Consider the following 227500-nt stretch of genomic DNA (forward strand, 5'->3'; position numbering starts at 1 on the left):
AACCATGGGAAGCCTACATCTAGTTTTTTTTTTTATAAATATGAGAAGTACAGGTTATAATGGAAATAGAGCTTCTGTGTATTCACACTTTACTAGTGTACTATGACCGCTGCTAGTCCTGTTTTCTATGGCTGGGTGTGATTTACTAAGGAAAATGCAGTTTATGTTGTGCTAGTCAACCTGTGTTTATTTCCGGTTACTAAAGATTCTGGTAATGGGGGTCCAAAGGGAGAAAACTGAACCTAACTGGCTGGGTGATGGGAGTGCCAGTTTGCTGACCCACATGAGAAATGACTGCTTTAGTTCATTTCTTTATCCTTTTATATTTTAAAGATGTCAGGAAATAGTACAGTCTGCTATACTTTAGGCTGCGTTTCTTAAAGTGGTAATAAACCCAAAAGCAAATATTTATTTTATTGCAGTTTACCAGTTTTTAGATATGAAATTGTTTTCTTTTTTAGGCTGGCTTTTCTTTAATTTCACCTGGTGATCTGGTCAGTAAGTATGTTGTTTTTCAAAAGATCAAGCTCTCCTGCAAATGTAGCAGTCATTATTTACATTGGGGTGGATTCAGTAAGCAATTGCGTCTGCGTATCCATAGTTACGCAGCGCAATTGCTTAGTTGCGCCGTCGTAACGACTTTTCTGTATTCAGAAAGCTCGTTATGCAGACTGCAGCCTAAGATATGACTGGCATAAGGCTCTTATGCTGTCGTATCGTAGGCTGCATTCTTACAATGGCCGCTAGGTGGCGTTCCCGTAGTGGTCAGCGTAGAGTATGCAAATTGCATACTCACGCCGATTCACAACCGTACGCGCGACCTGCGTACGCATTTTACGTCGTTTGCGTTCGTCGGGTTCCGCGTAAGGCTGCTCCTGCTATTAGCAGGGGCAGCCAATGCTAAGTATACCCGTCGTTCCCGCGGCGCGATGTTTGAAAATTATGTCATTTGCGTAACTGAATCGTGAATGGTGCTGGACGCCATTTACGTTCACGTTAAAGCAAATGACGTCCTTGCAACGTCATTTGCCGCAATGCACGTCGGGAAAGTTTCCCGACGGAGCATGCGCACTACGTTCGGCGCGGGAACGCGCCTAATTTAAATGATCCACGCCCCCTACGGGATCATTTAAATTACGCTCGCTTACGCCGGCCATTTTTACGGAGAGCCCACGCAAATTACGGAGCTACTGCTTCGTGAATGAAGCTTGGCGCAGGTAATTTACGGAGGCGTAGCGTAAAAACGGTACGCTGCGCCATCGTAAGAGGGCGCAAAACTACCTGAATCTAGGCCATTATTTACAATGAGCAGCTTTAATTCATACATACATAGATAGTCTGGTTACAAAAAAAAAAAGACTCAAATCCATTCAGTTCAACCAATAGAAGGAAACAAAAAATACAATGCTATATATACAATCCTATACAAACAGTTGATCCAATTAATGCAAAAAACCTCAATAAATTTGCTTAAGCGGGGGAATATATTCCTTCCTGATCCCCCCAAGAAGCAATTGGATATTCCCTGGGTCAACTTTTCAGTTATGTAACATCTTTATCCCAAAAGATTTTTTTTTTTTGCTGCAACTGCTTCTGTAACTATAGTGTGAGCTGGCGTTTGGCGTGAGTTTGTTAGTGTATTTAAATTGGCTAGTACATCTAACTCTCCCCTCCCCCCATCCAGACTGACAATGCTGCTTTCCTAAGGGTCCTCTGTGCCCCTTCATCCAGAGTGAGGCAGTTGAATACAAGAGGTGTGTTAGTGACCTGTTCACCAGGTAAAAACAGAGGGACAAAAACCCTAAAAATGAAAACTAATGTACCCGCCACATCTAAGGTTCGGTGAACTGCAATACGTAACTTTTTTCGCTTTGGGTTTAATACCGCTTAAAGCTATTACCTAGGTTTTTTTTAAGGTTTTTAATAAATAGTCATAGAGATATACAAAGGGGTTTATTTGCTGAAGGAATACAGAGTGGGGGATATTTACTAAAACTGGAAAATGGTAAATCTGGCGCAGCTCTGCACAGAAACCAATCAGCTTGCAGGGTTTTTTTTTTTTTGTCAAAGCTGAAAACTGAACAAGCTGAAGTTGGAAGCTGATTGGTTTCTATGCAGAGCTGAACCAGAATTTGCAATCCCCAGTTTTAGTAAATCTCCCCTACGGTTCACTTAGAGAATCTTCCTTGGACTTAGTTAATAAAGTGAAGTTGTGTTCACTTCAATCAACCAATCATGTGCTAGAAATATCCTGTTTGGGGGGGGGGGGTGGTTTCTCGCACATGATTGTTTATTCAAAGCCAACACAGGATCATTTTGTTTGCTAGCATTCACTCTACAAAGTGAAGAAACTTTGCTATATGAACAGCTGCTACTACTTTAGTATAAAAACCCCAAAGTGACGGAGGAGTTTGTGCCTTTGTGAGATGATTGATGGGTAGGGTGTCCTCTGATTGGCCACATAAGGACTGCGGCCAACCACTACAGAGTTCTGGAGAGTCCTCACTTCTTCTAAATAGATAATTACATCCAGTGATAGAATTACCAAATCTCTGGGGGAATTCAGTTTGGTCACAAGTAGCTTTCTCAGTGGGATTCTCAGTGGGATTGATTTAGCTGAAGAATAGAAAGTGTTTACCTGGCAAGGTGATTGTTCACTTTGGAACATTCACTCTTCTGGGAGTAAATAAGGTGAGCATGTGGTTACTTTCAATGCCCAATCATTTCTCAGCAAAAATCTTTTTTTCTTTTTTTTTTTTATATATCTCACACATGATTGGGTATTTAAAGAGGGAGTTCACCCTAAAAATAATTTTTACCCTTAGATGGATGCTCATTTTGTCTAGGGGAATCGGCTAGTTGTTTTAAAATCCGAGCATTACTTACCGTTGTAGAGGGCGATCTTCTCCGTCGCTTCCGGGTATGGGTCTTCGGGAGCGGGCGTTCCTTCTTGATTGACAATCTTCCGAGAGGCTTCCGACGGTCGCATCCATGGCGTCACGAGTAGCCGAAAGAAGCCGAACGTCGGTGCGGCTCTATACTGCGCCTGCGCACCGACGTTCGGCTTCTTTCGGAAAATCGTGACGCGATAGATGCGACCGTTGAAAGCCTCTTGGAAGACTGTCAATCAAAATAGGAACGCCCAGTCCCGCAGCCCATGCCCGGAAGCGGCGGAGAAGATCGCTCTCTAAAACGGTAAGTACGGCTTTGATTAAAAAAAAACTAGCCGATTCCCCTAGACAAAATGAGCAGGAATCTAAGGCTAAAAAATGTTATGTACGGGTGAACCTCCGCTTTAAAGTGAACGCAAATTAACCCTAACTATCATTCACGTGCAAAATGAACATTAACCTCCCTGGCGGTATGATTATTTCAGAAAAAAGGTGCTGAATGCGGTATCATTATTTGCAAGGAAATTTGGCGTTTTTTACTGTAGGCCTGTAATTCTTAGGAATAACTCACTTAAATCTGAGTCTAGTAGGCATCCCGGGTATGAATTTTTTTTTAAAACAAAATTATAAATTATAATATAATTATTATTATTAATTATAATATAATATAATAAATAATTATAAATAATTATAACAAATAATAATATAATTATAATAAAAATTATTCAATAATGTAATCAACTCAAAATCACTGAAATTTGCTTAGTTGCAGAATTGTCGCTGTCATTACTTTTATTTTTTTATGACAAATTTCCCCACAAATCGCTATCGCACAATTCTGCAAGTGATTCTAATTTATTATCGCTAGATAAGTACATGTAGGACACTGGGCAGACCACTAGGGACAAGGGGGTGTATTTTTTACATACAGTACCGCTCCCGTGCGTCGTAATGTCGCAGGGAACGGAGATCGGCTGCACACAGAGGCACTGTGTGAATCGAGCGAGGTCCCGCTCGCTCACACAGCGTGGTGGCATCGCTGGATCCAGGGACAAGGTAAGTAAACCAAGCCTGTGGATTCAGTGAGGCGAGCCCGAGTCTGACTCTGGGTTACCGATCGTAGCCAAAAAATCTCACCCCGAGTCTGACTCGGGAATACCGCCAGGGGGGTTAAAGGGGTTGTAGAGGGTTGTTTTTTATTTTCTAAATAGGTTCCTTTAAGCTAGTGCATGTTGGTTGACTTACCTTATCCTTCGATTTCCCTTCTAAATGTTTTTTTTTCTTTGTCTGAATTTCTCACTATCTGTTTCTCCTCAGTAAACTTGTCACCATCATCTGAGCGGTGGTTAGTCAGCCAGAACACCTTACTGAGGAGGAACAGGAAGTGAGAAATTCAGACAAAGAAAACAAAGAAAACAAAAATTTAGAAGGGATATCGAAGGAAAAGGTTAGTGAACCAACAATGCACTAGCTTAAAGAGAAATTAAATCCCTATATTGAAAAAATAAATAAAACAAAACCCTGCAAGACACAGGCATAATGAGCTAGTATACATAGCTTACTAGCTCTTAACCTCCCTGGCGGTATGATTCTGTCAGAAAAAACATGCTAAAAGCGGTACCATTATTTGCAAGGAAATTTGGCGTTTTATATTGTAGGTCTGTAATTTTTAGAAATAACTCACTTAAATCTGACCAAACAAGCTTCTAATAGGCATCCCGGGTATGACATTTTTTTAAAAACAAAATTATAAATTATAATATAATAAATAATTATAAATAATTATAACAAATAATAATATAATTATAATAAAAATTATTCAATAATGTAATCAAATCAAAATCACTGAAATTTGCTCAGTTGCAGAATTGTTGCAGTCATTATTTTTTTTTTTTTATGACGAATTTCCCCACAAATCGCTATCGCACAATTCTGCAAGTGATTATAATTTATTATCGCTGTTTTTTAGCTGATCTAAAACTATTTTTGACATAAAGGGACACTTTTGGTTGCTATGGACAATCTACAGTTTGCAGGGAGAAAGAAACGTTTTTATTATATAAAATGACATGCATGACACAGGACAGACCACTAGGGACAGGGGGGGTGTGTTTTTTTTACATACAGTACTGTAATCTATAAGATTACAGTATACTGTATGTAAGGTGTTTGTTTACTTTTTTGAATTTGGCGCCGTTCTCCGTCCCCGTGCGTCGTAACGTCGCAGGGAACGGAGATCGGCGTCACACGGAGGCACTGTGTGAATCGAGCGAGGTCCCGCTCGCTCACACAGCGCGGTGGCATCGCTGGATCCAGGGACAAGGTAAGTAACTTGTGCCTGTGGATCTAGCGAGGCAAGCCCGTGGCTGACACGGGGTTACTGCTCGCAGCAGGAAAATCTAACCCCGTGTCAGACACGGGAAGACCGCCAGGCAGGTTAATGAATTACTTACCTGAGACCCGCAGCGGTCCCCAGACACGTCCTCCGTCGCCGCCATGATACCTGGAGTGACTTCCGGCTATGCGCGCGGGAGCCGCCACTAACGACATGATGCCGTTAGTAGCGGCGCGCTGTCTTTCTTGGAAATATCTCCTTAACCATGTAGGTTAAGGAGATATTTCTTGGACCTACAGGTAAGCCTTAATCTAGGCTTACCTGTAGGTCAAAATGGTCTGTAAGGCCTCGTACAGACGATAGGTTAACCAGAGGACAACGGTCTGATGGACCGTTTTCATCAGTCAAAACCGATCGTGTGTGGGCCCCATAGACTATTTAACCATCGGTTAAAAAAAAGCCAACTTGCTTTAAATTTAACCGATGGATTCCTAACCGATGGGAAAAAAAACGATCGTTAGTAGGCACAACCATCGGTTAAAAATCCATGCATGCTCAGAATCAAGTCGACACATGCTTGGAAGCGTTTTTTTCAGCACGTCGTTGTGTTTTACGTCACCGCGTTCTGACACGATCGTTTTTTTAACAGATGGTGTGTAGGCGCGACGGACCATCAGTCAGCTTCATCGATTAACCAATGAAAACGGTCCATCGGTCCGTTCTCATTGGATGGACTGATCGTGTGTACGAGGCTTAAGTGTTTACAACCACTTTAAAGGAACCTATTTAGAAAATAAAAAATTAACCTTTACAACCCCTTTCAGTTTGCTAGGTGAGAAGAACCTACGCCTGTAATGCATCCAAAAAATGAAGCCATGGGGGTAATTTTACCAATATCTAACTCAAGTGATGCTACCACTGGAAAAAAATAAATAATCCTAAACTATTTTCACTTTTGTAAATGTCTCAGGCCTCGTACACACGACCGAGTTTCTCGGCAAAAAACAGCAAGAAACTTGCTGGAATTTTTTTTTGCTGAGGAAACCGGTCGTGTGTACATTTTTCGACGAGGAAACTGTAGAGGATCCAATCCAGCCAAAAAGAGATCATGTCTTCTTTTTCCTCTACGGGAATGGAGAAACTTGCCTTGTCGAGTTCCTCGACAGCCTAACAAGGAACTCAACGAGGAAAACGATGTGTTTCGCCCGTCGAGTTCCTCGGTCGTGTGTACGAGGCTTCATAGGGAATAATATGTAATATAATATCTGATACCCTTTCTTGAGAAATAGATGCAATACTGTAAAGGTTATATGTTGGAAATGCCTTTAATGATATTTAACGATGCAAACACAAAATATGTCAGTTGCTATTTTAAGTTGGAGAAAGGCAGCAATACCTTTGTAAATGCAGCTAATTGGGACAAATGTGATGAGTTGCAGGAAAACACAAAAAAAAAGAAGAAAGGCCCTTTAAAATTTGCCCCACGGTGTACTTGATGAATAAGGCAGATTTGTTAAAGAGAATAATTTTTCCCTGGCCCCTGAGCCAAAGCTTACTTCAGCACCCAATCAACTGGAGGTAAATTTCCTGTTTCCCAAATGATTCCCAAATGATTGGAGGGCTGTGATGGAATGACTTAAGCCTCGTACACACGACCGAGGAACTCAACGGGCAAAACACATCGTTTTCCTCGTCGAGTTCCTTGTCAGGCTGTCGAGGAACTCGACAAGGCAAGTTTCTCCATTCCCATCAAGGAAATAGAGAACATGCTCTCTTTTTGGCTCGTCGAGTTTCTCGACAGTTTCCTCGACGAAAATGTACACAGAACCGGTTTCCTCGGCAAAAAAATATCTCCCAGCAAGTTTCTTGCTGGTTTTTGACGAGAAACTCGGTCGTGTCTACGAGGCTTTACTTACAGTCAATGGAGTGCCCTCCAAGGAGGATGATTGGCTAGTTCCCTATGCCTTTAGTACATCATCCCTGCAATAGAACTGTTTTAGGCCAAATTTGGACCTGTCAGCCTACACTTGGTAACATATATATATATATATATATATATATATATATATATATATAACATTTTATTTTGATTTTTTTTTTACATAACACATATTTCAAATGATAAATCTAACTAATTTAAAATATTTTACGCATTCCTAAGCAATTAAGATATCAAAATGCCTAACTAAATAAAAAGTGTTGCGTTACTAAGTATTTTCTTCATTCACATCATTTGTTATGAGAAATGATTGCCAACCTATATTTATAAAATGTACGCCTTTTAGGCCTCATGTGCACTGCTGCTGGTAAACGGACGTTTCGTAGCAGTTGGGTGTTTTTTTTCAGCTGCTCCTGAACTCTCCTCTATGTTATCTTATCAGTACTTGTACACAGGGTCGTTTATAGTCGTTTCTAAGCAGTTGAGTTTAGAAGCTTTTTTTGGAATGCCAAAAAATGCATTTAGGAGGTATTTAAAACGCCAAATGCCTGTAACAGCTTGTAGATGCTGCTAAACGCAGTAACTCGCCTTTAGCAGCGTTTTGCTTTTTTTTAAAAACACTCCTAAACGCAAATGCGGAAAAACGCCGCTGAACAGATGTTTTTAAATGTTGGGTTCTAGCTGTCAAGTTAAATGATTCAGGAGAGGTTAAACCACATCCCGTGTACATGGAGCCTAACCTTCAAAATAAAATGTCAAAACATAATGATGTAACGTATATAATTGCTATTTAATTTAATGTTATTAAAAAATTCCATTTCATTCCAGTCTGCAGTCACTATGATTTTCTAAAACGGACAAAATATTAATGTCAGTTCCTTGCCATATGTCAAACTGGGGACATTCTGTATGCTATCTTAGTACAGAACTGTTTTTTGTAGACGTCTTTTTAGGGCTAAAATTCGAATTACATCCCTTGCAAAAGTAGTTTAGCTTTGCTGAGATGTGTTCTAAAATCTTTTCATGGCTATAGGGGTGCAGATGGTGTTTCTTTTTCCCATTACAACACTCATATGGATCAGGTGGCTGTAATGAAGGCAGATCAGTTTGGGTAAGGCTACAATTCTGAAGAACAGGGAATGGCAGGAAGCTGCAATATAGTTTATTTTGGAGTTCCTTTTTTCTTAACCTTGGTCATAGGTGTGCGCAGCCTTTGGCATTAGGGTGTGCATCCAAAGCTCAAACACACTCTACCGATCACTCATGATCTTCATTCAGAAAGGGAAGGGGCAGGTAAATGGCATATTTACTGGCCCCTTCCCCAGGGCTGGACTGGGACAAAAATTTGGCCCTGGACTTCATCCAGACTGGCCCACTTTGATAGGTCTTTCCGAGCCCCCCCCAGCCACCCGAGCCCCCTCTCCCCCTTCACTAGCCACTAGCCGTTCTACTTTATTAGAGTAAAACGGCTGGTACTGGTACTCTTATAGGCAGTACCAGTGGGGAAGCTAGACATTATTTCACCTGGGCAAAGAATCAGTTCGGTGCCCCCCCCCATGGGGCAAGATTAGGCAGAAGTGAGAAACTCCCAAGCCATAGCTGTTGAGTCAGCTGTCTGTCCCCTCCCCCGTGCTCCTTCTGGTCCCCCCCATGCTCTTCTGTCATCCCCCTGCTCCTCTGGTCCTCCCCCTGCTTCTCTATTCTTCTCTTCTCTGTTCCCCCGCAGGGGAGGGAGAGGAGGTGAGCGCTGCAGGGAGGGAGAGACAGAGGAGCGGAGGGGGGCGGCGGCCCGCTGTCACTGAAGCCGGCCCACTAAGCCATTGGCCCACCGGGAAACTCCCTGTAGTCCCAATGGGCAGTCCATCCCTGCCCTTCCCCCACTCATCCTAAAACATCCACAGCAACAACTGGTGGGAGAGGAGGGAAGCCGGCAGTGCTGTGGGGGGAAAAGGGGGAGCCAGATCAGTAGGGGGAATCTGTTCTCCACAGGGTGATTAGGGTGTGCCTGGGCACACCTGGCACACCCTGTGTGCACGCCTATGACCTTGGTAGTTAGCACAGCTGACTTGCAGCATTAGGGTCTTTGGTGCAAATTCCAGGCAGGACACATTGGCCCAGATTCACATACATTGGCGCATATTTATGCCGGCGTAGCGTATCGAATATACGCTACGCCGACACAGCGCACAGAGGCAAGCACAGTATTCACAAAGCACTCGCCCCCAGTCGCTGTTAAAGATACACTGGGTTTCCTCAGCATAAGCCAGCGTAGGTGGAAGTGGGCGTGAGCCATGCTAATGAGGCGTGACCCCATGTAAATGAAGAACTGAGTGTCATAAAGTTACGAATAACGTACAGCGCATGCGCCGTCCCATGGACACATCCCAGTGCACATGCTCAGAATCATGTCGAAACAACTGCCTAAGATACGTCGAATCACTGCCTACGACATTAACGTAACCTACGCCTAGCCCTATTCACGTACTACGTAAACAACGTAAAATATGACGACTGTGTTCCCTGGTCCATACCTTTGCATGACTTGCAACTCCTATATGGGGAATAACTTTACGCCGGACGTACGACTTACGCAAAGAGTGTATATTATGCGCTGGGCGCAAGTACGTTCGTGAATCGGCGTATCTCCCTCATTTGCATAGGTGAATAGGAAATCATTGGGAGTACCACTTGCGGCCAGCGTAAATATGCGCCAATGATACGCCGGCGTAGGAAAGTTACGTCGGTCGGATGAAGCCTATTTTCAGGCGTATCTAGTTTTGTGGGCACGGCGCACAGATACAATGGCGCATACTTACACTTACGCCACGTATCTCGAGATACGTCGGCGTAAGTGTTTTGTGAATCCGGGCCTATCTGTATGGAGATTGCCTGTTCTCCCTGTGCATGCTTCCGTGGGCTTCCTTCTGGTACTCCGGTCCCCCTCCGTCACTCCAAAGACAAACTGGTAGGTGAATTGGCTCCTGTCTAAACTGGCACCACTATGTATACATGTGAGGCAGGGACCTTAGACAGTAAGCTCCTTGAGGGTAGGGACTGTGAATTGACAGTATGTAAAGTGCTGTGTAAAATGTCAGCACTCTATAAATACCTGCAATAAATAAATAAATAAAACCTGGAGTTTTCTTGTAAAGCGGGATTATCACTATGAGGCAAATGCGCAGTGTTGTAGAGGTGAAGGGGAAATTGGAGAACTGGTTTTATTTTCTAATTTCATAATATCATTGTTAAATAAATGGGTGAATTTTTTTTTTTTTCCAGAGTAGCCACATATAAGTTACATGGCATTGTCCAGCTTGAATATATTATTTCATGGTAACGGTAATCCAGATGCTGAAAAACGTGACAACATTTCTATCCAAATAGTGACTTGCTTTTGGTGACACGTTCTCTTTATTTGTATTTTATTGCCTACTTGGCAGTGGTGAATTAAGTGTCCAGCTGTAGTCTAAGCCAGAAACCAAAAATATGTATTTATATCAGAGGCACTTAATTTTTTTTTCTCTCGCTTTGACTACTTAAATCATCTTCTGAAAAGTGTATATTTTTATATAATATATTGCACCTTTTCCTACAGAGAAACTTTCAACAGACCTCAAAAGGGTAAATACCATCCAAAAAAAATGTAATTACTGTATGTTTGCTTTTCATGTATGACACTGCTTGTGGTTTACTTTAGTACTTTTTCTTTACTGTCTTAGCCAAAGAAAACATCAGAATATGATAAATAGTTTTTGGCTCCCAAATACTGTATTTATTTCAATATGCCTTTGTAATTGAATCCATCACTATATTCTTCTTATTTTTATTAGTGTGTACTGTCATTAAAATAACCCTTTCAAAACCACAGGGCATTGAAGCTTAGATAGCCAGGCCAAATTACTATAACTCTGTGATGAATTTTTCCGTTTGACAGCGGGGTCTGAGGACTAGGAACGCACACAGGTGTGCATACCTCGTTTTCAGCCCTAATATTAATATATCAACAGTTTCTTGGCACAAGGCATTGTAGGGGTTAAAAAGGCATATTGCATTCATAAAGTGATTAAAGAAAATTAGAATAAAGAACAATCCCAAAGAACAAGTTAGGTGAATCAGTGAACTGTTACCACTTAAGACCCGGACCAAAATGCAGCTAAAGGACCCGTCCAGGTTTCGCGATTCGGCACTGCGTCGCTTTAACAGACAATTGCGCGATCGTGCGACGTGGCTCCCAAACAAAATTGGCGTCCTTTTTTTCCAACAAATAGAGCTTTCTTTTGGTGGTATTTGATCACCTCTGCGGTTTTTATTTTTTGCGCTATAAAAAAAAATAGAGCGACAATTTTGAAAAAAATTCAATATTTTTTACTTTTTGCTATAATAAATATCCCCCAAAAATATATAAAAAATACATTTTTTTTCCTCAGTTTAGGCCAATACGTATCCTTCTAACTATTTTTGGTAAAAAAAATCGCAATAAGCGTTTATCGGTTGGTTTGCGCAAAATTTATAGCGTTTACAAAATAGGGGATAGTTTTATTGCATTTTTATTAATTTTTATTTTTTACTACTAATGGCGGCGATCAGCGATTTTTTTCATGACTGCAACATTATGGCGGACACTTCAGACAATTTTGACACATTTTTGGGACCATTGTCATTTTCACAGCAAAAAATGCATTTAAAATGCATTGTTTGCTGTGAAAATGACAATTGCAGTTTGGGAGTTAACCACAGGGGGCGCTGATGGGGTTATGTGTGACCTCATGTGTGTTTACAACTGTAGGGGGGTGTGGCTGTAGGTGTGACGTCATCGATTGTGTATCCCTATAAAAGGGATCACACGATCGATGACGCAGCCACAGTGAAGAACGGGGTAGCTGTGTTTACACACAGCTCTCCCCGTTCTTCAGCTCCGGGGACCGATCGCGGGACCCCAGTGGCGATCGGGTCCGCGGGTCCCGGTCACGGAGCTTCGGGCTTAAAGAGCCACGTACATGTACGTGGATGTGCCCAGCCGTGCCATTCTGCCGACGTATATCGGCGTGAAGGGGTTCTTAAGTGGTTAAAGTAGAAGTTTATGCTAAATTCTATAATTCCTGCATCTATAGACATTACAGATCTAACACTAACCTCTCTATCCCTGTAAAGAAAAAAACGAGTATACATATCTTTTCGGAAGCCGATCTAATCCGCTCCGACCGGATCCCACGCTGAGCTGTCAGCTGCGGCTTCCCTGTAGAGGCGGGTGCAGAGGAGACGGAGGACAACGGAACCCCCATAGTAAGTATGGGTGAAGTCACTTCCCTGTCATTTCACAGCCGTTGTCCTCCGTGTCCTCTGCAGAGCTTCCGGCACTGGAGATCGGGTTGGAGCGGCTCAGATCGGCTTCCAAAAAGGTATGTATACTCATCTTTTCTTTACAGGGATAGAGAGGTTAGTGTTAGATCCCTGGTGTCTAAAGACTCTCCGACAACAAATGTTCGATGTGGGCTTGTTGTCGGAAAATCCGACCGTGTGTATGCTACATCGGACATTTGCTGTCGGAATTTCCGACAACAAACGTTTGAGAGCTGGTTCTCATATTTTCCGACAACAAAAATTCTGATCGTCTGTAGCCAATTCAGATGCACAAAAATCCTACGCATGCTCGGAATCAATTCGATGCATGCTCTAAATCATTGAACTTAATTTTTCTCAGCTCGTCGTAGCTTTCTACGTGACCGCGTTCTTGACGCACGGAATTTACGACAACATTTGTGTGACCGTATGTATGCAAGACAAGTTTGAGTGAACAATCCGTGGAAAAAAAATCCACGGTTTTGATGTCGGAATGTCCGATTGTGTGTACGCGGCATAACACTTTAATTTAGTTGGATCTGAATTCTGTGTAATCTGTTGCAGTCAGATTTTACAGAGCTTCATATGTGGGCTGGTGGATCTTCTACTTGAAGGTTGAACTGTGTACCTTTAGTCACATATCTACTTCTAAGACAGGTTTAAATCTAGTGACTTTATATATACAGGATACTGTATAGTTAGAAGCCAACAGTGGGTGTGTCCTAGAAATGCTTTCCATACAAACATGTAAGCCAAAGAGGTTCCCAGATCAGCAGATTACATGGAACCTTACAGTATGCCTAAAAACCCCAATTTAAACCCTGCATTGGATTTTGACTTTAACCTCCCTGGCGGTATGATTCTGTCTGGAATTACGTACCAAAAGCGGTACAATTATTTTGCAAGGAAATTTGGCGTTTTATACTGTAGGCCTGTAATTTTTAGAAATAACTCACTTAAATCTGACCAAGCAAGAGTCTTGTAGGCATCCCGGGTATGACATTTTTTTTTAAAACAAAATTATAAATTATAATATAATAAATAATTATAAATAATTATAACAAATAATAATATAATTATAATAAAAATTATTCAATAATGTAATCAACTCAAAATCACTGAAATTTGCTCAGTTGCAGAATTGTCGCTGTCATTACTTTTTTTTTTTTTATGATGAATTTCCCCACAAATCGCTATCGCACAATTCTGCAAGTGATTATACTTTATTATCGCTGTTTTCTAGCTGATCTAAAACCATTTTTGACATAAAGGGACAATTTTGGACAATCTACAGTTTTTAGGCAGAAAGAACCTTTTTTATTATATAAATGTACATGTAGGGCACTGGGCAGACCACTAGGGACAAGGGGGGGAGTGTATTTTTTACATACAGTACTGTAATCTATAAGATTACAGTATACTGTATGTAAAGTGTTTGTTTACTTTTTTGAATTTGGCGCCGTTCTCCGCTCCCGTGCGTCGTAACGTCGCAGGGAACGGAGATCGGCGGCACACGGGGAGACTGTGAATCGAGCGAGGAGGTCCCGCTCGCTCACACAGCGGGGTGGCATAGCTGGATCCAGGGACAAGGTAAGTAACTTGCCTGTGGATCCAACGAGAAGGTAAGCCGCGCCGCTGCACACTCTGCACGTCCAGCCCGAGCGTGACTCGGGGTTACCGATCCTAACATTGAAAACCAACCCCGAGTCACGCTCGGGTTTACCGCCAGGGGGGTTAATGTGTTACTAAACCCACAACAGTAAAATCAGCCTGTATAGTCAGTAAAGCATGTTTGTTATACTCACTGTGGAGCCTAAGAGGTTAATCCTCTGCATTGTTTAAAAAGACTGTTCAATTCTGTCTTCTCTGATCATCTCCTTCTTCCACTGTCTCCAAAAAAATAACCCGATATTTAAAGAGCCAGGGGACAGGCTGCACATGCTCACTTTTGTGTGTATTGCTAGAGAGTTTTTTTTTTCTTGGGAGAATGCATGTGATCAGCACAGGGCCAATCAGCACTGTCCAGACAGGGGGTCAGGGGTCCTGCATTATTATTGGACAATCGTGGGAGATTGAAAACTCCTCCTACAAGCTTTTACTAGACACTGATAGAAATCATAAGACTGCTATATACTGCTGATGAAAAAAGGTATTTAGCAGTTTATATTTCCTAAAATGATTGCATTTCCAGTTGTGTGTACTGTGGGAGACCAGAGATAGTGAATGCAGGCTCCTGTGTTTAGTAACACTTTAAAGAAAATTGTAATAGCTAATAATTTCCAATTCATTTAACCTCCCTGGCGGTCTTCCCGAGACTGACACGGGGTTAGATTTTCTTGCTACTATCGGTAACCCCGTGTCAGTCACGGGCTTGCCTCGCTAGATCCACAGGCACTTTTTACTTACCTTGTCCCTGGATCCAGCGATGCCACCGCGCTGTGTGAGCGAGCGGGACCTCGCTCGATTCACATAGTGCCTCCGTGTGACGCCGATCTCCGTTCCCTGCGACGTTACGACGCACGGGGACGGAGAACGGCGCCAAATTCAAAAACGTAAACAAACACTATACACACAGTATACTGTAATCTTATAGATTACAGTACTGTATGTAAAAAAAACACACCCCCCCTGTCCCTAGTGGTCTGCCCAGTGTCCTGCATGTCATTTTATATAATAAAAACCTTTTTTTCTCCCTGCAAACTGTAGATTGTCCATAGCAACCAAAAGTGTCCCTTTATGTCAAAAATAGTTTTAGATCAGCTAAAAAACAGCGATAATAAATTATAATCACTTGCAGAATTGTGCGATAGCGATTTGTGGGGAAATTCGTCATAAAAAAATAAAAGTAATGACAGCGACAATTCTGCAACTGAGCAAATTTCAGTGATTTTGATTTGATTACATTATTGAATAATTTTTATTATAATTATATTATTATTTGTTATAATTATTTATAATTATTTATTATATTATAATTTATAATTTTGTTTTTAAAAAAATGTAATACACGGGATGCCTATTAGAATCTTGTTTGGTCAGATTTAAGTGAGTTATTTCTAAAAATTACAGACCTACAATATAAAACGCCAAATTTCCTTTCAAATAATGGTACCGCTTTTAGCATGTTTTTTCTGAAAGAATCATACCGCCAGGGAGGTTAATAGATGTGAATGTGAAAATGAGAACCTAGGGGTTGATTAACTAAAACCAGAGAGAGTAAAATCTGGCACAGCTGTGCATGGTAGCCAATCGGCTTCTAGCTTCAGCTTGTTAAATTAAGTTTTGACAAAAAACCTGGAAGCTGATTGGTTTCTATGCACAGTTGCACCAGATTTAGCATTTTCCAGTTTTAGTAAATCAGCCCATGTGTGTGTTTAATTGAAGGGGTAATTTCCTACTGCCCGTGGCAGGTGAATATTTGAAATGAATCTGAAGATTCTTTACCTTTTTATGTCATGTCCCCAAGCACCTGTGTGCTCTTTTATGAAAAACCTGAAAAAAAAAGCATACATTTGAAAGAATGTGGAGAGAAATATTGGAAGATCTGGACCCCTTACTTCTTCTATATAGCGTCACAACAGCAACCTCCACATCCCTAATTGCTGCCTCATATTTAGTAAGCTCTGTTGGGTTCTCAGTAGGGTGACCACGTGTCCCGGATTGCCCGGGACAGTCCCACATTTTGCAGGTCTGTCCCGGGCCCCTTAATTTCAGGACAATACAGTGTCCCGGAATGAAGCTGACACAGCCACCCCCCATGGGCCAATGATGCCCCCAAAAAAGGCCGCCACATCACTGCTTTACGCATTGACAGTACTTGCCCTGGCCGGGAATGCCTGGAGGAGCACAATCCCCCCCCCCCGCTTGTGATTGGAGAAATCATAAATCCCACCTCTTGTGTCCAATCACTGTGCTGTTATTCGTTACAGCAATAGCTGATTTTTGGGAAGGGGGGGGGGGGGGTGGCCCTGAATGGTAGTTTGGAAGGGTGGCCCTGAATGGTAGTTTGGAAATGTGGTCACCCTAGTTCCCAGGCAGGGAGGGCAATTCTATATCCCCCAGACCCATTTATTTCTTCTCCCTTCCCCACCCCAACCTTTCTTGTCCATCTTGCATACCCTGCCGTCAGGGCCATCTTTAATATGGTTTGGGCCCTGGGCAAACATTTTTTTGGGCCCCCCTCCAGCTTATTTTGGGCCTGGCTGGTTCACATGCATGTGTTTTGGCGGCCCTCATTTGTGCAGGCACAGCAGCCCATTGATTTGAATGGGCTGCCATGCCTTTGTATATATAAAAAATAAAAGAAATAAATAAATATATAAAAAAAGTTTTTTATATATAAAAAAAAGGGGGGTTGTCATCCGCGGCCCTGGGGACCTCCAGACCTCTAAAAAAAAATTGGCCCTTTAAAAAATATATATATATATATTAAAAAATTGGCCCTTTAATAAAAATATATTAAAAAATATATATATTTTTTATTTAAAAATAAATAAAAAAAAGGGGGGGTTGCCATCTGGGACCCTGGGGACCTCCGGACCCCTAAAAAAAAAAGGGGGGGGGTTGCTTTGGGCCCCCGACAGTGACAGGGCCCTGGGCAGCTGCCCCTGTTTGTCCTATGGCAAAGACGGCCCTGCCTGCCGTAGCCTATCTATGGCTTAAACTCTTTCTTGAAAATACAAAAAGAAAAAATTCTGGGATTGGCAATGCTATTAGACTTCAACCCACTATGTATACTGTTTGTGCTGTCTTTTTTAAGCTTGGTTAGTTTGTATTAATGTCATGAAGCAGTGGTGCCATGAGTGTGTCATTATGAAGTCTTTATACCCCATGTTTTGTTTTTATTTGAAATCTCGCATGAGTATGTGACCATCATTGTCATGTTACATTATTAATTTCTTTAAAAAAAAAAAGAAGAAAAAAAAAAAAGTTTACAGTTTACTTGTTTATTTGTTGGTGCAGTTTTGGACCCCCAAATATGTGTTTTCAAGTGGGACATTACACAATTTGTATAGTTTCCAAAAACTGGTTGAGACAACAGAAATGTATAGCAGACCCATCTAGGGTACAAACCCATAGGCTTTGGGAAAAACATCCCTAGGATACAGAGAATAGATTCTTGACCAGCTCTGCTAAGAAATATTACTGTACAGTTGAAGGGTAGCAGCAAAGACTTCTGGTAGTGAACAATGGGTGCTTATAGGCAGGAAAGTAACATATTTCCGGAGTAGGGGGTGCATGGGCATACTTGTAGGGTTGCACAAGGGAGAGAGCACTGCAGTAGAATTCATTTTGATGGTAGCTCAGCAGGGGCCATATAGTGGTGGTGGCTCTGTATCAATCTGGTAAAATCTGTAAAATAAAATTTTACATATATTTAGCATCAACATTTTTGGCAGCTCTTTACATATTTAACAATAGTCTCACAATCTTACTAAAAACAGACACAATGGGCCAGATCCACATACATTTAGATCGGCGCAGCGTATCAGAGATACACTACGCCGCCGTACCTGGCGTATATTCGAATCCTCAGCGAGTTTGCGCCGTAAGTTACGGTGGCGTAGTGTATTTCTGGCGGCGGATTTGAAATTGGGCGGGTTGGGGCGGGTTTCATTTAAATGAAGCGCGTCCCCGTGCCGAATGAAATGCGCATGCGTCGTCCAGAAATTTCCTGCCATGCTTTGAACTTAGACGTGAGTTACGTCCATCCCTATTCACGGACGACTTACGCAAAAAAAAAAAAAAATGTTTACATTTCGACGCGGGAACGACGGCCATACTTAACATGGCAATTCTATCTATACGCCGCAAAATACCAGCTTTAACTATACGCCGGAAAAAGCCGACTACAGACGACGTTAAAAAATGCGACGGCCGCGCGTACATTCGTGGATCGTCGTAAATCGCTAATTTGCATATCCGACGTGGAAAACGCCACCCAGCGGACGCCGAAGTATTGCATCTTAGATCCGAAGGCGTACGAAGACGTACACCTGTCGGATCTAACCCAGAAGCCGTCGTATCTTGTTTTGAGGATTCAAAACAACGATACGACGCAGGAAATTTGAAAGTACGCCAGCGTATCAGTAGATAAGCCGGCGTACTTGCTCTGTGGATCTGGCCCAGTAGCATTAATTTAGGAAGAATGCCATCTAACCTACTATTAAGCCTTTTAAATGTGCATGGCATCAGTGTAGGGCAGGGGTCTCAAACTGGTGGCCCTCCAGCTGTTGTGAAACTACAAGTCCCATCATGCCTGTGGGAGTCATGCTTGTAACTGTCAGCCTTGCAATGCCTCAGGTTTTGCAACAGCTGGAGGGCCGACAGTTTCAGACTCCAGGTGTAAGGGATGTGGATGTCAGAAGTTTGATGTTAAGGCTTTTTGGGTTATTTACGTTCATGGCATTATGTTGAAGCCATCATCTGTCCAATGGGGTTGTATGGGTCAACCCTGTTAGGGAGGGTTTTCTATGCACGATTACAAGTCCAAAAACAAGTGGGCTTGAAGAGCTATGTGCGGGTGCCATTATCAGTCCAAGAATGGGCATGGAAGGGGGTAACAAACTAAATGGCAGAGTAAAATATATTCTGAGAAATGAGGCAATACACATAGTAGGGCTGACTTACAAAAACAGAAACAAGTAATTTGACTGGTCGCAAGCTGAGGTAGACTATTTCCTTTGTACACACGATCGGAATTTCCGATGGAAAAAGTCAGATGGACCTTTTCCATCGGAATTTCTAATCGTGTGTAGCCCCATCTGAGTTTTTTCATAGAAAATTCCGATAAATTCTATCGGACTTTAGATATAGAACATGTTATCTATTTTTCTGATGGAATTCCGTCATAATTCCGATGTGATTTGGCATTAGGGTACAACTTGTAGCTTTAAAGCAATGGGAAGTGACAGGTTGTCTGCCTCTGTGACAGAAATGTAAAAGCCCACTGAAGTCCAACAATACCAAAACCCAAGGGATAAGCTATGTAAGGGAACAAGTATAAATATTCCTTAAGTAAGTCTACACAATAATTTATCACTGAATATTCAGATTCTGTGAAGCCTAGTTGCCACTGGTCCCTTTTATGGCTGGTTATGTAGTTTAATTTCTGTAAGTGATTATAGTATTTAGAGTATCACTCGCAAAAATTTGGATGTGCATGCTGAGGGCTTGATTTACCCATAGTGACCAGCAATTGAGGTCACAGCCTAATGCCGTGTACACAGGATTGGAAATTCCGACAACAAAACCGTAGATTTTTTTCCGACTGAATTTTAGCTCAAACTTGTCTTGCATATACATGGTCACACAAAATCTTGTTGGAAATTACGAACGTCAAGAACACAACGACGAGCCGAGAAAAATAAAGTTCAATGATTCCGAGAATGCGTCAAATTGATTCTGAGCATGCGTAGGATTTTTGTGCTTCGGAGTCGCATACAGACGATTGGAATTTCCGACAAGAACTTTTGTTGTCTGAAAATTTGAGAACCAGCTCTCAAATTTTTGTGGTCGGAAATTCCGACAGTAAATGTCCGATGGAACCTACACATGGTCGGAATTTCCAACCAAACATTGAACATTTGTTGACGGAATTTCCGATCGTGTGTACGTGATCGTTCTGCTATATACTCCAACAATATCTCTGCATATCCATTAGGACAGTTTGGTTTTACAGTTTGCATGTAATATAACTGATAACAGAAGGTATGGGATCTATGTGAAATGGCATCAAAATTCACACCTGCCTAGAGCACCAGAGTCCACAATGGCAGTGATCATCCAGTATTATGCAAAGATCTATCCATAAATGATAACATTTTTCAATTTGCACATGTCAAGTAAAGTCTGAAAGGATGGTAAAAATATTCAGTCATTGATGAAAATTGATTGACTAAATACAAATCTTTTAGTCTAGACTTCTTATCAAAGGCTTGACTGATGGTACATATAGACCAGTGATGGCGAACCATGGCACCCCAGATGTTTTGGAACTACATTTCCCATGATGTTCATGCACTCTGCACTGTAGTTGAGCATCATGGGAAATGTAGTTCCAAAACATCTGGGGTGCCAAGGTTCGCCATCACTGATATAGACGTAAGATAATGGTGACCCTTTGAGGCCCTTTTTTGTGGACAGTCAGTTATTGTCATAGGGAATCAACTAATAAACTGGTAAGAAAAACCTGGCCTAGTCATTTCTGTTTCCCATTAAAAAGCCAGCTCCAGAAGTGTCTTCTCTTCTTCAAATTTCTTCTTCCTCCCAACTACACTGGCATCAACCTGTGTACGCCTTCGGATCTAAGATGCAATTCTTCGGCGTCCGCTGGGTGGCGTTCCCTTTGTTTTCCGCGTCGAGTATGCAAATTAGCTATTTCCGACGATCCATGAACGTACGAGTGGCCGGCGCATTCCTTTACGTCGTCTCTAGTCGGCTTTTTTCGGCGTATAGTTAAAGCTGCTATTTCGTGGCGTACTCAATGTTAAGTATGGCCGCTGTTCCCGCGTATAATTAAAATTTTTTTTTTTTTGCATAAGTCGTTCGTGAATCAGGATGGACGTAATTTACGCCCAGGTCAAAACCAATGACGTCCTTGCGACGTCATTTCGCGCAATGCACGGCGGGAAATTTAGGGACGGCGCATGCGCAGTTCGTTCGGCGCGGGGACGCGCTTCATTTAAATGAAACACGCCCCCTACCCGCCCAATTTGAATTCCGCACCGTTACGCCGCTTGAGATACACTACGCCGTCGTAACTTACGGCGCAAAATCTTTATGGATTCGAACCAAAGCCAGGTAAGGTAGGGCGGCGTAGTGTATCTCAGATACGATGCGCCGGGGCAGATCTTTGTGGATCTGCCCCACACTGCCCATACATTTAAGTCAGGCTTTTTCTAACCTGTCTGATCATTCTTATAACCCACTTAGGGTACCATTGACATGGTGTATGGTACGTTATCATGAGAAGATTATCTTATGTCTGCTTGGTTATATCTCCAAATTTATCTCTGTTCTTGGTCAGATTGGAAGAGTTTCATGCTAACGGCAGCACCTCACCTGTTGAATGCTGTTGTGTTGGAAGCTCTATCGGACAGAAGTGAAGATCATGTCTGGCCCTGAGATAGACCAACATCTAGAAGGGCTTGTCCTTTCTACATCCTCTTTCTTCCCTTTCCTATTCACTTAAATATGTACAGTTGGGGAGTTGAGCATACGTGATTATAGAATACCAAGCTAATAGACACAACTCTGAGTATTAGGATCATGCCTCAAGTGGCCAGTAACTTGGAATGGGGTCTGAAAGTTAAATAAATATAGTTATATTTAAATCCCAACTGCAACTAAACTTCCCTCCTTTGTGACAAAGGCTTACAATCTTGGCTTTTATTGCTGTTCCATATTCTCAGTGTGGAAATCTTCCCTCACTTCCTGTCCCAGTAACCCCTGTTTTTTACATTTAAAATCTCCCCAGTGGAGTCACAGAAATAACTGACTTTCTAACTATTCCCCATGCTATTAAAATCTAAAAAAAATGAAAAATAAAGTCTTTTTTTTTTTAAAGTATTGGCATGACAGCTCTTGTTTTGTGTCTAAACATTTAACTCAATAAATGCCAGGCAAGCCCCCACCATAAGTGTCAGACACATGAGTTGTGTTCTTTAATGGGTTAAAAGTTCACAAGCTGTGAAATTCCAGTAAGCTCCCATCACAAAAAAAAAAAAAAGGTTATTCTGTTCCACACAGGAGAGCAAACAAAATGGAAGAGGTTTTCAGAAGGGAGCGGGGTTAAATGTTCCAGATAGATACAGAAGAAGAAGCGCAGAATGTAAATAATGGGAAATAATTGGGGGGTGGGGGGGAAGCTGGAATGTGAGCAAACCAGTGGCCTCAAAGCTAAAGTAAACTGCAATGCAAAACAATGCAAACAAGCCCCTCAAACAATGCTGACAGTTATCGAACTGTGGTCTCAGAGGTTACAGATGCTGAGGATTTCTCCCCTTCAGCTGCAATATAATTGAAGAACTGTTGACTCTTGGCGGTAGTAGAAATCCTTGTACGAGTGGAAAGGAAAAATTTGCTATGTCCCAGCGCCTCCTGCTGATCGCCTGCAATCTATTGACATAAGCTATAAGCTGCATTTTTCTGCACATGAGCATTACAAAGTCAAGTAAATAAATTGGACTGTATATAACTTCTATTTGTATTCTTATTTATTTTTATATTTTGACTGACAGGGAAGGCACTCGGGATTCCCAAAAGTAGGCTGCAACAGTGCCGCCATACCTTATAATACCTTTATCTCATTTAGCCATATAATAATACAATGAAGCCTCGTACACACGACCGAGGAACTCGACGGGCGAAACACATCGTTTTGCTCGTCGAGTTCCTTGTTAGGCTGTCGAGGATCTCGGCGAGCCAAATTTCTCCATTCCTGTCGAGGAAAAAGAAGACATGCTCTCTTTTTGGCTCGACGGATCCTCGACAGTTTCCTCGTCGAAAAGTGTACACACGACCGGTTTCCTCGGTAAAAAAACCCCAAAACAGCAAGTTTCTGTACGAGGCCTGACACGTGAGGATGGCTTTAGTTGGCATGAAAAAAAATCAATTTGGATCAGTTTTCCTAATTCAGAAATATGATTAAAAATCAAATGCATAACACGTGTTTAAAAAAAAAAAAATAGAAGAAAAAACTGCACATTTGTTCCAAAGCATATTGTAGATAGAATACAAAATCAAATTGTTCATCAGTGCGCAATCATTTATTAAATTAAATATACATTTTGATGTACAGGTAAATGTAGAAATCCAGCAAAAGCCCATACTCTCTAATTCTATAAATTATATATACCAAAAACAATCTTCTCAACTGTGGGGGGAAATTTAGTTACTTAGCGGAGGTAAGAATGGATGTAAAAAAAGTTACTGTATTTATCGGCGTATACCGCGCACTTTTTTCCCCTTAAAATAAGGGGAAAATCGTGGGTGCGCGATATACGCCGATACCCACTTCCCGCTCTCAGTTTAAATGCCTGCGCCGACATATACCGAGTGCAGTACACTCGGCTACATTCGGCCAGGGTCGGCTTCGCTCGTGCTCACGCATAAACGTCACAGAGCGTGAGCGCGAGCGAAGCCGAGCCTGGCCGAATGTAGCCGAGTGTACTGCACTCGGTATATGTCGGCGGAGGCGTTCAAACTGAGCGCGGGAAGCGGCGATTCGACGGGGAGACAGCGCAGGAGAAGCTGGGAGGACACCACCGAAGCCGCAGACGGACACCGGACCCGACGAGGCCGCCGATGGACGCCGCGCAAGACACCAAAACTGTAAGTACTAAAATGTTTCTTTTACAGGAATTGCGGGTCCACATTAGGGGTGCGTGCTATACGCCGGAGCACGCAATACCCCGATAAATACGGTAAGTTGTATCACACTTAGGATAATGGAAACGGCTCCTATAAGGCACAGGTGTCAAACACAAGTCCCGCGGGCCGAATCCGGCCCTCCAGGCCATTTCATTTGGCCCTCGCACCTCTCATGCAGCTGCAGGAGAGATCCAGCCCTCCTCTGGTCCTTCTCCAGACCCTTACTTTCTGCTTTCAAGCAATGCATCTAGCTTCTTCCCAGCAGCAGCATAAGGAAAGGGGGTGCACTGTGATGTAAGGGAGAGTGGGGGACTCAACTTCTGATGGTGGGGTGGCTCTTGACATCTAATGTAAGGGGAGGGGATGGGCTGGACATCTAATCTTACAGATAAAACTGCCCCTTTTGAGGGCAATCATAATGCTGATGCGGCCCACAATGAAATTGAGTTTGACACCCCTGCTATAAGGACACCAAGAGCATTCAATAGAAAATCCACGTACATGCAATGGATACAAGGGTCTAGTAACACCACCTGCCACTTGCCCAATACCAGGCAGAAAATTCAGACTTGGAAAATTTAAACCCAACACATTTATGTTCTTGTTTTTTTTTTTCAATGGTTTTTCCACTTCCCAATTCTGGCCATTTATAGTGAGATGCACATAACATTCTGAGCCCCAAAAGTCAAAGCATTGTATTCTGCATCTTTTAATCTAAGTCTGGCAGGCTGGGTTCATCTCTGCCTCCTTCTGCCCTCATTATTTCTGTACAGATCAGCAATGCCACACATCTCCAATTTCACCACCAATAAAGGATGGTGAAAAAGAAAAGCAACTCAGTGTCTGACCCTCTAAGCTCCAGTCAGAATTTGCATAATAAAGTGCTCTGACTTTCGAGGCACCCGAGGCAATATGTAAATTACCGGTAAATGAAACCTGCTATAGACGTTTCTACAGGTACAGTGCATTCGAAAAGCATTCAGACCAGGGCTCGAGTCCTGCGGGAACGCATGGGAACGACGTTCCTATACTTCTTCCACAGCAGGAACGTGGTTCCCATTGTTATCAATGCGCGCCCGTCCCCCCCTCCCTTGGTCCGCCTATTCCTCCTCCTCCAGTGGCCGCCGTAACAAAGTCCCGACTCTAGTGATGGGGTGCAGTTTACCCTAGCACCTGCAGAGGTGGGGGAGCCAAAGTGCCAAAATGCTCCCTTCTATCCTCCCTCTCCTCGTTTGTTTCACACACGAGTCGGGCTGTCTGCTTGTCTTCCTGGACTCATGTGAACCTGAGTTGTAAGGTACGTGAGCTATCTGCACAACCCCCTCTCCCCCTGAATTCCCTTTTCTTTGCCTCTACTTCTCTCTCATTTCTTACCCCCCTGCAAACTGAGGGGGGGGGGGGTGATTGTGCAGACTGGGGAGTAATTGTGCAGACTGGGGGAGGGGGGGGTAATTTTTCAGACTGGGGGGTAATTGTGCAGACTGGGGAAGGGGGTGTAATTGTGCAGACTGGGGAAGGGGGGGTAATTGTGTAGACTGGGGGGTAATTGTGCAGACTGGGGGAAGGGGGGTAATTGTGCAGACTGGGGGAAGGGGGGTAATTGTGCAGACTGGGGGAAAGGGGGGTAATTGTGCAGACTGGGGGGGAATTGTGCAGACTGGGGGGGTTGTGCAGACTGGGGAAAGGGGGGTAATTGTGCAGACTGGGGGAAGAGGGGTAATTGTACAGACTGGGGGAAGGGGGGTAATTGTGCAGACTGGGGGAAGGGGGGTAATTGTGCAGACTGGGGGGTAATTGTGCAGACTAGGGGGAGGGGGATTTTGCAGACTGGGCGGGTAATTGTGCAGACTAGGGGGAGGGGGTTGAGCAGACTGGGAGGTAATTGTGCAGACTGGGGGGAGGGGGTAATTGTGCAGACTGGGGGGGAGGTGGGCTTGTGCAGACTAGGGGTACGGGGGTAAGAGGGGTATTGAACAGACTAGGGGGAGTTGTGCAGAATGGGAAGGGGTAGAGAACTGAGAGCAGCGCAGAGGAAACTCCCAGAGTCTTGGAGAGAGGCAGGGCACACCAGGCAGTCGTGACGCGCGCGTGACTGGCTCTGGTTGTGGGGCTAGACGCTGGTTTGCAACAACGACCCCTGGACCAGGAGCATCAGCCCCCCCAGGAGGCCATGCAAGGACCTGCTGAGATGACATCGCTAAGGTGAGAGACCCTGACACAGCTGACCCCCCACATCAGGATGCATTGATGGGCACTGGTGAGGCTGAGCTTATGGGCACTTGTGAGGCTGCATTGATGGGCACTGATCGGGCAGTCTCTGACCATTTCTTGATGGGCACTGATCAGGCTGAATTTGATGGGCACTGGTAAGGCTGCATTACTGGGTACTGATCAGGCTTAATTGATGGGCACTGATCACGCTTGGGTGAGTTCCCACACTTTTTTTCCCAGGACTTGACCCCTGATTCAGACCCTCTTTATTTTTTTCAATTGTGTTATGTTGCTGATACTACAGTTGTTTAAATTCACTAGTTTTCTCATTAATCTATATTAAGTACCCCATAATGACAGTGAAAACAGAATTTTAGAAATGTTGGTGTCAGTGGGAGGACTAGTGCCCCATAGTTGGTGTCAATGGAAGGAATTGCACCATTTTGATGGTGTCAGTTGGAGGAATAGTGCCCCACTGTTCATGTCAGCAACGAAAATGATTCCCCATTGTTGTTGTCAGTGGAATAGTGCCCCAAGGGCCGGATGAAGGCTACCACACGGCCACATCCCACCCCAGGGCCACAGTTTGGAGACCCCTGCTCTTGATCATTGCTGAGATGTTTCTACGCCTTGATTGGAGTCAACTTGTAGTAAATGAAATTGATTGGGCATGATTTGGAAAGGCACACACCTCTCTATAAAAGGCCTCACAGCTGTTAATGCATATTTAGCGCAAAAGCCATTAGGTCAAAGGAACTTTGCTTGCCCATATCTGGCCCCTGGGACACTAGTCCACCAATTGACCCCACTAATGGAGCACCATTCCACCTATTGACACCATCAAGGGGCCCTATTCATCTCATTGATGTCAACATTGGGGCACTATTCTTCCCATTAAAACCAATAAAGGGGCACAGATGCCAGGACATTTTTTACTCCCCCTGGCCACAGTCCTGCCCCCCATAAGGCCTGAAGGACAGTAAATTGGCCCTTTGCTTTAAGTTTGGAGACCCCTGTTTTAGAGCAAGTGTTCCTCACTTGGGGTGCTCCAGGGGGTGCAAGTTAGAATTTCCAAGGGCGAGACAAAGAGTGGCTTGTGTCCCTTAGTGACAACTTATAGGTCATCACTCAGCCAGCGTGCCTTGAGCGGTAGTAGTAGGTGGTTGTGTCGTGTAGATAGTAGTTTTGTTGTTTAGTCAAAAGGAGTTAACAGAATTAACATCTAGTAAATTACTGTTTTCAGTTCCACCCATAAATGGATAAACATATTTTGTTTCACTCATTAAATGTGATGTATTTTTTGCTGCTGAAGACCTGAAGAACTCAGAAAAATAGATCATGAATTCTTATCCATAGGAACACAGGGCCAGATTCACGTAGAAGTGCGGTGGCGTAACGTATCGTAGATACGTTACACCGCCGCAAGTTTTCATCGCAAGTGCCTGATTCACAAAGCACTTGCAATGAAAACTTACGCTGGCGGCCTCCGGCGTAAGCCCACGTAATTCAAAGGGGCGTGTGCCATTTAAATTAGGCGCGCATGCTCAGTTTCGAAATTCCCGCCGTGCTTTGCGCGAAGTGACGTCATTTTTTCGAACGGCGACGTGCGTAGCGTACTTCCGTATTCCTGGACGTCTTACGCAAGAATGAAAAATGTTCAAATTTCGACGCGGGAACGACGGCCATACTTTATACAGCACATACGTGTGCTGTGTAAAGTTAGGGCACCAAAAACGACGACTAACTTTGCAAACGGAAAACTAGACTAGCGGCGACGTAGCAAATGCGAAAAACCATTGTGGATCGCCGTAACTCCTAATTTGCATACCCGAAGCGGCATTTCAACGAGAAATGCCCCAGCGGCGGCGGCCGCGGTATTGCATCCTAAGATCCGACAGTGTAAAACAATTACACCTGTCGGATCTTAGGGATATCTATGCGTAACTGATTCTATGAATCAGTCGCATAGATAGAAACAGAGATACGACGGCGTATCAGGAGAAACGCTGTCGTATCTCATTTGTGAATCTGGCCCATATATCTTTAAGTTCAATTTGTTCACCTGCAGTTTTTTATGTTGTTGTTCAAAAATGAGACGTCAGACTTCTTCATCCTCAAATTAGATACTACTTTTGGAAGGGGGGCGAGCAATAATCAAACATTTCCTGGGAGTGTGGGGCATAGAAAAGGTTGGCGACCGCTGTTTTAGATTGAGGAAGCTCCAGCCCAGGCTTTAAATAAAGACTACAATGAATACATTGCCAACATTCCAGACCACAGCCTGATGGACATCAAGATGTGCGGTGTGAGTCCTCCATAGCAACAGAGCAAACAGATGCTTCAACCCTGGAAGAGAAACTGAAAAACATGAGCATTCAAACTATTTAAGACTAAATACATTGGAGTAAATACACTTAGCTCAGCTAATTGTATACAGCTAAATTGCTTGTTGTGCTTCGGTTTACTGGAGCAAACAATGGCAATTATATCAGGGGTGCCCTGTAGTGTTGCTCACGAATATTCGCATTGCGAATATTCGACTCGAATATAGCATATTCGAGAAATCGCGCTATATTTCGAATTTCGCGGTGAATATTCGCAATTCCGAATATTCGCATTTTTTCAATTTGATTTTTAAAACAGATCACATCCTATCGACGTCTAAAAGCATTGCTGGTATGATTAGAGACCCTAGGCCGAGTAGCTAAGCTGAGGCGATCCTTTTATGTTGCCAGATTGAAAAAAAAAAATTGCGATTTTTCGCTATTGCGAATGCGAAAATGATTGCGAATTTTCGATAACTGTGGTAGGAGAACTCTGATTGTCTCTGATGCAAAAGGGGGGGGGCTTTGTGTATGTGTATGTTATGAATATTTGTATGTTTGATATTATTATTTTTTGTAAGAAGGAAAAAATTGCGCATACCTTAAAAAAGGGGAGAATACAGCAGCAACTCAAAAATGTTATACAACATAAATTAATACAAGACAGAAAATGGAGTCGCTCTACAAGAATAAAAAATATGTCTAGTGACAAGACATGTGGGCAAATTATAAAATAAGCAAGCGCAAATAACTTGTGAAATACACAGTGAAACAAATATATAAAGAAATATAGTCCCAATAATAGAAAAATAATCTTTCATAAAAATGTCTTTGATATGTGAAGTGAAAAAAAGTCCAAAGCATGCAGCATGAACGTGTTCAATCTTCAAGGTGTTTGATTGACAAATGGCTGTGACAGATGGATAGAGTAAAGAATCACCACCAATGCAAAACACTTTTTATTTTGTATTGTAAAATATCACGAATATTCTGAGCCAATCAGAGTGCTCCTTCCGCATTTGCCGAATATTCGCAATTATTTTGTATTGTAAAATATCAAGAATATTCTGAGCCAATCAGAGTGCTCCTTCTGCATTTGCCGAATATTCGCAATTATTTTGTATTGTAAAATATCAAGAATATTCTGAGCCAATCAGAGTGCTCCTTCCGCATTTGCCGAATATTCGCAATTATTTTGTATTGTAAAATATCACGAATATTCTGAGCCAATCAGAGTGCTCCTACAGCATTTGTCGAAATTGCGCAATAAATATCGCATTCGCATGTTGCGATATTTCGATAAAATATCACGAATATTCTGAGCCAATCAGAGCGCTCCTCCAGCATTTCTCGAAATTGCGCAATAAATATCGCATTCGCATGTTGCGATATTTCGATAAAATATCACGAATATTCTGAGCCAATCAGAGTGCTCCTACCGCAGTTATCAAAAAAAATCGCAATTATTTTCGCATTCGCAATAGCGAAAAATCGCAATCATTTAATTTCGATAAAATATCACGAATATTCGAATTTAGCGAATATATCTCGAATATTCTAATATATATTCGAGATATATCGCGAAATCGAATATGGCATATTCTGCTCAACACTAGTGCCCTGTTATTGTTCTATAGAAAGCAAAAGGACACGTTATAAATCATTCAAAGATTTTTCTTTATTCAAGTATTTCCCTGAATCTCTTGTACATATCTATGTGTATTTACACCCTGGAGCTCGAGGAACAAATGGACATAAACTGTCTCAGTTTTCCACTAAGAGAATATGATTTCTAAGACCATCAAACTTAAAGCCTAACTAAACCCATCTCTCCTTTACAGCCAAGAAAGCTTTAATTTTCGCCTTTGATTGATGTGAAGTTGCCAAGACGCTGCACATTTGATCAGTTATGACAGTTCTTGTTTTGGCTATTGGGCAGGAAGTGAAAGGAAATCTCGTCCAATGAGACACAGATGGCAAACTTACAAATAAAAAAAAATATTAAATATAGTCCAGTGACGTAGTTCATCCAGTGTTCCAATAGCGAAGATAGTGAAAGAAAGTCTATTAATGGTTCCCTGAGAGTCAAAACGCTGTCACCAACACCTCTGTGCTCCTAGAATTCTCACCTCATAGGCATGAAATATAAGCCTTGGATACCAATCCAATAGGAATCAATAAGCTCCCCTTCTGGGATCACTGTTGCAGCTCTTCAAAAAAGGATTCTGACCCACATGTAAAGTAGACAAGCCTCCAATAGTGCATTACAATATAAAACCATTTATTCATTAAAAAAGTGCCTGCTTACATGAGTACACTAAATATGTGCTAAGAAAGACAAACCATTGGTGTTTTCGTAGCTCCCCTGAGGAAGTCACATGACGTGGCATAACACGTAGGGTGTGTCTGGAACACATCGCGGACCGGAAGTAACGCGAGAGGTGGCGAAAACGCAGATGTTTTGTCTTTCTAATATTTAGTGTACTCATGTAAGCAGGTACTTTTTTTTTACTCTATTTTATGTTAAGGTTATAAGGAATGAGGACAGTCCTTCTGACACTCAAATGGTCACGGAATGAGAACCTCACACCGTCATAAATTGATAGTATGGAGTTGATGGGAAAAGTCGCTTGTGATTTACTAGCATATTGACTAATTGCTGTACTGTACATTACCACTCACTGTATTTTACTTGTGGGAGGCCTGCTTCCTCCTCTATTAAAAACGACTTTTTCCAGTACTGGACCCTGTTCGTTCCTGAAAAATGTATAAAATTATTTAAAAATATATATATATATATATATATATATATATATATATATATATATATATATATATATATATATATATATATACCATGGCACTGTAAATAAAAAATTATAAAATCTTCAGAAGTCAATAATTTTTATGACTCGGTAGAAATGTTCCTGCTAATTACAGCACTTCCTGTTGCAGGCTGACAACGCTAAGCTACTAACACACACACACACACTTAGCAGTGTTGTCTACTTCCTGTGTGAATTCCTTCAATTTGCAGTTGGGCTGCCTATCAAGTCTATCAGGACAACGGCCAAATGAAAGAGTGCATATAACAGGCTGACAACACTCTGATAATTGTGAGGAAGCAGCTTAGTGTTGTCAGCCTGCAACAGGAAGTGCTATAATTGGCAGGAAAGCTGGAAATAGGAAAGTGAGTTACTGCCACTGATTAATTTAACCATTTGACCATCAGAAGATTCATGCCCCTTTCTAACCAGGCCATTTTTTGCAATACGGCGCTGTGTAACTTTAACTGACAATTGCGCGTTCATGCAACACTGTACCCAAATAAAATGTATGTCCCTTCTTTCCCCACAAATAGAGCTTTCTTTTCATGGTATTTGATCACATCTGCAGTTTTTATTTTTTGCGCTATATAAAAAAAAAAAACTATATTTTTTTACTTTCTGCTATAAAACATATCCAATAAAAAAAAATTGAAAAAAATCAAATTTTTTCATCAATTTAGGCCAATACAGTATGTATTCTGCTAAATTTTTTTGGTAAAAAAATAAATAAATCCCAATAAGCGTGTATTGATTGGTTTGCGGAAAAGATACGGCGTCTACAAATTATGGGATGTATTTATGGAATTCTATTTTTTTTTTTTTTTACTAGTAATGGCAGAGATCAGTCACTTGTAGCGGGACTGCAATATTGCGGTGGACGAATCGGACACTGACACTTCACACTTTTTAGGGAACCAGTGACACTAATACAGTGATCAGTGCTAAAAATATGCACTGTCACTGTGCTAAGGACACTGGCTGTAAATGGGTTAACATCAGGGGTGATTAAAGGGTGTGCCTAGCCAGTGTTTTTGTACAGTGTTTTAGTGTACTGTGGGAGGTGCTTTTACTAGAGGAAGACATGGATCCTTGTCCCCGCTTTGCAAGAACACAGGATTCATGCCTTCCCTACTAACAGAACGGCAATCTGCCTTGTCTACATAGACAGACCACTGTTCTCCTTTTGTACCCAATGACTGGTGGGTGCTGGCAAACATTGAATCCACGGTCCCCGCAGATCAGCTCCTGCTGTGTATAAGCCGGAAGTGTCAGATGACAAAATAGGTACGTGTTCCAGTGCAGCAGTGCCACCTTGCCACTGTAAGTTATAAGGTCGGCAAGTGGATAAAGTGGTAGTAAACTCTCATATTTTTTTTTTTTTACCTACAGGTAAGCTTATAATAAAGCTTATCTGTAGGTAAAATGAATATCTCCTAAATGTACACAGTTTAGGAGATATTCTAGTGAGCAGCAGCCGGAAAAACTGCTCTGAAGGAACGGCCTGAGCTGTTCCTTCAGAGCGGTGTTCCGTGTGGCTCGGCCAGTCAAGCGGAAGCCAGAAAGAAGATCGGGTGAAGATGGAAGCCTCTACAGCAGTGACAGTGTGCTGCTGGAGGGCTTCTATTTAAAGTAAGTCCTTCATAATATACTAGTATGCAATGCATTCTAGCACATTAGCCTTTGTCTTGCAGGGGCAATCTTTTTTTTTCTTTTTTTAAGCCTTTTAACTCCCAACCAGTGTTGTCAGCCCTCCCTGCTGGACTACAGAGCTCCTCCTGTCCCTGTCCTTTTCCGTTTCTCCACGTTTATTTTTCCCAGCAAAATTATACTAGTCATCCAACAAAGTAGAGCCTGCAACTCTATGGCATCCATAGGCTTGATTTTTTATTAACTACATGGTGAGATCCAGTTAAAACACAGGCTTACTGTCACATTCACACAAAACGCAGGTGGTCAGGCACTATAGCTAGCTTCTATGTTCTTCACCTATTGCAGCCTCCTTTCCCATTAGGTAAGCAGGCCGACCGGTACTTAGCTATAGTGCCTGGCCACCACATCGGGGCAGGCGCAAAATGAGCACAGCAAACAGGTTGGCAGACAGGCATTGTAGTTTGATGACAGTCCAGGTACAAGGCAGGCAAGGTTCAGAATTGTCAGGGTCATTCCATAACCAAAAGGCCGGCAGAGTTCTGAGCAAATTCGATATTCAATCCGAAGTTGTCAACAAGGGAATCCAAACTAGCAGACTGGGCAGACAAACAGCAGGCTTGAAGCATGTGTTAAACACAATATCACAAGCATGAGACTGCAGGCTTGGCTGGCTTAAATCAGGTTTGGTCTCCACCCAGAGACTGGCTACATCAATCACCTTGCAGGTGAACAAACAGACAGGGAGAATTCATAACAGCCAAAACCAGGATGCTGGAATGAAAAGTTCTGTGTAAGAAAGGGGCTTTTTGGGAGATGTAGTTCTGGGTGTGTGCTTATGTCAGTTGAAAATAACTTAGCAGCGGCTATCACTGCTGGTGTTTTCTAAGCCTAGGGATAATGCCACAGGTAAAGGTAATAAAAGGTTTTCCTTGCTATAAGAACAGTTAAAAGAAACAAGAAATAACACTGAGACAACCATTGAAGGGAGAGATGGAAGCTTTGCGAGCGGGGGTGGGGGCTGGGGTTTGTAGATTTGAGTAATGTCTTGAAGTACACAAGCTTTACACATTTTTAAAATATATTCTTACAAATACAAAATGTTGTACCTGCTCACTACTACACAGTGGACACCTCTCATTATTTTACTTCTTCCTAGCCAAAAAGGACCACCTTAGCCGTGCAATGGCCTGCCCTCACCTGAGCTCTAATAAAATATGCCAGTGGTTGGATTAAAAGAGAAGTTGGTCTTTTAAAGAACAAATACTTACCTAGGTGTGTGCGGCATCGGTCAGATGTTGCATCTTTTCACCGTCGGCTCTAAGACTGAGAATCAAAGGCCTCTGATCGCTCAGTTCTCAGCGCTCCTGGAGCTGGTGACTGTCAGTCACCGGCTCTCTGTTTTGTCCCTCCTGATCACTGATGAGCTAGGGCGGCTGTGGAAAGGGTGGACTTTGGCTTTCAGTGGCTCTCTGAGGGGCTGAGCCGGGTGCCAGTCCAGACATGTGGGCGGATACCGACTTTATTGTTACGATCTTGCCCCAGCCTGGATTGGCTCTGTGCTGTCAGCCGACAGCGGGCTGAAAAAGGGTCACAGGAGTCCAGAACGAACTGCACTCCTGTGGTCCACAGGAGAAGTACAGCCAAACAAGCTTTGGGAATTCTTTTCCCATTAGTATGATGATATTGGCCCGGATTCAGAAACAATTTACGTTGGCGTATCTATTGATACGCCGCGTAAATTCTAGCATGCGCCGGCGTATCTTCTTTCTGTATTCAGAAAGCAAGATACGCCAAAATTTGGCTAAGATATGACTGACGTAAGTCTCTTACGCCGGCGTATCTTACTTGCATACTTACGCTGGTCGCTAGGTGGCGCTTCCGGAGATTTACGCGTAGAATATGCCAATAAGGTAGATACGCCGATTCAGAAACGTACGTCCGCCCGGCGCATTTTTTTACATCGTTTACGTAAGGCTTTTTCCGGCGTAAAGTTACCCCTGCTATATGAGGCATATCCAATGTTAAGTATGGACGTCGGGCCGGCGTCGAATTTAGCGTCGTTTACGTCATTTGCGTAAGTCGTTCGCGAATAGGGCTTTGCGTAAGTTGCGTTCACGTCGAAACCAATGAGGCTTTGCGGCGTAATTTGGAGCATGCGCACTGGGATACGTCCATGGACGGCGCATGCGCCGTTCGTTAAAAACGTCATTTACGTGGGGTCACACTGAATTAACACGCCCACATCTTCCTATTTTGAATTAGGTGGGCTTACGCCGGCCCTCATACGCTACGCTGCCATAACTTAGGGCGCAGGTTCTTTCTGAATACAGAACCTGCCTCACTAGGTTACGGCGGCGTAACGTATCTGAGATACGCTACGCCCGCACAAAGTAACGCCGGGCTTTCTGAATTCGGGCCATTATATTTAGTGCCACTTTTTAAGCAGTTATAACAAAGATGGTTTCTGATTGTTGTTATTGGTCATAGTTTACACAATGTCTGGTAACATTTTCACAAAAAGATGGCGGTTTGCCATAGACATTAGTCCTCCATTCTCACAAAAAAAGGTTCATGGCCAGGTCTTCACCTGGAGAGATCAGATAAGGCTCAAATGGCTTTTAGGTCCTCTGAACATCTGTTTATTGGCTGTCATGAAGCACATTTTATTGAGTACATTGATTTACTAGGAAGCTGCGCAATGCATAATAAAGGTAATGCATAATAAAGGTAAAAACGAAAGGAATTCAAGTGATGTACATGGCAGCTGTCTTTATGTGAAAATTCAGGTAATTACGGCTTTTCTACAACTGTGTGTGTGATCAGTATCACTAAGATGACCTCACCTTAGCCAAGCAGAATTCTATACCAAATATAACACTTTTATGTTTTATGGTGAACTATATGGACAAGCATTGGTTACTAATTTATATGTGCGTATGCATGTTCCTATTTCTAATAACAAACATTAGAAGACGTTTCTCAGTATTATCTTAGGGACTACACAGGGGGAATATACTGTAACAATTTTCTTACGGTATACAGTATACTTTAGACATAGGGGAGTTTACAAAAAAGCCTGACCACTTTAGGGCCTCTTGCACACTGCAGCTTGAAAAAGCTCAGTACAGCTTCTTTTTTTTTTACTGAGCTAAAATACAGCCCATTAATTGTAATATGCCTATGTACACAGGCGTGTAAACCAGCACTGTGCATTCTTCAGTAAAAATAAAATAGAAAAATCTGCTTTTTTGGTCAGTAATTTAGGCATCGTATTATGCAGAAAGAGAACGCGAGAATAAGTTTGCGTGCGTTTATGCGCAAGTGAATATACGCGAACATGCATGTAAATACACGCAAATACATACCAAAAAAAATAAAAATGACTGAAAAAGTAGATGTTCAAACAGGAGTATCATGTGCCTTATTGTAAAAGTAGGCAATACTCCTATTTACATTCCTTGTGAAAACCTATGAAACACAGTATGGTACTCTTCATTTTGCATGCTACCTAATGCCTAGGCCCGTCTTTCTCAACCTTTTTGCCCCAGAGAAACCCTTGCAATAACTTTTGAGGTATTAATGATTAATGATGGGCACTTGGCCAGAAAACAAATACAACTGTGGAAACTGTAGTGCCTTCTTTCCCTAAGTGTCAGTGGAAACGGCCCCCTCACATTGGTGGTTAGCGAAGAAAAACCCTTTTAGATTATTGATTCGTTAAGAAGTGACCCCTTACATTAAATGTCTAAGAGCAATTGCTCTCTTAACATTGGCGGTCATAATAGGTGGGAATTAGTGGTGGCCCATGCATAAGGGGTGCCGCCCTCTTAATCCATGTGCCCGGCCCCTAAACTACGTGCAGGGCACCGGACTCATGGATTCATTTCAATGGGGTTGTTTTTGGTTTTTAAGCACATGATTAGAGCTTTAATTAATTTTAAAAAATGGTGGGAACAGGGCACAGAGCACTGCACCCTGAGCCCACCCAGTTGTGTGACAATAGTGAATTAATGTTTGCTATTGTCTTCCTGATTCTCTTCCCGGCCAATCAGGAAGCGGGTCCTGATACCCAATTGGCCAGGGAGTCTTAGGACCCACTTCCTGTTCAGTCAGGAGAAGAAGGTCCCAGGGGAAAAGCCATAATAGGAATAATGTGTGCAGCAGGGACGGCTCACCCGCAGCCACATCCAGCACTCCCCGGCTCAGACAGTGGAGGGAGGAAGAGGGGAGATCAGAATGTCATCCCGGCCAGGATTAAGGTAAGTGGGCCTCTAATCGCTGACTTCCTGTTCGGCCGTATCCTGCCAGGGGGGTGGCATTGGTTTGCCACCCCCCCAAAATATTAAGCACCAGCCACCTGCTCAATGCTCAAGGAAACCCTAGCAACCTCTGGAGGGACCCTGGTTGAGAAAGCCTCACCTAGGTTCTGCACTTGCCACCCAACATATGCACCACAACACACATATGTGAACCCTCTGTGTAAGGGGGTTAAAAATACTTTTCACGGATCACAAAACAAATGGGAGTGGGGGAGCTTTAATATTGCTGCCACTGACCACTAATTAAATGGGGGCTTTCATATTACTTCAACTGACCACCAATTCTAGATTTTTTTTTTGTTCTTACTGATACCAATGTTGGACTTTAATATTGCTGAACTCTGACACCAATGTTGGCAGTCACTGTTACCAATGTTACTGTTAATGCCACTGACACCAATGTTAGGCATTACTATCACTGACACTGACACCAATGTGGAGTGTTACTATTACCACCACTGACACCAATGTTGGAGGTTACTATTACTGCCACTGACACCTATGTTGGGGGTTACTGTTATCGACATTGAAACCAATGTTAGACATTACTATCACTGCCACCGACACCAATGTTGGGTGTTACTATTACTGCCACACACACCAATGTTGGGGGTTACTGTTACTGCCACTGACTCCAATATTTGGAGTTAATATAACTACCACTAACATCACTATAGGTGGTTACTGTTACTGCCACTATCACCTGAGAGGAGACTTATTTTACTCCAATTCTTCCACATATGCTCAGCCTCCAAGTTTGAAAAAAACTGAAATACTGAATGGTGTGGGCCAGGGACAGTAAGGCTGGGGAAGAAAAGCTGGATAATTGTAGACGTCTTCCAGACAGAAAATTAGGTGGGCTCTATCTGACTTACTGCAGCTTCTAATGCACACTGCACAAAGCTTACAGTATGCAATGAAATCAGAGTAAGCTTTTCAGTACAGCCAAGGAACCTGTACAACTGTAAAAAATTGACGATAAGACTGGTAAGGCTTGGGTTTAGCTTTTAAGTACATTAAAGTTCCATAATGGTGTATATATAACCCAAACAATTTATTTTCAGTTTTGGATAGAACAGGGTTAAAAGTTAAACCCATATAAAGGTTTTTTTTTTATGTCTGTGTACCAATGGGGAAATATCCCTTAGTTTCTCAGTGGGAAGTGAGAGCAAATCCTTCCAAAGTACAGTAAGGTAAGTCTTCTCTTAGAGAGCTGTCACTGGAACAAGTTTCCCCAATGGAAGATTTTGTAGCACAGACAGAGAGCACGGGACGTCACAAGCTTCCTGAGTTTCTGGCAGGATCAACAGGTATATCTGTGCACTTATTTAACAAAATGCTTAATAGACCAAAATGAAGTAAATAGGAGAGGTGGGGTGTTAGGGTTTTTCATACCCTCTAATCTCTAGATGGAACACTGTGAATTAGCCCTGGTTCACATTGGTACGATTTGAGAACTCAAATCGCATCTCAAATCGGTGGCATTTGCCGGCAATTGTCGGCAATGGCACCATCCTAATCGGTTGCGACGCCGCATTTGCGGCGCTGCACCGATTTCAAAAAGTAGTTTCTGTACTACTTTTTGCAATTTCGGGACGGATGTCTCTGAAATCGCGTCCAAAATCGGGACTGAAAAGCGGGAGTAAAATCGTGCGAGATCAGCTGAACTGGCACGGCTTCACTCCCGCAGCCCAGTGTGAACCTGTCACGTTTTTCCTATATGATGTGTGCCGAGCCGCCATCAGGAATTATGGGGCCCCTTACACAGCTTCAGGCATGGGCCCCCTGGAGAAGAGAACCGGGGGGGGGGGGGGTGCTGGCGCCTGAAATTGAGAAGCGGGGAGGCTGCCACGAATTGAGAAGCGGGGGGGGGGGCCTTTACAGAAAAATAAGAAATAAAGAAAAATATATATAAAAAAGGGGGGTAGCCATCCGGGGCCCTGGGGACCTCTGGCTGGGCCCTTTAATAAAAAGAAAAAAATATATATATAAAAAATATATATTTAAATGTATTTATTTTTAAAAAGGGGGGTTGCCATCTGGGGCCCTGGGGACCTCTGAGCCCTTTAATAAAATACATATATATATATATACAGTTGCTGAGCCTGCCCGAAGATACACGAGTGTACTGCGCTCGGTATATGCCGGCGCAGTATTCAAACTCGTGGCGGGAAACGAGCGGGGAGGACGCGAGGACGCCGCAGAAGGACGCCGGACCCGTCGAAGAGGACACCCGACCCGCCGAAGAGGACACCCGCCCCGCCGAAGAGGACACCCGACCCGCCGAAGACGGACGCCGGACCCGCCGAAGAGGACACCCGAAGCCGCTGAAGGACGCCAGACCCGACGAGGCCGCCGATGGACGCCGCGCAAGACACCAAAACTGTAAGTACAAAAAAACAAAAAAACTTTTTTTCCACAGGATTGGGGGCCAATTTAGGGGTGAGCGGTATACGCGGGAGCGCGTTATACCGCGATAAATACGGTGTATATATATATATATATATATATATATATATATATATACACACACAATTTTTTTTTAAATAAATTACAAAAAAAGGGGGTTGCCATCCGGGACCTCTGGGCCCTTTAATAAAATAATAAGAATATTAATAATAATAATAATAATAATAATAATAATAATAATATAATATATATATATATATATATATATATATATATATATATATATATATATATATATATATATATATATATATATAAAATAAAATAAATAAAAAAATATATAAAAAATATATTTTTTTTTTTTATAAAAAAGGAGGGGCCTGGGGATCTCCCTTTAATAATATATTAAAAATATATTTTAAAAAATATATATATTTTTTATAAAAAATAAATGAAAAAAAGGGTGGTTGCCATCTGGGGCCCTGTGGGCCTCAAGGCCCTGGGAACCTCCGGACTACTAAAAAAAAAAAAGGTGTACTGCCTGTACCCCCCTGATGGCGGCCCTGGATGTGTGTTAATATGGCCTTCATTTTCATTTCCTTTTTCGAATCCTGTAATTATCACTGTGTAATGATTCTGGGTCTACAACCAGGTTGAAAGATACCGCAAACCTCTAATATCTCAAAGGGTACTCCAATATCGAGGTTTCTAACCTGCTAACATAGAACTTGTTCTGTTTTAGGAATTGAAATGTTTTTTTGACTAATGGCCAAATGGCTGGATTTTCTGTGACACGTACAACGTTCTAATTTAGCATCTTTTTAGAATTGCAAAGAACAAATTTTACAAACTGTGACAACAAAACATTAATGGTTCTTGTTGTCTGAAGACTTAAGAAATATACTCAGGTAGTTCAGATTTCCTAATGGATTGCATGTTCAGTGCCCAGTTTCTACAAGGACGGTTAGTCTTTTTAAAATGGAAATCTCAGACCAGTTTGAAACCCCAGGTCTAGTTAGAACTGTTCTGTATATTTGCAGCCAGCTGGAAACACCAAACTTTATCCTTTCATAAAATTTCCTTCACCTATTTGATATAAGAATACAGTGGTCCTTTTCAGTATCTAAAGCACTTTAAATTATAAAAACAATATTTTGCATAACTTAGTAAATAGATGATGACTTTACTCACTGTTAGCCTATGCTACTGTATGTAGAAGCACAGACCGACCCTCATACCCTACCTAAATGTATTCCAGAAGAAGTTGTACAATCAAGGGGCATTCCTTTTTAAATTAAAGTTTAACTAAAGACATTTTTTTCTTTTATTTTTGGATAGAGTGCAGAGAGATTAGAACACCTGTCAGTGTTTATTGCTGTCTGTGCCCCCATTAGGGAGATTCACCCTCTCTATGTGCCCTATTTACTATTATCATTGAAAGTAAATGAAAATCCAAAATTTTGGGTTGTCCCCAGAAAAGTAATAGAGGGAAAAATCTTAGAATGGGGACACTAGTTCTGTTGACCCAATTCCCCTAATTTGCAGGGATTTCCTCTCACTTCCTGTTTGGCTAGGACAGGAAGTGAAGGTAGATCTTCCCAATGGAACAAAGATGGTAAAAATAAACTGACAGACGTTATAACCCTCCCTTACTCTATTTAAAATGAAAATAAAGTTTTGCCTATAGTTCCACGTGTAAGATGGATGGATGCTAAGCCACTTTCTGTGAATTTTGTTTTGTGTGTGTGTGTGCTTTATTAATCACCTGCTGGTGCCACTATCCTGTTCTGGGCTGTGTGCTGCAGCTCCAGTGTCCACCAGCAGGTGTCTCCCGGGAGTCAGCAGGCTGGGGTAATCAGGCAAATTAGTGTTCAGCTGCCTGGGGGCTACTTAAGGCTTCTCCTCCCTTCCCCCGGCGCGCCATGATTTTGGTCCCTGCCTTGCTGCTTATCCTGATCCAGTCTGCACCCCTCTGCCTTGCTCCTGCCTCCCTCTGTTTTGTCCCCAGCCGTGATCCCCCCTTCCTTGCACCCTTATACCCTTGTCCCTAGCTTGGTCTGTGTGTGTGTATATGTATATATATGTATATATATATATTTTTTTGTTCAGGTTCAACAGCTCTTGTTAGCAGGGTTTTTGGTTCTGTTTGGGGTAGTTCATGTTTACTGTGTGCTGTGTTCATGGTTTGCTATTTTTCACTGTAAATAAATATCACTTTTATATATTTACTTTGTTTGGTCTCAGTTCCCTTGTGTAGCTATGTGTCTGGTCTCCTTAGCCACTGATCATGACAATAAGGTTCCTCCAGAGATAGCTAGGGGTTCCTTGATTAGTAGTGAATTGATTTCTTACCTGATGGTGGCTACGTAGTTTCTGTCCCAACATCACCTAACAAGAGACACTACACTGACCAGCAATTAATGGGGCACCTCTCCTACTGGCCACCAATGTAAGGAGTCACTTCTCCTACTGACCACTAAGGTAAGGACATCTCTACTACTAACCACTAACGTAAGGGGGAACCACTCCTACTGACCACTAAGGTAAGAACATTTCTCCTACTGACCACTAACGTAAGGGGGAAACTCTCCTACTGACCACCAATGTAAGGGGCACCTCTCCTACTGAACATCAATGTAAGGGGGAACATCTCCTACCAAACACCAATGCAAGGGGCACCTCTTCTACTAACCACTAATGTGAGAGGGCAGATCTTTTACTGACCACTCATGTAAAGGGGTACATCTCCTTCTGACCACCAATGTAAGGATGCACCTCCCCTACTGACCAGCAATGTAAGGGGGTACCTCTCCTCCTGATCACTAATGTAAGGAGACATCTTTCCTACTGACCACCAATGTAAGGGGCACCTCTCCTACTGGCCATTAATGTATAGGGGCACCTCTCCTACTGACCATTAATGTGATGGGACACCTCTCCTACTGTCCACCAATATAAGGGGCAGTGCTCCTACTGATCCTTTATATTGGTGATCAGTAGGGGAGGTGCCCCTTACATTACTGGTCAGCTCGAGAGGTGCCCCTTACCTTGGTGGTCAGAAGGAGAGTAATCTACCTATGCTATGTAGTTCAGGGGTCATCAGAAAGTGTTCAGAGTTTAGGGGTCAGTAATAAATGAGGCAGAGTTCAGAGGTCAGTAGTAGGTAAGGAACAGATCAGATGTCAGTAGTAAGTGAGGCAGAGTTCAGGGGTCAGTAGTAAGGCAGAGTTCAGGGGTCAGCAGAAAGTGAAGTAGATCACAGGGGTCAGCTTAAAGTGAGGCAGAGTTTATGGGTCAGTAGTAAGTGAGGCAGAGTTCATGGGTCAGCAGAAAGTGAAGTAGAGTTCAGGGGTCATCAGAAAGTGAAGTAGAGTTCAGGGGTCAGTAATAAGTGAGGCAGAGTTCAGGAGGTCAGTAGTAAGTGAGGCAAAGTTCAGGGGTCAGTAGGGAGGCAAAGTTCAGGGGTCAGCAGGAAGTGAAGTAGAATTCAGGGGTCAGCAGAAAGTGAGGCAGAGTTCAGGGGTCAGTAGTAAGTGAGGCAGAGTTCAGAGGTCAGTAGGAAGTGAGGTAGAGTTCAGAGGTCAGTAGGAAGTGAGGTAGAGTTCAGGGATTAGTAGTGAGGCAGAGTTCAGGGTTCAGTAGTAAGTGAGGCAGAGTTTAGGGGTCAGCAGAAAGCGAAGTAAAGTTCAGGGGTCAGTAGAAAGTGAGGCAGAGTTCAGGGGGTCAGTAAAAAGTTAGGCAAAGTTCAGGGGTCAGTAGGGGTCAGTAGAAAGTAAAGTACCATACGCCACACACTGCGTCAAATTGGTCTGCATCCTAAAGATGATGCACAAGAAAGCCTGAAAACAGTTTGATGAAGGCAAGCATCCTAAGTACATGAATTACTGGAACCATGTCCTGTGGTCTGATGAGACCAAGATAAACGTATTTGGTTAAAATGGTGTCAAGCGTGTGTGACGGCAATCAGGTGAGGAGTACAAAGACCAGCTGAGAACAAAAACACTTTGCTACAATGTAAAGTAGTAAGTGTGTCTTGCCGATAGTCAAGTATGGTGGTGGGAGGGTCATAGTCTGAGGCTGCATTAATGCTGCCAGTGTTGTGAAGCGAAATGACCCCCGTCGAATAATGCCCGCCCTGTGCTATGCAGGCGCATCTCTTGCGCAGTAGGGAGCACTACGGAGCCGCAGAAAGTCCCCGAAAATGAACAGTTGTGCTCCCGCACGCTCCCGATGATTATACAACTCTGCATAGGGCGGGTGTATTATTGATTGAACTCTGCAAGGGGCGGGTTCCTACAAAAGAGGCCGTATTGTATCATGTTGGGCAGGGCTGATACGATGGGGGTGATATTGAAATTGCTTGTGTTATGTAGTTAAATAGGCTCTGCAAACCCACCCATCAACATTAAAAACCAGCCTTTATCAGCTTTGCCCATCATTCTAAAATACGGCCTCTTCTGTAGGCATCCGCCCCTCACACGCTACAATCAATAATACATCTGCACCTTTCAGAAATCCACCCCATCGTATCAGTATTATATATAATATATGGGGACATTTTTTTTATTATTGCGGTTGGGTGGTCTCCTCTGAGAATGTCTGTGTACTGAGCAGTAATAATTTATCACTGCTTAATATACGGACACCGCAAGATTACAGTAACAGGGGGCGTTCTCGGGAGGGGGCTGGGCGTTCTCCACTGTTCAAAGTGTTTGTAGATCACTTCAGGCCCCTTTCACACAATCTGGCAACATTTTACAGGGCAAACTGGCGGCAATTGATGGGCACAATGGCGACAATTGATGGGCACAGTGGCGACAATTGATGGACACAGTGGCCACAATCAGGGATGGACTGGCCATTGGGACTACAGGGAGTTTCCCGGTGGGCCGATGGCTCAGTGGGCCGGCTTCAGTGACAGCGGACCGCCGCACCCCTCCGCTCCTTTGTCTCTCCCTTCCCACAGCGCTCACCTCCTCTCCCTGCCCACAGCGCTCACCTAGGGGGAACAAAGCAGCAGGGGGAGGACCAGAGGAGTAGGGGGGGGGGACAGAGGATCATGGGGGAAGGGACAGACAGCTGACTCAACAGCTATGGCCTGGGAGTTTCTCACTTCTGCCTAATCTTGTCCCATAAGGGGGGGCACCAAACTGATTCTTTGCCCCGGGTGAAATAATGTCTAGCTTCCCCACTGGTACTGCCTATAAGAGTACCAGTACCAGCCGTTCTACTCTAATAATAGTAGTAGAACAGCTAGTGGCTAGTGAAGGGGGAGAGGGGGCTTGGGTGGCCGGGGGGAGCGGGAGTTGTCCGGCCGCCATGGGAGAGACCTATCAAAGTGGGCCAGTCTGGGTGAAGTCCAGGGCCAAATTTTTGTCCCAGTCCAGCCCTGACCACAATTGATGGGCACAGTGACAAAAATTGATGGGCACAGTGGCTGCGTTTGATGGCATGGTACAGTGGTGACAATTGATGGGCACAGTGGCTGCGTTTGATGGCATGGCACAGTGGCGACAATTGATGGGCACAGTGGCGACAATTGATGGCACAGTGGCTGCGTTTGATGGCACGGCACAGTGGTGACAATAGATGGGCACAGTGGCGATAAATGATGGCACAGTGGCTGTGTTTGATGGCACAGCACAGTGGCTGCGTTTGATGACATGGCACAGTGGCGACAATTGATGGCACAGTGGCGACAATTAATGGCACAGTGGCTGCGTTTGATGGCATGACACAGTAGTGACAATTGATGGGCACAGTGGCGACAATTGATGGCACGGTGGCTGCGTTTGATGGCATGGCACAGTGGCGACAATTGATGGCACAGTGGCGACAATTGATGGCATGGCACAGTGGCGGCAATTGATGGCACAGTGGCTGCGTTTGATGGCATGGCACAGTGGTGACAATAGATGGGCACAGTGGCGATAAATGATGACACAGTGGCTGTGTTTGATGACATGGCACAGTGGCGACAATTGATGGCACAGTGACGACAATTAATGGCACAGTGGCTGCGTTTGATGGCATGGCACAGTAGTGACAATTGATGGGCACAGTGGCGACAATTGATGGCACAGTGGCTGCGTTTGATGGCATGGCACAGTGGCGACAATTGATGGTACAGTGGCAACAATTGATGGCATGGCACAGTGGCGGCAACTGATGGCACAGTGGCTGCGTTTGATGGCATGGCACAGTGGCGACAATTGATGGCACAGTGGCGACAATTGATGGCACAGTGGCTGCGTTTGATGGCATGGCACAGTGGCGACTATTGATGGCACAGTGGCGACAATTGATGGCATGGCACAGTGGCGACAATTGATGGCACAGTGGCGACAATTAATGGCACAGTGGCTGCGTTTGATGGCATGACACAGTAGTGACAATTGATGGGCACAGTGGCGACAATTGATGGCACGGTGGCTGCGTTTGATGGCATGGCACAGTGGCGACAATTGATGGCACAGTGGCGACAATTGATGGCATGGCACAGTGGCGGCAATTGATGGCACAGTGGCTGCGTTTGATGGCATGGCACAGTGGTGACAATAGATGGGCACAGTGGCGATAAATGATGACACAGTGGCTGTGTTTGATGACATGGCACAGTGGCGACAATTGATGGCACAGTGACGACAATTAATGGCACAGTGGCTGCGTTTGATGGCATGGCACAGTAGTGACAATTGATGGGCACAGTGGCGACAATTGATGGCACAGTGGCTGCGTTTGATGGCATGGCACAGTGGCGACAATTGATGGTACAGTGGCAACAATTGATGGCATGGCACAGTGGCGGCAACTGATGGCACAGTGGCTGCGTTTGATGGCATGGCACAGTGGCGACAATTGATGGCACAGTGGCGACAATTGATGGCACAGTGGCTGCGTTTGATGGCATGGCACAGTGGCGACTATTGATGGCACAGTGGCGACAATTGATGGCATGGCACAGTGGCGAAAATTGATGGCACAGTGGCGACAATTGATGGGCACAGTGGCTGGTGGCTGCATTTGATGGCACAGTGGCGACAATTGATGGGCACGGTGCCTGCGTTTGATGGGCACAGTGACTGCAATTGATGGGCGCAGTGACTGCAATTGATGGGCAATTGTTTTATTTTTTTTGCTTGTTTGCGCCCCCCTTAACATTTTTGAGCACCAACCGCCACTCTTCCCTGCACTACTTTAGTCCCACTTTAATATGAATGGACTGGAGGCCCATAGACCTCAAGTTTACAGGCATTCCCTGAAATTGCGGCAAATCGTGCGACTTTCCAGTCTCTGCAGTGTGTAATGGGCCTCACTGTCTTCACAAAGGGAGAGGTGATTTCCACCGATTTATAAACAGGCACACAGCAGAGAGAGATCTCCTCAGAGAACCGAGCATTGGATATTTCCCGCTGATTTATAAACGGACACCTTTGTGTTTTCGATGCACCTAAAACAGTGTCAATGTTTTGTGATTTAGGGTCACTTTGCTGTGTTGAATTTGTTATATTTTACATTGATACGAATATGTGTGGAAATGTGCATTGATATTACACTGGGTGTGGATGGTGACTAATGTGATTTATAGTCGGGGGTTCCCTGACTCCGGGTATGAGATGATTCCCGGTAAATGTACGATTATACATTACAAGGATCGCAGATAGTCACCTCCCATCCGCCCACCTGCCCCGCCCACCCCTGGTTACCTCCGCTGTACACGGACGGTCGGGGGGCGGATTCCCCCAGAAGGGGCGGGGTGGGACAAAGTTGGTTGCCAGGTGATGAAGTTTGGGACAGGGTCTCGGATGTTGCTAGGAAACCGCAAACTCTCCCCGGGAAGACGAGGGGCACCGGAACCGACAGAGCAGACAGGTGATCGGTTCGGCACACACCGCCTATAGAGATTAGAGAACACACTGGTAGGAAGAGAGGGAGAGTCCATCTCCTATACAACATCACCAGATAGAAGAATCCCTATTACTACCCATACCAGGGGGGAGACATGGGGTGTGATAGAAATTGGGGGGTAGGGGTGCACGTGGGGAGGGGGACTGGGAGTACAGGTGCATTATTGGGGGGGGGGGGGGCATGCATGGTGCAGGGATGAGGTAAGAGGGGGATTAGGAGGTTAGGTGAAGGTAGTAAAGGTGTAGTATTGTGTGTGTGTGGGGGGGGGGGGGCATGCAGGGTGCAGGGATGAGGTAAGAGAGGGATTAGGAGGTTAGGTGGGGGTGGTGAAGGTGAATTATTGGGGTGGGGGGGGGGGTGCATGCATGGTGAAAGGATGAGGTAAGAGAGGGGGATTAGGAGGTTAGGTGGAGGTAGTAAATGTGTAGTATTGTGTGTGTGTGTGTGTGGGGGGGGGGGGCGGCATGCAGGGATGAGGTAAGCGAGGGATTAGGAGGTTAGGTGGGGGTAGTGAAGGTACATTATTGGGGGGGGGGGGCATGCATGGTGCAGGGATGAGGTAAGAGCGGGATTAGGAGGTTAGGTGGGGGTAGTGAAGGTACATTATATGGGGGGGGGGGGGGCATGCATGGTGCAGCGATGAGGTGAGAGAGGGATTAGGAGGTTAGGTGGGGGTAGTGAAGGTACATTATTGGCAGGGGGGGCATGCATGGTGCAGGGATGAGGTAAGAGAGGGATTAGGAGGTTAGGTGGAGGTAGTAAATGTGTAGTATTGTGGGGGGGGGGGCATGCATGGTGCAGGAATGAGGTAAGAGAGGGATTAGGAGGTTAGGTGGGGGTAGTGAAGGTACATTATATGGGGGGGGGGGCATGCATGGTGCAGGGATGAGGTGAGAGAGGGATTAGGAGGTTAGGTGGGGGTAGTGAAGGTACATTATATGGGGGGGGGCATGCATGGTGCAGGGATGAGGTGAGAGAGGGATTAGGAGGTTAGGTGGGGGTAGTGAAGGTACATTATTGGCAGGGGGGGCATGCATGGTGCAGGGATGAGGTAAGAGAGGGATTAGGAGGTTAGGTGGAGGTAGTAAATGTGTAGTATTGTGGGGGGGGGGGCATGCATGGTGCAGGAATGAGGTAAGAGAGGGATTAGGAGGTTAGGTGGGGGTAGTGAAGGTACATTATATGGGGGGGGGGGCATGCATGGTGCAGGGATGAGGTAAGAGAGGGATTAGGAGGTTAGGTGGGGGTAGTGAAGGTACATTATATGGGGGGGGGCATGCATGGTGCAGGGATAAGGTAAGAGCGGGATTAGGAGGTTAGGTGGAGGTAGTAAAGGTGTAGTTTTGTATGGGAGCATGCATGGTGCAGGGATGAGGTAAGAGTGCGATTAGGAGGTTAGGTGGAGGTAGTAAATGTGTAGTATTGGGGGGGGGGGGGGTGGCATGCATGGTGCAGGGATGAGGTAAGAGAGGGATTAGGAGGTTAGGTGGGGGTAGTGAAGGTACATTATTGGCAGGGGGGGCATGCATGGTGCAGGGATGAGGTAAGAGCGGGATTAGGAGGTTAGGTGGAGGTAGTAAATGTGTAGTATTGTGGGGGGGGGGGGCATGCATGGTGCAGGGATGAGGTAAGAGCGGGATTAGGAGGTTAGGTGGAGGTAGTAAAGGGGTGTTGTATTGTATGGGGGCATGCATGGTGCAGGGATGAGGTAAGAGCAGGATGTGAAGGTAGTGAAGCTGCAGTATTGTGGGGGGGGGGGGGGGGTGGGGTTAGGTGGGGGGTAGTGGAGGTGCGGTATTGGGGGGAGGGGGGGATAGAAAAGCGAGAACAAGTCAACAGTTGACAAAACACACAAAAATCTGTACGAAAAATGTGCTGCAAATGCATGTCGCCTCTTCAGTGCCCCGAATCCAGAGCGCGGACATACGTTTTGCAGAACAATGAACGCACATTGAAAATAATGCACGACGCTCCACGCTCAGAAAGGCGCGTTCTTCTTTGATGCACACAGGGCTGTGAATTGGCTGCCCCATGCACAATACACAGAAACGTGGGAAAAAGCACAAAAACACGAGTGGGAAAATCCCCTACACAAAGTGTGAATAGGGCCTTAAAGAGTTTTAGGAACTGGCATTAGATCTACTCAATATTTTTACATAAAACGACTTTCTTCAGGCAAACAGGAAAAAAAAACTGCCCAAAATTCGGGTACAAAAATTAAACTTTCCGCTCAATGTCTGTAATGGCGGCTTCACCCCGAGAACACACAGGTTTGAACGCACACATTCCCATGCAGTGTATTTTGATAGCCAATTTATTTGAATAGGCTGCAAAACACTGGACTGACGAAAAAGTATCGCTAAAACACACCGAAACACAACGTACTGTGCCACTTGGTGCCTGCAAGCTCACTGTGCTTTCTGCATTTGGGGTGCCATTTACAATATATTGGCATCCCCATGCAGATGGCAATGGCCAATGATTCATAGCCGGGACCTACTGATCGACTGATCGACTGTGTGCAATCACAGCTCAGAGCTCTGTGTTGACAATCAAAGCAGGGCTCTGTACAGAGGGAACAATCTGTTTTGTATCCCTGCATTGCAGGGATAAGAAACAAAGAGATCTTTAGTAAAAAAAAAAGTCGTACGAGAATTTTCGTACATTATTTTTATCCTTGGCTCTGACTTGCTGTGAAACATTGAGGAAAACCGGCTGATCGTTCGCCGGATTTTCTCATAGTGTGTTACTCTGGCCTGTGTAAGATGCACTGCACAGCAGGGCTCCCGCCACTCCGTCTTCCATCAGAATGAATATAGTCGGCATCCAATTTCCAATCACATGTATTACTTTATTTTAACCACTTGCTTGCTGGGCACATATACCCCCCTCCTGCCCAGGTGAAATTTCAGCTTCCGGCACTGCGTCGCTTTAACTAACAATTGCGCGGTCGTGCGACGTGGCTCCCAAACAAAATTGACGTCCTTTTTTCCCCACAAGTAGAGCTTTCTTTTGGTGGTATTTGATCACCTCTGCGGTTTTTATTTTTTGCGCTATAAACAAAAAAGAATGTAAATTTTGAAAAAAAATACAATATTTTTTACTTGTTGCTATAATAAATATCCCAATTTTTTTTTTTTTAAACTTTTTTTTCAGTCTAGGCCGATACGTATTCTTCTACATATTTTTGGTAAAAAAAAAAAAAATCGCAATAAGCAACTGGTTTGCGCAAAAGTTATAGCGCTTACAAAATAGGGGACAGAATTATTATTTTTTTTTTACTAGTAATGGCGGCGATCTGCGATTTTTATTGGGACTGCGACATTATGGCGGACACATCGGACACTTTTGACACTTTTTTGCCACCATTCACATTTATACTGCGATCAGTGCTATAAATATGCACTATTTACTGTATAAATGTGACTGGCATTGAAGGGGTTAACACTAGGGGGTGAGGAAGGGGTTAAATGTGTACCCTGCATAGTGTTCTAACTGTGGGGGAAGGGGGGTGACTGGGGGAGGTGACCGATCTGTGTCCCTATGTACAAGAGACACAGATCGGTCTCCTCTCTCCCTGACAGCACGGTGTCTCTGCGCGCGCGGGGAACGAGGAAAGGGGCGGACGTCAATTGACGTACGGTTGGATTTTCAGGTCCGCGCTGTAGCCGTCATTCGGCTATAGCGCGGGCCTCAGGTGGTTAATCCAAGATAATATACAGAAAAATCTCCCACAGGTTTACGCGTTTTCTTCCCTCTGCGGGCCTTTATCATAGCATCGGGAGGCGATAGTAACATCCAATTGAAAAACACTACCACTGAACCACATCTGCCATACCAGGTGCAGAATGAATCAATCAGCACCCACATGCACACTTGAAAAGAACAGTAAGGGAGATACAAGCATAAAGTTATTATATCACTCATAACAATTTTCTGCTAAGATACATTGTATACAATCAAAACAAATAGAACAAAACTGGATAGTACTAACAAAACAAATAAAATACTTGATACATGTATTGCATGATGCATTCCAGGGGATGCTGTCAGATGAATTGATGTATTGTCCGCAGTTTATAAATATAGAGGTCTGGTGTGGGGGATGAGAGGGAGTCTGCATATCAGGTAACCTAGCACTGCCCGCTCAACACTTTAGGACAGGGGTGTCAAACTCAATTTCATCGTGAGCCGCATCAGTATTATGACTGTCCTCAAAGGGGTCGGTTGTATCTGTAAGATTAGATGTCCAGCGCATCCTCTCCCTTTACATTAGATGTCAAGAGCCCCCCCACCATCAGAAGTTGAGTCCCACACTCTCCCTTACATGACAGTGCACCCCCCTTACCTTATGCTGCTGCTGGGAAGAAGCTGGATGCATTGCTTGAAAGCAGAAAGTAAGGGTCTGGAGGAGGACCAGAGGAGGTACGAGGGCCACATGAAATGGCCTGGAGGGCCGGATTCGGCCCGCGGGCCTTGTGTTTGACACCTGTGCTTTAGGACATTACTACTGATACCAATGTAATTTAATGTATAACCTTCATTAATATGCTAATTATTTCCCTTCTACACCAAATTGAGGTTTATTATTGTTCTACGGACACCAATGTATTGTATACTGTATGTACAGACTTCCATTATATTACCACTGACACCAATGTAAAATATGTGTACAGACATGCTTTATATTCCTACTGACAAAAATGTTGGCCAGCCAGGGGATGAAGTGAGCTTTATCTGACCTGCTGCAGCTTATAATGCACCCTGTGAGAAGCTCAGAGTGTGCAGTAAAATCAGAGTAAACAATTTCATTACAGAAGAGGAGTCTGTACAACTGTACAAGGTAAGGCTGGAGTTCACCTTTAAGAAGTATTTAAAGTATAACTAAAGGCAAAAAAAAATGTTTTTAGTCTTAGATACAGTGGAGAGGGATTAGAATGTTTGTCAGGTTTTATTGCTGTCTATGTCCCCGTTAAGGAGATCCACCTCCTCTGTTTGTCTTGTTTACCATTTTCTTTGAAAATGAAAGTATAAAAATCCCACATTTTGGGTTGTCCCCAGAAAAGTAATAGAGGGGAAATTTTCCAATGGGGACACTAGTTCTGGTGACCTGGGGGTCCCCAAAGGATTCTCTTAAAGCAGAGTTCCATCCAAAATTGGAACTTCCGCTTAAACAACTCCTCGCCCCCTTAGGCCTCGTACACACGACCGAACATGTCTGCTGAAACTGGTCCGCGGACCAGTTTCCGCGGACATGTTCGGTCGTGTGTACGGCCGACTGGACCGGATTCCCAGCCTAGCGGACAGGTTTCCAGCGGACAAATGTTTCATAGCATGCTATGAAACATGTCCGCTGGAAGCCTGTCCGTCGGACATGTTCGGTCGTCTGTACGACTCACCGGACATGTCCGCTCGGCCGAAAGCCCTCGCATGCGTCGAAGTGATTCAACGCATGCGTGGAAGCATTGACCTTCCAGGGTCGCGCACGTCGCCGCGTCATCGACGCAGCCATGTCGCGACCACGTCACCGCTGTCCGCGGGGATTTTGGTCTGATGGTGTGTACACACATCAGACCAAAATCCGGCAGCGGACATGTCCGATGAAAACGGTCCGACCGTTTTCATCAGATTGTCCGTCCGTGTGGCATGTATTTTTTTTGGGGACAGGAAATGGAGGGAAATCTCCCCAATTGGACACAGACAGCAGAAATAAACTAACAGAGGGTTATGACCTCCCCTTACTCAATACAAAAAAAAATAAAAAATGTTTTGCCTATACAGTAGTTCTACTTTAAGCAAGCATGACTGTCAGGCATCCAAGTATAGTTTGTACAGCCCCTTCTGATTTTTTTTTTATATCATTTATAAACGTGTAATCTGAAGAAAGTGACATCACATACTGACAAATGCCACACAATAAACATCTTTACTGATGATTCAAGAGAGACTGAAGCTCAGTTTCTTCCGATGACAGCCAGGTAACTAGGATTTTCTTAAAGGAAAGGTCAGGCGTGTCCGTCTTCATATTTTACATTTTCGGGTCAGGCTTTCTATATGCATGTATGATTCTTTTTTTCTGATCATCCATATAGTTAACGTACAGGCCAGCAGCAAGTTTCTCTGTACTTGTAGGCTGATTTGAAGATATTTTGTAGTAAATATGTGTGAATTTACAGATATGCTGTGCATCTTAGGTAAATCAGTCTTTACAAACGCCCATCCAAGTGAGCAATAAGGCCGTTAAAATTATTCACAAATAGTGAAATAAGATTGACCTACTAAATTGAGAAATCTGTGACTGGAATTAATGGAGAATGAATAGGATTATCCCAACAGGGCAGGTTTCTATGAGATGATCAGCAGTAACCGCGAGGAAAATTAGATTTAACAGTGCATTAAATTGCGTATTTAGGAAGCATCTACCAGTAGATTATTTCCAAATACCGAGTCATGCTTCTGAAAATGAAAAGCAAGGCTGGTAGAAGAAAGCTAATGCTTTTGTTAATTTATTATACAGGAAGAGATAGAAGAGATGTCAGACGGAAGAGGGCATTTGCATTTGAGACTCAATTATGCAGAGGAGTTGAGAATCAAGAAAGAGCTGGAAAGATTGCTTAAGCCTCCTCAGAGGACTGTCAAGCAGGACACGGTGGATTTCAGGAGTAGCTCGCCCCTGTCTCTAACGCCCGATCCTACTTTATCCCAATTTAAACAGCTTTATTCAACCTCACGCCCAAGATCTAAGGTCACAGGCAGACCGGCTCAACCCACTTGCCAATCTCCATCAGCCTCTGATCTGCCTCAAGACTCTATGATTGACAGTACTGAGAAAAAACATCAGAAAGTTGGTGGATCGGTAAAAAGTCCAGTGCCTTGCTCAAGAGATGCCACACAAGAGTTACAAGAAGAAAAATATCTGCAAAGTGATCAGTCATCCTTTATCCATAAACAATATGAGAAGACCAACCATAGAGTAGAGAGACCTGCAATTGCATCAATGGTTGGAACCACCAAGCCTATATCAATTTTTCAACGGCCAAGACCACCTGCAAAGCTCAGGTCTACCATGACTCAGAATTTCTCCAAGCCACGCACGTCTGTGAAGCCCACAGCGGTCCAGAAGAAGGTGACACGAAAACTGAAGGTGATACAAGCTCCATCCAGCGAGATAAGGAAGGCTGTCGATGAGAGGTCCAGCAAAAGCAGTGATGGCAGCAATTCTTCTTCAAGCTCTGACTCTGAGTACAGCGACGACTCGGAGAAAAGAGCAAGAAGTACAAAGAAGAAAAAGAAAAAAGTTTCAAAGAAAATGAAAACATTGGCCACACCAGAACGAGAAAATGTTGAAGGTGGCAATTTGACTCCTAGTGTGCTGTTGCCAGAGCAACTCTATGAAGCAACTTATACATCGGCTGTATGTAAAAACCATGAACTTGATGAAACCACTGATAAAACTGCAGAGGGCATACATACCGCATACCTAATGCCACCGATGAAGACCACGGCTAGGTCGGTGGATGAAATAATTGCATCACTGTATTCTCCACAGACACATACAGAATCAGATATGATGATTAAACAGTTGATGGAGAGTGTTTTGGGCCTTAACTATAGCCTCACATTTGGGGTAAGTTCATCCATATCCAAAAACATGGGACTGTATTTGGTAAGAATATACAAACCACAATGTGTCGTGGCCCATCAAAGCAAACAAAAAAACAACTTTAACCTAATTGGCTTAGCCCCCTTTCACACTTGTACGACTTCAAAGTCGCGCGATTTTACCGCGATTTTGCGGCCGCGATTGTACCACGATTTTGCCACGATTCACGGCCGCAATTTCAATGAATGCCTGTGTAAGTGGCATCAAAATCGGACCAAAGTAGTGCAAGGACTACTCTGAAGTAGGCACAACTTAAAGTCGTGCCAGTATGAATGGTAGTCATTGAAAATAATGGAGAATGACTTGTCATACGATTTTGCAGTCCAAAATCGTGAGACAAGTCGTATAAGTGTGAAAGGGGACTTAGTCATTGAGGTTGATTTACTAAAACTGGAGAGTGCAAAATCTGGTGCAGCTTCCATACAGCTTCCAGATTTTTTGTTAAAGCTTAATTGAACAAGTTGAAGTTAGAAGCTGATTGGCTACCATGCACAGCTGCATCAGACTTTTCACTCTCCAGTTTTAGTAAATCAACCCTGATTATGTGGTCTCCCTAAGACCCCTTTCGGTAAAACGCTGCTATTTTACCATTGGATTTGCGGCGCATTTCGGTCGCTAGTGGGGCGCTTTTAACCCCCGCTAGCGGCCGAGAAAGGGTTAATACCACCGGCAATGCGCCGCTACAGCGGTACGGCAGTGCTGCCTATTGATTTCAATGGGCAGAAGCCCATTAGCAGCGGTGAGTTCACTGCTGCTAATGCGCTCCAAAGAAGCTGCTGGCAGGACTTTTTCTGACGCCCTGCCAGCGCGTCGTCAGAAAAATGCGCTATTGTATTCTGACAGCGGGTTTCCCCCAGCTGTCAGATAGTTACACAGATCAACGCATGCAGCCAGTCATGTGCTGATCGAATATTATGCTGCGTACACACGATCATTTTTCGACATGAAAAAAAAAAACAACGTTTTTCGGCATGTAGAAAAAAACACGTTTTTGCAACATCATCATTAAAACGACGTTGCCCACACACCATCGTTTAAAAAAAATGCTCTAGCAAAGCGCGGTGACGTACAACACGTACGACGGCACTATAAAGGGCAAGTTCCATGCGGATGACGCCACCCTTGGGGCTGCTTTAGCTGATTCCATGTTAGTAAAAGACGATTTGCACTTTTCTGTCTGTTACAGCGTGATGAATGTGCTTACTCCATTACGAATGGTAGTTTTACCAGAACGAGCGCTCCCGTCTCATGACTTGCTTCTGAGCATGCGCAGGTTTTTAACATCGTTTTAGCCCACACACGATCATTTTTTACAACCCGAAAAACGTCATAGTTTAAAACAACGTAAAAAAATGCAACATGTTCGGGAAAAAAAATTGTCGTTTTTCAGAAGCCGAAAAATTATGTGAAGCCCACACACAATCATTTTAAATGACATTTTTTTTCATGCCGAAAAATGATACGTTTTCCAGAAGGATCATTCGACAAAAGCCGGTTGTTTTGGTGCAAATTCGAATGTATCAGCAGGAGATTCAATATGTGTATACCCAGCTTAAGTCAGACTGAGCAGTGCACCTAAACCAGGCTTTAATGCATTGTTCAGTTCTGTTATGTAAATTAAGTCAGAACTCTACATACTTTTTCCTAGTAAATTATTTAAATGATTCTACAGGAAATTATGTTTATTTTTTTAAATAACAATCATGTTATACTTACCTGCTCTATGTAATGATTTTGCACAGAGCAGCTGCGATCCTCTTCTTTTTGGGTCCCCCACCAACAGTCCTGGCTCCTCCCTGCCGAGCACCCTGCCGAGTGCCCCAATAGCAGGCCTCTTGCTATGGGGGCACTCGAGCTGTTTATTCATACATAAAGTGTGGCTTACCCCCCCTCCCCGCTCTCTCCTCATTGGCTTACTAGCTGTGATTGACAGCAGCAGAGGCTCCCCCCCCCCCCCCAAAAAATGGATCCTGCTCCTTTAAAGCATTTTATACAGCACAGTGCTCGTCCTGTGTCATTTTGCAACCTGTAACACCTAAAAAACCTGACTGATCCTGCCAGTTTCTACCCTCCCCTATGTAAACTGACCACTGCTGAGTCCTGACACCATGGTTAGTTTATGTTTCTCTGTCATCCGCAGCTGGCTCTCTGTCTACTATCTGCTCCTGTGTCCTCCTCCCCCTCCCATCCCTGCCTGCCAGCTTGTGAGAGTGCCACCCCCCTCCTGCTGCTTGAATAACTCTAACATGTGTACACCATCTGCACTGCCTCCTATTGTAGTATCCCCTCTGTGTGTGATCTGTATAAATAAATGCTGCAAATACCTAATTTCAGAGCTGAGATTCCCTCCTGACTGACGTCAGCAGGGGAATCTTGGTCCCTCCCACTGCATCTGTCAGAGGAGGAAAGGAGAGAGCTGGCCGGTCATGTGATCGTGATCTCCGCTCTAAAATTAGGCATTTACAGCATTTATTTTTATTAAACGCACACAGAGGGGGATACTACCATAGGAGGCAGTGATGATGGTGTATACATGTTCGAGTGGCTTAACAACGATTTTAAGGTAAGAAACCTTGAGCCTTTAAAACAACTTTTAAGATGTATTGGTATATATGTATTGGTATATTCATCACTGCTGAAATCGGTTACTTGATTGATGACCGCTATGGGTCAATATATGGATTTTAATTTTATACATTATAATAATGAGAGAATTCTATATCGTCGTTGAGCTTGAAGTCAAGTGTCATAGTAATGTGCAGAGGATGCAACAGAATTTATACCTGCTGGATCTCATGGCTGCCACTCCACAACTGGAGTGTCCAAGTTACTTAGCAAACCAAATTCTGTTGTATTTTTTCAGAAACCAGAAGAAGAAAGGAATGTGACATATGAGCCAGAGATATCACAACCAGTGCTGGAAGATCAGGAACGGTCATCTGTAGAAAGTCCATCTTCACAGCAGGTAGCAGTACTTTACAAAAGGAGAAATACAACCACAATGTGATGTAGTATAAGTGAAAATGTGATCCAAACATGTAACTACGCTTCTATATTAACTTTACTACATACAGTAAATATCATAGCATAGCATACTAGCTCATTATGAATTACTTACCTGAGATCGAAGCCCCCACAGTGGCCCTCGTTCGCCTCCTCCGATGCCACCATGATACCCGGAGTGACTTCCAGGTCAGAGCAGTGATGACATCACTCCCGAGGCATGCGCGTGGGAGCCGCCACTAATGGCATGATGCCATTAGTAGCGGCATGCTCAGTAAGCCTGCGCCCAATGTCTACGGCGCATGCGCCCAATGTCTATGGCACATGTGCCGTAGACATTGGTGCCGCTATTTTTTGCAAATATCTCCTAAACCTTTTAGGTTTGGGAGATGTTTCTTGCACCTACAGGTAAGCCTTAATCTAGGCTTAACTGTAGGTTAAAGTGGTTTTAAAGGGTTTAGACAGTGAAATTGGTGCATTAACTCAAGAACAAAGAGGCTTTATTCACATCTGTGTGTTTCCTTGCATTTCAGAAATGCGCTGCACCAAAAATTGCAGTAAAAACGCACCAAGCTTCGCTCTAAAAAAAAGTTCTGAAGCTTCTTTGGGCACACAAATACCACCATCGGTCAAAGTATCACAGCACTGAAATCTGAAAAATGGCATGGTATAAATGAAAGGGTATTACTGGCTGGTGTTCTAGAGGTTACAAAAAACTTTTCAGACTTACAAAAAAATAGGTAAAAATGTCCCTGCAGCTCAGCACTCCAGCAGCCCTTGTTTCCTCCATTCCAGAAGCCTCTATAAAAGTCTTCAGGATTTGACACTTCTGGGAGTATCAGATGTCTTTGTCCCCTGCACTACAAGACTCAGCAGTTGTTGTTTGTGGTGCCTTCAAGTTCCTGTCTTTATTTTGAAATGTATTTTTGTGTTCATAGAGAGAACCCTGGATCCCAAGCCAAACTGTACACTGCATTTGTTCTTAGGACCATGCTTTGTCCTCCCCTGACACGAGGGCTTGCCCCACTCTATTCAAAGGCACGTTTTGGTCAAAGTTTATAAAAAAGAACAAAAAAACAAGAAAGCTTTGAAATACAGTAAAACCTTGGTTTGAGAGCGTTTTGCAAGACAAGCCATATTTTTTTTATAAATTTTGACTTGATACACAAACGATGTCTTGATATAAGAGTAGTGTCATGTCACAACTGAGTATAAAATAGAAGAGAGGGGTCTCTAAGTGTAGCAAAATGATTACATTTTATGAAGGTACAACATTTAGCAACTCACATGGTAGTGAATTAAAACAGGCACATCTAAGTATGCAGGCATCCGGGGTAAAGCGATCCACATAGTCCGTCCTTCTCACCGCATTGATGTCATCTCTTCCACAAAAGGTTCAAGCATCTCTTATAGATAGCTCTACTGCAGGGTAGTCTTCTCGGTCATGATTGTCTTTTTTTCAGTAATCTTCTGATTCTTCTGAATCTTCTGCTTGTGATCGTGGAAATTCCTTCTTGCTACCTCTCACCAGCAGAAAGCCTGATGTAAAAATGCCTTTGTGGGACGTAATAGGTCCTGAACTGTTGTGTTCAATGTTGATAATATTGTTTAGGATTTAAAAACAACCATTAATTTTATTAATACAGATAATCAAACAGACATAATAAAAGATGCTCACTGCACTTTCAAATAAAAGGCGTGCATTGTTAGGTTTACATACACTTTCATTATCAGGACCCTCTTTCATTTTGAACATTAATTTTTGTATTCATGGCAGCGCATAAAATGACACACTGGAGTTTATTTACTAAAGCTGGAGAGTGCAAAATCAGACTCACTTCTGCAGAGGTTTTATTGCCAAAGCTTAACCACTTAAGACCCGGACCTTTAGGCAGCTAAAGGACCCGGCCAGGTTTTGCGATTCGGCACTGCGTCGCTTTAACAGACAATTGCGCGGTCGTGCAATGTGGCTCCCAAACAAAATTGGCGTCATTTTTTTCCCACAAATAGAGCTTTCTTTTGGTGGTATTTGATCACCTCTGCGGTTTTTATTTTTTGCGCTATAAACAAAAATAGAGCGACCATTTTGAAATATTTTTTTTACATTTTGCTATAATATATATCCCCCAAAAATATATAAAAAAACATTGTTTTTTGCTCAGTTTAGGCCGATACGTATTCTTCTACCTATTTTTGGTAAAAAAAATCGCAATAAGCGTTTATCGGTTGGTTTGCGCGAAATCTATAGCGTTTACAATATAGGGGATAGTTTTATTGCATTTTTATTATTATTTTTTTTTTTTTTACTACTAATGGCGGCGATCAGCGTTTTTTTTCGTGACTGCGACATTATGGCGGACACTTTGGACAATTTTGACACATTTTTGGGACCATTGTAATTTTCACAGCAAAAAATGCATTTAAAATGCATTGTTTATTGTGAAAATGAAAGTTGTAGTTTGGGAGTTAACCACAGGGGAGCTGAAGGGGTTATTTGTGACCTACTATATGTTTTTCTATCTGTAGGGGGGTGTGGCTGTAGGTGTGACGTCATCGATTGTGTATCCCTATAAAAGGGATCACACGATCGATGATGCCGCCACAGTGAAGAACGGGGAAGCTGTGTTTACACACAGCTCTCCCTGTTCTTCAGTTCCGGGAACCGATCGCGGGACTCCAGCGGCGATCGGGTCCCGGTCACGGAGCTTCGGACCGGCGCGCGCGCGACCCATGGCTGGGCACCAGCACAGGACGTACCTGTACATGCATGTGCATGTGCATTTTTTATTATAGTTTCATATAAGAAATACAACAAGAATATCTCAGCTCTTCATCTTACAATACACAACCAAATTTAGGGAATAGCATGGTGGTTTGTCAGTAACGTTAGAGAGTCTCTTCTGTGTCGCCGATACCACCCAATCAGACGGGCTAAGATCCGGTAACAGAACAATAAACCACTCCTCGGCCCACTGTGTCTGGTGCTTCATGTTGATGCTATATTCCAGCCCTTATCGGGTCCTCTACCCGCTGGGAGAAGACAGCCCCCACTCCATCCAGAGGGGGAGCCCGACTCACCTACCCATGCTGGGATCGACCCCATGCTTTCCTATTGCACAATAGTCGGCAATGAATAAACAATTGAGTAAACCTAAACTATAAAATCTAGATCAATACCCCAGAGCAGTGTTTCTCAACTCCAGTCCACAGGGCGCACCAACAGGTCATGTTTTCAGGATTTCCCTCAGATGAAACTGCTGTGGTAATTACTAAGGCAGTGAAACTGATAAAATCACCTGTGCAAAATAATGGAAAGCCTGAAAACAAGACCTGTTGGTGCGCCTTGAGGACTGGAGTTGAGAAACACTGCCCCAGAGTATAGAGGTATGTAGAATGAGAGGTAGAAAAGAAAGGAAAAAGGAGGAGAAAGAGTGAAGAAGGAAAAGTGGGGGGAGGGGGGGAGAAGGGGGAGGGTAAGAGTCACGGCCCCATGCCCAGAGAGCCCACTCGCGAAAAGAGACTTAGAGAGCCAGAGTCCGGATAGACCCTTATTTATAATGTTTTTTGCTATACCTTTAAGGCCCTGTACACACGATCGGACAAAACCGATGAAAACGGACTGAAGTTCAGTTTCATCGGTCCAAACCGACCGTGTGTGGGCCCCATCGGTCAGTTATCCTTCGGTCCAAAAATGTTGAACTTGCTTTAAAATTCAACCGATAGACGCCTAACCGATAGGTCAAAACTGTTGGTTAGTACGCAAAAGCATTGGTTCAAAACCCGCGCATGCTCAGAATCAAGTCGACGCATGCTTGGAAGCATTGAACTTAATTTTTCTCTGCACGTCGTTGTGTTTTACATCACCGTGTTGGACTTGATCGGATTTTTAACTGATGGTGTGTAGGCACCATCAGTCTGCTTCATCGGTTAACCGATGAAAACGGTCCTTCGGACCATTCTCATCGGATGGACCGACCGTGTGTACGCGGCCTAGAAGGGACCAGCCTGAAGTGATCTAGTACAATGTTTCTCAACTCCAGTCCTCAAGTATCCCCAACAGGTCATGTTTTCAGGATTTCCCTCAGATGAAACAGCTGCAGTAATTTCTAAGGCAGTGAAAGTGATCAAATCACCTGTGCAAAATAATGGAAAGTCTGAAAACATGACCTGTTGGGAGTACTTGAGCACTGGAGTTGAGAAACATTTATCTAGCAAGGCATTTTCTGCTTAAAGCGGTGGTTCCCCCTTAAAAACAACATTTTTTTATTCCACTGCCCCCCCACATTCCATCACGATTAATGCTCTTAATATTTTTTTCCTGCTGTACATACCTTAGTACAGCATCTTCACCCGTGCATCCGGGTTGCGAGTCCCGCGGGAGTGGGCGTTCCTCACAGGCTGTTGATTGACGTTTTCCCCAAAAACGAGCTCTCCCCCCGTCGCGTAAGCCGCGTCACGGTTGGCGAAAGGAGCCGAACGGCGAGTCGGCGCTATACTGCGCATGCGCATCGCCGTTCGGCTCCTTTCGCCAATCGTGACGCGGCTTACGCGACGGGGGGAGAGCTCGTTTTTGGGCAAAACGTCAATCAACAGCCTGTGAGGAACGCCCACTCCCGCGGGACTCGCAACCCGGATGGACGGGTGAAGATGCTGTACTAAGGTATGTACAGCAGGAAAAAAATATTAAGAGCATTAATCGTGATGGAATGTGGGGGGGCAGTGGAATAAAAAAATGTTGTTTTTAAGGGGGAACCACCGCTTTAAAGTTCCACTTTAATTGAACAAGATGAGGTTAGAAGCTGATTGGTTTCTATGCAGAAGTGAGCCTGATTTTGCACTGTCCAGCTTTAGTAAATAAACCCCAATGCATATGTATTTGGATCTGAATGATGCGAAGCTGGAAGACATTGATTAATGGGCATGTCATTGTCAAGTACTTGTCCAGTTTTGACAGATGATGGAACAGCCCAACACAAAGGCACATTACTTCCCAGAATCTAATGTGTGTATTTTACATCTAGCCTTCACTGTGACTTTTGTATTTCACAGAGGTGAATTTGTATGTTTAGTGAGCAGTGACCTACATTACTAATTAAATGTTATTTTAAAAGCACCTATGTGTGTCTTGTGTAGCTGACAGTTCTTGCTCAACATAAAGTGCAATGAAGCATGTGTAAAGTATTTTCTCCTATTAGTTTAGTGATACCTTATTGTTAGTCCTGGTCTATTTTCCCAGTTATGGGCTCTGGTGTCAGAAATTTACAGGGCCTGAGTAACATCATTAGCCAGATTCAGGTAGTGTTACGCCGTTCGTAACTCTGAATCTAAGCCGTCGTAAATTTAAGTGTATTCTCAAATTGAGATACACTTAAATCTAGCTAAGATACGACCGCCTGCGCCGTTGTATCTTAGCTGTCTATTTAGGCCGGCCGCTAGGGGCGTGAACGCTGATTTACGCCTAGAATTCGTAAATCAGCAAGATACGCCTATTCACGAATGTACGCTTGCCCGTCGCAGTAAAGATACGCCGTTTACGTAAGGCGTTTTCAGGCGTAAAGTTATTCCACCAAAAAGCTGGCCTAGCCAATGTTAAGTATGGACGTCGGTCCCGCGTCGAATTTTGAAAATTTTACGTCATTTGCGTAAGTCGTCCGTGAATGGGGCTGGACGTAATTTACGTTCACGTCGAAACCAATAAGTCCTTGCGGCGTAATTTGGAGCATGCGCACTAGGATACGTCCACGGACGGCACATGCGCCGTTCGTTTAAAACGTCATTTACGTGGGGTCATGGTTTATTTACATAAAACACGCCCACCTCTTCACAATTTAAATTAGGCGCGCTTACGCCGGCCCATTTACGCTACGCCGCCGTAACTTAGGACGCAAGTGCTTTGTGAATACAGCACTTGCCTCTCTGACTTACAGCGGCATAGCGTATATGCGATACGCTACGCCTGCACAAAGTTAAGCCAGTCTTTCTGAATCTGGCTACATGACATTACAGCATTTAGCACAATTGCGTGATCTTTGGATAACTCAGATTGACCCTTTTAGAATGTTGTCCATTATTTACCATTGTCATACCCATGTAGGAGAAACCTTTGGCCTGTTACTGCTTTTCTTAGATCAGAAATGATGTCAAACTAATGTTTTTTGAGGGTCCCATTCAGGGTTGCCAACCGTCAGTAAATTTCAGTTCGTTTTACAGCGGTCAGTAAATGTCTGTTAGAGAAATTTTATGCCATTCAAAATCAATCTTTTTTTTCAGCTTTGTGTTGACTCTGCAAGTATAAGAAAGAAGCCCTTGACAGCTTGATGCATTACCTTATCCAGGCAGAGTTTGGAGCCAGTTGGGATTATTTTTAAGTAGAAGCGTTCTGGAGCCGGCAACGGAAGGAGCAGGTGGATGCATTTTCTGATCCTGCTCCTCTAGTTCTGGCTGTGATCTCAACTGTGCTTCACCTGCCAACTCTCTGCATAGATAGGTAGTTGGAACCTGGTGCTTGTCTGACAGCAACAGCTCCTGACCCCTTTTCCCACAGCCTCAAATGCCCCGCAGCTACACTGCACTCTTCTCCTGAGTAACTTTGCTTGCTCTTCTGCAGCTGCAGTTCTCTATCAGGTACTGTCATGGAGGGTGATAGTAGGGCACTTTACTGTGGTAGGGGACGATTTGGAGGGAAAGGGGGCAACCCTGTACTCTGCACTTTGTACACAGCACACATCTGCACCCTGCACTTTGTATGCAGCGCACCCTTGAAGCCTCACTCTGTATGCAGCGCACCCCTGAACCCTGCACTCTTTACTTAACCACTTAAGGACCCCTTCACGCCGATATACATCAGCAGAATGGCACGGCTGGACACATCAACGTACCTGTACGTTGCCCTTTAAGCCCAGCCGTGGGGTCTCGCAGGCGCGTGCACGTGACCCGGTCCGAAGCTCCGTGACCGTGGCCGCGGGACTCGCGGACCCGATCGCCGCTGGTGTCCCACGATCGGTCCCCGGAGCTGAAGAACGGGGAGAGCTGTGTGTAAACACATCTTCCCTGTTCTTCACTGTGGCGCCATCATTGATCGTGTGTTCCCTTATATAGGGAATCACAATCGATGACGTCACACCTACAGCCACACACCCAGGGCTCAAGTCCTACGGGAACACGAGGGAACGGAGTTCCTGCACTTTTTTCACAGCAGGAACGCAGTTTCCTTTGCAGGACTAGAGCAGCCGAGCCGACCGAGCCAATCCTTCACTAAGCGGCGATGCCCAGCTCGAGTCACTGTCAGGGGCAGGCGAACCTTCGTAATCCTTTATGTTACTGGCTGCTTACTGTATATGGATTCATCGGGTAGTGTCAGACATTGCGGCATCGAGGAAGTGACGGAATACCAACACACTACCCGATGAATCCATATATAGGAAGCGGCCAGTAACATAAAGGATTACTAAGGTACAGTGGATCTAAAAAACAAACAAACATGCGGTTTAGTAATTATGCATATGAGCGTATAATTTTTTTTTTTGGTGGGGGAGTGGATCTTGGGTGGGAGTTCCCACAATTTTTTCCCCAGGACTTGACCCCTGCACACACCCCTACAGTTAGAAACACAGATGAGGTCATACATAACCCCATCAGCGCCCCCTTGTGGTTAACTTTCAAACTGCAATGGTCCCAAAAATGTGTCAAAATTGTCCGAAGTGTCCGCCATAATGTCGCAGTCATGAAAAAAAAGATGATCGCCGCCATTAGTAGTAAAAAAAATAAATAAATAATAAAAATGCAATAAAACTATCCCCTTTTTTGTAAACGCTATAAATTTTGCGCAAACCAACCGATAAAGGCTTATTGCGATTTTTTTTACCAAAAATAGGTAGAAGAATACGTATCGGCCTAAACTGAGGAAATTTTTTTTTTTATATATTTTGGGGGATATTTATTATAGCAAAAAGTAAAAAATATTGAATTTTTTTCAAAATTGTCGCTCTATTTTTGTTTATATCGCAAAAAATAAAAACCGCAGAGGTGATCAAATACCACCAAAAGAAAGCTCTATTTGTGGGAAAAAAAACGATAGCAATTTTGTTTTGGAGCCACGTCGCACGACCGCGCAATTGTCAGTTAAAGCGACACAGTGCCGAATCGCAAAAACTGTCCAGGTCCTTTAGCTGCCTAAAGGTCCGGGTCTTAGGTGGTTAATGTACACTCCAGGTGAGGTGATACTGCTGCCTTCTGAATGTGTTTTTTTCCCATCTGAATGGGAATTTTGCATTAAAATACTGTGTCACAAATACAAGCCATACGTTTGGCTGCGCAGCCCCAATTTGACCCACGGACCTTGTATTTGACACGTGATTTAGAGGTAGGTGGTCAGGGAGCAGTTCTGTTTAATCATCAGGCCACTCCCACTATTAGACGCAATCTGGTCATGCCCATTGCTCATTTTGGCATTCATAACAGAACTTGTTTTTCAACTGTATCTCAGCGGGATGGCTGATAATTTTTCATGCTGTGCTGAATTTTTACATGTAAACTAGGCTAATTACCTGTTATGGGTATTATCATTATTTACAGATTGTGTTCATACTCTTTAAATATCGATTGATTTAGTTTCTAATAGGAGTTCTGTCATTTGTTCTTAAACGTACTGTGGGCCGGATTCAGATAGGTTAGCGGATCTTTAGATCCGCGTAACCTATCGGATTTACGATCCGCCGGCGCAAGTTTTTGAGGCAAGTGCTTAATTCAGAAAGCACTTACCTCAAAACCTGCGGCGGCGTATCGTAAATCCCCCGGTGGAATTCAAATTCCGCGGCTTGGGGGCGTGGTCCCCTCGCCGATCGAACAGCGCATGCGCCGTCCACGAATTTTCCCAGCGTGCATTGCTCCAAATGACGTCGCTAGGACGTCATTGGTTTCGACGTGAGCGTAACTTGCGTCCAGCTCTTTTCTGAATCGACTTACGCAAACAACGTAAAAATTTAAAACTCGACGCGGGAACAACGGACATACTTAACATAGGATACCCCTCACATAGCAGGGGTAACTATACGCCGGAAAAAGCCAAACGCAAGCGACGTAAAAAAAAAGCGACGGGCGGGCGTTCGTTTCTGAATCGGCGGAAATCTTCATTTGCATATTCGTTGCATGTAAAAAATGGAACGCCACCTAGCGGCCGGCCTGGAATTGCAGCCTAAGATCCGACGGTGTAAGTCACTTACACCTGTCGGATCTTAGGGAGATCTATGCGGAACCTGATTCTATGAATCAGCCGCATAGATCCGACCGACGGAACTCAGAGATACGACGGCGTATCAGGAGATACGCCGTCGTATCTCTATCTGAATACGGGCCTGTATATCTAAAGCCACCTTTTTTCATTACTGATGCATCCGTGTGAAAGAGCCCTAAAGGAGGGTTTTAACCCCAGTTTGTTTGCCATCTGTGCCTCACTGGGAAACTTTCCCTTTACTTCCTGTCCCACAGTCAAAACAGGAAGTGAACAGAAATACCTTCAAAGTGAGGGAATCCCAGGGTGTCACCAGGGCCACCAGAACTAGTGCTCTTTGGAAGATTACTGTTCAATGTCAACCCCAAATTTTACATTTTATTTAGAGAGGGAGAATCTCTCTAATGGGGACACAGACAGCAACAAAAGTTCTAAATCCTCTCCACTCTATCCAAAACGGAAAAAAAAAGTCTTTAGTGACACTTCTTGAAATTAAATTTCTTTGAGATGGCATGGCCTAGGTGATTCAGATTCCCCTTACACTAAAGCAGCAGTTGGAGTTAGTTTAGGGAATTTATACTGTTGCTTTAACAGAAAGCATGTATCGGGTTGAGCATCACATTGAGATAAAGTTACAATTAATGCCCCCTACTAAGACCAACCTGGTCTCTCACATAAAGCCCTGGGTATGTTTAAAATCACCATAAAGCCCCTACTGCCTGAAAATGATATAATGATTAGTTTGATCTTTTGAAGCAGAGACCTCTGGATCCAGGCACAGATGTTGCATTGACTGATAGCAAGCTGTCTATAGAATTATCTTTCACGGACAAGGATGAGGAAGATACCATTCAGCAAATATCTATCTCGACCCAAGAGAACCCTACCACACCATTGCAGGAAGAGGAAATGACAGATGAAGAAGCTAAACAAGTACTAAGATGTGCTGCGCAGGTATGAGACTTCGTGACCTCAAGTTGTACATATACATGAAGATTGCTCAAAAGCCAGATTCATGTCCTCTGGAAAGCATAGAGCAGGGGTCTCCAAACTGTGTCCTGAAGGCCGGATGCGGCCCTTTGTTGGCTTTTATATGGCCCTTGGGGCACTGTTTCTTTCAATGATACCACTGGCACCAACAATAGGGCACTATTTCTTCCACAGTTACCAATGGTAGGGTACTATTCCTCCCACGTATACCAATATACCAAGCATTGTTTCTCCTACTACTGAACACCAACCCTGAGGCAATGCTTATGGGATTGCAATCAGCCCACAACCCCAATAAATAATAATTAATTTTAACCTTAAATAAAATAAAAACAAACACAAATTGTACTTTTGGCAAAAATTTTAATGGCCGTGGCACTATATTGGTATAAATATAAAATACAATTCTTAAATATATATTAAAGATTATTATTTAAAATAAATATCATAAAATCAATAAATCTGTAAATATGTCAGCTCAGTTTTTGGAACTCGAGCCAAACCAAATATTTAAAACATAAAACATCCCCCCCGGAAATCCGGGGTGATTTAAACCACATAAGTGCCGACGATAGGGGTGGGTAGGGTGGGTAGCTCCTTAAACTCTGCTTGATAAACTAGTCTGAGGTGAATTACCTCAGAGCACCCCTATATATAGGGTACCAATCCTTCTGGAAAAATCCACAACTTCCTATTGGTCCATACGATCCCTTCAAATTTTTAAAGAGACAGTAACACATTACTCAACATTAATACCTATTGTTAAAGTGCGGGAATGACCTGATAGGAGAAAGAGAGGGGCGGGGCTGCCACAAGCCCATGAAGGCGGGCACAAATTCTTGCTCCCTCCTTTTACATTCTCACTAATGCAGGGCCTGGGACATTTTTTACCCCCACTGGCCATAACTCAGCCCCCCTGAAGTCTGATGGGTATTAAACTGGCCCTTTGTTTAGAAAGTTTGGAGACTCCTTGCATAGAGTATCAGAATGACAAGTTGTAATGTCTGTTGATTTAGAAAAACAAAGTGTGGATATGTGTTGATAAGTGGGATATATGTTTTATGTGACACATCTGTATGACATTATTGCATAGAATGGGTGGATTCCTGAAACAGAGAGCAGTCACTGTATCTCTGAAATGACTGAGGCATGTTCAGTTGTAAGTATCCATACTTAGCTGAAGAATGTGTATAGCAGCAAAATAATGTACAATAATGGGGTGGGTATGGGCAAAGAAGAAATTGTTCAACCAGGTATCCACTTTGGTTACTGAAGACAGTTGTCACTGAACTCATCTGAGGTGAGCAACCCATCAATGCTAAATAAGTTGCCAATTTTATGCAATTTTTACATTTTCTATAAAAGGTGGTTCTATGTTGTCATCAAATACGTAGTTAGGTCCATATATATTTGGACACAGGCACAATTTTTATACTTTTGGCTCTGTATGCCACCAGAATACAATTAAAAGGAAACAATCTAAATGTACAAATTTTAAGAACTACAACTATTTTTATACACAGTCCCCCCATTTTCAGGGGCTCAAATGTAATTGGACAAATTAATATAATCATAAATAAAATGTTCATTTTTAATATTTTGTTGAGAATCCTTTACTGGCAATGGCTGCCTGAAGTCGGAAACCCATGGACATTACCAAATACTGGGTTTCTTTCTTGCTGATGCTTTGCCAGGCTCTAACCGCAGCCGCCCTCAGTTGTTCTTTGTTTCTTTCTGCCTTTAGATCCCTTTCACAATGGGGTGCTTTTCAGGTGTTTTAGCGCTAAATATAGCACATGTAAAGCGCCTGAAAAGCGCCTCTCAAGCCACCACAAATGTGAAAGCCCGGGTGCCCCTCCCCTGCTTTCATATTAGGGCGGTACGCTTACGGGACAGGAAAATAGTTCTGCAAGCAGCATCTTTGGGGTGGTGTGGGACTTGTGTAAAATGAATGGACAGTGCTGCCGAAATGCCTGCAAAGCGCTTTGGCAGTGCCGCAAAAAGAGTGCTATTAACCCTCTTCACAGCCGCTAGTGGGGGTTAAAAGCACCCCACCAGTGGGCTAAAAAGGCCGCTATAACAGAAAGCGCCGCTAAAACTAGCGGCACTTTACCGCTAACAGACCCCCCACCCCATTGTGATAGGGGTTTTAGTTTTGCCTTCAGTAAGTGAAATGCATTCTCAATTGGGTTGAGATCAGGTGATACACTCGGCCATTGCAGAATATTCCACTTCTTTCCCTTCAAAAGCTCCTGGGTTGATTTTGCAATGTGTTTTGGATCATTGTCCATCTGTACTGTGAAGCACCGTCCAATCAACTTTGTTGCATTTGGCTGAATCTGGGCTGACAGTATATCTGTAAATACAGCAAAATTCGTCCGGCTGCTTCTGTTTTCTGTCACATCGTCAATAAACAACATTGACCCAGTGCCACTGGAAGCCATGTGTCATAAGCCAGGTATGACCAGACTTGTGTGGATTGCAAAGAGGAAAACAATACGCATGTAAAAGTGAATGATATAAAGTTTATTAAGATAAGTAGTAATAAGGAAACACCCCAAATACAAGTGCTCAGGCACATCAGGGCAGACAGTGGGCACATCAGGGCAGACAGTGGGCACATCAGGGCAGACAGCGGGCACATCAAGATGGGCAGCGTACTCCGGGTCTTCGAGCTGGGCAGCGGGCTCTGGGTCATCGAACTGGGCAGCAGGCTCTAGGTCATCGAGCTAGGCAGCAGACTCCGGGTCATCGAGCTGGGCAGCAGGCTCTGGGACATCTGGCCAGGCAGCAGGCTCCAGGACAGGCATCGGCTCAGCAAGCTGAGTAACGGGCCCTGACCCAGTGGGCTGGGTAATGGGCCCCCGGATTAGCAAGCCGGACGCTGGGCACTGGTCCAGAAAGCCGTAAAACGGATACTGGCACAACAGAAACCCCAGGCGGGGACACGGGCAATGGAACTTCAGGCAGGGTCAACGGCAGCGGAATTCAGTCTGGGACACCAGGACTTCAGGCTGGGACCCCGGGACCGAGACTTCAGGCTGGAACATGGGCATAGGGACACCAGTCTGGAACACAGACACAGGAACTTCAGGCTGGCATACAGGCACAGGAACTTCAGGCTGGCATACAAGCACTGGGGCGTCAGACTGGACAGCAGGCACTTGGGCGTCAGACTGGAACGTGGACACCGGAACATCAGGCTGGGACACTGGCAGTGGAACTTCAGGCCTTTAGGCAGGAACGTGGACACAGGAGCATTAGACTGAACCACTGGCAGTGGAACTTCAGGCTGGAAAATGGGCACAGGGACATCAGACCTGGCAGCATGCAGTGGAATGTCAGACTGGGTAGCAGGCACTATTTGGCAGGATCAGGTGGGTCATCAGTTTCAGCTGGCATGAAGGCAGACTGGAGCAGGTCGGTTGGTGCGGAAGCAGGTTGGGTTTCTGGCAGGATCGTGTGGGTTGGAAAAAAAATCTTTTTTTTCTTTGGTTTAGCCACTGAAGTTTTATAGGTGACTGCAGGGCTGTAAGAACAGGATGGGGCTGATTGAAAAGAAGGTCTGGGATATGGTAAAGAACAGGGAACAGTAGCTAGAGGAGGTTCTTGTGGGGTAGTCGTAGGTAGCAGAGAAGAGGCAGGTGGGTTAAAGGCAGGATAGGTACAGCGGTTAGAAACTGGATATTGGTATTTGGTTGGAAGTAAGGTAAATTGAGCTGAGACTGGGGTTGCCGTGGGTGATAGGAAAAAAGACATTTGGGCAGCTGGCAGGTAGGTCCGGGTTGTGTAGAGCTGACAGAAGCTGGATATAATAGATCTGACCATGCCTGAAGTACAGGTAGACCAAAAGTGGGCTCACATGCCCTCTGTCTGACCAGGGACTGCACTTTATCTATACAATCCTTCAACAACTGTTTGGAACAGACCAAATAGTGCTCAAGGAAGGATGCAGAGTCATCCTCCAACAGCCACACTAAGGACACAACCTGATTAATGCTGAAGGGGAACGAGAAATCATCATGGCCCTTGGGAATACAGGGCAGAGCCAGCTCCGTACATATTTTAATTATAGGCTGAACATCCTCAAACAGTATACTGCCCTGATCAACCACAGAGTGAGCTAGACGAATGATCTCCAGCAGCTGATCACTGGTCCACTCTTTCAGTGCCTGGCGGGCATAATAAATAATTACGTCTGGGTTCATCCTAGCAACATAAACAGAACCGAGATGGTTCCCTTGTGCAGCCATTTCTGGTCAGGGATGTCCTTGGTATACTGTTATAAACCAGGTATGACCAGACTTGTGTGGATTGCAAAGAGGAAACCAAAACGTATGTAAAAGTAAGTGATATAAAATTTATTAAGATAAGTGGTAATAAGGAAACACCCCAAATACAAGTAGTGCTCAACCAACCAACAGAAACCCACAGACAACAGGTAATTATATACAGCCAAAGGGAAGTACCAAGATCATACACATTAATCAGGCCAGGGTCATACACAGAAGATCAGTAAATAACAAAGGGCAATTCTGGAATCACTAACGTTAGGCCAGGGTCATACACAGCAGATCAGCAGATGAACAAGGGCAGGACAGGGGAGGGAGAAGGTGAATGGGATTAGGCTATAAGGGAACAGGAACACAGGGGGGGCAGGATCGGGTACAAGCTCAGGTACAGATGCAGGTCACAAGATGCAGGTCACAAGATGCAGGATAACATGTCAGGGAGCAAGGACGATACCAAGGCAAGCATATGAGTGCTTGCCGGGTATTTATATGCACACCTACAATTAGCACTACGGCCCAAGGATCCAACAGTGACACCAGCAGGTGAGTCCTCTCACCACAGATCCCGAGTGTTAGAGGACACCTGCTGGTGGACACCGGTACTGCGATCCACAGAAACGACAGCACCACCAAAGGGTGAACCCTTGCCCGACACCATGCATGCCCATGCCGTCCACCATGTTTTACAGATGACATTGTGTGCTTTTTTTCTTCCCATCATTTTGGTACAGATTAATCTTAGTTTCATCCGTCCAAATTTTTTTTTTCCAGAACTGGTTTCTGCATCTGCATCGGGGCCCTGAGCACACCCGATTACTGTCTCCAGCAGCAGAATTGGAGATGTATTCAGGAGGTGATCTCCAGAGGTGGGGTACCTCGCAGATGGGCAGCTTAGTCCCCCCACACTCCAACACCAGCTCCTATGCCCCCATCCCGATCCTCCTCCTCCCTTTTAAGATGGAACTAGACACACCAAACCGGCTTCCCACAGCTGTCTCCTTAAAGATGGCCGTCACATTTCTGTAACATTGAATGTGCAACTAATGGTCTTCTTTAAGTTGGCTGTTGCATTTATACACAAGCAAATGTTCAACTGAACTCTGTCAATTTCACATAAATATAATGCTACAAAAACAGGGGGAAAAAAACAAGTCAGCAGCAACTATAGTCCTAGCTACATATCTATTCTTAACAAGCTGCAAAATAGCTTTAAAACAAATCTTCCCTGACCTTTCTAGGTGCGTTTAATATGAAGGTATTCATTCTCCAATATCACAACAATGACTCTAAGGACTCATTTACACTTGCTTCGACTTCAACACACATTAAAGTGGCTACTGCTTCAACATGCTTTAATGATGTGTTTTTGATGCTTCTGCGATGCTTCGGTGGTGCTTTAGGGATGCTTTGATGAGGCTTCAGTGGTGGTTCAGGGGTGCATTTTTGAAGCTTTAATGAAGCTTGGCAGATGCCCTATGTGTGTGTGTGTGTGTGTGTGTTGTGTGTGTGTGTGTGTGTTGATATCTCATACCTGCAATACCTCCAAAACAAATTGAAGCTAAAGCTGAATTAAAACCTCTCAAAAGCTGTAGGTGCTTCAAGCAAGCTTTGTTATACACTTCTATGGAAGCTTTAAAAATGCTTTGAAGCACTACTGAAGCAACAATGGGTATAATTTTTGAAGTAAAGCAAACACCAGGTGTGAACAGGAATGTAATCTAACCATTTTGTTTAGTGGCAGGGGCTTTGGTTGGCGTCCAGTGCTTTAAAAAAGCGTGTCCAATGCCGTGTTTTGAATCAAGTGTAAACGAGACCCTAAATGAGTTTCAGTTAGCTTTTAACACCTTAAAGTGATGCTAAACACACACTGTTTAATATGCATTGACTTTCTATTTCTGTATGTGGATGATAGCACTGTAATTATTTTAATAAAAAAATATGTAAGTACCTTTTTTCTTAAAGGAACACTAAAGGAAAACATATTTTTTTTTTGTAAAATAACAAACATGTTATGCTTACCTCCACTGTGCAGCACGTTTTGCACAGAGTGTCCCCGAACCCTGTCTTCTGGGGTCCCACGGCGACTGTCTCGGCTCCTCCTTGCAAGAGCTTTCCACCTTCATGCGAGCGAGCTCGCATGGTAGAAAGCTTTTGCAGGCGCGCTCCCGTGATACATCGGCGGGCATAGCCGCCGACCACATCACTCGGTCCCGCCCCCCGGCGTGCCACATCATCGGATGTGATTGGCAGAAGCGCCAGCCAATGGCTGCGCTGCTATCAATCCATCCAACCTAGCCAATCAACGGCCAGGCTGGGAACCAAAGGATGACGGGGACGAGCGCGGGACTTTCGAGGGGTAAGGTAAGTAAATTCGGGGGGGGGGCGTTACCGTCGGATGTTTTTTCACCTTAATGCATAGGATGCATTAAGGTGAAAAAACATTTACCTTTACAACCCCTTTAATCGATATACAGCTGTCACATGACGCAGGTCATTCCCAGCCTGTCTGCAGGGAAACATAAGCAGGAGGAGCTTCTAGTCCTCTGCTGCTATTCACATGTTCAAAAAAAAAGCTGCCTTTGGAATACAGAGTAAAAATAAGTAAATAATATCATACAAAAGTGTCTTAAATTGGCATAGAAATACAGTATATTTTTGAAATTAAACCTTTATTATCTTGTGAAAATAACATGGTATGGGCTGATTTCTGCTAGATCTGCTGATTTATGCTAGTCACAGTCTGTGTTCCGCCCCTCCAGTCTGTGTCTTAGGCCCCATACACACGAGAGGATTTATCCGCGAATACGGTCCAGCGGAACGTTTCCGCGGATAAATCCTCTCGAGGATTTCAGCGGATTTCTCTGCGATGGAGTGTACTCACCATCGCATTGAAATCCGCGCCGAAATCCTCTGGCGATGACGTGTCGCGCCGTCGCCGCGATTATGACGCGGCGACGTGCGCGACGCTGTCATATAAGGAATTCCACGTATGCGTCGAATCATTACGACGCATGCGGGGGATCCCTTCGGACGGATGGATCCGGTGAGTCTATACAGACCAGCGGATCCATCCGTTGGGATGGATTCCAGCAGATAGATTTGTTTAGCATGTCAGCGAATATTCGATCTGCTGGAATCCATCCCAGGGGAGAAATATCCGCGGAAACAGATCCGCTGGAGTGTACACACCATAGGATCTATCCGCTGAAACCCATTCGCTGGGATTTTTCAGCGGATGGATTCTATCGTGTGTATGGGGCCTTAGAATAAGAAGGAGGTGAAGCCTCCATTAATCTACACACTATATCTCGCCCCATTGTGTTTAGCTGGTTAGTGGGCATGGAGGACGATGGAGGAAGTGAGCTGTCATTTACCACTGTGTATATGCCCACATGTGTGACTCTATAGTCACATGGGCTGCTCAGATGTTATAGGGAGGAATAGAAACTCACTGAAAACTGAGCATGTGCAACATGCTGAGTTCCCACAACAGCTGCAAAATCCCTAGTTTGGGGACATGAAAAGAAGGTTGAGATAGAGAGCAGCAATGCACCGTTTATTGATCGTTTTTTATGTTGTGGGTTTAGTGACACTTTAAGGGCTACGGCAAACTACCGTTGTAGTAAGATGCATTTGTCAATTTGTGGACATCACTGCTTCATTTGCCAATATGCTGCAAAATCTCAATTACTAATAATGGTGCAGCATGTGTGTGGTGCAATAGGAGAAGATGAATGGACTCATAGCAGGCCTTTTACTGGTCATTTGTTGTCAGTGACTAGTGTGACATGGCCCTAATGAAGATCACTAATTATGTCCAGTGCCCTTCAATGAACAGGGAGGAAAAAGCAAAAAAACTTTGAAGTGTTGAGTAAAGTGCATGTAATGGTGATATAGTGTATGTCCTTATTTATATGTTAGTGTGATTACAACACAAGTTATTCATTGTGATGACTACTGCACATCTTCAAGTATATACAATCAAGGCCGCTGATAGGGGGGACCACCAGCCCTCCTGTACGGGGCCCAGCACCACACAGGGGCCCAAATAGCAGGAGGAATCGGTGTGGCCGTGCAGAGGGGCAATTACAGAAAGATGCCCTGCGCTGCTCTCTGCAGCAGTGGAAACACGTTTTTTCTCCCTCCCTCCCTTTCAGCTGCTGCAGGGAGAGACACAGGGCATCGTTCCTTTACATTACATTACATTGGGCCATATTCTCATAGAAGTTACGATGGAGTATCTCAGGATACTCCATCGTATCTCCCTTTTTTGGCCAGTGTATCTATGCGACTGATTCTTAGAATCATTTTCGCATAGATACACTTAAGATCCGCCATCTGTAAGTCACTTACACTGGCGGATCTTAAATGTAATGACGCCGGCCGCCGCTAGATGGCATTTACGCGAAGGACTCATTTGCGTATGCAAATGATCCTTCTACGCCGATTCCCGAACGAGTTCGCGTCGCGTAACCGTCGCTAACGTCGTTTCCGTAAGCGGAAACTTACTCCTGCTATATGAGGAGTACGTTTCCGCAAGTCCCACGTAGGCCATGTTACGGATGGCGTCGGGTCCGCGTCGTGTTTTTTCGTCGGGTACGTTGTTTCCGTAAGTCGTTCTTGAATACGACTTTACGTCAATGACGCACACGTCGGCGTCATTGACGTTTTCCGCCGAGAACTGGAGCATGGGCACTGGGCTTTTTGAAGCCCGGCGCATGCGCAGTTCATTAGAATCGGGGGCGCGCTTAATTTGAATACAATCTCAAAAATATTCCGATTGCACACCTTCCGGCAAAATGGCCAAGTAGTAAAAGGGTGCTGAAACGATCACCGGCTGGGAACCGGAAAGTAAATCATATATATATATATATTCGCCAGCACACCAGGGATCATCTTAAAAAAACGTCCAAAGATTTAATGCATATCTATTGATCCAAAAGAGCAACGTTTCGAGGCCGCGCAGGACCTCTTCGTCAGGCAAAAGAGGCCTGACGAAGAGGTCCTGCGTGGCCTCGAAACGTTGCTCTTTTGGATCAATAGATATGCATTAAATCTTTGGACGTTTTTTTAAGATGATCCCTGGTGTGGTGGCGAATATATATATATATAATTTGAATACAAGCCGCCCCCTTGGAGATCCGCCAGGCTACGCCGGGGCATTTACACTCCGCCGTCCCAACTTACGAAGCAAGTGTTTGGGGAATACAACACTTGCTCCTGTAAGTTGGGACAGCGGAGTGTAAGTGCCTTAAGCGCAGCCCGCGGATTTTTAGAGAGAATATGGGCCATTGTAATTAATTTTTTTAAATTGTAAAATAAAAGAATTTAAAAAATGTAAACATTTAAAAAAAAACTTAAAAAAACAAAACAATTAAAGGGCTTATTCACACGGGTTATTTGTTAGGTTTGTTTTAGCTAATAATAATTTTGGTATATTTTTAGTGATAATATTATTTTGATATAAAAGGGGGGGGGTGCCTGCCAGGTTGGCTGTATGGGGCCCCGTGATTTCTAACAGCAGCCCTGTATACACCTGTGTGTGGTGCTTGTCATGGACCCCAGTAATGTGAATATATCAAACTGTGAACAATGCTTTAAATATAGTGCTGTACAGTAATAGCAGAGCAAATGTACAGCATGGTGATGTATTTATAAAATGTTCAATGCAATAAACACTTCTGTCCCACTGCATATGATTAGAAATTAGTCATTAGACTATTTGTTAAGTTGACACAGAGGGTCGGATAGCTTTTGTGAGTAGTGGCGACTGCCTGGCTGTGTTCAGCGGGAGGGGCAGGAGCTAGTAATCACTAGGTGTTGAAAGAACAACTGTTTGTATTTTTACTGATTGGAAAATTCTTGTTTTCCCTTTTTAAACCTCTGACTCCTTTGTCTTGACTGCATTGTGTTTCTCCAGGTCACCATCTCGGACATCATTCATGTGAAGGGGGATGCAGTGCCACTGACAAGACGGGAGACAGCAACAACACGCCCTCCTGTGGCTCTTCTTGCCACCTGGAAACCGAGAACCAAGTAATCCTTACAAGTGGGCTAAGGCTCAGGGATAAGCAGATCTTCTGATTTGTTTCTTCATGTCTATACTTTGTTTAGTGAAAATACCTTTCATTACAACATTGGCAGGCTAAATTTAAAGTTTTTGTATATTAAAGCGTAACTCCACTTTTGTTGAGAAAAAAAAACATTCTCCCCTATGTACATTACAAAGATTTTAACAAACTTTGTTGCAGATTTCTACCTTTTGTTATTCTGAAAAATATGCTATATTATTATTTTTTATTTGCTATTTTTTTCCCCCATGAAAGTGGAGTTACCCTTTAATTCAGTGGTTCTCAACCTGGGGGTCGGGACCCCCTCAGGTCGAATGATGATTTGCCAGGGGTCACAAAATCCTGGGCTGTTCCTGAGGCCCGCACCACTCTCCCAGCCTTTTTGCGGCCGCCCAGCTGGGCTGTTCCTGGAGCCCGCGGCCGCCCACTAAGCCTCTTCGCAGCTGCCCATTCAGTTCACTGCATGGCTGGGGGGGAAGAAACTAGAGGTCAGCTGACTGGTAAGGAATGTGAAGTGGAAGGGGCTGGAGGAGACCCTATCTCCTGATTTCGGCATAGGTGTCACTGCTACAAGACACCACAAAGTCTCTAGACACAGTGAATCCGGAGACACAGTGAGTAAAACTACCTATGATTATAGTTGCCATTAAAAGTCCCCACTACAGTTCTCAGATCAGCAGATGCCCTGCATTTTTTTTTTTTTTATAAATTTTTGGGGATATTTATTATAGCAAAATGTAAAAAATATTTATTTTTTTTCAAAATTGTCGCTCTATTTTTGTTTATAGCGCAAAAAAAAAAAAAAAAACGCAGAGGTGATCAAATACCACCAAAAGAAAGCTCTATTTGTGGGAAAAAAAGGACGCCAATTTTGTTTGGGAGCAACGTCGCGCAAACGCGCAATTGTCAGTTAAAGTGGCGCAGTGCCGAATCTCAAAAAGGGGCCCGGTCATTGACCAGCAATATGGTCCGGGGCTGAAGTGGTTAACATATTTCACACATCTTGTGCTTAGCCATTGGTTATGGTTAAGCACAAAGCACAAGGTAAAGATGTTTTTATTGGTATCCCGTTGAGTTGTGCAGTTGCCTATTCCAAGTTTCTTTGTTTGTCGCTGTGGCGGGCCAGGCCAGCGCCTGTGGGGTTACCTGCTATGGGATCTCCTTGGCTCACCTGGAGCAGTGATTTCTCCTGTGCCTTCCTGCCTTCAGTATCTGGTTGTACCTGAGTTGATCAATCGATTGACTTGGGTACATTCAGCCTGCTCATACGTGGTTTGAATCTCAGTTGGTTCAGCAGGAACCGGCTGAGATTCGAACCATCTGAGGCCAGCTTAATAAGGTAAGGCTGAGGTTAGGCTCTTGAGAAAAATTAGTTGATATTTGCATGTCAATTCTTCAGAAGATTTAGGGCACCCTGGGTACTGAATAAGGAGAGGATCCTGGCATGCCTGGAGGTGCCTTCTGCATGGTGCAACTAGTGTTTCAGGTATCTTTTACCACTTCAGGTTTAGTTTTCAATTTTTTTTTAATTTTCTTATTATATACAGAAGAGATGCATCCAAAACATAACAATGTATAAGGCATCCAGGGGCGGACTGACAACTCATGGGGCCCCGGGCAATAGGAGATTATGGGGCCCCCAGGCAATAGGAGATTATGGGCCCCCCAGGCAATATGGAGCTACACAGTATACACACAATATACACACACAGTATACAGTATACATACGCACACTGAGAAGGTACTGGAGAGGCAGGGCAGCTATAATCTTGGGATTTTTCGACCAAAAGGATGTGGGTAAGGGACATTTCAGGGACAGATGTAAAAAAACACAGATTTTTACATACTGTCCCTGGTTTTACTGAGGCTAACAACCCTGATGGGGCCCCCTAGTGCCCAAGTGTCCGAATGGTCAGTCCGCCCCTGAAGGCATCCATTTATTTAAAAAAATAGATATAAGGCACAGCTAACTAGAAACACTGGCCCGGATTCACAAAGCACTTATGCCGACGTATCTACAGATACGCCGCGTGAGTGCAAATATGCGCCGTCGTATCTATGCGCCGGACTTTGAAACCAAGATATGCCTGAAAATAGGCTTCATCCGACCGACGTAACTTTCCTACGCCGGCGTTTCGTGGGCGCATATTTACGCTGGCCGCAAGGGGCGCTCCCATTGATTTCCTATTCAAATATGGAAATGAGGGAGATACGTCGATTCACGAACGTACTTGCGCCCGGCACATAATATACGCGGTTTGCGTAAGTTGTACGTCCGGTGTAAAGTTATTTCCCATATAGGAGGCGCAACCCATGCAAAGGTATGAACCAGGGAACACAGCCGTCGTATTTTACGTAATTTACGTAGTACGTGAATATGACTAGGCGTTGGCTACGTTCACGCCGTAGGCAGTGATTCGACGCATCTTAGGCAGTTGTTTGGACGTGATTCTGAGCATGCGCACTGGGATGCGGCCGTTCATTTTTAGTACTTCTATGACGCTTGGCCCATCATTTGCATGGGGTGACGCATTTGGCACCACCGACTGGTGGTATATGCGCGCTTCCCAAACAAATAGTAACAAATAAATAAATAAAAATTAGCATGGCTCACGCCCACTTCCACCTACGCTGGCTTACGCAGAGGAAACCCAGCGTAGATTTGACAGCGAGTGGGAGCAAGTGCTTTGTGAATACTGTGCTTGCCTCTCTGCGCTGCGTCGGCGTAGCGTATATTCAATATGCTACGCCGGCATAAATATGCGCCGATGTATGTGAATCCGGGCCTTAATGTGTACTTATATATGTAGCTCATGATAGCTAAATGAGTATAACTGGGTTGCTAGGAGTAACAGCCAGAGGTGGCCATTATAGCAGTGGCAGGCAATGACTTTAAAAGAACAATCTTATGGAACTAGGCAGGAAGGTAAGGTAGGGAAGGGGTAGGGTGTGAATCTGGGGGGATCAGCTATGTATTATGAGGGAGAATTTTTAAAAACCTTACAGAACAGGGTTCTCAGATTCACTTTTAATTAAATCTGCTGTGAAAAGTGTATGAAGGTTAAGAAAAACATCAAAAAAACACTGGTGCTAAAAATGATGATACAAGTAAAATAATAATAATAATAAATGATTCAGGAGGTTACCAATATCTCCTAGGAGAGTATAAATGAATGAGAGAGTCCAGAGCTGCAGGAAAAATTGTACCCGGAAGTACCAATTAAACACACAAAAAAACACTAGAACCAGCGCTCATGACTCTCAGCCATATGTAAGCTTGATACCAGAAAGTTTGTAGAAATAAATTAATTTATTGATCCAAAAAAGAATATAGTAGATCCAATCCAGACATAAATAAAATAATCGTCCCAGTGATTAATAAAATGCAATATACTGCGATATACAGCAATATTATTATCCAAGATCCATCGAGCACAAAAGGGGTTCAAATCTCATAGCACAAAGAGCAGCTCCATCGACTGCCGACGGCTTAGGCCCCGTACACATGAGGAGACATGTCCGATGAAATCGGTCCATAAATGCATTTATTTCTACAAACTTTCTGGTATCAAGCTTACATATGGTTGAGAGTCATGAGTGCTGGTTCTAGTGTTTTTTTAAGTGTATGAAGGTTACTGGTTGTCTGGCCATCTTTGGCTTAAATATTTTCTGAGTCACTGACCCGGAATTTGCAAGCAGTATTCATGAATTAATGTGTTTGTCTGAGCAAAAAATATTTAGTCCATCTTTGAAATACATTCACATTTACCCGTCTATAGCAGGACATTAACATAAATTGAGCCTCTTCGCCGATGATATCATGCTGTTCATCACCAGCCCAACTATCATTCCTCCCAATTTATGAGCCCTTATGCATCAGTTCAGTAAATGTTCTGTTCTCAATATCAAATGCCTAATCTACTTTGGAATCTACCTCGTCTCCTCCCTCCATACACTTTATGTTGACAACTGTCCACCTCTCTTTTACTAGATGGCTAGGCCAGATTGTGGCACTCAAAATGACCTACTTTTACCAAAGCTATTGTACCTGTTTTAAGTATAACCCATGGGGATTCCGTGTACATGGATCTACTGGACCTACCAATGTATCGCCTCCTCACCCCTAGCCTTAACCTATTGAATTAGACACTAGAGCAGCCCTATTCATTTGAAGGTGACAGGGGCTATAATTCCACTGCATTTGGGCACCCCCAGATGCTGCCTCTGCAGCTAAAGAGGGTAGCGATTGGTGGCGATAAAAAAGTATTTACTGCCCCCGAAACTTACATGTGAATGAGCCGTAACCATCCACAGTGTCGAGGTGGATGGAGGAAACCCCCCGCCATGACATTATATTCTGACAATGATCAGCAGCTGCAGATTGACAACTGTTTTCCAGTATTTACCTTCGACAGAAGTCAATCAAATGATCAACTTCTGTTGAGCAGGGAAAGCAACAACCTGATCAAAATTTGACTACATTTCAATAAGTGTATGGCCAGCTTAAAAAGGGGAACTACATTATTCCTAGAAAAAAATAAAAGTTAGCAGCTACAAATACTGTAACTTTAATAAACAGACACTCATCAGCCCAGGGATCCAGTGCTGTCTTCACCCAGGCCTGTTCTTGGCTTACTTTTGCATCCCTGTCGCCACCATCTTGGCTGTGGGAATCTGGTTGTGACTTCCCGCTGTTTCACAACTGGTTTCCCACTGCGCATGCGTGAGATCGTGCTGCACTGACAGATTGGTCTTGCAGCCTCCTGGAACCTGTGACAGGTCCAAGGAGGTTGTGGGTGGTGCAAGATAAAGAGGAATGTCTGAACAGCCTCACTCCGAAAATGTTGCTTTTTATTAATAAAACAGGATCACAAAGTACCCGCCACAGCAAACAGGACACCAGTTGACGCGTTTCACACTATTACTTAGGCCCTGTACACACTGTCAGTCAAAACCGATGGAAACGGACTGAAGGTCCGTTTCATCGGTCCAAACCGATGGTGTGTGGGCCCCACCGGTCCGTTATCCTTCGGTCCAAAAATTTAGAACTTGCTTTAAAATTGAACTGATGGACGCCTAACCGATCGGTCAAAACCGATGGTTAGTATGCAAAACCGCGTGCTCGGAGTCAAGTCGACGCATGCTTGGAAGCATTGAACTTCATTCTTTTCAGCACGTCGTGTTTTACGTCCCCGCGTTCTGAACCAAACGCTTCTTTAACCTATGGTGTGTAGGCACATCAGACCATCAGTCAGCTTCATCGGTGAACCAATGAAACGGTCCTTCAGTCCATTCTCATCGGATGGACTGATCGTGTGTGCAGGGCTTAAGTGATTAGTCATAGCTTAGCATATCGAAGTTGTGGGTGGGTAGGGGTGAAGAGCGTGTACCTCTCAGAAAAGGTACCTGCTCCCCGAAAAAAAACTTCTAATAATGTTACAGAAGGCGGAGGAGGGGCACATTAGCGGTACTTTCACTTTTACGTGAAGGTCCACTTTAATTCTCATATATTTGTGATCACCTGCAAGGTTCTTGAGAAGTTTTCTGCAGTGTCCTTCTGTTGGCTAATTGAAGAGGAAGTCACCAACTTCAGGAAAGATTTCAGACATTTATTTTAATAATTTCTAGTTTTAATATATTATTGTTACTTCTCATACATATCAGGAATTTCTTTGAATGATCTCTTTTCTAAAAATAAATTGTAATCCAGATATATTTGCCCTTTAACAGCATTATGACATTACTCAGTATGGGATCAATTCCAAATATTTCCAGACTCAAGAAGAATAGGATTGTTGACCTTTATGAGCCAATAACCTGCTTTCATTAAGTCACTCCAAGACCATATCGTAAAAAAGGAGGCCTTCTTTTCTAAAGCAGTCACCTTGGCATTTAGGTGACCCCGTACAAGTCCTTACTTATCTGCAGTCCTCTGGGGTGGCTTTAGCGAGGTCAGATTTTGCAGAGATATCAGCATCGACAATGGAAGCCCCCTCCATATACTTGCTGTCATATCATCAATGCACTGACAGTTCTACCTCTCCCCTCCGCACTCACAAAGCAAAAAACATTTTTCTGCTGTGCATCATAGAGAGATCGGCCACACACAGAGCTACAGCACTCCTCTGTCTCCACACATAAAGAATGATAAATAGCTGGAACGAGGAGACGTGAGGCTGTAAAAACATGCACCTTTTTACCTGCAACATACCAAAAACAACTTTTTTCTGTTGATAGACTTCTGGGAATGTTTACCAATGAGGAAAGTTCCCGGGGCATCTGTCAGGCTGACTGTGCCAAACGTAGACTCTCTTTCCTTGTCATTAAAAGAAAGGACGAAGGTGACAGGGTGACAACCCAACTGGGGTCAGCTTCATGGTTTCTACTAGACGGAAAACACTAGACATTAGTGGAATGCTTGAGGCTCCGTAAATGCTACTCACAATTCAGCTTTAAAATTGTTTGTTTTTATGGCAGGTTTGGCTTTTATTGGTCAGTTCAGAGGTCCCAGCCATTACCTTTATTGCCTGCAAAATGTCAGATTGTTGTCTAAATGAGCAGTTCCTCTTCTAACAACTACATAAAAAAAGGATTTTTTATTTTCTTCAAAAATGGGCAATTTTAATACCTTGCTACTGAGAGATTTAAAGTGGACCTGAATGTTAAAAGTGAAGATGCACCATGTAATAGGAAACATATAGAAATGGTAAATGTCCTTAACCACTAGAAGACCAGCTTATTTCTGACACTTTTTTGTTTACTGTCCTTTCTGCTCCTCTCAAGACCTCCTGCTCTCAAGCTCCCTTGCCTCCTCCTCCCATGCTTGTCTCCAGGACTTCTCTAGAGCATCTCCCATCCTCTGAAACTCTATACCTCAATCTGTATGGTTAACTCCTACTCCGGCTGCCTTTAGGTGATCCCTGAAAACTCATCTCTTCATGGAAGTCTATTACGCCTCCAACTAACCTTTTGTCACTTCCATCAGCTCATCCCCCACAGTTATAACCTTTGTAAACTGTTATGAGTAGGGCCCTCTTAACCCCCTTGTATTTTAATGTATTTTTACTGTACTGTCTCTCTTTTATATTGTAAAGTGCTGCACAAACTGTCGGTGCTATATAAATCCTTTAGAATAATAATACAAGTAAGGCCCCGTACAAGGACGGACGACCGTTTTCAGCGGACATGTCCGCCCGGAGATTTCTGTCTGATGGTTGTACACACCATCAGACAGAAATCCGCGCGTAAACAATACGCGTGGCGACGTGGGCGGCCTTGAAGTTCAAAGCTTCCACGCATGCGTCGAATCAGTACGACGCATGCGAGGGATGGCGGTCGGTCGGACGGACGTGTCCAGTGAGTCTGTACAGACGACCGAACACGTCCGACGGACAGGTTTCCAGCGCACAGATTTCTTAGCATGCTAAGAAATTTTTGTCCGCTGGAAACTGTCCGATCCGCCGGACAATTGTCCGGTCGGGCCTACACACGACCGGATCTGTCCGCTGAAACTGTTCGTCGGACAAATATCAGCGGACAGATCCGGTCGTGTGTACGGGGCCTAAAAATATAAGTATTTTTTTGCTAGAAAAATACTTTAAACCCCCAAACATTATATATACATTTTTTATCAGCAGCTCCAGAGAATACAATTTCGAATTTGGAAATTTTTATATCATGTGGTATTTGCGCAATATTGCGCTACTTTTCAACTGCAACATTTTTGGAAAAAATACACTTTCATACATTTTTATATATACAAACACAATATAAAACCCAATTTTTGGGTAAAATATAAAAGATGGTGTTACGCTGAGTTAATACATACCTAACATGCTAATGGGATTGTAATTAAAAATCTCCATAGGTGACACTTTAAAAGTCTTTACAGGTTACAAGTTTAGAGTTTAGAGCAGGGATCCTCAAACTATGGCCCTCCAGCTGTTGCAGAACTACAAATCCCATGAGGCATTGCAAAACTCTGACATTCACAGACATGACTAGGCATGATGGGAATTGTAGTTCCTGAACACCTGGAGGGCCGTAGTTTGAAGACCCCTGATCTAGAGCATGGGTCTTTAAACTATGGCCCTCCAGTTGTTCAGGAACTACAATTCCCATTATGCCTTGTCATGTCAGTGAATGTCAGAGTCTTGCAATGCCTCATGGGATGTGTAGTTCTGCAACAGCTGGAGGGCCATAGTTTGAAGATCCCTGGTTTAGAGTAATGCCGCGTACACACAATTGGGCTTTTGCCAGGCCAAATCACATCGGAAAAAAATAGAACATGTTCTATATCTAAACTCCGATTTCTCTTTCGTTCATAGACGGACACAGCCTTCATTGACCTTAGGGTTATGCTTCTTCCTACCAGGAGATTTAGGCAGAATTCTACAGCACTTAAGGTGTTAAAAACTTTCCTTAATGCCGCTCCTCCCAGGGGGCGTGGCTCCCCCAGGCATAACCCACACCCTGCTTTAGCAGCCTCAGTTTGTTTTCTGCCTAACGACAGGAGGTCAAGGCTATCTCTGGAGTTCCTGGACTCTGGAGTTTTTTTCTGGCGATTTTTCTCGCTTTTTTTTTTTTTTTTTTATTATTTTGTTCCTGCATTTTTGAATCCTGCGATTCTTCTATCAACAGCCGACTGGGTGACAGGCTGGGTCCTCGACTCTTGTAGTCCCCCCATGTTCGGCCTTCGAGCGTGTGCCGGCCCTCAGCTCAGCTTTGGGACGTCCACGACAGGCCCCATTGCTCCAGGGGCGGCCGGGGAACTTTGGTTCTAGGGCACACATATGACCGGTCTCTATGGCTTTGTCACAGTGTGTCTGGCCGACAGCCATGCCGTTTACGGACGTTGGTTCTGTCTGGGATACCTCCAGCCGGGTAGTCGCAGGACAGGTAAGTAGTGGCCCCTTACTCAGGTAAGTGGTCTGGCTGGTGGTTTCCCTGGGGAGGTCGACTGAGGGTCCGCCCTGCTTTCCTCTCTCCCCTTCCTCTCCCTCCTTCCCCTGACTGGGTAGTGGCTGTGAAGGGGGGCCTCCTGGGTTTTCTTTGTTACCACCGGGGCCCGTGTGTTGTTAGGGGGACTGTGTTGTTACTCTGGGGGGTGCTGCTGTGTGCTGCTGTGTTCTATGAGGTAATTTTTACCTCAGACAGCGGCCGTCTTGGAAATCTCCTTGGTAACGCTGTGATTCTTTTCTGAGGTAACAGACAAAGCAGTCAGTGCTGCTGTGTTCTATGAGGTAATTTTTACCTCAGACAGCGGCCGTCTTGGAAATCTCCTTGGTAACACTGTGATTCTTTTCTGAGGTAACAGACAAAGCAGTCAGTGCTGCTGTGTTCTATGAGGTAATTTTTACCTCAGATGGTGGCCATCTTGGAAATCTCCTTGGTAATGATGTGATTCTTCCCTGAGATGACTCGGCACAGCCTCTGGTCAGTTTTAGTGCTGTGAATCTTCCATGAGGTGAATACACATCACAGTCAGCACATCAGAGCACACCTGAGGTTTTTTTCAGCTCCCTCTGCAGCTGGGTGGGGTGGTGAATACCGGGGGCCCCCATGCTCTGCAATAGCAGCAAGGAGGTGACCAGTGGGTTTTTTTTTTTTGTCCTGCCTTGCAGGGTGGGTGACTCAGTGCTGACACTATGGAACTCAAGCTATGCCTGAGTTAACCCTTAACGCCCCTCCCCCTGCCACATCTGTTATGTTGGCTGTCCTGGGTTTCTTGCCAGGTTTGAAGCAGCTAGTGCCCGGATGGGGGGTAAAAAAGCGCCCCCTCCCTGAAGCCTGCTTCTGGGGATGACACAGAATCGCTGTTTTTTTCTGGTTCTGTTATGTCAGAGGCTGCGGGTTTTAACCCTTATGGATAGTGAGGATGACTCTGCTGCAGTCAGTTGCTGGCAAGAATTTGTTGGAGCTCTTGTTTCTGCGGTGCGTGAGGCTCTAAAAATTGAGGATGTGGCGGAGACACCTCCGTGTCAGTACCAGCAGACTACCACGCATCGCTGAAGTGTTTCCTTGTGTTCCTTATTTGGACTATATGTTATACAAGGAATGGGATGCACCGAAAAAAGTTTGTCAAAAAACTTTGCAACCCGTTACCCCCTTGAGGGGGGCTTTAAAAAAAAAAAAAAAAAAAGTAGGTCTCTCCTCCGCCAGTGGACCCCCCTGTGTCCAGACTGCGCAAGGCCACCACATTGCCTGTGGAAGGGGCTCCTGCATTTCAGGATCCCGCTGATAGGAGAGTGGAGGCCGTGGCCCGCTCCCTATTCACGGTGGTGGGTTCGGCGGTGAGGCCGGCTCTGGCCGGGGCCCTGGCAGGCCCCGACTAAAAGGGCGAAGCTCCTGCTGCAGGAGCTGGAAGAAGGACCTCTAAGGTGGCCTTGGTGATGGCCGTTAAGGGTGAACGGTCCTTTTGGGTCTTCCCTGACTGGCATCATTGAGGATGCCACAGGTGGTAAGCGCATGCTGTTCCCACAGTTTGGGAAGGGCTAGGGACCTCGCCCTGTGCAAGGACCCTCCTTGCCTACCTCCGAGCGTTTTTTCGCTCGCCCTGTGCGGTGGGGGTAGGTCTACATGGTGCTTGAATCCCTGCTGCGGGGTAGCAGCGCACCGGATACCGCATGCCTAACAAGTCTGTGGACATACCTGCTTCCGCCTGAAGGTCTGCTCCAGCCCGTGTCTCGGGTGGGAGACTGGCTTCGCATTGCGAAGTGTTTTCCTTGGGGTACAAGATTGAGTTTCTCTCTTGTCTGCCAAACAGGTTTTTTCCCTCCGGCTTCTGGCCTCCTCCGGTTCGCCGGTTGACTCCGTCAGGGGCTGTCCAGGATCTTCTGGTCAGGGGAGTGATTGTGCCAGTTCCCTCGTTGGAACGGTCTCAGGGTTTTACTCCATTCTGTTTGTGTCCCCATGGAGGATGGGGCCCGGTCGATCCTGGGCCTCAAGTCCCTCGTTTTGTTTTGTCAGGTTTTTCTGGCATCCTTGGATGTCATGAACGTGTACCTGCATATCCTCAAACCACCAGAGATTCTGTGCTTTGCGGTCGGGGGGGACCATTTTCAATGGTGTCCTTCCCATTCGGCGGGTTTTCGCCAAGGTGCTCGTACCGATACTGGCCCGGCTGTGACAGCGGGGGTTTGTTATCATGGGATGTCTGGACGACATTCTCCTACGAGCTTCTTCGAGCTCTGCATTGGTGGAGCCGTGTCTATCACGTGTCAGGCTCTCCGAGTGTTCGGCTGGTTTCTGGATTGTCCTGAAATCAGGGTTGATTCCTCCTCAGGGATACCTGAGACTGGTCCTGGATTCCTCCGGGGCGGGAGTGTTTTTCTCCTAGCGGAAAAACTTCAGACTCTGCTATCTGCTGTGCAGCAGTTGCCGACCCAGAAGCGGTCATCTCTGCGATTCTGCAGGAAGGTTCTGGGTCAGTTGGTAGCCTCTTTCGAGGCGGTTCCGTATGCCCAATTCCACGCCAGGGTACTACGGAGGGAACTGCTGTCACGATGGGACTAGCTTCCGTCATCTCTGGATTACCAGATTCAGTTGAGTCATCTGATCATGTCTCCCCTGGTATGGTGGCTGGCGTTTCCGGTTCTTCGGGCCGGAAAGTCATTTTTCTGCAGGCCACTGGACAGTGGTCACGACGGATGCCAGCCTCTCCGGTTGGGGAGGGGCGCTTGGGGCACCCAGTCAGCCCAGGGGCACTGGACTCAGGTGGAGTCCTGCCTACTGATCAACGTTCTGGAGCTCCGAGCAATCAAGCTTTGCCTTACCAGGTGGTCCCTGGATCTACAGGGCTGACCGGTCAGGATCCTGTCCGATAACACCACGTCCGTGGCGTAGGTTGATCATCAGGGAGGCACACGGAGTTCTGTTGCAGCGACGGGGGTCGCGCGCATCCTTTCGGTGGGCCGAAGGGTCCGTTCCGGCTCTATCGGCCGGGTACATTCCGGGAATACGGAATTGGCTAGCCGACTACCTAAGTCGCACTGCACTGGGCCAAGGAGAGTGGTCTCTCCACCCGCAGGTGTTTCGGGGTCTGTGCCGAAAGTGGGGCACTCCGGACGTGGACCTTCTAGCGTCCCGTCTCTATCGGTAGGTGCCACGGTTCGTGGCCAGGTTTAAGGACCCGTGGGCGGACGCGTCAGGCGCGTTGGTGGCTCCTTGGGGTCGCTGTCGCCTACTTTACACCTTCCCTCCTCGGAAGCTTCTTCCTCGCCTGCTGCGCAGAGTAGAAGCTGTAGGGATTCTATCGGTCCTGATTGCCCCAGATTGGCCGCGTCGCTTCTGGTACGCGGACCAGGTGCGTCTGCTGGCAGACGCCCCCTAGCGTCTTCCCCTGGGAATTGATTTTCTGTTACAGGGTCCAATCTTCCACCCTGTTTCACAGCCACCGGCCTTAGCGGCGTGGCTGTTGAGAGCCAGGGGCTTAAGGACCGAGGCCTATTGGGCTCGGTGGTCTCTACCGTGCTGCCTGCACGGAGGTCTACCTCCTGTAGGTTTTTTCCTCATACATGGAAGGCCTACTTCTCTGTGTGTGGGGAGATGAACTGGCACTCTCGTACATGCGTTGTGTACAGGATTCTGCTGTCTTTGCAGCAGGGAGTGGTTCAGGCTCTCGCCTTACGTACGGTTAGGAGCCAGATTTCTGCTCTGGCTGTTTTTTACTTGCAGCGACCCTTGGCATAGCACTCCTGGGTGCGTGCGTTGGGTCAGGGGGTCTGGCAGGTGGCCCCTCCGGTGCGCCCTCCATTACCCCCATGGGACTTGAATTTAGTCCTTTCAGTGCTTCGGGATGCTCCCTTTGAGGACATTCGGGAGGTTTTTTGTTTTATTGTCACAAAAGGTGATTTTATTTCTGGTAGCAATTACCTCGATCAGACGGGTGTCTGTCTGTTCTGGCGGCCTTGTCTTGCAAGGCTCCCTGCTTGGTCATCCGTAAGGATGAGGTGGTGCTGCGGCCGCAGCCGTTTTTCTCCCTAAGGTCGTTTCGGCTTTTCACTTGGATGTGGACATTGTTCTTCCATCCTTGTGTCCTCAGCCGAAGAACCCGAAGGAGGCCACTTTACATTCTTTGGATGTGGTTCGGGCCCTTCGAGTTTACTTGTCGGCGACAGCTCCGTTCCGGATGTCGGACTCGCTGTTCGTGTCTGTGTCCGGTCCCAGTAAGGGCCTGGCAGTTTCGTCGGCCACCATTTCCAGGTGGATCCGACGGATTGTGCTTCAGGCCTATGCCCTGAAGGGCGGGCGCCCCCCTTTCGGGTCATGGCGCATTCGACCAGGGCGATCGGGGCCTCTTGGGCTTTCCGACACCAAGCCTCTGTGTTACTGGTGTGTAAGGCTGCGACCTGGTCGTCGGTCCACGCTTTTTCAAAGTTTTATATGGTGGATGTGAGTGCATCTTCGGATGCCTCCATTGGCCGCAGGGTGTTACAGGCGGCAGTTTAAGGTTGGAGTTCCTCCGTTGAGTAACTCCGGTTTTGGTTTGGGGTGTAACCTGTTTTTGCTGTGTTATTTTTCCCACCCCTCGAATTTTTTTGACACTGCTTGGGGACGTCCCTAAGGTCAATGAAGGCTGTGTCCGTCTATGAACGAAAGAGAAAAAAGGATTTTTGTACTCACCGTAAAATCCATTTCTCTGAGTTCATAGACGGACACAGCACCCACCCCTCCTTTGTTTGTACTGCTTGTTACGAACTGAGGCTGCTAAAGCAGGGTGTGGGTTATGCCTGGGGGAGCCACGCCCCCTGGGAGGAGCGGCATTAAGGAAAGTTTTTAACACCTTAAGTGCTGTAGAATTCTGCCTAAATCTCCTGGTAGGAAGAAGCATAACCCTAAGGTCAATGAAGGCTGTGTCCGTCTATGAACTCAGAGAAATGGATTTTACGGTGAGTACAAAAATCCTTTTTTAATTCATCAGGATTTCCGATGAAAAAACTCAGATAGGGCTACACACGATTGGAAAATCAGATGAAAAAAGTCCATCTGACTTTTTCCATCGGAAATTCCGATCGTGTGTACGGGGCATTAGAGGAGGTCTGGTGCTAGAGATATTGCTCTCTGCCTGATGTTCATGGCAATACTTCACATGTGTGGTGTGATTGCCGTTTATATATGTATTCATAACCAATGTGTGCGTTAACCTTTGTGCATGAGCACGGGAGGATGGGGGCGTTTTAAAAATGTATTTTATTATTTTATTAAATTATTTTGTTTTTACACTGTTTCTTTAATTTGTTTTTATCACTTTTATAGAATCAAAGGGAATGTAAAAAATACTTGTTGCTTCTGGTTTCCTATACCATAGAGCTCATTGGGGTGCTTGACAAGCTCTATGGTAAGCTGGTGGAACCGCCAAATCCTTCTAGGCTTACCAGTGGGACGGTAGAGCCTGAAGGGGGTGGGGCGACCCTTCCCGTCGCCTGTAAAAGCCACTCACCTCCTGAAAAAAAAAAGTCTGGGATGATGCCTGGAGCTGTAGGCATCATCCCAGTATAACCACCTGAAGTCAAATGACGTACACGTACATGCAAGTGGTTAAGCAATACCCTGAAAAATGTGTTTTAAGTTTTTTTGCATTTAATGCATTTAAATTTCTCCTGAAAAATGGCACTGCATGTCTTGGTATGTTTCAGTGTCTGAGTATTCCTGTGCCTAAAGCCTCATGGCTATATAGCTACAGTGTAAGATCTAGGGTACTGCTGCTTCTGATTGCGATCGGGATTGAGTTTTGTTGATGTCCCTACTCTGCCACTCACTATTCCCATAAGGCCCCTTTCACACTGGGGCGGTGGGGGCGTCGGCGGTAAAGCGCCACTATTTTTACCACTGCTGCTCCAAAGATGCTGCTAGCAGGAGTTTTTTTTAACGTCCTGCCAGCACATCGCCTTAGTGTGAAAGCCCGAGGGCTTTCGCACTGAGACTGCAGGGGAGGCGTTTTTCAGGCGCTTTACAGGCGCTATTTTTAGCCCAAAAGTGCCTGAAAAATGCCTCAGTGTTAAAGGGGTCTTACTGGAGGCTCTGACATTAGAAGCAAAACGCTCCATCTACTAAAATGGCCACTTCCACAAAGAGGTATTGTGTGGAACAAATCATCTATGTCGGTAATGGGGAAAGATCAGCGGTCCTTTGTCCTCCGTCTGACGTTTTTTTGGGTCAGAACTTGCAGAGTTTAGTTCCTTTTTAGCCAGTTGCTGTCAGTCACCTTATTATGCGATACAGGAGATTTTTAGTAGCTGCTAAATTTGCTTGCAAATTAATCTCTAGAACTGACAATTAGTCATTATACATATGGAACAAATAGTTCTTTATGAAGTGAACTAGATAAGTAGCATGTACAGTTGTAGCATCCTGTAGTGATTGGAGCATGTGCAACAATGCAAGATTGATTGCCGTTGCATTCTACTTATGTGTATAAATTTCAGCTTGAACTATTGAGCTCTGTTAAAAATATGCTTTTCACAACAGGAGGTAAGGAGAAAAAAGAAGCCTAGAGCTCCATCTGCTTGCATTTAAAAATACAATACATTAATACACAATATTTGATATTTACCTGACTGACATACACATTTCTAGAAATCTAAGAAAAATATTTTTAAATTGTTTATTTTAGCCCTGCCCATAATAAATAAATATACTGTATACAATAATTTAAAACTACTATACATTCCCTTTAATACAGTTGCAGTGGTAGTGGTCCTAACCCATTTTGCATGTAAAGACCTTGTTAATCCAGCAAACTGAATGTAGGAAAATGCCTTCTAAAGAAGCATATTTGGTTGCTTAGCTAAAAAATTGACACTTGCCCTGATCAATAGTGATCAATAATGTCATGTTTTTGTGTATTTGGATTTAAGAAAATAATAATGTTCTCTTACATTTTATAATTAAAAAAATAAATGTATTTCTCTTCTCCAGATCTGCTTCTCATCAAACAATCCATCATCTCTGCACAGTATCCCCCAGCCATGTCTTACCAAGCACCCTGCAGCTGGCATCACGAGTACAGCACACGGTAAACAGAAGAGGCCATTGGTCTGATGTTGAGGTCTTACGAGAAAAAAACAACTTCTTCCCAGATGATTCCAAAGACAGAATGCGGTAATGTCTTTAACAATTAACCAAAAATAAAGTAACAATTTTGAGTTGATATGTATTTGTCTATGTTGTAAAGTTTTTATTTTTCATTATGTTTACACAACTTTTGTTTCACAAATCAACATGTAATTTATGGCAAAGGATTCATGTAGCACTGTAGGTTAACTAAAGAGACTCCTGAATTGGACTAAAACTTTAGACTAATGATGGAGGGTGAGCGAGGAGTCACTCTGATGAGTCATCCACTTCTGTGGGATCATTTTAGCTTCAAATACTGATGTCTGTAAACAACCAGCTTTTTACAACACTGAGGCTAATAGGGGTCCTATAAATATGTGAAAAGGAGGCTAATGCTCTACCAACTGCTAATAAATAATGTACAGTTTAATATCACTATAAATATTTAATTAAATATATATTTTTTTAGACCTGACTATAATAAATAATTAAAAAACAAAAAAATGTACAAATCCACTGTAATCTCCTGTAAAGGATAGATGCACTTTTTGTACCCCCCCCCCCCCCAGCAGTTCTAGTATACTGTATGTTGTAAATACTTTCTGACATCTTTCTTGAGGGCCCCGACTGGTGTTGTACAACTTTTGTATAACATTTTGAAGAACTTTCCTGAGCTATTCCTATGCTGTGGCATATTGCATGAATTTTGCACCTTGGTGATATTGACTACTGTATCTGCTAGAGGGTGGTTGAATCGCATAGCTGACCATACTCCTGTTTTCTATTGGAAAACCTATGGATCATCAATTAAAATTGCTGTAGATGATATTATTTTTTGTTTTAAAAGTTTCTTAAACTGATTTTTTTTTTTTTTTGCGTGCGTGGATGCTGGCATGTTGAATGAGTTACTGTATTTATTGGTGTATAACACTCACTTTTTTACCCTGAAAATAGAGGGTAAACTGTGCCTGCGTGTTATACGCAGGGGGCTTTGGAACATTTTTTTTCCTGAAACTTCCCTCTTAAAGTTAGGGTGCGTGTTATACGCCTGTGCGTGTTATACACCGATAAATACGGTACTTGCTTCCTGTTTTGGGGAGTGTAGTACTACCCCCATTGCAAGTCCTCCGACACATCTAAACACTTTGGGTTCCAACAAACTTGTTATAACAATAAGCACTTAGAAACACACTTAAACGCGTAAAGCAGGTGAATCTCATTTTACTGGAAGATTTCTTAGCAATACAACTCAGTAACTTACAACAGACAGCAACTAAAGATTTTCTGCGACAAATAACCCTGCCAGCAGAAACAGTCAAAGAATAATAATTTGAGGAAATGTAAAACAAGCACATATATTAAACCAACAAACTCTGGTTTGGATTGAGCTGTATTGGTTCAGGCAGGCGAAGGGCAGAGGAATGACCCGTTAAGTGTGAGACCACTCCCTTCTATTCCCCAACACCACGTATACACCATAAAAACACTGGGCCAGATCCTCATAGCGAGTACGCCGGTGTATCTACTGATACGCCGGCGTACTTTCAATTTACCCGCGTCGTATCTTTAGTTTGAATCCTCAAACCAACTTTACTGTTTTGTTATTTTTTAATTCATGAAGCCGTTTTTTCCCCCAAAAAAAAGGCGTTTGAAAAATTATTGCGCAAATACCGTGCGAGATAAAAAGTTGCAATGACCGCCATTTTATTCCCTAGGGTGTCTTCTTAAAAACATATATAGTGTTTGGGGGTTCTGAGTAATTTTTTAGCAAAAAAATTATGATTTTTGCATGTAGGAGAGAAGTGTCAAAATAGGCCCGATATGGAAGTGGTTAAAGTGTCACTAAACACACGACAGTAAAATCAGTCTGTTTATATGCAGCAAAGCATGCTTATTATACTGTGGAACCTAATGGGTTAATTCTCTACATTGTGTAAAAAAAGTCTGTTTGATCTTGTATGCACAGATCCTCCTCTTCTTCCACTGACTCTAAAACATGTATATAAGACAGAGCCTTTGGAGTCAGGCTGCACATGCTCAGTTTGGTGTGTATTGCTAGAAAGTTTTTTTTCTTTTTCTTGGGAGGGTGCATGTGATCAGCACAGGGCCAATCAGCACTGTCCAGGCAGAGGGTCAGGGGTCCTGCATCCTGATAGGACAGCCTGTGCAAGTATGAAAACTCCTGCTACAAGCTTTAACCAGGCACTGATAGAAACCACAAGACTGCTATATACTGCTCATGAGAAAAGGTATTTAGCAGTTTATATTTACTAAAATAATTGAATTTCTTTGTTCTGTGTACTGTGGGTGACCAGATATAGAGAATGCAGGTCCTGGGTTTAGTAACACCTTTAGGGCGGAGGAGGATTTAATGGTCAGAAATATGGTTTCCACTGTGCAGGGCTGATTTTTTTTTTCTTGTTCACCCAGTGCTTTAAATGGTTGTTGATTTGTTGGGTATATTATTGATTGTTAAGGGAAGCCTTTACTGAGGGTTTATACAGTATTCGGACAACCATTGTGGACCATTTGAAAATACAAATTGCCTGACTGTCATAGCAATTCATACTTGCTGGGTTACCAATATCACACCAGAACATGTATGCAGATCAGGAGTCTGGAATTCACACTTTTCACTTACTGTATACTCGTTCCAGGTTGGTAACTTAGGCTGCATTCACACCTCCACAACAAGATTGCCGCAAGTGTGTAACTTTTTTTTTTTTTTTAACAAAGCCTTCCCATTGCTTTGTATGGCCAAACGCCAATGCCGCCTGAAAAAAAGGGTCCGGGACTTTTTTTCAGGCGGCAGGCGTACGGCGTCTATGAGATGTGAACCATCTCATAGACAGCAATGGGACTTCTCCCTTCCAGCGGCACGAGCGTCCGGCGTCGGGCGTTTTGTCGCGGAGGTGTGAATGGGGCCTTAAGCCGTACACACGGTCGGACCTTTGTTCGACCAAAATCACATTTGGAATTGTGACGTAAAAAGAGATGGAAATAATCGGATGGGGCACATACACGATGGAAAAAGTCTGTCTGACTTTTTCCATCGGAAATTCCGATCGTGTGTACGGGGCATAAGAGATAGTTGAAGTTATTGGATCAGCGTTACAGTCGGGCCACTAGAATTTTTTAGAAGCAGGTGAGTGATGGCAGCCTAGCCTACATATTTCAGCCCAGTATGATCCTTTCAATTATGGTACAGGTTGACCTCACTGCAAGATCAACTCACAGAGACCCCTGAAGCGATTAGCAGACAGTGCTGAAGACAGGTGTAATTGGTTGACAATCCTTATCTCTCCTGTAGGAATGTGGTCTCTCTTAAGAAATCACTTATCCATGACAGCCCTTCCCTGACAGACAAAGAGCCCCTTACAGAGAGCGTGTGCAGGGGACGCTCAGGTCCCAGTGTGTGAAGAACTGCTATCAGTCTTTAGCTGGCTGGCCCACACATGTCCTCGTTCCAGTGAGTGATGAGTGTTTACTTTCACCAGCCATTATGTCCAGCTAGGATCCCTCCATAACAAATTGGTGAGGATTAGGAATGCCTCTTCACTCACCTGCTACTCAGTGCTACATGCTCTGCGCTCTCCAGCTTTCTATAGCAATATGCTCAAATCTTAACATTCGTGGGAGAAAAAAAATAGCAAAAATAAATATAGCATATACAATTGCTACTCGCGTCATATTGTAATTGAATGTTATTAAAAATTGCCTTTCCTTTCCAATCTGCAGCTCTGGAATTGTCTGTAAAATGCAATGCAATATGGCTACCTAGAGGTGTTCTATACACAGAAACATTATTTCCTGCTTTTGTGATTGGCTCACTGATTTCCCCAGAAGTCTGCACTAAGATACAAGTCAGATTTCCGGCATCGTCTGCAACAAAATTTTTGGGCCAGATTCAGGTAGAATTGCGGCGGCGTAACGTATAACATTTACGTTACACCGCCACAAGTTTTACGGGCAAGTGCTTGATTCACAAAGCACTTGCCTGTAAAGTTGCGGCGGCGTAGCGTAAATCCGCCCGCGTAAGCCCGCCTAATTCAAATGGGGCGTGGATCATTTAAATTAGGCGTGTTCCCGCGCCGAACGTACTGCGCATGCGCCGTCCCTAAAATTTCCCGACGTGAATTGCGCTAAATGACGTCGCAAGGACGTCATTGGTTTTGACGTTAACGTAAATGGCGTCCAGCGCCATTCACGGATGACTTACGCAAACGACGTAAATTTTCAAATTTCGACGCGGGAACGACGGCCATACTTAACATTGGCTAAGCCACCTAGGGGGCATGTTTATCTTTACGCCGCATATCTCGTACGCAAACGGCGTAAATTTACTGCGACGGGCAAGCGTACGTTCGTGAATCGGCGTAACGACTCATTTGCATATTCTACGCCGATCGCAATGGAATCGCCACCTAGCGGCCGGCCTAGAATTGCAGCCTAAGATCCGACGGTGTAAGTCACTTACACCTGTCGGATCTTAGGGAGATTTATGCATAACCTGATTCTATGAATCAGGCGCATAGATACGACCGGCCGGATTCAGAGATACGCCGTTGTATCTTCTTTATGAATCTGGCCCTTTATTTTTTGTGAGATACTCCGAATAGGAAATCACATCTAAAGGGATGCAGACCCTGCAATTTTCCTCATTCGAGCCCTGCAGGTGCAGCAGCTGATTTATAATTATGAAACCACTTACATTACTATCACTTTTCACATGAACACAGACTATTTCTTCAGAATAACAAAAGGTAGGAATCTGCAACAAAGTTTGTTAAAAATCCTTGTATTCACAGCGCTTTACTTTTTCCACATTTTTGCTTTGTTACAGCCTTATTCCAAAATGTATTAAATTAATTATTTTCCTCAAAATTCTAAAAGCAATACCCCATAATGACAAGTTTGACAACGTGAAAGAAAGTTGTTTGAAATCACATGTACATAAGTATTCCCTTTACCATGGCACTCAAAATTGAGCTCAGGTGCATCCCGTTTCCACTGATCATCCTTGAGATGTTTCTACAATTTGATTGGAGTCCACCTGTGGTAAATTCAGTTGATTGGACATGATAATAGAAAGGCACACACTTGTCTGTATAAGGTCCCACGGTTAACAGTGCATGTCAGAGCACAAACCAAGCCATGAAGTCTAAGGAGATGTCTGTACACCTTCGAGACCAGATTGTATTGAGGCAGAGATCTGAGGAAGGGTACAGAAAAAATTCTGCAGCATTGAGGGTCCCAATGAGCACAGCGACCTTCATTATCTGTAAATGGAAGAAGTTTGAAAGCACCAGGACTCTTCCTAGAGCAGGCCGCCTGGCCAAACTGAGTGATCAGGGGAGAAGGGTCTTAGTCAGGGAGGTGACCAAAAACCGATGGTCACTCTGACAGAGTAAGCTGTTCTGGCTGACTAACCCTGATGGATGATGGGGGCAAGCTTACTGAGGAGAAACAGGAAGTGAGAAATTCAGACAAAAAAAAAAAAAAACATTTAGAAGGGAAATCAAAGAAAAAGGTAAGTGAACCAACAATACACTAGCTTAAAGGAACCTATTTATTAGGAAAAAAAAAAAAAAAAACTTTACAACTTCTTTAACCAGTTCCCGACCCCCGCATGTACATATACGTCCACAATATGGCACGTACAGGCACATGGGCGTACACGTACGTCCTCGCCTATTAGCGGGTGGGGGGTCCGATCGGGACCCCCCCCGCTACATGCGGAGGTCGGGTCCGCTCGGGGAGCGATCCGGGACCACGGCGCGGCTATTTGTTTATAGCCGCTCCGTCGCGATCGCTCCCCGGAGCTGAAGAACGGGGAGAGCCGTGTGTAAACACGGCTTCCCCGTCCTTCACTATGGCGGCGCATCGATCGCGTCATTCCCTTTATAGGGAAGACACGATCGATGACGTCATTCCTACAGCCACACCCCCAAACAGTTGTAAACACATACTAGGTGCACCCTAACTCCTACAGCGCCACCTGTGGTTAACTCCCAAACTGCAACTGTCATTTTCACAATAAAGAATGCAATTTAAATGCATTTTTTGCTGTGAAAATGACAATGGTCCCAAAAATGTGTCAAAATTGTCCGAAGTGTCTGCCATAATGTCGCAGTCACGAAAAAAATTGCTGATCGCCGCCATTAGTAGTAAAAAAAAAAAAATTAATAAAAATGCAATAAAACTATCCCCTATTTTGTAAACACTATAAATTTTGCGCAAACCAATCGATAAACGCTTATTGCGATTTTTTTTACTAAAAATAGGTAGAAGAATACGTATCGGCCTAAACTGAGGAAAAAAAATGTTTTTATATATGTTTTTGGGGGATATTTATTACAGCAAAAAGTAAAAAATATTGCTTTTTTTTCAAAATTGTCGCTCTATTTTTGTTTATAGCGCAAAAACTAAAAACCGCAGATGTGATCAAATACCACCAAAAGAAAGCTCTATTTGTGGGGAAAAAAGGACGCCAATTTTGTTTGGGAGCCACGTCGCACGACCGCGCAATTGTCTGTTAAAGCGACGCAGTCCCGAACTGTAAAAACACCTTGGGTCTTTAGGCTGCATATTGGTCCGGGGCTTAAGTGGTTAAGTGCGTGCATGGCGAAAGTTACCATACCACTACGCACAGGGCGAGTGGCCCCGCCACTGCTGACACATTGATATTTTTTCCCTGATAAGATGATTGTTGTTCAGTTCTGCTGATTATATAAGAATTGACTAGTGATCATGATGCCCTTGGGTTGCCTCACCAAATACCCCCCCAAGCTGGTGGACCTCAAAAAGAAGTCTGTTAGCTGAGATGGACATTCCAACTCATAGTCAGTTGTTCCCTTGCAGTGATAGGGAAGCCTGGAATTACCTACATTACACACAGTGTAATGTGAATTTTCATATGATGTCAGTGTTTCTGAGCAATGAGCAGTGAGCACACATAGGCATGAGATTTACTGGATTGGGTAACAATCTTGGGCCAGATTCATGTATCTGCACGTATCTTTGTGCGGGCGTAGCGTATTCTATTTACACTATGCCACCGCAACTTAGACAGGCAAGTGCAGTATTCACAAAGCACTTGCTCCGTAAGTTGAGGCGGCGTAGCGTAAATTGGCTGGCGCAAGCCCGCGTAATTCAAATTTGGAAGAGGTGGGCGTGTTGTATTAAAATGATCCGTGACCCCATGCAAATGAGGGGCCGAACGAACGGCGCATGCGCCGTCTGTGGACGTATCCCAGTGCGCATGCGTCGGATAGAATGCCTAAGATACGTCGAACACTGCCTACGACGTGAACGCAAGTTACGCACAGCCCTATTCACGTACGACTTACGTAAACGACGTAAAATTCGACGGCTGTTCCGACATCCTATACATCATATAGCAGGGGTAACTTTACGCCGGACGTAAGCCTAACGTAAACGGCATAGCGGGCGCAAGTACGTTCGTGAATCGGCGTATCTACCTCATTTGCATATTCTATGCGTAAATCGACGGAAGCGCCCCTTGCGGCCAGCGTAAATATGCACCCAAGATACGACGGCGTAAGTGACTTACGTCAGTCGTATCTTGGCAACAGTGAGGTGTATCTGATTCTATGAATCAGGCGCATAGATGCGACGCCTCACATTCGGACTTACGACGGCGTATCAGGAGATACGCCGTCGTATATCCTTTGTGAATCTGGGCCCTTATCTGTATGGTGCCAGGCAGATTAGGTGGTTGTAAAAAAGCTACATACATGCTTTTTTGCCTCTTTCATGTGGCACTATCTTCTATTCCAGATCTTGATCTGACTATCTCCTTGAGAGGAGGAGAGGCACACGGATTGATAAATCACTAGAAGAGGAGGCCTAAAATAATCTTTCTCCGCTAATACCTCTGGTGCTGAGTCTGTGTTACCTGTATGACGTCCCGGGTGAAGACCTTCCAGATGACAGGCTTTAATTACACTTGTGCCCAGCTATCAGTCACACTGTCTATGTCCACAGTGCAAACCAATAGAACAATGGTTTTAAATGACAGTCTTCAGTGATCCTTAACCTCCCAGGTTTTATTACTATCTCTGTCCAAATACAGTGCAATCCAAGTGGCTGATACTGCTTATCTCTGGATGTTATCCAAACTACTAAAACAATGGTTTCCAGTTACAAAGCTCTCTGCTGTGATCCATAACAAGCCAGGTTCAAATGACCCCTTAATAAAATGCTTTCTACACCCATAAATCGCTGGAAGGATTTGACTATCACTTCAATTGAAAAATCATGGAGTCGGACAGGTCAAACAGTGAACGCGTGCATAAAATGAGATGCTGTCGCTGTTTGGGCATTCTGACAGCCACTAGAGCCAGCTGTCAGAGTACAATAGGTCCAACAGGAGGAGATTCGTCCACTGGGTTGTATAGTGTGGATGGAGAAGTAATCTCACTGTGTATGGCCAGCTTTATGATAGATTTAGTTTACAAAGTGAGGGGTTTTATTTGTATTTTATTAATATATAATGTAGTGTAATTCCACAAGGATAATGAATTTATTTAAAAAGCAATTGAAAGTTACTCACATGGTTAAAAACACAAACAAGCGTTTTTTTAAAAAGTTTGTTGCCGGCCGGCGAACACACAAAGCGGAGCCCTTCCTCCTAACGTGATGAAGTCACCGCACGTCCTCCCAGACACGTTTCGTCATTGGACGTTTTCAATGTGTTGTCATCCCATGCTCATGTTGGAAAGAATACAGACTTTTTTCTGATTATCATTATAGCCCCCATTAAGATATTCTTTTGTATTGACTTTTGTATCAGACTGAGTCCGGGTGCTATGGCGCAGTTCTAAACCCCCCTTGTTTTTCCCTTATGTCTTTTAGTGCATCTGCACTAGAACAGCTGCCTCCCTATTATTCGTGTCCAAGTAATATGCCAATTGATTGCTATTGACCACTACTAGTTGACAAGCGCAATTTTCTCTGTTTATATAATGTAGTCCAACATATAACATTATTTTGAAAAATATACCCTAAAGGGTATATACCAACTTTTTTGGTTTCTAAAATCCAGCTTCCCTATGTACCATTATACCATTAATGTACCTCAGTTGCAAAAAAATTAAAGCTTTTTTTAGATTTTTAGAGCAAGGCCTTATCTTAGCCCCAGCTGTGTTCCATAAAAAACATCACAACTTCCTGGTATTTTATTTATTTTTTAATTACAAGTACTTGTATAGCGCCGTCAATATATGCGATGCTTTTCATATATATATATATAATACATTCACACGAGTCCCTGCTATCGAGGAGCTTACAATCTAAGGTGGTATATGGTATGTAGATTTGGGATATGAGAGCCAGTAAAGCTGACATTCGGCCTGTGTGTATGTCAGCCGATTCGACAGAAGCCGGTCGTTTGGCTGGCTTTTGTCTGGCGAGGATTCTGGAAAACCAGCAGCTGACCGGCTCCCCATCAGTGCAGTGACAAATCAACCTTTTGGAGTGGTCAATAGGACAAACAAACCGGGTAAAACTCCCTAACAGGAATACCGACATAAATAAAATCCTGTAAGTCCCCATTCACACCTAGGCGTTTTGTCGCCTGTAGTGTGACGCCGCAGCACCCCCGAGACGCTGGAGGGATGAAAACACATGGCCCTCTATGGAGATGGTTCACATCTCCACGCCGAACGCTGTACGCCTGCCGCCTGAAAAAAAGTCCCGGACCTTTTTTTCAGGCGGCTTTCGGCGTTCGGCATAGGAGATGTGAACCATCTCCATAGAGGGGGTGAGGCTGCATACACAATCGCAGCGTTTTGTCACCACAAATTGCGGTACAAAACGCCGCAATTTGTCGCGGCAATTCGCGGGACAAAACGCCGCGATTTTGTACGCCTAGGTGTGAATGCAGCCTAAGGGTCGATGACCCTTACTAACTTTACCCAAAACTAAATTTATTTTAGATACACTTTAACTGTCAAAAGGCAGTGAAAATAGAGACCTCTAGCTCTACAGTGTGTTGGAGCACCTTGCATCATTTGAGTAAAACAATAAAGGCTCATTAACCAGTTGCCGACCTGCCGCTGTCGTTTTACCCTGCGCGAGAGCACGTAATATAACGTCGGCTCTCGCGCAGGCCACTAGGGGCGCCCCCCGACTCCCGTGCGTGTGCCCGGCAGGCACGATCGCCGCCGGGCACACGCGATCGCTCGTTACAGAGCGGGGACCGGGAGCTGTGTGTGTAAACACACAGCTCCCGGTTCTGTCAGGGGGGGAAATGCTGATCTTCTGTTCATACAATGTATGAACAGAAGATCGGTCATTTCCCCTAGTGAGGCCACCCCCCCTACAGTTAGAACACACCCAGGGACATACTTAACCCCTTCCCCGCCCCCTAGTGTTAACCCCTTCCCTGCCAGTGGCACTTTTATAGTAATCCAATGCATTTTTATAGCACTGATCGCTATAAAAATGGCAATGGTACCAAAAATGTGTCAAAAGTGTACGAAGTGTCCGCCATAATGTCGCAGTACCGAAAAAAAATCGCTGATCGCCGCCATTACTAGTAAAAAAAAAAATATTAATAAAAATGCTATAAAAATACCCCCTAATTTGTAAACGCTATAACTTTTGCGCAAACCAATCAATCAACGCTTATTGCATTTTTTTTTTACGAAAAATATGTAGAAGAATACGCATTGGCCTAAACTGAGGAAAAAAAATGTTTTTTTGTATATATTTTTGGGGATAATTATTATAGCAAAAAGTAAAAAATATCATTTTTTTTCAAAATTGACGCTCTATTTTTGTTTATAGCGCAAATACTAAAAATCGCAGAGGTGATCAAATACTACCAAAAGAAAGCTCTATTTGTGGGAAAAAAAGGACGCCAATTTTGTTTGGGAGCCATGTCGCACAACCGCGCAATTGTCAGTTAAAGCGACGCAGTGCCGAATCGCAAAAAGTGCTCTGGTCTTTGGGCAGCAATATGGTCCGGGGGTTAAGTGGTTAAAATAAAGGCTAATGTTTACTGACTAAAATCAATCCCATTTACCAAAAAACTGACAGTGCCCATAGATAAAAACAAACTGTACAGCTTTGATTAAAGTGGAATAATGCCCTTGCTATATGTGTAGGCCATTTACCTACCTCCTGAAGCCTGGCCAAAAAACTTCTAGAGGTGGCATCATCCATCCTGTCCTGCCTTGTACATAGGGCATTGCTAAGGCACTCTCAATCGTTACTGCTCACCCCATCATCACAGGAATGAGCTCTTAAGCCCCTGCTCCACATGTGGGTTCCACTATTATTATCATTATACAGGATCTATATAGCGCCGCAGCGCTTTACAAAATGAAGGCAAACAGTACAGTTACCATATGATTCAATCCAAAAGGAATCAGAGGGCCCTGCTTTCCTCTGTCGCAGGATTGCTGAGCTCAGAGCTACTCCAACGGGAGAGAGAGAGAGAGAGAGCACATGCAAGGGGGTTTGAATCAGCTGGGAGTGTCTTCGCAACATCCTAGCAAAAGGGTTGGGTAGGAAGATGCTATCTCTGGAAGTTTTTCAGCCAGGCTTTGGGAGGTACGTAAATGGATTACACCTATTGCAAAGGCATTATTTGACTTTAGTCAAAACTGAACAGTTTGGGCCAGATTCACAGAAGAAATACGCCGGAGTATCTACTGATACTCCGGCGTATTTTCAAGTTTGCCGCGTCGTATCTTTAGTTTGAATCCTCAAACCAAGATACGACGGCTTTTGGCTTCGATCCGACAGGCGTACGGCTTCGTACACCTTCGGATCGTAGGTGTAATACTCCGCTGGGTGGAGTTTGCGTAGTTTTCCGCGTCGGGTATGCTAATTAGCTGTTTACGGCGATCCATGAAGGTACGCGCGTTCGTCGCATTCTCTTACGTCGTCGCTAGTCGGCTTTTCCCGGCGTATAGTTAAAGCTGCTATTTCATGGCCTATCTTTAGACTGGCCATGTTAAAGTATGGCTGTCGTTCCCGCATCGAATTTCAATTTTTTTTTGCGTAAGTCGTCCGTGAATAGGAAAGGACGTAACTCACGTCGACGTTCAAAAAATCACGTCGGTGCGACGTAATTTCGCGCAAAGCACGGTGGGAAATTTCAAAACGGAGCATGCGCAGTACGTTCGGTGCGGGAACGCGCCTAATTTAAATGATACACGCCCCATTTGAATTAGGCGGGCTTGCGCCGGACGGATTTACGCTACGCCGCCGCAAGTTTATAGGCAAGTGCTTTGTGAATCAAGCACTTGCCCGTAAAACTTGCGGCGGTGTAACGTAAATGCAATACGTTACGCCGCCGGAATTCTACGTGAATCTGGCCCTTTATTTTTATCTATAGACACCCCTGTATCTGCATAGGCAGTTTTTTTTTTAAAGGTGAAATATGGTTAACCACTTCAGCCCCGGAAGGATTTCCCCCCTTAATGACCAGGCTATTTTTTTGCGATGCGGCACTGCATCGCTTTGACTGACAATTGTGCAGTCGAGCGAAACTCTACTCAAACAAAATTTGCGGTTTTTATTTTTTGCGATATAAACAAAAAAAATAGCGACAATTTTTTCTTTCTGCTATAATAAATATCCCCCAAAAAATATATAAAAAAAAACACATGTATTCATCAGTTTAGGCCAATATATATTATTCTACATATTTATGGTTACAAAAAAATCGCAATTGATTGGTTTGCACAAAAGGTATAACATCTACAAACTATAGGATTGATTTAGGGACTTTTTTTTTTATTGTTTTTACCGGTAATGGTGGTGATCTGCGTTTTTTTTTTTTTTTTTGCCAGACTGCGATGCGGCGGACAAATCTGACCCCAAATGACACTTTTTGGGGACCAGGGACATTATTAAATTGATCAGTGCTATAAAAATGCACTGATCAATTTAAAAATGACAATGGCAGGGGAGGGGTTAACACTAGGGGGCGATCAAGGGACTAAGTGTGTTCCCTAGGTGTGTTCTAACTGTAGGGGGGATGGGCTGCCAGGTACATGACAGAGATCACTGTTCCCGATCACTGGGAACAGTAGATCTCTGTCATGTCACTAGGCAGAATGGGGAATCGCCTGGTTTACATAGGTTTACATAGGCAGTTCCCCGTTCTGCCTATTGTCACCGCAATTGCGGTTCGCCGGCGGACATTGAGTCTGCGGGCACGCTTCCGCGGCGCGTGCCCGCTATCCTTGCACAGACCGACGTACAGGTACATCGATTCGCGCAGGAGAGCCGACACAGTCAGGGCCGGTGCTACCACTAGGCAAACTAGGCAGCCATCTAGGGCGCACTGCTGCCTAGGGAGCCCGACCACTGGTGTTCCTAATCTCTTCTCTCTGCAGCAAGCAACTAAGTCTCGGCATCAGCAGGCAGCCGCCGCTCCGTTTGCACATAGAGTCAGAGGTGCAGCAGCAGTGGAGGACTGTGTGTCCCCGACTCCCGAATGAATGAAAGCAAGCAAACATTCATTGATGGGCACTGGTGAGGCTGCATTGATGGGCGCTGGTGAGGCTGCATTGATGGGTGCTGGTGAGGCTGCATTTGATGGGTGCTGGTAGGCTGCATTGATGGGCGCTGGTAGGCTGCATTTGACAGGCACTGGTGAGGCTGCATTGATGGGTGTTGGTAGGCTGCATTTGATGGGCGCTGGTGGGCTGTATTTGATGTATTTCATTAAAAAGATGGGGTATACATGGACAGGGCAAAGCGGGTGGAGTCGGGGTGGGAAGCAAAATAAGGTTTCGCCTAGGGTGTCAAAAATCCTTTCACCAGCCCTAGTGGTTAAAGAGTCTATAACAGACCATAACAACAGAAGCAGAAGAGAAAAAAATATAATGAATTGTGTAAATGTTTTTAACTAACTTCATATTTTGTTGTTAAAGAATTTTGCAGGAAGGGATCCCTACTTCAATGCTTCAGTCACAGGGCCAGAGTGGTGGTGTTGTCACTCTGCCCCCTCATAGTGAACATAGCTTAGAGGAGTGGCAGAGAATTGCTGAGTATTATGTGGAAGGACCTCGTATGGAGCTCATTGGAGAGCAGGTAACTTTCAGATGAAAAGCTTGTTCAAAGATATTACAGATACGGGGCTGACTTACTAAAGGCCAATAGACTGTGCACGTTGAAAGGTGCAGTTGCTCCCGAATTTTGTAAATGAGGGGAAGCTCTGCTTAATTCCATCATCCAATCATGCGCGGGCAAAAATGTTGTATTTTCTATTTTTCTTGTATGTCAATGGCTATTCTTTGCAAAGTGAAGCTTCACTTTATTTACTAAGGTTTGGAGCAGCTGATCTTGCAGCGTGCACAATCTATTTGCCTTTAGTAAATCAATCCCTTGGTCTGCCATTTTTGGAGCTCTTTGGAGGTGGAGTGGATACAAAATTCAAAATTCTATCAAGGTCCTTTTATACATCTTACATTATAATTTTTAAAGAAGCAGTATGACCAAAGCTCCTTTAGCCCTTCCTGCACTCCTGTGACCTATTTACATCACTCAGCCACTCCGGACTCTGGAGGGATCCCGACTTTAATGTTGGAATCCACCAAGATGAGGATTAAAGGAAAAAACATGCACTAAACCAGTGGTGCCCAACCAGTGGCCCGCGGGGCCCTCTGATGTGGCCCGCGACCTCCTGGACTGGGATGGCTGGTTGGCAAGCCCAGATTGCAGGTTAACGACCTGCCATCCCTGAGCATCAGTGTTGTGAATGAAGCCGGCGGTAGAGAAAGCAAGCAGCTTTTCAGAAAGTGCACCACACCTGCAGGATATAATAGACGTCTATGGCAAAGTCCAGCTAACTGGCGGGAAAACCACAGGAACACTGCGTATGGGTAGACCGCAGACATTCAGTGTAAAAGCAGCCTTTTGCCCCTTTCTTGGCCCTTTTACACGAACGGTCCGACCCATTCAGACCCTCCATTCACCTCTATGGAGCGGCAGATGTAAACAGACTTTTGTCCGTTTACACCCGCCTACCTCCAATCCGATCTGCTAAAAAAACAGAAGTGGATCTATCCCCTTCCATCCGATTGGATCAGAGGGCCCATCGAGTAGATTGGGCTGTGTCTGCTTTGCATATGCAGACTGGACACAGACCTGTCATCTGCCCACTCTGCTCATTGTGGCCCGCGACTGCTTTCGAAGTTGCTTAAGTGGCCCTTGGCCTTCAAAAGGTTGGGCACCCCTGCACTAAACCATACAAAAAGTGAAAATAAGCTGCTCACTCTCAAACAAAGTAAAAAATGGAATAGTACAAAAATAGTCTAGCGCTACTGGATAAAGGTCAATAGAATACAATATATTGTGAAAAAAGGTGTAAGTGCTAGTGTCAGTGAATCCACCAAGATGCCTGACCAGCAGCTGGCTTAGCCTTTGAGTGTGCTGCTGAGAGCCTGAGCGAGCCGCTCCTGCTCCCTCCACAGCCCAGCGCTCCAGTAAACGCTGGAGGGGCAGAGCAGAGAGCTGGAGACTGACAGTCACCGCTCTGTGCTCAGAGCAAACCAAGAGTGATCAGCGGTCTTTAATCACTCAGTTCTCAGTCTTAGAGGAAGTGTGTAGGACCGATGCTGCATCCATCTAGGTAAGAACAATTATTTGTTTTCTTTAAATCCCTCACTTTCTCTCTTAACTAAAACTCAAGCCTTTCTGTCAACTGGCTATGGTGTCTTAACTCCTAACTGCTGTGCACATAACAACATTGAATTAGTTCCGATCTTTGATATCAGCTTAGCAGTACAATATTGCTGAGCAGGTCAGGAAAAACCTGCAAGAAGCAATACTGTCTGCCTCTGCTCTTACCTGAGTAAGACGCATTGGGGCAGATCCACAGAGCAAGTACGCCGGCGTATCTACTGATACGTCGGCGTACTTTCAAATTTCCCGCGTCGTATCTTTAGTTTAAATCCTCAAACCAAGATACAACGGCATCTGGGTAAGATCCGACAGGCGTACGGCTTCGTACGCCTGCGGATCTTAGATGCAATACTTTGGCGCCCGCTGGGTGGAGTTCGCGACGCTTTCCGCGTTGGGTATGCAAATTAGTGATTTACGACAATCCACGAACGTACGCGCGGCCGTCGCATTTTCTAACGTCGTCTGTAATCGGCTTTTTCCGGCGTATAGTTAAAGCTGGTATTTTGCGGCGTATAGATAGACTTGCCATGTTAAGTATGGCCGTCGTTTCAGCGTCGAAATTTGTATTTTTTTTGCGTAAGTCGTCCGTGAATAAGGATGGACGTAACTCACGTCTGAGTTAAAAAAATTACGTCCTAGCGACGTCATTTAGCACAATGCACGGCGGGAAATTTCGGGACGACGCATGCGCAGTTCAATCGTCGCGGGGACGCGCTTCATTTAAATGAATCACGCCCCCTACTCGCCTATTTGAATTCCACTGCCAGAAATACACTACGCCGCCATAACTTACGGCGCGAAATCGTTGAGGATTTTAAATTCCGCCAGGTAAGGTACAGCGGCGTAGCGTATCTCTGATACGCTGCACAGATGTAATTCTCTCTGGATCTGGCCCATTGTGCAGCTACATTTTTGCATTCTAATCTCTTATATAAAATGAAGAGGTTACTAAAGTTCTGAAAAATCTCATATGACAGAACAAAAATTCTGAAGTGATGTATTGTATTTGTATTGTATTTTCGTACACAAACTGATCGGATTTAACAAAAAACGTACAATTTGGTATCGTACAAGAAAACTTTTTGTGCTCCTCCCATTGGATATTATCGGTTGAACTGTCATCATTGACTGTCGAAAGCTGTGTACTAACGATCAAATTATCGTTCGATCGCTCCGAAAGCAGTATTTTTGTACAGTTGTCTGATCTTGTGTGCGGGCCATTAGGTTAATTTCTCAAAGGCAGCAGCACACTTTGCAAGAGAATTTCCCCCGAGCATAGTAAATGAGGTAAGGTTCTGCTGACTTTCCTCATCCAATCATCTGCAAGCAATTTGCATTTGCATGTGATTGGGTATTTTTTGCAAAGTGAATTTTCTCCACATTCACTAAGCTAAGGCAGGCCATACATGGTGCAAATTCTTTCCATGGGTTGCAGGAAAAAAATTTGCACGATTCCGCCATCAAACCAGACAGCGCTGACAGGGGAATTCCTTCTGTCGAGCAATGGCTGGCTGTGGGGGAAAGCCGACCCTGCTGGGAGAAGACAGTGATTGTCGCTAGCGCATAACGATAGTGATAATCGCAAAAGAGATAGAATCCAGCAGGCTGGTTGTTCCCAAGTTGATAGATCGATCAACTTGGTACATTCAATCTGCCATTAACGTTTGAATCTCGCCCGGTTCCTGCTGATCCGGCCAAGATTCGAACCATGTATGGCTGGCCTAAGAGAGAGAATTCCCTTGCAAAGTGAACAGTCTATTTGCCTTTAATAAACCAACCAGTGTATATAAGAGAATCTGGTACCAGACATCATTCTGGTTACTTGTTTTATAGTTTTTTTTTTAACAGTTTTGACAGTTTTTCATTTTACATCGATTTTTGAAGCGCACATACTTAATTTTTTATAGTGCGAAACGCGTCAGCTGTTTTACTCCTGTGTTGTGTGCTGTGACTTGTAGTGCATTTTTCCTTTTTTAAATAAAGACAACCATCAAGGTTTTTTGGAGTGCGGCTGTTCATATTTTCTTTTTCCACTTAATTTTTTAAATTATGTATTACGTACATAAATGTTAAGAAATGTAAGACAATGGACATGTAGAGCTTTTAAATTTACTGTGATCATGTAGTCATCAGTGACAATATGTTTTCGTTATTTCCCAGGCATCTCTGAACTCTGAAACCTTGAAGATGTTTTGGGCACCAGCTCCTCCTAAGTTCTCTGCCCCTCTGTCTTTAATGCAGGAAACTTTGTTCTCCAAATATGAGGTAATACTGGCAAATAAATAATGAACATTTCTGGAATGAGATCTACAGAAATATTCCAGAAATGGAAATTTCCTCCTTTGTATATATATATATATATATATATATATATGTATGTGTATATATATATATATATATATATATATATATATATATATATATATATATATATATATATATATATATATATAAAGATATATATATGTACAGTATTATCCTAGTTCTTTGTGAAAATCAATTAATGAAAATATAACTGGATTAAATTGTGTGTTTTATATTTCCCAGAAATTGTTCTCTAAATAAATCTTCTCACGTGCAATGCCACTAATGTCCACATGATGTCACCACTGCATTGGAAATAGTTTTAGTAAATTTAGAGCAGTTTTTCAACCATGGCTGTATGGAACCCTAGAGTTCCTTCAAAGATTACTAGGAAATCCTTAAAGGGGTGTTCCAGCCTGTTTTTAAGTTTATTAAAAGTCAGCAGCTACAAAAAGTGTAGCTGCTTGCTTTTAATAAAAAGACACTTACCTGCTCCACGGTTCCAGCGCCGGCCGGGGCTCCGCTCCTCGCCCCCCCTCGCGTCTTCATTCCTAGTGTGGACACCCGGCCGTGACAGCTTTCGGCTTCACGGCCGGGCACCCACTGCGCATGCGCGAGCGGCACTGCGCATGCGCGAGCGGCGCGGCGGCGTCCGATTGGACAGGCGCTCGCCTACAGGGAGGGGCTGCAATAAGGCGATTAAGCTATTCGCCTTACCAGCCCCTCGGCGGAAGGAGCAAGTGGGACAGGAAGTCCCACTCCTCCTGAAGCCCCCACCCCCCCCAAAAAAAAATTACATGCCAAATGTGGCATGTAAGGGGGCAAGGAGTGGATTAAGCGGAAGTTCCATTTTTAGGTGGAACTCCGCTTTAAGTACTAGTGAGCAGTGGTGGATGGATTTTCCACGGGCCGTGCCTGCATAGTTCTGGTACCAATGACACTTAGTAGAAGGTACTACTCTGAACTAGTTCCATAAGTTATCCGACTGGAACTCTAGCCATACATAGACAGCAGCTTCTTAGCTCAATCCTACAGGGCTATTTAAATAGGGATTACCTCCATTCTTCCTCAGTCACTAATTTTAATTGTCAGACTTCATTGCGGCTCTGCGGTCTTTCTGTTTAGACCAAATAGGCTCCAGACTAGAGATGCAAAACTTCTAGAAGTTTTGAAGCCATGGAGAAAAAAACATTTTTCCCCTATTTTATTTTTCTGGAAAAAGTGGAAATTTGTGGAAAAATTGCAAAAAAAAATCAGTGTGGAGTATTTTTGCAAATTTAAAGCAATTTTGGTACATTGGGAACAAAAAATGCAGTGCATTTAAAAGGATTATGCTTGAAATAAAAGTACAGCTTATTCAGCAAATAAACAAAACTTGCAGTTTAACCACTTCCTTACTGGGCACTTAAACCCCCTTCCTGTCCAGAGGACTTTTTGCGATTCGGCACTGCGTCGCTTTAACTGACAATTGCGCGGTCTTTGCGACGTTCCTCCCAAACAAAATTGACGTCCTTTTTTCCCCACAAATAGAGCTTTCTTTTGGTGGTATTTGATCACCTCTGCGGTTTTTATTTTTTGCGCTATAAACAAAAATAGAGCGACAATTTTGAAAAAAATATAAAAAAAAATTAATTGTTGCTGTAATAAATGGCTCAATTTTTTAAAAAAAAACATTTTTTATCCTCAGTCTAGGCCGATACATATTCTACATATTTTTAGTAAAAAAAAAAAAAAAATCGCAATAAGCGACTGGTTTGCGCAAAAGTTATAGCGCCTACAAAATAAGGGGCAGAATTATTATTTTTTTATTATTTTTTTTTTTACTAGTAATGGCGGTGATCTGCGATTTTTATTGCGACTGCGACATTATGGCGGACACATCGGACACTTTGACACATTTTTGGCGCCATTCACATTTATACTGCAATCAGTGCTATAAATATGCACTAATTACTGTATAAATGTGACTGGCAGGGAAGGGGTTAACGCTAGGGGGTGAGGAAGGGGTTAAATGTGTGTTCCCTAATTAGTGTTCTAACTGTGGGGGAAGGGGGGTGACCGATCTGTGTCTCTATGTACAAGAGACACAGATCCGTCTCCTCTCTCCCCTGACAGCACCGCTGTCTGCGAGAGCCGGGAATGAGAGATGATCTCATATGTAAACATATGAGATCATCTCTCATTGGCTGCACAGATCGCCTAGGAAACGGCCGCTCCGATTGGCCGTTCACGGCGATCTGTGACTGGCTGTGTCCAAGGGACACGGCCAGCACAGAAGTTCCCCGCTGCGCGCTCGGGAGCGCGCGCGGGGAACGCGGAAATGAGCTGCCGTCAATTGACGGCGGCTCAGAGATTTAGAACCACCCTGCGGCCGTCAATAGTCGTACGGCCGTAGGGAAGTGGTTAAAATAGTTTTTTTCATTACAAATGGAACAACAAGGACTGTATATGTGAAGAACATTTCACCTATGCATGAGGAGAGGTAACCAACCCCCCCCCCCCCCAACCCTTTCCCTCATAATAATTTAATAGCTTCTCTCCAATATACATTTTCAGTTATTAACAGTGCTGATCCAGAAGCATATATCCGGAAGCTCTCGGAAGGGCATGATCAATGTTCGCCTGATCTTAAGGTGTTTTTATCTAAAAATTACAGGATGTATGTATTTTTTGGGAAGCCGGTGGTTAGTAACACTTCCTTACTTGAAGATGCTGCTGGTGAAGAAACACTTTGTGATGATCCAGAAACAGCAGAAAGAGTGTATCTGTAATGAGACCTCTGGAGGGAAAGGCTACTTGCACTTTCATTATGTTCCTCATCATTTCATTCCATAAAGTAATTTTTAATGCCTTTAGGCCCCCTCTATGAACATACACACCACGGAGCGTATATAACGTCCAGAAGTTTTATTGCAAAGAAAGCATCACAAGAAATTTAGGGCCCCTCTGGCATGCAAGGATGTGTTTTTTAGCTTTTGGAAAATATTTATTTTCACATCATTTGCAAATTGCAGCTTTGTTCGCAGAAGAAATTGCACTATGGAAATGTTTTCAAACCCTAGATGTTGGTTTCACCATTTTACTCAGCGGAAGAAAAAAACTGTTTACTGACCAGACTATAGGAAAACATTATATGCTATGATGGTGGAGAACATTAGTAGAAATCATTTAAAGGTTAAATAAGACAGACAAATTTACGCTCTTGCCTGTCAATTAAGGCCCCTTTCACACTGGGGCTGAAGGTTCGTCGGCGGTAGAGCGGCGCTTTTTTTAGCGGCGCTTTACTGCCAATTTTGTGGCGCTATTCGCCCCCTGTCAGGGCAGTTTCACCCCCCCGCTAGCGCCTGAGAAAGGGTCAAAAACCGCCGCAAAATGCCTCTGCAGAGGCACATTGCCAGCGGTATAGCCACGTTGTCCCATTGATTCCAATGGGTGAGAGCAGTGTAGGAGAGGTATACACACCGCTTCTTCACCTCTCCAAAGATGCAGCTAGTAGGACGTTTTTTTACTGTTCTGCTAGCGCACCGCTCCTGTGTGAAAGCCCTTGGGCTTTAACACTGGGAACACAGCAGTGGCTGTTTAGGGTCGGTTTGTATGCACTATTTTTAGCATAATAGCGCCTGCAAACCGTTCCAGTGTATATATATATTGATCTGTTTGTATATGTTTCAGAGCTGCTTAGATGAACAGGAAGCCACAGAAGGATTACTGTCGATGGAGACTGAAAGTGAGTCATCAGAGGAAGAGACTATGGACCCAGAAGACCTTGCAAAGCTGGTAATTCCATGGTGTGAAAACCTCTATTAATAATATGTGGTTATTCCAAAAGCACAAGTTCTTACAGGCCTTGTTATCTTCAAATTTGTACATATTCAGATAGACGGCTATTTAGAAGCTATTGGCACAAGGATGAACATATGATATGATGTGAAGCTATTTATTCAGCTGGAGTTCATGTGTATTTAATCATACTGTACATTCTTTGTTGTGTCTGTCATTGTTTCTCCTGCTCAGAATGAGAGACTTTAGCTTATGTTTAGAGTATCTATAACCAGAATGTTTCTTTATTAGTGACATTAGCCACCAGTACAAATAGAGGCAGTGAATTCTCCCAGCAGGGACAGACAGTAGTATAAACCTGACAGGGGTTGTAACCCTTCACACTCCATTAAAAAGAAAAAAAGTAAGTTTTGGCTCTAGACATACCTTAACCACTTCAGCCCCAGAAGATTTGGCTGCTCAATGACCAGAGCACTTTTTACAATTTGGCACTGTGCTGATTTAACTGCTATGTGCGTGGTCATGCAATGTTGTACCTAAACAAAATTTGCGTCCTTTCCCCCCACAAATGGAGCTTTCTTTTGATGGTATTTGATTGCCTCTGCGATTTTTTTTTTTTGCAATATAAATGGAAAAAGACCAAAAATGTTGAAAAAAATATATATTTTCTACTTTTTGTTACAAGAAGAATCCAATGAACTCAATTTTAGTCATACATTTAGGCCAAAATGTATTCAGCCACAAGCCAAATTCTGGAATTTACACAGCTTTTAGTTCATGACTGCCTATGTAATTTCTTGAGGTGCTGAAATGGCAGGGCAGTACAACCCCCCCCCCCTCCCCCAAATAACCCCATTTTGGAAAGCAGACACCCCAAGGAAATTGCTGAGAGGCATGTTGAGCCCATTGAATACCGTAATTATCGGCGTATGAAAATCAGGGCAAAATCGTGGGTGTGCGGTATACGCCGATACCCGATTTCCCGCGCTGAGTTTGAATACTGCGCCGGCATATACCGAGTGCAGTACACTCGTGTATAGTCGGGCAGTCTCGGCTCCTCTCGCGCTCACGTCCTGGACGTACAGGACGTGAGCGCGAGAGGAGCCGAACTTGCCCGACTATACACGAGTGTACTGCGCCGGCATATACCGAGCGCAGTACATTCGTGTATAGTTGGGCAGGCTCGGCTCCTCTCACGCTCACGTCCTGGACGTACAGGACGTGAGCGCGAGAGTAGCCAAGCCTGCCCGACTATACACGAGTGTACTGCGCTCGGTATATGCTGACGCAGTATTCAAACTCGGCGCTGGAAAGCGGGAAACGAGCGGGGAGGACGCCGCAGAAGGACGCCGGACCCGACGAAGAGGACACCTGAAGCTGCAGACGGACGCCGGACCCGACGAGGCCGCCGATGGACGCGGCGCAAGACACCAAAACTGTAAGTACAAAAATCTTTTTTCCACAGGAATGCGGGTCCACTTTAGGGGTGCGCGCTATTCGCCGGAGCGCGCAATACCCCGATAAATACGGTATATAATTTTTTTGTCACTAGTGATTGAAAAATGAAAGAAAAATGCTATGGTTAATATTTGCTGTGTCCACATGGCTTCTCGCAAACTGCAAACAGGACTTTTTATGGCTTTCTTCCAACAATGGCATTCTTCTTGCCACTCTTCCATAAAGGCGTGTGGTCCCCCCAAAATCCATATCAGACCCTTATCTGAGCATGCAGCCCGGCAGGTAAGGAAAGGGATTTTATATTGTGTAACAGTGTCAATAATAACATTCATAAACATTTATGTGAAAGTACATTGGGATGTCACCCCCTGTGTCATAAGACAGTGCTCTGCCCTAGGGATTGGCACATATTGTCACTTTGCCCAGAAAGGGTAAGGTGACAGTATACCTTTCAGGGGCACCTGTATGGTAGTATTATGCTAACCCTTGTGTTTTTCTCAATTAATAGGACAGAGTTTTATCTCGAAGACATGATTCTTTACCAAACATTGGTTTTCCAACTTTATCTGCTCCAAAGCTTAAGGTAAATGTTATAAGGGAGAACGAAGGCTATTTTATTTTTAATTATACAAAAAAGTCCTACTTGTTTCAACCTGATCTCCAGTCTCTATAGACACATTTGTGGCAAGCTTGTATTTGCACATTTGAACATTTTTGGAATTTTGGGTTGCATTTATTAAGAAAATTGCCTTTTCATTACAACAATCAATCTTCTTCTCACTTCCTCTCCCTAAAGCAGGTTAGAAGATGTAAAGGAGACACTAACTGGTTACTTGGAGAAAATAACTGTTCTTTAGTCAGACACTTCACATGTGAGGCCTTTTTGTATGTACACGTTTAGAAGTATTCCGTTTCTAAGTACAATTAGGCAAACAAAATTACATCCTGGTAAAGGATTCAAATGGAATGAAGTTACTTTGGACTTTTAAGAGTGGTGCTTCTACTTTTTCTTAAAGTTTAAATCTTAAGTGTTCTTTCTTTTTTATGTCTTTTAACTACTTCACATCCTTAGGTAATTTTAAAACTTCCTAGACTTTAAGTGGTTAAAATTAGCCTATGGGTGTAGGCACAGTGTTCTTTTTTTTCAGCTGTTCAATAAAAGTGATCCAGGTGGCCCTACAGCAACCCGATCAAGTCTACAGTAGTGAGATGGGCTAGTAGTGCCGGGTCGTTCCTGGGCTTTCCTGTTCCTTTGGGACCGCAGTAAGCCGCCCCCATTCCCAGAGCTCCTCTATGACTAATGAATGCCAAGTGTTTTGTCACTTCCAGTTTCAGAGCTGTAGCTGGGGAAACATCTAATCGAGCATGATCTTGCTTGATTAGCTGAAGGGGAGACATCTGGGGCCTAATAGAATAAAAGAAATGTAATTGTAAAAAAAAAAGCAAAAAAAAAAAAGCAAAAGCACCCTGTGTTTCCTGCTCATTTATGTGAATACTGTAAAACAAAGAAAAGAGGGCACACCAAACTTGTGCATTTCCCAAATGGTATGTATGTACAGTAAAAAGAGGTATAGTCACAAACAACTCAGTGATTAAAGCAGGGTCGTCTTAATTGCATCATGGGCCCCTGGGCAAAGTAATGCTCTGGGGCTCCTACAATGGAGACAGTGCAGATAAACAGACATCAAGTAGGTAGGGGCAGACAATCAGAGCTTCCCCTTTTGGGTGGAGCTCCGAATTAACTACATGAACAATCATTCTGTACAGCAAAGAAACAGTGGGAAAATACTACATACATAAAATTAACAAAGCTGTCCTGTGCATATAATATATCTGCTAGATTGATGCCTCCCCAGCACTATAGCCCCTCCATGCCCCAGATATCCCCCCAGCACTCTGACCCCTCTACACCCCAGATATCCCCCCAGCACTCTGACCCCTCTACACCCCAGATATCAGCCCAGCACTCTGACCTCTCTACACCCCAGATATCCCCCCAACACTCTGACCCTCTACATCCCAGATATTCCCCCAGCACTCTGACCCCTCTACACCCCAGATATCCCCCCCCAGCACTCTGACCCCTCTACACCCCAGATATCCCCCCAGCACTCCGACCCCTCTACACCCCAGATATCCCCCCCCAGCACTCTGACCCCTCTACACCCCAGATATCCCCCCCAGCACTCTGACCCTCTACATCCCAGATATCCCCCCCAGCACTCTGACCCCTCTACACCCCAAATATCCCCCCGGAACTCTGACCCCTCTACACCCTAGATATTCCCCCCAGCACTGTAACCATATACCATAAGATACCCCTTGTATTGTGACCCCACTACATCCCTGATACGCCCTACACTGGCCTCTCTACATCCCTTCCTTTCGAGTCCCGAGTATTCAAGCTGCATGGGTCGGGGTCAGAGCATCACTGGCACTCTGACCCTGCTCCTCCCTGCTGGCTGTGAAATAATAGGTATCATTCTGCACAGCACGGCACACCACTGCCAGCCTGCCTCCCCTGTGTGTCCATATACTCTCAGTGCCATCATGGGGCCTCCAATTTGGGAGCAGCGTGGGCTCAAGGACCAGCTGCTTTGGGGAAAGTGCAAGGGCCCCCCATGCAGCTTGGGCCCCTGCACCCCTCTCATACAGCCCTGGAAAAGCATATCAGAGTCCACAGTATGCATAAAGCAACCAGTCACCTAGACTAATCCCAGCCAGCAAGCTGGAGGACCTTTCAGATGGCTGACAAGTTTCGAGGGGTGATCCCCTCTTTCTCAGAGCCAATCTCCCCTTGAAACGCATCAGCCATTTGAAAGGTCCTCCAGCTTCTTAGCTGTCTTCAGGTATACAGTTAAGAATAAAAGGAAGAACCTAACTGGTTGCTATGAGCAGTACTCTTCTCCATTGCATAAAAAAATTATGCAATCAGATTTTATACTTTTGTCTTTTTCCCCCCACAGAAAACACACTCTTCTTCTTCTCCAAATATATCGATCTCAGGGGAAAGTAAATTCCATCTTTCAGCTGACTTTCAAACAAGTATGAAGGAGCTTGCAGCATGGAAGCAACAACATTACAGGCCTCTAGAAGCTGTAACTGTCTGTGCAGGTGAAGAAACAGAGGAGCAAAAACCCCAAATAATTCCAGGCATCTCTGCACAGACAGACTTATTTACTGACCAAGACAAAGAGTTGACTTATACAGAGGTGGGGGCTGTTCAACAACAGACTTTGAGGCATGTCAAGAGGAAGAAATATAAGAAGAAGAAAGGACACTTGGATCCTAAGAAACTGAAAATTATATTACAGGAGCTAAAACGACCACTGCAGAGTCTTAAAAGGTAAGTTATTGTGATGTAGAAAACAAGACTATGGGTAAGCTGATGTACAAACAGATGATGAATAATGGATGATAGCTTCTTCTAAAGGTTCTTTTCTGCTATTTTTATTTCCTGAAATTTCCACAGCAGGCTTCACTGAATCTGCAATGTTATAGCAGGTACTGAACACCTGCTTACCGGAAGTGTGTGTGTATTGGAATGCCTCATTCTGAGAAGATACAGAATAGGAACAAGAATAAGGGTCAAAAAAGAGCTCTGGGTCGGATTTTAGAGGCACATTAGACGGTATATAATTAAAAAACATGAACTTTATTGATATAAAAATTTGTTGTGCAAACAGACCAATAGGTAGATTCAGAAAGAGTTAGGCCGGCTTATCAGTAGATAAGCCGACCTAACTCAGAATCTACGCCGACTTATGTTTAAGTGTATTCTCAATCAGAGATACACTTAAACATATCTAAGATACGACGGCTTGTGCCGTGCTATCTTAGGTTGCAATATTTCGGATGGCCGCTAGGTGGCGCTTACATTGCGGTCGGCGTAGAATATGTAAATTAGTAGATACGCCGATTCACGAACGTACGCCCGGCCGACGCAGTACTTTTACGCTGTTTACGTTAGAGATAGGCCGCCTAAAGTTAGAGCTAGGCCCTAGTTGGAATAGTAATGTTAAGTATGGCCGCCGTTCCCATGTCGAAATTTTTACGTCGTTTGCGGAAGTCGTCCGTGAATCGGGATTTACGTCGTTTACGTCCACGTCGAAATCAATAGGCCCGTGCGGCGTACTTAGCCGCAATGCACACTGGGAAATGTAGGCGCCCGGCGCAGGCGCAGTTAACAAAAAACGTCAAAAACGTAAGGTCAAGCCCCATTGACATAAAACACGCCCCCTTACACACATTTGAATTAGACGCCCGCCCACTTTAGGCTATGCCGCCGTAACTTAGCAGGCAAGTACATTGTGAATCATGTACTTGCCTAGCTAACTTACGGCGGCGTAGCCTAAACACACTAAGCTATGCCGCCGCAAAGTTGCGGACATCTGACTGAATCTAGCTACAAGTCTTTGAGCCCAACTCCAGGCAGAGCATATTGGGATTGATTTAAAGGCAATAGACTATAGCAGTGATGGTGAACCTTGGTACCCCAGATGTTTCGGAACTACATTTCCTTTCCCAATCTGCTCATGCACGCTGCAGTGTAGTTGAGCATCGTGGGAAATATAGTTCCAAAACATCTGGGGTGCTAAGGTTCGCTATCACTGGACTATAGACTGTGCACTCTGCAAGTGCAGTTTCTCCGGAGCTTAGTAAAAGAGGTGAATTTACTAAGCTCTAGAAAAACTGCACTTGCAAAGTGCACAACCGATTCACCTTTAGTAATTCAACCCCACTGTTTAATTTTGGATAGAGCGGGCAGGGTTGGGTTGAGTTGAGAGGTATCTTGATATAGAGCGGTCTCTCCCTTCACTAGGGTTTTCTTCTTTGGATTACTTGCTACAACTGGTGAGATCTGAGGGGTTATATCCCTAAAGGCCAGGCCTCTAGTTTTATTGCCTAGTTCCCATATCTCCTGTAGGCAGCAGTATAACCCTTCATTGCTTTATATCATCAAAGCTGTGTCGCTCAATGGACTTTGAGAAATGGATTTTAATGTGAGTATAAAAATTCCTTTTTCTGCACCACTTATATGCACGTGTACTGTTCTCTTCACATTACTGGCATAGGACGTACATTATTGTGGTGACCTTCCTGCACTGGCCATGATACATTACAGTCCTATTACTCTTGACTTAGCACCAACGATTGTGCCAGGAGAAACAAATTTTGAGGGCAGTGTGTGGGAATGCAGGGTTCTTTTTTTTATTAATGCAGTTTTGTTATTACTTTTATTTTAATGAGCATTCTTTTTAATTTGGTTTGCATGTTTAAGATCTGCTTTAAACATTCCATTAAAACCATCTACACATTGCAGGCTATTCACTACAAGTCTTGGCATATACCATGCGGCATCAAATGACAATGTCAGTATAATGGGATTATACTGTACTTCCACATGAAATACAATGATGGGCAGCAGGAAATATTTATGTACACAAGACAGATGTAGTCCAGGAGCTCACTCGTCTATCCTTTCAGGGGATTGTCACCCTTATTTCTGTTTGAGGAATAGCACATTCATTAGTGTCAATTTCTTCATCTTCCTTTTACATAGGATTCTGCCCATTTTACCATCTGCCTTTTGTTTGTCTCCGTCCTCCATTTTACCGCTTACTGTGGTCATCTCCTGGGTATTGCAGTTTTGTTCAGCCCTTTGTCTGCCTCCAAGACCTATACATTTGCATGGCTTTTGTCATATCACCAGTGAATTTCAACACATAAACCCAACTGTCCTGAGGAAGCAAAAGTCTACAGTGAAATGCGTTGGCATTTTGATTTGGAAAAGTACATCTGCTCTATTTCACATAGAGAAAAAATGATGTGGTCCAAGGCACCATAGGTAAATGGCCTCTATCCCAAATTTTGAACAGAAAAAAGAGAGTTTGGTCAGTGGGACTTTAAATGAGCTCTATTTCACATGTTCATGTATTAAGTTGGTATATGCCAGATCATGATGGATGTCCATTTCCAATACTTTGTTGATAAAAGATTGATTTTATATTAGTGTATCTGCCTCATGTTGTGCCTATAAAGTCTCTTAATGTTGAACAATTGTTTTTTTTTTGTCCTTTGTCCACATAAAATACAAGTATTTGTAGTCAAAATTACAGCTCTGGCTTATATTTATATCCATACAGATCTGTGTCCGTTGAAAGAATCCCCATTGGTTCAAGACCAACTCAGCATCTGCGGAGCTCCAGTCTCCCTCGCCAGTTGGACTTTTCATTCTTCATAAGAACACAGGGTGGTGCCCAAACTGGTCAGGATCTTCGAGAATGGGTGAGAGACATCTGGAATAGTTGGTTTGATGAAGTTTTTCCACCAAGTCAGACACCTATGGAAGATGAAGCACAGTACTATGATATAGCTGGTCCTGCAATTCTGCCTGATCCTGAAAAGAAGGAGACACCATTGACAGCAGGCTTGGATTCAGTACCGCCTGTGCTTGTAGAGGACCCAGCAGCATCTGTGCAAGATGTGGAGAGTGAGATTTCCTATCTCACCAGTTTAATAGAGAAGCAGGAGAGACCATCTGTATTCCACTACTGCAGAAGAGGTGCTTTGCACAGAAAACTAGGCAATCTACACCTTGCCTTACAAGATTTAGATATGGTAAGAAGCTGAAAAAAGTTTAAAAACGTTCCTAATATTTTATTTATGAAAGTTGACCTGTGAGGATGGTAATGTTTGGAGCAGTTCCTGCTGTCTTAATGTATGTGTAGATTGGGGGCTGTCATCCTGATCCTCACATCACTACCTAGTAAGTCACTGCCCTGGAACAAGCATACATGAAGGTTCAGACTTTTAGATTGAAAGTGTATTTAAACAGTTAGCATTGTTCTCAGTTATCTTCCTGGACTTTGTGTAGTCCTAACACACTACTTATCATAGGGTGACAATGCAACTTGGTACGTTTGTCATCCTAGGACAGGAAGTGAGTTAATGGCAGGATTATCAGTTTAAAGGTGGAAAGAAAGTGTCAAAAAGGAAAACAAATACAGCCACCACATCTAAGCACTGGTAAGCTACATTACTTGTTTTATATATATATATATATATATATATATATATATATTATATATATAGTGATTGAAAGAAGAGGTCTCCTGCGCTTGCCTAGTGCATCAACATAATAATACAGGGAACCAACGTGTTCAATATGTGAGAATGCTGCTCAAATCTATAAAGTGTACAAATCCACAAAAAATTGAATAAAGAAAAAAATGTGATGAGCGCAACCTCTAAAAACACTCTCAAAATGAAATATAAGGGTCAGCGCAGTGATCCAAATAAATAACCAAAATAATGTAAGTACCTATGGAATAAAGTGCAATGGTGCAATATAATGAACTCAGAGGAGTGTATAAGATCCGAGACCCTAATAAAATTGAAAAATTGGAAAAAACACAGTTTCCTCTGATGAAGTCACGTGAGGTGACGCAACGCGTCAGAAACATTGCATGTGGCCGGAAGTGATGTGGATTACACCCGTAATCACGGTTTATATCCCTGTTTTGTTTTTAATTCTGCTTGTAAGCACCCAATTTTTGGCTTTTTTTAAATTTCTTGGTCTTTACTTATTTCACAATGAGAGTTCTTTTCTTCTGCCATTTTCCCTATCTACATTGTGAGCCCCCATTTTACTGAAGACCATCGCCATTATTAAGAACATCAGGAAGCTGTACACTACGGATACTATCCTCTCAGCAAGACGTCCTGGAGTTATGCAAGGCTTATGATCTTTGTTATTGAGGTAAGCGCTCTGTTAGCCCACATGTAAAGAGGACCATCACTTGAAGCACTTTGATCATTATTTGAAGCACTTGAAGCCAGTATTTGAATATTCCTACACCAGCAAAAGCACTTTTGACTGATATTAATTTATTTTGCTTCCCTTCAATTTTTCCTTTTGTCATTTTCGTATAGCACCAGGCCTGTGTGTTAGACACTCCCACATGTTTAACGTTTAGGAGGTTTAGTGTTATTAGGGTCTCGGATCTTACACACTCCTCATTATATTGCACTGTCGCACTTTATTCCATAGGTACTCACATTATTTTGGTTATTTATTTGGATCAATGCGCTGACCCTTATATCTCATTTTGAGAGTGTTTTTAGAGGTTGCGCTCATCAATTTTTTTCTTTATATATATCTATAGATATATATAGATATATATAGTGCCTTGAAAAAGTATTCATATCCCTTGAAATTTTACACATGTCATTTGTCATGTTACAAACAAAAACATAAATGAATTTTATTGGGATTTTATGTGATAGACCAACACAAAGTTGCACATAATTGTGAAGTGGTAGAAAAATTCTAAATGTTTTTCAATTTTTTTTTACAAATAAATATGTGAAAAGTGTGGCCTGCATTTGTATTCAGCCCCCCTGAGTCAATACTTTGTATAACCACCTTTCCCTGCAATTACAGCTGCAAGTCTTTTTGGGTATGTCTCTACCAACTTTGCACATCTAGAGAGTGACATTTTTGCCCATTCTTCTCTGCAAAATAGCTAAAGCTCTGTCAGATTGAATGGAACGCATTTGTAAACAGCAATTTTCAAGTCTTGCCACAGATTCTCAATTGGATTTAGGTCTGGACTTTGACTGGACCATTCTAACACATGAATACGCTTTGATCTAAACCATTCTATTGTAGCTCTGGCTGTATGTTTATGGTCGTTGTCCTGCTGGAAGGTGAACCTCCGCCCCAGTCTCAAGTCTTTTGCAGACTTTAACCGGTTTTCTTCTAAGGTTGTCCTGTATTTTGCTTCTTACATCTTCCCATCAACTCTGACCAACTTCCCTGTCCCTGCTGAAGAAAAGCATTCCCACAACATGATGCTGCCACCACCATGTTTCACAGTAGGGATGGTGTGTTCAGGGTGATGTGCAGTGTTAGTTTTCCGCCACACATAGTGTTTTGCTTTTAGGCCAAAAAGTTCAATTTTGGTCTCTTCTGATCAGAGCACCTTCTTTCACATGTGTCCCCCACATGGCTTTGCACAAACTACAAATGGTACTTCTTATGGATTTCTTTCAACATTGGCTTTCTTCTTGCCACTCTTCCATAAAGGCCAGATTTGTGGAGTGTATGACTAATAGTCGTCCTGTGGAGAGATTCTCCCACCTGAGCTGTGGATCTCTGCAGCTCCTCCAGAGTTACCATGGGCCTCTTGGCTGCTTTTCTGATTAATGCTCTCCTTGCCCAGCCTGTCAGTTTAGGTGGATGGCCATGTCCTGGTAGGTTTGCAGTTGTGCCATATTCTTTCTATTTTCGGGAAGATGATGGATTGAACAGTGCTCTGTGAGATGTTCAAAGATTGGGATATTTTTTATAACTTCTCCACAACTTTATCCCTGACCTGTCTGGTGTGTTCATTGGCCTTCATGATGCTGTTTGTTCACTAAGGTTCTCCTTCCAAACCTCTGAGAGCTTCACAGAACAGTATTTTTACTGACATTAAATTACACACAGGCCTTAGTAAGATCTGCATCTGGCATTTCACTATTATTGTCCTTAGAATCATGATTTCTAATTAGTCAGATAAGGTAGACTTCAGGCCAGATGTTATTTTGCTCAGCAATAACCATTTTTAGTGTCCTGTAAGTCCATATAGAAATTATGACAATAAGGCCCCTTTCACATGGGCGGATAGAATTCAGCTTTTAGCTGCGGATAGATCAAGTTATCTACCGCCGCTAAACTGGGACAAAGCTTTCCTATTTCCCCATTCACACACTGCGTTTAGCAACAGTTTTGTTACATGGGGTTTGGTGCAGTTAGAAAAACTAACTTTGACTGCGTCCTGGAACGATTTATTGCAGTTATCTACATCTATCTGCAGGTAATCGTAGTGTACTATTTTACCTGCAGATAGTAGCATCAACAAGGAAAGAAAAACAACAGGAAGCACATCAGAAATGGCAAGAATGTTCCAACGCAGCTAAACTCAGCCGCATGTAAAAGGCAGCTAATCGCAAGTGAACGCTGTGCCAGGATTCTCTGAATGTCAAAATAACAGAACATGCTTTTAACTGCGGCAGAACAGCCGCCCTTGTGAAAGGGACCTAACAGTTACTGTATTTCCACCGTATTTTCTGAAGGTTGCTAAATTCTATTACCACATGGATGGGATCTAGAAAAATACATCATCCCAATGTGTATATACTGCATATAAGAATTTGGAAAACATAAGTCACTTCTTTCTTCTACACAGGTTATAAAACAGGAGCCACAACTGCTGGATGCATATTGGCATAGACATCTGATTTTCTTGCTGCAGGGGAAGACAAACGAGGCTCTAGATGACTTGAACTTCATTATTAAATATAATAAAACACATGCAGGTAAGACGTTTGCTCAGCTAGGTACCCTGTATGGGGCTGAATACTGGGACTAAGGCAACATAGGTGAAGGTGGCCAAGTGGTTAACACTTCCACTTAGCAGCATTAGGGTCATCGGTTTGAATCCCAACCATACCACTACCTGCCTTGAGTTTGCATGTTCTTCCTGTGCCTGGGTTTCTTCTAGGTACTTATATAGCAGATGACGCAGCGCTGATAAAGTCCATATACGTATAAAAACACATTCCGTGAGGTAGTTCAGTGATCATATATTGAGGACATGCAAAGTGACTCCGTGGGTGCGATGGACCTCCACCAGTAGTAAACAATGGCCGCTCACCTCACAAAGTGGACCCTTTGGTTATGGAGGGTCACATACACAATCACCAGCGAACACTTATAAGGATCCAAAAGTACTCAGGAACCAGAGGAGAAGCTATACCAATAGGAATGATGTTCCATATGCCATAAGATCATGATCAGGCAGATGCATAGTGCTCTCCGTATGAACAATAAATATTTATTAAAAGTGGTTATAACAACTTGCAGACAAGGCACCTATTCCGGTGATGCAGCGTGTATACAGATCAAAACAATGTGATGGCCGCGGGTGATGTCACAACACTCCTTCCTACCGCGATATCGTATGGCATATGGAAGATTATTCCTATTGGGGACACAAGTTTTAAAAACTGACGTTTTTTCGGGAGCAATGATTTTAATAATGCTTAAAGTGAAACAATAAAAGTGAACTATTGCTTTAAATTTCGTACCTGGGGGGTGTCTATAGTATGCCTGTAAAGTAGCGCATGTTTCCTGTGTTTGTAACTGTCCCTGCACAAAATGACATTTCTAATGCCGCGTACACACGATCGGTTCGTCTGATGAAAACGGTTTGATGGACCGTTTTCATCAGACGAACCGATTGTGTTTGGGCCCCATCGGTTTTTTGTCCATCGGTGAAAAAACTAGGAACTTGTTTTAAAATTATCTGATGGTTAAAAAAACGATAGAAAAAAACGATCGTCTGTGGACACGTTCATCGGTTAAAAATCCACGCATGCTCAGAATCAAGTCGACGCATGCTTGGAAGCATTGAACTTAATTTTTCTCAGCACGTCGTTGTGTTTTACGTCACCGCGTTCTGACACAATCGTTTTTTTAACTGATGGTGTGTAGGCAAGACTGATGAAAGTCAGCTTAATCGGATATCTGATGAAAAAATCCACCAGACTGTTTTCATTGGATGAACCGATCGTGTTTACAGGGCATAAAGGAAAAAAAGTATTTTAAAACTACTCGCGGCTATAATGAATTGTCGGGTCCCACCAATACAGATAAAAGTCATTGAAAAAAACGACATGGGTTCCCCTCCCCACTCCATTACCAGGACTGGGGGACAGGCCCTTTAGGTCTGGTATGGATTTTAAGAGGAACCCCGCGCCAAAGTTAAAAAAAATGGCGTGGGGTTCCCCCCAAGAATCCATCTCCCATAGACTTTTAAAGGGTGTTACATGGCTTTCAAATTTGCCACGAACACCCCAAATTGTTCGCTATTCAGCAAACGGGCGGACAGCCAATGTTCGAGTTGAACTCATGTTCGACCCGAACATAAAGCTCTTTCCTACTTATGACACTGGTAACATTGCCAGGGCCTTACAAAATCCCTCTGGAAAGGTAACTTTACAAGTGTCTTTAGGGAGATCTTGTTCCTAAACTGTGTTTGTTGCATAGGCTCCTCTCACTGAGGTAAAGCAGAGGACATAGGCAGTTCAAGGTGGCACTGGAAAGTTGGTGCCGGATAAGGATGAAAAGCCTTCCACAAGAAAGTCCTTTCTTGGAAGTGTTTCTGAAAGTAAATGTCTGTCTATTTGTATGGCTTGGGTGACGTAGCTAAATCCAATAGATGTCGAGTGACGCATGGGTGCAGGAGTTACTGGGGGTCACTGTATACACAGAAGTTATTGGAATCATTAGAGTGCAAGTGTCACTGGATATGCTGGGGTCACTGATATGATCTTTGCCTCTGGTGACCCTTAAAGACATGGAATCAAAGGGGTGCACGGTGCACCTACATTTCTGGAGGCAGAAGTGTTGTGGTCACTGGAGTGCAGTGGTTGCTGAAGGAACAGGAGAGCAGGTTGCTGGATGCACAGGAGAGCAAGTGTCACTAGAAGGCACAGAAGTGCAGGTGTCACTAGAGGCTCTGGTAGGCAATGGTCTCTGGAGACACAGACGTCATAGTCGAGACAAGAGGCACGTGGAGATGCTAATGGCACAGGGAACTTGGCTTAGATGTAGTGTTGTGTTGCTTGAATGCTGAACAGCATATCTCCTCGCCAATTAAGATAGAATCTAATGGGTCATGGTAGTGCCACTCCATCAGAAATCTGGGAGTGCAGACAGCCTCACACCAGAGGGTAAACCTGGTGCCAAATCCCAGGTACAGTGAGTATGACATACCTGTTATTACAGGTCATTCGGTCTCTGGCTGGGTAAGCAAGGCGGTGCTCCCTCACTGACAGAAACACTGAGAAATATTTCTTACTAGCTAGAGCAGTGGTCATCAACCCTGTCCTCAGGGCTCATTAACAGGCCAGGTTTGCAAAATAACTGAAATACATCACAGGTGATATAATTTGCTGCTCAGTTAATGCAGTATTGTAGTCTGCACCTCCCCAAGGTAATACATAAAACCTGACCTATTAGTTGGCTCAGAGGACAGGGTTGATGACCATTGCTCTAGAGAACAACTCCTTGCACATCCAGCCAGCAAGGGAGTGACCTTTACAGACGGGTGAGAATTTCTTTGCTCTACCTTGGTTGTCACTAGTAACAGGATTGTAAGTGTGACATTGGCCCTAAAGATTTTTGCATTATACACTGCTTTGGAATATCAAGAGAAATGCTGAAGGATAAATAACCCTAAATATTGTTCTTTTCTACCATACTGTATACAAATCAGATGCGTACTTGTCCAAAGCTGAGATATACAAGCAGAAGAAGGACTACACTTTGGCTATAGTGAACTATACACAAGCTCTTAAATGTCAGCCAACGAACGATGACATCTATTTCCGGCGGGCACAAATGTACGAGGCTCAGGATGAACTTATTATAGCCATGGATAATTATGCTCAGGTATTTATATGCAATTAGTATAATCATATACTGCTTCAAAACATCCTCTATGAAGAGTGTTCCTAAATGACCTTCTGCATATGACGAAGATATGAATTGGCAAAACAGTATTTTTTTTTTCATTCTTACAGTGCTTTTCCCATAATCCCAGTCGGACAGATGCTCTTATGAAGCATGGCATGTACTATTTTGCGAACAGCAACTGGGGTGCAGCAGTACAGGACTTCACAGCTGCCATCAAACAGGACTTTACTAATGTGGAGGCCAGGTAACTGATTGTGACATCTCCAACATGGAGGGCTTAAATGTTTGTGCTGCCAAGAAAATCATTTGATATAGACCCTTACTAAAATCCCCCATTTAAATTTGTGTTTCATGAAATTTTCATCTCCATTTTTGCCAAAGTTATGTCCCATTTTCTGTAGCACCAGCAGCAAAAATAATATAATTTCTGTAAATCACATGGCACAGTAAAATTCTTCTGAATGGCAGATGAGAATGTATGCAATATTTTCCAACTATGCACCACATTATACCTTATCTGATTCCCTTAAGCAAATCACAAGCTAACCTAATGATACTCCTATGATAAAACCTGTGTTGTGTTTGCTGATGAATTTATCAGGAAATAGAATTGCATTGACAACCTAGTAAAAACAGGTCTGTAGTAGGGTTGAGCTTTATGTTCGAGTCGAACATGAGTTCGACTCGAACATTGGCCGTTCGCCCATTCAGCGAACAGCGAACAATTTGGGGTGTTCGCGGCAAATTTTAAAAGCCGCGGAACACCCTTTAAAAGTCTATGGGAGAAATCAAAAGTGTTAATGTGAAAGGTTAATATGCAAGTTATTGTCATAAAAAGTGTTTGGGGACCCTGATCCTGCCCCAGGGGACATGTATCAATGCAAAAAATGTACAACGTTTTAAAAACTGCATTTTTTTTCGGGAGCAGTGATTTTAATAATGCTTAAAGTGAAACAATAAAAGTGAAATCTTCCTTTAAATTTCGTACCTGGGGGTGTCTAAAGTATGCCTTTAAAGTAGCGCATGTTTCCCATGTACACTGATGCTGGTAAACAGACATTAAGGAGCAGTTGGGGAGTTTTTTCCCTGAATTTTCCTCGATGTTATCTTATAAGTACATGTACACAGGGTCGTTTATAGTCGTTTTTAGGCAGTTGAGTTTTGAAGGATTTTTTTAAAGCAAACAAATGCATTCAGGACGGATGTTCAGAGGCATTTGAAACGGCAAATGCCTGTAACAGCTTGTAAACGCGTTAACTCACGTTTTTAATGGAGATACATTTTTGACTATTTGAAAAAAAAAAACACTTCTAAATGTAAACGCGTCATGTAAATGCTGCAAAACAGATGTTTTTAAATGTCAGTTACTATCTGTCAAGTCAAAAAGTTTAGGAGAGGGTTTAAAATGTCCTGTGTACATTAAGCCTTAACCACTTGCCACCTGCTTAGTAAATATACTGCAAGCAGGCAGCACAGCCAGGCACCGCAATGTAACCATACATTGTGGTGTACTTCCACCCCTTGCTGACCCGTGCTTTGATTGGACACGGCATTGTCAGTAGATTGCAGCCATTGATTGTTGGCTAAAACCTGATGATTAGCTGTGGCCAATCACAGCACAGAGTTCTGTGTTGACAAACATACAGAACATTGTACACAGACAGCGATCTGTCTGTTTCTTCTGTAAATGATACAAGGTACAGCGCTACACAAATAAGCAATGATCAACCTGATAAGTGAACACAGGTGTACAATAATAAATGCGTTTAGAATAAAGTGCACAAATCTAAAGTGCATCTAAATGCTCAAAACCAAACGGTATTAAAAAAAGAGAAATGAAAATGAATAATGAATAATAATTAGGTCAATAAACCATAAAAAAGCAATCCTTGTAGTGTGATTCATAATGGTGCACAAAGTTGAATTTGTGAAAAGAGGAATCTTCTTCCACCTAAGACACCCAAACAGTGGTGTTGTAGTCTCCTTACCAAAAGTAGGTGACCGCTATCTCTCTAAGCACAGGGGTTTAAAGTCTCCCAACAGACTCACTGCAGATGATTTGCAAGCACAGGCTGGTGTCTTAATGCCTCAAGAAATGAAAAACAGAAAGAGACTCCATAGCGTAATACTGCTTGACAAATATGTTTAATTTTCTAAAAGTATTGCACTTACAATTTGACTGTTAAAAATTTGTGATGGATTAACATAGAGGGACGCGGCATCTCCTCAAGGCTTCTCCTGTCTGTTAAGCTCCGTATCAGTGTAACTCTGTGTAGAAAGGCGTAATGACGTCGAATCAGCTGGCCCTGAAATCGCCTCTAAATTCAGGGAGAAAAGCAGCCAGATCTGTTTGTAAAAGCAACGCACATTACACACACTACACTTGTTAGCCACACAGTTAACCCCTTGATTGCCCATTGATGTTAACCCCTTCCCAGCTAGTGCCATGTGTACTGTGTACAGTATTATCACTGATCACTGTATTAGCTAGTGTCATTTAGCACTAGATTGTCCTCCACACTATTAGTTGCTGATTACCGCCATTACTAGTATAGTGTCTGTGCAGATCAGCGTCTTGGTCATGATCAGGACTATACCAGTGTATAGTATCCCAAAAATGCAGTTTGGTTTTTACCAAAGATGCGTATCAGTATACATTTGACCTAAATTTATGAAGAAATTCGATTTCATTCCAGTGGATATGTTTTATAACAGAATGTAGAAAGTACTGTTTTTTTTTTTTTTCTTCACATTTAGAAGATTTCTTTCTTGTATAATAAATAATAAAAAAAACACAGTGCAGATCAAATACCACCAAAAGAAAGCTCTATTGGTTTGAAAATTATTATATGAATTTCATTTGCGTACAGTGTTGTAACCATGCAATTGTCAGTTAAAGTAACACAGTGCTGAATCTAAAAAAATGCCCTGGTCGCGAAGGGGGCAAAACCTTCCAGAGGTCAAGTGGGTAAACAGGAACTCCTCAGATTTTTTTTTTGTAGCCCCACTTACCTATTATGCAGTGTCGTCCTGGATTCAGATACTCAACTGCCTAGTGGATCCTGCATTGTTTATATTGTGAATGGTAGCGGCAGTGCACAGAGCCTTAGCTGATCTTGGGGGTGAAGGTCAGCTTCATATAGAGACTAAAACTCTTAGAATGTCAGGGTTTTTGCCAGGGAGCCAATAAGCTTCTCAATAATTGTTGTTCTTATGGATGTCTTTCTTGTCATCTAATCAGCCAAGATTCTTTGAGTCACACAAGTAGAACCGCTTTCTTAGAAATGGAAATGTTTGTGAGGTTTCTCATTGACGATAAAAAATAAGTTTGTATGTACTTGCAAGTCCTCTCTTCTGAGTTTTTCTTGGGTGAGCATGAAAACCACCCTTCACTCCAATACCCTTTATATCAATATTAAAACAAATGAAGCAACCCATCAGTTCATCATTTCAGAGTAACTGAAAATAGTTGCCAATTGGTTGCTATGTTGTTGTTGTTGTTGTTGTTTAGTCATTTACTTGTGTACGACTCTTCGTGACCTCAGGGACCTTAGCATGCCAGGCTTTTCTGTCCCCCACTGCCTCCCGGAGCTTACTTAGCTTTATGTTCATTGTTTCGATGATGCTATCTATCCATCTTGTTTTCTGTTATCCTTATCTCCTTTGTCATCCATGTTTCCCAGCATCAAGGTATTTTCCAATGATGAGTCCTCTCTTTGCATTAGGTGGCCAAAGTATTTGAGTTTCAGCTTCAGGATCTGTTCTTCCAGTGAATATTCAGGGTTGATTTCCTTCAGGATTGACTGGTTTGATCTTCTTGCCCTCCAAGGGACTTTCAATAGTCTTCTCCAACACCAAAATTCAAAAGCATAAATTCTTCGGCGCTTTGCCTTCCTTATAGTCCAACTTTCACATCCATAGGCTACTACTGGGAAAACCATAGCTTTGACTAAACAGTACTTTGTCGGTATGGTGATGTCTCTGCTTTTTATAATGTTGTCTAGGTTTTCCATTGCTTTCCTCCCAGAAGCAAGCGTCCTTTAACATCATGGCTACAGTCACCGTCTACCGTGATCTTGGAGCCTAGGAAGATCAAATCTCTCACTGTTTCCATTTCTACTCCTTTTATTTTCCAAGGACCGGTTGTCATGATCTTAGTTTTACCAATGTTCAATTACAGTCCAGCTTTTGCACTCTCCTCTTTCACCTTAATTAAGAGACCCTTTAGTTCTTCTTCACTTTCTGTGTAGTATCGTCTGCATATTTTACGTTGCTATAGGTGTTTGCATTTTGCTTTCTGTATCTGAGAATGGCCATAGCGACCCAATAATTGCAGGATATGGTCTTAAAGTCAAGCATTGCCTACGATTTCCAGGCTGTTTTTGATCTGCTAGACAATAAGTGTCAACAGCGATCATTATTGCTCAGGGATTTATTTCTTATTTATTTGAATTGGATATTATTGTATTGGGGTTCATTCTCCTTTAACAATTTTTTGTCTGTTTTTGATGAGATTGTAAACTTGTGGCCAAAGTAAAGTGTATTTCCATATAACAGAACTTTCCGTGGAAGAGCTTACACCAAGCTAGCTCGCTACAATGAGGCAGCAGAAGACTTTTCGGCTATTATTCATTTGGATCCCAAGAACTGGATGGCTTTTTATTACAGAGGATGTTTGCTGCGCAAGTGCTATCCACACCATGCCCTGCAAGACTTCAGCATTTCTGGTAAAAAAAATGTTCAGGAGAATTCAACAACGGTAGTCAACATCATGTTTCTCTCATTTAACCCCCCCTAACTCTTAATATTAATCCTCTTTAATCCAACCCTGACACTTAGCTATTAACCTAATCCTAACATAATACTTTAAATTCAACCTAACCCTAAAATATAACCTATCATTTAATCCTCTATATCTTAACCTTACCCTTAGTAACCACATCAAATTATTGGCTCTGAAAGCCACCTCTTATACACTGGGAAACACTTACCCACTCAGAAATATAGCCAAAGCTACATACAAACTGTGACTTTAAAGTGAGACTAAACGCTGCAATATACTCACCTCCACCTTCCAGCGATGCAACCGTTGCATACCTCGCAGGCCGCTGTAATCTTCTCTCCGGGTTTGCAGCCTCTTGATTGGCTGGCAGAGAATGATGTCATCCCATGCATGCGCATGGAAGTAAATCATGCTAGCACAGCCAAAGTGTCCTGGGCATGTGCATTAAATAGAAGACTGCAGGCAGGAAGGTAAGTATGCAATTTTAGGTTTAGTTCCACTTTACTAGTAAACTTCAAGCCTTGTCCCACCCACATCTGCCTCTTGGGTTTCCCCATTGGCTAGTGAGACTGTACATCTCAGATAATCACTTATAGGGTGGCTTCAGAGTTGAGAGGGAATAGGTCCAAGTTAAGAGACAAGCATAACAAGGGTAGTACATGCAATCGGCCTTGGAGTATTACAGCAGCAACCCACGGTTGTGGTCAGTGACAGGGCTCACGTTCAGATTTCCAGTGAATGACCAGGAACATGCTCACAAGAATTGGACAAGTGCCTGGTTCATTACAGGAGTATATTCACAGCTGCGGAATCTGACTATAAGCTGTGCTACTGGTCAGGTACCATGGTATGCTGCTGTAATTCTTCAATGCAACTTGCATGTGCTGCTTCCACCATCCGCTTTTCACCAAAAGTAATCTCTACACTTTGTCATCATATGCTCAGTTTTAAACATCTAAATTTGGTGCATGTGCTAATGTTTTAGGAGCTCAAGTTATCTCAATTTTTTCAACCCAGTGTCAGAATTCTTTTTTTTAATTTTCCACAGTGCTTCTTTATGATGACTTTGAAAATCTGAATGCTTTTCTTCAGCGTGGTATCCTTTACACAGACCTAGGACTGTCGTCTGAGGCTACATTTGACTTTGAACATGTACTAACTTTGGATAGGTATGTTGTGGTCTTCTTTGATCTATTTTATTACATTTTGTGTATGATATTTAATGTATGTATGAGGTTATAATGTACAGTGCCTTGAAAAAGTATCCATATCCTTTGAAATTTTACTTTACTCTGATTCCCCTAACTAAAATTAGTGTAACCAATTGCCTTCAGAAGTCACTTAAAGCGGAGTTCCACCCAAAAATGGAACTTCCGCTTTTCGGAACACAGGAAACACGTGGAAGAAGGTGCTCTGGTCAGATGAGACTTAAATTTAACTTTTTGGCTTAAAAGCAAAACGCTATGTGTAATGAAAAACTAACACTGCACATCAACCTGAACACACCATCCCCACCATGAAACATGATGGTGGCAGCATCATGGTGTGGGGATGCTTTTCTTCAGCAGGGACAGGAAAGCTGGTGAGAGTTGATGGGAAGATGGATGGTGCCAAATACAGGACAATCTTAGAAAAAAAACTATTAGAGTCTGCCAGACCCTAAACATACAGCCAGAGCTACAATGGAATGGTTTAGATCAAAACATAATTATGTGTTAGGATGGCCCAGTCAAAGTCCAGACCTAAATCCATTTGAGACTCTGAGGCAAGACTTGACAATTGCTTTTCACAGACGCTCTCCATCCAATCTGACAGAGCTTGAGCTATTTTGCAAAGAAGAATGGGCAAAAAGTTCACTTTCTAGATGTGCAAATCTGGTAGAAACAGCCCCAAAAAGACTTGCAGCTGTAATTGCAGGGAAAGGTGGTTCTATAAAGTATTGACTCAGAGGGGCTGAATACAAATGCACTCCACACTTTTCAGATATTTATTTCTAAACATTTTGAAAAAACATTTATCATTTTCCTTCCACTTTACAATTATGTGCTTCTTTGTGTTGGTCCATCACATAAAATCCCAATAAAATACATTTACGCTTTTGGTTGTAAAATGTAAAAAATTGGAAAATTTTAAGGGGTATGAATACTTTTTCAAGGCACCTTACATTAATTATAATTTGTGAACACATATAAATATGATACTGATTAAATAGTAATTAAATTCATACTATTCATTTTCTTTTACACTTCCTGATAATTAATAATTTGTTATTACATGATTTATTGAAATTTAAACTGGAATTTGCAGCATAAAATCATAAAATATCCTTTACCTTTTCATATAGGTATCAGCTGTAAGCAAAGTTTTCTTACAATATTTTCATTTTGCCTTTGTATAAACTGATGCAAAGTATAAAAGTCATACATTTGTGTGTGTGTAGGGGTGTATTTTCTGGGTAGTGACTACTAGGCATGGCAAACCTTTGTTTTGCACTAATACATGGTAGCATAGGTTTGGTCTTGAGCCGCACTCATTTTATACTGTTTATGACTCTGTTGTTGTTTCTCCTCAGGACTGTGGCTGTGGCACATGTGAATTTGGGTCTAATCTGCCTTCTGCACCGAGAACAATATTCCCAAGCAGTCCACCACTTCTCTGCAGCTATAAAAGTGGACCCTCTCTGTGTTAGGGCATATCTCTGCAGGGCACAAGCTTACAGACAGGTACCTGTTGTATCTTTTATCACTTTGTAATTGACACTGTACTTTACTGCAAGAACTAGGATTGAGAAAGATCTTGAGCACCGTGAGGAAGAAATCATTTACATGATATGGAAAATGGTGGATGTGGCCAAATTGCACTAAGAGTGGGAGGTGCTCAAAGAGGTGTATTGGTTAGCACTTTTACCTAGCAGCAAAAGGGTCACTGGTTCGAATCCCAACCACAACACTACCTGCCTAGAGTTAGTAAGTTCTCCCTGTGCCTGGGTTTCCTCCGGGTACTCCGGTTTCCTCCAACACTCCAAAGACATGCTGGTAGGTTAAATGGATCCTGTCTAAATTGGCCCTAGTATGTGTATGTATGAATGTGAGTTAGGGACCTTAGATTGTAAGCTTCTTGAGGGCAGGGGCTAGTGTGAATGTACAATGTATATGTAAATCGACGGCGCTATGTAAGTACCTAAAATAAATAAAATAAGAGGTATGGTTCAATTAATCCTGAACATACTCACTATATACACAACATGCATAAAATACAGGTGTTCAGTACCCATAAAATATGTTATAATTTTTGTTCCACAAGCAAAAGTCTCACAGACATGACTCTAACCTCAGCATCTAAAAAAGTGAGAAAACATCAAAGAGTGGGTGTGGCCTAAAAGAACATTGTTAAATATAGCCAATGTATAAGCTTACTCGAAGTAAACACTGTACACATATGCTGCAGTTCTTCCACCCACAAAATATTCCTTACTTACTGCACCACATTGGTGGGCAGCGTATGTGTCCCTTTACATTGATGCTCAGTGTGTGTGAGTCGCATTCACAGGAGGAACATCCTGAGCCAGCACCGGCCCACACACCACCAGGACTACACAACACAGTTGTACTGAGCCCCTCATCTTCTCTTTCTGGTCCAGAACTGCCAGCTAAGCGAACACTGGTACCTCTATCACAAGTCCTGGAGTAGCACTCCACATTTCCGGAGGTAGTGGTATGTCCCAGTGTTCTATGTATCACGCTTCTCATCCTCATAAAGGAAATGTCCTTAAGATGGGTGGGCTGAATAAGAGTTGGCTGCAGAAGAAGCTGCTAAACTAAAAAAAATAAAAGAAGGCATTCACAGAATTGGGACCTGAGGAACACAGTAGGAGATTCAGATCATGTGCCCTGAGACCTGGAGCTAAAGACACCACTGGGAAGAGAATGACAGTAGATGAACCATCACTGTGCAGCTTCTCCCTTCACTGTCCAAAAACAGGCAGAGGTGGGTCCAGGATGACCTGGACTCAGAGGAAGTGGGTTGAATGAGAATAATGCTGGCTATAAGATTAAGGACATCTAGTGGCAGAACAAAAGCACCGGGGAGAAAATCTCTGGCTTTAAACTGAAAATTGCAGTAACTCTGGTTTTGTTAGTTTTTATCGTTTTTATTTGCACATTTGTATTGTGTTATTTTTACAATTTGTTTTTAAATAATACTATGTAATTTATTATATATTGGATGGTTGAGATTTTCCCATGTTATACTCCACAGCAAAAAGATTTGCAGAATGCATTAAAGGATATAACCCGTGCCATCCATCTGCATCCAGACTCACCGGAACCATATATAATCCGGTTAGTATGTCTTATATGCATAACTAAATGTAATTACTGTGCAAATATGCAAAATAAAACTGTAAACATTTCAAAATAATTTTGATGTATGATTTTGACATACATTTTTCTAGGACTCTTAGCTCAAATACACCTTAGAAAATACAGGGTTAATAGAGGGTTATATACAGGGTTAATAGACAGAATTGCAATTCCAGAATTCTGGTGGACAGGTTATCACCTGAAAGCCAAAAAAGCTTACCTTGTACAAACAATTGGAACTCCAATGTGTGTTATATAACAGAGAAAATATTGCAATTATACAAATAATAATAATAATAATAAAAAAAGATATAATAATCAAAATTCTTGAGCATGTGGATTATGTAAATGTAGTTATGATAGATCACCACTAGATGGTGCAAGAGGTCTATTAACTTGGATAGTTAATCATAATTATAATGGGGCTTTTAAATCATACAATCCCAGGGAACTCACAAACTTCAATTTATAGAAATTATTATAACATTTACGATGTGTGCAGTTAAATATTAATACAGTTAAATGAAATCTGTATAAAAATGAAGCAAATAAACCTTCTGCTGATAATGTTTCCACCAGATATATAGAGCATTGTAGATGCAAGTGGATTATCTGTAGAAGTCTATATTATAAAAAAAAAAAAGCTGTAATGCCACTTACACACGATCGGTTAATCCGATGAAAACGGACCGATGGATTTTTTCATCAGATATCCGATGAAGCTGACTTTCATCAGTCTTGCCTACACACCATCGGTTAAAAATCTGACTGTGTCCAACGCAGTGACGTAAAACACAACGATGTGCAGAAAAAAGTTCAATGCTTCCGAGCATGCGTCGACTTGATTCTGAGCATGCGTGGATTTTTGACCAATGGATCTCCCCACAGACGATCGTTTTTTTTCTATCGTTTTTTTAACCATCATAAATGTTTAAACAGGTTCTATTTTTTTTTTCACCGATGGGAAAAAAAACGATGGGGCCCACACACGATCGGTTTGTCCGATGAAAACGGTCCATCAGACGAACCGATCGTGTGTGCAGGGCATAAGTAGTCTAGTTTAATACATTTCAACCAGTCATCTAGCTAAGGTGACAAGTAGGACAACCCCAATCTAACCAATTCAGTAACGTTTCTGTGCACAGTCGCCGTATACAGCAGCGTGAGATGTACTGTATATACACAGATCAGAATTTCTGGGAAAACTGCACATGGGAAGCATGTCAAGAATACAGTGGAAGGAAGGTGTATTGTGAAGCAGTTGGCATTGGCTCGTATTTGTTCCGGTGGTCATTTTGTAGAGGACAGTTTCCTAACTGAATGCTGGTCATTTTAAATAGCATAGGTGGCATTGAGACGTTATGAAGTTTGCTTATAGAATATTAGCAGATGGTTTAGCCAGGAGAGTGACCATTTTCCACTGAACTATTAAAATCCAATAAAAATGTATGCAAAAAGGCTTCTGCCATACATGGAAGCCCAATATACATACTCTTTATAACCAGCCACAGACCTCTCATTCTCCAGTTGACTGTAGTGTAACATCTACATTTAGGACATTTAGCCAACTCCAAAAAAACAGTAGACCTTCTTTCTGACCATTACCAAGAAGACAGCAAGTCATCTATAAACACTCTTTATACATTTTGCACAGCAGTGCTTACTTCTAAGGCAGGGGTGTCAAACTCATTTCATTGTGGGCCGCATCAGCATTATGACTGTCCTCAAAGGGTCCGGTTGTATCTGTAAGCTCAGATGTCCAGCATATCCCCTCCCCTTACATTAGATATCAAGAGCCACCCCACCATCAGAAGTTGAGTCCCCCACTCTCCCTTACATCACAATGCACCCCCCTTTCCTCATGCTGCTGCTGGGAAGAAGCTGGATGCATTGCTTGAAAGCAGAAGGTATTGGTCTGGATGAGAACCAGAGGAGGGCTGGAGCTCTCCTGCAGCTACAGGAGAGGTGCGAGGGCCACATGGGTACTTATGGGTGGGCACTGGGCATAGATGGGCATTGATGGACACTGAGGGGTGGCACTGATGGACACTGAGGGGTGGCACTGATGGCATTGCTGGGCATCACTCCAGTCAGTGCCCATTTGTGGGCACTGATTGGCATTTATTGTGCTCTTTTTTTTTTATAGTTTTTTTTTATTGTTGCTGTTATGGTGCCATGGTGGCTTCCCTGGTGGTCCAGTGTGGGGATCCAAGGGGGGCTGCGCTGATAAACAATCAGCGCGAACCCCCCCTGTCAGGAGAGCCGCCGATCGGCTCTCCTCTACTCGCGTCTGTCAGACGCGAGTGAGGAAGAACCGATCAACGGCTCTTCCCGTTTACATCGTGATCAGCCGTGATTGGACACGGCTGATCAGGTAGTAAAGAGCCTCCGCCAGAGGCTCTTTACCGAGATCGGAGATGCAGGGTGTCAGACTGACACCCCGCATCACCGATCACCGCGTTGCGCGCCCCCACGGGTGCGCGGCGGCTGTTATCCTGCAATAGACATCAAGTCAGGATTTCAGAACCACTTCCCGGTCGTCAATATACTATTGACCGGGCGGGAAGTGGTTAAAAGTGATTTGTCTGTTTTTTTGTCTATTTGTGGTTTGTACCTCCTGGTTGAGTGCTCTCTCCAAATGCATTTTATTTAGCCAGATCTGCGCTAGCCAGATGAATGTTGGGTAAATGTAATTTCCTCAATATAACATCATTAAAAATAAGATATAGGAGCAAAGTATGTAGTCAACTCTCCAAATTATTTAGTTCAGGTGTTTCCATTAAATGGTATTGTTGCAACAGCTTATAAAGACAAGTGTAGCACTATCCCCAAAGGATCTGCTGGTTTGTTTTGGGTGGCATGCTACATCTGTATCTACGCCATCTAGGGTACTTGATGAGAGTTGCAGTAAAGGGAATGTCCACACAGCAAGTGTATTTTCTGTGCTTTTATTACCCAGCCGGGTAAAAACGACAAAATGGTAGAAAGGTGAAGGGATAGCAATAGGAGACAGCAGATTCAGGTGTAACTGAATATGGGAAACAGTCCTGCTTCCAACGATAACTTTACTTCGCCACTCCAGCCGGAGTGGGTATAGAGCACCTGGACAAGCCTCTCTCACCAGCCTGGCAGCCAGAGTGTCACTTGAACTTAGGATTAAGTCTCTGCCACAGACCCTCCTAAAAGGTTGGAGATAATAATGGTCTGGAATCCTCTCTCAGTAGATTCAGCACTCAGATCTCCTTCAGGTAGATTTGTGGAATTAGCTGCTGACAGGTGACCAACATCCAGCCTGTCAGAACCAAGGTAGTCCTCCGATGAATGGACAGGCCCCTTCTGGAACACCAGCCTCGTGCTTGGTATCCTTCGGACAGACTCCCCAGCGGCCAGCTTCCTCCAATTGGACGGACAACTCGGGACCACCTTCAGATTGGGGACCCAGTCAATCATTGGGTCCGCACAGCAGATCAATTGCTTCGGGCCAACATGGTTCTGGAACCAGGAACACTGCGGCACACCCCGGCCAGGAGGGCCATTTGCAGGGGGTGTCGTGGAATGGCTACCCCAATGGTGGGCGCCACACGAGGAAGAGACCTTGAGCGAATGGCGTCTGCCCCTAAATACCCCTCCCCAGCATGCACAGCGAGAGGTGGCCCAACCTTCCGATTGGCTGCTGTGGAGTGATACTCAAACACTTGACCCCACTGCTGCCACCTGCCGTCCGGGGGTGACGGGAGTCCCCGGACAAAAGGATAGCACACAGCACAGCCAAGCTAGAGCAGAGACCCTAAAATGAAACAATTAACCTAGTTCAGAGCTAACTATTTCTCTGAACTTTCCCCTAAATTTAACATAGCACCGTCTCTGAAAATAGCCAGGCGCTAAACAAGCTTATGTAGATGTTACACTCAGGTGTCCAGAGGTTGGCCATATACTGTATGGATTCATGTCACTGCACTAGCATTGTTATTTAGCTGTGCTGGGAACTCAGTGTGCTCTCCTCCAATGATGAGACTTGTCCTGACATGCCCCCCGCTGCACAGCCATTCACAAAACGGTATTTATAATGTTTTTTTTTTTTTATCTATACAAAAATGTTTTGCCTTTCATTTCTATTTTAAACTGAATGGGCTGTTTTACAAGGTGATCGTTTATAATCACTTTAACACAGTCATGTGATCATCTGTACCTCAATTGTGGTGGGCAGGTTCTTTTGAGGAGGGTAGGGGGCAAAATGATCATGTTCATGTCTGACAACAGGGTAGGGTACTAGGTGCTGGCACAATGATTCATTTACAGGTATGTGGAGATGGACTGGTGGGCTGACTAAGGAGCTTGGAATAAAGTATTACCGTTCATGGCCCTCCAGTGCAAATAAAGCAGTATTAACCACTTAACCCCCGGACCATATTGCTGGTCAAAGACCAGAGCACTTTTTGCAATTCGGGACTGCGTCGCTTTAACTGACAATTGCGCGTTCGTGCGACGTGGCTCCCAAACAAAATTGGCGTCCTTTTTTCCCCACAAATAGAGCTTTCTTTTGGTGGTATTTTATCACCTCTGCGGTTTTTAGTTTTTGCGCTATAAACAAAAATAGAGCGACAATTTTGAAAAAAAATTATATTTTTTACTTTTTGCTATAATAAATATCCCCCAAAAATATATAAAAAATCCTTTTTTTCCCTCAGTTTAGCCCGATACGTATTCTTCTACATATTTTTCATAAAAAAAATCGCAATAAGCGTTTATTGATTGGTTTGCGCAAAAGTTATAGCGTTTACAAAATAGGGGGTATTTTTATGGCATTTTTATTAATATTTATTTTTTTACTAGTAATGGCGGCGATCGGCGATTTTTTTTCGGTACTGCGACATTATGGCGGACACTTCGGACACTTTTGACACATTTTTGGGACCATTGGCATTTTTATAGCGATCAGTGCTATAAAAATGCATTGGATTACTATAAAAATGCCACTGGCAGTGAAGGGGTTAACACTAGGGGGCGGGGAAGGGGTTAAGTATGTTCCCTGGGTGTGTTCTAACTGTAGGGGGGTGTGGCCTCACTAGGGGAAATGACTTATCTTCTGTTCATACATTGTATGAACAGAAGATCAGCATTTCTCTCCCTGACAGGACCGGGAGCCCCTAGTGGCCTGCGCGAGAGCCGACGTTATATTATGTGCTCTCGCGCAGGGGAGCCGACCTGCCGCCGTAAAGCGACGGCGGCTGGTCGGCAAGTGGTTAAAGGAACTGGTGGGATGACCAGGTAAGAACCTGGAATACAAGGAGACCTTTACAATGATAAAACCAGCTCAACTCGCCAACCAGTCTGATTACAAACCAAATTAACCTGTCTAACAGTATGCGTTATAAACAGGGGTTAAGTTCGTACACATTTGCTAACGACAACTTTACAATATGTAACATTTTTTTTGCTAAAAGAGGATGTATTTTTAGTATAATTATTGACTTTGGGTGGAGTTCAACTTTAACAGTTGAATTATCTGCATAGGTTTAAAATGGAAGACTGAACAGTAATATCACTAGCTGTTATGCATGCATAAAAAAAATCACTGTACTATTACACTATATATATATATATATATATATATATATATATATATATATATATATATATATATATATATATATAAAATATAATATGAACTAGAAAGCAGATTACAACAAATTTATTTGATTTTGCTTATTTTTGCAAATAAACATCAGAATTAGACACATAGAGAAGGTCAAAAGTTCCTTTTTCCCCATAAGGTTGCTGTAAATCATGTAAAAACTAGATCATTATCTTTTTATATATATTTTGTTTTAATGAGAGCCACAGGGTACAGCCAGCATAATCAGTTGGGAAAGGTCACATTTCATTATGACTCTGCTGATATTAACAAATAAAGGCCATGTTGGTCATTAGCGATTACAATGTCTGTCTCCTGCAGGGGACAGTATCTGTATGAGATGAAGAGATATGATCTTGCCAGCTTCTGCATTTACCACGCAGCTGAGATGACTCAAGGTAGGCAGTGATATCATTAACATTACATATGTTTACTGCATATGCACAGAACATTAATGTCTGCACAATGTACCTCTGCAATATACTATATAGAAGATGTCTGTCATCTTAGTAAAGGGTAAAAACATCTGCTTCTCTGTTCAATCATCTTTAATAAAAAATATCCCAATAACTTTATCATTAGGTTATCGGTGTGCTGGTAATTTTTTGCTACCCGAACTACAAAAAATAGAGCACACCTTGCGTCCTGCACCATCCTTCCAATGTAAGCTGTACTTTCTCTCTTCAGCTACTAGAAGGTGCGGTGCATATAGAAAGTATAAGGTCAGCACCAATTTAAGAAGACTTCTTAAAGGGTCACTAAAGGATTTTTTTTTTAGCTAAATAGCTTCCTTTACCTTACTGCAGTCCTGGTTTCTTGTTCTCATTGTTCGTTTTTGCTCTAATCCTTCTCTGTTCTGAACACTTTCTGGTTGTCTGTTTCCTGATGAAAAAAGTCATGGGAGCTTTCTCTCTGTGGTCACTAATCAAGGAGGTGTGATTACTGTGTGTCTAAAACCCTTAACACCAATCAGTTTCGTTTTCCAAACCATCACTGCCCTGTATTGGCTCTATGCAGCAGAGAAGCAGAAAACATACAAAAACAAAACTGAAACTGTAGGTACATTATATGATTGATTTTTATCTATTTTTTAAAAGGAATCAGTTAACTATTATGTCTCCATAACCTGTAAACAGTCATTTCAGCAAAAAAATATGTTTCCTGTACAACTCCTTTAACAAAGTTAAAGATTGCAGACTTTACATACCACCCTACCTTGCTCTTTCAGGGAACTACATTGAGTCATATATTGACAGTTAATTACTCTGATTGATATGTTGGCCAGTGGAACTCATTTGCATGTTCAAGACTTCAAACAGGTGCAAAATTAGTAACACCACGGCGGTTATTTACTAAAGGCAAATCCACTTTGCACTACAAGTGGTGTACAGCAAGTGCACTTGGAAGTTCATTTGCTGTAGATCTAAGGAGGACATACAAGGAAAATAAAAAACAGCATTTTTGCCTGCACATGATTGGATGATACAATCAGCAGAGCTTTTCCTCAGATTTACAGCAATCTACAGCAAATGCACTTTCAAGTGCACATGCAGTGCACTTGTAGTGCAGAGTGGATTTACCCTTAGTAAATCGACTCCATATATGAAAACATACCTGCAATATGATAATGAAGATGGATGAATTTTTGGATGAATCCGAAGTTCTTCTTATACCTGCTTTGTAATTTTCTTGCTTCTTGCTTCCAGGCCAATCTGTTTTTTTTTTTTTTTTGAATTAGCAAAAATTGGTGATTGATAAAGGGACTTTGATTTGCTTACCCAGTCACTAGTATACAGAAGTTTAAACCAATAGCATACAGTAAAAGAAGATATTGAATGCATACCTGTCCTTTAGGTAGCAAGTTCAGTCTTTGCTCTGTTGCAGAGCTATGGGTGACAGTGATGTAACTTCCAGGGTGAATCAGACAGTGGGGGTTATTTACAAAAGGCAAATCCACTTTGCAGTACAAGTGAAAACTACAAGTGCAAAGTGCACTTGAAATTGCACTGAAAGTGCACTTGGAAGTGCAATCACTGTAGATCTGAGGGGGACATGCAAGGAAAATAAAAAACAGCATTTTGGATTTACACTACAAGTGTACAGCAAGTGCACTTGGAAGTGCAGTCGCTGAGGATCTGATGAGGACATGCAAGGAAAATAAAAAACAGAATTTTTGCCTGCACATGATTGGATGATAAAATCTGCAGAGCTTCCCCTCATTTTAGATCTACCTCTTAGATTTAGAGCGACTGCACTTCCAAGTGCAATTTCAAGTGCACTTTGCACTTGCAGTAGTTTCAAGTCATTATCAATGATATTCAACGATAGTTAGCCAACTCACTATGATACTTATCCGGTTTAGGGATCAAGCATATATGAGCTCTATTAGAATCTGCATCGAGCGCCACAACACACATAAAAAAAAAATTGCAGGTGGGGTGCCAGCAGTGGGTGAAAGTTCCTCTAATAGGAGGCCGAGGAGCCATCCGCCCCCGGGGTCCTGGACGCATTACGGTTTGATCCCAACCAGTACTTCCGCCATAGTAATATCCCCCTTCAAAATCTCACGGTGAGAATCTGAGAAATATGGCAGGGCCACATCCTTAAAAAGTAATTCAGGGCCTCGGGTGAGCAGCCACCCTGCGCAGTGTATAGGGAGGTATAGTAGTAATGTAAGAGTTCCGTTATTTTCTGCGGGTTCTGTGTCAAATTTCCACTAGGTGGTCTAATCTTACAGTTCGACAAAATTGGGGTGTAAGCCTACGGGCCAGCATAGTACCCGGCTTGTCCTCCAATGTGTAGAAGGAAGCCTGGGTCCACTTAAGACTCTCATCTGCTTTAGTTATGAAAAATTCAATTCCAACCAAACAGAATCTATTTTATCTCTAAGGTCTAAGTCAGGGTGTTGTTTATGCTGGACCAGCAGGTCAGACAAATCTTGTGCCTTGCAATGCATAGTGAAGCAACGGATATGTGAATTCCTGCCCTTGGTGAATAGCACAGCTGAGATTTGGAACGCAAGCTGGCTTCAATGCATGGAGCGATGTGACAGCCACAGATTTGGTTTGCTGGATAGACTTAGGCCTTGTACACACGATAGGTTAACCAGAGGACAACGGTCTGAAGGACCGTTGTCTTAGGTTAACCTATGAAGCTGACTGATGGTCCGTCGTGCGTACACACCATCAGTTAAAAAACCGATCGTGTCAGAACGCGGTGACGTAAAACACAACGACGTGCTGAAAAAAACTAAGTTCAATGCTTCCAAGCATGCGTCGACTTGATTCTGAGCATGCGCAGGTTTTTAACCGATGCTTTTGCATACTAACCGATGCTTTTGCATATTAACGATAAAGCAAGTTCTAATTTTTTTAACTTAAGGTTAAATAACCTATGGGGCCTACACACAATCGGTTTGGACTGATGAAAATGGTCCTTCAGACCGTTGTCCTCTGGCTATCCTATCATGTGTACGAGGCCTAAGTGCTGATCAGAGAGCACTTGCAAATGTGAGTTGGCATTTTATTTTAACATAAATGCTTTTATATGGAATAAATATGTTGCGCAATGATAGCATCTTTTTTATTATATGATTGAGCGAGAGAGGAGTGCAATAGAACATACAGTATCCCTGGATGGATAATAAAGATCAAGGTTACATTGATTATCACAGTTGATTCAGCATTCCTAGTGGAGTGGATAATTACCCTTAATATTGGAGGATGTCTGGTGAGTGACTAGATTTGATGGTGGAGGTTTATACACACACAGGGGTGTTGATTAGCATGCACAGAACAGAATTGGAATTTGGAATCACTGAGGATTGATCAGGCACCAATTAATTCTGCACAAGTAGACTTTTTGTATATATTATGAATTCACGTATGGATATATGAATATGCATTAATTTTAATTAGTGTGGCTAATATAAATAGTATCAATTCTCGTTCCTTGTCACTTATTTAAGAGTCAGAATGTTTTTTAAGAAGGGACGCTATTTGTATATGATATCCCCTGATTGTGGCTTTGTGGGCCGCCCAATTAGTCACAGGGGATGGTCCAAATTTTTTTTCTAGTGACATGGTCATTTTACAACTTCAATTCCAAAAAAGTTGGGATGCTGTGTAAACTATACATAAAAACAGAATGCAATGACTTCAAAATCTCATAAACCCAAATTTAATTAACAATAGAAAATGGAAAACATATCAAATGTTTAACATGAGAAAATGCAGTGGTACTAACAACGAAGAGCTGGAATAACATTTTGTATCTAATTAGGTTAATTGGCAACAGGTCAGTAACATGACTGAGTATTAGACATGTGCACACTGAAATATTTTGTTTCGGAATTTCTTTTCGTCCGAAAAATATTTTTTTTTTGTTACTCCTGAAATGTATTTTTATTTATTTTGCATTCGTCCTAAAATCCGAATTAATTAAGGTCGAATCTGTCATTGAAGGCTTATGGTGTCTGTCGAATGTTCTAAGAAGATTCGAGGGAGCAGCTAAACTGTACGACGCCGCAATCGTACATTTCTGGTCGAATGTTCCGCCTACAAGCTATAGAAGAATTCTAATGTTGTATGACAGTAAGTAGTAATAATTATATTTATAAATTATTATTACTAGTCAACTAACATTTGAATTCTTCTATAGCCTATGGGCCGAGCATTTGACCGGAAATGTACGATTGCGGCATTGTACAGTTTAGCTGCTTGTCAAATCTTCTTAGAACTTTCGACAGACACCATAAGCCTTCAATGACAGATTCAACGTTTGTATGTTTTTCGCTGCTTCGTCAATTCTTCGTTGTTTATGTCGAATGGTCTAGCCCAACACTGTCTCTATAATATGCAAACAAAACGACTAGCCCTTCCTAAAATCAAAGCGCTTGTGGAAGAGAGGAGAGAAACTAAATGAAAATACACAGAGGGATTATAATCACCTCCCTCTAGGACAATAAAAAAAACAGTGATGGTAAAAAGCTGCCACCTTATCCCATCTACTGAGATTTTAATTTTTTATATATTGTAAGTGCAATTTTAAAGGGGAGAGGTTATAAATAAAAAGTTTGTACGGTATTACACTATTGTGGCTTTTTTACCTCTATATCTGAGCACCAGTCACTGGATGCGTTTATGTACCCTTTTGAATCTGAAGAAGTGGAGAGGCATTTTTGAGTTCATACAACGCTGAATATACAATACCTTTTGGTAAGAGCAATTACAACAGGGGTGTATTTAGACCCCGAATTATCTTCACGAGTGGTGGTTCTGGTGGAAGAGGATGAGCATTTCAAGCTGTTGAGATCTCTTTTGCTTTTCTTTGAACACGGACTCTTGTTTCTACTGTTTCTTACCTGTTAATGATCTTCACCATCTTCACTTTTTCAGATATAGTGTTTATTTATTAGAAAAAAAAATATATATAGATATATGTTTTTAGGTAGCGCCGCCTTGATATGTAATGTGTTGTTAATGCATTGTATGTTGTTTTGCTACTGTCTCTATAATGTCGAACCTTTTCTCTCTATGTCGAATCTTTACTCTCTATGTAGAATAATCTACAACAATAAGGTTAGGCACATTCGACCACAGGTTCGATAGACACAGATTGCTATTGTCAGCGTCATGTTGAATCTCCTATCTATATCGAACTGTTGTAGCAACGAAAAACGAAAATAAAGAATTTTTTTATGTCGGATCTTTTGGCTTTCGAATTCTGCACATTCGTTTTCGTTTGTTAAACTGATAACGAAAATACCCGAAATTCGGACGGAAATGCATTTGGACGAAAACGAATGCACAAAAAAGGCACCTGGGAGGGATAGAGTGTCTCAGAAGTAAAGATGGGCAGAGGCCCACCAATCTGTCAACAGCTGTGTCTAAAAATTGTCAAACTATTTCAGAATAATGTCTCAACTTAAAATTGTAAAGACTTTAAATTTCTCATCTACAGTACATAATAATATCAACAGATTCAGAGAATCTAGAGAAATCTCTGTGCACAAGGGACAAGGCCAAAACGCAATATTGGATGCCCATGACCTTGTGGCATTCAGACAGCACTGCATTAAAAACAGACATAATTCTGTGATGGACATCACTGCAAAGATTCAGGAATACTTTCAAAAATCAATGTCTATGAACACAGTTCTCCATGTCATCCAAAAAAGAATCTTAAAGCTCTATCATGCAAAGAAGAAGCCATATCTGAACATGATCTAGAAATACCACCATTTTCTGTGGGCCAAAACTCATTTAAAATGGTCTGTTGCAAAGTGGAAAACTGTCAGACAAATCGAAATTTGACATCCTTTTTGGCAACCATGGGCATCTCATCCTATGGACTAAGAGGAGAAGAACCTTGTGGCTTGTTATCAGGGCTCAGTTCAAAAGGCTGCATCTTTAATAGTATGGGGGTGCATTAGTGCATATGGAATAGACAGCTTGTACATCTGAAAAGGCACCATCAATGCTAAAAAGCTATATCCAGGCTTTAGAGCAGCATATGCTTTCATCCAGATGACGTCTGTTTTATGGAAGGCCATGCATATTTCAGCGGGACAATGCCAAACCGCATACTGCAGTGCAGATCTTTCTTTAAAAGAAAATATTGAACATATCTTCCCAGATGTTTAGAGAGTTGCTAAAAAGAACATTAAAGGTGATGCATGAAAAGTCTGGCACCACATTCCAAATATGAAAAATGCTTAACACAGAAGCAATAACCAAGAATAGGGACTTTAAATGTGCCAGATATGATCTCAAATACAGCACACACAACTTAAATATAAAAGAAATACAATAATTTAAATAAAACGATTGTATATAATTTAAATTTAGGTTGTGCATGCTTTCCGCAAGGTAATATTTGGCACTTTTTAAAAGTCCCTCTTCTCTGTTCTTCTGTGTTGTACAGAGTGTTGTTAAAAGAAGGGGTGCTACTCAATGGGAACCATGGTCCTGCCCCAACTTTTTGAGATATGATGCTGCAATCAATTTCAAAATTACCTTATATTTTTCTTAAAATTGGTACAAGGGGCCAGATTCACAGAAGAGATACGATGGAGTATCTCAGATACACCATCGTATCTCTGATTTTTACTGGTCCTATCTATGCACCTGATTCATAGAACCAGTTACGCATAGATAGGGCCGAGATCCGACAGTGTCACACTGTGTTACACTGTCGGATCTTTTTTTGGATTTAAAGGGCCAGATTCACAAAGGTTAGCGGATCTTTAGATCCGTGTAACCTATGTGTTTTAAGATCCGCCCTCGCAAGTTTGTGAGGAAAGTGTCAAATTCACAACACACTTACCTCCAAACTTGCGACGGCGGATCCTAACTCCCCCGGCGGAATTCAAATTCCGCGGCTGGGGGAGTGTACTATTTAAATCAGGCGCGCTCCCGCGCCGATTTAAATACGCATGCGCCGTCCGGGGAATTTCCCGGCGTGCATTGCTCCCACTGACGTCAATAGGACGTCAGTGGTTGCGACGTGAGCGGGACCTGCGACGCGCGTGTTCGTGATTTGGCGTACGCAAACGACGTAGGAAATTTTAAAATCGACGCGGGAACGACGGCCATACTTAACAATACTTACCCCTGCTTTTAGAAAGGGTAAGTATACGACGGGTACCGCGCTACGGAAACGACGTAAGAACACAGCGTCGGGTCCGCGTACGTTCGTGAATTTCGTGTATCTCGCTGATTTACATATTATTCAGTGTAAATCAGCGGGAACGCCCCCGGCGCCATTTTTAAATCCAAAAAAAGATCCGACAGTGTAACACAGTGGGACACTGTCGGATCTCGGCCCTATCTATGCGTAACTGGTTCTATGAATCAGGTGCATAGATAGGACCAGTAAAAATCAGAGATACGATGGTGTATCTGAGATACTCCATCGTATCTCTTCTGTGAATCTGGCCCCAAAATGGCGCCGGGGGCGTTCCCGCTGATTTACACTGAATAATATGTAAATCAGCGAGATACGCGAAATTCACGAACGTACGCGGACCCGACGCTGTGTTCTTACGTCGTTTCCGTAGCGCGGTACCCGTCGTATACTTACCCTTTCTAAAAGCAGGGGTAAGTATTGTTAAGTATGGCCGTCGTTCCCGCGTCGAATTTGAAATTTCCTACGTCGTTTGCGTACGCCGATTCACGAATACGCGCGTCGCAAGTCCCGCTCACGTCGCAACCACTGACGTCCTATTGACGTCAGTGGGAGCAATGCACGCCGGGAAATTCCCCGGACGGCGCATGCGTATTTAAATTGGCGCGGGAGCGCGCCTGATTTAAATAGTACACTCCCCCAGCCGCGGAATTTGAATTCCGCCGGGGGAGTTAGGATCCGCCGTCGCAAGTTTGGAGGTAAGTGTGTTGTGAATTTGACACTTTCCTCACAAACTTGCGAGGGCGGATCTTAAAACACATAGGTTACACGGATCTAAAGATCCGCTAACCTTTGTGAATCTGGCCCATTGTCTTTGTTTAAACATTTATGTTTTATATTTTCTATTGTGAATAAAAAATAGGTTCATGAGATTTGCAAATCTTTGCATTCTGTTTTTATGTAGATTTTAAACAGCATCCCAACTTTTGTGGAATTGTTATAATGTGTATTTGTGGTACTATAGGTTTAACATGTGTTTAAAGGTTAGAACATCTGTGAGGTTTTTGTTGCTGTTTTGGGCTTGGTGAGATAAACATAAAAAGGCCTAATGGCTTTTGCAGAGTTTTGGGATGCTCACAAAGCTGACACATAAGTGTGTTGTATCTTCCCATTTTTAACAAGGTCAGACTAACCTACTTTCAGCCATTTAGGGATTGTTAAACCCCTAGGTTATCATTCCTATTGCTCCAACTGAAAAATGTCAAGGTGTTTTTTAAAACCTGTGTACGGTTCTGAAATCCAAGTGCAGCATTTGTCCCATTTTGGATATAAAGTCTCTTAATGCCTTCACATATCTTTAAGGCTGGGTTCACACTTATGTAAATTAAATGCGGGTTTCCCTGCATCCAATCCACATAACAGGAGGTTGTGCCCAGCTCTCAATGGAGTCGGTTCACACACCTCGAAGGTGGCCATGGTCCACATTGAAGAAGGGTCCTGTGTATCTTTGGCTCAGAATCAGGTGTGAATTCAGGCAGAAATTTGGACCTGATTTGCACCTGAATTGGTATATAGAGACGCATCGGACCCCCTGCTGTGAGCTGCAGCCCCAGCAAGTGTGAACCCAGCCTTAAAGTTTTGGATGGAATCCATTTGGTCAGTTATATTCTCCCTTCATCAGTAGACTTCTTAGCCTTCATCAACGTGAAGAAAGAGTATTTACGCATTCCCATCTGTCTAGGTCATCTGTGACTTCATCAGTTTGTGGACCTTCCCTTCCTTGGTCCCAAGAGTATTCACAAAGTACCTCACATCACTACTGGGTCTTCTTTGTCTCAAGGTATTCCAGTCATCGGTTTCCTGGACAATATGGTCTCTCTGGCTTTGGACTCCAATGTGTCAATCAGGATGCAGACCTTGAGATACTTCAGATGGATCCTGAAACATGATTGGATTTTTCACATAACTTACTTGGGCTTTCTCCTGGATACCTTTCATGTAAAGACCCTCTTGACCCTGGAGTAGTTGACAAAACTACTGAAAAAATGTCATCCTTTTACATCCTCAAACCAAGATATCCCTGCCATGGGGGCTTCTGCCCCCGGCATTGTCAAAGGGAAGGTTTTTTTCTTGGTGTACATTGGAAGATTGTCACGATAAATGCTAGCCTTCTGGGTTGGGGTTGGGGCAGAGTTCTGGATCACCTGTCGGTTCAGGATTGTTGGAGGAATCTAAACTTCAAATCAACATCCTGGAATTACAAGCTCTTCATCTGTTACTTCATTGGACCCCCCCTTCTATTCAGTCTTTTGGTCTTGGTTCAATCGGAAAATGACACAGTTGTGACTTACATCAGTTACCGGGGGGCACTGGAAATATTGGAGCAGCATCAGGTGTAGAGTCTTTTCTGTCCTGGCAGAGTTTAATGTTGTAATGATTTCCATGATTCACATTCCCAAGGCAAAAACTGGCAAGCAGATTTTCTCTGCAGACAAAGTCTGGATTTGGGGAATTGTTTCTTCATCAAGAGGTGTTTTGGAACATAATGTCTGTGTTGGGGATGCTGGATGTTGATCTGATAGTTTCTTGGTTCAACAAAAAATGTACAGAGTTGTCTCCAGGTTGCAAAATCTGCTAGCGGATGCAATAGATGCCCTGGTGGTACTGTGGGATCACTGTGCCCTCATGTATTCCTTATATTGTAGGATCAATACCGAAGGCATTCTGCTCTATTCTCTGAATTGGTTTTGGAGAAGGTGTTACCGCAACCCCATTCATCTGTTACTAGATTGACCAGGTCTGTTACCATTAGGTTCTAATTTTCCACCATGTTTTTTTCATTCACTGGGTTTGATGGCCTGGTTGTTTTAAACCCAAGTTCTTAAAGTGGAGTTCCGGTCTTTTTTATTTTTTTTGGTAACGCTAAAACTACCCCTTGTATAGTCACCACTCGTTTGTTTACCATTAGCCATCTTCAAAAGTGTCCTCTGGTTTGTTTTTGCACTGCACTAAAAACGTACTTTTCCCCTCTTCTGTAAAACGCAGCATTTAGACTGTGGGTCTCTGTTCCGGGATTCGGTGCATGCTGGCTACCCAGCATGCACCTCCCCGATCTTGCACATGTGCAATGCGATGGAATGGCGCCCCACTACATGATGGCCAGGTTTTCATAGCGATAGGGGAATCTGAGGTAGTTCCCGCCCCATTGCTATGGAAACCTCTTCTACCAATCAAGGAACCAGGAAATAAAACAAGCAGCTGGCGATGCCCATTGACTCCTGGGATTGATGACATTCATCTCCCAGGAGCCAATGCGCTTCTGGAAATGACGTACCTCGCGAGGTACACAGGAAGAGGACAGATATGGCATTAAAAAGTTAAGTTGGCCAAAAAAACTAAAAAAAAACTGCCAAAACGTTTTTAGCCTGCAAACAAGATCTGTGTGGAGCCAAGTGTGAAATGTGGTTGGAACTCTGCTTTCAAATCAGGGACATTTCAGATTTCATTATCCCGAACATGCATAAAGATTGTAAATCTACCTCAAGCAAGATTTCTTATTGAACATTAAAAAATATTTTCACTGGCATGAGCCTGTGGGGTTTTCCCAACATGCCTTTTCAATGGGCTGTTCTCATTCTTTCCTCCATCTGGGGGTAGAATAACACTTTGTCCTTAGTAACATTAAGTGTTTGGTGTCTTTCTGTGTTCCTTTTAAAGTCCTCTTGCTAATTATTGATTCAACTAATTCAATAATTGTACTTTCAATCAAGAGGTTACACTCTTTGTTCCCCCTGTTGAGCTCCCAGTACAAACATGGGATTTAAAAGTTGTATTGTGTGTGTCATTAAGATTACTGTTTACGCTGATTCAGGACCTTTCCTTGACTTTGTTATCCCATACTGCATCCTTCTGTCCCGTAAGGAGTCCTATTTATATTATATTACCTTTCCTTTCTCTGACATCAGTCCCCCCCAAGCAGATCTTTCTTTGTTGCCTTGATGTAGTGAAGGCTGACAGTTTACTTTTCACTCACTGTTTCTTCAAGCTATTTTATGTCCTTCCACCCATGCTTTCAGAGCTAGGTTGCTCAATTGTCTTCAGTCAGGAGAGAGAACATTTTTTTATTTATTTTTTACTCCCATAAAAGGATTTTACAGAGAGAACAAAAATCCTTTTTTCTCTAGTGCCTTATACGGAGCTTTAAACATTATGTATTCATTTATCAGGTTCCTCACCGGTTCAGCAAGCCTTGGTCCAGTCCTTCCGCAGGCAATACAACAATGCCATTGAATGCCTGGTTTCTGCCAATAAACAGAAGCCAGCTCCGGCCCTGATGATCCTCTTAGGAAAAATACAAATGAAGGCAAAGAAAAACAAGGTGAATATCATTAAATGCTTCATTTAAATGCAATAAAACACTGTATGCGAAAACAAATTAAAAGGATTTGCATCAGAAGCCAGAATGTTTAATTCAATATTGAATTACAATAACTTTTTATTTCCTCATGTTTCATATTCTTTAAGGGTCATTAGCATGCATGAAAGAGTGTAAATACGTTGTTGACCTTACAGGATAACCAACAATTTTTTTTATAAACAGTACATTAGCACATAGTGAAAAAAAGGAAATGGTAACTGCGCCAACCCTGCAATGTATTGTTAGTATAGTGCTACTGTGCAAACTATAGTGCTATTAGAACACTAGAGTTATTATAACAATATTTTTGGTGAACAAAACTTTAGAGCAAATAAAAATCTCTGTGTGCACATTCACATGTGCCCAAGGAAATAAATCACACAAAACCAATACAAAATTGCTGAAAAAAATATAAAAATAAAAATGAAAAATAGGGGTTATCATATATAAATCATTAGAACGTGCTCTTAACAAAGTCCCAGTGAACCTCTTCAAAGGTAGTCACTTAAATCCTCATATTTATGAATCCGTGCTATAAAGAAGTAGCTGCTAATCCACCAATTTGTGCTACCACCACCAACTTCTGAAGTGGGCACTCACCAGAGCTAGGATGTAAAAACGCCTTTGGTTTATCTTAGGGTTAACCACTCCACACCTTGGAACCAATCTGTTTGTTCAACCGATATGCCAATATTCATCACATGGATTTCCTTATTTGTGATTCTCAAGTTCTCATAGAAAGCAAAGAACCGATCATTGCGCAATATATTGAGATCTTTATTAAAGTATAGATAAAAACAATGGTAACTGTGAAACGCGTAGAGGCTTCTGGGTAAACGTCACACGTCACTTCCTGCAGCTGGCCCGCACGGAACCAAGGCTTGGAGCGCGCCGGCCACGGGGATACACACGCTGCAGAGCGTCCTTACACAGCACTGCTGGAAAGACTTGGTGCTGGTCTGGAGAAATGGTGCCGGTGTCGGTCTAGAAAATGTGAGTGAGCACATGTGTGTTTTGGTAGGGCTGGGGAAAAAATCTATTTGAATCTTGAATCGAATTGCGAGGGCAAATCGATTAAGATTTTGACCAAATTGATTTTTTATTTTATTTTTTTTACATAGGACTGGCGCTCCGCGGACTAGGCCGAAGCCGCGGCTTCGCCTAAAAAATCCTGCCCGCAGCTCACTGCGATCCTGGGAAAAGGCCGCAAGGCCAGACACCGCTCGCAGCCTTTTCCCAGGATCGTGGCGAGCTGTGGGCAGGATGTTTTAGGCTAGGCCGCGGCTTTGGCCTAGTCCGTGGAGCGCCGGTCCTAAGTTTTTAGGCGAGGCCGTGGCTTCGGCCCAGTCCACAACCTTTTCCCAGGATCATGGCAGACTAGGCTGGATCGGCGCTGTGTCCATCAGGGAAAAAAACTTGATTCGAATAGTGAATCAAGTTTTTTTTTTTAAATTGCAGTTTTTTTGGGAGCCAAAATCGCCCAGCTCTATGTTTTGGATAGAATACATAATGATTAACATATTTTTCAGGTATTATTGCTGCCTTGTCCCTGCTGGGGAGACTTGCCTTCTCTAAGACCCCTTTTACACTGAGGCAGTTTCAGGCATTTTAGCGCTAAAAATAGTGCCTGTAAAGTGCCTGAAAACTGCCGCCCATTCATTGTAATGGGTATTTTCACACCGGGGTGGTGCGCTTGCTAGACATGTGCACACTGAAAAAAATTTTTTTCCGAATTTCGTTTTCGTCCGAAAAATAAATTTAAATAGTTACTCCCGAAAATTCGTTTTTATTAATTTTGTTTTTCGTTAGAAATTGCATTCGTCTGAAAATCTGAATGAATTAAGGTCGAATCTGTCATTGAAGGCTTATGGTGTCTGTCGAATGTTCAAAGAAAATTAGACGGAGCTGCGAAACTGTACGATGCCGCGATCGTACATTTCCGGTCGAATGTTCCGCCTACAAGCTAGCTATAGTAGAATCCTAATGTTGTATGACTAGTAATAATTAAATTTATTTATTTTTACTAGTCAACCAACATTAGAATTTTTCTATAGCCTGTGGGCCGAGCATTTGACCGGAAATGTACGATTGTGGCGTCGTACAGTTTAGCTGCTCCATCGAATCTTCTTAGAACTTTCGACAGACACCATAAGCCTTCAATGACAGATTCAACGTTTGTATGTTTTTCGATGCGTTGTCGAATCTTCATCGCTCATGTTGAATTGTCAAGTTAGTTCTAGCTATTTTACTGCTCCTCCTCTTTGGTTACAATCAGCCAATAACATTCATCATCATCATTATTTTTATTTTACTTCCTCCACCCAATTCCAGCAGCGATCTTTTCTCTCTATAATATCAAATCTTTTCTCTCTATAATGTCGAATCTTTTCTCTCTATGTCGAATCTTTCCTCTCTATGTAGAATAATATTGGACTAATAGAGTTAAGGTTTGATAGACACAGATTACTATTGTCAGCGTCATGTCGAATCTCGAATCGAATATCGAACTGTTGTTGCAACGAAAAAGAAAATAAAGCAATTGTTTATGTTGGATCTTTCGGTTTTCGTATTCTGCGCATTCGTTTTCGTTTGTTAAAACGATAACGTAAATACCTGAAATTCGGACAAAATGCATTCGGACGAAAACAAATGCACATGTTTACCGCTTGCAGGACGTTAGAAAAAGTCCTGCAAGCAGCATCTTTCATTAGAATGAATGGGCAGCACTTTGAAAGCGCCTTAAAAGCTTTTTGAAAGCGCTGCAAAACTGGAGTTTTTGACCCCTTTTTTGGGGTTAAAAGCGCCCCGCTAGCAGACAAAAAATGTCCCAAATCGAGCAGCACTTTAGCGCTCACGCGGCCATGGCCCCAGTGTGAAAGGGGTCTAATTGTCTTGGTGATCACTGTCTTTGGACAGAAAGCAATGGGAAATTCAAGATATGTTGTCCCCCATGCAAGAATAGAGGGAGAAACTCCAATAGGGGCACTTGTCTGGTGACATTTGTTTTAGAGACAATGTCCCCCTCCCTTTGGAAGGATTATTTCTCACTTCCAGTTGTGTCTTTAAGACAGGAAGTGAATGAAATCATATCAATTGGACACAGACAACAAAAAAAAACAACTGCAGGAATGCGTAAACTTCTGATATAGCTTTATGCTAGTGCCAATACACTTGAACATGCTGTAGTTACCCATTGCTGAAGCAGAACAGAATTGAGTCTTTATGCTTCATCTATGCTCTGTTTCATAAAAATGTTTGATTTGCATAATTTTAATAGGATGCAGCGGAAAGCTTTAGACAGGCTCTGGAAATAATGGGTCATTCAGATGAGAGGTCATCCACCTCTGACAGGGCAGAGATCTTCTACCTGTTGGGTATTTGTTACATGGAGCAGTTCAAGTTCTTACAGGTAAGCAGACCACAGAGACACTGCCAGATTTTGGATGCTGTATTTTGCCTTATACAAATTACTGTGATGCTGTTGCATAACTATATACGTCACAGACTGTGAGGAATAGCACTTACATTACACTTACACCTAAAGTGTTTTTTGGAACACATTAACACTGCAAAAAAAAGTTTGAAAAGTGTGTTATGAGGTTCAGTGAAAGTCTACTTAGCTGATCTTTTTAATTGAGAGAAAACTCAGCAACATAATGTGAAATGTTTAGCAGCTTTTGGGATAAAAGTTAAAGATATACTATAATGAAATGTTATTTTGCATGAAGTTAAAAAAGGAATAACTTGGCTCTAGTACACCCCTGGCAATCCTCTAGTGACCTTGATTTCTGGAATCGCCTAAAGTATAGCTATGCAAAGCAACAGGTTAGCTTTAATACCATGTTTCCATAACTTAGACGCTTGAGTTGGGGAGAGAAATCGATTTCCCTGTGTGTGTGGCATATCAATTGAGAGGGTTGTTAACCATAGATTGATTATTCTTATCTGAGAAGATTGATCGAAAAAGGAATCAGTAATTTTTTGAAGCACGCATGGCCACCAATAAAAGGAGGGAATAGTGGTTTTATGCATATTTTATTATAGAATTATAGTGATGGCTTAAAATAAAATTGTAGATTTTTTTTTTTTTTGTGCCAGGCAAAAATTAAATATTGCATATTTTTTTTTTATTAATTTTTGAGCCAGTATTTGGAGCTTTACACTCCTTTTAACGCCTTAATCTTTATTTACCTCTCTATTGAAAAAAGTCTGTTTACAGGTGTCAATAGCTCAAGGTGAAATTTGTGAACCGCACACAACATTATTCATCTTTTTGTAGATGGCTCAGTATACCTGCAAGGGGGTAATTACTGTGTTGCTCTCCTTAGCTAATTCATAGAACTCTGGGAATCTTTTGTCGTCTTTTAAATGTTTTATTTGTAAAATATAGATTGTATGCATATAGTAAAAACATATATGAAACAAAAGTCTGAAAACTTTTAAACAATATCTAACAATTGACTGAAAACCAATATGGTACCTTTGGAGGAACCTATACAATTATTGGCTAAGAGAAATAGTTTAACCTGATATGCTGATAGTTAGCCCATATACAGGTGCATCTCATAAAATTAGAATATCATCAAAAAGTTAATTCATTTCAGTAATTCAATTCAAAACGTGAAACTTTTTATAGATGTGTTACACAGAGTGATATATTTCAAGCATTTCTTTATTTTAATTTTGATAATTATGGCTTACAGCTAGTGAAAACCCAAAATTCAGTATCTCAGAAAATTTGAATATTACATAAGACCAATAAAAAAAAGATTTTTAATACAGAAATGTTAGCTTATTGAAAAGTATGTCAATGTACAGTATAGTATGCACTCAATACTTGGCCGGGGCTCCTTTTGTATAAATGGTGTTATGGAAGCCCAGGTTTCTTTGATAGCGGCCTTCGGCTCCTCTGCATTGTTGGGTCTGGAGACTCTCATTTTCCTCTTGACAATACATGAAGTGCTCTAGAATTTCCTGGTAGAGAGCTGCGCTGACTTTGGACTTGATAAAACAGTGGACCAACACCAGCAGATGACATGGCTCCCCAAATCATCACTGACTGTGGAAACTTCAAACTGGACCTCATGCAACTTGGATTTTGTGCCTCTCCACTCCTTCTCCAGACTCGAGACCTTGATTTCCAAATTTAATGCAAAATCTTCCACAGTCTGTAATAATTTGGGGAGTCATGTCATTTGCGGGTGTTGGTCCACTGTGTTTTATCAAGTCCAAAGTCAGCGCAGCCCTCTACCACAAAATTATAGAGCACTTCATGCTTCCCTCTGTTGACCAGCTTTATGGAAATGCTGATTTCATTTTCCAGCAGGACTTGGCACCTGCCCATACTGACAAAAGTACCAATACCTGGTTTAATTTTATTGGTATCACTGTGCTTGATTGACAACAGACCCAACAATTCAGACAAGCTAAAGACCACTATCAAAGCAACCTTGGCTTTCATAACACCTCAGCAGTGCCACAGGCTGATCGCCTCAATGCCACTCTACATTGATGCAGTAATTCCTGCAAAAGAAGCCCCGGACAAGTATTGAGTGCATACTATACTCTATATGGACATACTTTTCAGTAAGCCAACAGTTCTGTATTAAAAGTCCTTTTTTTATTGGTCTTATGTAATATTCAATTTTTCTGAGATCCTGAATTTTGTGTTTTCACTAGCTGTAAGCCGTAAAGTAATCATCAAAATTAGAAGAAAGAAATGCTTGAAATATATCCAAGGCTTTTTTTCTCAGACAATAGATTCAAGAACTCCCTCTTTCCAAGTCACCCATTTTCCCCACCCCTACACACCTCCCTGTACTGCACCTTTTAGACAATATAGAACCAAGTAACATTTTGTGGTGCTAAGTAATTTGTATGGAATTTGGTAATGATATCAAGAAAAATAGTAAAATAGATCCCCTGCAGCCAGCAACAATAGATCCCCATAACAACAATGGACCAACCACAACAAATTATCCCCCCCAGCAACAATAGACTCCCAGCAGCATCAACAGATCTCCGCACAGCCAGCATTAATAGACTCTCTGGCTGCCAACAACAATATACCCCTCTCCCAACAGTAGATCTATTTCAGCAACAACTGACCCCCCAGCAACATAAGACCCCCCCAGCAACAATAGACCCCCCCTGCAAAAATAGATCCCCACCAGTAAGTATCAATACCTTGCAGCACACCCCAGCACCCCTTGCCATTACATACAGTCAGTCCAGGAGGTGCCGGAACTGCGTTCCCCTGCGTTCCTGCTGAAAAATAGCCCTGAATATATATATATATCAAAATATGAGTTTCACTTTTTTAATTGAATTACTGAAATAAATCAACTTCGTGATGATATTCTAATGAGATCCACCTGTATGAACATTTTCCACCAAATTACTATGACTGCATATTAATTGTCTCAGTATAGTGAACAGTGTTCAAACCTGATTTAGCTAGACCTGCGCCATCTTCTGGAAGATATTCAGCATGTTGTTACATTGCAGCTGCACACCTGACACTAGGTAGCACAGTTTAATTTGAATTTGGGTATTCCCAGAGTATCTGATTAAAATTGTCTTGACCTAACAGGCTGCTATTGTGAATTTGGATCTTGTTACCCGTTTACAACCTTGTATTGCGCATTTACTTCTGACTACAAAATAGTCCCCCTAACCCTGAATATCAGCTACATTCAGTTGCCTTTGGTTACAACTGTTTTTTTTATTTCTGTCTTCTGCCTGTCCTGAGACCTCCTGCTTGAGCTATCTAGATGCTGCAAAAACAATTTCAGCACCATGGACAGCACATTCATTTTATTCTTACTATCACACTGCTAAGGATGATTACTCTATAGAATGTAGAATTCTGGGGGCGCATGCGCGACATGGAGCTGAGCGGTCGCTTCTGGTGAGAGCTCCTCTCCTAGAACGGAGGAATCCCGCTGTCCCGGGGCTAAAATCACCTAAAAAACAACACAGATATCGGCACCCCCGCCAGCATCACCCTGTGTATGCAGCCGAATAGGAAGAAATCACGGCGGAGCTGTAAACCCCTCCACAACCTGACCCATTACTGCCTGAGGTCGCAGGAGCGTGGCAAGATGGCGAATAAGGGCGCCAACACACAGCCCTCTTCATCCCCCTCCTCACCAGCTCAGCATCCATCCCAGCTGCTTTGGAATCCGGATCCATCCACTCACAGTGAGTACTCCACACTTACTAAAGAGGATCTTAATGCTAGCCTAGACACCATGTGCTCAAAACTTCTCATCAAGTTTCAGGCTGAGTTACAGAAATCCACCAGCACACTATCCCAAGAAATAGCAGCCCTAGGATCCAGAACAGACTTGTTGGAGAATAAGCATGACGAATTGTCTATTGCTTTTAATGACCTCTCCAGGGAACATGACTCTTTATCCTCTGCCTTCTCCCAACTACAAGAGCATTTAGAAGATTTGGAAAACCGTAATAGGAGATCTAATATTAGGATCAGGGGGGTCCCAGAGACAGTCACAGATCTTCTGCCATTTTCCAATAAGCTGTTCTCCTCCCTGCTTCCAGAACAAAATCCCAGTACATTCACGTGTGACCGCATTCATCGTGCCCTAAGAGCCAAACCACCCCCTGACAAACCCCCTAGAGATATAATTCTCTGTATGAAAGACTTTTTAGTCAAGGAAGAAATAATGCGCGCTGCAAGAGCCATAAGAAACATCACACAAGATGGAATTCACTTACAGATCTATCCAGATGTCTCCCAAGCAACCTTAGACAGACGCAGAAAGATGAAAGAAATCACTTCAATCCTCTCCTCAGCGAGGATCAGATATAGATGGGGCTTTCCATTTAAGTTGATCATCCCTCATAATGGCTCCACATATATTGCGACCACTATTGCTGAAGGCCAGGACATTTTAGTCAAGCTGGGTCTGTTGGATGCAGTTAATATCCCTCGCACCCCTGCCTTCTCCCGCCCGACCCAGATTTGGAATACCCCTGCGTCCCGTGCAGGCAGGAGGGGGGTCAGGCAGGACCCTGCTGTTCTTCGTTTTAATTAACTTTTATTATTATAAAGATGCCTAATTCCCTTTTTTCCCTCAGGCTCAAAGTTTCATCAGACTGACTCTGTTTAATTCCAAGAACTACAATTTTCTTGCAAACCTCCTGAATACAGTAGGTCTTTTCACCCCTTTTTGATATTTTTTTTTTTTTTTTTTTTTTGTGTGTGATCTGGACCCTATCTCCCTACTAGCACCTGGACAATAATATGGCTAGTATGAGATCCAAGTCTTCTTCGCACTTACAGGACCTATTTTTCCCTTTTTTTTTCTTTTTTTTTTTTTTTTTTTCTCAATTACATCAGTCTCTCCTCTTCTTCAATCACCTTTCTAGCTTACTTTTTTTTTACATTCAGTGGCACTCTACTGACACCTACAGTTCCTTTCTAGTATTACACACGCCTGCATATGTACATTCTGCTTAATCCCTCTTAATGTTAAATCTTACATATATTGTGTTTAATTCTCGTACAGCATGCTTTCCTGACTTCTCCTAGTACATTGTATTGTGGTTCATTGTCACATACTGCACAGAGTTGATGTTTAGACTGATATTCACATAATACCTCATGAAGACCTATCTAGGGGAATTACGGAGGTTGGTCGCACTGACATGGTATATTCTCCACGGTGGTACCCGCTGTGTGGGCTCCACTCTTAGATTCTTTTATTTTATTTTCCTTGTTCTCCCGGTCCTTTTTTCTCTTCTCTCTTCTTTTCTCCCATCTCATTCTTTTTTTTTATTATTTATGTAATTTTTTATATATAAAAATTTTTTTTATTTTATATAAAACCAACCCCATTCAAGAGACATAAACTCCTTGATATTGTGTAATGGGATTCTGCGGATGTCCTGCTGTTATGCTGCATATAATTCCCCTGCAGACCCGAATATTTATCCTGACTCAAGTACCTTCCCTCTACCATATTATCTTTCACCCAGTGGTTGGAGACTGACACCTACTGACCTTTTTTGGGTATTGCACTTTAATATATTTACATACTCAGTACTTTGTATTTTGTCTCTATATTTTGCTCTCTTACCTCTCTCTTTTCTTTTCCTCTCTCCCTTCTCTCCTTCACTTACTCGACGAATCTATTACACGAGATATACTACGCTACTCTCAAACCTCCCCACGAAATTATACATACCCAGTTGTAATGCTATATTGTTATTTTTGCAGGTATATTTGACCAATGTTAAGCTTGATCTGCATACTGTTCTCACAGTCAATTGAGACTTTCTGACATGTATATCACAGTTATATCTCCTATGCCTTTTTCACAGGTTCATCATTTTTCTTAATATCGGGTGACCCCCGTTCTACGTCGCCATGGTTTTCCCCCTCTCGGCCCAAGGGCTCCCTCCCCCCTGTTGGAGCTCCCGTAGCCTTCTCAATCGCGAGAATAATATTTTTTTTTCATCTTTTTGTTTAATACTAGTCTTTTTTTCTGTCTTGTCTCGCATTGGTCGGCTATCAAGGCTGAGTTTTGGACCAATTGGTCTAATGTTACTTCTCTGTCGGTTGGTGGCCATTGGTCCACTCAACCCCATATATTTTTTTCAGTTTAAAATTTTCTTACATTGGAACAAGGTTCCATTTGACTTATTGTTGATACAACTTTATAATAGCGGTACACCCTTCATCCTTAAACTTTTCAAATCTCCTACAGAAACTAACTCAATCTACAACTTTTATTTACACATGACACAGCCCCGGTTCTATCATTTTTCCTATATACAGCTCGCCTCAAACCTTCCTGGTACCTACTGCATACAACCTTTCCTGCTGATACACCCTCCACCTAGTAAAACACTATGACCATTAAAATAATCTCACACAACGTCCAAGGCTTTAACTCACCTAACAAACGGAAAAAGGCCTTCTTCCAATACAAGAAACTAGACGCTAAAATAGTGATGTTACAAGAAACACACTTCTTAAATGACTCTCACCCCACTTTCTTTAATAAATCCTTTAACCAATCCTTTTACACATCTTTCTCCTCAAAAACCAAAGGAGTCGCCATCTTCTTTCACCACTCTTTCCCTATAGAGATACAACAAGTTTACAAGGACCAAGAGAGCAGATTCATTATTCTTAAAGGCACTCTCTCAGGCAAAGACATTACCATAGCCAACATTTACGCCCCTAACGATTCCCAAACAGCATTCTTTACACACTTTCTTAATAAACTACAACAATTTCATTCCCCACATATCATACTAGGCGGAGACTTTAACTCGGTTCCACAACCCAACTTAGACAGAAGCAAACAAACGTTAAACTCTAAATCCTTCTCCAAGTCAACCTCCTCTCTTCTATTTAACCTCCAGTTGATAGACTCTTGGCGAGCCTTGAACATAGGTGCAAGAGACTACACCTTTTATTCACACCCACACGATTCTTACTCAAGAATTGATCACCTTTTCTGCACCCCAATAATTCTAGCTAATTCCCTTGGCGCCGATATTCATCCTTGCTCCTGGTCGGATCACAATATTGTCACCCTTACCACAAAATTCATAGGTCTCTCCCCCACCTCCTATTCTTGGAGATTGAATGAATCCCTTTTAACAGACCCTAACCACCAACAAGGAATTGACACAGAGATTAAAGAATACTTTTCCCTGAATGACACTCCTGAAACTTCTGCAGCCACTCTCTGGTCAGCTCACAAAGCAGTAATCAGAGGCCACTTGATTAGACGCGCAGCCCAACGTAACAGAAATAATGTTGAAAAAATCATCTCCCTCACGAAAGACCTTCATAACCTATACAAAATCCATACACATTCACATGACCCTGCTGTCCTTAAAACCATCTCTCTTAAACGCAACGAGCTTGACACACTGCTTTCCCTTAAAGCAGAAAAATCACTCAGATGGTCGAAAGCTAGATTTCTTCTCTCCAGCAACTCATATTCAGCAATGTTCGCCCGTAAACTCAATCAATCCCTCAAACCGTCACATATCTACAAACTCAAGAATAACAGGAACCAAGTGGTCACACACCCAAAAGAAGTACTTTCGATATTCACAAAATTTTACTCTGACCTTCTCTCTGCTCCAAAACCCTCCCCACCCACTCTACCATCCACGTGGTTGAACAATCTCCCCTTCCCTAAACTCAATCAAACACAAATAGACAACCTTAACATGCCATGCTCAGACGAAGAACTAGAACAAATTATCAAAACACTTAAGAAAAATTCCGCCCCAGGCCCAGATGGATTCTCATCACTTTATTACAAACAATATTCTCAGATCCTAGTCCCACACTTGAAGAAACTTTTTAATTGCATCTTAAAAGGCGATCACTTCCCAGACGAGATGCTACTCGCCAACATGTCCTTGATCCCAAAACCCAACAAAGACCATACTCTCCCCCAAAATTACAGACCAATTTCTGTCATAAATAATGACCTTAAAATATTTAGTAGACTTCTAGCTAACAGACTTTCCTCTATTATCCCTACTCTCATTTCCCCCTTCCAATCAGGCTTCATCCCCGGAAGACAAATCACAGATAACATCAGACTAGTCACAAATATAATCCAGGATGCCAAGATACATTCCAACCCTGTTTTGTTACTCAGCCTTGATATAAACAAAGCCTTCGACAGTGTGCATTGGTCATTTTTGGACAATGTTCTACATAAATATGGCTTCACTGGCGAATTCTTACACGCATTTCATGCACTCTACCATAATCCCTCCACCAGAATACGTCTCCCGGGCTGTAACTCTGAGTTTTTTAAAGTAGGCAAAGGTACTAGACAGGGCTGTCCCCTTTCCCCTTTACTTTTTGCACTAGCAATTGAACCACTTTCCACAGCAATCCTCACCAACCCTAATATTAAAGGTTACTCATCTGGACCCGATACATATAAACTAAGCATGTATGCAGATGACATGCTACTCTTCCTCACACAACCGGTCAATACACTTCCTAACCTTCTACAAACCCTAAACAATTTTGCATCCATATCAGGCCTCACAGTCAACGTCTCAAAATCAATAGGCATGCCCATCAACATCCCCCCACTAGAATTAGGCTCCATACGCTCCTCCTTCGAATTTTCTTACACCCCAGATTCTCTCCCATACCTAGGTATTTATCTCACCCCTAATCTTGATGACCTTGCAAGTAAAAATTACATCCCGATGTTTCAAAAATTAAGGACGACACTTAAAATGTGGAAATCTTTCAAGATCTCTTTCCTCGGTAAAATCACAGCGATTAAAATGACACTCCTCCCAAAATTACTTTATCTATTTAGAGCACTCCCCATTAGAATTAATAAATCCCTTATCACCAAATTCCAATCGGATATTAACAAATTTGTTTGGTCTGACTCCCACCCCCGTTCTCCTAGACAAGTCTTGCACAAATCTCAGAGATCTGGCGGCCTCGGCCTCCCAGACCTTTGGCTATACTACCTTTCAGCAAGATGGACCCAAACAGCACAATGGCACATCCCGCATTCCAAGATCCCATGGATAGCTTTCGAGAAATCCTCAATATCCCCGTTCACCATCTCAGGTATTCTCTGGGGAAATAAAATCTCAATTCCATCCCTAAATTCCCTTAACCAAATTGTAGCACATTCTTATCACTTATGGAAGCTCCATAATGGTAAATATAACCTGGTCTCTAAATCCCCACCGTTTGCTACATTCATAGGAGACCCAAAATTCATACAAAACTCCCCAATAGACCTTTCATGGTGGAAGACTAAAAACCTCACTACACTTAACAAATTTATTATAGGTACAAACTTCATCTCCTTCTCCACCCTGAAAGCTAAATATCAGATTCCGGACTCGGAATTCGATAATTTCATCCTTATCAAACAATTTTTCGAAACTCACTTCAAAACCACAAACACCCAATCCCCCTCTCATTTTGAAAAACTCTGTCGCGATTCCCCCAGGATGAAAGGCTTCATCTCAGAACTTTATTTCATCATGTCTAACAACACAGAGCCCAATAAATTATCATATATGCTAAAATGGGAACAAGACCTTAACTTTACGTACTCCCCAGTAAACTGGGACAACTGTATAACCAATTTACACAAATGCACCAGATCTATTGCAATCAAGGAAACAGCCCTAAAAGTGTTTATCAGATGGTATTATACCCCAACCAAACTCCACGCCATTTTTCCCTCAATCCCCTTCTCATGCTTTAGAGGTTGCGATGATTCGGGTTCTTTCCCCCACATTTTTTGGTCTTGCGATAAGGTTAAGAATGTTTGGTCACAGCTTGAAAGTTTTGCCTCTAAAATTTCAGACAACCCAATCACCCTCACAATACATAACTGTTTACTTTTCTCCCCCATCACGGACCTTTCCACATGCCATATGAGACTCATCCATACTTTATGTGTAGCCATACACTGGCTGATTGCATCTCAATGGAAATCTCCAATAATACTCCTAAATCCACTCAAACACAGGATTAACGAGATAAATTTGATGGAAAAAATCTCCCATACGCTACAAAACACCATGCACATTTTCAACAATAAATGGTCCCCCTGGTCTGAATATTCACCTCTCTTTTTTAATACAAACTAATTTCTTTATTATACCACATTCTTTTTAACATGGCTTCCCTCAATATTCTTTCAAGATCCTCCATGGTTTTTTCCCATCTCTAAGTAAAGCCTGTCAACCCCAATTGCTTTGCTGTGTCATATTATATTTCTGTTTCTGATATGAACTTACCACATCTTTTATAATTATGCTGTATCTTTATATATAACCAACTATGTACCGCTCTCTATCTCCTGCAATAAAAGTTTGTAAACAAAAAAAAAAAGAATGTAGAATTCTGTACTTCATAAATGCGTTTCCCCATATAATTCATTGTTCACTAAATTAATGGAAGGATACAAGTTATCTTGTATGTTATCTTATATGTATTCTTAAGCTTTCATATCGTATCTGCACTAAAATGAAATATCTAGTCATTTTCTATCATCAACCATTTAGGGCAAAAGAAATTTAGCAGATGATGTTGGCAGTGTCTTTCAAGGGGTTTAGTGCTCAGGAAGTCAGCCAAGTCTCAATAAAAGTGAATATGTGACCCTCTAAGTACGGTGTGTCTAGAAGTAGGAATTGGGTGATTATTAATGACAATATATAGTGGTTTTGTATATATGTTCTTTATTTATGTCAAGAATTAAAAAAAAAAATTATTTAGGAAAACAATCATATTGCATATACATATTTTTGTTTTCTCGTTTCTAACAATGCAATTTTTTTTTACATGCCACATACAGAAAGCAGTTTTATAATTCTCTCTATTTTTTGGTGAAATTTTACTTTGTATGACTGTATCTAGTGCTCTTTTATCTTAACTTAACTAGGTATAAGTTATCACATATTGAGTATATTGCATTGCTAGCTTCTGACATCAGCTTCCTGGGGTTTCAGGCACTTGAGGCTCTGACTAGCGCTGTGAAAACCCGTTCAGGTTATTGTGATGCTTATTATCAGCGTGGATTGTGCCGTATGCGTCTACAGCAAGCCGGCTGTGTGCAGGACTTCAACAGGGCTCTTGAAATCAACCCAACACATTTCCAGGTAAAATAACCCTAAATATTCCATAAATAAGAAATGTTCTGTTCTGTAAATTTCTGCAAACCATTATCTGGCACTTTGAAGAAATAGTCTTGACTTCCAGGTGACTGAAAATACTCCAGGCGTCAATACAGGCAGCTGAGGTGCAGAGAGAGAAAGAGTGAAGGTAGAAGCAGGCATTGACAGCATTGACAGATAACAGTTGAAGATAAAAGACAAGTTCACTTTTAGTAAAAGATGGACAGCCCATTCTCCCTAGTCCTGTAATCTAGAAATATCCAACTCAGCTGCCTACTTATTAATATTATTATTATTATTATTATTAATAATAATAAAAAATGCTTATAAACACAGTCTTACCCATGGGCCTCGATGCGTATGACTATAATGAGCAGGGAGATTTTTTACAGCCCCCATGTGGAAATCTTCACCACTGGTCACACCTGTGCAGTGAACCCCCGTAGACTTAAGTGGGTCCTTAATCCAATTGTCTCCACTTTTCCATATGGACTAGTGTACTTTTTTGCACCTATCATCAGCAAATCAAATGCAAAATGTGTTCCTGCTGCATTGCAGGAAGCCTTTGCTGCCATAACATACTAGTAATGTTTATGTACACTCCCCTTATCTGCTCTGTAGCCCCCATTAAAACCCTAGATGCACGGGCACACATATATAGACTCCCTAGACTTTCATGATAAATTGGCTAATGCAGTGGTCTCCAAATTGTGGCCCTTTTCTTGCCTTTATGTGGCCCTTCGGGCACTATTCCTCCCACTGATGCCAATGATGGGGCACCATTCCTCCCAATGACTCCAACAATTTGGCACCATTCATGCCACTGATAACAATTGGGGCCCTATTCCTCCAACTGATACCAACAATGGGACACTATTCCAACAACTGATACCAACAATGGGGCACTATTCCTTCCAGTAAAACCAATTATAGTGTATTGCTTACCCCCATTGATATCAGGGCATTTTTTACTCCCACCAGCCACAGTCTGACCCCCATAAATCCTGAAAGACAAAAATGTGGCTCTTTGTTTAGAAAGTTTGGAGACCTCTGCCCTAATGCTTGAGAAGCCAGCGGCCAGGTCTGATCACAGTCACAAGGAACAGGATATGCCATGCAGCATGCAAACATCCACTTTTGCAAATGCTGATATTTTCATAGGATCTATATGAAAGACTCTAGCGTGGATGAGGCTATGGACAGGATTACTGATGGCAAGTCACATCTTGCCATCAGTGGAGGACATCTTTATGAGGTGGAAAGTTATTTTGTGTTTAATTTGCAGATTTAGGTATTTGCTGATTACAGGACAGATGTGTAGACTTTCCAGTCTCCCCTGGCTGTCATTGTGTTTCAAGTCAGTGACTCATTAGGTAGTGAAGTGCAAATCAAGTTGATAGACGTGAAGCCTACACCTTTAATGAACAAGTCAACAATAGAAACTGGCACATTTAATTCAAAACCATTTTTTCTGAGATGGAAGAAAGAAAGAGAAACAATACTAGTTACAGTTTTTATTATATAATATATATTTTGTAGCAGTCCAATAGCCCGTTTGAGAAACAAGGACTAATATGGCCCTGTGAATGATGGATTCAAGGAATTTTACTGTAGCGTATAGATACCCAGTAGAAAAAAACCAACTCATATATAACGGCATGTAGTTGCCATCATCCCGTAATTATTGAAAGTATTCGAAAAAACCTAAAAAAAAGCTTTAAAATATATAAAAAATATATTGATTTATTACAAATATATAGAAATATTATACAATACAAAAATATAAAAAAAAACATATGAATACACAATATACAAATCATAGAAGATGTAAATACTGTCCGGCATATGGTACCATTACCAAGATTTGGGAGGTAAGTTGTAGCAGAAAGCCTAGCGTATAGATACCCATAAATTTAATTATCTCAATATTGTTCTCTGGCCATATGGGTGACAAAGTAACACTCTGCCCATAGTTCTCTTATCAACTGTGCTAAATATGTAAGTGGATATTACTGTGAGGCCCCGTACACACGACCAGTTTCCTCGGCAGAATTCAGCTTCCGACCGAGTTTCTGGCTGAATTCTGCCGAGGAAACTGGTCGTGTGTACACTTTCGGCCGAGGAAGCCGACGAGGAGCTCGACGAGGAAATAGAGAACATGTTCTCTATTTCCTCGTTGTTCTATGGGAGCTCTCGTCCCGCCGAGCTCCTCGGCGGCTTCAGTGCTGAACTGGCCGAGGAACTCGATGTGTTTGGCACGTCGAGTTCCTCGGCCGTGTGTACGAGGCCTCACTGTTGGATGAGTAAATTATGCAATTGTGTGCTTTGTATATAAATATGAATACACAATACCACCGTAGTCTTCTAGCTCAACTACCATGGGTGCTAACTAAACAGTCATTCCCTAACTTGGCAAATTCAAATAGAAAGAGACCCATATCACCTATGTCTTTCTTTTTTTTCATTTTCTTTAGAAAACTGTATTGGATGGATTCACAATATCAAGTCTAAGCAGATTGCCCTCCACAAGGCCCTGCATGATAAAAGATTAAGCCCCGCCCCTGTTGTGGTGAAATGCGTTAGTGAGAGGGAGCAGGGTCTTGAGGAGGGCAGCGTGCTTAAAGTTCATGTTTTGAACTCACCCATGTTACAATAAAGCTTTCTGGAAAAAAAATATAAGTGATGTGCAGCTTTTGCTTTGTATATGATTTCTAGTTGGGGCACAGTTTGTTCATTTATTGATAAGTGCCAGGCTCAGCTGTTCGCTTTCCACTTACTTAGATAATGTACTTTCCTAATGCAGGCCTATTTGTGTCGAGCAGCGTTCTATGGATTCAGAAAGAGATACTCAAAAGCTATCATGAACTGCAATGCTGCAATCAAAGTACAGCCACACAGCGTAAGAGCTTATCTCTACAGAGGAGCATTAAAGTACTACATAAAGGTGAGACTCTGTATCTTCACATACCCTTTTACCAGCTCAGATCCCTGAAGCTTTCTATCAAAGTAATCAAGACACATTAAGTTTTATTTAATTTATACCTTTTATATTTACTGAGGTTTCCGAAGACCTGAGTTTCAGTCGATGAATTGTGTGTTCTTCTAGAAGTACAGAATTCATTATGTGTACTCACTGGCTAGGATGAATGTGCTGGTCCTGCACTAAATTGCTTTTCTTACTGGGAATTTGACAGGCTGGGACAAACAGGCGCTGTACTGCCATGGTATAGAAAGTCTGAAAAGTACAGTTATTCAGCTACTATATATATACTGTATAATACAGTTTTAGTAATCTGTTTCTATATAGAGCAGGATGGTAAAGATCTTTTCTGAATTCTATGTAATCTATTACATGATTTTGCTGGATTTTTTCAGCAACTGGTCAGTGTATGCAATAAAGGCAATTGCTACAGAGGTCAATGCTAGACCAATGTTCTAAAAATAATAAAATAATTCCAGCACAAGACTTTCTGTGCAACTCAAAGCTGGGAACCTGTAGACATTTTTAAACGTCACCTATGGAGATTTTTAAGGGTCAAAGTCTGTCGTCATTCCACAAGCGAGTACAAATTTGAAGCATGACCTGTTGGGTATCAGTTTACTCGGCGTAACATTTTTTTTTCACAATTGGGCTAAGTTTACTGCTTTTTTTATTTAAAAGGGTGTATTTTTTCCCAAAAAATTGCGTTTGTAAGAACGTTGCGCAAATACAGTGTGACATAAAGTATTGCATTGACCACCATTTTATTCTCTAGGGTGTCTAAAAAAAAATAAAAAAAAATATATATATATATATATATATATATATATATATATATATATATATATATATATATATATAAAATGTTTGGCGGTTCTAAGTAATTTTCTAGCAAAAGAACCTGATTTTAACTTGTAAACACCGGGCCAGATTCACATAGAATTGGGCTACGCTGCTGCGGCGTAACGTATCCCATTTACGTTACACCGCCGCAAGTTTTCAGCGTAAGTGCTTGATTCACAAAGCACTTGCCTGTAAACTTGCGGCGGTGTAACGTAAATCCGCCCGGCGCAAGCCCGCCTAATTCAAATGGGGCGGGGACCATTTAAATTAAGCGCGTTCCCGCGCCGAACGTACTGCGCATGCTCCGTCCCTAAAATTTCCCGACGTGCATTGCGCTAAATGACGTCGCAAGGACGTCATTGGTTTTGACGTTAACGTAAATGGCGTCCAGTGCCATTCACGGACGACTTACGCAAACGGCGTGAAATTTCAAATTTCAACGCGGGAACGACGGCCATACTTAACATTGGCTAGACCACCTAGAGGGCAGCTTTAGTTTTACGCCGCGTATCTCTACGGAAACTACGTAAATTTACAGCGACGGGCAAAACGTACGTTCGTGAATCGGCGTAACTAGTCATTTGCATATTCTACGCCGACCGCAATGGAATCGCCACCTAGCGGCTGGCCTAGAATTGCAGCCTAAGATCCGACGGTGTAAGTCAATTACACCTGTCGGATCTTTGTGAGATCTATGCGTAACCTGATTCTATGAATCAGGCGCATAGTTACGACGGACGGATCTCAGAGATACGCCGTCGTATCTCTTTTGTGAATCTGGCCCACCAAGTGTAAAAAGTAGGCCCGGTCTTTAAGTGGTTAATGATATATTGGTATGTAGGGGAGCTGGATTTTTGAAAAAAAACTAAACTTGGCCTATAACACCTGCTTGGATAAAATGTCAGCGCAAAAGGCTGTAATCAGCAATGCTATCACTACCTAATAAGTATTGATTGTTACAGTGTGTGTGTGTGTTTGTTCTGGGGGGTGTTGTGTCAGATCATAGGAGAGCCAGGTGGCTGCATTGTGTGATCTGCCTCTCCTGTGTTCTGGCAGTGCAGGATATTTTAGCCCTTGCTTCAGGACTTGGCAGTTAAAAAACAAAGACCCATAATCACTAGTGTATATGAAGCTTGGCTGTATTACAGTAATCAATAGTGACGGTTCAATTGAGCCTTAACTACTGGTAAGATTGCTTGCATCACGCTTATCTCTTTGTCATGTACATCTGAAAAACACTGAACATTTTCTTCTTTCCAGGCATATAAACTGGCCATTCTGGATTTAACAAAAGCTGCAGAGTTGGATCCATCCTGCTCTCTTATATACTACAACAGAGGAGTTTGTTACCATCAGATGAAGATGTATGAGGAGGTAAGAAACTGAATCTGGGAGAGCTCACCTTGGAAGATTGTCAGAAGTGAGGAACATATACAGTATCGGAAATATACGATCGGAAATTCCAACAAGAAAACCGTGGATTTTTTTCCGACTGAATTTTGGCTCAAACTTGTGTTGCATACACACGGTCACACCAAATTCCGACCGTCAAGAATGCGGTGACGTACAACACTACGGCGAGCCGAGAAAAAATTAAGTTCAATGATTCCAAGCATGCGTAGGATTTTTCTCTGTAGGAATTGCATACAGACTATTGGAATTTCCGACAAGAACTTTTCCCGTCTGAAAATTTGAGAACCAGCTCTCAAATTTTTCTTGGTGGAAATTCCGACAGAAAAAATCTGTTGGGGCCCTCTACATCGCAGTTAGTTCATCATCCTTAGCGCAGCGGTGGTAATCAGGAGGGCGCATACACTTGGATTACCTTTTATTTTTGGCCCTCTACACGGTCGGAATTTCCGACCAAAAGCTCACATCAGAATTTCCGATCGTGTGTACACAGCATAACACTTACTGTATATGAGTAAAATGTTTTAACAGCAGCTGCAGGGTCTGTTGTGTGAAAAGGAATGGACTGAAAATGCAGATATTCATTCCAACATTACAGATTGACAGATCCCATCTTCAGTGTGGGCATCTGAAACCCGCTCATTGCTCCTTCCGGGTTACGGTGCTGCTGGCTACCCAGCATGCACAGCCCAATCTCACGCATGCAAATTCGTTATAAAGCACAGCGCACTCATTGTATTGTGGTGCCACAATCCTGATATTTGTTTTAATAAAAATACTGCTGTTGCCGCCGCTGCCGATCCCCTCTCCGAGAAACGATGCAATAGCAACCACAGACTAGTTGCCCTATTTAACAATGGAGCTTATCTCCACCTGACATGTCAGTGCCATCCATCAATCAGTGCTCAACAGTCAGTTGTTCAGGAGTGGCTTGACAAGAGGAATACGACATTTGAAGCCCATGTCCAGGATCCGTCTGTGTGTGGTGGCTCTTGATGCACGGACTCCAGCCTCAGTCCACTCCTTGTGAAAGTCCCCAACACTTTTGAATGGCCTTTTCCTGACAATCCTCTGCAGGCTGCGGTCATTCCTGCTGAGTGTGCACCTTTTTCTTCCACACTTTTCCTTTCCACATAACTTTCTATTAATGTGCTTTGATACAGCACTTTGGGAACATCCAACTTATTTTGCTATTACCTTTTGAGGCTTTCCCTCCTTATAGAGGGTGTCAATGATGGTTTTCTGCACAACTGTCAGGTCAGCAGTCCTTCCCATGATTGTGATTCCTACTGGACTAGATTGAGAGACCATTTAAAGGCTCAGGGACCCTTTGCAGATGTTATGGCTTAATTAGCTGGTTAGGGTGGGACACTTTGAGCCTAGAATATTGCACCTTTTCACAATATTCAAATTTTCTGAGCTTGTGGATTTGGGGTTTTCATGAGCTGTAAGCCATAATAATCACAATTATGACAAATGACGGCTTAAAATATCTTGCTTTGCATGTAATGAGTCTATCTCATATATTAGTTTCACCCTTTAAGTTGCATTAGTGAAATAAATGACTTTTTGCACGATATTCACCTGTATAATAAGATATATATTATATATAATATATGAGTAGCATTAATGTTTGATTCATCTGTTCTACATGTTTTCCAGGCTTTGAAAGATTATGCTATTGTACTTATTCTGGGAGGATGGAAAGAAGCTGATGTTAAAGTTCTTGTTAATCGCGGATTGCTTTACCTTGAGCTTCATGATTATGCCAATTCATTGGAGGTACAAAGTCATAAAATCCTGACTGTGGAATATTAATGTATTTCTGTGTGAGAGATGTGTGGAAGATTCTGTCAGAGTGTTAATGGGTAATCATTTTACATATTATTATTATTATTATTATTCTTACTACGAGTTGTATGGGGCACACATTCTGTATCTAACATAAGACCTCCAGACAAGTATTTAAATATATCTATATGGTGTTTGGTATGAAAAAATGTGTGTGTGCTATCTAATCATCATTATGACCCAATCTGTAGTTTTTCACACACTGATAGTATCATAGCGTCAATTCAGTTGGGTCCCCATCCTACTGCTGTTGGCATTATCTGCCCTCTTTATTGACAATGTAAGTTGGTGGCCATGGAGGAAAGCAACATGGGAGGGTATATGAGGAAAATAAAGAACTGCAGAATGGGATATTGGGAAGAAGGAGACTGCACAAAGAAGTAGAGAAGATGAAAGGTGCTAAAGAATTGCATCTTTAGTGTAATGACATGTCCTTCAACCCACCAGGCCCATACCCACCTAGGTTTAGTTGGTGGGATTGGCAATATCTAGATTGTTGTTACAAATAATGTACAACTAAGATGATCACCTCCTAAATGCTGATATACTGGCAGGAAAGTAGATGACCAGAGTTAGAGAAAATTCCCTCTTATGCCCTGTACACACAATCGTTTTTCCCCGCAGGAAAAAAAACAACGTTTTTCCCAAAGGGATTCCTCTCTAGCCTGCCTTGCACACACATGTTCAGGCCAAATACCGCCCGTCCAAAGCGCGGTGACACGTACGACAGGACTATAAAGTGGAAGTTCCATTCAAATGGTGCCACCCTTAGGTCGGCTTTTGCTGATCCTTGTGCTAGTAAAAGTTTGGTGAGAGACGATTCACGCCTTTCAGTCTTCGTGCTTTTCAGTCAGTTACAGTATGACGAATGTGTTATCTCCAGTATGAGCGCTAGTTTTACCAGAACGAGTTCTTCCGTCTCATGCTTGATTCTGAGTATGCACGTTTTTTTTCCCCTTGGGAAAGCGTACACACGACCGGTTTTCCCGACGGGAAAAAGTCCACCGGGAATCCCGACGGGAAAAAATAAAACATGTTCTCTTTTTTTTTCCGCAGTTTTCCTGTCGGGAAAACTGCGATGGAACATTCACATAGCCGGGATTCCCGGCCAAAAGCTCTCATGGCAATTTTCCTGCCGGGAAATCCGGTCGTGTGTACTAGGCATTAGACTGTTGTCACTGGATGTCCCAGTTGGAAGATTTTCCTTCATGTCCAGTTCTAGTGGTAACCATATAAATTTGGATTTTCCATCAATGTATGTCCTGTTGACAGTGGTTACCAAAACAAATAGAGAATGTTCATGCTCACAGCAGATTAACAAACAACAAAAAATGCATGATTGATTCTTACTCTTCCTTACTGTACTTTGTTCAACGTTACAAAAACATTTTGGCTTTAGAAAAGCTATAGGCAGTAATTTTCAGCATTGCCTGGAATGTTGCTGTAACCACTTCAATGCCAGGCACTTTTATCCCCTTCCTGCCCAGGCCAATTTTCATATTTTTTTTACACACAAATAGAGCTTTCCTTTAGTGGTATTTAACCACTTCCATACTGGGCCAATTCTGGCACCCCTCTCCTACATGTAAAAATCATAATGTTTTGCTAGAAAATTACTCTGAACCCCCAAACATTGTATATGTTTTTTTAGCAGACACCATAGGGAATAAAATGGCGGTCATTGCAACGTTTTACCTTGCACGGTATTTGAGCAATAATTTTTTAAACATCTTTAAAAAAAAAAAAACAGCAGTTAGCCCAATTTTTTGTTATAATGTGAAATGTGATGTTACGCTGAGTAAATAGATACCCAACATGTCACACTTTAAATTTTTTACAGGTTACCAGTTTAGAGTTACAGAGGAGGTCTAGTGCTAGAATTGTTGCTTGCGCTCTAACGCACGTGACAATACCTCACGTGTGGTTTGAACAGCGTTTACATATGTGGGCGGGACTTACATGTGTGTTCGCTTTTGAACGCGAGCTATCGGGGACAGGGGCGTTTAAAAAAATTATATATTTTTTATTTTTACACTTTCTTTTACATCCATTTTTTTTTTGATCAGTTTTATTCCTATTACAAGGAATGTAACCATACCTTGTAATAGTAATCTATTGTGACAGGTCCTCTTTATGGAGAGATGCAGGGTCAATAAGACCCCACATCTCTCCTCCAGGCTGGAAAGCATGAGATCGGAAAAAAATTCACTGATCTCATTCTGACAGCCGCAATCGCAGCTTTGTTTACATCCGGGGCCCAGGCATAATGCCGTAACGTCGCGCCCAGGCCTCCAACGGTCGTCATCCGGCGGCGGCCGATTCTTCCTCCGGGTCCCCGATGGCACAGTAGAGCCCGAAGAAGCAACGGATGGTGGCAGGAGGGGGACATCCCCTCCCATTGCCTGTAAGAATGATCAAGCAGTGGAACTGTTGCTATGATCATTCTTATCGGGAAACAGAATCGCCGCCTGAAAATTATGATATCTGAATGATGCCTGTAGCTGCAGGCATCATTCAAATATCCCCCCTAAAACTCATCACTTTTTTTGTTGTTGTTTTTTTGCTAAACAAACAAAGACCAAAAAAAATCCCTAGATTCTGTTATAAAATTTTGCAAATAAGTATTTTTTCCTTCACTGATGGGCACTGATAGGGCTGCACATGCTAACAAATTGTTGGGACGGAAATGCTTTCTCTAAACTTCATTCTTGCCTGGCAGCATCTGGGACAAACGTTGGGGTTAAACCTATGCTTTTATGTTCTGTTATTTACTAAACTTAAAATAAACACACCTGCCTCAATTGGTACTGCTTGGCAAATATATGAAGAGAGAGATCAAGGCAGAATTGCCTGACATAAACATTACATAGGCTATAATACTTATGGAGTATACTAACCAGCACCTTTTGTTACTAGGACTTCAAAGCTGTGGCTAGCAAAGCCCCTGGAGACATAAAGATCCATCAGGCAATAGGAGACTGCCATCACAGGTATTAACACATTAACACCTACATTGTTTGTTTATTATGTAATACATAATGCAAAATAAAAAAATGTAAGTACTTTTTTTACTTATCTTTTATTTTGTTTTATCAAAAATAGAAAACACAAAGTTACAACTGACAATAGTAAACCTACAAATCAAAAATACATATTCAATATAATTCACCATTTCTTGATCTATACATTCATCATTCCTATTTCATTATTATCTTATACTTCTTCCCACCCCTCCCCCCCCCCCAAAAAAAAACATCTCAATCTCCCCCCCTCCCCCTCCCCCGAGATGTATGACTTATATTCTTAAACTCTCTCCCTATCCTACTATACCGTATTTCCTCTCCTATGGAATTCTTTATCCCCTCTTAGTTCTCCTCAAGAAGCCTCTTCCCTTCATCGGATCTAATAAATAGATTCTATCCTGACCAGATTTCTCTATACTGTATCCTCCTATTATGAGCCGAGTGGACCAAATCTTCCATTGCTCCTACCTCCTGGATCCTATTGAGCCAGCCTGCAATGGAGGGAGGCCCCGAGTTTCTCCATCTCAGGGTAACTCATGCCCTTGCCGCGTTGATCATATGGCACACTACCGACTTCCTGTACTTCTGCACCGGTATCTGTAAACTATGCAGCAGAAAGAAGGCAGGGTCATCTGGGATCAAATCTTCAATACATTTTTGGGAAATTCTTCGCACCTCTTCCCAATAGTGTCTCATTTTTTGGCCGGACCAAAAGATATGTAAAAGTGTTCCTTGTAAAATGTAAGTACTTATCCACATTTGATCTGTACTTCCTGGTACAAAATCATCTATTTTTGTTCCATATGATTTCCAGCTGCATTGTGGTTCTAAAACCTAAGTTTGTTTGGACAGCTAATATTGTTACACAGACTAGTTTTTTTTTCTGTACCTCTGATGGGCTGAGATCTGCAATATCGGATTTTGTTTGTAGCCTTACTTACTGGTGAAATTCGGTGTTGTACTGCAGTCATAAAGTACAGTGATTCTCTAAGGAAACTGTATAAGGATAATAATATTATCTTTATAAGATCATACATCATAGTGCAGAATACATTATAGCCAGCATTATAGGCAAAACACATAATATTAGAAGGGCTAGTTATAAAGATTATATAAAGTTTGTTTGTTATATAATATAGAAACTAAAATTGCGACTATGAATTTGTGTGTGCATACCATCCTACCATGTGCTTATCTTAAAGTACCATTAGGATATGTACCAAGAGGACACAGGTCAGCATGGTACTGTCGTTGTGCATGTGTACAGTACTTGTGTGACTTTCTGATAAGACACCCTATGAAAGGGGATTTTAAGCTGTACTGAATTCAGCGCATACTATGATGGCCTTGTGTGTGTATGCTCTCCGTAATTACGAATAAACCATCATTCGGAATTCTCTCGGTCTGAAGGTGATTTACTATTGAGATAAGATTATCTCTATTCAAAACCATTGTCATTTTCTGAATGGTGTTCACTTTGCCAAGTAGAATAATCAACAATGGATCATGTATGTAGGGAATTATATACTGTATATTAAAAAAATAAAAAAACTGAGATATTGGTCTTTAACGGTTGCCAACTGTAATTTCAATCCCAGTACTCAATCAACGAATATGGGAAATAATATGCCATCTTCTATATACATAATTCTGATAAAAAATTTCATATTTGTGATACATGCACATTGTATGTATGCTTGAAATTAGAGGAAGCCTTTGGTGAAACGTGCAACAATTCCTACTGGTGATGATACATTGATCCCTGGGTATAGCCCGTTATATGGAAGAAGTCCTTTATCTGACTCTCTATTAATAGATACTTATGAAGTGGGCCAACCAGACAGGTCTTTTTGTATATATGTACACACCATACTAGCCATCCAGCCTTTGGGGCAAAGTTACATATTATAGACTGCACATACATTTTGACATGTTTTTACTATGCGATTTTAATCATGTTCTCAAATAAATGTTGAATACTTATGAATTTGAGTATTCTCCATTTTCCTCATTTGGGATTACAGTTGACAACAGTTAAAGTCCAATATCTCTGTTTTTTGCTTTTTTGTATCCTATGGATGTGGTTCCACAAACTCTGATATACTGTACATTAATACATTCCAACTGAATACATTTTTCTGATCAGGTGGCAGTTATAATGGTAAAACTAACATTTTGCAGTGTGTGCTCAGACATCAGATGTTTGTATTTGTAAAAGTGTGGTGGAAGAAGCGGTGTTACATTGTTGGCTATAAGGACCTAACATACCGGTACTTTGAAAATTAGCCGGTAAATGGTATATTTTTCTAATTGCTTTCATCATTCAGAGATTTAACATTTGCACATTTCTTGTGACAGACTGCAGCAGTACGAAGAGGCTGTGCAGGCATTTAATCAGGTTCTGCAGCTAAACCCCTTATCTCCAGAAGGATACATTGGCCGTGGCAATGCCTACATGGAATATGGCCATAAAGAGGGATTCAGATATGCTCAGATGGATTTTGTGAAGGCTCTTCATCTGAATCCTATGTGCACTGCTGCTAGGATTTGCCTGGGTTATAACTTACAGGTGAGAGATATCTATATGGCTGTTATTCCCCAATGTCTTATGTGAAGGCAGGTGCATTTCAAGTATCACTTCTTGTCTTATTAAAAAGCTCAGTACATGCTAATGTCTAACTGGAAATAATCAGATTCAAACTGTAATCTGTGTAAAACAGTGTAGAAGGCACAACATAAAACTTGATTGCCCCCTGTAGACATCACTTACATTTGTCTGGATTAGTCACCCATTAATTTCCTAACGTAGATGTTAATGGATACATGTTAACATAAGGAATGAAGCTCAATAATTACAGGAGTAAGTAAGAATATAAAACATATAATGAAATATGACAAATAAGTAAGAATGATCGGAATAGAGATTTTAGAACTAATACCTTTTATCAAAAAGTATCCAACTATTCCTACCATATTAGTTTCCGATATAACATATGTAAAATACAATGTTGGTAAACAATGAGCTCCAAACTTTAGTAAGAGAGATGGGAGAAAAAGGAAAGGGGATAGAGAAAGAAAAGAGAGAATAGGGGGGGGGGGGAGAGTTGATCCAAGAGCCAGTGTGAGGTTTAGTAAGATATGAGTTCCATCAATTATAATCTATATAACTGTATAACTACCATAGCAGGAGAACTGAATCGTCAACGGATGATGGTGCGAAAGGTTGAACCCATGGGTGGGTGCCACGTATTTTCAAATTTTGGAATTTGATTATGTTCTATGGCTGCCATGAAGTTATTCATTCTATGTTTTGATTCAGCCACCACCAAAGAAGGGGATTTCCATACTTTCGCAAGGGTTTGCTTAGCAGCTGTAAGGAGCTGGATGAAAAGCTTGAACTGTATATGCCTCAAGTATACAGGTTTAAGATTAAGTAATGCTGTGGTAGGGTCTGGTTGCATTGGTATTTTGAATAATTTGGAGGCAATTAAAAATATTTCCTTCCCGAAGGATTGAGCTATAGGACAGGCCCACCAGATGTACAATTGTGTACCCAGGTCTAAACAGCCGCGAAAGCAAAGGGCTGAGCAGGATGGAGAGTAATTAGCAACTCTAGAAGGTACGAGGTACCACCGGGTCAAGACTTTATAATTGGTTTCAACCGTTAAAACATTAGGGTAAGATGTTTTGGTAGCCAACCAGATATCCAACCATTTTATAGCAGTTTTTGTGCGCCCAAGGTCCTTCTCCCATTTCAGAGTATAGGATGGTTTGTCCGAGTTTGGTGTAGCTAACAACCCATGTGCCAACAGATTAGTCTCTTGGCACGTGGGTCCTTTTTACATGTGGCTCCAAAATTTGTAGTCACCCATTAGTTTATATGTGACATATACAGTATAACCTAGGAAACATTTCCAAGAATTTGGGATTGGGTGGCAGATTAACCAGAAGTGACGTATGAATTTGAGCTCGCTGCTCGTGGAGTATACGCCCTGCTGTATTGTTTTTAGTTCAATCTTATTTTATTGTTGCTGTATTGTTTTTAATGTGAGTACCAATATGCTTTTTTAATAAAATACCCCTAAAAAACTATATTACACTATGGGAGCCCCTTTTGTTTGTATACTGCCATCACAGAGGAGACTAGGTGGACTTCCCAGGATTACATCTAAGGAAGTATCACCAAAAATTCAGTCCCCAGGGCAGCTTTAACTGTGAAATTAATAATACAATTTTTTTGGTGAATGCTATGGTACCTTGAATCTTTTATATCAGGATTTGTGCCAGTCCACGTAAGAATGTTTGGTTTTCCTTTTATTATGTCAGAACAACTATTGAAATTCTGCTCATGACCTGAGTTCTACAGGCTGAAGTTTCTGTTTGAATTATTGTTGATTTCAATAAAGAAAACATTTGGCTGACAATTTGTGATGAGGAAACTCCATCAACAATACAGTAGAGCATTACTGACATGTACAGCAAAATGTAAGGCCTCGTACACACGACCGAGTTTCTTGGCAAAAAACAGCAAGAAACTTGCTGGGGGTTTTTTTTTGCCGAGGAAACCGGTCGTGTGTACATTTTTCGACGAGGAAACTGTTGAGGATCCCGTCAAGCCAAAAAGAGAGCATGTCTTCTTTTTCCTCGACAGGAATGGAGAAACTTGCCTTGTCGAGTTCCTCGACAGCCTAACAAGGAACTCGACGAAGGGATATAGGAGTAGAACCAAAAGTTTTGCTCTAAGTTCAAATTATTGAAGGGCCTTGATACAGTCTGTGACAATGATAGGTCGTGCTACAGTGTGAGTATAGGAAAAAGACACACATGATAGACTAATGCAGAGTATTGGGCTCCAGAGTGTCGGGGATGAGTGGAGAAAACTGGGTATTCAGTTTTCTCTGGGTTTTGTAATCCCAAATCAGAGTCTCCAGCTTGAAGGCTTCAAAGAGTCAGAGGTGTTCTACTTGAGAGTCTGCACTCTGTTTTGGAGGGATTCTATGTCCCCTGTGAAAGTTGAGATGTCTAAGAGAGTCTGGGGAACTTACAGAGTCTAGGAGAATGAGAAAGCTGGGACAACTAGGCGAGTCCATGGGACTGGGGGCATCTATAAATTTCAGGTGAGTACAAAAAAAACGGGGTGTCAAGAGAACCTCTACAGAGAGGCCAGGAGTGGGCCTGTAGAGCTGAAAAATGTGACTGAAAAGGCCAGGAAAGTCCAGAAATCTAAAATAAGCTGAGATGTCTGAGAGACCAGTGACAAGAGCAAGGGAGCTGCTGAAGGTGAGTATTGGCATTTTTGTTATCCATTTTTGCTGTGCAAAACTGAAATCCTAAATGTGGGCAACCAAAGTGTTGACCTTTTCTTTTAATTTAAAATAAAAGTCCCAAATGCTACAGTTTAAACTGGAATGGGGTCTCTAAAAAGGCATCTTCCACTAAGCTAAGCATCCCCCATGTGTAAGGTCTCAGCACCAGATTCAACCATACTCAGTGCCATTACCATGAATGTCATCCACCGGTTGAAACATACAAATGGATAACTCTTAATATAGAAGGTATAGAACATTAAAGGAGAGAGATGCAATAAAAGTGAATAGGAGTTATGCCGCGTACACACGATCGGAAATTCCGACAAGAAAACCGTGGATTTTTTTCTGACGGAATGTTGGCTCAAACTTGTGTTGCATACACACGGTCACACAAATCTTGTCGGAAATTCCGACCGTCAAGAACGCGGTCACATAGAAGACGTATGACGACCCGAGATCAATGAAGTTCAATAGGCAGTTCGGCTCTTCTGCTTGATTCTGAGTAATCGTTTGTTGGCAGAAATTCCAACAGCAAAAGTCCGATGGAGCATACACACGGTCGGAATTTCCGACCAAAAGCTCACATCGGACTTTCATTGTCGGAATTTCCGATCGTGTGTACGCAGCATAAGAAAAAAATTAGGAAAGAGAAGAAAAAGAGGAAAGAGAATAAAAAAAAAGTAAGCTGTTCCCTCAGCTAGGGATCAGCCCCACCACCTCTGCTGAAATTTCATGCTCCCTATCAATGTGTTAATGGTCAGCTGAAGGCATCATAAGTGTACCATACATTATTTTAAAAAAAAATTACTTGTGCCAGAGAAGGGCAGTTTACCTCTAAAGTCAGAAACGTCAGGCAGATTAAAAAGTGAGAAAGTAATGAAGAGGGTATTCAGGTCAAAAAGGCCACATTCTGATCTTTTCAATGAGCTCCTTCCAACAAACTCCTGATAGCCTGAAGTAAACCTGTTCTCCATTACTGGGCCAGAACCTAATCTTAAAAGCCAGAGTATTTTAAAGACCCTTAGTCCTGAACATATCAATGCAGTTATTACAGGCTTATCATATTCCATATTTAATTGTAAAATTAAAGTAGAATTCCAGCCTAACACTGAGTTATAAAATCCCTCTTCCTGCTACCTATACTGATGTGCATACTTACCTATTTTTAGTCTGGTCAGGTCCAGTCACCTGATCCCCTCAGTGTCAGTGAGCGGTGGTCACAGGGGAGAGAAGGGAGTGCTCAGCAACGACTGGGAATTCTGGAAGCTATGATGTCACTCGTAGGCTCTTGCTGGCCTATTAGTTTTTTTTTCTGCGTTACCCACTGCTGAGTTGGACTGTGTTGGACATCCCTATGTACCTGAATACTTCTCACGTGTCCTGTAATATACGATTAAGAAAATTAGAATTTTGACTCTTTTAATACAGGACATGGCTCCCTTCATTGCTATAAAAGTGCAAGTGGTTCTACTGGAATGTTTGCCAGTGCCAATCTCCTAAAGACAAAAGCATAGCCCTAGTTCCATGAATACTTAAAATTGTACCGTAATGTACAAAAAAAAAGGATTTTATTGTATTCCAAAAATTATTTCTTTCACCCCTTCCTGAATCTTGCTATTAAAAGGACATAGTTGCATGAGTAGAGTAAAGACCATCTTATATAATTTACACCTGGAGCCCTCCTTGCGCTAGGACTGTTTATGTCCCGCCTGTAATCTAAAGCTTAGGAAGTGTAGAAGCATTTCGACTTAACACAGCAACACAGCAGCCCAGTGGGGATTACTATTATTTTTTTGGTTAGAAGGGGTAAATTTCTCTTTGATCTTGAGAGCTATGCTTGCACATGCGATGCGGCCATCCTTGCTTGGCAGGTCAAATGGTAGAGGCCAGAATAAAAGGGGTCCACTTCTCCTCCAGGTTTTGGAAATTAGGCTTGGGGCTAACAACATTACCTAATAAATAATAAAATGGTCATAGACAAGATGATCAATGATGTTATGATCCATAAGAAGCAGATTACCTACCAAGGATATGAATCTGTACATTACTGTACATTTATGCTACATATACGTAGGATCAAAATATAATTTAATTCAATAAAAATCAGTGTGCCATCTAAACATTATCAAGACCTTCACGTTTCACATATTTCTATTCTCTGATAGTCAGTAGTTCCAGGGTCTTTTTCTTTCAGCAGATTTCTATTTTAACATCATTTAAACCATGTTTTGCATGAAAGTTGTAATTACATTGCAGAACACTTGACAAGTATTTCATAGAAACTCATCGACCTGAAAGAAGGACCATTTGTCTGCTTTCTCTATGTAGTGTAAAATAAAATGTCCTTTGATATACCAAAAATTGTCAATAAATGTCTTTTAAAGCCATCTACTACCCATTGTAATTTATATTCCAGATTTGTAGGAACTCATGCTGTGTTGAATGATTAAAGATGAGAACTGCAAATGTATTATTTTACTTTCAAATTCATACCCTTGCAGTTAATATTATGTAACACAGTGGGGGTTATTTACTAAAGGCAAATCCAATTTGCACTACAAGTGCACTTGAAATTGCACTGAAAGTGCACTTGGAAGTGCACTTGCTGTAGATCCAAATGGGGCATGCAAGGAAAATAAAAAAAAACTGCATTTTAGCTTGCACATGATTGGATGATAAAATCAGCAGAGCTTATCTTCATTTCAGTTCTTCCCCTCAGAGGGGGACATGCAGAGGGGGACATGCAAGAAGAAAAAAAAAAAACAGCATTTTAGCTTGCACATGATTGGATAATATAATCAGCAGAGCTTCCCCTGATTTTAGATCTACCCCTCAGATTTACAGCGACTGCACTTCCAAGTGCACTTTCAGTGCAATTTCAAGTGCACTTTGCACTTGTAGTTTGCACTTGTAGTGCAAAGCGGATTTGTCTTTCGTAAATAACCTCCACTGTGTCTAGTAGCACCACTAGCAATGAGACCTTGCTACAGTAAACTTAATTGAGATGTCACTTGCATGTCTGCAACCTTAGGTGGCTGCTCCCATTAATATATAGTATATGAATCATTATTATTATTTTTTTTCTTTCATTTTAACAGTAATGAATATTAACAATGTGCCATTAAGCTATTTCTCTACATTTGTCAAAACCAACTCTTTTCTTTCCTTGTAGGCACAGGGATCCTATCAGAAAGCCTGGAACCAGTTTACAATAGCCTTGGATATCAATCCACAGAGCTTGCTAGGGTTTGAAGGCCGTGCTATTGTCAGCTTACAGATGGGGGACACATTTGCTGCACTTCAAGACATGAACGCTGCAATAAAGGTATTTTCAGTTGTCCTTTTGTCATGACCTTAATTTAAAATGTTATATTATATGGTGTGTGTGTACATATGTATATGTGTATATATATATATACTGCTCAAAGAATTTAAGAAACACTTTGAAAATCAAAGTGAAAAAATGATGCAGCAGGCTTGTCCATTTTGCTGAAATTTTATTGCTTCAACTCAAAATGGTACTTAGTAGTTTGTATGGCATGCCTTACAACGTCGGGGCATGCTCCTGATAAGAGGACTGATGGTGTCCTGGGTTATTTTCTCCCAAATATGGACCAGGGCATCACTGGGTTCCTAAACAGACTGAGGTGCAACCTGGAAGCGTCAGATGGACCAAAACATAAAGTTCCAGCTACGCTGTATTCAAATAAAATTTGTCATTTTTTTCCCCACAAATAGAAGCTTTCTTTTGGTGGTATTTAATCACCTCTGCGGTTTTTATTTTTTGCGCTAATAACAAAAAAGACAGACGATTTTGAAAAAAAAAAAATATTTTTTACTTTCTGCTATACTACATATCCCAAAAAATAAAAAATAAATAATTTCTTCATCAATTTAGGCCAATATGTATTCTGCTACATATTTTTGGTAAACAATCCCAATAAGCTTATATTAATTGCTTTTTGCGCAAAAGTTATAGCATCTACAAACTACGGGATAGATTTATGGACTTTTATTGTAATTGTTTTTGCTGGTAACGGCAGCGATCAGCGATTTTTTTTTAGCAGGACTGCGACATTGCGGTGGACAAATCTGACCCTAAGTGACATTTTATGGAGACCAGTTACAACAATACAGTGATCAGTACTAAAATAATGCACTGATCACTGTATAAATGACACTGGTAGGGAAGGGGTTAACTACAGGGGCGATTTAGGGCTAAATGTGTTCCCTTAAGTGTGTTTCTAACTGTGTGGGGGAAGTACTGACAATAAGAACACAGAGATCGCAGTTCCTGATTACTAGGAACAGACAATCTCCATGTTCTCCCCTGTCAGAACGGGGATCTGCCTTGTTTACATAGGCAAATCCCCGTTCTGCCTCTCTGTGAAGCGATTGTGGGTGGCCGGCAGACATCGGGTCCTCTGGACATGTGCATCAGCTCCTCCTCCGTGCAGTGGGCACACGCTTCTCTGCCCACGTGCCCACACTATCAATTGCATGAAACAGCGTACAGGTAAGCTGTTTCGCGCAAAAGAGCCTTCCGGCCATAGTACATATGCGTTGGGCGGTCCTTAAGTAGTTAAAGCACACTCAAACACAGCCCACACAAACAACCTCTATCTGCCTTGTGTAGTCCTCTGTATAATGTGCTCCAATCCATAAACTAACCAGACTTATGTTGCTATCCAAATATCCTCCAGCATAGGGCATTGATATATTGTGGGCAAATGCCTTGGCCCAGGTCAACATTCCAGTCCACAGCTGGCCTTTTGATGTTCTAGTTGCAGGCAAGGCAATTAGACACTTTAATCTTCACATGACCAGGTGGCCTGAAGCAAAGCTCTCCTATTCCCATACCCCACCGCTAGGGGGTGTGCCTGAATCCTTTTTTCAGATGGAGAATTCTGATATGCACTCTTATGTTATACACGCCCTGCTGGGTAATCCTGCTCAACTGGCATCCCAGAACTACTCCATCAGTCTCCAAATGGCTTAGGTATAACCAAGTTTTAACAGTCCAGAAATATCATAATAAAAAAACATGTTGCGTCTTCCAACAAGGCCTCTTTAACATACCCATGCGGAGCCACACACCTGTCAGATTAGTCTATTTTTGCGGGAAAGATGGCCAGGTTTTTGCAGTCCACTGCAGATGTCATTCCACTGTCCACCGTAAATGATTTTTACAGTGGCCAAACCCACTGCAGAAATACGCTGATCTGGGTGGTATACGGCCCTTGACAGCTGTGTGAATACGATCTGTGATGTAAGTATAGCCAGAATTTTTTTTTTATAGGGTTAAAACTGTTGTCAGGTTTTTGTTGCTGTCTGTTGTCCTGTTGGGTAGAATCACTGTTTTTATCCTAAGGTGGGTAAATCTTTTAAATGGAAGAATTTCCTTCATTTGTAGAGATTGCCTACCACCTCCTGTTGCATCTCCAGGATAGGAAGTGAGGAGATACTGTATACTATATCCCCAAGACAACATACAAAAATGTATTTAATCAAAGGAGAGGTGACCTGTAAGCAGGGACATTGTTACCGGCTGTATAATAGACAGTTCAATAAAAAAGGTTGGTGTGAGTCTTTCCATTCTTCAATACCTATGTGATCTAATTGGAATCAATTTAAATGCGATTGGCTGTCACAGGTTACTGGAAATCATGATTGATATTTTGCATGGCCATACTGAATGAAGCCAGTAGTCCAAGAAAGAGAAATGACTTAATGAATAATACTATAAATCTGTCTTCTCTTGTAGAGTGTGTAGACTTTACAAGGGTCACCTTTTCCAAAGATATGCTCTGGCAAAGGATGGAAATGGTATACAATGTCATTGGCGTTAAACCAAATTAACAATGTTGTGATGCTACTGTAAATTGTTAGGTGTCAAGTTGTAATCGTTAATTAGTTTGGTCTATAATTTTTGTTGAAGGTCGTTTGTGCCTGTTACACTGCACATTGCATTGCTATAGTTTTGATAATATTATGTTTTGACAGCAATCCTGTAAGGTTTACAGTCATTGAATTTAAAGAAGAACTCCATCCAGTATAAGTTATTAGTGACAGACTAGGCTGGGCTGTTATGTGAAGCTTCTAGTCATCTGGGCAGCCCACTAGAACAGAAGTTCTTAACTGGCAGTACCCAAATATCTCTTGGGAATATGACAAGCAAATAATGGGGTATTGGACTGGATCTATGAAAAAATTTAAACCAAAAAAATGTAACTGGATTTTCTGCGATATTGAACCTGAAATCAAAAAATAATAATCAAATGACAAACTAGTAAACATTGTCAGTAATGGGACCTTCAGAGCCAGTTCACACTGGGGCGACTTGCGATCCGACTTCATGTCACCTCAAGTCGTCCCAAGTCGCGCTGTAGAGAAAAACAATGGAAGTGAATGGGAGCGGTGTTAATACACACGACTCAAGGCGATCCGACTTCAGAAAAGGTTCCTGTACTACTTCAATCCGACTTGTAGGCGATTTGTACCCATTGATTTCAATGGAAGTCGCCTCAGAAGTCGGATCACTGTATTATCTGAAGCTACTTTCCAGGAAGATAACATACATTTCTCAGGCAAATCTCTCCTGCCCCCTCCCTCCCCCTCCCTCTCCCAGAGCTGATTGTTGTTTTATTGGCCACTGGAAAGTCTCCTGTCCTGGAGATGACTTCAAGTTGTGTTGTAAATCGCCCCAGATCGCCCTGTGGTTCATGTTCAAGTCGTGTCGGAGTCGCCTCTGAAAGTCGTGCTGGAAGTCGTGTCGCCCTAGTGTGAACCGGCTCTCAGTCTATATTATGTTTTGGTTGCATAAAAACATTAGTTGTAGCTAGTTTATGTATTTGTAATTTGCTGTTTTATTTATAAACAATATGTGAGTGTGTGTATATGTGGGTATCTATCTATCTATCTATCTATCTATCTATCTATCTATCTATCTATCTATCTATCTATCTATCTATATATATATATATATATTTATGGTCGTTACCCTCTGACCGAGAGAGATGTGGATCACATAAACACGCGACAAGACTTACAACATAAATAGACCTGAAGTGTGCCTTGGTGGTCTGGTCAGTATGCCAAGAAAAGGGGGCATACCCAAGGTAAGTAATGGGTAGTTAATTGAAGAAGGATATGCTGAGAAGTGCCCTGAAAAAGGGAAGGGCGGGAGGGTGTCGAATGCGATTGAATGCGCAGACTCACGGACATGAGGTGAGCTGGAAAGAGTCGGCCCAGTGACGTGTAGTACCGCACACTGAACCGACAAAGAGCATGTGTGAGTGGGCTGCTTAAATACCCTCCGGGCTCCTCCCATAAACTCAGGCCACCATACTGGCCTTCTTATTTATGGTCGTTACCCTCTGACCGAGAGAGATGTGGATCACATAAACACGCGACAAGACTTACAACATAAATAGACCTGAAGTGTGCCTTGGTGGTCTGGTCAGTATGCCAAGAAAAGGGGGAAAAAGACTCAGATAGGGAAATAGTTTATATTGATTTCTTGTATTTATTTAGCCAGCTTGGTAAAGGCTTGTGCCATTCCTTCATGAGGATTTGGGATGTATGTGGCAAAACAAGGAGACTTCCATCAGCCTGGTATCTTGATTACGTAGTCTGGTACTCCCTGTTGGGAGGCAACTGAGGCTGCTCCAAAGAATGCCCAGAGAACTGACTGGGGTTTGAAGCCCAAGTTACTTAGGAGGATTCTGACATGCTTGACACACTGGCTGACACTCAGGGAGCTGGTTTAGAAAGGGTAGCAACGAGCTACCATCAGATTGGCTGGGTAGATGGAGCAGTAGTGGGTCGAGCACCGTCACTGGGCGTCAGGCGTTGTCAGTCTGAAACAGGTTGATGTCAACCCCAGGGGCTGGTTTGTTGCGTTTGCAGACTGTGAGAGTGTAGTGGTTCGAAAGCGAGTCGGGTGGCGTCGGAGCAGTGTGTGACTGCTGGAGCCGCTGACTAAATTCACTAGGTTGTAGGGAACCGTAGAAGGCCTGGTAGATGGCTGTTCGGGTGACTAGTCTGGGCAAAGTCCTAAACAGGGAACGAGTAAGGATTTTAGACATGTCCCTAAAGATGGGACTCTTGAAAGGTAGGCGCTTGCCACTGACTACAGGTTGGTGCTTCTGTATGCCCTGTAGGAGGGACTTGACTGCATGGGCTCGAGAATACTGACGGTTTACTGGGGTCCTGCAGGGACAGGAAATGCTGGATGCCATCTAGATATGGCGTGATAGTATTGAGAAATTGTCAGCTGCATGTGGCAATACGATATGAAGGCTAGGATGTGTCCAACTGCTGCTTCGGGGCAAGGGGCCAAAAATTTGCGATTAGTGTTCCAAGCAGTGCGATAGGCCTTCAGTGTGTTGCATGCCAAGGAGTGGTTAATAAGTTGGATTGCGTTGGTGAGATGTGACTTCAGTCCATCGTCAGCAATGTCCATGGTGGGACAGGGATAGTTGTTGGGTCGGCTCCAGGCTCTTGCTGGAAAAAACATCCATTCCAAGGTTGGAATAGGAAAGCGCATCAGCTGCCTGGAAAAAGGTGATGGGGAGTGACTTAGATCTACCTTAATTGATGATGTCGGCTGTGGCCTGATTGTCTGTGGTGAAGAACAGTGTCTGTCCTGTTCAAGTGTGGTCCCAGACCTGGGCAGCTGCCACGATGGGGTGCAGCACGAGGTGTGATGAAGACTGGGTGAAAAAATGTAAGAGAATTTCTGGGGGCCAAGTTTTGGAGAACCAGTGGCGGCCTAAAAATGGCTGCAAAAGCCTTTGGTGGCTCGGCTGACACTGCCAGGATGAAGATTGAAATGCTGTTCTATCAGATGGGGAAGTTGTCCCACATAGCTAAGTCTGCTACTGATGCTTGGTCTAGTTTGAGAACTTGGACTGGATCTTGCATTGGTGTGAGAAAATCAAGACAATACACAGGTGCTCAACAAGACGATATACATGCACTCGCAGGCCAACGTGCACTCGCAGGCCAACGTGCACTCGCTGGTGCTGGAAAACCTGAACTAACCGCAGGGAAAAAACACAGAGAAAAGATGAGTGGCCCGCGTGCCACTGAAGATGAATGGCCAACTGGGTGCCACTGTGTGTTTGTGTGGCTGATTGTTTGTCACTGAGGTGTGTTTGCAAGTTTAGTTTGTATTCGGGTTTGCACGTAGGTGCCTGCCGCAAAGTGTTTTATACTACTGCAGACAATATTGTGTGGTTGCAAGGGTGTCAGTGAGTGTCAGGTTGCTGGGCCGATATTGTGTGGTTGCAGGGGCCTTGAGTATGAAGGTTTGTTTTGAGACGGCATTGCGTAGTTGCAAGGGTCTCAGTCTGGTTTGCTGAGACGATATTGCGTGGTTGCAAGGGTCTCAGTCTGGTTTGCTGAGACGATATTGCGTGGTTGCAAAAGGTCTCGATGATTATGAGGTTGTTTTGAGATGGCATTGTGTGGTTGCCACGACTTTGTATGGCTGCAAAGGTCTGAACGGGTGTCAGGTTGCTGAGATGAGATTGTGTGGTTGCAAAGGTCTAGACGGGTGTGAGGTAGCTGAGATGATATTACATTTAGCAAATGAGTGTCAAGTTGCTGAGACAATATTCCCCTTTATTTTAATTTTTTTATGAAAACTACTGTGAATGAAACGCTGGTAAACATGAGTTACCGCATCTGGCAGTGTTTACAAGCTGTTACAGGCATTGGCGTTTCAAATGCGTTTCGAATGCCTCTGAACATCCGTCTGAACCCATTTTTTTTTTTTTTACCAACAGCAGTGTACATGAGGCCAAAGATGATTTGTCTGGCTGCAAGGGTCTCAATGAATGCCAGGTTGCTGGGGCGAGACTGCATGGTCACAAAGGTCTTTGACGAGTGGGAGGTTGCTCAAGACAGTATTGCGTGGTTGCAAGGGTCTCGATGAGTGTGGTGCTGCTGAGACGGTATTGCATTTGCAAGGGTCGGAACTATGGTGCGAGGCTGCTGAGACGGTATTGCGTGGTTGCAAGGGTCTCGATGAGTGTGGGGCTGCTGAGACGGTATTGCGTTTGCAAGGGTCTCAACAATGGTGTGAGGCTGCTGAGACGGTATTGCGTGGTTGCAAGAGTCTTGATGAGTGTGGGGCTGCAGAGACGGTATTGCATTTGCAAGGGTCTGAACTATGGTGTGAGGCTGCTGAGACGGTATTGCGTGGTTGCAAGGGTCTCGATGAGTGTGGGGATGCTGAGACGGTATTGCGTTTGCAAGGGTCTCAACAATGGTGTGAGGCTGCTGAGTCGGTATTGCGTGGTTGCAAGGGTCTTGATGAGTGTAGGGCTGCTGAGATGGTATTGCGTTTGCATGGGTCTCAACAATGGTGTGAGGCTACTGAGATGGTATTGCGTGGTTGCAAGAGTCTTGATGAGTGTAGGGCTGCTGAGATGGTATTGCGTTTGCAAGGGTCTCAACAATGGTGTGAGGCTGCTGAGACGATTTTGCATGGTTGCAATGCTCTCAACAGGTGTCAGGTTGCTGGGCCGAGATTGTGTGGTGACAATTTTTTTTTGCGTTTTGTAAGGGTCATGTGTTGCAAGGGTCTCAACAAGGGTGTCAGGCTGCAGAGATGAATTTTGCGTGCTTTCCAAGAGTCTCCATGAGTGTGGGGCTGCTGAGACGGTATTGCGTTTGCAAGGGTCTTAACAAGGGTGTCAGGCTGCTGAGACAATTGTGTGCTTGCAAGAGTCACCATGAGTGTGGGGCTGCTGAGACGGTATTGCGTTTGCAAGGGTCTTAACAAGGGTGTCAGGCTGCTGAGACAATTTTGTGTGCTTGCAAGAGTCTCCATGAGTGTGGAGCTGCTAAAACGGTATTGCGTTTGCAAGGGTCTCAACCAGAGTGTCAGGCTGCGGAGACGAATTTTGCGTCGTTGCAACGGGCTCAACAGGTGTCAGGTTGCTGGGCTGAGATTACGTGGTGGCAATTTTTTTTTTTTGCACTTTTATATTTCTTTTTGCGTTTTTTTTTTTTTTTTTGCGTTTTTTTTTTTTTTTTTTTTTTTTTTTTTTTTTTTTTTGTAAGGGTCATGTGTTGCAAGGGTCTTAACAAGGGTGTCAGGCTGCTGAGACGATTTTGTGTGGTTGCAAGAGTCTCGATGAGTGTGGGGCTGCTGAGACGGTATTGCGTTTGCAAGGGTCTCAACAAGGGTGTCAGGCTGTGGAGACGAATTTTGCGTAGTTGCAACGGTCTCAACAGGTGTCAGGTTGCTGGGCTGAGATTACGTGGCGGCAATTTTTTTTTTTTTTAATATATTTTTTTCCTTTTTGCGTTTTTTTTTTCTTTTCTTTTTTTTTTTTTGCATTTTGTAAGGGTCATGTGTTGCAAGGGTCTCAGCAAGGGTATCAGACTGCTGAGATGATTTGCATGGTTGCAAGGTCTCAATCAATAAGAATTGGGTTACTGAGAAAGGATAGAAACACCTGGTTTGTTTGTACCTTAAGCAAGCAGTATAAGGTAGAAGGACAACACCTGTTTGAATGGTAGGTTCCTCAGGGGCCACTAATGAACGATATGGGAGACAACGAATGGTAGCAAATTGATAAGACATAAAGAATGTGTAAATCTTACTTGCGACAGTGGGCCATGCGAGTGAGTTTGCGGCGGACTGTGGCTGGAGTGAAACATGTCGGGAACGTGTAGCGTGATGCCGTGCATGGGGCAAAACAACGAGGTTTGGTGTAGAAAATAGAACACGAGAAGTGCGTATCAATGCTTTGTAAGCTCCACTGCGGGAACTAAACATATGGTACAGGTGACACCATGAGTGGCCACGAATTTGACATGACAAACAAGCTAACGAATCCTACCTGGGACAGTGAACGTGCGACTGGGTTTGCTTTGGACTGGAGTGGATGTGCAACACATCCGAAGAGTGTGGTGTGGCGCCATGCATGACGCACAGGCAATAACTTTGGTAAATAAATGAGAGAGAAGAGCCGTGTACAAGCAATTCGTAAGTTCCGCTGTGGGAACTAAAACACACGACATGGGGGAAACAATGAATGACAACGGTAGAAAGTATGCAATGTATGTGATACAAAATGGTTGTAAAATGCATGAAATGAATCCGATACGAATTGATAGTAAGGAGTATTGAACGAATCTGATACGAATTGGTTGTAGAGTGTATGCTACCCCTTGCTTTGAAACCGAACACCTACCAACCACCCATCCCCCCAGGCTAATCAAGTGCAGACAAGGCACCATGTGAGTCCAATTACCACCTCAATCTGCCAAAGAACCCATACAAACACATGTCAATCTCCAAATGGATTTACAAATGAATCGTATGTTTGGCAGAAGGAAGTTACAAATGTACTACGCCTGAGCCAAATGATGTTGAAACATGAGCAAAAGTAACTCAGAGGCAGTTTTTTTCCAAAAGGGATGCAGGATAGGAAGCATAACGAATTGCAAGATTGCACAAGATACGAAAAGGTTTGAATCCTACCTGCGACAGTAAGCGGGAACCGCCGGCGAAGACCATGAAGGGAGAAGCCGCAAAGCGCTTGCGATGTCGAATGCGATTGAATGCGCAGACTCACGGACATGAGGTGAGCTGGAAAGAGTCGGCCCAGTGACGTGTAGTACCGCACACTGAACCAACAAAGAGCATGTGTGAGTGGGCTGCTTAAATACCCTCCGGGCTCCTCCCATAAACTCAGGCCACCATACTGGCCTTCTTATATATATATATAAAAAGTCTGAGTTTTTCCATCGGAAATTCCGACAGAGTTAGAAAGAGAACATGTTCCTTTTTTTCGGAAATTCCGTTCGTCTGTATGGAACACTGACTGAGAAAAAAACATGCAAGTCGACGCATGCTCGGAAGCATTGAACTTCATTTTTCTCGGCTCGTCATAGTGTTGTACGTCACCGCGTTTTGGACGGTAGGAATTCAAGACAGCTTGAACAAAATTCCGTCAGAAAAATCAGTCGGAGTTTATCCCGACGGAAATTCTGATCATGTGTTAAGCGTTCACAAAATGTAAATACTCTGAATGGCTTAGCCAAATAATCATGCACAGTATCACTTTAAACAAACCCATATGTCCTGCAGTACCAGAGTTTAAATGTTAATTCCAGAACTGAGATGTTTTTTTCACAAAGTGAACTGAAATAGGCTATCAAGAAATTGGGCTAACTCACTCCTGGGTTCTCAATGGCTGGGAACAGGGTTTAACGCCACAGAGGAATTTGCAAACAATAATCACTTAAAAATGTAGGAACAAACTCTTCTGCACGCTTGATGGGGCCCTAGTTGGTGTACATCAGGGTTGAGGTCCCTTTATGTAGGAGCAAGATTTCCTGAGGATGGTAGAGCAACAAAAAAAGTTCCCCTTGGCTTGATGGTGAGAAACTGGGGAAGGTCCTTTTGACACTGAAGATGAATACAGAATGACTAATGTTGAGAAAGGGGCTGAAGTAGACTTCAGCAGAATTGAACCTCTGTAGGTGGTAAACTAGTCTGATGAAGCAAATTCCTTTACAGTCTCTTTTTCCATCTCTTCCATGCGACCCAACCTGGCCCGGGTCCTCTGAATTACGTATCACACATATCCTCACCCTCTCACAGTCTCCTTCCTTCTTCTGCTCATAATTTCCCAGGCTTTAGATTATATACGGAAATGTAGTCTACATTCAGCTTGTCTGGGTACATAATTCCTGCTATCAGCATACAATTGAATAATGCTTTGCTGTACTTTACTAAAGTCTAAATAACTAAACTGCAGAACACTGCCATCTTGTGGGTTATTTACATCCTATAAACAGTAACAGTGCAGTGCCTTACATACATATACAGTATATATTGTATGATAACTTCCTTATAAGTTTAATTTCGATGTTCTGTTACTAGCTAGCTGTTTGTAAAGTAAAATCAAGCAACCTAATATGTTTGGTTATGATGGTGATTTCGACAGTCTGGAAAAATAAGTATGGCAAAATATTTCTTCAGATGTTTTAGGCAAGATGAAAATGCCATTGGGCATATTTGATAAATCAAGTAAGGGCATTGAATTCACAGGCTATGGGCCAGATCCTCAAAGAAGTTACGCTGGCGTATCTATTGATATGCCGCGTTACTTCTATTTTGCTCCGGCGTATCTTTATTTTGTATCCACAAAACAAGATACGCCTGAAGCTGTGCTAGATCCGACTGGCGTACGTCTTAGTACGCCATCGGATCTAAGGTGCATATTTCCGCTGGCCGCTAGGTGGCGTTTCCGTCGAATTCCGCGTTGAGTATGCAAATCAGCTAGATACGGCGGTCCACGAACGTGCGCATTTTTTTACGTTGTTTCCGTAAGGCTTTTTTCGGCGTATAGTTACCCCTGCTATATGAGGCGTACTCAATGTTAAGTATGGCCGTCGTTCCCGCGTCGAATTTAGAATTTTTGTACGTCGCTTGCGTAAGTCGTTCGCGAATAGGGATTTGCGTAGAATGAGGTTCACGTCGTAAGCATTGGCTTGTTGCGGGTTCATTTCGAGCATGCACACTGGGATACCCCCACGGACGGCGCATGCACCGTTAAAAAAACGTCATTTACGTTGGGTCAAGACGTATTTACATAAAACACGCCCCCATCACATCCATTTGAATTGCGCGCCCTTACGCCGCCAAAGTTACACTACACCGCCGTAACTTACGGCGCAAATTCTTTGAGCATATAAAAAAAGCTGTAAGTTACGGCGGCGTAGTGTATCAGAGATACGCTACGCTGGACGGATAGAAGCGCCGCGCTTCGTGGATCTGGCCCTATGTATATAGTGGGGTTGATTTGATAAAGGAAAAAATACTTTGCAAGGGTATTTTCTCCAGAGCATAGTGAATCAGATGACTTCTATCAGCCAATCATGTCCAAGCAAAAATGTCATTGTTCTATTTTTCTTGCTTGTGATTGGGTATTCTTTACAAAGTGAAATTGCATTACATTTTGTAAACTCTAGGGAAAATTCACTTGCAAAGTGTAACAGCCTATTTGCCTTTAGTATATCAACCCCAATATGTATTACTTATTTACTTATCTTTTCAAATGCTTTTATGCTCATTCTTCCAAAGGAAACTGCAAAAACAGCCGTGTCTACAGAATGTTCTCCTAAGAGCATTTATTGCACAAAAGCAATTGCATTTCTAGGCACAGCTGCATGCAGAAAATCAAACTGTCACTATTTACCATACGATAAGAACAAAATAAAACACACTGACTAATTTCTTGAAACTTACTTTCTGTACATTTTAAACAACTCCTATTATACAGTCGACATGTTGGATTTTGAGCTAGCATTAATCTACTTTGCAATTTAGTACCATTTCAGTGCACTGAGGATAATGGTTCACCTTTGAAGCCATCCTTAGAAAATAGAGTGTGACAAATGTATTATAGGCATGAATTAAAATAACCTCACAGTAATATCATTTATAAGAGAACATATTTTTGTTCAAGGTGAATTGCTTGGGGCAGAGCAGAGAGGCACATGCATAAAATAATAATCCTTTAAATTGTATTTAAAATTTATACAGTGAAATGTTTCATGCAGCAATGACTTTTCTCCACTGTCAAGCTGCAAAATTGATCAGACTGCATCAGTTCTTGCAAAAGATTGTATGTATTTGGTTATTCGGACGTTTAAGCATTAAAGGGGTTGTAAAGGTACAATTCTTTTTCCAAAATCGCTTCCTTTACCTTAGTGCAGTCCTCCTTTACTTATCTCATCCTTCGATTTTGCTTTTAAATGTCCTTATTTCTTCTGAGAAATCCTCACTTCCTGTTCTTCTGTCTGTAACTCCACACAGTAATGCAAGGCTTTCTCCCTGGTGTGGAGTTTCGTGCTCGCCCCCTCCCTTGGACTACCTGTGTGAGGATTTCTCAGAAGAAATAAGAACATTTAAAAGCAAAATTGAAAGAAGGGGTAAGTGAAGGATGAAGTAAGTAAAGGAAGCTATTTAGGAAAAAAAAATTGTACCTTTACAACCCCTTTAAGGTGGAACTAAACCCTTCTAAACCTTTACAATAAAGGAAGCTGCCATCTTAGCTTATGTTTTGATCTGCAGTTGCCATGGAGCTGCACATGTGATCCATTATGATACCAGCCATTTGATGGCTTGACAGTTGAGTTGAGAGCACTGTGACAGTTATCATTCATGGCATGCCTTAAATGTAACTGTTTTGGGAAATCGTTAAATCAGTGGGTTTAGTTCTACTTAAACTTAACTATTAAAGTAAAGGTGTAATTTGCATTTTATAAATTTACCCTAATGTAATACTTGATGTGACTTGTACATTTTATTTGCTTACCAGTTCAGATCTGTATGTTAATGTAATAAATATAGAGCTTTGTACATTCTCCATTATCGGAAGTAGTCTTAAGTTTGCAATCACTGTGCCTCCCTTGTTTCCAACTGTTGAGATATCAACCTCAACTGAAGTTTTTTTCAACTTACAGACTTGCATTAAAATAAGAAGCAGTAAAGCACAACTATAGTGTAGCACTAATAAAAAAGAAAACAATTCTGGTAAAAGAAAAAAATGTTGCGCTGTCATCAAATAAGTGCTTATACAAGCTCATAAATGCATGACATCAAACAATTAATAATAATATGCATATAGTGCCTCAGGCCAGTAAATAAAGTAAAAATTCATCCAATTAGTGTAATCCACATTCTTAAAATTCATGCTATCATGCAAGAAAAATACAGTGCAAAAACCCTGAACAATTATAAAAAATTATAAAAGTCCCAAATAGAGTCAGTTATTGAAAAATAGTAGTCAACATGTGCACATCCTATTGTGCTAGTGCTGTAGGTTATCACCCAATTGTGCTCCACTCCAAGATGAATAAATTAGCCTCTTATCAGAAGGTATGACCTTATTAGGGTCTGACCTCACTTTAGTGAGCACACCCTTTACTGTGGGTATGGAAAGTATCACCCAGCAGGAAGGCCCATAAGGTGATTCATTCACTCTCCAGATCACTTCTCTAAAAATGTATCTCGCAAGATCATATGGAGCATGATTTAAATAAAGAGAGGGAAGAAAATGTCATTGCGCAATGTACATTTGTATTAATAATCTATTAAAAAAGGCATCTACTTACAAAACTGGTTAAAAGGCAGGCATTCAGTTCAGATCAGCATTCAGCGCCCTGGCTGGTGTGCTGACGTCACTGCTACTTCCTCCACCTGATGTACGTTTCGTCATAAGAGACGTCGCCACTGGGGCAATGGGTGTAGCACTACAAAACAGAGCATGTGTATGCGATAAGTAAAGTGTCTAGTTCTTTTAGTTCTGCTTGACTGAGAGTCATCACTGCTAACCTGCAACTGAGAATTACACAATTCAGCATAGACAGATTGTCTATCAATTATTAAAGACAGGTTGTAATCACTTATTGAAACCTAGCCCTGAAAAGTTTGTATATCAGTCTGTGATACCAGGGCAAGAAATAACGGGAGTAGTTGTCACTGGAATACAAAGTACAACAATAAACACTGTCAGAAGTTATACGTTTTTCTAATTCTACTAAAAAATGAAACTGACTACTGGTACAGAGGATGACACAGTAACTATATAAGAACATTATATTCAATTTTATTTAAGTATTAAATAACCTATAAAAAGGGAAAATATTCTCGTTTAATGAACTATGCATATTTCAAAATTCATTTGTGCAGAATCACATAATTAAATAATTTACAAATCTCCTATTGTAAGATACGATTCCACAAGGTCAATGTTTTTCACAAATATAGCTTCTTCAGGACCTTATCCTGAGATCCAGTGAGACAGATCACAACCTAATTAAATATAGATTAATTCAATACATGATTATAACACATCTTTTTATTCAACTAGAACATAATTAAGTCAACCATGCATTTCCACATACCACTTTATAGCAGCACTTTGTGTTAACCCCAAATAGCAGCCACAGCTGTATCCCAAACTGGCTCTATAAATAGGGGAGACAGGGTAGATATCAAGTGAATAACCTGATTTCAATATTAAAACCACTAAACATAAACCGGTAAAAGTAAAACAAAAACAAAGCTTATATTAATATATAGTATAACAATGGCAAATGCCTCAATTAAACCAAATCCTCATAGATAAGCAATAGCCTGTCCTAGGAAGATATATGCACCGTAGATGAGAAATATATCTGTGCCACACTCGCTATACGTCCCAAAACCTATAGGGGTAAGTATATTAGTAACCCTACAGTTATAAACCACAAAAATAAATTGCAAATGTATTATAGCAGACACCCACCTTTCACTCACAGATGTACATCAAATGCATTGCTTACAGTGCCTTGAAATAATAAATGGTTTTCAAACTTTTTTTACAAATGAATATCTGAAAAGTGTGGCGTGCATTTGTATTCAGCCCCCCTGAGTGAATACTTTGTAGAACCAGGGTCATTGTCCTGCTGGAAGGTGAACCTCTGCCCCAGTTTCAATTTTTTTGCAAACTAACAGGTTGTCGTCTAAGATTGCCCTGTATTTGGCTTCTTCTATCTTCACATGAACTCTGACCAGGTTCTGAAGGACCGTTGTCATAGGTTAACCGATGAAGCTGACTGATGGTCTGTCACGCCTACACACCAGAGGTTAAATAACCGATCGTGTCAGAATGCGGTGACGTAAAACACAACGACGTGCTGAAAAAAACGAAGTTCAATGCTTCCAAGCATGCGTCGACTTGATTCTGAGCATGCGTGGGTTTTTAACCGATGGTCGTGCCTACTAACGATCGGTTTTGACCTATCGGTTACCAATCCATAGGTTAATTTTAAAGCCCAATCCATAGGTTAATTTTAAAGCAAGTTGGCTTTTTTTTAAACCTATGGTTAAATAATCTATGGGGCCCACACACGATCGGTTTTGACTGATGAAAACGGTCCTTCACACCGTTGTCCTCTGGTTAACCTATCGTGTGTACGAGGCCTAATAGTTGTTCTGTGGACAGATTCTCCCACCTGAGTTGCGGATCTCTGCAGCTCCTCCAGAGTTACCATGGGCCCCTTGGCCCATGGAAACCAGAGTCTCACCTCCTTCCAGGCCACAATCTAGCACACTTCGATGATGCATGTAAGTGGTCTGCATAATAGCTCACCTTATATACCTCTCAAAATGCCGGCAGCCTGCCCAAGAAGCCGAGGCTGCATTGTGGAAGTGTGGCACGTTACATCATTGGCAAGCGCAGACAGCTCCCACCATGCATGCACACCAGAACCAATGCACCACCGGGTGAGAGCTTAGAAATTTCTGTTTCACCAAAAGAGTAGTTGATGCTTGGAATAGACTTCTAGCAGAGGTAGTCATTCAACAGTAAGTGGATTTAAACATGTTTGGGATAAACATAGATTTATACACAGACAAAAAACATAAAAAAAAAGTATGAATTAAAAAGAAATTGGACAGGTTTGATGAGCTGCGTGCTCTTTTTTTCTGCTGTCATTCTTCTTTTTTTATGTATTGATGTTGAGTTTTAGTTAAAATCGTGCCAGACTTACAGATGTGTACTGTTTTACATCAGGATTATGATAGCCATTTTCAACCAGGCCCTTTAAGAGGTTTTGCAGATACTGAGCTAAGTACGGTTTATGATGTTTGTGCATGATGATATGAATTATATGTTATTGGGCATCATTTAACTGTAAGAGGACTGGCCCTAGATAGTGGAATGGTAAGTCTGGCAGAGACAGTACCAAGAGAAGTTAAGTATTTCAGAAAAAGTTGCTATTTTATTTTTCCAGGAACATAGCCTGGCATTGGGCTTTATTCTGAGTTCTCTTGATTGCACAACCAGTCAGAACCTCAAAGAGTAGTGGCGATGGAAATCCTCTAAATATTGACATCATAAATCCTAACCTACCTCACCTAAATGTGAAAATAGGCTTAGGAGGAGTTTCCGTTTAGTGAGGGAGATGGGAAGTATAAACAAAATCATTTGTTTGATGTGACCCAATGGTTTAAATTATGTTACTGATATGCTGTGTTTTCAAATCCTTATAATTGTTGTGGACATTTTATAAATGATATGCCTGATTTTCACAACCATGCAACACAACAATCTATGTATACAGTAAATATACCACTTTCTGCTCTTCTACCCACAGCTTGGTGTAACGGCACAGCTGCTAACAAACCGAGGTGTTATCCACCAGTTCATGGGGAAGTTGCCAAATGCTATGAGAGATTATCAATCGGCAATTGCAGCCAATCCAAAATACTCTCTGGCTTACTTCAATGCAGCTAATCTGTATCTTCACAACCGTCAGTTCTCACAGGTAATGTCTCCAAATTAAGTTGTTAAAAGACTTCATAAAATCGTAATTCTTAACCAAACTGGTTTATTTTGAGAACTTTGCAATTCACTAATGCAACATTACTGAAAACATTCCCTGAAGAAGATGGTGAATTTACGTAGGGGAACAGTTTTTAATGGTCAAATGCCTGAATCACCCAACATGCACCATATATTTTTTTGACATATCATTTCTCTGTCTTATTTAGCATATTTCCTAGCATCTGGATTTGCTTTTGTTTTCATTATGTATAAGTACTCACATAAAAAGACAGTTGAGTTCCTTCAATGTACCTCCGCTCTGTAGCATTTGAAACAACAAAGAGGGTGCACCAGCCCAGGCCATTACCATAACACACCATTTATTGATGCATGAAAACAATGTTATACTCACAAACACAAATAGACAAGCATACCTATGAACCAAGAGCCAACTGTCTCCAGATCAACAACGCATGTCCTATAATGCGTTGTTGATCTGGAGACTACCCTCTTCTTCAGAAAATATATTAATGTTTTTATTCATCAATAAATGGTGTACTATGATAATGCACTAGGCGTGTTCCCTCATTTTGTTGTTTTGTAGTGGTGCATATGAAGGGATACCCATAGTATCAGGAGGGATGCAAGGCTTGGGGGTGCTGAAACCATAAACTACAAGAGTGGAGAGCCTGTTAGATTTTTAGCACCACATTTGAGTGCAGGATATTATGTGTATAAAGTTGTTACTTACGCTCTGTCCCAAGAGCCCAAGCTGTCCTATGCAAGTGAGCTTAACAGAAGGCCCAGTATAGGTACTTCTCCATCAAGTCTTACAGTGCAGCATGGGTACTTCTTGGTTGGTTGCCAAGGCAATTGCGTTGCATTCTGGCATGTGCTGTCTCCTGCAAATTCGGAAACTGGTTCTAAGGAATTGGAGGCTCCCATTTGATGCACATTACAAATATTACTGTGCTCTGCAGGCACCAAGCTTTGCCTGTTAACAAAAAAAAGACATGTTAATGTCCTTTTTTTTAACCTAGACAAAGTTTTGCATTTATTGATCGGTTCTTTTACTTTTCCCATATTTGAAAAGCAGTCAGTAGAACAAAGATTGCCTGTTAATATTTACAACTGGCAAATTCATTGAATTTAATTGATTTCATGGGAAGTCTTAACATGCATAAGATATAGCGCAAAATCTTAATTACAATTAGCCACACAAAGAAGGTCTGCATTTCTCTGTGTTAGTAGTCGTTCACCAATATATTAAAAATATGTGAAATCTTCTGTAATCTTCCAATACTTCTCTTCCTGCCACTCCGATCACCCAGCGCTATATATTTGCGCACCTTCCAGAGTGGACCTCAATATCAATCAAGGTCATATGAGCATATATCCTCTTAACTGAGAGGATACCTCAACTATTCCACTTCTGTCTTCTTCTTCTGTCTTCTTCTTCTTCTTCTTCTTCTTCTTCTTCTTCTTCTTCTTCTTCTTCTTCTTCTTCTTCTTCTTCTTCTTCTTCTTCTTCTTCTTCCACAACGTCACTCTCTCAAATACAAGTATATGCAAACAAAAAAATTAAAATAGTTCTCTCCATACAGAAGTAATTGATGTAAGATCTTAAAAAAATGCACTCGCATTACAGATATATACATAGATAACAGAATAAAGTAGATATGGCGCTGTTCTATTAATTGGTATATGCCTGAATGGCTGGAGGTGGTAAAGTGACTACTGCTTAGTGTGTGGTCTAAAGAGACCTAAAACTTCTCCCTTATTCTGTGTGCTGTGATTATTTGTGATAATGGTAATATCTTATAGCAATGTTGAAAAAAAACTGTGTTTAAGTCTCAAATAGGAAAGCTAAGCAATATGAAAACATTCATGCATTTGGAATTCTTATGAATGTGCAAAAATATAAAAATATTTACATATATAAACAATTTCTGCAGAAGGAACAAAATAATTAAATAAAGTCTTATTTTTTTATAATTAAAGTGGTTGGTGCTCAAAAATGCTTTGGTGCTTGTAAACAGAAACACTTCTCCTTGGCCTCTTCAAATCACTTCACATCACTTCACATGTGAAATGATTGGATAATTATTAAAACATCTCAGATCGGCCATCTCCCAGGATGCTACACAGTGGCAAATACTGTGAATGCGGCACACCGCAGACGGGGAAGAAATATCTGGTGAGTGCACTCACGATAGGAGCACGGATAAGCCACACATACTGTGATCACTCTTCGAAGAGGCCAAGGAGAAGTGTTTTTGTTTACAAGCACCAAGCACTTTTGAGCACCAATCACTTTAATTATAAAAATAAGACTTTATTCAATTATTCTTTTCCTTCTGCACAAATTGTTTATATTTGTATATATTTATATTTTTTTATATTTTTGCACAGTCATAAGAATTCGAAATGCATGAATGTTTTCATATTGCTTAGCTTTCCTATTTGGGACTTAAACACAGGGGGGCAGATTCACGTAGAAATCTGTTACGCTGCGGCGGCGTAACGTATCCCATTTACGCTACACCGCCGCAAGTTTACAGTGTAAGTGCCTGATTCACAAAGCACTTACCTGTAAACTTGCGGCGGCATAGCGTAAATCCGCTCGGCGCAAGCACGCCTCGTTCCCGCGCCGAACGTACTGCGCATGCTCCGTCCGTAAAATTACCCAACGTGCATTGCGCTAAATGACGTCGCAAGGACGTCATTGGTTTCGACGTTAACGTAAATGGCGTCCAGCGGCATTCACGGACGACTTACGCAAACGACGTGAAATTTAAAATTTTGACGCGGGAACGACGGCCATACTTAACATTGGTTACACCACCTAGAGGGCATGCTTAGTTTTACGCGACGCATCTCTACGGAAACGACGTAAATTTAGATCGACGGGCAAAGCGGACGTTCGTGAATCGGCGTAACTAGTCATTTGCATATTCTACACCGACCGCAATGGAATCGCCACCTAGCGGCCGGCCTAGAATTGCAGCCTAAGATCCGACGGTGTAACACAGTTACACCTGTCGGATCTTAGGGCTATCTATGCGTAACCTGATTCTATAAATCAGGCGCATAGATAAGACAATCGTATCTCAGAGATACGACGGCGTATCAGGAGATACGCCGTTGTATCTCTTTTGTGAATCTGGCCCAGGATTTTCTCAACATTACCACCGTTAGGTGAATGAGGCCACACCTGCTATAAGATATTACCATTATCATAAATAATCACAGCACACTGATTAAGGGAGAAGTTTTAGGTCTCTTTAGACCACACACTAAGCACTAGTCACTTTACCACCTCCAGCCATTCAGGCATATACCAGTTAATAGAACAGCGCCATATCTACTTCATTCTCTTATCTACCTCATCTTTCTCCACTTAGGTGGCAGTAATCTGTAGAGGCAGCAGTTCCCTGTTTTTTCTTTCTATTTTTATCTGCTGTGTACTTTCCTTGCGTGGAATCATATACAACCTCTAAGTGGTATATACATACAAATATATAATGGGATCAATAGTGTACTTAGCTTAAAACCACACTTTATTTAAACCTATGGTGATACATTTACATAAAAAAAAGCACTCCAATCGCTATGATATACGATATACAAAAATCATGTCAGTAGGGACCATAATCACAGCACATCAGACAAAGAACACCCCATACGCATTACGCTCCCCTGGGGCGGAGCCACGCGGCAAATGTTTGTAAGATGCACACGATCCTGGTGTTCTTTGTCTGATATGCTGTGATTATGGTCCCTACTGACATGATTCTTATAAAGCGCATATCATCGCATTTGGAGTGCTTTTTTTATGTGAATGGATTACCATAGGTTTTAATAAAGTGTGGTTTTAATCACAGTACACTATTGGTATTGCTTTATCCTGCAAGGAGTAGAGACCAGACCTGGAAGTAGATGTCACAGGCTCTACCACACAGCCATGAGCAAGCTGTCTGTGGATACACGCAGGCGAGTGCCTTGCTCTGCCCTCCCCAGCCTTCAGGAGGATTGGTTCTGCACCTTAACCTGAACGCTGGCCACGTCAAGTCTACTTAACATCTGCCAGAGGCTGGTTTTTATATAGATTACTATACTATTACTAAAAATATACTGCATATATTATAAATTATTAAGTTATAAAATATATAATGTTTGTATAGTAATCATTTCTAAAATTTTGTTAGTTCACTAATAAATCCTTATGTTTTTGATGGCTCTCAACAGTGGCAGAGAGCTGCACCACATTTGGTTTTTGACAATGCTGCTGTCCGTTCACTAGACATGTGCACACTGAAATATTTTGTTTCGGAATTTAGTTTTAGTCCAAAAAATGTATTTGTCCGAAAATCCGAATGAATTATGGTCGAATCTGTCATTGAAGGCTTATGGGGCCAAATCCTCAAAATCGTAGCCTAACTTAATTTTTCCCATTTAAGTTACACTGGCGGGAAATTTCTACCTAAGTGCCAGATCCACAAAGCACTTACCTAGAAATTTCACGCAGTGTAACCTAAATTCTCCCGGCGCAAGGCGGTCCTGTTATCCAGGGGGCGATGACAATTTAAATGAGGCGCGCTCCCGCGCCGGCCGTACTGCGCATGCTCGTGACGTCATTTTCCCGACGTGCATCGCGCGAAATTACGTTACGCCGGGCTTTGTGGATTGCGACGGGACAATAAAGTTGCGACAGGTTAAAAAAAAGATACGGCGAAAAAGGTCTGTTTTTACAAGGTGTAAACAGTTTACACCTTGTAAAAGCAGCCCTAATTTTACGCATGCAAACGTAAACTTACGGAGAAAAAACAAAGCTGAAAAGCTTTGTGGATCTCTGTAAGTCCTCATTTGCTTACGCGAAGCGGCATTTTGACGCGAAATTCCCCCAGCGGCGGATGCGGTACTGCATCCTAAGATCCGACAGTGTAAGTCTCTTACAGATGTCGGATCTTCTGCCTATCTTTGGAAAACTGCTTCTGAGGATCAGTTCCAAAGATAGGCACAAGGATACGCAGGCGGAACAGCAGATCCGCCTGCGTATCCCTTTTGAGGATTTGGCCCATGGTGTCTGTCGAATGTTCTAAGAAGATTAGACGGAGCAGCTAAACTGTACGACGCCACAATCGTACATTTCCGGTTAAATGTTCCACCTACAAGCTATAGAAGAATTCTAATGTTGTATGACACTAGTAATAATTATATTTATAAATTATTATTACTAGTCAACCAACAATTCTTCTATAGCCTATGGGCCGAGCATTTGACTGTAAATGTATGATTGTGGCATCGTACAGTTTAGCTGCTTGTCGAATCTTCTTAGAACTTCGACAGACACCATAAGCCTTCAATGACAGATTCGACGTTTGTATGTTTTTCGCAGCTTCATCGAATCTTCGTTGTTCATGTGGAATGGTCTACCCCAACACTGTCTCTATAATGTCAAATCTTTCCTCTCTATGTAGAATAATCTTGGACTAATAGATTTAAGGTTAGGTACATTTGATTACAGGTTCGATAGACACAGATTGCTATTGTCACTGTCATGTCAAATCTCCTATCTATATCGAACTGTTGTAGCAACGAAAACAAAAATAAAACTTTTTTTTTAATGTCGGATCTTTCAGATTTCGAATTCTGTGCATTAAAATTATAACGAAAATACCTGAAATTGGGACTAAAATGCATTCGGACAAAAACTAATGCACATGTCTACCATTTACCGGCTATCTGGTGACCCCCCAGTTTTGACTATATGGAAGGTCGACTGGTGGCTGGCTAATTCGATTTAATTTGTCTAATTTAATTAACAATCTCATTTGTCTATGTATTTCGTGAACTGATAATTTATTGGGTATGGATATATAAATGTCATTGTAAATATTTACTCATCCTATGGATCACAATATATACTGTAATGGATATTTAATCTACAAATGTTTGTTTATAGTAATCTCATTAAATATTCTGTTACTCCAGAAGAGGAAGCATTGATTGCTCAGAAATGCGTTGAGTTCATTTTTTTTATTAAATAGAAGTTTTAGTTGTCATAATGATTGTGGATTTTTCCCTTGGCCCATTCAGTCTTGAATCATTTTACTAAGCGCTATGGCTGTGGTGTTTTATTCACACAGCCATTTATTCACTTGATCTATTTCATACAAACGTGAGAAATCCTTATATATACGCTTAGATTTTTTTTATCCTATTTAACAGCAATATCACTTATTAATTGACATCCAAAAGATTTACCCCCCTTCCTGACTAGGCCACTTTTTGCAAAATGGCACTGAATTACTTTAACTGACAATTGCACGGTCATGCAGCGCTGTACCCAAATAAAATGTATGTAATTTTTTCCCACAAATAGAGCGTCATTTGGGTCGTATTTGATCACCACTGCATTTTACATTTTTTGCTCTATAAGCAGAAAAAGACAGACAATTTTGAGAAAAAAAACTATATATTTTTACATGTCCAATAAATAACCCTCTTTGTGTTTTATGTTTTTGGTACAAAAACAAAAACAAACCAATAAACGTATATTGATTGGTTTACGTGAACGTCATAGCGTAGGATTAGGTAGTGAATTAGAGCTGAGAATGCGAGCCAGGCCTTCCCATCCAACATCAGTGCCTGACCTCACAAATGCGCTTCTGAGAGAATGGTCAAACATTCCCATAGACACACTCCTAAACTTTCCCAGAAGAGTTGAAGCTGCAAAGGGTGGGCCAACTCAATATTGGCCCCTACGAACTAAAACTGGGATGCCATTAAAGTTCATGTACGTGTAAAGGCAGATGTCACAATACTTTTGGAAATATAGTGTATCTTTGGTGACGTTTGAACTTTGTTTTTTGTTTTTTTACACAGCCATTGTGGACTATGTTTGAACCAATAGACAGCATTGCACTATATTGGATACACGGTGCACAATTTATCTTAGTTGATCTTCTGTTGCAGTGGTGATTTGCTTTAAAATATTCTATGCCTATATTCTAGTGCAAGTTGGTTGTTGTCTGAGCCATTACATGACCATGTATACTTGAAATATTCAGCATCAATAACCTAATGATTTTATTTCCTTTGTGGATTTACTCTCTGAGTAGGAATATTGAGCAGGCTATTTTGATAGTGGAGATGGAAATGTCATAAAAATTTAATTTTACGTCTGAAGAATTATAATTGGTTTTCTACGCATATACAGGGTTTTGCATATGTACGATAAAAAATATTTGATGCATTGCCTTCTTATTGATGAAGGGAATATGGGTAACCATTTTTTCCTAATTAAAGCATATAGTATCTTTTAACTTTGTCCTTTATTGTGGTTATGACTTTCTTAAACTTTTTGTAATTATTACTTTTCAGCAATCTGACAGGTTCTAACAATTCCCCATTCTAACATACAAAAATGTTTGTATTAGACATTTTCATGACAAAAAAAAATTGTTTCGATTCGTTAATCAAGTTATTTTGTTTTGTTAATTTCGTGTCATTTGTTCAATTTGTATTCGGACTTTGGGGGTTATTTACGAAAAGGCAAATCCACTTTGCACTGCAAGTGCACTTGAAAGTGGCATTGAAAGTGCACTTGTAAGTGCAGTCGCTGTAGATTGCTGTAGAACTGAGGGGAAGCTCTGAAATTAGGGGAAGCTTTGCTGATTTTATCATCCAATCATGAGCAAGCAAAAATGCTGTTTTTTTTTTCCTTGTCCTCAGATCTACAGCGACTGCACTTGTAGTGCAAAATGGATTTTCCTTTCGTAAATAACCCCCTTTGTGTTTTATGTCTTTTTCAAATTTTCTTCTAATTTACCATTTATTTTTATTTTTTCGATCCAAAACATTCTAATTGATACATTTTGAAGCGGTCAATCGAAAACTTAAGATTTTTTTTCGATTAGATTGTGGCAAAGTGAAAAAACAAAAGACAAATCTTCATCAAAGGATTACAATGACTCTTCAAATCACCTTTGGCTTAACAAAAACAGCATTATTTCTAAATGGTACTCTAATAACACACACAGAGGTTGATTTACTAAAGGCAAATAGACTTTGCACTTTGAAAAGTGCAGTTGCCCTCTGCAAGTGCAGTTGCTCCAGAGCTTAATAAATGAGCAGAAGCTCTGCTGACTTCCTTTAGCCAATCATGAGCAAGCAAAACAAAATTTTTTTTTTCCTTGCACGTGATTGGGGATCCTTTGCAAAGTGAAGCCTTACCTCATCTACTAAGCTCTGGAACAACTGCACTTGCTGAGTGCACGTGCACTTTGCAAAGTGCAAAGTCTATTTGCCTTTAGTAAATGAACCCACAGTCTTTTATTTCAGCAATATGTGTACAGTTAGAATTCCACTGGAGTTCGATGTAAAATGTTATGTTTATTTTGTGATTCGGGTATTCGGATATATCCAAATCTCTGAATAACAAAAACTTTGTCCCGAATATTAATTCTACAAAATCCCCCAAAAATCAATTGCTTAGTTTACAGCAGCAAGAGATATAAATGATGATTGGTTGTAATAGTTAACTTCTAGTTTGTATTTCCATTATCCAGAAAGCCTGAAGCCTCGTACACACGACCAAGTTTCTCGGCAAAAACTAGCAAGAAACTTGCTGGGAGATATTTTTTTGCCGAGGAAACCGGTCGTGTGTACATTTTCGTCGAGGAAACTGTTGAGAAACTCGACGAGCCAAAAAGAGAGCAAGTTCACTATTTCCTCGACGGGAGTCTCAAATTGGCTCGTCGAGTTCCTGGTTGGGCTGGTTTCCGACGAGAAACTTGAGCGTGTGAAACCCACGCTTGCTCAGAATAAAGTATGAGACGGGAGTAAAAGTAGCATTTGTAATGGAGATAACACATTTTTCAAGCTGTAACAGACTGAAAAGTGCAAATCGTCTCTTACCAAACTTTTACTTAACACGCAAACACATGAGATTAGCAAAACCAGCCCCAAGAGTTTAGCCAGTGGAATCGAACTTCCTCTGCCGTTGTATGTGTTGTATGTCACCGCATTTGAGAACGAGGAGATTTTGTCTTGACAGTGTGTACGCAAAGCAAGCTTGTCGAGTTCCTCGACAAGCCTAACAAGGAACTCGAAGAGGAAAACGATGTGTTTCGCCCGACGAGTTACTCGGTCGTGTGTAAGAGGCCTCACTATCACTTCAAGACAGAGCTCTTTGGCAGTCTTCCAGCAAACTTACATAGTTTTAGCTAAACGACTTTAATATTTCATAGTATTTATAATCATTTCCAGTGATGTATTTTGAGCGATATTCATTAGTGATTTTCTGTACAAGAGAGCATTTGCCTATCATGAATAATTCCTTAGAGCTGTTTTATATTTTAGTATACATCTTTTTTTGTCAGTTAGTGATAAGACATTCAAAGCGGGCCGGCTTTGCCCACACACATCTGTTTTATGTTTAACTAATTTGTAAAATCAATTATTCTTCTCTGTTTTTTTTTTTTAACTTGAATAATTTAGTAGCAAGACTATCAGTCATCGTTGACCCATTTGTTTTAACACAATTCAAAGATTTTTTATGTGTATTTTGCAGGCAAAAGAATACTACTCTCGAGCCATGGAGCTAGATCCCAGCAATGAATCGGCCACTCTGAACAGAGGTATTACTAACATGCTTTTACAAGACGTGCAAGGAGCTCTTCAAGACTTCCACATGGTCATTGATCAGTGCCCAGTATCCTCTGCTGCATACTTCAATCGTGCTAGCCTACATAAAACTTTACAGCAGTATGATGAAGCTGAGAGTGACATATCCCAGGGTAAGTCCATTCCTTATACTCATTAATTATTGTCTCTAAACCATGAAAAATAATGGTTTTACATAGCGGTCAGAAAAATGGTTAGGAGGCTAGAATGATCTATGAGGGGTGGCTGCCAGTGAGGGTATCACTTACCCAGCTTGTTTTTTCATTTATTACATATTTTGGAGTTCACAGGATATTGAGTAAGAGCTTTAGATGCAGTTTGAAAGACCAGCTTATGTAGATGGACATGTAGTTGCCATCATGCCTTAGATAATTGAAAACATTGAAATAACCTCTAAGGACGGGATTTTAAGGGCAACAAACACAATAAGAAAAAATTGTGTATATTGAAAAACAACATTCATTTATTGTACAAAAGATAAATACATAATCAAAAAAGATTCGATGATGTCATAATTATCAAACATTTAAAAACATGAAAATTTATGAAATCTAAGTTGTCGAGTGATACTATCCGTCATCTAATACAAAACCACCAGATCAACTGATGGCAGTAAAGGCGCTTTAGATGCAGAAGGTGGCAGAACCAGGAATATCTGCTTCGAGAGCTCGTTAGTGGAGTCATGGAGGAAAAAAAAACAGCAATTGGACTCATCCTTGCTAACACATAATGGATCCCTTCAAATATAATTCTAAATATGTTCTGCCTCCTAAAGCTTGACAATCTGTCCCCAGGATACTTAACCACTTAAGCCCCGGACCAATATGCAGCCTAAAGACCCAAGGTGTTTTTACAGTTCGGGACTGCGTCGCTTTAACAGACAATTGCGCGGTCGTGCGACGTGGCTCTCAAACAAAATTGGCGTCCTTTTTTCCCCACAAATAGAGCTTGATTTTGGTGGTATTTGATCACATCTGCGGTTTTTAGTTTTTGCGCTATAAACAAAAATAGAGCGACAATTTTGAAAAAAAAGCAATATTTTTTACTTTTTGCTGTAATAAATATCCCCCAAAAACATATATAAAAACATTTTTTTCCCTCAGTTTAGGCCGATACGTATTCTTCTACCTATTTTTAGTAAAAAAAATCGCAATAAGCGTTTATCGATTGGTTTGCGCAAAATTTATAGTGTTTACAAAATAGGGGATAGTTTTATTGCATTTTTATTATTTTTTTTTTTTTTACTACTAATGGCGGCGATCAGCAATTTTTTTCGTGACTGCGACATTATGGCGGACACTTCGGACAATTTTGACACATTTTTGGGACCATTGTCATTTTCACAGCAAAAAATGCATTTAAATTGCATTCTTTATTGTGAAAATGACAGTTGCAGTTTGGGAGTTAACCACAGGTGGCGCTGTAGGAGTTAGGGTGCACCTAGTATGTGTTTACAACTGTTTGGGGGTGTGGCTGTAGGAATGACGTCATCGATCGTGTCTTCCCTATAAAGGGAATGACGCGATCGATGCGCCGCCATAGTGAAGGACGGGGAAGCCGTGTTTACACACGGCTCTCCCCGTTCTTCAGCTCCGGGGAGCGATCGCGACGGAGCGGCTATAAACAAATAGCCGCGCCGTGGTCCCGGATCGCTCCCCGAGCGGACCCGACCTCCGCATGTAGCGGGGGGGTCCCGATCGGACCCCCCACCCGCTAATAGGCGAGGACGTACGTGTACGCCCATGTGCCTGTACGTGCCATATTGTGGACGTATATGTACATGCGGGGGTCGGGAACTGGTTAAAGTACAGCTTGAGTTACACTAACCCACTGACTAGCCCTAGGCAGGGCCGGATTCCAGACAAGGCCAACAAGGCCAGGCCTCGGGGCGGCAGTGGGTGCAGGGGCAGCACTGCGGCTGAGAGGAGAGGACACTTTCACTTTCATTTCAGGAGTTCCCCCCTGTCATGTCACGGATAGTGAGAGGAGAGAAAACAGGGGAAAGAGGAGGTGAGATGGTTCTCAATGTAATTTCCCCTGGCAGGTAATTTCCCCCCTGCACTGCGCAGGCGGGGGCGGCATTGAAGGACCCGGCCTTGGGGCGGCAAAGGGAGTAAATCCGGGCCTGGCCCTAGGCCTCCTTATCTAATGTAGTTCCCCCATCCCAGTTGCTTACTTTGCGGGCCACACCACATTTTCATACAGGTAAGAGAGCTGCCGCTCCAGGTGAGCTCACTTTTTCATCCTTTCCTGACTTAAATCCTCTTAATGCAGTGAACCCTTACAGACTTGTATAGGACCATTTTTCGAGAGTGTTCATCATACGACAGTAAACAAATCTATGAGTGGTCACTGCACTTATACATGGACAGCAGGTTTATCTACTACAAAGAAATCAGAAGGAAAACCTCTATTGGTGACATATGCATTGCTGACTTTTCACTTTACATTGTTGTACCTGATTTTTATGCTAGTGCAGCGACTTCATCACTTTCTGAATGATTAACCCTGAGAGCTCACACTCCTACATGCTTGTTTTGGCTCAATGAAAGTATTGAAACTAGATACAGCCAAGCGAATATCATTTCCATAGAGGGATCAGCAGTGGCAGTGGGCATAAAACTTTTAGCATAGATTTAATTTAATGGAATAGATAGTGGTTTGTTTCCTATATTCTTTATTTATTATAGTCAGGATAAAAAAAATATATATATATATTTTTAAATATAATTTTTTTTTTTTAAGTCTGGTAAATATGAAAGATTGTATATTATTATTATTATTATTTTTCAGTCAGCTCTCTGCACCTTTACAGCTTGTTGAAAAAGAACTACTACACAGACTTTCGCAGCTCAATATGAGATTTACGCACATTTAACACCAGTGACTCATCCCTTGTGGCAGGGCTCAATCCAGATTTTTAATTAGACCAACCAGTGCATCAAAGCAGGCAGCTACTGCTGTGCTTTCTGATTAGATAACCCATAGTGCCCTAGGAACCCTTTGTCATGTTATACAATGATTGTGTACTTCTACTAAACATCTGAAACAAAACCGTTTAAAAATGTTTAAACCTAAAAAGTAAAGACCCTTATGAAATTAAGGAAAAACACTAAATGGAGAAAAATTACATAGAAATGTATTTATATAATGAATACAGTCACCAGGATACAATATGTTAAGATGTGTAGACAACTATTTAAACCCGCCTCACTATTGTAATTTGCTTTTTGCAGCTATGATTCTTCAACCTGGAGACCCCCTGATGTATAAGCTTCGAGCAGATATCAGAGGAAAAATGGGAATGACCAAAGAAGCCATTGAAGATTATGAACAAGCAATATATCTCCTGCAGCAGTGATAATGCTCATTAGTGTGATGACTGATAAATTACGTGAGAGCGTTGCACCTATCTCTCCCTGCACAGAGCCCACCAACCCCTAAAACGTAACTTTTATTCCAACCAAACTAAAAATAACACAAGTTGGCAAAAAACTATAATGTATAGAGGTGATGCTTAAAATAAATATCTATAAAAGGAAATTTATTTTTGTCTATCGCATTTTGTCCAAAATACTAATTAAGTCCATCTCACAACTTGTGCGCTGCATTCTCTGATAATATGAAGCCCATCAAATAGTGAAAATCCAGACCCAAAACCCAACATATTTTTACTCATAAAATTGCTTTGTCAAGAGTGAAAAAAGTGTAAAACAAAAATACTAAGGCCCGGATTCACAAAGCACTTACGCCGACGTATCTCGAGATACGCCACGTAAGTGTAAATATGCGCCGTCGTATCTATGCGCCGTGCCCATAAACTAACATACGTCTGAAAATAGGCTTCATCCGACCGATGGAACTTTCCTACGCCGGCGTATCCTGGGCGCATATTTACGCTGGCCGCAAGTGGCGCTTCCATTGATTTCCTATTCAAATATGGAAATGAGGGAGATACGTCGATTCACGAACGTACTTGCGCCCGGTGCATAATATACGCGTTTTGCGTTAATTTGTACGTCCGCCGTAAAGTTATTCCCCATATATGAGGCGCAACTCATGCTAAGGTATGGACCAGGGAACACAGCCGTCGTATTTTACGTCGTTTACGTAGTACGTGAATAGGGCTGGGTGTAGGTTACGTTCACGTCGTAGGCAGTGATTCGTCGTATCTTAGGGAGTAGTTCCGACGTGATTCTGAGCATGCGCACTGGGATACGTCCACGGGACGGCGCATGCGCCGTTCCTTTTAAAGTACTTATGTGGCACTCGGCCCATCATTTGCATGGGGTCAGGCCTCATTAGCATGGCTCACGCCCACTTCCACCTACGACGGCTTACGCCGAGAGAACCCAGCGCAGTTTGGGAGGCAAGTGCTTTGTGAATTCGGTGCTTGCCTCTCTGCGCTACGTCGGTGTAGCGTATATTAGATACGCTACTCCGGCATAAATATGCGCCAATGTATGTGAATCCGGGCCTAAATGTTTTCAAACACAAATAAACAAAAGAATGTGCATAATGGCAGCCACTTCCCCTTTGTGTATGATGTTATCGTGCCTGGGCGTGTGTCTGGCAGTTCTAATGTCTGGCTGCTCCACCAGCATTACTTGTTATACCCAGTGGTGGTGCGTTCATTAAGGATGCATGGTCCGCCCCTATCTCCAGCCAGCCCCTCTATGACTAATAGATAGATTCATTCATTGCATGAATCTATGCATGGCCGCAGCTGCCACCCCCTATTCAGGAGTCTGGCCCCTTTTCGGACACCGGGTGTATGAATTCCAGTGGTGGGGGATGTCTTTTTGAAGCACCTGATTAGAGCCATAGGCTCTAATAGCCTTCAAAAAACGTGGACTTCAAAAAGCCAGGTGTGTTAGAAAAGCAAATGAATATTTGCTTTTCTAACACTGAACCGCCTCTCCGCCAATCAGGTAGCGTAGGTCTAATACCCATCACCTGATTGGCTGAAGGCACAGGTGCCCGATTGGATGCCTAGCAGACCAAAGAAGAGGGGAGGGGGAAGCATGGAAGACACAGAAGCCGTCCCACAGCTCGCTGCCGTCACCCGCTGCCTGATCCACCACTAAGATGAGGTAAGTGCCGTGCAGACAGTGGGCGGGTGGGGGCCACAGTGGTGGCATTTGATGGGCACTAGTGGCTAGGGGTGTTGAATATAATCGTTGCATCGATGCATCGCGATTCGGGGCCCCCCGATTCTGCATCGATGCATGTGACCCCTATAATCGATGTCGGGTGACGTCATCCCGACTTGCCCCGCCCCTCCCGGGAGATCGCTCCGAGCAGGTCTTTTAAAATGTTTTATTTGTGATAAATGCGGTTTGTAATCCATTAAGTGGCAATCGTTGTGTGTGCTTTTTTTTAATTTATGCAGATTCATACCTCGTAGCTCCGTGTGTAGTAACTGTACATGCGATCATGTGATCCATGGTCCGGCCCGCCTCTCTCTTCCTCTGTCCTCTCACATCCCTCGTCTCAAAGTCTCTCCTGATGTCAGCCCCGCCTGCCTCTCTTGTGATCTGTTACTTTAGCTATAGACGATGGGCGGGGCTGAGAACGGACATCAGGGGAGATGAGAGGAGAAAGAGGCAGGTCTGAGCATGGAGTCACATGAGGGGAAAGTAATATACACACGGAGACATGAGGTATGATTCTGCATATGTTGTAGAAAGCACATTACAGCCCTGGCTATAACAGCATTTGTTATCACAGGTATTTTATCAGCAGTCTGATTCCTACACGTGCTCTGCCTGTGCTGACATTTCTCTGACTCTCTGCACATTCCACTGTGTTAACTCCTAGTGTGCTGGAATGTGCAAAGAGTCAGAGAAATTTCAGCAGACAGTGCAGTGCAGTGAAACTCACAGGGCTTTGTCAATTGTGAAATCTAATCCCTGAGTCCTGCCCCCCCCCCCCCCTCCCAGCAGCCATGTGTATTCCTGTGCACTTTTTAAAGGGGACTTTCACCCTATTTACACCCTTTAAAAATGCACAGATGACAATGAACCCTCAATAAAAAATATCAGCAAGGACTTGGAAATGTGTAAATTGTAATAGAAAATAAATAACACTGTAGTCCTCGCTGTACTGATATTTTTATTGAGGGTTCATTGTCATCTGTGCATTTTTAAAGGGCGTATTGATGACAATGTCAGCACATAAAAACACACTGAAAATGCACAGGCAAAATCATGTATTTTCCTCATTGTTCCCTCCAATCATCCTCTGTGCGCAGAACAGCATGTAAGTACAGAGGAGGAGGGGGTGCTGTTATCCGGGGACACAGGGAGGGTACGGGCATGTAGTGGAATCTGATGTGTCACCTGTGATAAGTCATTGTCACTGCAGGGACTGGGCTGTATGGAGGAGAAATATAGACCATCTCCTGTAGCATGTCTGCAGTCTCTGACCATCTCCTGTACTATGTCTGCAGTCTCTGATCATCTCCTGTAGCATGTCTGCAGTCTCTGATCATCTCCTGTAGCATGTCTGCAGTCTCTGATCATCTCCTGTACTATGTCTGCAGTCTCTGATCATCTCCTGTACTATGTCTGCAGTCTCTGACCATCTCCTGTACTATGTCTGCAGTCTCTGATCATCTCCTGTATTATGTCTGCAGTCTCTGACCATCTACTGTACTATGTCTGCAGTCTCTGATCATCTCCTGTAGCATGTCTGCAGTCTCTGATCATCTCCTGTAGCATGTCTGCAGTCTCTGATCATCTCCTGTAGCATGTCTGCAGTCTCTGATCATCTCCTGTAGCATGTCTGCAGTCTCTGATCATCTCCTGTAGCATGTCTGCAGTCTCTGATCATCTCCTGTAGCATGTCTGCAGTCTCTGATCATCTCCTGTACCATGTCTGCAGTCTCTGATCATCTCCTGTAGCATATCTGCAGTCTCTGATCATCTCCTGTACTATATCTGCAGTCTCTGATCATCTCCTGTACTATGTCTGCAGTCTCTGACCATCTCCTGTATTATGTCTGCAGTCTCTGATCATCTCCTTTAGTATTTTGGGGGGAGAGCCATGCGCACTTGCGCTGCAATCGTGATGCATCGTGATGCATCGCCGAATCGAATCGAATCGTGGACTTGATAATCGTAATCGCATCGAATCGTGAGACCGGTGAAGATGCGCAGCCCTACTAGTGGCGGCATTTGATGAGCACCAGTGGCGGCATTTGATGGGCACAAGTGTCTGCATTTGATGGACACAAGTGGCTGCATTTGATGAGCACAATGGCTGCATTTGATAGGCACAGTGAGGCTGCAATTGATGGGTTTTTTTTTTTCAGTACTTTTCAGTCTGTTTTCGCCTCCCCCCCAAAAAAATTGAGCACCAGCCGCCACTGGTTATACCACTGTTGGCAACTGAGGTAAGCATCAACAAGATCCCCCAGAGTTTTTGCTTACTGTACCACTGTTGACCACGAGGAGCAAACATCATCAGAATACCCCATTTTCAAAAGCATCACTTGCAGTACTGCTAATCACCACTGGGGGAAAACCGCATCAAAAACCCAATTGTTTTCAAAGGAAGTCTTATTATGGCACTGCTCACAGTGATTCTGCAAAAGCTCCCCTCTTGCGGTCTATTCTAAAACTGCTCACAATTATATTCAATTCTACAAAGAAAAACACCTAAAACTCACTTAAATAATAAAATGTACTAACTGCAATGAACCTAAATTTGGCATAATTGTGCAAAGAAAATTGGCGGCATCGATAATCTATGTATACTGTATCTGGTGCAATTGGATATAATTGAAAACTATTTTAGAATAGACTGTAAGAGGGAGTTCTTATAGAATGTAGCTCTGCTCAAGCTAGATTTTAAGCTAGCCATTACTAACAAACCTGGTCTTCCACAGTATATCCCCAGGGAGTGCCAACCCCGCCTCTTCCTGCCTCGCCCACTTCGCCTCAAACTCTTTAACTCTTCCTCTTATTTCTTGTCTATTTTAGGAAATGCAAAAAAAAGTATTTAAAAAAAAGTATCAAAGTTTTCTTTGTTCAAATATTGATGGAGATGGAGTCTGTTGGTGGCCTAGGAGGGCCTCTTGGGTCTGATGGGGGCTGTGCCTCCAGGCTGGGCTCGGGCTGACTTGGGAAAATCCTGACAGCATTAGGGTATGGAAAGGAATCATGCCTAAGGAGCAACAAGGAGCAAAGAGAATAGAGTGAGTACATCAGCACACTTTGAGAATCACATGTAGCAAGCTTTCAAAGGAAAGCAACGTGCTAAACCCTTCCTATCCCTTGTTCTGGGAGATCTTCAGAGCAAACATGTGAGCAAACAGGTGGGCTGGTGGACAAGCAGCCAGGAGGGCAGGTAGTTCCTGCAGTAGAGCTTTGAGCAGTGGAGAGAAGTGCATGCAGCTTACAGTGTATGGTGCTATTTTCTATAGGGCTGAGAGCTCATAGTCCTCAAGGGACCCTTGCTTTTAAATACTGTTGGGAGATGAGTCTAGGATTTTGTACATAGGAAGGAAGCTGTCCCCATTCATTGTTTCAGTAAACTTGGGTTTCCCATAGCCCTTCTACCTTTCCCACGTTATCACCCCTAATAAAACAACAAAACCAAACTCAAAGACTGTTTCTTGTGTCTGGATGCAAGTGGAATATGCTTGTTGCCTGGCTGTGCATGAGTAGGGGAACCATGTACCAGAATCTCCTGCGGGGGCAGTGCTAAAACTACATATTACAATAATCTTCTTTATACATGTGTTTATTTATAATTTCTCAATACTGAAAAAAAAAAAAAACTACTACTATATACTACTTCTATATACTGTACAATATCTGTGGCACGAGAGCCCTTTTTCAGGCAAAGTGTATTGTAAATTCATTAAGAACATATTTTGAATGATTATTGCAGCATTTAGGACACCTGTACCCGAAATTCATTAGGAGGATAGCATTGTGGCTGCCCCATTTATTAGTTCCCTCGCTGTCTCTTGACTT

General features: G+C 42.5%; 1 protein-coding gene across 2 annotated transcripts; it reads left to right on the top strand.

Annotated features, from left to right (window-relative positions):
• Positions 1-47398: 47398 nt before the first annotated feature.
• On the top strand, positions 47399-222074 carry TTC6 (tetratricopeptide repeat domain 6). 2 transcript variants are annotated; one of them, XM_040333738.1, is made up of 32 exons: positions 47399-47491; positions 54045-55154; positions 58054-58155; positions 68179-68376; positions 78625-78740; positions 94694-94876; positions 108748-108907; positions 112661-112765; positions 116477-116581; positions 118551-118625; positions 121009-121388; positions 124189-124663; positions 128278-128407; positions 131371-131546; positions 131678-131814; positions 136128-136297; positions 137402-137522; positions 138926-139076; positions 140611-140693; positions 146671-146747; positions 158202-158353; positions 161670-161801; positions 172901-173050; positions 175869-176009; positions 178149-178262; positions 179961-180080; positions 183066-183139; positions 185531-185741; positions 191654-191806; positions 208657-208827; positions 218404-218629; positions 221753-222074. In XM_040333738.1, the coding sequence occupies exons 2-32, from the start codon at positions 54060-54062 to the stop codon at positions 221875-221877; spliced, it is 5808 nt and encodes a 1935-aa protein (XP_040189672.1). In that variant the 5' UTR covers positions 47399-47491; positions 54045-54059; the 3' UTR covers positions 221878-222074. The 2 variants fall into 2 exon arrangements, with proteins under 2 accessions (XP_040189672.1, XP_040189673.1); XM_040333739.1 differs by having other exon boundaries at positions 68182-68376.
• Positions 222075-227500: the final 5426 nt, after the last annotated feature.

This window comes from Rana temporaria, chromosome 13 (genome assembly GCF_905171775.1).
Source record: "Rana temporaria chromosome 13, aRanTem1.1, whole genome shotgun sequence".
Classification (NCBI taxonomy): Eukaryota; Metazoa; Chordata; class Amphibia; order Anura; family Ranidae; genus Rana; species Rana temporaria.

Bases quoted from the DNA above. Each gene is read 5' to 3' on its own strand.
- TTC6 (XM_040333738.1), top strand. From the start codon at position 54,060: ATGTCAGACGGAAGAGGGCATTTGCATTTGAGACTCAATTATGCAGAG. The intron at 78,741-94,693 runs GTAATCCTTACA...TCTCTTCTCCAG, and splicing joins ACCTGGAAACCGAGAACCAA to ATCTGCTTCTCATCAAACAA. The intron at 146,748-158,201 runs GTAGGCAGTGAT...TTCATTTATCAG, and splicing joins CGCAGCTGAGATGACTCAAG to GTTCCTCACCGGTTCAGCAA.